Source organism: Pituophis catenifer, unplaced genomic scaffold, assembly GCF_029215685.1.
Source record: "Pituophis catenifer annectens isolate HBS135680 unplaced genomic scaffold, rPitCat1.0.hap2 SCAF_1, whole genome shotgun sequence".
In the NCBI taxonomy this organism is placed as follows: Eukaryota; Metazoa; Chordata; class Lepidosauria; order Squamata; family Colubridae; genus Pituophis; species Pituophis catenifer.
In genome coordinates this window covers 38,988,505-39,230,836 of record NW_027256881.1, presented here as the reverse complement: position 1 = coordinate 39,230,836, position 242,332 = coordinate 38,988,505, and the positions used below count along the sequence as shown (strand labels likewise).

At 37.9% G+C, this 242,332-nt stretch overlaps 7 protein-coding genes across 17 annotated transcripts; 2 read left to right on the top strand and 5 right to left on the bottom strand.

The window, feature by feature from the left end:
- Nucleotides 1-990: 990 nt before the first annotated feature.
- RRP36 (ribosomal RNA processing 36) lies at nt 991-43,801 on the bottom strand. 2 transcript variants are annotated; one of them, XM_070932313.1, is made up of 9 exons: nt 43,640-43,801; nt 40,410-40,478; nt 39,236-39,698; nt 14,331-14,469; nt 4,976-5,042; nt 4,594-4,698; nt 4,435-4,509; nt 4,149-4,266; nt 991-3,580 (listed from the first exon to the last, which is right to left on the bottom strand). In XM_070932313.1, exons 3-9 carry the CDS (start codon nt 39,663-39,665, stop codon nt 3,441-3,443), a joined length of 1,074 nt encoding a protein of 357 aa, XP_070788414.1. In that variant the 5' UTR covers nt 39,666-39,698; nt 40,410-40,478; nt 43,640-43,801; the 3' UTR covers nt 991-3,440. The 2 variants fall into 2 exon arrangements, with proteins under 2 accessions (XP_070788414.1, XP_070788415.1); XM_070932314.1 differs by lacking the exon at nt 40,410-40,478.
- A 683-nt stretch (nt 43,802-44,484) lies between these two features.
- On the bottom strand, nt 44,485-67,593 carry LOC139320053 (neuronal PAS domain-containing protein 4-like). The gene is made up of 10 exons (XM_070948175.1): nt 67,582-67,593; nt 67,323-67,436; nt 60,350-60,516; nt 56,447-56,613; nt 55,909-56,014; nt 53,361-53,613; nt 51,916-52,025; nt 50,075-50,219; nt 47,188-48,128; nt 44,485-44,519 (listed from the first exon to the last, which is right to left on the bottom strand). The coding sequence occupies exons 1-10, from the start codon at nt 67,587-67,589 to the stop codon at nt 44,485-44,487; spliced, it is 2,046 nt and encodes a 681-aa protein (XP_070804276.1). The 5' UTR covers nt 67,590-67,593.
- Nucleotides 67,594-81,607: 14,014 nt separating this feature from the next.
- On the bottom strand, nt 81,608-128,180 carry KLHDC3 (kelch domain containing 3). 5 transcript variants are annotated; one of them, XM_070932307.1, is made up of 12 exons: nt 128,028-128,180; nt 114,976-115,230; nt 113,513-113,689; nt 109,826-109,941; nt 108,714-108,761; nt 108,554-108,625; nt 108,158-108,371; nt 107,800-107,886; nt 103,886-103,994; nt 86,603-86,676; nt 86,361-86,439; nt 81,608-84,644 (listed from the first exon to the last, which is right to left on the bottom strand). In XM_070932307.1, the coding sequence occupies exons 2-12, from the start codon at nt 115,127-115,129 to the stop codon at nt 84,578-84,580; spliced, it is 1,197 nt and encodes a 398-aa protein (XP_070788408.1). In that variant the 5' UTR covers nt 115,130-115,230; nt 128,028-128,180; the 3' UTR covers nt 81,608-84,577. The 5 variants fall into 5 exon arrangements, with proteins under 5 accessions (XP_070788408.1, XP_070788409.1, XP_070788410.1 ...); XM_070932308.1 differs by lacking the exon at nt 128,028-128,180 and adding an exon at nt 127,846-127,916; XM_070932309.1 differs by lacking the exon at nt 128,028-128,180 and adding an exon at nt 120,701-120,745.
- Nucleotides 128,181-129,569: 1,389 nt separating this feature from the next.
- MEA1 (male-enhanced antigen 1) lies at nt 129,570-135,392 on the top strand. Of its 2 annotated transcripts, none has more exons than XM_070932316.1 (4): nt 129,570-129,631; nt 131,176-131,458; nt 131,568-131,670; nt 133,636-135,392. In XM_070932316.1, exons 2-4 carry the CDS (start codon nt 131,186-131,188, stop codon nt 133,797-133,799), a joined length of 540 nt encoding a protein of 179 aa, XP_070788417.1. In that variant the 5' UTR covers nt 129,570-129,631; nt 131,176-131,185; the 3' UTR covers nt 133,800-135,392. The 2 variants fall into 2 exon arrangements, with proteins under 2 accessions (XP_070788417.1, XP_070788416.1); XM_070932315.1 differs by having other exon boundaries at nt 129,581-129,691.
- A 1,226-nt stretch (nt 135,393-136,618) lies between these two features.
- PPP2R5D (protein phosphatase 2 regulatory subunit B'delta) lies at nt 136,619-192,418 on the bottom strand. Of its 2 annotated transcripts, XM_070932305.1 has the most exons (16): nt 192,314-192,418; nt 188,513-188,599; nt 172,765-172,969; nt 169,735-169,934; nt 168,386-168,496; nt 165,797-165,889; nt 164,400-164,530; nt 163,317-163,376; nt 162,930-163,038; nt 159,379-159,432; nt 150,489-150,659; nt 150,022-150,149; nt 149,412-149,513; nt 140,689-140,761; nt 139,269-139,385; nt 136,619-137,273 (listed from the first exon to the last, which is right to left on the bottom strand). In XM_070932305.1, exons 1-16 carry the CDS (start codon nt 192,338-192,340, stop codon nt 137,136-137,138), a joined length of 1,806 nt encoding a protein of 601 aa, XP_070788406.1. In that variant the 5' UTR covers nt 192,341-192,418; the 3' UTR covers nt 136,619-137,135. The 2 variants fall into 2 exon arrangements, with proteins under 2 accessions (XP_070788406.1, XP_070788407.1); XM_070932306.1 differs by lacking the exons at nt 188,513-188,599; nt 192,314-192,418 and adding an exon at nt 185,624-185,681.
- An 11,134-nt stretch (nt 192,419-203,552) lies between these two features.
- Nucleotides 203,553-229,871, top strand: PEX6 (peroxisomal biogenesis factor 6). Of its 3 annotated transcripts, none has more exons than XR_011599731.1 (18): nt 203,553-204,479; nt 206,552-206,715; nt 207,532-207,615; nt 207,982-208,084; nt 208,765-208,901; nt 210,000-210,111; nt 211,037-211,245; nt 212,730-212,922; nt 214,000-214,076; nt 214,930-215,065; nt 215,673-215,878; nt 215,960-216,021; nt 218,069-218,177; nt 222,204-222,320; nt 223,035-223,112; nt 223,987-224,126; nt 225,063-225,502; nt 229,802-229,871. XR_011599731.1 is itself a non-coding variant. In XM_070932302.1 (17 exons), the coding sequence occupies exons 1-17, from the start codon at nt 203,553-203,555 to the stop codon at nt 225,194-225,196; spliced, it is 2,988 nt and encodes a 995-aa protein (XP_070788403.1). In that variant the 3' UTR covers nt 225,197-225,541. The 3 variants fall into 3 exon arrangements, 1 of the variants encoding a protein (XP_070788403.1); XR_011599732.1 differs by lacking the exon at nt 229,802-229,871 and adding an exon at nt 229,617-229,645; XM_070932302.1 differs by lacking the exon at nt 229,802-229,871 and having other exon boundaries at nt 225,063-225,541.
- GNMT (glycine N-methyltransferase) lies at nt 226,084-237,488 on the bottom strand. 2 transcript variants are annotated; one of them, XM_070932303.1, is made up of 6 exons: nt 237,170-237,488; nt 233,154-233,281; nt 229,849-229,962; nt 228,979-229,121; nt 227,580-227,701; nt 226,084-226,810 (listed from the first exon to the last, which is right to left on the bottom strand). In XM_070932303.1, exons 1-6 carry the CDS (start codon nt 237,373-237,375, stop codon nt 226,639-226,641), a joined length of 885 nt encoding a protein of 294 aa, XP_070788404.1. In that variant the 5' UTR covers nt 237,376-237,488; the 3' UTR covers nt 226,084-226,638. The 2 variants fall into 2 exon arrangements, with proteins under 2 accessions (XP_070788404.1, XP_070788405.1); XM_070932304.1 differs by lacking the exon at nt 237,170-237,488 and adding an exon at nt 236,016-236,125.
- Between the last annotated feature and the right edge of the window lie 4,844 nt (nt 237,489-242,332).

Below are 242,332 nucleotides of genomic sequence, written 5' to 3'. Positions count from 1 at the left end.
TCTGGTGCCTGCAGGAAGGATGGTTTTGCTTTTATTGTTTTTATTGATTGTTGTGAGCTGCCTAGGATCAGTATACAAGATAGGCATATAAATTCTGAAAATAAATAAAGGATATAGTTTAGGCTGCAATCCCGCATACACCTAAGATTACACTCCAATAATTTTTATTATTTATTATTAATTAAATTTCTATACCGCCCTTCTCCAAATAGGACTCAGGGCGGTGCACAGCCAAAGTAAAAAAACAGAGCATACAAAATTTAAAAACAGTATTAAAATAATTAAATATTTTGGCCGTAAATTAAAACAACCCAATTTAAAATCAATTTAAAATTTAACTCAAGCCAGCCCAGCTAGTTGAAATAAATAGGTTTTCAGGGCCTGACGAAAAATCCGGAGGTCTGTTATTGTACATAACTCTGGGGGAAGGTTGTTCCAGAGGGTGGGCACCGTCACAGAGAAGGCTCTCCCCCTGGGGGTTGCCAGCCGACATTGTCTGGCGGACGGCACCCTGAGGAGGCCCACTCTGTGCGAGCGTACTGGCCGGTGGGAGGCTATTGGTGGCAGAAGGCGGTCTCGTAATCTGGATAGGCTTTACTCTGCACTTTACCCCATAAACTTTCCTGATTAATATTAGCCCTAGTCAGAAACCTTTGTTTCTAAAGTTGCTTCACCCAAAACTTGCTCAATAGAATCCAAGATATTGGGCCTCAACCCTCATCTGAAATGTAAAAACAAGTTCACTGAAGCAAGGACTATCACAAACTCCCTAAAGTTGGTGCCTTATAGGGACGTTTGACTGTAACCTCTATAATTTCCAACCAGAACTGCTGCTGTACACAGTTGATATAAGTTATAGCCCAATAGACCCAAAGCAGTAATTCCCAACCTGTGACCCAGGAATAACAGGGAATCTGAGAGAGTAGTACAGATGGACCTGTACAATATAAAATGGGACAATTGTAAATATTTGAGACACATATCCAATGATTTGTTTTCATACAAAGTATTTTATTTCTCCCTTCTTTAGTATTCATATTCATATTGTAAATTCTTACTGTAATTTACACAGGAAAATATTTTCATTCTTTAGAAACACAGACAGCTGACAGCAGAAAAAGATCTAGTGGTATTTCCACTTGTGCTCCCTAGAGAATGAACAAAACAACTAAAACCGTATGAGGCATGGTCTTTATTACAATGATCTGGGAGAAATGGAAGACTTTGTTGGCAGAATAAAAGACCAAACCATGCCTCTTGCATTGACTGGGAAGTTGTTCAAATCCAGGGAAATTAAATATTAATATATTCTTCAAGACTCAAGGATCTAAGAGGACTGGACACACCAGTAACAGAAGAAACAACATTGAAATGTGCTTTGAAAGGTACTTTTCAGAGAAATATGAACACTTTTAAAATAACTATGATTTTTAAGATTTTTAAACTTTTTTTCTTTGTTGTTTTTTGTTTTCTTTGATTTTTAAAGTATTTTGATGATTTCCAGTTTTCATTTAATAAAAATTGGATGGTATCCTGACAGCTATTAGCTATAAAGAGACTAATAAATATTTGAAATAAGAAATAAATCAATTTGCAGAGGTCTTAGGAAGTTGCTTTTTACAACAAACGAAAGAGACTTGCCTCATTTTCAAACTATTGGCTGTTTAAACTTCCATTTGAAGCCTTTAATTCCTCTCTAAGAGATTGAAATAGCATCCATTCAAGAGTCATTGACAAACTTGGAAGAAAAAAAAAAGCAAATTATTAAGGGTTTTCTCAGCACCCAGCTAAAATGGAATCAAGTTTGAATCTCTACATTTAATTTACTGCACTACTGCTTCCGTTTTGCTTGCAAGATGCAGCAGGTATATTTAGTTCATCCCTCCCTTCCTAACTGCCTCTTTTCCTTGGGCACAAAGGTTCTCGTTGCTTTTTATAGTTCCCAATGGTTGCTTTAATCACATATATTTTTCACTGAAGAAACTTTCTTATCTGTATCTGGGTCATTCATTTTCACGAGCACATACCAAAACAGCTAATTTTATTATAGCATAGTCAGTCTACTATGTGAAACTCCTCAGGAAGTTTGCAAATATACCCAGAAGAGAAATCTGGTTGGGGAAAGGAAAATACTCTAGAAACAAACCAACTTGGCACAGCTTTTCTTTTAAGGATACATTAGGTGGTACCTATAGGGATTATTCTGTTTTAGTGGTTTAGTTGATCAAATGCATTTCAGTCAATCTATAAGAAGATGAAGGAGGATCCTTTGTCTAGATGACTGTTAACCAGACAAAGCTTTTAACATGTCTCAGTTATGTAATGCAGGAGATAGACTTTATGCTCTAAACATAAAAATTGGTTTAAGAAAAGACATCATGTACCATGTCTAACCACACCTAGATTAAAAAATTGTAAAACTTTTATTTGATTATGAGGTATTGCTAAGATGATTTATCTATTATTATTCCTATATTCTATACCAACAAATAAAATATTTACCTTATAAAAATAACAAATTTTTAAATACACCCAGTGAAACAGTGATGCTAATTAGCGATCCAGCAAACTCAGTCAAAATATAAATTGCCAGTGTTGTACTGTAGTAACACTCTGTATGTTTACATAAATTTTCTAAAAACCTGCTAAAAACATGGACTGCACTGCTCATAGTCCACTTCAGCAGTAAAAGTAAACGCATTCATATTACAAAAAAAAAAAAAAAAAAAAACCCAGTTGCCCCTAACCAAAGTTTAAGAAGCTAGAATATATATATGCCGTTTTAAGATTAGAATTCAATATGCTGTTTGTGATTCTTCCATCTGCAATACTGCAAATAGTGCTTTATTGAAAATTCTACCTTGTGCAGGGCTGCTGTTCACTGGAAAATTTGTTAAGCATCAGTTATTGTTATTCTGTTAAGCTTTGCAAATAAAACAGCTGGAACCACAATCAAGCAGGACTAATGGGTAGCTGCAGGAAGGTAAAAGAGTGCTCTCCAGGAAGGCAATTCTGAAAAACGGTAGGTGAATGCCAACCCTGACACAGTAGAAAAAATAGACTGGAAAGAGGAAGATCAGTTTTGGGAAAAGGAAAGGGGACCAAAATCAGATTGATAGGGATCTATTACTTCTTGTCCTGGAAGGAAAAGAAGAATAAGCAGCAGGAAATTTAATCACTAAAAATATTCCTTTTTCAAAGTTTAAGAGGTGCTTGTGAAATTGAAACATAATTTTGCACAATCATTTTTTTTCAGCAGACATAAATTACTTGGCAGAGTATCTTGAACTGTGGGATTATTCCTGGCTATTCGCCCTCACTGCCTGGCTTAAAGCTCAAGCAGTCATCTTTCCTAGAGTTGCCTGTACAACTGACAAAGTATGAATCTGTGGGTAAAGTCTTCTTTTGGAGAGGAGAGCTTGGGTGGGGGTAGCCAGAGATTAGTTATTCTTCCGAAAAGGGAGTCTCCTTTTATCCTTAGCAGCATTCCTTTTCCTCTTCTTGTTCAGGAAACTCTCCAGCTTCCCACTTTTCTTCAGATTTTTGTATTTCTCAGCAAGTTCCAATTTCTGTATTTCAGCTGTAGATGTCAAGAAGGGATGGAGGTTTTAATTCAAGTCATAAGTGTTCATAATATCCCAAGCAATTATTTTCTATAATCTACTATTTTTGCTTGCCAACATAATCTTTCAACTTGGTCCTATAAATCATGTGATACAAGTTAGTAACTAATTGCTATGAAAATAACATATAAAAACTCATTTAAGTACTGGCAGTGGCTATCCTAACCCATTCCTCATTCAATACTTTTGAGAATAATTCAATAATTTAGAAAATGATTCAATAATTTATCTAATCTAGAGAAAGTAAACGCTGCTGGTGTAGACATGTTGGATGCCACACTCATACACTGTTTGCAGCAGAAACGGTGCTACCACTCGATCAAACCTTTGTAGCAGATGCCATCAAGGCCTCCACTGACTTGATGATGATGATGAAGATACACACAAATAAATTCCTTATTCTTTAATTTGTACAAATCAACTAGTATAAACAGGACTTCTAATATTTACTATTAATACAGGAAGGGGATCATATTAAGGTTAAGGTCGGTAGAGCAGCTATTATCCTAAGTGAGAAAAGCTTACATTTCTTTAAGAAGAAAGGCTTCTTTCCTTGCTTGGCCAACTCTCTTTGCTGCCTCTTGAATGCCAGGGAATCTTCTCTCTTCTTCTGACATTTTCTCTGTGCTTCTTCCTGTTGTGTCTAAAGAACAATGAGGGGCAAGAAACAAAGATGTTGCATTTTTCCTCTCCTCAATTTCATTTGCCTCATGGTTTTATGATCAATGCTCTCTACAGCTTTGTTTCTGCCAGTTGCCTGTACTTCAGAAGGGTAAACAGGCTGTTTAAATTCTTTTTGGCACCAACTCACCATTCGCTTAAGGAGCTGCTGCAATTTGTTCTGTTCTTCCACATTTTGGCTTTTCTTCAGTTGCTTCTGAATAACCTGCAAAATAGGAAAGCACCAACTCTCTAGGGATACCTGTTTTCATTCTGAAGGAAGGAACGCAGGACACTGTTACATCATTACCTCTTTCTCCTTCTTCCTCACATCATTTAAGAAACTATATGTTTTTTCAAATACTTCTGATTTATATTCCCCAGAGAGGTCATCAAAACGAGGATCTCTGGACACCTGTGGAGGAGGAAATGGGATCAATACTAGCATCTCCGCAATGTCAGAAAATATTTGTATGTTCTAGGAAGCCCATGCTATGGAAGCACCAGTCTGGCCATATTCCTTTCTCTCATTTCAGCATTTTGCTTTTGAAAATAAGAAACCAAAGTTATTCATTTCTTCCAAATAAGTTTCATGCTCAAATATTCAAATATTCCCCCAGTATTTTTATCGCTCGTTCTTTTTTTTTAACCACAGATATCTGTTTTGTCTGTTCCAACACAAGAATACCCACCTTTTTCTTAATGGGCACGACTTGCCGCAAAAAAGGTACTGGCAGTTTGGCTGAAGTTTCCAAAGGCCTGCAGAACAGGAAAATAAACACAATCTTTTGGGTGGAAAAAAAGATTCATGGGATTTTACGTATTTGTGGCTTCATTCTTAAAACTATTTCTCTGAATACAATAAATAAGTATCAATGGGCATCAGGACACAAAATATATGCTTGTAATTGTTTTTGTGAGCCAAATGTCTTTCATTCACTAGGCTTTAGAAGGACTGAATAACCATAGTATACAGACTTTGCTAAGAACGTGTTTCACAGAGGCAGCTTTGTATTGATCAGATAAGAATTGTTCTGTTAGTCAGTGGCCTGGTGTAACCTAATAGCCCAGACAGCTTCCTCCAAGCTCACACAGCTGTGCTTTGCAAAGAAGTTTCTAGCTTAAGCAAAGCTGGCAAGACTCTGTGACTAATAAAGAAAATCTAACTATATCCTTCAATATGCTTTTAGGATTTGCTGCATCCATAGTACTGAAATCACTTCTTGTCAACTAAGCCTATCTTCTCCTTCATAAAGAACTTTGAAACAAATTGCCCTATAAGGCATCTAGTCCATGGGGTTGTCAGCTGGAATTCCCTGAACCTTGCAGAAAGGAGACACTTGCAAAATCCAGTAATATCTCAGAATTTAAGACTCCAAGACATAAAACTAACAACCTCTGGCTACATTACAGCCATTTCCAGGAAGACAGGCTCTTCAAGGTTACTTCTAAAAAAATTGATAATTCTAATTTTTTGAAGTGTGAGCTGTCCTCTTCCTTTCCTGCTGGCCATTATAAAAAATTCAGAATTTCTTTTTTCTTCAACCCTATCCTTTAAATTTTAAGTTTAAAAGCAAGGGTTGCCTTGTTTTGGATGATCTAAGGTCCTATTTATTAAAGAGCAGGACAAATGTATTTTAAATAAATAAAATCTAGCTTTAAGGGAAGAATATGCCCAGCCCCTTAAAACTCTTTAATATCTTACAGTACAGTTCACATCAAGAGGCTCACTAGTTTCAGAAGCAGGGGCGAAATGCTCCCGGTTCGGACCGGATCGCCCGATCCGGTAGCTATGGAGGCGGTAGCAAAAATCCCTGCCCCCCCCCCCATTGCTCAGCTGAGCTGCGCAATCATCAGAGGCTTTTTTTTTATTTTTTAAAGCATTTTTTCTACAACCTCTTTGGCTGAAGAGGTTATAGAAAAAATGTTTTTAAAAGAAAAAAAAGCCTTTGCCGATCAGGCAAGTCAGCTAGGATCGTCAAAGGCTTTAAAAAAACAAAAAAGCTTCTGCCCATCAGGCAAGTCAGCTGGGATTGTCAGAGGCTTTAAAAGCCAAAGAGGTTGTAGAAAAAATGGTTTTAAAAGTTAAAAAAAAAAGTTGGCCACGCCCACTCAGTCATATTGCCCCACCACCAAGCCACGCCCACAGAACCGATAGTAACAAATTTTACATTTCACCACTGTTCAGAAGATACCATCTGTTATAGTTACAACTCTGTTAGTAATTCTCTTAGAATAGCTGTATATTCAATTAGCGTGTATCAGTTTTCTAAACCTCTTGCTACATATCATCAGTCTACAGAATTTCAGTTGATAAATGGCCTTCCTTTTAACTAATGATTGATTAATCATTAGATTCAAATGCATGACAATCTACGAAAATATCAAAACTTTTTTGAGGTGATAGAGGACATGCAATCTGTCTGCCTGCTGAATTTTAATTTGTCTGTCATTATCAAAAGGGAATTAATGATTTAATTTTCCTTTTTTAAATTCATAACGCAAGCCTATATTGTCTTGAGAAATAAGGACATGAATCTCTAATTTTTTCATTGTTGATTAAAACTAGATTCACCACATAAATTACACATGTAAAGTTAAGCATGTGTTCTATACAGTAAATTCTAGTGAGCTTTACAAACTTACTATATAGTAAACTTACAAACTCTACAAATTTACTGTATAGTAAACTCCAATCACTTTTACAACTTTTACAACCCAAACAATGCAATAAATTTCCCTGACAGTTTTTTTAGGCCTTGGGTGAGACACTGCAAAATTGGTAATAGGATTAGGATTTCATTTCATTTTTATTTCGATTTAATTACATACAATTAATGTGATTTCTTCCTACTAAACTATTTTCACTTTCTGATGTACTAAAAATAGAATTTGATAATAACTTTTTGAGAACTCTGGGTGTCCCACCTAAGTTTTGAGGAGACCAAATGTCAACCTGAAGCATCAGATTATGCAATTGTGATTTAAAGCATACTTCAGAGGGGGGAAATGAACTCAGATGACCAATTGTTGTTGTTGTTGTTAGTTGAGAAGTCATGACCGACCCATCATGACCCCATGGACAATGTTCCTCCAGGCCTTCCTGTCCTCTACCATCCTCTGGAGTCCATTTAAACTCACACCTACTGCTTCAGTGATTCCATCCCAGATGACCAATACACCCCATCAAATCAAATCAAATCCTATCTTTCAGTGCTCCCTATCAAAGCAAGGAGAAAGCAAAGGGAACCCCTATACTGTCCTTAGCTAAATAAGTTTCATAGTCAGATACTACCTTTCCCTGGAAGCATATTCAAACCATATATATCTGATCCTTGGCAATTATCTCCTTAGGCAAGGAAATATAGGGACTGAAGCAAAGAATCTTTTCAATTCTATTAATTTCCTATGGGGACAAGTTTTATAGATACTACAGACTAATTCTTAGTCTTGCCCTATTGTTTTAGATACCACTGCCTAACAATTCTTTTGTTGTTCTGTTAATATAAGAATAATAGTATATAAATATGAAAATTGAAGGAAGTATTTTAATTCTATTGGCATAGTTAGATTCTAATAGACTGATTGTATTTCAGTAATTCCACTCTCTGTGGCAAATTAATTAATACAATCAGAGTATTGAGCAGACAAAAACACTAATAAAAAGCATTCAGACTGTGAATCTAATTACATGCTTTTATCGTTCCATTTCCTTTCTCCCTGCATTATCTCTTGAGAAGATTTCATTTTTCTTAGAAGTGAAAAGGCAAAATCTGTAACTCATTACAGGAATGAAAATTTCAAACAGAAGTGACTCCTCCGATTGAAGGTGGATTTTCATATTTAGCGAGAGGCTTCTTTTTTAACGTGACTCCCTAGGAAGCATGTTTAGATCAAAATTTATATTCGTTTAAGTAATTTTTTTTGCAGAAAAACTGAAACACTGAAACGACAGAGTTTGACAGTTATATAAACAACACTCAAATTTTTTTAAAAAAGTAAATGTGACTTCCATACATTTAGGAGGAAAGCTTTTGCACTGATAAAACGTTTGCAGCACCTGCTTCCAAATCTTTAAAGAAGCCAGAACATCTCCTTGCACAGCCTCAGGAAAATATGCACTGAGGAGACCTCTTAATGCCTTAGAGGGCATTAGGTCATAAAGGATAGTAGCACACTGGATTTTGTGTGAAATCTATTCTTAACAGCAGAGACTATAGGCATTTTCTGGGGAGGGCTTCTTTTAAGCTGGGTTCTACAGGCCTTGAGTGGGGTCCCGGAAGGACTAAGCGGGAAAAGAACTCTCAAATTCAGTGATGCCGGACACCCCCAAACATCTATTCTTTTCCTCTCATTGGCTGCATGTCATCAGTATTTGTCACCCCCACCATTTGTAGGTGGTCTGTGAAGCAGGTTCTGGCTGCCTTTCCTTCATTCCACTTTTCTTTCTTCCCACATGCACGAGCATACAACTGAATTTCTTGCCTGCCTCCAAACGCCAACAAACGATTTCCTCATCAGCCCATTTTTTCTAAAGGACAGCTGAAAACAGAGCTAGAAATCCAGGCGTTTCTAACTTGACCCAAGAGCAATTTTGGTGAGTCTCTCCTTCTTCGCTTCCTATTTTGCAAACTACATTTGGGTATCAATAAAGGAGAATATTTGTAGCTCAGGGTTAAAATGAGGGGTCCTTTGTGCTTTCTGAGCTTGCTTGTTTTCTTGCAGACATTTCATTACCCTAGCTAGGTGTGTCTGCAAGAGGCCAGCTTAATCATCAAGGTGACATCTTGTGCATACCAATTTAAAATTAAATCCAACTGAGCCACATGGGAATTAATAAAGCAATCTTTGTTAAATTCAATCTTTGTTATTTTTTTTGGTAAAAGTAAATATTAATTTTGCATTCTATAATAAACACTTTTCATTTTGTTGCCAATTTTCTATCACTCATGCCTTGCCTCTTGATTAAGAGTTCTGAGATCTATTTTTTTTAACCAATATGTTTTGAAAAACCCTTCTTCTAGTGGGATCTCTCTCCCATTCGCTCCAGAAGCAGGGCTTAGATTTGGTGTTGTTTCACCAACACCAAAGAGATATATTACCACCAGGGATATATAGCTCAAGTCATAAAGAAAACTACGACGAAGATATCTAAAAGGTATAAATAAATGAATTAACTGTGAACTATATATGATTTGCCATAAATATCTTTCCTCCCTATTCAAAATAATAATGGGTGGCCAGAATCCTCTGCCTCTGCTGTAGAAAATAAATCTTTATGGTAAGTCTAATGCAGGCAGTCCTTGACTTATGACCACAATTGAGCCCAAAACTTCTGTTGGTAAGTAAGACATTTGTTAAATGAATTTTGCCCCATTTTACAACAGTTCTTGCCATATTTGTTAAGTGATTCACTGCAGTTGATAAGTTAGTAACAGAGTTGTTAAGTGAATCTCAATGGCTTCCCCACTGACTTTGCTTGTCAGACGGTCACAAAAGGTGATCACGTCACACAAGCACACTGCAACTGTCATAAATATGAATCAGTTGCCAAGTGTCCAAGTTTTGATCACATGAGCATGGGGATGCAGAAAAGGCTGTAACTGTGAAAAACGGTCGTAACAGTGACTTTGAACAGTCACTAAATAAACTGTTGTAAGTCGAGGACTATCTGTATATTCCTTTTCTACCATAAGGTAAAAGTAAAGGTTCCCCCGCACATGCGTGCTGGTCATTTCTGGCTCTAGGGGCGGTGCTCATCTCTGTTTCAAACCCGAAGAGCCAGTGCTGTCCGAAGATGTCTCTGTGGTCATGTGGCTGGCATGACTAAGTGCAGAAGGCGCACGAAGTGCTGTTACCTTCCCGCCAAAGTGGTCCCTATTTTTCTACTTGCATTTTTTACATGCTTTCAAACTGCTAGGTTGGCAGAAGCTAGGACAAGTAATGGGAGCTCACAGTACATACTAAAGTTATCCATAAACATGGACAATAGGTTTAGATGGGTACCATTTCTTCTAAAGAATCATTTTTTCAGCATCTTCCTGCTGAAGGATGTTTGTTTTAGGAATATGAGTTCAGCTTCAGTATTCATGAAGAATAGCTAACTACCGTATGTCTCTTAAGAGATTAGCATCAAAGACAACAAGGCAGCTGTGCTTCTGGTGGAATGGGGCAAAATGATGGCAGAAATGCATGTAATTTCCCCTGACTAGGGTCTCTCTGAGGGAAACTCTTCAGCATCACTGAATTTGCAAAGCAACTGTGGGATCTTTAGAGAGTTAGATTCTGAGGAGAAGGAACATCCACTGAAAGGACAAAAATGGATTATTGCCAATCATATCGAGGCTATACAGATTATCATTTAATTATTTAATTTGATTTTATTCTATTTTTTAAATTTTGTATTGTATGTGTTTTTATTGTTTGGCTGTGCACCGCCCTGAGTCCTTCGGGAGTAGGGCGGTATAGAAATCTAATAAAATGAAATGAAAATGAAAAAATCATTTAGCTCTCTACAGCCAAAAAACATGAGAGTCAAATGGCTGATTTGAAGAACTGATATAGCTGGGTGCTGTATGATCTGTTTTCTCTCCTTTGCAGGAAGATTAAGCCTTTTTAAACTTGTTGCCAATAACAGTGACCAAATAGTGTAGTATCTGATTGAAGGACACTCTAGTTTGTTGATCAAAAAACCCAGCTCCTTGAAAAGTCTACACCAGGATCTGGGAATCTTTTGAATAATCAAAGATAATTTTATCAACAGGTTATGGAGATAGAAATATATGTGTATTTTCAGAAATCTGATCTATAACAGTCACCATAATCTTTGCGAATACTCTGGAAGCTGAAACAGGCTGAATAGAGACGCCTTGAAAAGATAATGGGTGTCTTAAGAGTTACATCTCAGGAACATACTGTGAGATGAATTGACTCTGTATGTATAAATCCAGAGCATTTTTTTCTGGGAACACTCCATTTATCTCAGGGTTTCCATCTGGCACTTGTGCTATTTGGTTTAGTTCATTCCTAAGATCTTGTGCCATTATGTGTTCCTCTTATGGACAATTAGATATGTAAAGTTAGATGGCATTTGGTCCTTTTGGACTTGGAAGATTGGGTGAAGTAATCTAGGGCTGGTGAATTCTATGGTGTAGCCCTCTTTAAGTTACATGCATTTCATATGATATGTGTCTACTGATGGGTGAATTGCATTAGACTCCCATGCATATGGAGTTGTTTATACCTCCCATCTTACAATGAGAAAAGGTTTTCTCCCAGCATTGGGATTAAGACTGTTGAAATTGTGTGGGGTTCCACCAAGATGAGCTGTATTCCTTGTGGGTCAATTATTTTCTTTGAAAGAAATTGAGATAAATGTTTGGGATAGTCTGGTTCCTGCTGTTTTTGGCTTCTTATTTTTGTGTTGATTAGGAGAATAGCTTTCTTTTAATCCTTAGTCTCAATTAGGACATTATCTAGGGCCTGTCTGAATAGTTTGCCATCCTTGAATGGGCCTGATATGAAGACTGATTTTAATTTAGAGTACTTTCCAGTTCATCAGCTGCAGCTGTCTTAAACTGTTATGTTAGCTGTAGTGCCTTTGGCTGAGAACTGCATACTGTTTTCGCCAGCATCTGCCATTAAGGCAGAGACTTTGCTAGCTTGTTCATGCCTTACATGGGCTCCCTATTTTCTAGAGGGATGAATTGAAATAGCTGTTTGCCCCATAGGGTTGAAGCTTTGTGAAGATGAACATGGAAAGCCCTTGTGGCCTTAGCTGAAACCCTGCGTGCATTTTATTGTAGAATCTCTGTCTCCAGGACTGTCTAGGTCCAGGATATCTTCCCTGTCTTCATTTACTATTATTCCCAAAACCAGAGGTGTCATATGAGTATCTGCTAAGAAGTCTTAATTAGGTCTACGGCTACCTGTGAAAAGGAGATGGAAGAATTTTCATTTTCTCATTGCCCCGAGAAACTTCTATTCTGCTCTGAGGATTTTGTTAAAGGTGTCAGGGAATAGAAGGCGTAAGACAGTAAATAGCTACAGGTAATCTTCAGCTTACAATCATTTGTTTAGACCAAAGTTACAACAGCACTGAAAAAAATGACTTAAGACCAGTCCTCACACTTATGACTGGTGCAGCATCCCCATGGTCATATAATCAAAATTCGGGTGTTGGGCAACCAGTGTGTATTAACAACAGTTACAGTGTTCTGGGGTCATGTGATCACATTCTGCAAACTTTTCAATCCTCTTCCGTCAAGGAAAGCCAATGAGAGAAGTTGGATTTGCTTAGCGACAGCAAGGTTCACTTACATGCAGCTATTTGCTTAACAACAGCTCCAAAAAAGGCTGTAAAATTGGATGTGACTCACTTAACAACCACCTTGCTTAGTAATGGAAATTCTGGTCCCAATTGTGATTGTAAGTTGGAGACTACCTGTACTGGGAAACGACTGCTAATACTGGGTCCAACAAGGAATTTGTTAGGCTCAGGCATTCCAGTTCCTTCAGTCCTGAGGTCCTGAGGTCCTGCAGACTTTCTAAGCAGCTGGGGAATTCTGCTTTGTGGAAAAGCCTGATAGATTTGAGATTTGGTTTTGGACTTTATTCTCATCTAGGGAAAATCCCCCTCCTCCCTATCTGACCCGTCTTGAAGGAAAGTATTTGAACCATACGTAATATGTACACCTCATCCTAGGAGTAGGTGCTGTTCCTTGCTTGCTTGGTGGTTTGATTCTTCCCCCTGTGATGGTGGACTGAACACTGACCTCTTTTTTTTTTTTTTTTTAATTTGATTTATATGCCGCCCTTCTTCGGAGACTCAGGGCAGCTTACAATGCGTTAAGCAATAGCCTTCATGCTTTTGTATATTTATACAAAGTCAGCTTATTGCCCCCACAAACTGGGTCCTCATTTCACCTACCTTAGAAAGGATGGAAGGCTGAGTCAACCTTGAGCCTTGGAGAGATTCGAACCAGCAGTAAATTGCAGGCAGCTGTGTTAATAACAGGGTGCTTAGACCACTGTACCAGCAAGGCTCAAGACCTCTGTTGCAAATATCACGTAGCTTATTAGCCACTTATCTAACAATCTAGTCTCCTGAGGAGAGCATAGTAATGAGACAAGAGGGCATATTAATGTGCCATTCAAGGTTAATCAGTTGGCTCACTTCCAGCCATAAGAGAGGACATATTAATGGACAGGTGTCCATGACCCTGCTAGGTCTGTTTTCCCTAGCCTACGTTTGTGTAGAAGATACAAAAGGGGGGAAAAAACTTGGAGATCCATCTAGACTCAGGGAGTTCCTGGCAGAGTAAATGGGCTTTCACATAGCTATTTTCTCTCTTTGGAAACAATGTTAGTTCTAATCTAAACCCTGCCTCTGGAGTAAGTGAAGAATGCCCTGCTTCCACTGAAAAAACAACAACCCCAGAGGTTTCAGTTTGAAATTTGGAAATGGATGAGACAGAATTGATGAAGTATCAGATCACATCTCCTTGGAAAGATTTATGTTGATTGATACCTGGCTTCAGAGCTATGAACAAAGGCTAATGATACATAGCAAATGTGCAGAGATTTGGGGACTATGTTCAAAGAGGCACCAAGCGTTGTATTTCCATTCTTGTCTGCTTTAATGTCTAAATTACTCTTCAGATCAACATTTACAAAATGCACCAAAGCACGAGGAGCTGTGATACAATAGAAGCCAATCAGCCACATAAAGAAGATCAGAGCTGTTCATAAGTAAGAGGAAAAATTGTTAGATCAAGTCAGAAGAAGCAGACTGCCAGATGGATACTTAAGCTTTTAGATCTTTACAGGTTCCACCCAGCTGAGAAAGCTAACCATCATCCTTGTACACTCCTTTCTAGGCTGAATGCATTATACATGTATAATTCCTGCAAGGTAAACTTACAATTCCTAAGCTTTGCACTAAATGGAAACATGACATTCAATCTCAAGCATGTTCAACATTTACAGTATTATGATGTTCATAGTAATGTACAGACTCTGGAGATACATAGCAGAAGTTGTGTTTACCTGTTTTTGCTCAAACATGGTCTTTTCTTTGTTTTTGTGACATCGGGTGGCCTTTTCTTAGATGTCATTTGCTGATAAGCCTTCATCCCAACTTGGTTTCTCATTTGTAACAGCTCCTCAAAAGACATTGAAGACAATTCTGAAGGAAAAGGAAAATGCAAAGATATACAGACATACATCAAAGTATTGTAAATATTTACACCAGTCTTTGGCAATCTAAGCACTCTCAGATGTATTGATTTAACATGTGGAATTTTTCAGCAATGGACCATACTACTCAAGGTAGGAAAGCTGATTGACATATTTAGTTATTTATTTTCTCACCACTGCAATCCAGAGACTCTGGGCAGTTTACATAAAGAATAAAATCAAATCAAGACATTTATAAAAGAATAAAACAACCTGCACAAAAAACATAAACAATAAAAACAAAAACTGAATGTGGCTTGATAAAATCAGGAGAAGCAGACATGTATTGAATGCTGCAATTCCTTAAACAGAAAAAAATGCTTCCTCCATGTTCTCCAAATACATAGACAAACAGATAGATAATTTTTTTTCGAACATTGCTTGATAAAATTACAATCAGTAAAATGACAATGCAAAACTATCCCCCAACAACAAGAACTATTAGCAACCATTTGTGGGCAAAGGTTACACCTAATGTAGTAAAATGTGTTACTTTTAGAGAAATAAATATATTTTGATATTTAACAGATAGTGCAGATAAAAGCTATCAAAGTGCCATGCAAATTTAAATAAAAGAGGGGTTATCAACTGGCAGTAAATGTCCCTTTAGAACCGGCAATACAGAAGAATATGAGCTGTGGTTTTTATACCTATATCACAGGGGCAATGTCAGGTTCCCTATGGAGTTTTCCTATATTTCCCTTCCAGAACAGTTACAGGGAGCACATTAAATCAAGCGAATGATAAAACACTCCTAAATTTGGGAAGTATGATATGATATAAACATAAGGCTGGTTTAGTCACTAAAATTTGATCATTTGGAATTATATTGTGATTGAAAATAGCAATCCTTGACCTTCTATATCTTAGTACTATATTGATCTAACTTGATTAACTCGAAGGTTAAGATGGCATCATTGGAGAAACCATACAAATTCAGTGTCTTTTGAATCACTGTTTCCCAGGAAGGTGATTATTTTATTATTTATTTATTTATTACATTTTTATGCTGCCCGTCTCCCCCACAAGGTACTCTGGGCTGCTGTTCATACTGTTATATAGTCATATATAAGCTCTGTGTAGCAATTGTGCTTGGGCTTTAGTTGCAAATAATTTAATTGCAGCAGGGATAAACTGCTCCTCTAGAAAAATAGTATTTTTTCATTGCTGATGCAGATCTCTGTGAACTATGGGATACCTAGTCCACCTGGGCAATTTTGTTTGAAAAACTCTTCCTAGTTACTCTTACATCGATGCACTAGGCATATTAGAGCTATTTTTTCCATTCACATCAGAGCCAGATTAACAGTTCTATGCACAGAGCGGCAGTATTTATACAATATAGTACCATAAGAACTTGTAATACCTCAATAAAACAGGTTATGTGCCTTGGTTAGAGAGCTCACCCCATAACTATATTTGCTTAACTTCATGCAAAACTTCTTATATCAAAAATATTTTCTTGGCTGCTATGATTTCCCTTTAGTACCCCTAGAAGGAAATAACTGTACCGACTAGAAATCAGCAGTAAATTGAATCACAGTCTCAAGGCAGATTTTTCTTTAAATGAAAAGTAATTTTTTTAAAAAATATTATGTTTGTGCCTTAGGTGCCAAATCAAGTATATTCTGTTCACCTGGTCATTTAATAGCTTTTTAAAGGTTTTTAAAAATTATTATTTTACACATTTTAAGCCTTCCCTGATTTGTCTTACTGGCAACAGTAATTTATATTATTGTTATGGGATTTATATAACTTGTCTTAAAGATTAAAATAATGAGAAAGTTTTCACTAAAACGAACACATTATTTCTATGGTGATGTTTCAGAAGAAAATTTTATCTTACTTTTTCTAAGCTAAGTCCAATGCTTGTGGCATCAATTAGATATGTCATGTACCTGGCTAACTCTCTTTTAGACAAAGAAAAAAATGTTTAAGGTGACACACTATTTCTAATGATAGCATTTATATATCCTGATACATTACATAGCAGAGGTAAATTTTTAAAATATTTTCTGGGTTTCCTACTTTGAGCAGAGAGTTGATTTGCTATCTGTCCTGCCTCCACTCCTGAGTGAAGTTTTAACTCATATTTTCCAATTTTTCTGTGAAATGTGAAATGGTAATTTAGTCAAGATCATGCAATATTCTGCTAAATTAACCACTAGAGCTGATTATATACTTGGGATATAAGAATAAAGATGAATTACAATGAATCAAACTGCTGCCTGTTTTAACCAAGTGCTATCTACATCAACTGGCAGATTTTTGTAGGATCAAAGTAAGTTTATTTCCCACCTTTTGCCACTCAAGATTAATTTGTGAACTAAAAAAAGCCAATTTGTGATCTTCCTGTGTGTAAGAATGCTGCTTCCTCTATATAAAACATACCTATGGCATTTCTCCATCCCTAGATTACAAAATGAATTTGCTTTTTTAAATATTGGTTTCTTTCTTCTTCAGCTGAAAGGGCTCTTGATAGCCATTTCACACTTGCAAACGAGGTATAATTAGTGTGTCTTTCCTATGACTTATTTGAACAGCACTTTTCTTAGTGCTGTTCAGAAAATTACTGTAAATAGAGAAAGAGATGCTGTAAGATGTATGCTCTATAATCATTGAAATCTTTCAGAATGTAAGCCCTTCTTTTTCCTTACATTCACATGTACTAAAAAGGGCTCAGGGTTGCTTTGTCGTAAATGGGTGCTGAAGTGTCATCACAGGTCAGGCAATGAAAACCAAACATGTTCTCCATATTCACTATAGTATACTACAAGCACTTCCTTTCACTTGAAGCTTAAGAGCAGAATTTTGAAGTTAGTGCTCTAATACTTCAAAACTTTTTATATTTGACCATACTTCTGAATGATTACTTAGTTCATATTTTTCACACTGCTATAGACTTTTGTATTACAAGTATATTCTAAGGGAATATTTTTCTTTTTATATATAAATGGAAATAAAATTCTAAACTATTGTAAAGCTTTAAGAATAATAAGAATACAACAAACTAAATTAGAGCAGGAAATGTTTAAAAGAAAAAGAAAGAACAGAAAAAAATAAAAGTGCAATAAGAAAAGAAAATTTTAAAAAGAGCAAGACAGAAAGAAAAATATAAAGATGCAAACAGTGGCTTTTGATATACTTCACAGCAAGAACAATTATATCTTAATTGTTCTCTCTAAAGCAGGAGTGCCAAACTCATGCCATCACGGCAGCATCACGTGACAAATCGGCACTTTTCCCTCCTTCGCTAAATTGGCTAGCGTGTGATGCATCCAGCCTGTTTGACAACCCTGTTCTAAAGTTATAGCTCTTCTTTCCATATTTATCTTGTTTAATTAGCAAAACCATAAATCACAAATTCATTTTTTTAATTTTAAGCAAAAAATATATAAGAGGTTTCCAGTTACCAATGAATGTAGATACTGACTTTTTTCTAATCAAAGAAGTTACTTTATCCATTAACAGCAAGATCTGTTAATTTTGCCAATTATTCCTCTACAATGGATTCTGCCAAGTGTTTCCATATCTGCGCATGTAATATTCTTGCTACAGTAATCATTATTGAAAAATTCTTCCATGACTCTTCAAGCTGTATATCACTTTGGTGGTCATGTGACCAGCATGACAGAGGTACACAGAACATCTTATTCTTCAAAATCTTCTGTTTTAATATATGTGTTGAATCCATTTTTAAAATTGTTTTTAACCTATCACCAAGCATTATCTCTTGTTCACATCTCCAATATATATTGGAAATACCTTCATATATTCTAATTTCTCTGGCATTGTGTACCAACTAAAAAGTCTTTTTCACCAACAGAACACAAAACTAGTTTAAATAGCAAATGACTCTTTTTTCTAAATGAGGAAAGAACTCACATGAGAATCAGAGCGGAGAAGGTCTGAACAGTGTTTCCAGCTTCATACACTGAGCAAGGGAACTGAACATTTCAACACAACAATGCCTTAGAACAGCGGTTCTCAACCAGGGGGTTGCGACCGCTTTGGGGGTCGAACGGCCATTTCACAGGGGTCGCCAAAGCCCTCTCTCACCCCCCCCATGCCTTCACTCACCCTCACCCTCTGCCTCTGTTGGATCGCCCGGTCGCCGTTCGCTTACCCCGCCCACTCCCAATCTATTGCTGCCTCCGGAGTCCCAGCTGATGACTAGAGGGAAAAAAACTTTAAATTCTTGATGCAGGGCTTCAAAGAGCTAGCTGCAAAGAGGTAAATTCCTGGAGCAAATTTTTTTCCCCCTAGCTATGCTGAAAAAGCGAAACTGAAAGTAAAGAAGGGTCTTTGCTCCAACGTGACAAAATGAGGCAGAGAGATTTCTTTTTCTTTTTCCTCACCAAAAAAGGTAGGTGCAAAACTGCAAACAATGGGAAATTTAGGGCAAAAGAGGAGGTTCAAGATTTTAAAACACAAAAGAAAAAAAGCTTTATTTAACTAGGGAATTGTAATAATTGAGATACTATTAATTGTATATTGTGTTGAAAGCAGAAATGGTTAAGTTGTGGTTTGGAGGAATATATGGGGGAAATTATTTGGTTTATTATTATTGGTAAATATAATTAATTGATTTGTAAGAAATTGGGTTGCATGGAAATAATTGGAATATTCATGTTCATATTGATTAATATACAAAAAAGATAGTTATATAACTAATTGATTTATATTAAAATGTTGAATTTGTATTAAACAACTGTATTACATAATTACATAATTAACCAATGTGAGGATGGATATAAAAATAGATGACAATGCGAAGGGGTATAATATAGAATAGAAGGGAAAAATTGAATTTGATTAAGATTAGAGATGAGGATGAAGGGTAATATTGGTTTTTTTAAAAAATAGATGAGGAATAAATATGGTAAAAAGGAAATATAGAAATTGTAAATTTAATTGAAATGACTAAACATTGTGTTGGAAGAAATATCCTTCTGGGTTCTGCTCCAAGTGGGGAAAAAGATACTGGAAACATGGAGACTGCTTGGAAAGATGGTTTAATGGTGGACAGGAACACATGGCTTGAGTTCCTGAACAGAAAAGGGCAGATACAGTAAATCCTCGGGTTTTTATGCTCTCTCTGGCTTTGCATTTCTTGGGGCCCCGAAAGAGTATCCTGATTGGTTGTCAGACTCCCAGGGGGTGGGGGTCTTAGCTAGCCTTGCTGGCTGATGGTCACACGTGCTTCCCAGGTCACATGCTTCCCAGGTCACGTGTGGTGAGTTTCAGTTGCTAGATGGGGCCCATTGTGTTAGTTTCTGTTGCTATTGTGTTGCAAATGTCCTTTGACAAAGGATTGACTTTCAGCCTCTGGTCCATTAACAAAGGGTGGGGGGGTAGGAAGGTGGGAGCTGCTTTGTCTGTAAAATATGCTTCTCCATTTCTCATCCAGGGAAATATAATATTCTGCCTTTTTAATATTTCCCAAAATATTTCATTCTTCTAGGAAAGGGGTGGGTGCTAACCTCCTACAACTGTTTAAATTTGTGAACCGGCCAAATACTCTGTTCAAAGAAAATATGTTGTATGTTTGTATGTGTGTTTCTAATTATTGCTATTTATTCCTATTTGTTCTCTTTTATTCTTTAAAGTTTAACAATTCATTCTTTATCTTAATATCTTTATATTTATTTGGGGTTGGCTTTCATCCCTTTCATCTTTTTTTTTGTACAGCAATCTTTCTCCTCAAACCTACCACCTGTCTTTTCTTTCCTTCTTACTTTCTCTTCCCCCCTTCTTCTTCTCCCTACTTATTCTTTCTTTCTCCTTCTCCTCCTCTTCCTCTCTCTCTTACCCTCATTCCTACTCTAATTTCAATCATTTCATTTTCATTTTATTAAATTTGTATACCGCCCTACTCCCGAAGGACTCAGGGCGGTGAACAGGCACGAAATAAAACACATAAATACAAAAGTTAAAATACAAAAGTTAATTTCCCTTCCCTTCCTTCATCCCTCTCTATTGCTGTATCCTTTTATACTCAGAGGGCTGAAAAAGTTATTTTTGACTGGTCCTCGCACTTTTGACCAGTCCTCGAACTTACGACTGTCCTCACAATTTACGTTTTTGCCCTATCTTGTCACCATGGTGAAGAGAAGCAGTTGTGAAATGAGTGACACGGTTGTTAAGAATGGTACAATGGGCATAAATGATGACCAGTCATAAGTGCGAAGACCGATCAAAAGTGCGAGGACCTGTCAGAAATCACATTTTTCAGCCCTCTGGGTAGTCCTTTTGTGCACAGGGACTACTCAGAGGGCTGAAAAAGTTACTTTTGACTGGTCCTCGCACTTTTGACCAGTCCTCGAATTTACGACTGTCCTCACATTTTACGTTTTTTGCCCTATCTTATACCATGTTGAAGAGAAGCAGTTGTGAAATGAGTGACATGGTTGTTAAGAATGCTGCACAGGCATAAATGTGAGGATGGTCATAAGTGTGAGGACCAGTCAAAAGTCCGAGGACCTGTCAGAAATCACTTTTTTCAGCCCTCTGGGTAGTCCCTATACACATAGCCATGGCCACCCGGTCATATGACCAGCTAGCCACGCCCACCCAGTCACATGACCTCCAAGCCACGCCCACAAAATAAGCCACGCCCACAGAACCGGTTGTAAAAAAATTTAGAACCCACCCCTGGTTGGGGGTCACCACAACATGAGGAACTGTATTAAAGGGTCGCGGCATTAGCAAGGTTGAGAACCACTGCCTTAGAAGAAGCCTCTGAAAGATTTGAGCTGGGAACCAAAACAAAATAATGCTTTGTGCTAGTTAACATTGTTTCATATTTCACATTGTTTGGATGTTTGTTTTTTAAATTTAGGCTTAGTGGAAGACAGTTGCCACAATGGACTACAGTATTTTAATATACTTAGCTCTCACTGATTATTCAGAAATATTTTTTGATTTCAGCATAGGGGAAGACTGCTCCACTGTCAAACATTTCTTAATTCCTCATAGTTGTCAATATTTTACAACTTTTTTTGAACATTATTTTTTTCTGTATGCTATTAAAATTTACTGTAATTGGTTAATAAGACTGGCCAATTGTTTCAAAGTAAAAAGTGATGGACTTTTAAAATAAGTTAATATAATACATTAAGAGATGAAGAAATAAGTCAATTTGTAATTATTTTTAGCAATAGAGTAACGTACATTTATCCAATTGACAAGTAGGAATTCCATATTTATTCATTTTATTTTTTAAAAAACTCCACTGAATCATATCAAAGGCCTTGTCTGCAATCAAAGAGACCATCACTCCTTTTAAATTTTCTAAATGTGCATCTAGAATACCAATTAGTAATCTAGTATTATAAAAGGCCTTCAAGCATCTGATAAGCCAAATTGTGCATGATGGATAATTGAATGTAGTATCAGTAGTCTACAGTGCAGAGTTATTTTCAATATTTTTGCATCAATATGTAACAGGTTGATTGGATACTAGCTTATACAACCATTAAATTCTTTCCCAACTTTCAAAATTAATTATACAAGCCTTGCTGAAGGACACTGGAAAGACTTTATTTAAAAAACATAATTATAGACCTCCAGTTTGATTGAGCAAAGACTTCAATGTATATTTTATGCCTCTCAGTTGGATAACCATCTGTATAAAAAAACCATCCTATTTTCATAGATTTAATAACACTTTTTTTCTTGCAGAGATAAAGATGTAATTAAGCAGCTAGTATATGTAATCTAAGGAAGAACTATATTATTTAAGCATGTACTTTCTTCCTTAGTTGCATTTGACTATTACAGGAATAAAAGTTAAAAAAAAACCATTGTTTTTATTAAGTAAGAATAATTAAATACTATAATTGTATATTCTTAATAATGGACATGATTTACATTGTTGCTAGTGTTTCAGATGAATGGTTGATAATTTATTACGTTTTCATCTTGCTCCCAATATCATCTCTTTACACAATTCAATTAATAGCTTGTAGCTATTAATTAGCTTTAACTGCATAGAGAGAGTTGAAGTTTGTATTCAGCAGTCATAAATGCTTTTTTGAGTGGTTTGTTGATGGTGAGGGTGGCACATTTGTCCAGTCCAAACTCTACTGAAATATCTTGGTTGTATATTCTGACAGGGTTGAGCATCTACTCTGTTTCAGATAATATTTTTCCATACAGTTTCAGTCATCCGTGTAAATATTAGGGTTAGCCATGCAGCCAGTCAGATATTTAGACTGGATTTGGCATTTTGTCCATTTATTCCTTCCCAAGAACCTGTGAGAGGGAGATGTTGTTTGATGATGTTAAAGGTATTGTCGCAGGTTGTAAGCTGTTTGAAGTATAGCTGCCTTCTGCAATTGACTGATGGTGATTTTGCAATGCTGATAGTGTTCAAGTGGTGCTCCAGTTGTTTTGGGATTGCACCCAAGGCACCTATTAATACCATTTTTGCTTTCTTTTTCACAGTCATTCTTTTTTTCACGAGTCTTTGTATTTTGTGATTTACTCCAGTTTTATTTTCTATTCTGCTGCCTCTGGTATTGGCCACATTTATTATCCAGACGTTTTTATCTTTCTTATCAGTACTTGTTAATTATGGTTTGTCACACAGCCAGATGTTCAGACTGCATTTGGCATTTCTGTCTGCCTATCAAGTCCTTCCCAAGGACCTGGGACATATAGATGTAGATGTTTGAAGTGTTACAGATATCTTCACAGGATATAAACTGTTTTGAGTAAAGCTGCCTATTGTAATTGACTGATTGTGAATTTGTCAATGCCAATGATATTCAAGTGGTGCTCCAACTGTTTCCATTCCACTTTTTACTGTTTCTAAAAAACAATATGGCTGTCAATGTTCCGACTGACAAACCCAACCAAAGCAAGCACAGGCGAGATGATACACTCTCTTAACGCAAAACTTTATTGAGTACATCATTTCAGCACAGATGAGGGCAAAACCAGATCTAACCATTTCCCGCACAAATCCACATAGTTAAAATTTAGGTTTTCTCTCCCCCTATTAGACCAGGCAATGTTGTCCAATGGAGTCAACTAGTATTGTTGTGAAAGAGTCTTTTGGCTCTGGTAAACACCTGCCGAAGTGTTCTTAGTTCTCACAGCTGGCATCTTAATGTCTGGAAGCTATACTCTATCTACCCTTTCCCTTCCCCCCATAATTCATTGGCAAGCTGAGAAGCACTAATAGTTGCAACAGCAAAACTGTCTGTCAAGCTTCAAAGTGTATTCAAGCTGCTTTCACTTTTACTGCTTCTTAGCTTGCCAAAAAACTATGGGGTAGGAGAGGGGGAATTGAAATGTGGATTTTAAACATCAAGCAGTCAAGCCATGAGAACCAAGGTCACATCAGCAGGTGTTTGGCAGACTTTCAAGACATCTTCTCATAACAATATTGTGACACTCAATTGGACAATATGACTTGCACTAATAGGAAGGAGGGAAGATTCTATACTTTATATTGAATTGCCCAGGAATTTGCCAGAACTGGTTTTGCTTTCATTCTGTGCCGAAATGATGTACTCAATAAACTTTGGTATTAAGAGATTGGATTGTTTCATCAGTGCTTGCTGGGTTGGGTTTGTCAGTCGGAACCTTGACAGCATCTTTTGAAGATTGATAATGGCTTTACTTCATCTAGTGTTAAATTATACGCTATCTGTGTAATCCAAAATATTTTCAACAATTCTCCCTCTGAGGGAGATAGGCAATTTAGAAATAGTATAGACAGACAGACAGATAGATGGGGCCACAATGGAAAACTGACAGTTGGGGCTCAAGATCCAAGCATTGCGGTGATGGGGTGAACTCCCATTACTTGCCTCAGCTCCTGCCTACTTAGCAGTTCAAAAGCATGCAAATGCAAGTAGATAAATGGTACCACTTCGGTGGGATGGTAACAGCATTCCATGTGCCTCAGTGTATAGTCATGCTGGCCACATGACCACAAAATGTATTCAGAAATGCAGGTTCCCTTGGCTAAGAGATGGAAATGAGCCTTTAGAGTCGGAAACTACTAAACAGGCGAAACCTATGTGTGTGTGTGTATACAGTACATACATACACACACATATAATATATATATATATCTCACACGTCCAATCTTGAAGAATATCAGGACGGTCCCTAAATTAACTTGGCTGGTATACAATGCCCTGAATTGATTAGACATTCTAGCAAGGGATGGGAGGATGCCTAAAACAGAATTGAAATCTGAACAGAATGATTTTAATGTTGAACCACTTATCTATCACCCACAGGTATATTATGCACACAAATATATTTAACTTTGTTTCAGCTGGATTGATGGCTAAAGCCCAGGCTTTGCAGAAAAGGGGAATTTTGGAAGAGCAAAAGGAGATTTGATTATAATTGAACTGAAGCTAAAAGTGCTTGTTCCATCTATGTAGTTCCCTTAGTTTCTTTGTGAAATATGCTATATGGATATTACATATTTAAAGCAATAGCAATAGCACTAAGACTTATATACTGCTTCACAGTGCTTTACAGTCTTCTCTAAGCAGTTTACAGAGTCAGCATATTGTCCCAAACAATCTGGGTCCTCATTTTACCGACCTCGGAAGGATGGAAGGCTGAGTCAACCTTGAGCAGCTGAGAATCGAACTCCTGGAATGAGCAGTGAGTTAGCCCTGTAGTACTGCCTTCTAACCACTGCGCCACTATGGCTCTTAAAGGCAGCAATAACACCAACTCCATCCTGGTAGTTTCTCAAAGTATGCCCCAGAAAATGAAGAACAAAATGTACTCTTTTGTTGCAAAGTTTCTGCAAATGCAAGACAAATTATATATTTCATTTCAATCTCAACAAGGAATTTGCCATATTGGCTCAAACCTATAACCAATCAAATCAACCATTCTGCTCAAGAAGAAAGGATTGAAGAGAAGAGGAAGGATATGTGTTACATTTCTTCGTGACAGAAGTTCCTTCTGTTTATCTTATTTTTAAATTTAAAAAAGTGCCAAAGGTTTGTCATTTACAACCTAAAATAAATCAATTTATTTTTATGCAGCTAACTAGTGAATGCCACTTGTCATCAACATGCTTCACTGAACATTTTTCTGTCCTCACTCTAAATAATAACCATTCTCACAGTTCCCCTGGTTTTGCTTCCCACGCCAAACCCAATTATTAATTTGAAGTTCTTGTAAGTGTTGAATCAAGTAACAAAATAAAAAAGTTTTCTATTTAAAGTGAGACAGCTATATTAAGATATATATAAACATATATATCAAGATATTGAATATGTAAAGGCATACAAATTGATTTGGATGCTTTCAGATATAGTCAGCCTAAGGTAAAATATTTTTTTATTTCTAAAATTAGAAAAGGAACAATATTACAAATTCTACTAGGTTAATGACTATCAAACAAAAAAATGGAAAACAAATAAGGAAAAGAAAAATGAAGTACTTAGGGTATTGATTAGTCTACATGAGGCAAAAAATATTTTATTATGCACACTTTCTCTACCAGTTTGAATCTCTAAACTGAAAATGTTTCAAATGCTATTGGTGGAATATACAAGTCCTGGGTCATATTTTCCCAATTTTGAGCCCCAGGTGATTTGGACTTACTTTTTTTTTTAATCATACATGGAAATTGACAGTGCTGATTGGGAGTGGTTGCTGGGAATTCCTGACTTTAAGAGAGCTGACAAACTATTTGCATTTGTTTTGCCTTCTCCTTATGAGGTAAATATATAAGGTTACCAAGACAAACTGTTATTGATCCATAAAGGCCAAGATTACCAAGATATAAAAATATTATACCAGCACAGTACTCTCCAAAAACATAATCTATGAATGAGAAGAAATGCCACAACGTAGTTCTAATCTTTGCCAAAATATTTCAGAAATTCGGTAGGAGCAGTTTGCACATTGTTATGGGTGCTAATGATAACAATCTAGCACACCTTAGTTCCTTTTTCTCTAAACAGCCCAAGAATTACTGATTTTATATCTGGACATGTCGATCCCTGAGAAACACCAGAGTTTCATCAATCACCAATTTCTACTTGAGCCTAGGTTAGCTTATTCAGCATTTCTGGTATAAGGATACCCCAGTAAATTAAGTGATAGATAAATGCCACCTTATATTAGAAATTACTATTAATTTTATGTCTATCTGCTTCCCCTATCTACGTAGAATAATTTATATGAATCTCTGTTAATATTAAATTCTAAAATACAACTATCTTTATTCCAATTCCTTAGAGAGGAATCACAGCAAAATGATTTATATTATACATTTTAAAGCTACAATAAATTCAACTAGGTAAAGTAGACTGAAAATACCAGATTGATAATAAAGTTGCCAAATAAAAGTTATATAATGAAAACAATGCAATACTTACTAATATCATCCTCTATTAAAGACATAATTCTGAACCATTTTGCACGTAAGCTTCTCTTTAATTATAAAATCTTAAGTGGCTGAACCATAAGATAGCAGTAGGCGTATACCACAGGGGCTTTATTTCAGGTCTTATGTTATTCAACGTATTTTTTAAATAACTTGGACAAGGAGTTCTTTCATGATTTTCAAACTTGTAGATAGTGAAATAAAAAAGAGGGGGCAATAATTTAGATGACAGTGTCAATAGGCCAGAAACTGGCAAGATAAATTTCAACAGGAACAAATGCAAAATCCTACATATGGACAGGAAAAGTCAAAAGCATGAGTATAGGATAGGGGAACAGGCTAGACCAGTGATGGTTAACCTTTTTGGTGCCGAGTGCCCAAAGTGCATATGCGCATGTGTGAATGCATGCACGCATGCCTGAACCCCCAAAATGCAATGCAAGCACCCCTGTGCATGTACCCTCCCGTGCTTGCACCCCCCCCCTGCGCTCCGTTTTGGCTTCCAAGTTGGTGCAGGAGGCTTTCCAGGCCCAAAACAGGCCTCGTGCAGCATCCCCACACCCCATTTTGGCTTCCAGGTTGGGCAGCAGAAATGGAGGAGAAAGGTAGGGCGCATTGAGGGGGGAACCTTCGGAGATCGGGGAAGGCAGAGGCGGCAGAAATAGAGGAGAAAGGTAGGGCGTGCTGGGGGGGAACCTGCGGAGATCGAGGAAGGCCCCACTGTCCGCACATGCGTGGCAGAGACCCGAAGATCAGCTGGCCGGCAGGAGGTACGTATGTATGCATGGTGGAACTGGGCTGGGGCGTGTCCACAGAGAGGGTTCTGCGTGCTACCTGTGGCATGCATGCCATAGGTTCGCCATCACAGGGCTAGACAGTACTTGTGAAACATGAATCAATAGTTTAATGTAGCTCCAAAGAAACCAAATTTAGTTCTAAAATCTAAACTATATCAGTATAAAGACAGTGGGAGATCAAGAAAAGACAATGCTCCTCAAAGTCAATATACCTCAAGGATATTAAAGGATAGTTCTAGGGCTTAGGCTGAAAAAGAGGTGTTAATGTGAATTTATTTCATGCTACCATTATAATAAGTATAGCTTATACTATACTTATACTATCAATAACTATGGCTGTTGTAAATAGATAATTATGATTGTTGTATCTTACATGCATTTGAGTTCTATATAAATGTCAGTGACCTATTCTGGCCTCTTACTTTCATGACTTTTAGTCTCCCACCATTTTCAAGAGAGGGAATTGCTGTCTTCCTACAACTCTTTCTCTCTTTCTGTCTTGTTTGCCTGTGTGTGTTGTAGGGTTACAGATCAGAAGAAATTAAATAACAGGAAAACATGAATAATTCTACCAAATCTATTATTTATTCCATTCTTAGATAGGAAACTATGGCTGAGGAAAGAAATTTGCTTGGATGAATGGCTTCTGGTATGATAAAAAGGGAATATTTATTTATTTATTCAGTCATTTAAGACATTTTTATCCTGCCTTTATTATACTTATAGATAATCTAGGTGGCAAGCCGCAAAAAGGTGTACAAGATGGCCAAGTTTTGTTTTTCTCAACAAAATATTGCCGGAGATATTATGTCTCAAAATTGCTGGAAGCTCAGAGTCATACTGTAGAAGGCTGCGGTATGGGGTCACAAAAATGCCTATATCTCCGCAAGTATTGCATTGGCACACGTAACACTTTATCAATATTCATTGGGGACATGTGTGCATATCCACACAAAATTTCATTGAAATTCGTGATGATCGAGCAGGGCACTTTTCTGAAATCAGACCACTTGACATGGAATGACCCAAAAAGATGTCTTGGACTTCCGATGCTGAAAATTCTTGAGATCACTATGAAAAGCTAAGAAATCAAGAGTACCAAAGGACCAGGGTGGAAATAGATCATCTTGGAGATCTATTTGGTCAATGAGACTGGACATCAATTTGACAACATATAATCCAGTCAATCAAAAACTCCAGATACAAGGAATGCTCATAGGAACTGAGCAAATGACTTGAATAGAAAATAGTATATTATATGAGAAATAATGTTGGCATATTTAGAATTAAAAACAAAGGAAGAAAAATCTGAAACTGTGTAAAGTTAATAAATGCTGAATTATCTGTGACAATTCAAGGAAAACATTAAGAGTTATAGTAGTCCAGTTATACACTATTTTAATTTTCATAAAAAAGGGAAAGGAAAATAAAATCTTATGCCTTCATATAAATAAATGGTATGTTTCTCAAGCTATTCCCTTCAATTTTCTCTGTTTAAAACTAATAAAGAGGAAAAAGACAAATGATGACCAAAAGTAAGAATTGTTTAGGCTAGAGGAAATGAAAGTTTCACAAAATAAATGGAAGAAAGAGAAGATGTTGAGCACTCCTATTTATTATTACAACAGAACGCGAGTTCAGAAGAACTTGAGCAAAAAATTAGTAATGAATCATAAAAAAATCTCTTAGAAAAGCCATTATCAGACCCATGAATAAATTGTGCACAGCAATAGCTGCAATACTGGTAAGTATCACATCACTGTGTTCCTTTTATGTTTATGAGTTGGACCCGTACAAGTGCTAGTAAGTGCTTTCTTTCCTATTCCTTCCTTTCTTTGACAGCCCCCCAAAAATCTTCCTCCCTGGTGTGGTGGGCTACAACAAATAGCGTAGACTATGACATGAGGGTAAAAGGAATGGAATTTTTAAAATTCAGGTGAACCTCCATTTGAATGTGAGTTTTTCCCTTCATCCCATCCTCAACACCCATTCTGAAATAAACACACTCTATTCTGAAACCTCCACTGACCTTTAGGCAAAACTTTCTGAAGGTCTTAGTAATGGTTAACACAGAGATATAAATTATTGCTCTCAATTCGCTGGGGTTAAAGCGAAATTCTTACGTCAGGTAATGATCCTTGAAATATTCAGATCCCAAGCAGTTTAGAGTTCATGCCAAACAATTCCGAAGAAGCTTTCAAACATGCCCAGAATATTTGTTTAAATCCATCTAATTGTGGAAGTATTTCCAATGTGTGCAGAACATATACTTTGCACAATAATAAAATACACAAATCTCAATATTTATATCAATATCAAGTTTTTGACATACACAACACTATAGGAAGGAAATCTCTCCTATACAGCCAGGGATCTTGCTTTGTTACCTATTGAAAAAGGCCAGCAGTTATACTGTAATGGAACTTTTTTTCTTATTGCAAGTATGTGAATCAGAAACGTTAGCATAAGCATTCTCTAACACAGAAATCATATATGAAATAGCCCTTAGGTGCAAAAGAAAGGACAATACTCAGATGGATTCTTAGCCTGACTTGCTGTAACAGTTTCTAATGCAAAGCAATTTTATGCAAGCTATTTGGTTGCAGTCATCTGTGACACACTTTCTATTTTAATGTGTTTTATAAAAGAATGTAAACTACTTCATATTCTTCCTTGCTTCCATTTATCTTCCTTTCATTTTCTCTCCACCAGAGGATTTCCTTCGAACTATTTGATGTACATTTTCACCTTCTTTTCATTTCCTTTTAATCTAAAGTCCTTTCCTCCTACATTCTGCTTTTTACAAGTTCTCATGCTTGTACTCCTTTCTTCTTTTACACCAAATCATTCACCCTCAAAATTACTTCTCTCTTTGCCAATTAATAATTTTAGCTCATTGTCACTCACTTTTTTCCCGATATCTGTTTCAGTAGCAGGCTGATTTTTTTTTCTTCATGTTGAGCTGTTTTGTACTATCAAGTCTACATTAAATGTCAACTGTTTCATAATTGACCTATATACTTAGGAAAATGAGAATAACATTATTCCCACCAATTTAAATAATATTATTTTTCCCACCTAATCACATACTTAAAGGACTGTACAAAATCATTTGGAGAGGGTATTGTCCCTCCAATTCACTACTACCCAAAGTACTATGTTTTCTAGAAGGCTCAGCGCAGCTAGCTCAAGCACCTCTTTGTATCTGGACAGTTGGCAAGTAAAGTATCAATTTCAGCAGCACACATAGTGCTTAAGCATGGACAGGAGTGCCCAGGTAGCAAATGGAGGCCTTTAAGGAAATTGCATTGAGGAACACAATACTTCAGTGCTTTGCACAGTTGTGTTCAGAAAGTGTTTTATGAAGCACTCCTCCATATGGTTTGCATTGCCTAAGGATATACAAATCAAAGATTTCAATGAGCATTCTACTCACTGATAGAAGAAAAAAAACCAACATAAATAACTTTAAATAAAGTCCTATATATTTACATTGATTTAAATTCTGATTTTTATTCGATCAAGTCTGTTTAATGTGCAATATGGATTAAATAAATTAATAATATATTAGAAAGAACTCCAGGGGTATCAGAATCAAATTATTCCAAAACAGAATAGGAAGTTCAGTTTTATACAAATGATAAATCCAGGCAATTTTGACAGCTCCAAAAGCCACAACGAGGGTCATTTATTTATTTATTATTTTATTTATTAGTTCGATTTATATGCCACCCTTCTCCGGAGACTCAGGGCGGCTTACAATGCATTAAGCAATAGCCTTCATACTTTTGTATATACCTGCTTAGTAGGGCTTTTTTGCCCCCCACCCCCACCCCCAGCAGTGTTCTATTTTATATAAAGTCAGCTTATTGCCTCCACAAACCGGGTCCTCATTTTACCTACCTTGAAAGGAGGGAAGGCTGAGTCAACCTTGAGCCTGGTGAGAATTGAACTCGCAGTAATTGCAGGCAGCTGGCAGCTAAGTGCTACTTTAACAGCAGTTTTTAGTCTGCTGCACCACCAAGGCTCTTATGATCATGATCATCAGCTGGCTCTGACCCTGACCTGAAGGAAAGGAACTAAGAAGTGCCATACCAAACTGAGTAACAGAAATAAATGCAAAATTCAGTTGATATTATGCACACTTTATTAGGAATATTCTGTTTTATTTGCTTGGATATCAGAATGAACATGTACCAAAATGCTGCAATAATAATTTCATTGCCTGGAAATATTATTTAATTGCTTAAATTACACATAAAGCTGGGTAACTTTGGGCCAGTCACTTTCTCAAAGTCCAGCCTACCTTACAGGATTGTGGCTGCAGGAAAAACAGGAGGATCAAGGAGTATGTTTCCCACCATGAATTATTTATAAAGTAATAAAGATGGAATAAAAATCTAATAAATAAAAAATAAATAAAAAATAGGTTCCTGGTGTTCTTTGCTAAATAGCAGAAAGAAATACTAATTTTTGTGCCAAGTTCAGGAAGTCAATTTGTTTACTGGAAATGTTTAGCTATCAAAATCTATGTTTCTCTTCCAGCACAAATAAATACAAACGGAGAAGGTCATTAAAAATTGATTATTCAAATCAGGCCTTCTCAGATTGTTAGCTGAAATATTTTTAATTGTATGTTCTCCATCAGGCTTAGAAAATAGCACAGTGATTTCCATTTCATTCAAATTTAAAAAGATTTTTCTAATACAGAACAGAGTATGAATGGCAACTTCAGATTCAATTTGAACTATAAATCAGAAGGAGTCTGAATCACACTGTAGCTTATGACTTTTAATGAAATGTTAGTCTGAAGAGTGTTACCAGTTAATTCTTGATTTTGGTTATCATATAATAACACAGCTTTCACTTTATAAAGTTTAGTCTTGAATAGCATTCCAAAGGTGATCTCTGTTGGCAATTTTATCCATTCTTCACTGCTATAAACATGTTTTGACAAATCACTGTGCTGAATCAAGTTTTTACTTATTTTATAAGGCTACATCCCACACTTTTCTTCTTTCTCAGCAGTAACATTTGCCTTATACAGGCAAGTGTACAATTCACACAGCCAATCTTCATCTAAATGAACAAATTACTATTCATCATAGTCCTCAATTTAGGACTGTTTGCTTAGTGACAATTCTAAGTTATAATCTTGGAAGAAATGATTTACCACTTGTACCTGCACTTGCAACCATTGCATTATTCGCAGTCATGATCATAATTTCGGTGCTGGGCAACCAGCCTGCATTTATGACCGGTTGCAGCATCCTGCGATTACATAATTGCTCTTTATGACCCTTTTTGCCAATTTCCGTCAAAAATCACCCTTTGAGGAAACTGGATTTGCTTAACAACTGTGATGATTTGCTTAACAATGACTGTAAAACTGTTGTAAAATCAGATTCAACTCAACTTATGACACAATGAGAAATTCTGATCCCAATTGTGGCCATAAATAAATAAATAATAAATAAATAAATAAATAAATAATTTTATTTCTATACCGCCCTTCTCCCGAAGGACTCAGGGCGGTGTACAGCCTATTTAAAAACACAAAAAACACGACAACAATTTAAAATTTAAAATCATTAAATAATTAGGCTCCAATTAAAATCCCAGAAATTTAAAATACCCCAATTTAAAACGTTATGTTAATAGCCCTGCCTGGCGGAACAACAGGGTCTTCAGAGCGCAGCGAAACACCCGGAGGACTGTTGAGGACTAGCTGTATATAAATTGCAATTGTGCCATTACAGTTCTAAAGGATGATAAACAGGAGACTGGGTACAAATTTGAATTATATCCATTTTCATGAACCAGTAAAACCAAGTATTATGTGAAGAAAAGCCAACTTGTTCCTTCATAATGTCAAGGAACAAGTTGGCTTCCAGTGAGAAATCATGGCAAACTAGATATCCCTGAACAGTGGTGGGTTCCTCCCGTTTCCACTGAGCCGGTAGCGGTGACGATATGATGTCACCGAACCAGTTCTGCCCCCCCGCCCCCCCTCCTTATTCTTACCTTTTATTTGGCCCCACCCCCAATCTATTGCTGCCTCCTGAGTCCCAGCTGATGGCTAGAGGAAAAAAAACTGTTTAAACTCTTGCCGCGGGGCTTCTAAGGGCCGCCCTACAACTGATCAGTGTTAAAACAAAACAAATGAATAGACCGGTGCCTGCAAAAATAAATGGGTAGACCAGTGCCTGCAAAAATAAATGGGTAGATCGGTACAGCTCTGCAAGCAGTTAAAAGCCTGGTAGACCTCTGCTAAATCCTAAATAATTGTCACATGACCATCAAGCCACGCCCACAAAATAAGCCACGCCCACAGAACCGGTAGTAAAAAATTTTAGAACCTACTCCTGTCCCTGAAGGAGTGATGTTGGCATTGTAATTAAATTGGTGGCCAGGAAGCAAACTCTGGTTGGCAAAATCTCTTGGGAAAAACGTGAGATTGTGAGGTTACCCACTGGTACTCTTGACAATTACCCTCGGGAACAGACTGCAGAAACCGAGGTTTTTGCAGTTAGCTTTTGAGCTGCATGACTGGGAGTTGAGGAATTTCAATCAAGCTCACAGCTATAATGCAGCCTGTAAGCCTTATTTCTTGAACTGTTTTGGATGTCACAGCTATTTACAGCTACAGAGAATTTTTTCTGAGCAGCAGGATAAGAAAATTCCACTTGGTGAAGGAATAAAGAAAAAAGTTTTTAAAGGACTTAAACGTTTTTGTTAAAAAGCTTAACAAAGAGTCGTTGTAAGAAAGTTTAAGAAGGATAAAAGGGACAATTATTTGAAAACTTGTGGGGTTTTTTTTTTCTGAAAGTGCTTTTGAACAAACTGGAATTCAATTAGACAAACCAACCAGTCCTTCATAGGAATGTTTTTTGTTTAATATTTACTATCAGAGAGTCCAGACAATTGGTGAATTTTACAAAACAAAGGATAAAGGTAATATGAGCCATATGTAATGCTGACTGTAACTATAAAGATGTTGGTTGTGATGCTGGCAGTACAACAGAGTGCCACATGAGAAAAAGTAGAAAAAGAGGGGTGAATTGGCATTTTCTCTTTCTCTTGTTGAGACACTTTGTTTTAAGATGCAAAAGAAAGAGGATGTTTGGGTTCACCTTATTTGAAAATATATTTTTTACCTTGCTGCTTGGTTTGGAAGAAACAGTTGAGTGTTGCTGACAAACAGAAGGCTTTTAAAGTTAGAAGGACATGAGATTTGGGTGTCAAGGATGTTTGTGGTAAAATAAAGTCACAGTTAATGTGTATTTTTAAAATCATTATGTTAGACATGCTATATTGAGAATATGGAACAAATACAAACCCAGGTTATGCTCTAAAACAACGGTCACCAATTGGTGGTCCGTGGACCACTGGTGGTCTGCGAGAAAATGTTTGTGGTCCACAGAAAAATTATTTGCATTTTTTATATTGCACTAAATCAGGGGTCCTCAAATTATGGCCCCTGGGACAGATACGTGCAATGAACGTTTGTGTTGCTGCAGAGAGTCTCCCCCTTTGGGGTCCTGTGTGTGTGTTGGAGGGGGGCAGAAATTCCGACTTGGGGTCTGCTTCAGTCTCTTGGTGCAGGGCTTTGGGCACAGGCTGGAGGGAAGTGCCTCTGGTAGCAAAGAGCCGGACGGCCTTGTTCCAGTGGGACTGCCTCATGGCCTGGAACTGGCTGACCATCACAACCCGCTGAGCCTCCAGGTGCCAGCACCTGGTCTTGCACTCCCGCAGGTCTTCCCTCTGCTTGGAAAGCCTATGCTTGTAGTCCTCAGTGAGGTGCTTCTGCTGAGCCTCTTTCTAGTCATATCCAATTTAAACTGAGCTGTTTTGCCAACTCTTTCTCGTGATGGCTGCTTAGCTCCAACAACTGCTTCCCGTTGGGGCCCTAAAGAGCCCTGGCGACGAGGAGTGGCTGGGAGGGAAGGGGTGAATAGAGGCTGGCGAGGCGCCCCTCGACGTGAGTGTCTAACCCTAACCGTAACCCTCGACGTGAGTGACATTGAGTTGGCCCACCCAGTCACATGACCACCTAGCCATGCCCACCCAGCCAGTCATTAAGCAGATCATATTAGTGGTCCGCAGGATTTAAAATTATGACTTTAGTGGCCCCTGAGGTCCGAAAGGTTGGTGACCCCTGCTCTAAAACATCTTTGTTGGTTCTCAGCACAAGAAGCATTTTATAGATAAAGAAATAATATTGTTCAAATGTGAACAAGAAGGAACATTGTATCATATTGCTGGACATGTAAAGAACAGAAAATTCTGGATTCAAACACGTACACTGAGTCAGAGGATTTTAAATATTAATATACAATTGAGGCCAGAGTTTTTTTGGGGTTGATTGAAAAACAGTTGGAAAAATGTTATGGAATGCTTTTTTTGTACATGATAACTGCAGTAACATTACTGTTGCCAAAGCGGGGGGGGGGGGTGAGCAAGGGGAGCTAATGTGCAAAACTTCATATGTGCACGCTTGGGATTTAGGTTGCACATGTGAAACCATTCCCCTCCACTGCTGAAACTGCCAAAGCTGCTGGCGGTCCACAGAACCAAAAAGGTTGTGAACCCCTGCTGTATAGGAAAAAAACCTGCATTGCCCACAATGGAGGAATGGCTGGTGAAGATGATGGAACTTATTGAGTTGGCTAAATTGACTTCTTTGATCACAGAAAAGACAATATTTATGTTTATTCTAACTGGAAAACCTTTATAGATTTTTTTGTATGAAACTAAAAAAAATTAACTTGCAATTTATCTTAATGATTACATAGATTATAAAAAGAATTATTAAAAGTTTAATAAAATTATATTAAAACAAATGAAGACGCAAGCTCACACAAGCATCCAACTACTGTATTATATTTCATTGCTTCACTCCTCCAGTTTTAACATGTTAACTTTTAGTTTTTCCCTTCTCTCAAGACTTTTATACACCTCTCTCTCATAGTTACAGAATGGCAAAATCTCAATTTATTGAGTTCAGGATACTGATTTCTTTCATCTTTTTAGTCATATTTAAACACATATTAGATGTGATATTGATATAGGGTGTTTACAAACCCCTCTACTTTTTTCACAACCAAAAATTGCTTTTTACATGTTCTGTATCTAAAACAGGAATAAACAAAAGCATATGTTTTATATCAATCCACCATATAAACCTCACACCAGACTTCTTTCTCACTGATCCAAGTCTGAAACTAAATTATTGGTACTTATTTTGTTCTTAAATAATTTGCTGTATTCCTTGCAACAGAATATTTGCCATGGCCAGGTTCGGTGCCACCTATAGCCACATATTATTATTACCCAGTAGTGGGATTCAAATAATTTAGCAACCAGTTCTCTGCCCTAATGACCAGCTGGGTAGGCGTGGCTTGGTGGTCATGTGACCATGTGGGCGTGGCCAACTCAACGTCACTCACGCCGATGGGCCTAGCTGTTAACCTTAGCTGTTACAATGTAATAAGGGCTAACCAGAGAGACAGTTTCTGTAAGCAGGGCAATAAAGATTAGGCTAGAAACAACACCAGAATGTTTCCTTCCTGCCTTCCTTACAGGATTAGCCCTGTCAAGTGGAAAAAAATAAGATTTCTTCCAACAGCCGGTTCTCCAAACTGCTTAGAAAGTTAACAACCGGTTCTCCTGAATAGGTGTGAACTGGCTGAATCCCACCACTGCTATTACCCGCCCTACACACACACACACCTTCTATTTTTCTTAGACTTTGCATATGTTGGCAAACTATCAGCATAAAAGGAATCTCAATTCTCATTTGAAAATATTTCTGGGTTATATAATAATTATGAATGTATGGCTATATAGCTCCAAAACAGTGAAAACAACATGGATCGCCATCAAACATCATTTAAAGATATTTAATGTGCATGTCTTCTCATCTAATCTAACTGCTTTGAAAGACAGTCAGATCAGATTCTGATCAACTGGATTTTATCACAGCCTAATCTTTCTGGATATTCAAACAAGAATTCAAATACCAACTTAAACCCTGCCTTAGGAAATCTCACCCAAGTACAATTATGAACACCATATCATATTGCTTATTACATTTAGGAAATGTATATTCAAGATGGAAACAGCATGCTTCATTTGTTCTTTATTAATGCTCCAGGCTGCTTCTTGCCGAGAGTTTCACAATGCTCTAATAAGCTCATTCCGTGAAGGAGACCCTACACTAGTTTTGGCTGAAAACTGAAGCATCTATTTATGACTCTACACTGCAGTTAATTCTCAACAGACCTGACAATGAAAATAACATCTACACAATTATCAAGAGGCAAAGTTGGCTTTTATGTGGTAGCTAAACTGATTTATTGTAAGGTTCAGATACTTAACTGCGGGAGTCAATATGACTCATGAAAAAAATGCTCATTTTCAGCACCAATGCTCATTTCCTGATATTGTTTTATTCATCAGGCTTTGAATTTTCAACAAGCAATAATATTGGGAAAGGAGATTATCAAAGAGTGTCACATATTTTCCTGTCTGTAACCAGAGGCATGTGATTTCATATGACTATGTCAATACAGAACAGATAAGCACCAGAATAATATTTTAGACTTTAAAAAGGTATTAATTCTTATATCTTCTACCATTCATTTATTTTGCTTACTACTTCTTATTCTTTTTCTGCACTTTGTGCAGTGGTTTACCTCACAAGGAATAACATGCTAGGTGTACATGTATGTAGGGATTAATTCCTTTAATTTAATCTACTATCATAATAATGAAGGGAAAAATCAATTGCGCAATTTTCTATAATTCATTTGATTCAGATTTAAGAAATTTCTCACATATCATGAAAAAATGTTGAACATCTTTCTAAAGATAATCAGTATTATAACTATAACACTGCTGCCTTTGCTTCAACTGAAAAGCAATGTACAGCAATGGTTAAGTATGTGAATCTAGACATTTTCAATTCAATTCTTCTCATTTTGCAAGAAACCCACTTCATTTTATTACAGAAGCCATTATTTTCTAAATGTCCTTTCCTTTATCTTCTAATTTGCCACAGAATAATAGTGATAAGCTTTGCCGGGAATGTTGAATTTATTTCTGAAAAGAAGCCTGGACACTCTTATTATTCAATATATATACAACCATTTAAGCTAGTTGTTCCGTATTTTTATGAGCCCTTATTATTTCATTATGATTAAAACATTTAATTATAGTGATTGAAATAAGCTGTTGAATGACATTTTCTTGGCATCTTTGCAACATCATATAGAGATGTGCAGCATGTCAATATGTCATTCAGAAAGGACATCCCTGTCAGTGCTAGCAAAATAAGTGACAGATATAACAAGACAGTTATATAACAAAACCAGCAATCAAGAGAACAGTTTGAGGACAACTAAATGAAGCAAATAGTGTATGTTCACTGACATGATCCCAAGATTGTTTAGAAGAAAGAAAAGCTCAGAACTGCTAATCAGTGACACAGAGATGCACAATTTATTGCATTTTTCTAGGCATCAATGTTTATTTACCTTTTGTTAAATCAGGCCTTGAAGGCTGGCCTGCGGTTTCTTCAGAGTCTTCATTACTACTTTCTGATGCATCACTGCCAGTTTCATCCCCATCATCTTCACCGCTCTCTGTAGTATCACTGGCATCATTATCACTCTCCACTCTCTCATAATCGCTGTCATCTGACTCCTCTTCAGATTCTTGGCTAGGTGAATTCACTTCAGGCAAGAGCTTAGGTCTTTTGGCATCATCGGCACTTCCTGCAGCACCACCTCCCATGCTGCTCAAACCTTGTAGAGATCGTTTTTGGGCCAAGAGTTTTCGATTTAAGATACTGATCCGCCCACTGTCATCCAGAGTCTGCACTGTTGGCGTCCTGCTGTCCTTACCAGAGGAGGAATTCTTCTTACGGGGCTGGCCCCCAGCTTTATTTTCATGCAGGTGTTTCATAAGGCTTCTGGTATTTTTGTATGTGTCAAATCACTAGTTCAAGTAAGAAAGAAATTTCTATTAGCCTTCCTTTCATTATAATTCAATAATAGAAAATGAGATTGGCTGTCTAATTATATTTCTCAATTTGAAATCATCTTATGCACATTCCCAGATGAAAAATAGCTGTATTCAAAGAGTTAATAAACTAGGAGCTTATAAACTGGGAAGGAATTATGGCACTGTGCTCATTTGATAACATGCTTTGCTTGTGAAGTACCCTTCTGGATCTGCTCCTGAAACAGTAAGAAGCCACTATAGTTGTTCAAAGCATCACTGCAATTACTTAAGAAGTTCTTCCAACATCGTCTGAGTTATTCATGTGCATGCCCAGAACACACTTCCAGCAGAATAGCTAATGAAATAGCTGTTTTGAAGAGCAGATACAGAAGTTGCTTCACTTGTGGGAAAAAAATCTTGAATTATTTGCCCAGCCTCGTATATTTATTTCCTTATCTAAGGAAAGATCTATGGTATTAAGATTCTTCAATAAAGAACACAGATATCTCTTTTTTAATCTTTTAATCTATTATATATCATCACATCTAGCACATGCCTATACATTATATTTCAAGTATGGATGCCATCTGCTATTTGAAACATTACAAAACTGAAGAGATAATACCTTTATTAATATGTTTATGGTACTTTTCCATACTGCCTCACTTCCATTATGTTTTAAACTGAAAAGTTATATGAATATACCTTTTAAATGAAGTAACCAATGTGGGCGTCAAAGAAGTAGCTTGTTCAATTCTTCCAGAGTTCTGTTAACTGAGAGAACCTAAATTCAGCTCAATGTTCATCAAATAATCTTACTTGCTAGAGCCAGAAAGAAGTCTAACAATCTCGAGTAGGTAAGTTTTATACATGTAAGAGACATTTTATACATGTATAATGTTCAAATGTTCAAGAAATAATGGTAGGAACCCAGAGTTCTTGCATCAAGTGATTTAATAATTCCTTTTAGCATTAATTTCAGTCATATTAAAATAAGGAGAAAAAATTATAAATGAAAAGATCCATAAAACAAGATCTGTCCTTTCTTAGGTCCATGAATTCTTCCTAAGCTATTATCATGTTTCTCTAGGCAGGTTTTAAAATCTAATTCATAATTAACACAAGAGCAATAACGTATTTCTCTTTATTGTATTGTAGGAAGAAAAACCTTCTTACCAAAGCTGGTACTTAGTAAAATTAAGCAAGCACAAAACTGTGCTCTGAACAAGAACTTTAGTTCTCCAAGGGAAAAAAATCTAATATGTAGAATCCAGTAGTTTATTTCCTGACCTGATCCCTTTGATTTGTTACTAAAAATGCATTAATTGGGCAGTTTCAAAGTAATTCAATGTTAACAGACAAATCTATGGCTAGTCTATTGATGTAAAAGGTTTTTGTCAATATTCAAGAGCAGGATACTGCCAATTATTAGATGCAAGAGCTAATTAATGAAGAAAAATATTAACAGGTCATTGTATTATATTTTAGAGTGCTTTAACAGAATGTTATAATTTGGTAAAATTATACCATTTCCCCCAAAATATGACATCCCCTGATAATAAGCCCAATTGGGCTTTTGAGCGCATGGCAGTAAGGCCAAGCGCTTATTTCAGGGTTCAAAAAAATATAAGACGGGGTCTTATTTTCGGGAAAACACGGTATCAAATGGATTGGCTTTACTGTTCATGTATTGCTTCTGGGATGGAGGCAGGTTAGACTTTTCTACAATTTGCTGTAGGGCTGATTTTGATGGAGTTATGGTGTATAAGCCTGGAATTTCTTTTTAATTGCTCAGAGATGAAGTAGGATAGCAGGAGCACCCAGCCACTTACACTGATGTCTCATATCAGGTTCCAAGCGATATGCTTTAAGCAGGCCAAACAAGGCAAGCAGCTTGGCAACATTCAGATGTTTTGGACTACAACTTCTACAATCCTTTGCTAGCTGGAACTAAAAAGAGCTGAAGTCTAAAACATTTAGATAGCACAAAAGTGCTTTTCCCATTATAACAGAAAGAGGTGCCTTAAAGTTTAAAGTGCTGTTTCTGCCAGACAGAATTAAATGTGCATATTTCAACACAAACATTAATTTTAAATGTTACTTGGGACTCTAGCATGCAAGGACTTAAGAATTAGTGCCTATAAAAACATGGCAGTTTGTCATTGATGGAATTTTTCTAACATGTAGGAGCTATCATTACAAAAGGCCTCCTTTTCATATTGTTCACATGTGAGAAACTGTAAAAGCAACAAGAAGAAGATATTGAATAACCATTTGTCTGAAATGGTATAGATCCATGATGGCGAACCTATGGCACGCGTGCCACAGATGGCATGTGGAGCCATATCTGTAGGCACACAAGTGTTGCCCTACCTCAGCTCCAGCGCATATACGCACATCGATCAGTTTAATTTCAGGCCTTCCAGGCCCACTGGAAGTCGGGAAACGAGCTGTTTCCAGCCTCCAGAAGGCCTCCAGAGGGAGAGGGAGGCCATTTTCGCCCTCCCCAGGCTCCTAGAAAGCCTCTGGAGCCTGGGGAGGGCAATAAAAGGGCCTACCAGGCCCACTGGTAATCTTTTTGCCATTGTGTGCCAAAAGAGGGGGTGCGTGGGGGGGTTGCGCGTGCATGCGTGGGGGAAGGGGAAGGACATGGGGGAGGCATTGAATATGGGTGTGGGCACACATGCGCACGACCCCCCTGTGCTCCCCCTGCTTTTGTCACGCCATCACTGGTATAGGTTTTTCTGCTTAAACAGGGGGTTGGATTAGAAGATTTCCAAGATCCCTCCCAACTCTATTCTATTCAACACTTGCTGCTGATTTCCTCTTTGCGATTCTATTAGATGGACGGAGAAAATGGGTAGACAGGCCACAGCTTCACTAAAATTGTGATGGAAAGTGTTATCAATGAACCCTAGAAATGCAGACACGCTTTGATTATTGGTTTCAGGTGGAGGAGGGTTTTTTTTTTTAAATCAGTTAAGAACATGTCAGACATATAGAAGAAATATCTACTGGAAGTTAAAAGTCTGGTGTATGAAACAATACAGTATTTCAGGAGACATTTTAAAAATATTTTGCGGTTTCACCCCTATGAAACCACCAGCAATCTGTTTTATTTCCCTATCATCCAAAATGCAAAACCATACAGTATTGCCTCTGAACTTGGAAGCTTTAACAGATTAACAGAGTTGGAAGGGATCTCGTACGTCATCTAGTCCAACCCCCTGCCCAAGCAGGAGACCCAACGCCAGTGTTTCTCAACCTTGGAAGCTTGAAGATGGGTGGATTTCAACTCCCAGAATCCCCCAGCCAGCGCTGCTGGCTGGGGGATTCTGGGAGTTGAAGTCCATCCATCTTCAAGCTACCAAGGTTGAGAAACACTGCTCTACACCGTTTCTGACAAATGGCAGTCCAATCTTTTCTTGAAAGTCTCAAGTGATGAAGCTCCCACATCTTCCGAAGGCAAGCTGTTCCATTGGTCGATTGTTCTCACTGTCAGAAAATTTCTCCTTATTTTCAGGTTGAATCTCTTCTTGATCAGTTTCCATCCATTATTTCTTGTCTGGCTTTCGGGTGCCTTGGAAAATAGCTTGACCCGCCTTGCTCTCGGTGGCAGCCCCATAAATATTGGAAGACTCCTATCACGTCTCCCCTGGTCCTTCTCTTCACTAGCTTCATTGTATCGCCTTCGATTTTAGCTAAACAGCAATTTTACCCGTTCTGTGACCCGGCCAAATAACAATAAATTCTTATTAGGCAGCCAATTGTGCATGCCTCAAATGTTATCCTTTCTCACTTGCCAGTCGGTAACCAAAGGACGAGTGGCAGCCATTCGAGGGGAGTTAAGGGTCATCCACCGGAAGAGGCAGTCTGTCGGAAAAGATATAGGAGAACAATCCGGGGAGGGGGGCGCTGTTAAACACGAGTTCTACCTGCCTGTGACGGGCTGCCCACGCTGATGCCCACACGATCACACACTCCGTTCCCTCTCCCCGGCCTGCCTTCACGATCTCCTCCGGCCTGCCGGTAGGTCACGCCGCCACAGCTCCTTTCCGTTTCCTGGCAACGGCACGACGGGGGAGGGGGGGAGAGGGGCTGAGCTCGCGGAAGTCACAAAGAGCGGGGGGGGGGGAAGGCTGTGAGTCAGCCAGTTGCGCATGCGCGCCTGGAAACCACCATTCCGGATGGGGAGGGCAGGAGCGGCTTTCCGAAGGGAGCCAGCCTACCCCGGGTTCACCCCGCCTTCCTCTTGACGTCACCGGAGTAAACAGACAGAACTTGGGAAAGTTTTCCAATAACGACTTTATTTACAAACAACTGGGCCAGCCCGTTTCCACCTCCCCCCGCAAGAGAGCCCCGCAACAAGCTCCGCCATCGGCTATTTGCTCTAGGCGCAGGGGTGGGCAAATGTGGCTCTTTTACAACCTGTGGACTTCAACTCCCAGAATTCCTGAGACAGCCAAACTGTCTCAGGCATTCTGGGAGTTGAAGTCCACAGGTTGTAAAAGAGCCACATTTGCCCCTGCTCTAGGGAGTCATTTCGGTTTGCTTTCCGCAGCATCAGGAATAAACAGCAAAGTAATTCGGGTAGTTCGGCTATCAGTGGTTTGATTTGATGCCGATTCCCTTCCATCCTTTCCTCGGAGCCAGGGAGCTCCGTTCCTCTGAGTTGTGCGCCACGATCACTACTGATTCATTCCAAATCACGCCAACTGAAATCGGTGGGACCCAAGGAAGGCGCGCCTGGCTGATTTGCAATCGCTGACACGCCGAAAGGTCAACAGAAGGGGGCAGCTTCCTCCGATCGGACCCCTGTGGAAGAAGAATAGGAAAAGGGCAGGCTTGTTCAGTTGGCAATCCACAGGGATTTCTTTCTTTCCCTTCAGGCCTGAGGTTGGGAACTGATTGGGGTGGAATACAGGTAGTTCTTGACTTACGACCCCAATTGAGCCCAGAATGTATGTTGCTAAGTGAGACATTCCATTAAGTGGGTTTTGCCTCATGTTACGACTTGTCTTGCCACATTTCTTAAGTGTATTGCTGCAGTGGTTACATTGGTAACACCGTTGTTAAGCGAATCTGGCTTCCCCATTGATTGCGTACCAGAAGGTCACAAAAGGGGATCACATGACCCTGCAACTGTCCCTGGGACACTGCAACTGTCATAAATAGGAACCGGTTATCAAGCATCCGAATATAAATCACATGACCAGGGGGATGCTGCAACGGTCATAAGTGCAAAGAATGGTCATAAGTCACTTTTTCCAGTGCTGTTGTAACTTCGAACGGTCACTAAATGAACAGTTGTAAGTTGAGGACTACCTGTATTCCTATGGGTCCCTAATTTATTCTCAAACATACCTTGCAGGCATGGTTTCAGCCAAATACGGAGTTCTCGTATTTCTAAAAATCAATCCTGCATGACCAAAGATGCAACTTGCTTGCAACAAAGTCTTATAAGGAGAATATACTGGCAAGAGTTTTAACCAGTCATAAACTCTTGTGAGTTTTGCTGCAGTGAAGTACCACAGCAAGCCCTCTCAGTTGGGGGGTTGCTGTGTTCTTTCCAGAATTGTCATCTGACAAACTTAAGCAATATTTATTTGACTGGTAACTACAATGTCTTCTCCAAGAATGGGGGAAAAACCTCTTTTCCAATATATACACTTTATTTTCACATTTTTATACACTACCCAATCCAAAGACTGGGTAATTTATATTATAACCCCTTAGAATAATTCTATCCTTACTTCTTCTCTTTTGGATCTTATCAGATTTTCAGACAAATGAAAGTGACAGGTTGCTGAGTGAGATAAATAATCCATTCAAAATTGGCTTTATAAATATCTCTGCAGAATTGTGATTTGTACAAAATAAACAGATCTAGAATTCTGTGAGGGGAAATTTCAAGGTTTCACTTGCTTATAAATCACATTAACCCTACTTTGGGCTTAAACTTTAGTGTTTGAATTTTATTCTGTAAAATGCCTGAAACTATACTAGGTTTTAGCAACTGTTCATAAATTGTTTCAAGGAATGCAAAAGAAAAAGAAAAAAGTTGGGGGTGAACTCATGAGCTGCCCACAACCCTAGGCCTCAGGTTGCCCATTTCCTGAAATAAACCATGATTTACAGACCACAGTGATTGTTTGTACAACATCCTGGATGTGCATTATTTATACTGTATGACCCCTTACGTCATGAGATGTGGACAACAATATATTCACTTGTAAGATAGTATCTAGAATAGAGATCCCTCTTGCTTAAAGTAATATGAATATGTTTGTGCTAAATAGACCAACATTGTCCAATACTGTTTTTACGGTATTATACAGTATTATTATTATTATTATTATTATTATTATTATTATTATTACAGTATTATTAAAATATATTGACCATGTTATGCATGCAAATTCATAGGAGAAGGTAACGACGCTAGGAATAGTTAGTGGACAAAGAAGGAGCAAGGAAAGAACATGCTGGCTTGATAACATCAAATCTGATGCAAAGTTGAACATACAACAATTGAATGACGTTGTGCTTGACAGGATAGCATGGAGAACACTTGCTTATAGAGTTACCAAGTGTCAGACCCGAGTAAATGATTAAAAACAAACAAACAAACAAACTATTCTTACTATGAGCAGGGAATGCTCAATGTGGAATGGGTCTGATTAAGACTGGGAACTTAATCTGCATGTTATCTTATTAAAAGCATTATGTGAAAGACTCTGTTAACCAAAAGTCTATGATGGACAGTAGAAATTAACATCTATGGGTCTACATGGTGAAGACTATGGCATATGGAAGATTGTGATTTGGGATGTAAGACAAATAAATGATAAAGAGCATGAGTTAATGGAGTGAAAAAAACATAGGTCTACTGTTAATTTATGAAAGGGGAATCATTTAGTAATCTGAATGAAGATAATCTGAACTTGTGGAATGGAACTGCAGGAAAGTTTTGAAATGATTAATTTAAGAATAAAAGTACTAGCATATAAAAAGGTATGAACAGTGGTGGGTTGCTACCGGTTCGTCCCGGTTCCGGCAAACCAGTAGTAGCAGCGGTGAGAGGCTCCGCCTACCCACCCAGACATCATCAAATATGCTCTGCGCATACGTGCGTGAGCAAACTGGTAGCAAAGGTAAGTGAAACCCACCACTGGGTATGAACCAGTGTCATGTCGATTGTTGAGAATATGTAAAAATGTAGAAATCTTCACTGGATCTGTTCCCCGTTCTTTTTATTCTCTTATAACTTTAATTTCTTTGATTTACTATCACATTCTTTTTCTTCATTTTTGCATAACATTGGGGTGTATGCAGAGAGACATGGGTGCACAGGGGATTTCATTAAAAACCCCAATCATATGCTACCCTAAGTCAAACATGACAATGTCGATGCAGGATCGTATTAACTTCAGTGGTGGTGGTGTTTTTAAATGGTACTACTGTGATAAAAGGGGAGCCATACCTTGCTGATATATGTTATAGGATTTTCCATCCCACTGGGAATCAGGCAGATCAAACTCAGATGGTACAGAGAAAGACAAAGGAGTTGTTTCTGGTACAAGAGTCTGGTACATAGAAAGCTGCAACTGGGTATTTCCTAAGTGAAAATGGCCTGTTGGTCTCTGTTCAAAACTGGCTTGGTTCTGGACATCATGATCTGAGAAGTTGTTTAAAATACTGGTGATGGTTTCTTCATCCACTGATATTTCTTCTGAAAAGTCAATGGCTCCATTAGCCCCCAAGTCCTGTCTTGCCACTAGAGGGGCAGCCTCAGCAGGATGCCCAGGCCAGTGAATGCCAAGAGACTCCTGAGATCTTTGCTTGGTGTATTGAGAGAAGACTTCAGCCAGGGAGTGGATTTGATCAGCTAGCATACTGATAGCCCATCTGTCTGAATCGGGGCTCACATTCATTGCTGGAAAGAAGCCTGTAGACGGCCTTTCTGCAAGTAAAGGAGAAGAGTCTACACAAAAGCTGCTGTCAGAGGAAAATGTGTATTTTGGTGAACGGAGACCACCAGGGTTGCAAGAGGTCAGCCTATCCTCTCTTTCTGGGCATGAGAGACACTTGTGCTCTTCAGCAGAAAGAAAGGGAAATTGGGTTTCTTGAGACAACTCCACACTGACGGCTTCAGTCTTCATGCTAGGCACAGTCATACTGGTTGGAAATGGAGATTGAAGACGAGCAGGAAGCATTTTTACATTAGAAGCCTCTGGAAGTTGCGAAGAAGAATATTCAAGTGCCCCTTCCTTGGCTGGACCTGGCTCTTGAAGGAAAAAATTGACTTCATTTGGCTTCAACGGCTGCAGTGTGTTTCCAGAACAATAGCTTTGTTTGGAAGAAGCTGGAGAAATACCTCTGGGTGTGGAGTCTTGGTTCTGGATGTAGAGAGCTTCTTTGTCCCTGTGAGAATATAAACAGTTCCATGGAGTCGAGCATCACTGGAAATCACACAGAGTCACAGGCCTCATCAGTGAGGCTAACTGTAGCTTTTATTTATCATATGTAAGAAAACTGAACTACAAGCTTCAGGGCATTTTCACAGCCCCAAATATCATTATGAACATAAATAATGCAGTATAGGAAGCAAAAGAAGCCACTTGTAAAACCAATGTAACACTGAGCTAATTCAGATTGCAAACATAAGCAATGTGTCAGGAGAAAAATAGGGAGGCTGAAAATTAAATTCAAGCATCACTTGCAGAAAAGATTTTGATCTGATGTGACAGTTCCTTCGGCAATTATAATTGTGTAGGGACAATTAACTGGGAGATTTAGAAACTGTAGTTTAAAAATGCCCGAAGAACATCAGGCTGAGAAAGCGTAGTCTACATTAGAAAGCATTCTGGTTTGTATGAGACGTAGCAAAAATCTGACTGATCTTAGAAAAACTAAATATGAATAGATTTAGTTATAGGCGATCACAATGAAATTGCAGGGTTGTAAATAGTCTCTAAAGGGACATGGTGGCTCAGTGGCTAAGATGCTGAGCTTGTTAATCGAAAGGTCGGTAGTTCAGCAGTTTGAATCCCTAGTGCCGCGAAACGGGGTGAGCTCCTGTGACTTGTCCCAGCTTCTGCTAACCTAGCAGTTTGAAAGCACGAAAAAATGCAAATAGAAAAATAGGGACCACCTTTAGTGGGAAGGTAACAGTGTTCCGTGTGCCTTTGGCGTTTAATCATGCCGGCTACATGACCACGGAGACGTCTTCGGACAGCCCTGGCTCTTCAGCTTTGAAATGGAGATGAGCACCGCCCCCTAAAGTCGGGGACAACTAGCACATATGTATGTGGGGAACCTTTACCTTTACCTTTAACTAGTCTCTCTCTTTCACTCTCCCACTCCCCCCGACTCTCTCCCTATATCTGTCTCTCTCTCCATGGAGTCATCACAGATCAAACTAGATTCATAGGAATTTTTCAGTTAATTAATATAGGCAACGAAGCTGTTGATAAAAATGGCTTTTTTGATATTAGATTCAATACAGAGTATGATTTGGAAAACTGGTAGACAGAACCGTTTAATATGCTTATCTCTGATTTAGGTAGCGCTTGTCTTGTTTTTACAGACACTTGAGAAAAATCATTTCTTCTAGTTATTTTATCCAACCTTTCCATATAAAAATCTTTCACACAGATAATGGCATTTATGGTAGAATGTATTTCTGTATTAGACTGGATGTCTCTAAATAGACATTTCTGATTGCAGACCAGAAATCATAAATGTCTTTGCTTCCTTCAACAGAACTATGGCTAATATTGCCCATTACTTCTTCTTTCCTATCCCATTTCTGCCAGATGCCTTCCTCCAGCAGATCTGAAAATGAAAAGGAGCAGAAAAGGAGCAAATGCTCTAGTGGGGAATTTTTAGTAATCTCTTACCTTGTCATTCAATTATTGTCATTCTATACTTTGTCTAGAATGAGCCACAACTAACAGATTCAAACTTTCTGCTCAACTCAAAACCATGATTTACAAATGGTGTGTAAATCTCTACATCTTGCTAAGCCATCGTATGGTTTATTTAAGCTACTGTGCTTTGTAAATCATGGTTTAAGACTTCACATAAATATATGAAACCACTCAATTGTGGGTTATTCAGCAAACCATGAGGATATACAGGATGACAATGATCGGATGATATTATGATGCAGGTGATTGATGCAGCCATTTCACTCTAAACATCTAGTAGTAGTCCACATGGCACATGTAACTCAACCACAAGTAGCTGAGTTTATGCAATATTCAACCCACAAATGAAACAAACCACATTAGGTTTAGCACAATGTGTAAACTCAGTCCTGGTCCAGAAGTACCTTTAAACATCACTTGAGCTATCAATGTTTTTACCTGAGGATGTGGTTTGTGCAAGTGATCAGCTTTCCTTTTCCATTCTCCCTCAGCGCAGTGACTTGCACCCAGACCCAGCTCAGGTCCTTGCAGTGTAAACGTATGATTACATGCTGATTGTGTTTCCCAGTGCTCTGCCCTGAAACTATAAACATGAAAAATGAATACCAAGCTAAACCATCTAAATGTAGCAAGATGAACCTAAGAGGAAGAAAGGAGCCTAGATTAAGTGAAATCTCTTCCATTTGTCTATATTCACAAGGATTACAAAAGGTGTTTATTAACTATGGATCCTAAATACCGTACGTATCTTTTCAGACTTCCAAAATATACTTGGATTGGAATTTGGTATGACTGCAGTGATGATACATAGCATTTAGATACACCTTTTCTAAGTTCTCACATCAGTTCACATATTTTTTCTGTAATCATTACAACTCATTAGGGAAAGCCAATGATAGAAAGTCCACATATAAATATGCTGAATTTGATTTATGCCTAAAATTATTTAGACAGCATGACTTGTAATTTGTATGAACGTTTGTCATTTTGTTATGCCCAGATTCCTGTTGAGATGGTTACTAACATAGCAAGTAGATCATATCAATATCACCTCAAATGTTGTGCAGAATTGAGAAATGTTGTGAAGGTCTTGACATTTACAACTAGGTAAACATAGCAGAGATGGAAGCGGGAACCAGACATTTACAAATTAACAATTATGAAAAAAGTAATTGGAGGGTAGAGTCTAGAGCCGTGATGGCGAACCTATGGCACGTGTGCCACAGGTGGCACGCGGAGCCATATCTGTGGGCACGTGAGTGTTGCCCTAGCTCAGCTCCAGCATGCATGCGTATGCCAGCCAGCTGATTTTCAGACCTTTCAGGACCACCGGAAGTTGGGAAACGGGCCATTTCTGGCCTCCGGGGGGTTGGGGAAGGCCGTTTTCGCCCTCCCCAGGCTCCTAGAAAGCCTCCAGAGGCTTTCTAGGCCAAAAGCCTCTGGAGGCTTTCTGGCCAAAAGCAGTGGGAGCGCAGGGGAGTTGCGCGTACATGCACGGGGGCGGGGCACATTGAATTATGGGTGTGTGCAGGTGCGCGCTCCACCCCCCGCACTCTCCCCCCTGCTTTTGGCACATGACGGCAAAAAGGTTAGCCATCACTGGTCTAGAGCCATGTTTCTCAAACTTGGCAACTTTTAAGATGTGGGGACTTCAACTCTCAATATTCTTCAGCCAATTCCTCAGCCAGGCTACTGGGAGTTGAAGTCCTCACATCTTAAAGTTGACAAGTTTGAGAAATATTAGCTGAGACTAGAGCAATTCTTCAGAATGTTGAGATTGAATTAAACTTCCACAAATCCTTGGCTGTATGGCTGACTATCCTGGCCATATATAATGGGAGTCTAATATACTTGAAGATAACTGCCTGAGAAAGATTGCTGGTTTTATTATGTACTATTGCACAGCTAGCTTTGTTTTGTTTTTATAGGACCCTTTCTATTATCACCATTTTATTGGTCTCATGTACAGGCTTTTAATTTGTAACCCACTCAGAAATGCTATTATTTATTTGTAACAATTGTGTTTCCTTAGTGGTTTACAAATGTAATGAACAGAATAAAGGGACACTATCCAATAGTTAACAAAGAATGTTATTGAATAACGGTTCCCGCTGTATTCAGATAATATGATAAATTATTAGAAATAATGGGATTTTTAATGGCCCATGTAAAAACTGCTGTAAGTTGCTCATTGGAAATACTTATGATACAGCAGAAATGTGCAATTGTTTCTTCGTCAGACTCCAATGAAGGCTATTAGTCGCAGATGCAGTACTCACTCAGGTTTCTGTGCATCTCTGCCCCTCTTCCAATATCTTCAGGATGCAGGAGACAATACCAAGACTGACCAATTAATTCTTCTTTCTTATAACCAAGGTGATAAATAACACTGAATTGAGAAAAAAACACACATCACATCATTTAATAAATAATATCCTTGTGATATTTCTATTGTGAAATGGGCAATTATGATATATCTAGTGTATATTTATTGTTAGAAAAGCTACTACAGGTAGTCCTCGACATATCACCACAATTGAGTCCAGAATTTATGTTGCTAATTGAGAAATTTGTTAAGTGAGTTTTGCCCCATTTTACAGCTTTTCTTGTTAAGTGAATCATTGTGGTTGTTAAATTAGTAACAATGATTGTTAAGTGACTCTGGCTTCCTCATTGACTTTGCTTGTCAGAAGGGGATCACGTGACCCTGGGACACTGCTACCGTCATAAATAGAAACCAGTTGCCAAGCATCCATATTTTGATCATGTGACCATGGGGATGCTGCAACAGTAGTAAGTGTGAAAAATGGTCATAAATCACTTTTTTCAGTGTTGTAACTATGAATGGTCACTAAATGAGTTGTAAGTCAAGGACTACCTGTATTCAGAATAGAATTTCCAACTCTTTACACGTAGTCCTTGACTTATGACCAGTCACTTAGCAAATGTTCGAAGTTGTCACAGACCCCCAAAACAGGATTTACCACTTAGATTCAAAGGTTTAATGTCTGCCCCCCCGAAATCACATGACCACATTTTGGGTGCTCAGCAACCAATCCTCATTTATAGCAATAGCACTTAGACTTATATACCGCTTCATAGTGCTTTACAGCCCTCTCTAAGCAGTTTAGAAAGTCAGCATATTGCCCACCAAAATCTGGTTCCTCATTTTACCGACCTCAGAAGGATGGAAGGCTGAATCAACCTTGAGTTTGTGAGAATCAAACTGCTGGCAGTTGGCAGAATTAGCCTGCGCTACTGCATTCTAACCACTGCGCCACCCCGGATCTTTATAGCTATTTGCAGTGCCCCCCATCATATAATTGCAATTTACAAAGTTTTTGCCATGTTTACTTCCAGTCTCCAGCAAAAAACACCCCATACCGAACAATGGGTTTGCTTAACAACTGCCATTAAATAGGTCATAAAATTGGGTGTGATCACATGCCGACCTGCTTTATAACCATCACAACTTATGAGTGAAATTGTGGGCTCAATTACAGACGTAAATCAAGGATTACCTTGATATTTAGCCTTGATTCTATGGGTTTTACACTTAGTAATCATCATGTATTACCAGGTCTTCATGCTACAGAAAACTTTACCTGCTAATGAATGCAAGCTAAAACATATCGTTTTAAGGCAGATTTCCCTTTTCTAGACATTTGGCAATTTTAGCCATATCATTTCCAGATAGATGCATACACGAAAAGTTTGGCCTTACTTTTCAGTCATTTCAGCAATCTTCATATCTAGCGTATGCTGGCTCTGGAAGGTGGAGTTCTGGGACATGTTGTCCCCTTCTTCAACCCCATGAGGAAGGGGAGCACAGAAAGCAACAAAAGTCAGAGCAGGAGAGGTGGACGTCAACTGTGTATCAAGTGGGAGGAATCTGCCCCGCATGACTATTGGACGGTTCCTTCCATACTTAACCCGAAAGGCTCTTGAGGTACGCATTTCAATGATGAACTCAATTTCTGCAGAATAAAATGGAGAAGAATAACTTGCAGTTTAATGTCAGATTGAAATTTGCAATGCAGGATAAAGTGTAATCATGTTCGTAAACTGCCATGTGATTTGTTTTTGATTTAATGTGTTGCGTGAACTCAATCATAGACTATTCAATAAACAAGTTACAACTTAGCATAAGTTATAAACTGAGCCTTTCCTCTCACATTCATGGCTGACAGCTTAAGAACAAGTTGTGATATTTTTCTAATTAGTTTTCAATTTTACTATAATTCTATGCACTTCACAGTCTTTATAATTCCGGTTACTGAACAACATACCAATATACAGTGCACATTTTTCCAACACAAATGTTACATTCAAACTGTTGGCCCAGATAAGAAAAAGTAATTACAGAAAGGTGTTGCTTCAAATTTTTGTGATTTTAAATTATTTATTATTCAAATTTATATAGTCACCCATCTCATAAGGTATATATGGCTCCGGATGAGATTATGCTGCAAATTAGCATAACTTTTTTTAAGGAAGCAAAAACCTGAAACAGAGGATTAATAGTTTTTACCTACAGTACTAACTTAGGAGGAAAAATACTGCAAGTTATTTACAAGTCGCTTTTAACATTTTGTTTTTTCTATTATTGCTTGTATTATAATGCAGTACATTGAAAAACGTTTAAAATGCCTTCTTATTGCCCCAGCTGCAGTTGAAATTTCCCCTTTCTAACGGCATGACATTCTGATATCCATAACATTTTCTCTACAGGAACACAAAAATATAGAAATAAAATTTCTGAATGGGAGAATACCTAGAATGGAGAAAATTTAGCAGATTTCTCTTCTTCCTTTGAACAAGATAACAACCGTAATTAATATTTCCCTCTCCTTTAGACACCATGATTAAATATGGACCAGATTTATGCATTGGAAATAATACCGTTAGTTTATTGTAGACATGTTTACATACAATCATCAGACATTTTTTCAACTTGTAGGAAAAATATCCACCATTTTGCACACAGTAACAGGGTTGGGGCTGAGGAGATAACAATACAAGTACAGATTCTGCTGCAACCTGACTGTCAGATCTATAAGTGCCCAACTGATAGGCAGTTTGCTCTAGAGGAGGCCTAGAAATCTACCACTTTCTCAAGCAATCTGGATTCTGCTGCTGCTCACCTGATGTCATATAGCATAAAAAAACCAAAATGGCCTTGGAGTAGGAGAGAAATGGGTATGTTCACATTAACTAAAAGCTGTCAAAAGGAGCTGGGAAGATTCTGATCCTTTCATGATCCCGTTTGCAGCAGAACTAACATTGAACATGCATAAAGCAATACTGGTTTTGGGAGAAGGTGGCCTATTTCCATATCACATCAGTAAAACCTCAAGATAACTGTCTTCTGCTGTAGACTGGGAAGGAGAGGAAGCTGCATCTTTTAGATGTGTCCTTAAAGGATGAAGGATCTTCAAACAAAAATAGGGGTACAGTTTGTTGGACCAGTTTAATTTAATAATCCTCAGTTTGAATCCATATGGTACATTACAGGATTCTCAAAACTCCTAATGTGATAAATGAACTAACATCCCAAACTGGTGCTGGCTCAAGATGTATGGCACTTCTACCTAGATCATGTCAACTTCCCCACCAGTGCAAAGACTTGCATTTTTAGAATGATTCAGAAGAGAGATGGCATTGGTTTTGGTGCCCTAGGCACCAAAGTGTCTTCTTAGCCTTAGCCTAAAGCCAGCCCTGTGCCACCACAAATAAAATTATTGATTTCCCTAGGAATAAAGTAGGACGACTAATAATTATATTTCAATCCATTTGTCAACAAGGTTTCTTACACTTTTTGGTAGCACAACTGCCCACTGTTGGCCATCCACTATGACTTGTACTGGCAAACAAAGAGCAAAGCTCAGTTTTAAGAGCACTTCAGCTTTGCCTATGTAGGTAAGGCAGGAGCCCTATCAAAAATGTGTTCCCACTTATTCTAGGCAAGGCTACTACTATCTTGCACAAGCAAAGAAGGAAGCAGGGTTCAGTGCTTCCTTCTTTGGAAGGAACGCTTTGGTGTTCCACAGCGTGTTCTTTGGAACACACAAATCAAGACTCAGAATTGATGCAACAGAAGCAGCATACAGATTGGCAATAGGCAGCAAATGTTATGCCAGCATTGTTTTTTTGCCAACTCTAGAATAGATGGAGAGCATTTGAACTCAGTAATTAGAAAAATTTGCTATCAGAAAAAGATTCAGTTGCTCCCTAGCTGGAAAGACCTTTTGCCAACCCCTTCTTGTGCTCACCAGTGCCTGGATGCTGATGGGCAAAGGAGAGTTTTTCTTGCATGATCCGGCTTGCTGTGCTATTCAGGAGGTCGAAGATGGAGTTGCCTTGTGCTAGGAGTTCTACCTAGAAAAAAATATATATGATAAAATATCTTATTTTCAATGATCTTTTGCTCTAAGAATGTTTTAGGATTAAATGCTATTTCAGTATGAAAATACGGTCCTGGAAGTTAGGCATTTTTAAAAGGATATTTGGATCCTGCAGGGTTCTAACAAAAGCTTCAGGGTTTTAAGCAAATGACGCTCTAACATTTAATAGTTGCTAAGAATAGCAAATGTAGTTTGCATGCCAAAAACTGAACCATTTGTGTTTAAAAGAATATTGAGCAGCTACGCTAGAAAGGTTCTTACATTCAATCTTAAACTACTATTACACAAAATGGACTAGCAGCAGAATTGAAACTTCCATTATATTCCTGCCAAGTCTAATCTCTAAAGTCCATGCTGAGTATAAGGCATTTTGGGGTGCCTAACCTTCTGTAATATTGATGCTTACCACAGAAAACCCAAGGAAATGTGGTACATTCTCAGAGACATAGGCCAGTTTGCCCTTTGCAGTGAGAACTAGAATGAACCCTGAAAGTGAATGCACCAGTTCTGGATCTACAACAGCAGCAGCAGCAGCAGCAAAAGGTGGTTCTTTGGATGTCATTTGATGTGAGCCTGGGAAAACAAGAGAGTGGTACATGGGTTCTACACATCATCGGGTAAAATTCTACATAGAACAAAGCAATGATTTCTTGTTCTCATATATACAAGGACATGGTTTCAGTTTCACAGCTACTACAATTGTTGGTTGAGCAAAGAAAAAATAGCCAGAAGAATTATTGAAGCCTGGGAATTGGATCCCTTGTCAGTCAATAGGAATGCTGATTTATTACCAGTTTATCAGGTACTTAGGAGCTGAGGGTGTGGTGAAACAAGGAAACAACAATGAAAAACTTAATAGTCAGTCTTCAACATGCCAATTAACAACTAAAAGCTACACACAACCAGGAACCATATAAATACAACGTGTAGAACAGACCAGTTCACATATCCTTGCGAGAGAGAAGTTCTCTGATGTTGGGTTCCAGCAGGAGCCCGAAAGCTTGGAAAAATAAACCTTTGGTCCTAGTGAATGACTCAAATTGGACCCTGCAAAAAATTTTGAATCAAGGGACCTGAAATCCTCTAACATAAGCAATGTGTACAAAATTCAGGATTCATTACTCTGTGTAATTGAAATTTCAAGGATTTTCACACCAGTTGTGTTCACAAAGCTGTAGGCACTACATTGTCACCACAGTTATCGTATGATCATGATTTCCGATGCTCCTTGCCGGGTCCCCAAAAGCAAAATCAATGAGGAACCCAGCAGAAAGTTGGAAGTCACTCCTGCTCCTACTTACCCCCTCCCCATCCCCAACCATGGTCATTTTGTTTTTCTGTTCAGGAAGGAAATTTCCCTGAAAGGATGAGTCAATAGGTCATCAGCTGTCTAGTCAGTTTTACTAATTGAACAATTACAGTGAATTTTTCTCCCACAGGATCAGTCGTAATGAAACAGATGTGAGTGGCTTGTTTTCTGCCAGATGATCTCTTCCCTCATATTATAGATAGGAAAAATCTTGTTTCAGGAAGTGCACTGAACAAAACAGAACCTGCTCATCTTTGAACATAATTATGACAGAATATGAAGGTCATTATGTCTTTCACTTTCTCTTTTTATCTAAGTGTATTGCAAAAATATAGATACCAGAAGAATTTAAAATACAACCAAAGGCACGTTGGTTTATGCTCTGATCCTCAAAAGAAAAAAAAAATCAAAATAAAAGGGATGCAGAAAAAGCTCTGCAGGTAAAAGACACCTTTGGGGAAGAAAGACATGATGGAAAATATGTAGGAGTTGATAATGCCAGCTGTTGCATGCAGCATGGCTGCTTTTTATGGCCTATTCTATGCTTCCCTTAAGCACAAAGAAGGATGCAAATTATACACAATGCAGATCCATGTTTGAAATTCCTTGAGGTTTTTTCTTTTTAAAAAAAGGCAGCACCAAACATTAGTAACACATGGAATCAAATCTTTTCTCTATTTTCATTTTCTGATCATACAAACACATACACATGCATTTAAATTGCAAGTGCAAACTTATAGTAAATAGGATGTACATGTGATATTTGAATGACTGACTTGAAGCCATAAAAAATAATAAAAACACCACAAGGAGTTCTCTTTGGAATAGCAAATACTGCTCTGAAAAATATGTATGAAGAGTTTTAAACCCTCCGAAGGATTATAGCAGGAACATTTTTACTAGCCAAATGTTGCAAATCATTTGGTTTGGCAGCCAGAAATATGCACTCAACTGTAAAAGTAGATGGAGCTATGATGTAAAAGTGGAGAAAAAATAATAATGACATGTTAAAAAATCTCTCCCTTTTAATTTCCTAGTCAGTGAAGCATTTGAGTTATGGAATGGGTGTGGAATTCTCAGAGAATTGCAGAAGACTCACTAGGCATACTTGCAATCCAGGGGCTACTCGTTGTTTCACCCCAAAGTCATATACATCCAGTCCTAAGGTTAAAGTCTGGAATGAAGTATATTGTTTAAGTTAACCTCATATGTTGTAAGGATAAGCGCAGATTGGAGACTCCTTCGCAAAACAGATTTAGAGGATAGAAAAGTCCATACGGAGACAGAGGAAGTACAGAGTAAAAACAGGCAAGAAGATGTTGTACATGCAAAGGATGGTTTAGATCACAACACAATGTCTATTATCTTGTCAACTGGGAAACCCACCCTCCCTCTTCCCCCACTGCAAATGCCACTGTTAAGGTTTGCATAATGTCAAGTTAACTGTATTCTTTTATAGCAGTGGCAAAGCATAAAGGGAGGGGATTTGATTCCCAATGCAGTACAAATACAAATCTTCTCAGTTTACAATACATTGTTATACAACTGCTTCAGTTATCAGTTATGATAAATGACAAGGAATCATAAGATTAAAAATGTTAGCTTGGCTAGTGTAGATAGATATTGATCCCAATTGATCCCATCTTAGTGGTTAGATCCCAGGACATCTAATGCAGGGACGGTACTCTGGGATCTCTTTGGATCAGGTTGCACTCCCAGAAAACCTAATAAAATAGGAGTCAAGTGACTGCTACAGATTAGTCACAGCTATTACTATACTTGGGGCAATATGTGGCAGGCAGAAAAGATTAGCATTCTAAAATAACATGCAGGCTTACAGGCATTTGGGGGCAGAACGACCAAAGACATGAGGGGAAGTTTGAAGAAAATGCTTATCAAATTGTTGCTCCAAGAGAACTACAAAAGATGGTAGAATCAAGAAGCTAGCTGATTTTGACAGGGCTTGGAAGAAGTTTCAACTGGGATAAATGTGCATTCCTATATTTAGATAAGCCCAGTCACCAAAAAACTTCACAAACACAACCAAAGTGGAAGGAAACCTGTCTTGGAAACAGAAATGAAAAGGAGTGGATGTCTTAGGCATCTTCCCTATGCAAGAACTGTGCAATCTGAGATAATGAGCCGTGGTGGCACAATGGTTGGAATGCAGTATAATTGTGGCTAACTCTGCTGACTGCCAGCAGTTTGACTCTGACCGGGTCAAGTCTAACCCATCCTTCCACGATCAGTAAAATGAGGAACGCCCCCCCCATTGTTGGGGAAAATATTACTGATTCTGCAAACCTCTTAGAGAAGGCTGTAAAGCACTATGAAGTGGCATATAAATCTACGTGCTATTGCTAGTGCAGATTACATTGTGTGAAGCCAAGAGAAAACCACATAGAGTTTAGGGAACCTATACGGTAGATACAAAGCAAGCAGAAGATTTGACTACAAATGTCACTGCACTTTTCTGGTTTTCTGTGTCTGCAGGGGAACTTTTTCAAATACAGATCTAAGTTCTGCTGAAAATGGGATAGATTGAGACTCTTAAACAGAAATGGGAGGATGTCACATGGTAATCATAGTTTGAAGTAAGTGATGACTCACTACTTTCTATTTTCAGGAGCACTGATGACTTCTTTAGTTACCTGTAATTCCAAAAGGACATTCACATTCATCATAATCAGTACTCTCTTCAATTCCCATAAACAAAATCAACACATGAACCCTTCACAATCTTAACTAAGTTTCTAAATACAGACTGGTAAATTGCTTCTGTGATTACTGGTCACATCTCAATATATATATATATCTATATATGTGAAAAACTGTACAATATGGCATGGTGTTTATTCCATTGAACATTAGTTTCTTCCTGCAATTAATCAAACTTTTATAGGAAATTCAAATGATGTTTAGAGAAATATGATTTGATTATGGCTAGTGAGCTGGCATTCACTAAACAAGTTACAGAAAGAGTTGGGATTTTTCTTTTACCAGAATTAAAAAGTTGAGTCTCTCGTATATGGAAGCAGACCAGAGCCATGGTGTGGAGGTATGAAAGTTGTTCCTTCTCTTGTTTTGAGATGGGCAGAAGAGACCGAAGAGTCTGCAGCTCCACATTGATCTGATCCCGACGAGCCTTGGAAGCACTTTTTGTTGACCTGCAAGAGTGCACAGTATGAGCCATACACATTTGTTCCTCTCCTATTTCCAAACGTTTAAAATATGCTTCCTCGTAGTAGATTAGAGAAACATTTCTTAATTTCAGAAGCTTTAAGATGTGTGGACTTCAATTCTCAGAATTCCAAATGCTGGCTGGAGAATTCTGGGAGTTGAAGTTCACATGTCTTATAATTACTGAGATTCAGAAATATCGGATTAGACGGAGGATCTGATTTACACATAGTCAACCTCTGCAGTTTTCACATTATGAACATGCACATAGCTCTAAAATAAGAAGCACATTTATTTGAACATTATTCTATTCTTCCCTATGGATTTCCTTTTTGGGATGACATGATGATTAACTAATCTTATGACTGGTACTTTGCCTGGTAACATAGGACTCTCACGTAACTATATTATTATGTGGGAATTAAGGGGGGAAATTCCAAAAGCATGTTTCTCATCTCAAAACTATTTTGTCATCTTTCAGTGACACCTTGTTTCTTTTTTGGGGGTAAGTGTGTAGGTTGAGTCATTAAAAAGAGACAGGAAAGATAATGGGAAAAGTGGAGAAACTGTTTATACATAGATGGATGCATGTAGACTCAAATCTTCATGATTTGGGAAGAGCTTTCAAGAGAAATATCTTTATTTGGATCTAGTAAGGCTTTTATTTCCCCCCCCCTTGCCCATTTGCAACCTTCCCATGTGTTCAGTTTCCTAGCTTTTCAGTATGAATGAACAAATACAACCCATTGCCTCAGGAAACAGCAGACATATAACTACTCCTTGGCTGCTATCATCAGTTGCTTGAGTTGCCTGTGTCATTGTCCCTAATGATAAAGGTAGCCTTGGAGTAATACTTAAAATTACCTTACCTTAGTTAATTTAATCAGAGTCAAACTGTAAATCAGAGAAGAATCAGCATGCTAAGAATTTTCGCACGTATCTGCCAAATAAACAGCCAGTGCTAACTGAGGAGGGGATTTGGGGAATACAAAATTTAGAATGGGGACCTGGGATCAAAATGTTGGAATGTGCCCAGCAGCTCTATGTAAGCAAGGCTCATTAACTTCAGCTTGGATGGCCAATGAAACAATTACAACCATCATCCTAAAACCTTTGGGACAAAGAGATAGGCCATGCCCTTACCATGTGTTTCCGTCATCAGGTATTATGAAAGTTGTGCCCATTAACAGACCTGCTTGGGTGGGAAACAGCTTTTAATGATTGTATCTACTGTAACTGCCACATACAAGAAAGAGCTTTTCAACAGCATCCTCAAGGGACTCACTAACATTTGAAATGTTCCGTAGTCGGAGAACCGCAAATACTACTTAGCTGCAATCAGTTTGCTGCATGGCCTTAAGCAAGTCATCCAGCTTTCACAAATGAAACCAGAATGTTAATTATAACTCCTATTCTGTAAGTGTTGAAAAGGCTTTCCTTAAGATAAATATTCTGGTCACTTCAAAGTGTGAAAGTCTTCTGTATCACTGTCCTAACAGCAGAATCTAATGCATGTTTTACTCAGAAATAAGCCATTCCATTAACTAGGACCTACTCTAAAGTAAACATGCATCAAATTGCAGGTTCAGCATAGAGCTTTCAAAGCTTTTTTCAATATATCATGTCTGTACTGTCATAAAACACCTATTATTTGAGATGGACTTTCGCATGTGAAATGCCCTGTGCCCTAATTAAACATTTCTAGCAAGCTCACAGTATGTCAGTAAAGTGTAGTGCTCATTGGTAAGTTTATTTTAATGGGGAGGGGAATGCTGTGATCTGGGGAGAGTTTGAAGACTAGCAGGGCTGATCACTAGTTGCAATGAAGTCTTCGAATGAACCACAGAGAGGGAAATTCTGAGTAGACAAAAAGTAGTGTGGGAATTGCTGCCACAACATGCATGAGAAAGGCTGTCAGTGGGTTTCAGTTGTGAGGTTTATTAGGGCTGTTCATAAGGGGCTTCAGAGCACAAATGCAGCACCTTCAAATAGTGCCCATTTTTCCAAAATAAGGTTTCAGATTGGTTAGGATACAGTGTGTGCCAGCTCACTTAATATAAAATTAGCTGGATTCATTAACACAATAAGCTAAAGCCAAATAAAGCACCTTAGTATGATTCATAGACTCAAATCTCCTTTTCCCTAGGCATGAATGTGATGGCAAAGTTCTCCCATTATGATTCTTATTGGCTGGTCTTGCGTGACATGCTCACCCTGCAGTTAACATAATTTACTCAATTTGCCCAATTTTCAGGGTTTTGTGCACTGAATTCATTGCCTGATTTATGGCACAGCACATCATGTGGACACAACTAATAAGCCATTCAGTCATTCTGGTTTCCAATCTAGGGTAGGGAAGAGCAGATGAAGACGAGTTCAACAGAAGAAAAAGAAGAAGAGGTTTGAATTGCTTTCCTTCCATCCTTGAGTCCGCAGAAAACTATACCAGCATGGATTTTTCTGTCCCATTGTTGATCCCTATCCCGCCTAGTTTGGCTTTCTTACAATCATTGACCCAGTGGTGAAATCTTCCCCGGTTTGCCACCAGTTCACTGCCCGTGCATGTGCAGTACACGCCAAATGCACGCTGTGTGCATGTGCAGTGCACAACAAATGCCCACTGCATGTGCATGCACCCACACCCACACCAAATGCATGCTGCACACACGCACATGCACAGTACGCACCAAATGCACACTGTGCACACATGCATGCACAGTATATGCCAAACGCACACTTTGCATGGAAAAAGGAGGCTTGGGAAGGTAAGTAGAACAGCAAGGGTGGGGGAACAGCTGTGCCGCTTGATTTAGATTCACTAGAAAGCAGGATTTCCTGCTTTCTAGTGATTTTAAATCGCGTGGCACAGCTGATCGTCAGAAATACCAGTCTAGAGGCACCAGTAGCTTTTTTTTTTTTTTACTACTGGTTCATCTGAACCGGTAATTTTTATCACTGCCGGTTCACATGAACCGGTACGAACCAGTAGCATTTCACTGCCACATTGACCACTCCATCTACTGGAGGGCTCTATTCTACTCTAGCTATTCCATCTATTCACCCCACTGTTGGTTTCTTATTGTAGGCATTTGCCTTCATTCCAAGTAATGACTGGCAAGTGCTAACAGATGTACATCTTGAGGATGTCGTCAAGGAATGGAAGAATAAAGGAGAAAATGGTACATTAACAGCAGCACAACAAAGAATGACACAGGACTGTCTCACTCAGGCCGGGCCTGATGGGAAGGCAGCATTTATTATTATTGGATTTATACCTGCTACAAACAGAAATATCCCCAGAGGTTTACAATATAGCCATCAATATGCATCAAAACAAAGTAAACTAAAAACAAAAAGGCAAGTAAATCAACCCTTACTCACACAGATCTATAAACTGATGACATTCATGTCTCAAAGGCTCTTCAAAGTAGCTCTGTTTTTAATAGCTTGCAGTCAGCCAGCACCTTGGGGGCTGATCTAATTTTGTGGGGAGGGATGGCTAAAACGCAGCTTTTAAGAGAAGACAGCATAAAAAAAAAAACCCAAAATGTTGCCAGGGCATTCTTGTCGTACAGTGAGCTACAATAAAAGTATAGTTGGCTTAGTGTGATGCATGAAGCCAGGCAATTTGCCTGGTGTTTTTGAGGTTTTAGCAAATTAGGAATCAAGGCAGTGAGCACTACAGAATTTTCTTGGCGATGAGATCCAGTCATTTGCTCCACTTCCTCTGAAAGCTGGAAAACTGGTCAAGCCTGGAAACGGCAGCATGGCAGTTGCTGTGAAAGGAGTCTGACAAAAGAGGGAACTAGGCACAAAGGAGGACAAAAGGAATCCCAAGCTTTTCATGAATGAGCTGGACAATTTGCAGCTTTCACACAGGACTCAGAAAAAGGGCACCATCTGCTACCAACCTTTTATCTAATGCAGACTAAAAGCACAGGAGGCCTGTCTGCCTCTTATTGTCTAGTCATCCCCAATTCAGTTGAGGAAACATTCCTCCAGGTGTAAGTGGGCACTGGATTTTCAGAAAGCCAAATCTTCATTATTTTCTCTACAAATTCTCTTTGTAAGGGAACACTTGAAAAAAAAACCTTGGAAAATGGTGATCAATAAAGAAATGACAGCAGCAAAGAATTTGGGAAACAAGAAAAGGAGCAGAATGATTTGAGAGGATTTGGTGTTATCCAAAACAGGCCACTCAGTGGGAAAATTCAGTATGCAACACACCATTGTAGCTTATGTTTCCATGACAACCATCACACAGCCATTAATTTGTGTAAGGAATTGGAGGTAAAGAACTTAAAGTATTAAAAAAACTTATAAGGTTTAATAAGCTCAGCTTTACAGCCAGCTTTTTGTTGTTGCTGTTGTTGTTAAATAAAAGTTGTGGGGAGCCTAAATCCAGCTGTATTTAATCCAAAGTGCTCATTGTGCACCACTAAATTAATCCAAGTTCTTGCTGGGGCCTGGGTCACACTGCAAATTATTATCATCATAAGCCTGAAGGCAAATGCCTCTACTTTGTCACGGATATCCAGAACTTCATGTATTTGAGGTGCTTTAAAAGTAATTGTTGATGATGCTAATACAGTAACCAAAACTCAATTCCAATTAGCCAGTCAACTTTCTGCCCTGAGGATATTCCCTTTAGTAGTCACTAGAGGTCAAACCAGTCCCATGTTTTTGTTTCTGCACTGTCTATTTCAGCTCATAACCTTTCCCCATGGCAACCCACAGCTTATAAAGCAATTGCATTCTGCCAGTTTCATGGGTAGGAAATTCTGGGAGTTGAAGTCTACACATCTTAAAGTCCCGAGATTGAGTAACACTGCCCTAAAGAGTGAAGCCATTATAACTGAGTCTCTCTGCTCTTCATCTGGCATTCAGTGCTCGGCATGCCTCTGTCTCTCAGAAGAGGAAGCAACTGATTTGCAGGGGCTCTGGAACAGCTGTGCTAATCCTATAAAGCTGTTATGAGCAGTGTTTATTTAGTGGGCATAAAAATCAGGCCACTGAAGAAATCCTAGCAACAACAGTGTCTAGTATAGAAAGAAGAGAATCTTCTACCATGATCCTATAAAAGTTTACTTTGAAGAAGGTCCTACTGCATTTAGTGAGACTTATTGTCCAGGCTGCACCTTAGCCTCTTAGCTGGTTGGTTTAACTATTACATTTCTATACATCTACCTGTAACAAAATATTAGATCAAATAGGTAAAAAATACTTTATGCAATACGTGCAGGATTGAGGAAGTCTACTTTACCTTCCTCTTAGCATCAGAATTCTGTTTTCCTCACAGAGATCAGAATGCCTGCTTTATGACAGTGTTTGCTATATTGTTACAATGCTCTCAGATAGAAAACATCCTTTAAAAAGATCCCAAAAATTACAGTAGGTACAGAATGGTATACTTCAAGATGCAGTAATTCTGGTCTCATTTCTCCTTCAGTTGCAGTGACTGCTTCATTTTATAGAAGGTTGCTCTTTAATGCCGTAAATAATTTTAGTTGTTTGAAGTGGTTGCTGACCCTCTATGAACCTGACTAGGCTTAATGAAAAAGTATTGAAGCATGGCCATGCAGTCTGCATGTTAATTTCCAGAGAGTAATTCTTTGCTTGTGTTAATTCTGCAATATTCAAAGTTCTTGGTTCTCCAAAAGCATTAATACCGTGCCTTTGATTCCCAGTTGCAAGGAAGCAAAGCAAGAGAAAATTACTACCCTCATATTCTGATTGTGGACAGTTAAAGGCATCAAAGAAGTGGGTTTTGAGGAAACAGGATATGGCAGGATATTCTGAATAAGAAGCATTCTGAATATATTTTATTTTTGAAGTTGTATAGTGGTTGACCCGCAGTTGTCCACCAGTTTTTGGTTCAGATAATTGCATTTAACAAACTGATATAAACAAAAATTTAAATATATAATTTATGACTCATCATAAGAAGTGTCTATCTATATGGTCACTAAGAGCTGTCACTAACTTGATAGTGTATAGTCAATTTTTATAGTATTTAAATGTCCTCTGATAATACTCTTTTGGGAAATTCACCAAAAATAATGATAAAAATAAATTTAAAGGGAATGATAACCTATATGTCAAAGGTAAATGGCAAGTATGGCAAAAATAAATAAATAATAGAGTTACAGCACCCCAAAATTAAGCAAAAACTTTTTAAAAATGGAGATGGTACACTTAATGGAACTGTTAAGAATAAAAGATCTAGGTAGATGAAAATATATTCACTTATATTTGAAATCACAGAGACTCTAAAAAGTGGGTTAAAAATGAAATGAGAGGTAGGGTAATGAAACAACTGCTTAAAATACAGTACATGCATCTACTCCAACTTGTGTGATGGACCTCAATTGGTTGATGATCTTGGCAAAAGGATGATGTTGGGGAATATTTTATGAAGGCTGTTGCCATGATTGAAAAAGTTACCCTCTTCCAATTAAGAGGAGTAACAGAAACACTGAAGAGTAGGGCCTCTGAAGATGATTTTAAGAGATAGATGAAAAAGACAGTTCCCTGAGTAAATTGGTCCTGGAAACAATGGATGTTCTGTCTACTTAGCAACATAGCAGCTCTGTTTTGACCAACTAATAGAACCATTGCAAACCATTACCCTTAGAAACAGTACATTATAATGGCACCAAGATTTACTATGTTCATACTGTTTCATTGTGTTCAAAATGTAATAATTGAACACTGTTGGGGATCCTGCAACAAACATCTTTCCCCTCTTCTAAATCACAGTGGGAAGAAAGGATTGCAAGATCATGTCACTGACCTGAAAGTCCTTGGAGTACAGAGCTTCCGCCTAGGAACAGATATAGGAGCAGAGACCTTGTGTTCTCGCCTTCTGACTGGCTTATTGCAGTTTTCACACAAGATGGTCATAGTTCTGCAAAAGGATAGAAATTATTGAAGCAAATGAGAATAATCAGACTGCCCAAGAGGAAGCCACAATCCTCAAGGCTGAAATAGCATTTCAAATTATGTATGTACTCAAATACCGAACCTCCCCTAATTTTCAGTCCTCCTCTCACCCATCCATTGGTATGATCACTAGTTAGGGAGGATTGCAACTGTAGTCCAACACATCTGGGTAGTGCCAGGTTAACAAAGATTATCCATCAAGCTCTTCTGGAAAGATGATAAAAAGTTGCCTCCTGAAAGAGCGTAGAGAAGATTAACAGAATTGAATAGGGAACTGCAGGCTAAAACATATGAAAAATGGTTGCAGGAATTGGGTATGTCTAGTTTAATGAAAAGAAGGACTGGGGTGACATGATAGCAGTGTCCAATGACTAAGGGGTTGCCACAAAGAAGAAGGGGTCAATTTATTTTCCAAAGCACCTGAAGGCAGGACAAGAAGCAATGGATGGAAACTAATCAAAGAGAGACCTAACATTTTTTTAATGTTTAACCTAACCTAAATTTTCCTAACAGTTAGAACAATTAATCAGTGGAACAACTTGCTTCCAGAAGTTGTGGGTGCTCCAACACTGGAGGTTTTTAAGACGACAAATGGACAACCATTTCAGCAGGGAGTTGGACTAGAAGACCTCCAAAGTCCCTTCCAACTCTTTTATTCTGTTATTCTTGGAAAATCAGCAACAGTAGACAAGCAGAACAGGTGGTAGCTATCCACCCCGAACCCTGGCTTTGCTCAACACATGTAGAAGAGTAAAAGACTTCCAGTGTCATAAAGATCCTGATTTTCTAGCATTCTGATTCACACAGAGAAGCCCTACAGATTGCAGATTCTCTAGTATACTGGGCTGACCTTTACACCCAGAGTAACAGAGGGGAGAGGTCATGATTAGTGTGCTTCTCCTAGCTCCCCCTTAACACAGACAAACTTTTTGCTAGTGTGATGAACATTGAAAGGGATATGAAGCAGAATTTAAATCAGTTTGAGTGGGAACAATTTTGCAGTCAAGAAGAATATAGACTGTAAATCACCCATTGTGATGGACAGATGTTCTCCAAATTATTAGTTAAATATACTCATTTTATTCAGAACCATGTCAAGAGAAAGATTTAGCATCATTTACAACTGATTCAAATTGAATATACTATTTCGCCTTCATTTAATTTCCCCTATGGCAAAACCAAATTATCGGTTTTAAATCCTGCTAGAATTAGGTTCATAGAGATTGTGTGAGCCTTCTCCACCCTGTTGACTTGTAGGTGTACTGAGATTACTACTAGGAAATTTGTAGCTTGGGATACTGGAGGTGATTCCAGACATTACAATCCCAACACAACAGGTTAATAAAGCCCCTTGTAAAATTACTCCACTTAGATTCTTTATTTCAGTTCTTTTATTAGCAGTTTTGATAGGATATGAAATTTCATGTTTAACTGGTCTTGTTGTTTTGGTGATTGTAATGCTGTTATCCTTTTGTAATTGTACAGAGCAATGATCTGTATTTACTGGTAGCTGTTGATATTCTCATGTTTTAATTGTCTTTGAATTGGTTTGCTGTTATGTACCTTGTTGAAAAGTGCACTGCTACAAATAAATATTATGGCTACTATTAAAACTACTGAAGTGCAATGTTCATTGTTAATCAATGAAACCCTCTGCCTCAAGGGATAAATGCCAGCAGCAGGTGAGCAGTATTTGTAATGAACACATTGTTCTGCTTGTGTGTATGTGTCTGTCTGTCTGTCCAGTTAATACTTCTCCTTGCTTGTCCTTAGCTAATTGAAAATTCAATCTCTGTGTTTATACATGAAATAACTCTGCATTATAGAGTAGTACCGTTGGTTTGGGATATGTTGATGTTGGGGGGAGGATGATTAGAAATTCAAGATAAAGGAATGGACAGTTATGAAAAAAAGATTGATACCCAAACAGGAGCATGCTAAACGGTAACTGTACACTGTACACCCTACAATCAGCTATACATACATTAAACACAACTTCCCAAGGGGCGTTTTAGCATTTGGCCTTACTTTTTCAGGATTTAATATAAACAGTTTCTGTATAATTCTTCTGTATTGATTGTTTTTTCAGCATAGTTACTGTTTGTTTTTTTTAATTAATTTCAAGTTATTACTATATTGTGTTGATACCAACACTACATTTTCAGCAGCAGTTAGTGAGCATCAATCTCTTAAGGGAATAAGCAATTGTCATATTTCTAAGATTCTCTCTGCTTAGATGTTTTAGGTTATTGGAGGTGGGAGGAAGCTTCAATCAGATTCATACTTCAGAATTACATCAAAATTCAAAACAAGGGGCTACTTTGGCAGTTTGGGAAAGAACACTGAACTCCTGAGAGGTGTGGGAAAGAGTTTTTCTTACAAGGAATATACAGTATGTAGAAATCCTAGATAAAGGGAGCACCTACTGATGAGACAATCCACCATTCAAGAGCAGCATTAATCTATGCTGTGGCTCAGCAGTACAATTGTTTTTAATCCAAAAGCCAGCTCTGCAACATTTGAAAAGGCAATAAAGCACATCTTTACATTTAAGTGATCATGGGGAGCCTAACTGTGATTAGGAAAAAGAACAAAAGATGTTACTTCCTGACATAATTAAGCCACAAAATTTCCCATTTCAAAAATTAACTGTGGCTAAAAATATTTCCCACAGCATCAGCAGCAGCAGCCTGGCCCACCCAAGTGATAGTTTGTGTTGATTCAGCCGAATCCCCTTCCTGATGTATAAATAGGAAGGCAATATCTAATCCTTCTATGGATTACGATTTGTAGACTTGGTGGTCATTGGATTCAAATTATGACCTTCCTTCCAAGGTGCTGAACGATAGGTAATGAATCCTATCATTTCAATGTTTCTGCTGGCCACTGGGTGGACCAGCTGAGACAGAATTGCTTGGAGCTACAGACTCCATCTCTGAGTAGGGCAGAACCTAGAATGATTGTCATCCCCTGGCTAAATCCTGTTATTAAGAGCCAAGAAAACCAACACCTAAAGTAGTTGAATTTCTTATAGTTCTTGGCTTTTGAAATAATAATGATGTAAATTACCCACCCATAATAAATAAAAACCCTTATTTTTTGGGGGGCGAAGTGTTACCATCACTACCACCCCCCTGTCTTCAGTCCAAGGATCTCTTACCTCTTTGCTGTCTGGCTGGGTCTGAACTTGCTGACCCGACATCCTCTGTCTCTCCTTCTTTTATAATAAACCCTTCTGGGGGAGGGGGTGGGAAAAGGGGGGGCCTATGGGGCCAAACAGGGGATAAAATTACCTCTTGTGACGCAATTGTAAACATCTCTGAACTATTTTTAGAAAACAGACTTCTAAAAATAGCATCCTTTCCCCCTCAACACACACATATACAGCATGCCTGTAATCTGATAGGGGAAGCAATAAAGAAAAGGCCTGGCTGCTTAAAAGGGGCTTGTTATCTCAGCAGGGAATTGGGGTTATGGGGTGGCTTGGGAGCTGCTGCTTGTGGAAGAGAATTATCGTCACTTTTGGCTCTCTAATCCCAGTGATGTGGCTGGTGATGCTGACCTGATGGCACTGAGGCCCTAGAGGAGGTGGCTTCGAAAGGGATTCTCTCAGGCAGAGAACTGAAGGAAGCATGAAATCATATACTTAGCAGCTGAGTTGAGCTTTTCGGACTGTTAGAAAAACTTTTAACGGGTGCTGTCTCTGTAATGCTTATTACGGTCCTGTAAAGTAGGAAAATACTATTATCAGGTAGGGCCTACCATGCAGCTGAATGAGACGGCTGTATCAGGCAATAGACGCTGTGAGGGAAATGAGATAAATATTAGAGGCAGAGTGATCAGATGGAAGATTCATATAATTTCCCTGAATCCCTTAAAATGGCTTGCTTTCTGCAAGTTTGGTGCTAGAAGTTCTCCCATTGTGTACATTGAAACATGGCTGAATTGCTTCTGATCAGCTTCTGTATATAGACAAGGAAGAGTGCTGTTTTGTCCATTTCCTCAGGTATCAAAATGATTTGGCCAATTGTAGGGAACTGAGAACTGTAGACAAGTCAACGTGTTGTTGTTGTTTTTCAATTCCATTCCGCCTCACAAAGTCCAGGAGGGTTAAAAGAAAAGAACAACAATGTTAAATAAACAACCAGACATGTTAAAAGAGTTACTAAAGTAATTGAGAATGATCAACTGGAGACAATGTATAGTGTCATGAGTATACCCACGATACTCTTTTCCATCTGAATCAGGAACATGTGCTCAAAAGTTGCCTGGAGGTGGTACCAGATGAAACCAACAACCTTAAGCTTAACCTAGATAAGATGGGAGGACTATGGATGCATGGTTTTCAAAATCAGATATTCAGAAAGTGTCCTGTATTTTATTAAGGAACATGCCCTCCCAATTAAAGAGGTTTGGGACTGAACAGAAATCTCCTGCTACTACTGTACTTTATTGTGATGTCTCCCCAGATAGGAATAGAGTCTTGTAAATGTAATGCCTCCAATTCTCAGTCCATGAAGATGTGCCTTCAATATCTTGTGATCAGTAATATCAAAGGCTGTTCAGAGATCCAGAAAAACCTTCATGGTAGCACTTCATATCTCTGTCCCAGCAAAAAAAGAACTATATTCAGGAAAAAGACAGGGTGAAAATATTCTAGCTAATTGACTTCTTTTAAACATGCTTGCAGCTAAATAGTCAGTACTGTTTACTTTAAAGCATCTTGCCTAAGAAAGGAAGATTTGCAACTGAGTAATAATTATTCAAAGCTCCAGAGTTCAAGGACGGAGTCTTGCCACCTTCAAGCTGGTAATCTATCTCTCTCACTGAAAAGCGCAATGACTACTTCCTGGACCCATCCAGTTAGACCCTATTAGATTTTAACTAGTCCCCTCTTGTCTACTTCCTGTGGTTATAGCAATTGCCTCTGATCTTATAAACTCTGATCGGTGGTGCCCCCATAAATTGGACAGGATGTGAAAGGAATGTAGTGTGTCATTCTGAGCAGATGTGAGTGACTCAAAATGAATTGCAAACAATGGTCACTGAATAGTTAGCTCAATCTGCATCAGGACTATCTGTCAGCAGCTCACCTGCCATTGAAAAAGCCCTTGCTTGGTGTCCATAGTGAGTCCACTTCATTTTTTTTCTTCAAGCCTGAGTTACAGGCCCAAAATCTCTGACCAATGGACCTGAAGATAACAGAAACATGACCAATTCATTTATTTATATTTATACTGTATACTCACATGAAAGTAACTCTGGGCAGCATATAGTACTTAATTTAAAATACATAAAAACAATCACAATTAAAAATAACTATTAAAAAGGTACACAAAACAGGAGAGGATGATATTAATCACAGTAAGGGAGGCATCAGAAATCTTCCCAATCCTGTAGGACCTCTAGGTTTGATAACATAGCCAGACCTTGAGGGAATTGTGGAAAGTTGAGAGGGATGGAGTTAATTTCACTTATTTCAGGGCAAGAAACTCCACCTTCTGAGACCCACCCACATGTAATTCCCTCACAGAAGGGACATGCAGCATGCTTCCTTTGCCAGCCCTGATGGGCCAGACAGATGTAATTGGGGAGAGGCGGTCCCTCACATAACCTGGTCCCAAGTCATGATGGGCTTTAAAGATCAAAAACAGCACCTTGAATTGGACTTGGAAGCAGACTAGCAACCAATGCAGCTTGCAAACAGATGTGTTAACATGTACTGCTCAGGGGGCAAACATGACTGTCCGCATGGCTTCATTTTGAATCAGTTGAGGTTTCTGGATACGCTTCCAGGGCAATCCCATGTAGAGTGAATTACAGAAATCCAAATGAGAGGTGACTGGAGCATGAGTAACAGTGAGCAGAACTCTCAATCTAGGAAAGGGCGCAACTGGTGCATATGAAGCTGTGCAAAGGGCCTCCTAATCTCAATGGCCACTTGCTCTTTTAGCAGAAGTCCCAAGTCCAGGAAGACCCCCAGATTGCAAACAGGGTCTGTCTGGGCCAGTGCCATTCTATCCAGCATCAAAGGTGACAAGTACTAGAATTGGAAGGCCCCAAAACCCAGAGCCACTCAGTCTTGCTAGGGTTCAGCAGGAGCCTGTTGTTCCCCATCCAGACCCTCCCAACCTCCAGACATGGGATAAGCTATTCATAACGTTACTTAATTCACCAAGGCAGAGATATTATAATGTCTGATGAAGGTGCAATTGGGTGTTATCAACCCACTGATGATACTTCATCCCATGGCAATGGATCAGCTCACCTAGCAGCCTCATTTCGATGTTAAAGAGGAAGAGGAAGAATATCAAACCCTACAATACCCCAAATAGCAGAGGCTGAACGCAGGATTTCTCCTCACCAATCACCACTACCTGAAATTGGCCTGAAAAAAGAAAGCAAATCCGCTCAAATTCTGACTGAAAGGGATCCCGATAATCTGCTTCAGCTAAGACCCCCTGAAGCTGCTGTGCAGTAATCTTCTCAAACATCTTTCCCCAAAAGGGAGATTAGATACTGGGCAAAAACTGTCTAGTATAGTGGGATCTAGCAATGGTTTCTTAAAGAGGGAGTGAGCCACAAGAAGTTAAGGAACAATCCCCTCACTCAATAAAACATTATCCATTATTGTAAGCCACTCACATGACACACACTCCATGCCATTTTCCCCAGACAGGAGGGTGCATGGATCTAAAGACCAGGTGGCCTGGCTCCCAGCCCTAAGGACCCTGACCACTTTCTCTGATCCCAGAGGTTCAAACCATTCCTAGATAGCAGGGCTAGAGTCTTCCCTAGGCGTCTTTATTACACCTGCAACAAAGCCAGCATCAAACTGAGAATAAATGTGATTTTATTTGATGGATGCTGGGAAAATTCCTCCACACAGCCCTGCAAAAGGTTCTGCAAGCCATCCTTATCCAGGGAGGCTCTTGTCACCCAAACATGGCCACCGAGCAGCTATTTATGATAAGAGCGGAGGAGTAATGATGCTTCACCCCCTCATTGCCACCAGGTAGGTTTTAATAGCAGCTTTAATTCACATTCTGTCAAGTTCATCACTCATCAAGTGCCAGTGCCATTCTAGATGTCTCTTCTCTGATTTCTCTCAGCTCTTCTCTCTTTTAGCTCTTCCTTAAACCATAAACAATGCAGGGTTCTCTGAGATGAGAAAGGTTGTATGGGCATGATCAAATCCAAAAACTCAGTTTATTCCAAGTGGCCACCAAGACTTTGGATGACCATACAGAACAGTAGGAACAACCCCCAGATCCTTCTGGAACCCATCCAAGTCCCTTGGTCCCTGAGAGAGGACAATCTAATGCAGGCCTATCAAACTCCTGGCCCGTGGGCTGGATGTGTCACGTGCTGGCCATACCCATGCCCGGTTTAGCAAAGGGGAAAAAAGTCCCAATACATCACATGACGCCACCATGACGACGTGAGTTTGACAGCCCTGATCTAATGGGTCTAATCTTTCTGCAGTGAATCGTAGCACTAGAGATTTATGCTAAGTCTAGAATGTTTATAACAAATAAAATATTTGAATTTGCTATTTTACAGCTTACAAAAGGTGGCTTTGGAATTGATGAAGCCCTGTAACCAACAGCACATGCCCATTCATTTCAGGCAACGGTTCAGAATGATAATAACAAAAGGTTAATATCTTTGAGGAGAAGTGCACAAAGTGACAGTGTGCAATTTCCTTTTTCATTTGTGATAAGCCTGTGTCATCAGTTGGACATAGTATTAACAACCTGATCATCTGATTATATAGCAGAATAACATCCAACTTCTTGCAGTGACACTTGGGTACAGTATTAAAGTTTAGGTGCCAGTAAATTCTATAGACTAAGTGCCACCTTGCTTTGCTTTTGATTCCACACATGATTTTGATATCCAACAGCATTCTAATGCACAGACATACAAACATACTTTAGGATCATGTATTAACAATATTCTGTTCAATGAAATGTCAAATTCCATATAAAAAAGGCTCATAGCTGCAAACTGTAAATTATTCAGCTGACTTTTTCTACTGTTTGTTTCTGTTATTTTGTGTTCTGAAACTTGAGCTTTGAATTTAGGTTCAATACAGAATATATAAATTGATTTATTTATAGGCTGAGGTGTTTTTTTTTTTTTTTACTGTTTCTAACATACATTCAACCAAAGTTTCTTCTGCAGCTGAGACAGTAGGAAAGGAATAAGAGAACAATAGATATTTGATTCGTTGACTCAATGAATGAGAATCCAATAAGGGAAATTTAAAATTTATTTCCTCCTGTTGAGATCTTGCCATCTGACAGCCAATGAAAAGCAGTCATCACAGAAGGGACAAATAGGTTCACTGCATAGACTGAGTTCACCCATCATATTATTTTGTAATGTGGCTTGTATGATTTATGTTTTATATTAGCATTTGCAAATCCAACTATCATCATTATCCACATCTGACATAATATTCTATATAAATCAGGCATAAAGTGCAAAACCAACTAAACTTGTGATTTTAAAATTATTGCAGCTATTGAAAACCAAGTTGAGTGATCTAGGTTAAGATTAGTATACTGGCAATTTTTTTTTTTTTACAAAGGAAAGCTCCATCCAGATAACAACTTATAAGCAAGAACACAACTTTATTGATTGGTTCTGTGTTATTTCCTTGTGCTTGTGTCAGAATCTACATTTCCTTCCTTTTTTATTTAGATAGCAGTATTGCTGAAGTTACATTTCGTCACATATGGCAATCATTATCAGTGGTACCTTATCTATAATGTTTGCACCTCTCATCTCCCAATTCCCCTGCTCTGCTGACAAATTCTCTTTAGATTATCAGGGACGTTTATTCTTTGTGCCCAGGGAAGGGTATAAAGGAGAACCCTTACTACTTTGAGGTCTTTTAAATAAAGGTGCAACGTTTGAACTTGTATTATTCAATTTATCTCAGGAAAGTATCTGGCACTTTGATGATATAAGGCAGAAATGAGTAACCTGCAGCCCAGGAACTTGAATAATTTCAAAAGTTCACACCTCTGATAAGAGCTATCTTTTCCTTTCAGATAGCTTGCTTCTTGAAAGAGAAAAATCAGGAAAAATATCTGATCTCTACATATTTTATGCTTTACTATTTCTAGTTTTGGAATGTATTCCCACCACCACTTGGGAATTCAGTTTCCAAATTTAAAAATAAAAGATTTGTCCCATTTTTAAGGGACAATTGTACAAGAGATCCAGCATTAAACTGATTTCATCATAAAATATCATTTTCAAGGCATATCTGGGAAATGCAGTTCTATAAGAGAGTATACAGCACCTTAAACTAGCAAAGGTGTAATCCCTAAGGTTCTTTGTTTTCTTTTTATTCAAAATAATGAAACCTTTGCCTCTTACCCATCTAAAACTGAGATATGAATTCCTGATATATTTTGAATATTGTGCCTCCCTAACCCTCCCTTCTGCTTTCTGGAAACTTTTTGTGACTCTGAATTTTTTAAAAAACCACACATTTCAGCCTGGGATTCTATTGTTGTTTGGAGTCAAAATAAACATGAGTGAATTTCTCAGAAGACCCTTGTGAGGCACTCCATGGGGAGTGCCATTGAAGACTGTTTGAAAATGTAGTAGGTGCAAAAGCTGCTGCTTGCATTTTGATTAGTCAGTAGAGATTCTGTCAACAATTTTACTGGATATCAGTATGTTTTTATATACAGTGTAAGACCTCATTTTAAATGGAAAAGGCCTAAATTTTCAAATATTTTTGGAAGTACAGCCCCTCAAACGAGTAATGTGTTTTATGCTCAGATATTGGCACATTTTTACCAAGAATTTCTCTTTTGGTGGATATGTGATTAATTTCTGAGGAGTCACCCCAATTTTTCGGAAGGAGATTCCTCCTCATATCTTGTTGCACTCAACATTTGCCTCTTTCTATAGACCAAGGAGGAAACAAATAAAATTATTTTTACCTTGCTCACATCAGGCCTGATTGGGAGATTTGGGAAACTTCCAAAGCTGAAAAGAATCCTGGAAACTGGCACCAGAGAACCATTTCTGTATGTTTCATAGAAAACAGCAAGGACATCTTCATGAAGTTACTAGGAACTGAGCTTGATTCAGTGGAAACTCTTCCCCCTGCTGTTGATCTATGTTTGAATCCATTAAGTTTATGGGTTTTAATGAACCATGCTGTTTTTAATGTAGTGAATGGCTTTGCAAACTAGATAATAGTAAATTAAACACCCTAGGGTAGGGACGTCTCCAAAAACAACATAAAACTACAGCAAATACATCTCAGAATCAAGGCTTTTATCTGCAGCGCTAGTAGCATAGATAAAGTTGTTCTTCTTCAAAAGGTGCAGACTCAAGCAATTTAAGTGCAGACAAGATGAGCAGTAGGAAATAAATAGTGACCAACCTTTTTCTGTACACATTTGTTTTTCATTTGGTGAGGGCAGCCTGCCCAGTCTAGGCACTTTTCAGATACGTTGGGTCTGAATTTTCTAGAATTTCCCATTTGTTATGTTGGGCCCGGACATTCTACAAAAGGTGAATCATATACATGATAACCTGTCTTTTAATTCATTTAGAAGACACCTGGGTAGAGAATGGTAGCATGATGCCTGTCAGTGTGTATATATGGGTATTACATAATTTGCAGCTTAATAATTTTCCCTGTGAACAAGCTGACATTGTAGAAAAAAAATTAAAAAATGACAAGACAGTGAAGTAAATGAATCAACAAAATGGTAGCATAATTGCTGTTGTGAAGATGGTTAGCTCATCTGGAAGATATGAGAGACAAAATATTATTTGATAACAGGTTGCCTCTTGGTGATGCTGTTTAGGAAAAAGGAGCAATATCAAATAGTATGACTGATAACATAGATGCCAAGGAAGAAACTCAAACAGCAATTGTCCAAAACTATAAAGTTGTACTGAATTGCAGCATAGTCTTAACAGGTCTCAGACGTTTGCTGCATTTTCTTCTGGAGCTGTTAGCAACCAGACTATATTTCACAGTATTTTTTAAAAAAAAATCAACACTGCATGATCACATAAAATGGTTACTATGTTGATCTGAAAGATGTTTCTTAGACTCTATTATGAAAAATCAGCATAGAAAAAGCTTCACCAGCTGCTTATCCTCCAAATTTGCAGATAAGAATAAAGACAGGATAATTACCTGAGCTTCTCTGCTATTTATGCACTGCTGGAGCTATCCTGGGCCTGCTACATTCATTTAATCTGCAAAAGCCTCCCCTTCTCTTTTAAATCCCAAGCAAGTGTTTGTCATGTTAACTATGTAATACCCTACAATAATGATTTTCAGGTTTCCTTTATCAGTTGTAGTTACCGAAATACTGCATGGTGCTTTAATATTTATATATATGTTTGTAGGCATATATACTGGACATAAGATACATAACAGTTGAGCATTTCACCTTGAAACAAAAAGTCACTGAGAATTGTGAGATTATGGCAGGATATAAATGTAATAAATAACTATAACAAGGTATCGCCAAAAAGAGAAGCAACATATGGGCAACAATTTAGCATGAAAAGTGTCATATTCTATTTATATATTATACAATAAATGCTCAACAAACTCGGAATTATATCTTGAATGAGTAGGAAAATACTGCTGGAGCAAAATTTAATCAAATTTGATTTACAGAATGAAAGTTTCCAAATCCTGCAATGTCAACGTGGCACTTTGTTCTTCATTCAGAAAGCTGCATCTAGTTACATGTATAATTTTGAACTATAGAGTATATAAAAGAAGGGTGAGTAGAAGATGGAATAGGAGTAATAGGTTTCTGGGTGATTTGAAGTAGACAGGTCAGAATTTATGACTTTCAGTTGTTTGCAATGGCAATAGTCACTTTTTCTTCTCTTACTACTGCTAATAATCAGGTTGTGAGAACATGTATGTGTGAAAAAACCAATAGGCAATTAGGTTCTGGTGGTCAAAGTAACTGGGTTTAGCATTCATCTCCATCTAATAATCTTTTTAGATTTCTTTTTAATCCCACCTTCATTTTATAAATAGCTCAAGGTGATGAACATATCTAATATTCCTCCTTTTCCTATTCTCCCCACAGCAACCTTGTTTTTTAGGCATGGCTTTTTAGGCCTACAGCAGGACTAATATTCATAATCTCCTGGTTTGTCTAACCTGATGCTTTAACTACTAGAACAAATTGGTTTTAGGACTCTAGTAAAAAAGGAGATTTCACAACAATGAAATCTGACCATCCTTAATATAGAGATTTTGAAATGAATTCAGAGATGGGCATAGAATATCAAAAACAAGTCTTTTGAGGAGAGGCTGCAGTAACTAAGACTCAGCTACCTCAGAAGGCAAGCTCAAATCTAGTGGGCTTAATTGATAACTTTTGAGTGAACATTTAGGTGGATTCTTCAGTGAGAGAAATTACAAATTGTTCCAGAGGCTGAGGAGGGAGAAAATCTACCCAATTTTCTGAGGGCAGAAAATTATCTATAGTTCAGAATTTCCTTCATAAAATGTGGGCCCAGGTTTAATGCCATTTTCACCCTATGGTTTATAAAAATTATCTTAATAGAATGCCACTTAAAAAAAAGAATTACTACTGTAGATACAGATATGCCTAATATTCATACTCTCCAACAGACTTTTCCCTAATGTTCTACTTTTCAAAAACTCAGTGATGCTTTGCTTAGTTAGGATGTGATTTAAGGGGAAAAGAAAGTAATGGAGGTGTAAGAAATTAAGAATGAGACAGCAAGGTGAAAGCTTTCCCCCCTTTTCTGTGTCAGAATTTTGGGTCACCCAAGTGGTACTTGCAAAACAAATTTTCTTTTAGAAGAATAGTTTTTTTTAAAAAAATTCTTTAATGTGTTTAAAAATTCTCATATTGTCTTTTTCCTTGATCCTCCCATTGCATTCCCCTCACCCCTGGTCATTTGTTCTTCTCTCAACAAGTATCCACTGCTCATTCTGTTTATTCTTCAAAGATTATGAGATTTCCTCTCCTATTAGGCTTTCCTCTCTAAAGATGTCTATTACGACTTAAAACCTGACCTTCTGTAGGCACCCTCCGGCAGAACACGGAATATAAATCAAATGAACAACTCCGGGATTTCCTGTGCTCGTTTCTATCTCTTTATATATAAAGGTGTTTAGGCTCCCATGAGCTTCCATGCCTGGTAAGTTTACCATTTGTGTCAGAGCACTGGACTGGATACCCTGATAGAGTATTTCTTCATTCAATTGACTATTCTAAGTGGTGCTTCTATAGGAATAAAAGTTCAGCTCTTTCTCATAATCTTTCCATAAATTCTATACTCAAGCTCTGACACTGAAACGTGGGTTGGGTGCCAGTTTTCACCAGCAATTGTAATTATTATTTAGAGTTATAAATAATATAAAGGCCTGAATCTCAATGCTACGGGTTCTGTATCTTGATCAGACAATATTCTAGTCATGCCTCCTCCATCCTGATATTATCTCCCCAGAAGAAATGTGTTTCAGGTTGGGATGTTTTAATCAGAGAACTGTGAGGAGCATATATTGAAAACTTCAATTTTAGGAATGTGATCTTTAAAATTGCATGGATTGGAAGGACTGCTAATTAAAATGTGCACAAACCTTCCTGCTTATTAGGAGTATGTTGAGTAGCTTCCTCTTCTTAAACTTTCCCAAGAAGGATGCAGAGTTCAGACTTCTCCAGTATTTACCTATTTTAAAAAATGTTGTGTTTTGTGTGTGTGTGTGTGTGTGTGTGTGTGTGGGGGGGTGGGTGTGTGGGTGTGAAAAAAAGGGAAGGAACAAAATGCCTGCCCACTTACAAAAGCAACTAAGTTGGCAAATGGATTTTGTTTCACTATTGATATATCAGTGTTCTGCACTGCACGAAGCTGAGGCAGGTTATGATGCGTGCATCTTTCTGCAAGAATGTGCAGTGAGCCAGAACTTGGGAAAAATGTCCTCAACTTGAAGCATTGGTCTCATGGAAGAAGCATTCTGATGCTCATTCCACTTTCATCTCTGGCAAGCAAGTTTTGTAAGTTTTTATTTCTTTTTCTTTTTTCAATAAATACCGGTACACGATACATTTGTTTTAGCAGAGCCAAAAAAGGTAACTTGTCTCTCCCAAGCCATTTTCATAAGTCTTCAAAGTTGTTCTATTTTTAAAGTTGTGAAATCTTTATTCCAAAACACATTATGAGCATGTGCACTGTTTTCCAAACCCCACTGACAATTTTCCTTACGACTCTCTTAACACTAACTTTCCCCGCTTTTCAATAAACACTGGTTTTATTTTATTTTTCAAATGGGCTTGGCTTTTTCTTTTTTTTAATGGTAAGAACTTAATTTTCAACATAAATATTATGTGGGCTGAAGTAGAAGTGCATACTACACAGACCCCTTTCTTTTTGAAGCAAAAGTTGGAATTTGTAGTTTGATAATGCAACTAAAAATTCTAACCTTCTCTAATCTCATACTTTCCAGATGTATTGGTACTAGAAGGATTCCCAGAAAACATGTTCAATTATGCTATTTTGGAATTTGGGGAGTTATAATCTCAAATACATCTCAGAGTACCAAGTGGAGTAAAAAATAAACAGGAATTTGTCCACTAACATAAATTCAGGTAATCAATATTAAATTCACCTGAAACTAATATTCCTGTTGCCTGAATTTGAGGCAGAGTAACTTGAGTCACAGATGTAGCTATGTTGGCACAAAGAAAAATAATCTGTTTACTGAAGCTAGCCAGGGTTTCAAAACAAGCATTTCACTCTGTTATATTTTAATTTCAATTCAGAATTGCTCCAATGAAAAGAATTTTTTTTAAAAAATTGACAACTGAAAGTAAAAACAAAACTGAACAATTGATGGTTGAGAAAAGCACAGTATGTCCATAACTGAAGATAAAAATACTGAAAATAAATAAAAGGCACCCAGTTTGTTTCCTATAATAAAAATATTATTAACCTAACTCAACTGTCCATTGTTGAGCAAATACAGAAAAAAAAACCCTCTTCTTGGTTCAAAAAAGACTATTAACAGCGTCTCCATAGGTTGCCTTGCAGACCAGGTTGTGATTCTCCATATACTAAGTTGTACTTTTTTCAGATAAATCTGAAAAGAACAATTGATAATACTTTTTAAGAATTGTGTGAGACAACTAATGATTAATCCGGGGGGGGGGGGGAGGTGTCAGCCTACAAACATTCTGCTTTCATTTAACCTAAGTCCATTCAAAAAATGAAAGATATATGGTAAAAGAAAACTGAAAAAAATCAGACAGGGTATCTGGATCAGTCCTTTATCATGTTGTAATAAACATTGCCTAGTTCTGACATAAAGTCAGGGGTAGTTGGACATATGAACTGCATTATGTTTTAAGATAGAAAAATTATCCTGAGGTGCCTAGCTCTATGACAGTTTATTCTTTTACCAAGTGATAAACTTGTACACTTTTTATAGAAGTAAAAACTGAGGAACAAGCTGCATGTGCACCAGAAAGCCTCTATTATATGGTTTTGTGTTGGCCTCGTTCATATCCATCTTTAATGTAATATACATGCATTTGTAAGAAATCTAATCTATGCATACATGTATATAAGTTTACTACACTGCCTATATTAACTTTTATTTTTCTTATACTGCTATGTTTATAAGGCCACCTTATTCATGCATCACAACACACAATGTTAATTGGGGGACAGATGAAATTAACCTTGCAGTAAATAGCTTTCCCCCCAAAAGATTAACATAAATATTGTGCTGTTTTGATCCCAGGTTAAATAATCTCATGGAGCAATTGAATTAGACAATTTTAAGGCACTTGGATTACCCTGACTAGTTAAAAACCTTGTTTAATAAGAGTAATGAAGAAACCCAATTTTAATAAATATGCAGCATTTATATAGCACTTTTGAATATTCAAAACATTTCACTTATTGTATATTGTAATTGTTACAATATTCCCATATGGCAAGAAAGGGTTACTCCTATATTTCTGATGTGAGGTTGAAATCAAGTGTGGCTTGTCCGGCAGTGTTTAGCAAGTCCATGGCCACACCAAGATTTGAACTGATAACACTCCAGCTCACCTCCTTTTAGCCACTAATTTATACATTTTTTTTTCAATTAGAGTCTTAATTTGTGGACTGCAGACTCTAAATCCTCATACCCTCTGCATTAGTCCATCACTTGTCCTCTAGCCATATAAAGTACTGACACAGTTTTTCTTCCCCCACCCTGGTATTTATAAATTCAGAGCTTTTGCTTATACATATTAAACTGGGTGATAGCATTTCAGATCTTGTGATGAATACTCCCATAACACGCAGAAAAAAAAAATGATTCAGTCTTACAGAATGTTGGATGCCACTCCTTGCTTGGCCAGATAGTCCTCATCCTACTTTCTTCCACTGAAGACTCTGATCTCTACCACTGTAAAAGTGGCAAGTGCTTAAGTATCATATGGAGATCGTCCGGATGCCCATTGCAGAAAACAAGCTGGTCAACCCCCAAAATGTGTAAGACTAGGCAATTTTTTTCTGTGCTCAGAGAAGCAAAGAAAATGGCTTAAGATAGGGAACCAGTTCAGTTCTTACATTAATACTGAGAGCTAGGCACTCAAAATTGCTGAGACATAGAGAAGCTGAATTCTGATGAGTCCTTGCTTTGTTCACCTTTGATTCTGTAGTGCATATGAAACATATGCTGGTCTTGTAACAGTCCTGAGATTTATATTTCTTTTGACGCTATTAAATGAAAAGATACTATACCAGTAGATAGCTGTCAGATGTAACCTTCAGCTATGAGAGCAAAAACACATCTGGTGTTCTTTTTTGTAGTATGCATTATCTGATTCTGCGTGCATGCTACCTTTAAATCAAGGTTTTGGCAAAGTTATAGCTGCAACTAGTGTGGCAGTGGGATAGGCAAAAAAAACCTTCCCAATATTGGTCAGTAAAGAGATCTTTGTGTTGAAGTAGTGCTCCTTTTTTTTTTTGAATAAGCTGAACTTTCATGCACAGGGAGGAAGACAGAAGGTGACATTTGCAAGGCAAGGAGTTGAAGGCAGCCAGGAGCATGACACCAAATTATCCATGGGAAGAGAGAATTGGACGGCTGATGTTGCTATTCGTTGTCATTGCTGAAAGCTCCCATCTGAAAAGACAACAGATCGGATTTATTTTATTTCATTTATATAAGATTTATAGAGCCCTCCCCGCCCCATCTTCTGCAGCATTTCTCTGGGTGCTCATGTGCAATAGCAAAGCAATAAAAACCAAATAAAAAAGTTACTCCTGATGCCTTCAAGCACAACACATTCTCATATACTGTATTCAGGGGGGAAAAAAGCTAGACACTTAGTGGGCTCCAATCTCATACTACCCAAAGGCTCGTGGGAAAAGCCAGAACTTGAAGATCAAAAAAGTAGAGGTCTGCCTGATTTCAGATGAAAGGGTATTCCAAAGAGCAGGGCCATTACTCAGCACTTTAGGTTCTACTAAATGGCAACATTTAAGGGAAGGGATCTGAGTGGGCCACTCTATCAAACCTAGTGGAATGGGTAGATACCTTCAGGAAGAAGCAGTCCCTCAATTAACCTGATCCTATACCATTCAGAATTTTAAGGGTGATTAGACAACCTATGTCCAATTGGATTATCTTTTCAGAGATAATTCCTTACCCAGATTCTTCAATGTCTTCAACAATAACAGAGCTTCTAGAATATTGCCTTCACTGGAAAAGCTGGGATTCATTCAGAGATGTATCTGCCTTGAAAATAGCTCATGTTGAACTGTATAGCACAGTCAAACATCAGCATAGGAAATGTTTTACAACATTTTATGTTTATGTCATAAAATGTTTTATAAAATTTACCAAATTTCAATTCCTTAGGAGTTATAAATCTTGGATTTTGCACATATTTTGTAAGCTAACCCAAGTGAGGTACCTTGGTTCAAAACATTTTGCACTGTTTCACCCAGTTAAAGATTACAAGAATCAGATTTTTAGAAGCATATAGATCAGGGGTGTCAACTTGCAGTCCGCGGGCCGGATGCGTCACATGCAGACCATGCCCACCCTTGCTCCGCAATGGCAAAACATGTTGCAATACATCACGATATGCCACGTGATGTGAACAAGTTTGATACCTCTGCTATAGACAATCAGTACCTTGAATTGTACCTAGGAAAAAACTGGAAGCCAGCACAGCTCCTACAGCACCATTACATGCGCAAACCATGTACTACTCAAAACTGGACAAGCTATAATTTCTGGATGGTCTTTAAGGGTAGTCCCATTGTAGAGCATGTTGCAACTCATTAGCTAGAACTACAGGGTGAATACCATGAGCAAGTTCTCCCAATCCAGGAATAGATGCAATTGGCTCACAGGCTGAATCTGTACAAAGCTTCCCCTAGCCATGGCTACCAACAACAAGCCATGACTGTCTTAGGCACAAGCATAGTACAGTAGAGCAACAGGCAAGGTTTTCCAACAATCTCTGAATAATGAAGAAATGATAACACTAAAAACATCCATGCTCACTGCACAGAGACCTGCTATAAACCATGATGGCAAAAAAGTGATAAGATGTGTCAAGATGCAAACCATTCTTGGAAGAAAGTGTATAAGCTATGGAATTTTTGTCATAAAGTCACAGTGAAAACCAGTTGCTCCCCTCTTCCATAAATGTCTGCGGGCAGAGTGCATAAATTGCAGAGTATGTGCCTTTGAAGTCTCAAATTGGATCTGTCAGAACATCTGTAGAGTTTCTCTCAGTGAGCACACAATACTATGCTAGGGCAGCTACTTACACTGTTAAGGCTCTTTGATCAGAGATACTGAAATATCTCTATAAGGATATTTTACCTTATATCATGAGGGAGGCAAGACTGGTCCAGATTGTACTGGATCACTGCCAGTTTACACAGCGTTTTTAAGCTGGGACCTGAAAAAAGAGTAATATATAGTACACGATATCCAATAAAGGAAAAACTAAAACATCTACAACAGATAGTGTTTTCACTGGCCCAGCTCTACCTCAGACATGTTTTTAAAGCAAGAGGTTTGAACAAAGTAAAGTAGTTAAAGAGGAGAAAATATTCACATACTGAAGTCTAAGATGTACAAGTCTGAGTGATCCATCAGATCAAATTCATCTCCCATGCCTTCTTCTGGAGATGGGCTGTAGAAATAAAAAAAGAATATTGTTAATCACTGAAAAAGTTTTGTTAATGGTGATATAAAAAGTAAAAATCTATTTCAAGCTAGTGCTTTTATTAAGACAACCAAAGTCTCTAAATAATTGCAAAATTCTGAATTCCCAAGGAGTTGTTACCAGAACTGTTAAAAATCCAAGAAAACAAAGGTGGAATAGGAAAATGTATTGATCAAGCCACATCAAGCCACTGTATCAAATGTGGTATTGGAGAATTTCCAAACATAGAAAAGCAATTTTGGAAAGAATTTACCTGAGCTTTATATCCTATTAGTGTACCTCTTCCTTCAAAAAAAAAAAATTATAACAGTCCTTTGGTGTAATTATAGCATGAAGACATTTGGGAGTTCTATATGTTTATAGTAACAGAATACTAAGTTTTTGATAATAAGTTTTATTTATGGAAGTCTGAAATCAACTAAACCTGATTGAAATCAAATAATTTGACAAAATTGGCTTGTAAAATTAATTAGAGAATAGAAAATTCCCCCAAGGAAAGAATGGGAGAAAATGTACCAATTTCTGTTCTCCCAAGGGATCAATAGGCAAGAATAAATACAGGAGTGGATTAAGGATTTAACTTTCAGCACATTTAGACAATGGGCTAAAAAAATCCTAAATGTGAAACAGCTACTGGGGCCTTCACTACTTTGCTTTTAGTTACCTGCATAACATTGCCTTCCTCACACCTCCTGCTTCTTCTGCAAGTCTGGCATTTGTGCCTCATGCTTTTTTTCCTAAATACAGTGGATATTGAGGCTGCACAGCTGCAGAATTTTGGGGGAAAGGGAGTTGCTTCAAAATATTGCAGACAGATGGTATGTTATCCTCCTGCACACGCTGAAGTACCTTTTGAAGACTGAATCTGAAGCACTGCATGGCCCAAGTAGATATTGCACTTTACTCTCTGCCATGTGCCTACCGTTTGCCATGTCCTATACTTAACAGCAACATTTTGGAAAGCTATCAGCAATATGGTGTTCCCTCACATAAATATAGATCTTTCCCTGAAAAGTCTTTGTTCACACCATTTATATGTAAACTTTCCATTGGTATCTATTCTATTCTAACTTTAGAGATAGATTTGAATGCTTCTGTTCTTTGTTAATATTACTAGACTTAATTGTAATAAATTAAGGTGAAAGGTTTGTCTTAATTATCCAATTTAAAAATGATTAATGTGTAATACTTTTTCATAGGTTTCTAAATGGACACAAAATGCCCAGAATAAGCAAGGGCAGAGGATCCAGCAACCATAGTTTAAGAGACAAGAAGCATAAGCAATGTCAGAAAAAGGAAATATATTGCTTGATCTGTTTATAGAATCACTTACACTGTTACTTTGATTTCTCCAGCCTCTCTGCTACCCTAGCAAACAAACAAAGCTTTCGTCACTGCCCCCACAACAGGCAGGACCGGATGTTCTGGCACCATCTGGAGATTTCATTATCACAGAAGGTCGTAGAGACTCCTAGCAGGCTACCCACTTGGGGGTGGGGTGGGGGGTGGAATCATATTAGATTACTCCCAGGCATCAGGAACATCTACTTTCTTCTCTGAAGTTGAAATAATTCATTCATGTATAAAAACATTGTTTCTTTAAAAAAATTCAAAAAAGATCTAAAGCAAGAGACTTTAATATGTAAGGCACGCTTTTTTAAATATATGTATTTTTAAGAGTTAAGTAAGTAAGAAAGCAGGATTGCAGGCAAAGCAAGCAGTCAGATTTTTTTTCTTGTTGCCTTGCACTAAGCTCAAGTTATAGGAACAGCCAGACTAATTAAATTATAGTTAATTAACTTTAAGGCTTTTAGGAAAAATACACATTTGATATTAAAATAACTATATGGAAATATATTTTGTGAAACTCCTTTGAAGCATTAATATTTGGCATTTCTTATGCTATATGTACCAGATATGAAAGGTTATGAACTTTGGAAAGGGATTATGCCTTCAGTCTTGAAATAGGCTGTGGTATATCCCCATCCCTTAAGAGTCTCTCTTTGGATCTAGTTGAGTTTAGTAAATATCAATCCAACCTTCTCTAAAATGCTTTTGAGCATCTGGTAGGGATTCAGCCACAAAATACCCTATGAAGTAGATTATCTAGACAATGTTCAATCTAGTTTCAGGCCTGGGCATAGGCCCAAGACTGGGTTGCTCTACTTGGTAATCGTTGCTAGGGATAGAATACCCCTCCTGGTTAGCAGCCTTTGATATCATTGGCCATGGTAACTTTCTACATTGCCTACAGGAAGTTTACAGATCAAAAGCAATGTTTTAGAGTGGTTCTGCTCCTTCCTCAATATGTGGTTCCAGCTGGGTGGTGCCGTTTTATGGGATGCCATAGGGTTTGGTGTCATCGGTACACTGATACTCAGTTATACATTATCGCTCCTGGCCTGATGTAGATAGTAATGAAGATGAACTTGAAGAGATATGCATATGTAAGCGCCACTGTCAAAGTGATAAGGGGTAAAGAAACTTCCCTAATTCACTGAACTATAAGAGGGCAAAGTACAGCACAATAAGACTTGTGGAATTCTGTTGTTTATTTATATCCTGCCTTTATTTTTTTTTTTTACAAATATGGCAGCTAACATATCTGATGCATTTTATTCCTTCTCCCCCCCCCCGTCCCCCAACTACAACCCTGTGAGGTGGGTTGGGCTGAGACAGTGTGACTGGTCCAAAGTCACCCAGTTAGCTTTCATGACTAAGGCAGAACCTGAACCTAGGATTTCTAGCATGGTGCCTTAACCACTGGACCAAAATGGCTCTGTCTCAATAAAAGTAGTTTTAATGTTCCTGTGGAGTTGATTGCTTGGACTGGTCTACCTAGAGGAGCTGACACATGGCTAGATTGTGCTGTGAGTCTGATAAATGAACACTATAAGTAGACTTTTATAACCTTCAGAGTAACAGCAGCAATTACCTAGTGTATACTGTGATTTGCTTACTAGACAACCCATTACCCCTTGGGTCATCCTTTCAGAGAAGTTCCTTCCGTACCAGTTTCCTCAAAGCTTTCAACAATAACAGAAGTCTTAATGTACTGCCTTCACTGGAAAATATATATCTGCCTATGTAGCAGAGTCAAACTCAGTGCAGGAAATATTTTATGACATTTTCAATTTTGTCAAACTATTATGATAATGTTTATGACATAAACTGTTTTATAAAATTTGCCAAATTTCAATTCCAAAAGAGTCCTGGGTCCCGAATGTTGGAGGCATTTTATAAATTAGCCCATTGAGGTGCATAGGTTCAAAACGGTTTGCTTAGTTTCACTGAGCATTCAGCACTGTTTCACTCAGTTAAAGATTACAGGAATCAAGAGTTTTAGTAGTATATAGATACCTTCTAGAGTTTCTGGTTAAGAAGTCCAACTACAGTAGTAATGACTAGATTTATTTATTTATTTTATTTTATTAAATTTGTATACCGCCCTACTCCCGAAGGACTCAGGGCGGTGAACAGGCACAAAATAAAACACATGAATACAAAAGTTAAAAAACATAATTAAAACCAAATTAAATAATTTTTGCCCGAGACAATTAAAATTCCCAATAATTTAAAACGAATTAAAATTTCAATTTAAAAATTTAAAAGAAGGGGAGAAAATTAGGCCAGGCCGGCCTGCTGGAATAGGAGTGTCTTCAAAGCACGGTGGAAAGTGCGTAGATCCGGGATCCTCCGTATCTCCGGGGGGAGCTCGTTCCAGATTTGGCTCCTAAACAATTTTATTTTGTACCTGGCATACAAACTTTTAATCAAGGTACAGTGAAAAAGTTTTCCTTGCTTTCATGAAAATAAAATGCTTTCAAGCTGTGTATAATTTTGAACAAAAGTGAGCAAATTTACACTTTCATCTTACATCTTGGAAGTATAAGAACATGAAAACGATGGGATAGATGGATGGGTTCAAAAGTATCACTGGAATGTCCCTGCAGTAACTGTGGGTTGTTGCCCAGGTCAGGTTGAGATTAAAAATATTGGTCCACACAGAAATTGAATCAGTCTGAGTCTGACTCACTAGTATCTAACATCCTCATTATACCAATGCAAACACTGGCATCTGATTTATTAAAATTATTATTATTAAAATTTATTGGCTGCCCAACTTCAATGTACTTGTTTAAATGTTTAAATAAAATTTAAAAAGAGATCATTAAAATACAACAATATAAGATGGCGCTTACCTTTCTAAAATTTTGCACAGATGTGAAATTTTGAAAGTGTTGTAGGAACTAGTCACTAAATAGTGGCTGTGTGGAAGTAGCCTAGCTTCTAAATAAAAAATAAGATGAAAGCACAAGATCTCGTCTATCCTCGCAAAGACGACAGAGACCTCTTAATCCAGTACTACTGATGCCATCAAATAAGTGAATGAAACTTAACACAACACTACACCTCACACAGAGTAAGAAAGAGGAATCGCTTTATCTATTGCTGCCATTTTTTTTGGTAACATATGGGTAAAACAATTATTTTGTTTGTTTGGACAAGCCTTGCTCTGCTGCATAGCTGTTCAGTTTCCGTTTTCCCTCTTCCCATGCTGTTGCTCTCCTTCCACCTCAATGTGACCTTATAGTTCATAAGCTAGTATCTTGAAGTGAAGATTTACTTTTTTAAATAATTTTAATAAAATTATAGTGATTCAATAAAAGGGGATTGATGGTATTTGTAAAAGGCCAATTGAAGAATATCTCCTTTGAAGAACAGAGAATGGGGGAAACAACCTTCCATAACAATTTATTTAAGTAATTAGCTCATACTCTTTTACAAGGACACCAAATAAAGTGTTGGTAGTATATGTATGCTTATAGGCATTGCATTTAGGAACTTGAAACAACCCTGGATCACACGGATCTAAACTATGCTAAATTTATTACACCTTCTGATTTCTTTCTAGGAGATTGAATTCTGCCACTCAGTATACCATTGTTCCAGATATCAATGTTGAATAAAGTGTCTTTACAGAATAGGAATTTATTGTACCTATTGTTTTCAGATAATCACTCTATGTATCACTGGATCTAATAGTGTACACAGTATTTAACATGTCACTAGTAATCTTTAACATCAAACAATCACTAGTAATCTTTAACATCAAACAATGTGCTACACGTTTTTACTCGTTAGTTCCTGATTTTTAACAACTTTTAAATACAAAACAGCACTCTGATACCCAATAAATTATAATCTTAGCTTGTTCAGCAAACAGCAACTCCTTTAGACTGCTTAATGAATATTTTCACATAAATCCAGTAACATTAGAAAAAATATTCACATTCTCAGTTCTCTAGAGGCCCTTGGAACCAGTTTCAGAAGAAATAGATCCTGCTACCATTCAATCACCAACTCTTAATTAAATCAAGACAGGATTTAAGGCAGAAAAAAGAAAGACTATTGATGCATGAGCAACTCAGGCCCGTGCTACAGGATGAATGGAAAAGAAAGCAATGAGGTGAATCACAGAAGCTTAAATAATTAGCAAAGTTGGGGGAGTAAGAGAAAAGTAAAGACAGTAAAAAGTAAACACTTTTACACAAAATCTTCCAATAACTATTGAACGACATGACTTGAATTAAATTAGTGTGATTAAACAAGAATTTGAAGAAAAGGGCCCACAAACTAAATTAACTGTAGAAACAGTCTGCCTGCACTGATCTTAACATAGCTTAGCAAATGATGTTTTGGATCACAAATGATATTATAGATTCTTTAAACAATTTAGAAACTGCACCGCAGGACTGAAAGTTAAATTTAAATTTAAGGTAGATAAAGATTTACTTTAATAGCAGAACTACCTAGTTTTAGGTCGTGGATAAGAGATATGCATCAGTGAAAATTCTCATTATTTCACCAGAAAATGAAAGCACAGCAGCTTTAAATCATTCTTACTCTGAGAAGAAAAAACATAGTACTGTAATAATACCAACATATTTCCATTTTCCTTATAGCTTCAGCTTTGACAAAATTGATACTTCTTGCAAAAGAAGTTATATACTTGTGCATTTTAAAAAAAAACTTTGCAAAAACTATCACAATTTTTTGCTTTCTAGGCAGAATAATCTAATCTTATTTTGTAACCACAATTTAGGAAACCATAATGAGTTTCCTATCTTTGTTAGGGGGGTAAAAGGCAATTTGTAACATAAAAGTAATCCTTATGACCACAACTGAGACCAAAATTTTGGTTGCCACACATAGCAGTTGTTAAATAAATCATGCCCAATTTTATGACCTTTTTTTGCCAAGGTTATTAAGCGAATCACTGCAGTTAAGAGAATCATGGGGGTGTTAAGTAAATCTGGCTTCCCCCGTTGATTTTGCTTGCTGGAAGACAGGAAGGTCTCAAATGGCGATCACATGACTCCAGGATGCTGCAACCATCGTAATACATGCTGGTGGCCAAGTGCCCAAATTTTGATCACCTGATTGTGGGGATGCTGGGACACTCATATGTGCGAGGAATAAGTCAATTTTTTGAGTGCCATTGTAACATGGTCACTAAACAAATGGTTGTAAGATGAAGACTACCAGTATTTTACAGACATGTTTTCAGGGCTAAGAGATATTAGGGTTTGAAGACCAAATTGACTTCTGAAGAGCAAAATCAGGCTGCCTGGGTGAGTGGCCCTCAGTGAGGAATATTTTAGGGCAGCAGCCTCTAACCTTTCCAGCTAGCGGCATGGGGGGGAACATGTGAGTGTGCTAATAGCTCCATTTGTGCAAGCGGCATGCATGTGCACCTGTGAATGGAGCGTCATACACAAGCGCCCTTTACTTGCGCAACTGCAGCTTCACGTGCACATGCTTGCCCTTGTGCAGGGGGGGGGCTGTTTTAGGGCATCTATTCTTATCAGCCATACACTGAGGCAAACTTCACAATTGCTTGTTCTGAGTGACAGTTTGTAAGACTATCAGCAAGACAAAGCAGTAAAGTATTTTATGCAAGTAAATGCAAGAATGCAACATTCATTGAAATTCGGGTTTTGTTTGTTTTTCAGTATAACTACAATTCTTTTTCCTTTTTTTCAATTAATTTATAGCATTTTAAAATGGAAAATTTTTGACTACATTCTGAACTCAATCACACTCAGAATTTATTCTGGAAGAATTTAATAAACATGCCCTCCAATAATCCACATTTACCAACACCATGTACCTCAAATGTTTTTGCTGTTTAATATTCCATATACCGTAAAACTGATATCCTGAAAATGAAATTCCCACTATCTCTATGGAAACTTATTTTCTGTTTAAAAAGTGAATGCACAATCCATTTAATTCTGTTCTAATAAGGATACTGTAAACTTTTACAGTGATACCAAGCTTTTCTTTCACTGGCAAATGGAAAGATGAGAGATAGCAATGATTAACTTTTCTAATTTTTTCCAGCTAGAAATTCAACCACGGCAAAGCTTCAATAAAAGTTTCTATACAAATATAAACATATTTTTCAAGACTCATGGAAGTTATATTTATTTATGGGGTCTGCAAGAGAAAAAGAACTCATATTTGTAATAGCTTTTTACTCTTTGGATAACATGATATAGACCTCAGTTTTATGCAGACTTTGAAATTATGAGGTCTATTTTTTTTCATTAGAACAATGGGTATATTAATCAGAGCAAAGTACAGAAAAGGGAGCTGTAAAGTAATTTATTGCACTATAAGGGTCTATCCTGGACATATATTGTATCTATACCTGGAATTTTTCTAGGTCTGACAAAACTTTCAAAGTGACTACCAAAGCCACACAGAGATTCAATAAAAGTGTTCAATTAATTAATATTAATAAATGGTGTTGATCGCTGATTTTAACAATGGAAACCACAGCATTTTCTTTAAATCAATTTACTTGCTATGATATTTTGACTAGAAGATATGCAATAAATACTGGTAGATCCTACTGTACTTTGGCTCTGTCTGTCCCTGTGGTAATCCAATAAAAACACTGCAAAGCATTTCCCGCACCCTGAGATGAAGATGATAAATTCCTAAAACCATTTCCCATTTTTATTCCACTATTATTTCTTATAAACAAATTTTAATGTTTTTATTCTGCCTTAAAATCTCTATGTTTTATTTGATTTACTCTAGCTGAACAAAAGAAATGTGTGGGCATATAGAGCTGTAAAACTGTATGTGAAATGCAGGTGAAGAGAAATAAGGATTTCTTTAAGTCTGAATAACACTGAGAGAGGTCCCTCCCCATTTTCATGCTACTGTTCCATTTTATAAGGGAACCAAAGACTAGCTGGATGTAACTTTTCTATCAGTACTTTAATCCTTACACTATGCTGAGGTTTTATCTACTGCTTTACTCTTGCCCCTCACTTCCTGGTGACCTGTCACTTTCAGGACAATACAATACACAGGAACCTCTTCTTTTACAACAACTTCCTGGAAAACATCTTATCAGTCTAGCCAGCTCCAGAGCCTACTTGATAGCTATTCAGAGGAAGTGAGTTCAGCTCTCCAACCCCCTTCTTCTAAGCCACTTATCCGATACTGCACAATACACAGTCCTATCAAATCAACAAATGATATGGAAAATTGCAGCATGCACTGAAAAATAGTAAGAAACATTTCATATGCATTAATGTTCAGAGAAACAAAACTGGTAATCAAAATAAACTCTTCAAATTAGTATTCTAATATTCCATCTCTTTGATATAGTGTTTTATCTGTTCACTTTTTCTAGTTATCTTATTTTCCATTTCTTTTTTTTTATCAACATTATCACTATTATTAAATAACTATAATTATTTTGTTAGGAAGCTGAAATACAGATACAAGAAGTCTATTCTTATTGTTTATAACAATAAAATATAAACTTTAATTATCTAGTTCATGAAGTGATTGTTTATGAATAATTATATGAAAAAATAAAAGACTGGACATGCGCAGTTGGAGTAGGCGGGACAAAGCTGTGGAGGAAGATTTGATTGGCACCCAGTCGATCTAATGACAGTGAAAGAAACCCATATAGTGGAGTGGCGGAGCATCGAGGAGGAAAAGGTACTTCTCAAGACTATACATGTAAATTAATATAACTGATATAATTAGATATTGCATTTATTACATAGCTCTACTTCTCAGAAGCATTTCCTGTGTGAGAAACTTTTTCAAGGTCTACAAATTTGCAGCAGCTCTTCTCTAATTTAATACACTATTAATAATTAATTAATAATACACTAGTATTAATTACAGTAACCCATATACATAAATGTAAATTAATGTGCATGAGAAAGGCATGCTAAGAGCTAATCCACTGTGCTTCAGGAATAGATATTTGACTAGATAACCTTCCTGTTATTTTTGATCTTATGATTTAACAAGGTCTAAATAATATGAACAATCAATTTTAAAAGAATCATTATCAATGGATCATTTCATCAAATCAGCTATTTGCCTTCCAACCCTGGATAGTAGAGTATGGCCACAGAAGAAGGAAACAGCTGAGGGCAATTAAGAATAAATTAAGATAAAGAAAATTAGTTGACTAATTTTAAGTTACTGGCAATCAGTTTTTATGAACATCTTGAACCTAGTAATAATAAACATTTGTACTAATAACACTGATGTTTGTATCTGAGCTCTATGATTCCAGTTAAATTACTGGGTAAGTGTGTAGTAGCAACATACTTCTACTTAACCCCCACCCCCCCAAGCTTTATCACATACTTTCGATATACATTCTCTTGTAGAAGGGTCTTCAAGCAGTACTACAGTAGTGGCTAAAATTGTAGAAACCTTTTGGGAAAAGTGTATTTTTGAAGTTTGATGGCTAATAATACCACTTTTTTGGGAGAAGTACCATAAAATTATATATCAATTGAAAGATAATTTAATCAAGAATGTAATGCAACAAAGGTTGTTCAATTATCTGTATTCTATCAAAAGTTATAGCCAAATAACCAGAAAAAGGAAGCACAACTTGCTTAGGTTGATATCAGGTAGCTTTCCTTCATCTGATTGTAGCCAATGAACATGAGTATTTAGAGAGCCAATCAAGTGTCATCTTATTTTGGCAATGAGCCAATCAGATCACAGTAGGATTTTTGATGTCACGTATTAAAGCTGAGAGGAGGACATTTGTCAGGGTGTTATGTGATCGCTATCAAGTTGGTTGGGTTTTTTTGTGTTCTTTCATTTAGTGAAATGCTACTGGCTTACTCTGGTTTGTGTGAACCGGTAGTGATAAAAAACTACCGGTTTGGGCGAACTGGCATAAAAAAAAGCTACCAGTTCCTCCAAACCAGTATTTCTGATGATCAGCTGTGCTGCTGTGAAGCTAAATCACGTGGCACAGCTGATCCCCCCCCTCGCTTCTACTTACCTTCCCAAGCCTCCTTTTGGTGTGTACTGCGCATGCGCATATGCACAGCACATGCCAAAAGGAGGCTTGGGAAGGTCAGTAGAACAGCAAGGGGGTATCAGCTGTGCCGCGCTATTTAGCTTTGCTAGAAAGCAGGAAATCCTGCTCTAGGCTTTTATCGAGTTAGATGCGTCGATTAAATATAAATTTGGTTAGAAAGTCAAAAGTAATTCTGTCTTTCAGGTAAGATTCTGTTTTATAGTTGCAGATTACAACTATTATTATACTTATGCAGCCTAACGTATTTCTTGATTGTGCCTTTCTAAATTATTTATAATATAGTAGATACTGGTATGTATGTAATTCTAGAATCAGAAAATAGTTGTCTTTCAAGTCTCAATCTTTTGTTCTTGGAAAATATTGTTCTCCAATGTCGCTTTATGGAATGCTATTCATGACTGCAACGGGCACTTATTAATTCATGTACCTAATATGGACAATAGTGAAAGGCACTATAAATATGATATTAAGTTATGTTTCATTACATATAGCATATATAATATATATAAAGTACTGTAACAACTGCTACTGTCCTTAATAAGCTTAGCTTCTTCTGCTTTTTGTCTTGGCACCCTTATATAAAATCTGAGATGAGAGTAAAACTTTCCTTTGTGACCCAATGATGTTTCCTAGATTAGATAATACTGCCAGATATAAATGTGAAAATAAATGTTCATCATTTCTTTAGAAAAGAATAAAAATACCTCCTTCTCACAAATTCTGAGAAATGAGACTAAAATCTGCAGCAGCAAACAATAAATAATAAATGTTGTTAAGATCCTTCTATAGGTAGATTGTTAATTGTTTCCTTAGGATTTTTTAAAAAGCATCTATGTGTATACAGATAGTCCTCAACTTATAACCACAATTGAGCCCAAAATTTATGCTGTTAAGTGAGACATGTTTTGCCCCATTTTACAACCTTCTTTGCCACAGTTAAGTGAATCACTGCAGTTGGTAAGTTAGTAACCTGGTTGTTAAGTGAATCTGACTTCCCCATTGACTTTGCTTGTCAGAAGGTCGCAAAAGAAGATCATGTGACCTTGGGACACAGCAAATCATAAATATGAACCAGTTGCCAAGCATCTGAAATTTGATCATATGATCATGAGGATGCTGCAAAGGTCATAACTGTGAAAAACAGTCATAAGTTCCATTTTTTACTGGTCTAACTTTGAGCGGTGACTAAATGAACTGTTCTAAATTGAGGATTACCTGTATTTGAAAAGCAGTACTTTAAACCACTACAACACATGAATATCATAAAATAAGGCTGGAATGAGACTCATTGGTTCCATTAGAGCTGGAATGAAACCTATTCCCTACAGTGATGGGAAATGTGCAAGTTGTGTGCAAAGCTCCAGGCAGGCAAAAGCATTCACCAAAAAGAGAAAAATGTCAACACAGGAAATAAGACAAGAATACAGATATCTACTGTTTATATTACCTATGAGTACCCTGCAGCCCACATAGCTTTTTTAGCAATTTAACACCACCTTCTCTTTCCCACATATCTTTATCTTCATTGCCCATTTGTACTTTGAAAACGGCCCTCTCTTTTTCCAGGAATTAATGTTTTCTTCCTGTCAGATTAGAATGAAGTACTAAGAAGTACTCTAAAGAAAGGAGTAAAAGAAAATATATGGAGTGAGTAAAAAAAAACTTATCCTGAATTTTGCATTTTACTTTTATGAAGTAGAGATTTCCCCAATTTGTGTAGGTATTCTTAAATATGATTCAGAGCACCGTGTTCATCTCCTAGTGGATAGGGATGGGCAACGTTAGACTGGATTGCAAGATACTCTTTAGGTTTGAGATCCTAGATCCGTGATGGCGAACATATGGCATGCATGCCAGAGGTGGCAAACAGAGCCCTCTCTGTGGGCACGTGCGCTGTCGCCAGCTGCTCTTCTGGTTTCTAGTGCACGCATGCTCCGGTGCATACAAAGACCAGCTGGCTGGCACGCAGGAAACCAAAAGATCAGGTGGCCGGCGCATGCATTATTTATTTATTTATTGGTTCGATTTATATGCCGCCCTTCTCAGGAGACTCAGGGCGGCTTACAATGCGTTAAGCAATAGCCTTCATACTTTTGTATATACCTGCTTAGTAGGGCTTTCGCCCCCCCCCCCCCAGCGGTGTTCTTTTTATACAAAGTCAGCTTATTGCCCCCACAATCCGGGTCCTCATTTTACCTACCTCGGAAGGATGGAAGGCTGAGTCAACCTTGAGCCTGGTGAGATTTGAACTTGCAGTAATTGCAGGCAGCTGGCAGCTAAGTGCTAATTAACAGCACTTTAGTCCACTGCGCCACCAAGGGCCTTCCGGTTTGGGCACTCGGTGCCAAAAACGTTCACCATCACTGTCCTAGATTGTATAGAATAGTATGAATGTATATGGCGTAGAAGTGGATTCAAGCTATACTTATGGCATACTAGCCAAAATTTTCAAAAGTGTACTGCTATTATCTATTAATAGGAAATGCTCCATGAGATATAGGTATGATTAACATTTATGAAAATTAAGTCCAAGTACAAGGAGGTTGAAAAATAGCTAGTTTTGGCTAGTTTGCCAGCTGTATCCCTCCTTGAAATAGGAATTTACGGCAACAGACATTTATAATTATAAGCTGCTCAGAGTTATTCTGAGATAAAATAAATTTTATAAATAAATAAATCACCACTAGGGAAAACTATCACAATGCCCTTGACATGGAATTGCTGCTTGGCATATTACTTATAAGCTGCAAATCTTGCAGAATGTAGTTCCCATATGCTGACAGTAAGAACTATTATAACCATGAGACAGATATACTGCAGGTGCTGCATTGGCTAATAGTTTCTGGGGTGGATTCCAAATGCTCTTTTTGGCATTTAGACCAGGGGTGAAATCTAAATTTTTTTGCTACCGGTTCTCTGGGCGTGGCTTAATTAGTGAGTGGGGCTTGGTGGTAAGGTGACTGGGTGGGCGTAGCCAAGTCAATGTCACTTCTTTGCCCTTTTTTAACCAACAAAACACAACACAACACAACTGGCTCACCCACAATGTAAAAGCAGCTGTGCTAGACCCAAAATGGCCCTGCAACAAGCAGGAACCTCACACAGCCACAAAAAGCCCAAAAAAACAACTTTCACACTTTACACACACACCCACAATGTAAAAGCAGCTGTGCTAGACCCAAAATGGCCCCGCAACAAGCAGGAACCTCACACAGCCACAAAAAACCCAAAAAACCAACTTTCACACTTTACACACACAAAATTCCACATACAGCTTTGTGAGATATTGTGTGTTTGTGTAGTTAGAGTGAAACATTACAGAAACACACTAAATCTCAGGAAGCTGCACAAATATTATTTTATTTTATTTTATTTTTATATAAAAGCAGCTAAATTTAAAACTTCCTAAACTTTAAATGGCTAGGTCTAAAAAAAGAACAACTAAAAAAAACCCCAATTAACTATTTTTTTAAAGCTCCCAAAGGGGGAAAAAACTTACCCAATAGAACAGGGGTCTCCAACCTTGGCAACATTAAGACTTGTGGACTTCAACTCCCAGAACTCCTCAGCCAGCTTTACTGAGAGCTGAAGTCCATAAATCGCAGATAGAGATGCTCACCGATGAGCTTGATTGCAGGCAGGGAAATTCAGTTGCTTGCTGATGCAATGGATTGCAGGTATTAGAGCAAGCGAAGCAAGGCAGGCGTTGTGACCAGCAGCTAAGGTAAGCAAGCTGGAGGGGGGGGGGAAGAGAAAAAAAGAAACTTTTTTTCTTTTAAATGGATCCAACAATCCAAGCTGAGTTGCCTGATTAGCAGGCAACTCAACTGGGATTGTCAGAGCTTGGCTCGTCAGAGCCATTTAAAAGGAAAAAAAAAGGCTCTGATGATCACGCGGCTCAGCTGGGCATGGGGGGGGCGGGGGCAGGGATTTTTGCTACCGGTTCTCCGAACTGCCCGCCGCCATCACTACCTACTCAAACCGGGAGCATTTCACCCGATTTAGACCCCTTCTCACTTATATATTTGCCAAATTTTTATACTGCCATTTACAGTTGTGTGACTCTGGGTGGTTTACAAGTATACCAAAATGGCTTAGAAATGAGATAGGAATGACCCATCCTGCATATTTTTTCTGGTAGGGGATGCTGAGTGTTTTCCAGATACAAAGGGTAAGAAATGAGTAGGGGATAGGGAGAGAGATGGTGCTTCTCTTTGGTGAACCTGACCTGGGTTGGTGCGAATTCCTTTCCAAAGTTTTCCAAAGGAAAACTTTTCCACAGGGTATTCAACAATTATTGTTGCTTGATAGCTGCAGCAATCTATAATATTTGTACTTGCTTATTCTTTAAGAGTAAGCATGTTTTATGTTATTATTTATGGTTTTAATTATATTCTATTATCTAAATGGCTTAGTGTAAACCATGATAAGTTGCAAGTATTAACAATGTACAAGCACAATTAATTATTTTTTTTAAATGGAGATGAGAAAGAAAAACCACTGCACCAATCTAAAGAATAGCTCACAGTACTGGATATAATTGAAAATGTTATATCTCAGTTTGCAGCTAAATATTATGAAATATCTTCATCTCTAAATTTGCAAAAGAAAATTTCAGAAGCTAATAATTCAGAAATTGGCAATATATTTTTAAAGTTTGATTGGGAACTGCTCAGAGTTGGTCAGAAAATGGGCAGCTATATACATATTTTAAATAAAATAAAAAGTTACCAAAAAAATTAGAAAAGCAAAATGAATTTCATTTGAAAGGATCATTGTTTTTTTGAAATACAAAGAAAAAAATGTGGTAAAATAATTCTGGCCCATATCCTGGGTTCTTCCATACAGCATTATTTTCATTCCATTTCCAGGTCTTAATCCACATGCACACCAACCTGAAATTGACATTCTGTTAACTCAAAACTCTAAAATAGTATTAGAAAACCATAAGCCAATCAATTCTATCTCTAATTGAACAACAGAAGCTACGTTATAAAAAGGACCATGTCTTGCCTCTTGAAATACATTTCTTAGACTGATAACCATGCACTGGATTCCATGACATATAAAAAAACAAAAAAATTTCTAGCATCCATTTTCAGCATATAGTATATGAATATGGCTGTTTTCAAAAATATGAAAAGCAATTACAGGAGGGAACCAATATACTAATGGTGCCATTTTTAGAACCAGGTGATTTCACAATAATTCCAGCCATATACTTATGTATACACACATGCAAACGGAAACACATATGCACTTAGACAGTTTCTTGGTATGGGAGGACAGAATGATGAACCCAGAGACTGGACAGTTTGAGTGAAGAATATAGAGCACACTGCTTATATAAATTGGAAAAAATCAAGACCATTAGTTTGTTTTTAAACAGGTATCATGCAATAACCAGAAACTCACTAAATTGGATTAAGACTGGGTTTGTCAAAGATTGCTTGATTTTTTTTTCTACTAGTCTCGTTTATTGAGATTGGCAACTATAGAAATCAAATAAATAGTTAGTTTGAAACAGTTCTAAGCAAGGATTTGTCTGAATTCAGGATCTGGGATGTGTGATAAGGTAAGGAGGGAAAAAAAGTAATAGAAAAACAGAGCAGCCACAAGCCCCCATTTTGCAAATAACAGTTATTTGCTTTAGTTTAAATACTCTAGCACAGAACCAAAAATGCTAACCCAACTTTCAAAATCAGTCCACAATGTAGGAAATAATGTCTGCTGATATAAGAGTAGCATCAAGCATGTACTCTATATGAGAGTCCATTATCTTATTCAGAGCATCTTGAATGACTGGAATCACTTGACCTTTTCAGTAAAATTCAAGAATAAAGAGACATTTAAAAGGTTAAGTTGTGAGCTCAAACACAGGAAGATCATCTTGAAGAAATTGCCTATTTGCCTAAGAAATGACTCAAGACAAAGCTATGGACACTATTTTACAACAGAAGATAACCAAATTATTTTAAATACTGTATTTATCCCTAGTGTGGCATTCATATTAGTTCTGACCAGTAGGCCGAGTAAAATATTGTGTCCCGATGTAATAGTATATTGATAACTGCATTTTAGGGTGGGAACTCTTTCCTTCTCCCCCCCTCCCCCAATATTGCCTCACATAAAAGCAAGACAATGTGTGCTACAGGATCACAATGTAAAAAGCAAATAATTCCAAACAACTTGATTAAAAGAATGAAGTTATATCTGAATAAATTTTTTAAATGTTCAGTTTGTCTATAAATCTTGGCATTTCAGGATAGGTTTTCCATCACTCAATCACAGTATCCCAGAGGTATTTGAACAATTATTATTTCACAAAGAATTAGCTACTAAAAATGACATCTAGGGGGTTCCTGAAGTCATCAGGAAACAGTCTTCCTAATTGCAATGTTCTCTTGATCCTCACAACTACTGTTTCCATCCAACTCAGCTATTTCAAGATGGGGAATACAGTGTAAAACATCTGGAGGATATGAAGTTAGGAACAACTGGTTCAGAGATAGGTAGGTAGGTAGGTAGGTAGGTAGGTAGGTAGGTAGATATGCTTAGAAGTTTGAATGCATTAGGATATCTAGGGTTCAGAACCACAGTATGATAGAGACTCGATAGAGGCTTTAGAATGATTAATAATGTTTATATGATTCAACTTTTTTTTTGGTCTTCATAGAAAACCCCCCACAAACAAATTTTACATTATTTAAGACTAGGAAACATTTTATTCAAATATACAGATGAAACAAAACATTAATAAAGGCAATATGAAATATTATTTACCTGGTGCCACCAAAGAGGATGATCTTGTCCCCTACCCTACAGCAGCATTGTCTACGGCGAGGACATGGCCCTTTCCCTTTGGGTTCAATTTTCTTCCAGGTAAAAGAGACTGGAGAAAACACATAGACCATGAAATACAAATATTGCAAAGTTTTTTATTATAGGTAAGTCAAAGGGACAAACTCAAATTGTAGGGAGTTTATGTTTTACATAGAAACTAAACCAAAAGCTTAAGCATCTCATCTTTCCTTCCACTGTTTACTTACTCATTTCTTAATCAGAATAACTTATTTTAGGATAGCTAGATTCCAGATCCCTTGTAAATTTCACAGAAAACGGGATCTTGTAAGCTTGTTAAAGCTTGTTTGTGAGCTTTAGTTCTCTGATGATAGTTTATTGATAGATGCACAATTGTATAGTCTTGGTATGGGCTAAACATCTTTAGAAAATGTATTCAGATTTCATACCTTCTGTTTCTTAGAAGCTGGTGTAAACTAACACTGTATTGCATATCTTCAAATAAAGTACTGCAAACTCCTATAAATTTCCTTGGGAAGTCACAGATAGCACAGTTCAAAGATTCCAAATCATTTAGCCCCAAATTCATTTTAGATAGATCTTTACAACATAAGGATCCTTGAAACATCAATTGCTTTGGAGGGTAAAAGAGAATTTGTAAATAAGAATCCACACAGCTTCTTTCAAAATTTTCAAAAAATAGGCTTATAATATATGGTTTCTTGAAGAAAACATGTAGATACAGTGCCACCTCTTGGTAAATACATGAAGTGTAGAAGCCAGAGAAGCCTGTTACTCTTCCTTTGAGGGAAGAAATGTGCAAATTCAGAAGAAAAACAGCTGTATGGAAGTTATTTTGCCTCCAATCACCAATTGATTTCATTATCAAAAGAAAATAACTTTTTTTCTTGCTATTTTTTGAATATGGCAAGGGAAGGAAAACAAAGGAAACAGAAAACTATTTATTTCAAGAATTTATTCCAAGAAACAACTGAGATATGAAAAATTTTGGCTATGGGGTTTTAGGATAATGGATCAGACGGATCATAACTGAATCCAACAAAATTATTTTACCGATGTTAATGTCTTACCGCTAATTGCATAAAGTTCTGTTCATGCAATTGTTATTACTCTACTTTAAGGAAACTAAATCATCTAAATTATGCCTAATTAAAAAAAACAGATAATGAAAAAATATTAACTCTACCATTGTTTATCTCTTCTTAAATATCTTCAAAAAGTAAAAAATAACTGTATTTTACATGGTTGCCCCTAAATTATAGAATTCTCAGTGGGATTATAAATCATTGTGAGCTTTTTTACTGATACTGATCAGTTTTCTATATTCTGTCTCACTGGCTCAGATATAATTAGAAATTATTGGCTCAATCCCTAAATAGTAACATTCATTGTTTTCAGGATAACATTCATTTCATTGTATTCCTACTCCTTAAGCACACCAAATTAAAGCTATGCATATTTAGATAAACAGAGAAAAGAATGGGAAGAACAGGAATATTTAATCCCTTGCCTCCTGTTCTGTCTCTTTCCAAGTTTGCGTGCGTATGTCTCTTGAGACATGGGAAAAGCTAAATAGAAAAATCTGTTTCAGGAACAGCCACTGAGAGGGGTGGGAATCCAAGAGGCTTGTGGATGCTTTTCTGAACAAAATTTAGAAACTTAAAATGAATGCATAGAGAAGAAAAGTACTTTTTTGCCCTTCTTTTTATTCAACCGACTGAGGCTAAAAAGTAGCATTATATGCATCAAGTCTTAATTTATTGAATGTCTGCCTAAGCAGGAACCGAAACTATATCTCCACCTACTATTCAATTTAATACATTAAATATCAATACACGGCCAATGTTCCTCAGAGAAAAAGACATCTTAAAGATTTAACATGATTACAGAGGCCCGTGCTAGGTCCTTCTGTTCAGACTAAGAAGGCTTTTTAGAATGGGTTGCAGTGTTTCCATGGTTAAAAGACTCAGGAAAAACATGAGGATGGGAAAGATCATGTGAAAAAAGTAATCAACTGAACATCAGCTTGGTTTTGGACTTTAACCCTCACAAAAGAAATGAGCTTCTTGAAAAAATCTGAACTGCTGGAATATTAACCTAATCAAATAAGAACATATTTCCTGAATAAATTTAGAATCCCCCTTCTCCAGTTTTCAAATCAATGAACGGATGATATCTCTCTGCCATCATAGAACAATCACATATAAAAAGTTCTTAATATAGAGCTAGAATCACATAATTCATCCAGCTAATTTATCCATCAAAAGTACAATACAGATGAGACTATTGCCTTATCATGCCGGCTGGCGGGCCCGCGGGGGAGGGCCTTCTCTGTGGCTGCCCCAGCTCTCTGGAACCAGTTACCTCCTGAGGACCGGACCACCCCCACCCTATTGGCCTTCGAAAAAGTGGTGAAGACCTGGCTTTTCCGGCAGGCCTGGGGCCGTTGATCTCGCTGTTGCGATCTTGTGAGATCCGGCCATGAATGGTGTGAATGGGTTTTAATGTTTTAATTTTAAAATGTTTTATAATGGTTTTTTTAAATACATTGTAAGCCGCCTGAGTCTTCAGAGAAAGGCGGCATATAAATTGAACTAATAATAATAATAATAATAATAATAATAATAATAATAATGCCTAAACCTCCACAATTTTGATTCCCATTCAGAAATATCCTTGATGCAATCACGTGATCTGCAAGCTGACACTGCTGTTACTGGAGTAGAATCTATAAAAATTTACAGCCAGTAAGTTCAATATGCCCTAGATTCCTATCAGTCATAGCAATGTATACTGACACTGCACACTTGACTTTGTGATGCTGTGACTGCCATCTTACCTATTTTGTCCAACCTGCAGACAATAACCAGAAATAAGCAATCTTGTTCACTGCACAATCTGCCATTGTAATGCATAATTGGGATCTGCACATTTATATTGATCCAGTTTTAACACTCCTCAAATCCACAACAATTGAAATTGTGAAAATTGATAATTTTCTCTTGTATGTTTTTACTATGCATTCATCCCAATATATATTTTCCTATGTTTTTCTCAGACATGAATTTTTATAATTAATTTTGAGTTAATTATAGACTGAACTTGTAGGAGCTGTGAATCATATTCCATCTGTGCAAATTCCATTTTAACAGATCACATCATTTAACAAAAACTTGATATTTTAAAACATCCCTTCTGCACATTCAAAGAATCCTTAGCGCATGCTGCAGATGGTTATTCCCTGTTGCTGTATTTCACTACAGTAGTGCAATGTGAACACTGTGGAATAAGACACATATATGAATGATAATAATAATAATTTGAATTGGTCTCCAAATACTTATCATAAACAGCTGATACTGATGGAATCTCTAGCTACATTTATATGCCCCCATTTATTTTATACAACGTATACAGGTAGTCCTTGACAAGTGACCATTTAACAATAGTTCAAAGTAATGATGGTCTTGGGCTTATCAACTGCACTTGCACCTATGACCATTGCACCATTTTCACAGATACAAGATTGCAATTTGTGTGTCTGGCAACCATCTTGCATTTACAACTGGTTGCAGAGGCCTGCAGTCACGTGATTGCAATTTGCAACATTTTTTGCTGATTTCTGATAAAAAACAACCATTGAGGAAGTTGGAGTTGCTTAATGATTTGGATGTGATTTGTTTAACCACCATGTCATTTGCTTAATGACCACAATAAAAATTGTCATAAAATTGGGTTAGACTCAAGTTACAATGACTTATGACAGAAATTCTGATACCAATTGGGCTAGTATGTTGAGGACTACCTGAATTCAGCTCAGTGCATCATTATAATTATGATCATAAAAGTACCAATGAAAGGAGCGAGTTTAATACCTGGATCAAATTTCCAAAGGTCATGGAAGTGTCTGTTCAGGCGTGCATTATAACCACCAAATATATATAATTCTCCATTGTAGCCAACTGTAAAATCAGAGAAAAGACAGGTCAGAATAATTTCAAAAGCAGGGGCAATAGACAGAAAGATAAGCAATTGATTTCTCTCCCCCCCCCCCCCTTCACTGTTCTTTTGACTCAGTTGAGCTTTTGGCATTTCCCTCGACAGATGCACATGACTAATTATAGAAAGACAGAAAAATATAGACAGAAAAAACACAGAACAATATATGACCTTCTGAAGACATTTGTTTGATCTCTACCATTTAGATATAGTCTACAGAGTGTTACAGCTTACATGCTGAATGACTTCGTCTGCCTTCAGGGAGAAGAGGAGTGGGAGGAGAATCCAGCCAAGAGTTTGTGTCTGTGTCAAATACTTTGATTCGGTTACAGTAAATCTCATTGTTGGAATGGAATGGCCCAAAGCGATCTGCTCTTCCCCCAAACACATACATCTTTGTCCCAATTATTGTGGCTGAATGGAAATCTCTCCATCGAGCTGGTGTGCCCTGAAAAATAATTCCTGTTAGAGGCAGTCAAAGGAAAGTTAATTTTTGGAATAAAAGAAGTGGAAGGGTATGGGATCAGAGTATTCATACTCCAGTTGATTTTAACCCACAGCAGACAGAGGTTAAACTAGAAATAGGATCGCTTAATGAGCAAAAAATACATTCCTTGCATATATACTGACCTTAGTGCAGATCAAACTCCACATCATGTTGCTACTGTCAAGTTTGTGGATGTCATTTGAAAAACAATCAGCCTGAAAGAAAAAGCAGTGATTAAACTACTTGACATATCAAAACAGAATTGCCAACTGAATCTAGGATTCCTAAAGAGATATTGATTACCTTGTTCCCAGACAAGAAAACTCTTGAATTTAATTCTTCAAGATTTCCCTGTGGAATTAGAATATATTCAGGGAACTATAAGAAGTGAGTAAAAAACAAAGTACCTGTTCAGTGGTTAGATTATCCAAATCTCAAAATGAATACAGAATTACAAGCTGCATGGGCTTTACCATAGTTGTCATCATAAAACTATCTCCATTCTACAGACATCAAAAGTAAGCAATGGATATTAAATCCATTGTCACTAATAGCCATGGTTCTGAATGATTTATCTAAATCAACTGCCTTTTAAAATAATAAAGCCGAACCTAACTTGTTCCAGCAATGCAAGTTTAATGGAACTCATTACGTTAGCCCCCCCCCCCCCCAAAACCTCAAGCCAAATATTCTGAAAGGAATCAGTACTAACTTTTAAAAGATACAATTTGGCTGTCCTTGCCATGGATTTGGGGAATTTAGAATTACCATAAAAGAAGACAAAGTATTTGGAGTTATAGATTAGTATCTTAAATTAATACTTCATTTCTGAAGTTTTCTTCAGAGGGCATTACAGCATTCTGCAGGTTAATTCTGCAGATTCACTGAAAACGGTTCTAACTTTAATGCTATTGCTAAACCTAGCTGTAACTATGATCCACATACGGTCATGAGAAGCACCAGAAATGTCCAACAGATTATTTGATAGATATGGGCTTAATATTTGATACAGCCACAGGACCTAATAGGCTTTATTTAAAACAGTCTGACCAATAAAGACAAAGATGCCTGAAATGTTGATAGAGAAACCAATTATCTGTTATCCGTTGTTACTGTTATTCATCTGTTTCTCAGTACGATCAGCTTGCAAAAATATTAACAAACAGATTTTAGCTCAAAGCCAAGGTATGGACTATTTTATTCCGAGTTGCATGTTTTGAAATAAATCTGACTGTATTTAGTAAGTTTTGTTTCTAGCTTCAATAGCAATTTAGCATTATTTCCAGACTGTGGAAACATTAGGCTATCATCAGCAACTGACAAAAAAACCCCTGACTTTACTTTTCAAAGATGTATTTAAATATTGAAAGCAAGTAGATCTGCATATAAATGGTACAAACTTTAGAACAACTTACCAGTTGCTCATATCCTCCAAAAATATACATGCTCTTTCCCAAGACACATGCTGAATGTCCATCCCTTGCTCCTGGAACCATTCCAGAAACTTTTGGAGTGAACCATTTGTGTATGTCTAATACATAAAAATAAAAAAGTGGAGATATATCAACTATATTTAGTGGTCACAGAATGGCATGCTCAAGAATATGTGACAAAAGTTCATAACTCTTGGAGGGAAAATCATTAAATTATACGATCTTTTTCTGCATGTAAAGTCTGTATAAGGCACACCAAACAATATATGTGCCAAAGCTATACAGTAGTTCATAAAAATTATCTAAATCCATTAGTTATGTGGCTTTATTATATTATCATCATAGATTAATATTACAAACTATATCACAGAGAGGCTTGAATCCTTTTGGAAAATGACTAAATGAAGAAGAGGCATTTTTCACCAATGAAAAGTATCCTGTGCATATAATTCTGAGAATATCAGCAATGAAAATTGTGTAAATTTTAAGGCAACACTTGTTCTGAAAAGTCCCATTTATCCCTCCCTCCCCCCAAAGCACAGATAATCCTTAAGAGATTCCTTGAGCATAGTTGGCAGTCAGTTTTTAGTCTTGGTCCAGGAAGCAGCAACAGACTGTCCTATAAAAACTCTATCCCATAAAGGTCTCCCGTAACTTGGCTTCCAACCATAGCCATTCAACCAGACTAACTAGACTTGTCCTCCAGCCCAATGAAAGTTCATAATGGGAAACCAAATCTTGTTCTATGCGAGTATATGCATTTAATGACTGTTTGAAGTTGCAACGGCACTGGAAAAAAATAACTTACAACTGGTCCTTGCATTTACAACAAACCCAGCATTCTGATCAAAATTTGGTTGCTTGGCAACCGGCATGTATTTACAATAACTGCAGCAACTCGGGGTCATGTGATTATCATTTGCAACATGACAGCCATTTTCTGACATCCAAAGTCAATGAGGAAAGCCAGGTTTGCTTAATGACTGCATGATTGAGACTTAGCCACTGCAATAATTCGCTTAACAATTTTGGCAAAAAAGTCATAAAATTGTAAACAACTCACTTACCATCTCCTTGCTTAGTAATAAAAATTCTGGTCCCAATTGTTGTTATAAGTTGACCATATTTAGATTTCTAAATTCAGTTGAGTATTATCTCTAAGGATCTTTACCAAGTGCAACAGATGAAATTAGAGCTGTGACATCTAATCTAGATGGCATTTGTAAGCCAGCAAAGGACAGTGCCCTGCATAATAGGCTCAGGGCTTTGTCTAGCCTGAAGTGACTCATATGGGATTTTATTTTATTTTCCCTCAAGAAGAGTAGGCTTAATACATTTGCTTTCCAGGGATGATAGGAAATGGTAGGTACAAGGCTGCCTAGGACTTTGAACTGTGACAGTTCCTATGTTGCTTTGCAATACTCCTTGTGAACATTATCTCAGATCTAATGTAATATAGTGAAACTATTTCTGCTGTTTACAAAAAAACATAGAAATATTAGCACTCTCAATATTACTATTATTATTTATTAAATTTGTTTTGGGAGCCCATTACAGTAAACTCAATACCACAGTCATTTACAAAAAAGCTACCCACATGTTTTCTAACTGGATTCTTTTCTTTTTAATACATCGTTTATATAGTTTCCTTAAAAAATAAAAATATAGAATAAATTAAGTTAGAAAAATGAGAAAAATGAACAAATGAGAAAGAATGACTTCCAATTTTCTTTAGTGCAATAGAATGCAAAAAAAAAAAAAAAAAATTACAACCTCAACCTTTTGCTTTACATTTCACAACATTTCAAGCCATTTCTAAAATTCTAAAATTACAAAGCTGCCCAAAGTCATTTTGTAGGGGAAATGAGCAGCATAAAAAAAATAATAAATAAAAATAAATAATAAATACAAACTCATTCTATCAAAGTCTAAAATCAAAGTTACTTTTTTAGTTTTAAGCAGAAAGTCCAGAAATGATTTCCAAGTAGAAACAAAACTGCCACCAACGCTAATTCAATCACCTTTCTCATCCACTCTTCCATGGTGGGAACTAATGTGTCTTTCCAGTTTTCTAATTGAGTTCTTATATTTATTTCTCCGTATTTCCCCTCTTCCATATTAAACAATAAACCCAATTGCTAAGATCAACTTGGTATACATTTTCTTGTTTGTTTCTTAGGACAATTTGCTCAGATAATTTGTTAACCTTACTTCTTTGGGAGGGTATTTGCTATATTTTGGATTTTTCTAAACTTTTATGTTATCAGAGCTTCATTTGAATCTTATTGATACAGAAGAGTAGTCCAAGTAAAAAAAAAGCCCCAAAGTTTGAAGCTTGTTTTACTTATTTCATAAAGTCATCCAATCTGTGACAGTGTGAAAAAAAATAATGTTCTCCCTTAGATTCAGCAACTTACTGCACCACTTTTTAGCAGCAAAAACTGCAATCAAATGTTCCTTAGACTTGATTATCAGGCTCCCACTTCACCATGTAGGAATTCTGTCCCATTCCTCTATGACAAACATCTTTAACTCAGTAACATTTGAATTTTCAGCATGAACTGCTCATTTCAGATAATAGTTCTGTAAATTAAATCTGGAGTTTGACCTCACCATTCCAAAATATTCATCTTCCTTATCTTCATCTGTTCTGCTCTGAACTTGCTTGCATGTTTGGGATCACTGTCTTACTGCATGACCCATTTGCACTTGAACAGATCTTATGAGATCAAGTCATACTTATGCAGAGATATTGAAAATTCAAAAGGGTTCACCAACTTTTAATCACTACTGTATATTAACATATCTTATTTGCTCATTTTGTCTATCCTCTTTCTGATACTAGGGTATTCACATCTTGATATATACAAAGAATGCATTAGCTACTGTGTCATGTGCATTTCTTCCACAAACTCATGATACTCCATTTGTACCCAGTGTACTTGAGGCTGTCTTCACAGAAAGCTCAACTTGTTAGAGCTTCCAAAAGCAGGCATTTAGCATTTTGGAGGCATAGAATCCTACTGTGCCAAGCTAGAGAGATTACTATGCAGTCAACAGAAAAACAAAGAGAACATTGGTTTCAAATGAATTTAAGCACAAATAGTTTCAATCTCATTAGTTTATAATCATCATCATTATTACTACTAGCCTCACTAACAATGAAGCTGATTTTAACTTAGAAGGAAAAGTAATTTCAGTAATGATAAGAATAATGTTCATTACTTGCCTCAATATACTAATGAAGCTGATTGTATAATAAGAACAAAAATGAAATAGAACGGAAAGCAATTACATTAATAAATATTTCCTAAATGCTTGATTAATTTAGAAATAATATATTTAATATTTATTATTAGTGGGCAACACATTGACATAACCTGAGTATATAATTTAGAAGTGTTTACATGTAAAAATATAAATATTTAAAGTATATAATTAAAGTTCAAAAGCATAATAAATGTAGTAATTATTAATAATAATTCTTCATTTATAGTTAACACACTTGGCTTACTCAGTTTAATATCATGGCCATTGCTATGTGCCATCATTACTCCATTAATATCATATCAGTAAGAGATAAATGGCCTAAACGTTTGTCCTCCCTGCCTATTTGCCTTTATAAGCATGTGATAGTGAAAGTTATGGAAGCAGGACAACAACACTTACTGACGTCAAAGGCATATAATACATTGCAGGCTCCCTCAGTATCATTACGGCCTCCCCAGATGTAGATAGTGTCATCAATCAGCACCGCAGAATGCCCATATCTCATGTAAGGAACTTCTCTCACATGGTCCCTGCTGTTCGTCCACACTGGTGGTAGTTTGGTCCAACGCAGAGAGACTATTAAAAAAAAGCTCAGAAAGTTCTATCAATCAATCGATCAAAAATAAAAATCACAATTAAGATAAAAAAGAGAAATATGTAACATTCTAAAAGTATGTAAGAAAAAATGGAAGAGATATTATAGTGTACCGTACTGTACAAACTTTAGCAGTACTTAGCTGTAATCCATGAAGTTAAACCAGATTGATCAGATAGTTACAACTTACTATAACTGAACTATATAATTATACTATAATTGTATATTTATATAATTATATATATGTATGTATGTATGTGTGTGTGTGTGTATTTATAGTATATATCACATACTATACTTATAATTACGGTATAATTGTACTATAATAGTACAAGTAGGAATGACCAGACTCGTTAGTGGAAAAGAGTGATAAAAATTCCTGGTAGAGGAACCTGCATAGAGGGAACAGTACAAAATAACATGTTCCATCATTTCAATTTAGGATTAGGGTGGACTAAATTACTATCCTTAGTTGTACCCATGCCACATGTAGCATTTTCCATGGTATCAGTCAGTTTTTCACACATTTTAGGTAGCAGTTGTACCATAAACATGACAAACTCACTATTCTCTACAAACTAATCTCGGACCAGTTTATCAGTACTATATACTATGTACTGTTGCTAGGATTCTACCAACTACTTTATTTGTTAATGGTTTTATCCACTGTGTTCTATAATTGTTGTTTTTTAATATTATGATGTAAGCTGCCCAGAATCATTAGATATGAGATGGGGAGGGCAAATAAATTTCATAAATAAATAAACTAAAAGGTATATGCAGAGTACTGGCACCTCAGGATTATATAGATAATGGGAAACTACATAGGATTCTCTTATGAAGTTATCTAAGATTTCTTACTAAATAAACAATAAGGAGAGCTTTGACTTTCTTGAGATACAAGCTGATGTATTACACAGTTCAAAATTGGCAAATAAACAATTAATAATATTAAAAATCAGTAAATGGTCTCCTGCAATATACTAATAACTAGCACCTCCATTTTTCTCCAAAACATGGTATTGTTTTACATATGCTTCCCCCAAATATATAATTTTTCTATAAAGGAAAAATTTTAATATGAGAAATTCTTTTGCTTCATCACAATTGAATATTTTAAAATTTTCAGTAGCTTCATCTATGTTTGATGGCTGACATATTAAATTAAAATTAACATTCACTAAACATAAACATATGTATTTGAATTTTTTTAAAATAAAGCATAATTAAGTCCTGTTTCTCTAAACCTTAACATTCCTCAACTCACCTGCATTAAATACATGAACATCAATCTGTCGTAGAGTTTCATAATCTTCACCAGAACAGTAACCACCAAAAGAGTAGACTTTATGTCCAACAGCCACAGCAGCGTGGTTTACTCTTCGAGGCCCACCTTCTAAATGAACTGTCCACCGTAACATTCCCTTTTGTGAGTGTTCAATCCTTCCAAGTTATCGGTGGGGGCATTAGATTTTAGTGCCAATAAGGCTAGCCAATCATATTAGTTCATAGCCACAGAAATCTGCAGATTAAAAAAAATCCAGAGTGTTTAAAATTCAGTCTGAAACTTAACACAAGTTAAGGTTTTAAACAACTGCTTTGAATATTATGTATTTCTTTCATTAGTACTAGGGTCAGTTAAAAACAATTTACACTCCAAGGTAGCAGCATATACCACAAACTATAATGACACCAAAATGGTAACATACATATAATACCATAATCACACACGACTATAAGATAACCTTTATTGTCACTTTGTTCTGTAAACACACTGGCACACATTAAAAAATGAAATTCTGATGCCTGCTCTCTAAAGAAAATATATATATACCCATATCCATACCCATTCCCATATGTGTATGGTACACACACACACACACACACACACACACACACACACACACACACACACATTAATTACAATCCTTTTTTAATACATAGCAGAAAAAAAGTGTTTTGAGAGTTAACAAGGTTGATATTGTATGATACAAAGCTATTGCAGAATCTAGCTGTTCTGTTTTGGATACTGCGAAGATTCCTCCCAGAAGGTAACAAAGAAAACCCAGTCATGGAGAGGATGTGCAGCATCCCTGACAATATTGCAGATTCTGGCCAGGCATCGGTTATATGTCATGTCCTGGATAGAAGGAAGTGAATTTCTAATAATCTTTTATGCCATGCTCACCACTCTCTGCACAACCTTCCTGTCCAAAACAGTAATACTTGCAAACCACACAGTAATACAATATGACAGGATGCTTTCAACTGTCCCTCTATAAAAATGGTATGGATAGGTGAATGAAGATATGCTCTTCTTATAAGACACAGAAAATGCAGCTGTTGCTGTGCCTGCTTTACCAGTGTCTCACTGGTGAGCCACCAAGCTAACCTCATCAGCTGCACACCCAAAAACTTGATAGTACTAACCATCTCCACAGGTGAATTGTTAATACACAGATGTATGGGTGTGCCTGCTTTTTTTGAAATTGACAATGATTTCTTTTATTTTTCCTATATTTAAAACTAGACTGTTTTTATTACACCTGTTCACCCAAACCCTCTACCTCCTCGCAGTAATCACCCTCATTGTCATCCGGTATAAGGAAGGCCCACCACTGTTGTATCATCTGCGTACTTCACAATATGGTTGGTAGCAAAACTTGCACAAGTCATGGGGCAGCAGGGTGAACAACAGCGAACTTAAAACAAAGCCCTGAGATAAACTTGTGCTCAAGAACATGGTGTTAGAAATATTAGTTCCAACTCGTATATACTGGGGCCTATCAATGAGAAAATCAAGAATCCAGTTGCACAAAGGAGTATTAAAGCATAAAAGGCCCAGTATATCTACTAAATGCTGAGGAATGTATTAAATGCTGAACTAAAGTCGACAAACAGCATTTGCACATGAGTACTTCTTTCCTCTAAGTGTGCCAAGCTCAGATGGAGAAAAGAGGAAATGGAACAATTTGGACGATAAGCGAACTGAAGTGAGTCAAATGCTGGAGGGAGGCTGGATACAATAAAGTCCTTTATCATCCTTTCAAAACAATTCATAATGATGTACATAAGTGTAACCGGACAATCATTAAGACCTGTGATTATGTATCAAGATGCATGTGACACTCTTTGCCTGTTCTTCCCTGACACCATGCTAGCAGGCTAATCGACATGGAGGAAATGTGGTTTTCAACTTGATGGTACATAAACAATCAAGTTGAATAAAGGTAGTCCTCAACTTATGACCACAACTGAGCCCAAAATTTCTAATTTTGTTGCTAATTGAGACAGCGGTTAAGTGAATTTTGCTCCATTTTAAATCTTTCTTGCCACAGTTGTTAAGTGAATCACTGCAGTTGTTAAGTTAGTAACCCAGTTGTTAAGTGAATTGGGCTTCCCCATTAAACTTGCTTCTCAAAAGATCACAAAATATGACCACATGACCTTAGGACACTGCAACTGTTATTAATATGAACCAATTGCCAAGCATCCAAATTCTGATCATGTGACCATAGGGATCTACCTCTCTCATTTTATATATATATAATGTAAAGTAATGAGTATACAGCTTGTATAACAATGTAAATGTGCTGTCCTCTCAAAATAACGCAACACGTAGCCATTAATGTCTAAACTGCTGGCAACAAAAGTGAGTACACCCCTAAGTGATAATATCTAAATGGGGCCCAAAGTATCAATATTTTGCGTGGCCACCATTATTTTCCAGCATTGCCTTAACCCTCTTGAGCATAGAGTTCACCAGAGCTTCACAGGTTGCCACTGGAGTCCTCTTCTACTCCTCCATGACGTCACAGAACTGATGGTTGTTAGAGACCTTGTGCAACTCCACCTTCCATTTCAGGATGCCTCACAGATGCTCAATAGGGTTTAGGTCTGGAGACATGCTTGGCCAGTCCATCACCTTTACCTTCAGCTTCTTTAGCAAGGCAGTGGTTGTTTTGGAAGTGTGTTTGGGGTCGTTATCATGTTTGAATACTGCCCTGCGGCTCAGTCTCCAAAGGGAGGGGATCATGCTCTGCTTCAGTATGTCACATTACATGTTGGCTTTCATGGTTTCCTCAATGAACTGTAGCTCCCCAGTGCCGGCAGCACTCATGCAGCCGCAGACCATGACATTCCAACCACCATGCTTGACTGTAGGCAACACACACTTGTCTTTGTACTCCTCACCTGGTTGCCGCCACAAACACTTGACACCCATCTGAACCAAATAAGTTTATCTTGGTCTCACTGGACCACAGGACATGGTTCCAGAAATCCATGTCCTTAGTCTGCTTGTCTGCAGCAAACCATTTGCGGGCTTTCTTATGCATCATCTTTAGAAGAGGCTTCCTTCTGGGACGAAGCCCTGCAGATCAATTTGATGCAGTGTGCGGTGTATGGTCTGACAGTATGGTCAACCTCTGCAGCAATGCTGGCAGCACTGATACGTCTATTTCCCAAAGCCAACCTCTGGATACGACGCTGAGCATGGGCACTCTACTTCTTTGGTTGACCATGGCAAGGCCTGTTCTGAGTGGAACCTGTTCTGTTAAACCGCTTTATGGTCTTGGCCACTGTACTGCAGTTCAGTTTCAGGGTCTTTGCAATCTTCTTATAGCCTAGGTCCTAGGCCATCTTTATGTAGAGCAACAATTCATTTTTTTCAGATCCTCAGAGTTCATTGCCATGAGGTGCCATGTTGAACTGCCAGTGACCAGTATGAGAGAGTGAGAGTGATAACACCAAATTTAACACACCTGCTCCTTCACACCTAAGACCTTGTACCACTAACGAATCACATGACACCAGGGAGAGAAAACGGCTACTTGGGCCCCATTTGGACATTATCACTTAGGGGTGTATTCATTTTTGTTGCCAGCAGTTTAGACATTAATGGCTGTGTGTTGCATTATTTTGAGGGGACAGCACATTTACACTGTTATACAAGCTGTATACTCATCACTTTACATTGTAGCCAAGTGTCATTTCTTTAGTGTTGTCACATGAAAAGATATATTTAAATATTTACAAAATGTGAGGGGGTGTACTCACTTCTGTGACATACTGTATGTATATATAATTATATCTTTTATTATTGTAAGCTGCCCAGAGTTACCCTGTGGTAAGGATGGTTTATCAATTTTATAAATAAATAAATAAATAACTAAATAAAACTATCAGTAGTGTGATATTTACTGGCTGTTTATATACCACAGCATGCAGGAGTGGGTTCCACTTACCTTCACTACTGGTTCGGAACTGTGAGCGCGCATATGTGTGCACTTGCTTTGTTCATGCATGGTGCTTCCGGGTGGGTGGGTAGAGCCTCCTGCTGCCACCACTACCAGTTTGCCCGAACCAGGGCGAACCGGTAGAAACCCACCACTGGCAACATGTCTTGCCAGTGTTGTTGCAGGTGTTATTTTCTCCATAGTAGTTTCTTGATCAGGCTATTGTTTTCTTCTTGATTGTTTGTCTGATGTTAATCTCTACTTGTCTGGATATTGGCTGCTGAAGAGGATGTGTTGTGGCCTTTTTGTTTCTCTCCTAGCTTTTTTATTGTCTCTTTTCAATGGTGGCTAAATATCTCTGTTGATGGTTAACATATCTAAGTGTCAAACTTTCAGGAATTTCTTACTGCTTTTAGATTTAGCTTGGTCTAGCATGTTCAAAATTTTCCCGTTGAAATTATGTTTGAGCCTGTCTGTCCATGTCTCTAAGTAGTTTTTATCATGTTTTCTGACTATAATTGATGTTCATGGATGCCCTCTGGTAGTCTTATGCATGTGCATCCTATATAATGGCTGTTACAATTCTTATACTGTATGTTACAGATGACTCCTGTTTTTTTCTTCTTGGGCTGCTGGGTCTTTTAGTTTATTTAAAATGTTTTGGAGGGTTTTAGTTTATTTGTGTACTGTGTAATTGCAATAGTCTGTTGGTTGCTTCTAAGATGTTTCTGATGTAGGGCAGTGATATTCTATTTATAGCTTGTGTTGGTTGTGTTGCAATGGGTTTTAGTGGTCAGGCATGTTTTGATAAAGTTGTATGGGTATGCACATACAACCTATATAAACCATAGAGTCATAGAGGACATGCCCAAGTATGTTCAACCTCTTCTGATCAAAACTGGAAATTAGCAGGAAATGTATACTTATCGTAATAGCCGTACTGCCCCAATATTACACATTATTTGGAATGTTGACAATTTAAGTAAATTATTTTGCCTCGGAACACAAATGTTAATTATTATGCTCAATTACATGGTCAATTGAGAGGCAGCCCATGCATGTTTAACTGAAAGTGACATTACAAATAAATCAGTTTTGGTTACATAGTAAGTTTGAAAAATTAATTTAGAAATTCTATTTAGGATTGAGTATAAAAATTTCCAAAACTGCTTTCAGCTGCGCAAGTCATAATGACACACCAAAACGTAATTTGGTTGTTGCAACATTTAGAAATGTTATTCAAACCTGAAGTGCTCAGCATATTTCTCAGGTCATACAGTAACAACAATATTCTTGATGCTTTAAAAGTATAAGATGGTAGGAACCTTTTTCAATGACCTTAAAATCTAAATTTTGTATATAGGGATTTAGACAATAAAAATTGTAACACCAAAAAAACACACACCCCAGTTCTAAAATAAGTAAAACCAAACAAAATGAACTTGATACCATTACATTTTATAATTGATTTTTCAACTCCAAGAAGATACAGAAGAAATCAAAATAAAAGTAATACATAGAAAAGTACAAATATGTCCAGACTTGTAGCTTAATTTAAACAATCTGGCTTCTTCATAACTTAAACAGTCTGGCTGTAAATATTCAGTTCTAGTGATTAATATTAACTCAGTTTCATTTTAGACCAGCAGGGGATAAACAATTTTGATATTATTAATAATTTGCAGCAGTAACAAACCCCTACTTTTCTAATACCTTAATCTCTCAAATATATTCAATGATATATAAATTCCCTACCATGCTGTGGCTTTAGTTCTTCCAGATATAAAACGTGAAAGGTTGTGGTTTTACCACATGGTTTGGAGTATTAAAAATAGATCCAGACAGGTTGAAGCAATCTATGCTGACTGTTCTATTTTAGGCACAATCCAACACACTATTACATTCATAAGTAAAACTATCCAGTTCCTTTTTGCACTCCTCACTCCTGATTTATTCGTTTCACTAATTATTCCAAGAGAGCAGGATAGACGCCAGTATCTACAGAAGCCTAGTTAGTGACCATCTGTGATGAGGTTCAGTTCTAACAATTCTGGACCGATAGCTAGCGAACATGAGTCACTTATAAAGTACGGCAGAAAATTTGTAAACATCTAAAAGACTCCTGAGAAACAACAAACCAGGCCTTACTTTTATGCTATCACTCTAATAAAATCAGAGCAGTCTTCTGGGTTAGGCTATAGGCCAGTGATGGCTAACCTTTTCGGCACCAAGTGCTGAAAGCGTGTGCATCTGTGCGCAAAAGCACACACATTCATAATGCAATGCATGCGTGAGCCCCCTCATGCACATACAACTCCCCACGTGCGCCCTGCCCCTGCACATACGATCCCCCACGTGCGCCTCCCCTCATGCATGTGTGACCTCCGCCCCCCCCCCCATGCATGCACATCTCCCGCATGTGCGGCAGAGACCTGAAAACCAGCTGGCTGGCAGGAGGTGCACACGTATGCGCAGCACAGCCAAGCTGGGGCAAAGGCTCGCGTGCCTGCAAGGAGGGTTCTGTGTGCCACCTGTGAATGCGTGCCATAGGTTCGCCATTCCTTCTATAGGCAGATCTAATCCTGCTTTGTGGCACACAATGGTTAAGTATCCATGTGAGGCAAACTAGTGATTCAGGAGACATTAATAGTTTTGCACTTATTAGCTGACACTGATACTGTAGTCTGCTGAATTGCTAACAATAAATTCTAGACTTTTATTTATTAGTAGAAAAAGTTATTTCTTCTTCTCTTACCTGTAGTATACCAGATACTTCTTCTCTTACCTGTAGTATAACCAATGAGGGCGAAGCTATGACACTTGTCAAAGGTGACATGCCACAATGTTTTGGATGACATGCCATCATTAATCAACCCTTGACAAAATTATGTTCCATTCACGAGTAATTATTAGAGGCTGTGGTGGCCACATGAGAACGGGGGGTGTTCTCTCGCAACCTTCAGAAGTTGCACCAGCAGACTGTACTCTCGCACTCCCTCCAAACCCTCTGAAAATTGTGCAAGAATGGAGCATGCTTTCACATGGTTTTTGGAAGATACAAACACTGAGAAGAGTATTCTCTGAAACCACTTCAAGAATGAAGGCCTCATGTGACCCAGAGCTGCTTTGGGTAAGCCACAGGCCGGTTAAAAGAAAGGGAACAATGCCTGGAGGTAAGTGATGCAGAGCAGATCCTAGAGATTACACAATTGGACTATATTTTTTTTAAATAAATGAATTTTAAATGTTTTTCTTTTATTCAGTGGGAGGGGGTTACATGCCAGCAGAGTCAGGCATTTCCTGAACTTTCAACATGCTGAACCCAAAAGGTTCGCTAGCACTGGCCTATGTCATGTATGATTTTACATCTCATATTTTGTTATTCCCAGATAAAAGCTCCAACTACTGTAATATAGCTCATAAGAAGCTACTCCAAACCATTAACCAACCATAAAGTTAATTTTCTTGTTTTACTTTTATCTACAATATCCTTTTTAGTGCAGTAACAACAAATGTAGATAGCATGGGCTCAACACATATTTGAATTAGAGTACTGTAATACAGTTCTAAGAATAGGATGCTTCTTTTTTATTTCCATTAAGTTTTAAGATGACTTATGGAAATCATTTGCATGTTGTGAAATCTGCTATGGAAAAACAATTTAGCATATCCATACAGAACAAGAGCAAGCAATTTGTTACCTTTAGCACCACATTTGTAGTTTTCTCAGAGATAATGTTCCAAAATTCAGCAGCAAAATGGCTGCATTGTTTTCCTTTTTAAGAAAAATATAAGGGTAATTGTGAGTAGAAAACTTCTGAGAATTTTTGTGGTATTATTTTGGGTCCTTATGGAAGGAGTTAGATGATTTTCAAGTAAGAATAAAAATAGTTTACTTTCTTGAGGCCTTCTAGACCCATTCTCAGAGTTTAAAATCCAAACAACAAAATAAAACTTCTCTTTCAGTGAAATCCTGGTGTGCAGAAGGTCTCTTGCAAACCTCAAAGTACTGTATGGTTGCAGTACGGTCTCTGATCCCTCAACAATTTTTCACTTTTGAATACATTAATTAAGCTAATTCCTTTTATAAAACATTAAGACACTTTTCTCATTTCCACACTGGAAATGCATCTAAAAGTTTGAACAACCTGACTTGTGACTGTTTGGCTATTGTACCCCCATTCATATTGTAAAGTGAAACCAACGCATCACAAAATTGTCAATGTAAAGCCATCTCCCCCAAATACTGCCAATATTGCATTCAGAGTAAGATCTAAGATCAGCTCTTGTAATGTGGCATCTCTGCAACTATTGATGTTCTATCCTTGCAAATACCTTTACTTTCTTTTTGCCACTTTTGAAAAGTGACAGATTTTATGACAAAAGATCACAAGTGTTTGAATCCTCTTTTCTGATTCAATGTCTCCCTTTAGTGAAATGTCATTAAAATGGCATATCACAAGAAACAGAAACTGTCAAAGCCAAATAAGAATGCCAGATGCAGAAAGGCAAATGAAAGTTCACACACTACAGTTTATACAAGCTGAGTTAACAACAATAACAACAAAAGGTTTACAGCAAACTATGCTCACAGGCTGCCTTCATGAAATCAGCCACTTCTTATCTCAGAAAGTTATTCTAGCTTCCAATGAGAAGAGACAGTCAGTTTGATGTGTTAGTTAAGGTACTAGTCTAGAAACCAGGTGAATTCTAAGCCTCAGGCATGAAAGCTGGTTGGGTGATTTTGGGCCAGTCAGTTTCTCTGATCCTAACCAACCTCACAAATTTATTTTTTCAAGGAAAACAGGCAGGATTTTTTATAGGTTTGCCATCATGAAACGGCCAAATATGTTTTTAAAAGATGGGATAACAATGTAATAGTAACAACTGCCAGTCAAATATTTTTTCTCCTTAAACAACCCTAACATATGCTTTGGAACTATAGGTTTTATCCCTTCTTGGCCTCTTATCTGTTTGTTATATGGCCATTCTGTCATCAGAAATAAGTGAATGCTCTAGAAGAGTTTTTTAAACTTGGTAACTTTAAGATACGTGAACTTCAATTTTCAGCATTCCCCAACCAGCCAATGGGAGTTGAAATCCACACATCTTAAACTTCCCAAGTTTAAAAAATACTGCTCTAGAACTTCCTAGGAATTTCAAAAGCTATCAGAACATCAAGTTTTAATTATAGCAATCTATTGTATATTAGGCTGCTCTAAAAGATTACAGAAAAACTTCAATTGGCTCTCAAATAATGATCACATAACTTATTAGAATTAGCTGCCACCAATATCCTTTTGATAGGATGAAAATATCTTCATTGGCTTTCAGATATTATTTCATGATAGTATGCTAACATATATAGGTAGTCCTCGCTTAACTATTGTAATTGGGACTAGCAACTTTGTAACTAAGTGATGCAGTCATTAATTGAAATATCAGAAGACTGAAACAGACTTATGACAGTTCTACTGTGGTGGTGAAGTGCAACATCATATGACCACAACTTACAATTGACTGCTGACTTCTCCACTGATTTTGCTTGTCGAAAGCTAGCTGTGAAGCTTGCAAATGGTGATCATGTGACCACAGGACACTGTGATTGTTGTAAGTTTGAGAAACAAGTGCAAAGCTACGTTTTCAGTGCCATCGTAGGTTCTAACAGTAACTAAACACAGCAGTTGTTAACCTAAACACATAGTTGTTAACTATGTGATGGAAAGTAATAAGGTGGATCCCCAGGAGGGAAGGGCATTCCAGAGGAGTAACAACATCAGCTCAGCCCAGATATCATGTGTGAGAGAAAGAGGGTGAAGAAAGCCTCCCTGTAATATGGTAGTTCACAGATTAAATTGTAGTTGTAGGTAATAGTCTTCAGTCTGGCAAGGTTTTGTCTATAAGTGTGAAACAGTAAAGAATTCAACTTGTAAGTACTGCAAAGTGTCAATTCTTGGTTTGGGGCCTTTTAGACTAGCTATATTTAATTTATTCAATCAGAATATCAAGTTTCTATCAGAAAACATCAAATTCTATTATTATTCCATATACAGTGCTGTTTCTCCTGAAAGATCCTAGGTATCTTAAATAGATGTATACTTATATATGTATTCATTTATTGAACTTATGTCACCCATCTGCTCAATTAAAAACAAGATAAATATATACAAATTTTCCTCAAAATGTTTAATAAAATGAAATAATGAAACAAGTTAACATCACTATCTGAACAACTGTGTAAAAAAGCAGCTATTGCCTGTTTTTTTCTGCCAAACACAGAAGCACTTGTTTAAATTCAATTAGCCATTGCCTCACCTCATAAAATAGCTCTCAACCTCATTCTGGTCCTACCAATATAACCATGAGCTTTGCTTAACCAGGCAATGGGTTGCAAAACTTTTAAGAGATAGTTTTAGATTGTGCTACCCATGTGTACACAAAGTACAAATTGTCTACCATTATTCCTTCTGGCATAAATTTTTAAAATTTAGAGTTTTTCAAAATACCATAATCTTTATATAATTTAGTCAGGGGTAACATACTGATGTCTCAAATTACTGACCCTGATTTTTCTTCAATAGGTAGGACTGACTCTAATACTGTAGATCAAAAATCAATATTTCTGAGATCCATCCAACCTTTCATAGAAAGCAGCATTAATACTCCCAATATTTCAGAGATTGCTGTACATTATTACAGGCAGTCTTTGCTTACCAATGATAACTGAGAGGGAATTACATCTCTAAGCGACATGGTTGGAAAAGGCAGTTCAAGCATTCTCAGTTGTTGTCATTAGGTGAATCCCACATGGTTGCAGCATCCTGGGGTCACCGTTTACAATGCCCTGCCAGCTTCCCCATTAACTTGACTTGTCAGAAGCTGGCAGTGTGACTGCAGAATGTTGGAATATTGTGATTGTAAGCCAGTTGCTAAGCGCCTGAATCAAGGTCACATGACTGTGGGAACCCTGCAGTAGCCACAACTATAAGGACCAATCGTACTTCTCTTTTGCTCAGAGTCAAAAATTCAAACAATTGCTGAATGAATGATTATTAAATGAGAACTACTTATATATTAGACATGCACTGTCAACTGATTTATTAATTTTATGTATGGCATATCATACATGGACTTGCAGTATATATTAACATTTCGATTTTAAAAAAGCACAATAAAATATGAATGTCAACTGATACTATATTTCTAAACTGAAATTTCTTAATGAAAAATTATTGACTACTTTGTACAATAATTCTTAATGGAAGTGTCTTGTGTGTGGATATACATATATACGGTTTGTTATTAAAAAAACATTATTTTTATTCTAAGAGTCCTTTTTGTTCCAAATTTTCATTCAATTCCAACTCAACGAAGCACCCTGATCTGATGAATAGCTTGGCATTTCAACTATATTGCAGTTTTCCTTAACAATGTATCACACAAGCTGACAATAAGACCAGACAGCAGAGAAAACCAGATACAAATATACTATAATCAAAAGTTCCACAGTTAGAATCAAACTACTACATAGTATGAAATTAAAATATATTAATGTTATTATTAGCTCCACAGCAGATTTTAAGAAACAGAAGAAATTTCAGGGGAAAATGGAAATTAAAGAAAGTAATGTATTTTCTAGAAGAACATCTTTCAAGAAATTCTATTTTCAGTAAAACAAACTAAGATATCCAAAATACTGTTCTTGGATTTTGTTTTCCATGGGTAATGGAAATCAATTTATGTTTTGATTTAAATAAAAAAAAAGAAGTGCAAATATTCATATTAGATATGTTATTTGGCTTCAGCTAGAAATAGAACTATAATTCACACATGCATCATTTGGTTTTTCTTAAACTGCAAATTGTGAACCAATTTTTATATTTGCTCAACTGCACTTGCAGTTATATGGACATTACATTGTCCATATTACATAAAGCAATGATATTGCTTTATAATTGTAGCCCATTCCCAAATTTCAGACAAATAATATTTAAACATCAAGGTTTGCAAACCTGTTTTGTCTGAGAATGTACAAAACATTTATATATGCACATGCTATCACATAAGAGTAGATTTTCTCATAATTATACATCTCAGAAGGGCAGGTGAGACTAATGTATAAGTAACAAATAATGTAAGCTTACATATTCATAGGCGAAGGATCTCAAATTACTATAGGTAATGCATTCATACACATAGATAAGGAGCTCAAGTTTTTACTATAGGTAATGGAGCTCAGGTTACTTCCTGTACTTGTCTTCCCTCAGAAACCAAAGAGGAGGAATAAAGGGGGGAAAAATAAAACAGGGAAGGAAACAGTTTGGGAATGTCAGGTGCCAAAAGGAAAACATTTTCTACTGTAAATCTATGGGATTGTTGTGATTAAAAAAAAACAAAAACCTGGCCTTATATCTCTATATATCAACTTGATTTAATTGATTCCACTCATCTAAGAACAGATTTTCCCTACAACAGGCACCTCCTATTGCTGACATCACTGGCCAACAAATCGTGATAATGATGATGATGATGATGATTATAATATTCGGGTATACATTTGTGTACATGAAGTAAATCCTAGATATTCTATTTGGTAAAATAATTTCGACGTTAGGTACTTCATACCTTGATTTATGAGGGGATTTTTGATACTCCACCTCAGTCAGAACATGTGACCTTCGAGGGCACATGCTGGGAGCTCCAGTTCGGGTTACCTGGAAAGGGGCCAGGGAAAAACAAGGCCAAGATGCCTCCTTTAAGACTCTAGCTAAGGATTCTGAGTGCTCACAAAAAGTGCCCGTCCTGTCACACCCCTCAGCGGTCTGGTCTCCCTTTTATATCGGCATGCGTTATAATGATTGTTTTTCCCTGGAGGACGGCCTCTACCGCCATCCCAGTACCTGACGGCCGCGAGGATTCGGCCGTCCTCACATCCTGCCGAGCGGAGCCACGATCTCCGATTGCACCTCCAATGCCCAGCGCCCCACAACGCGAGTCTTGCCCACCTGCCCCGCGGCAGAACCCTGATGGACCCGCGTCCTTCTCGGCAGCGGCTCGGAAGGAGCTCATTCTCGCTCATTACCTGCCCGGGAGAGAGGGAAGCGGGGCCGACCTGCGGCCCCGAAGGGTCATACCCGCTCTAACGGCCCGGCTAAGTCCAGTTTTCTCCTCAGGCGACTCAATCTCTCTCTTTCCCTCTCCCTCATCCAGGCCCAGCCTGAGTTCAGCATCGGCGCGTAAGCGCGGAGGTTGTCCCACTCACTAAGGGAGCTTGGGAAATGTAGTGTTTCTACGTTTGCGCGTCGTTTGAAGTGTAAGGTTGCGCAAGAAAAGATTTGAAGCGCGTATGTGGGGAGGGGGGAGCTGTTTCTCTCCTCACACATGCGCTTTGGAAAGATGGGAAACCCACCCATTTATCGCTCTTTAACTGTCATAATTGACAGTTTAACTTTAACCACCAATGAAACTGTTGAGCAAAAGGACAATTAAGATTAGAACAGTGTGGGATCCTCCCCCTCCCCTTGATATTTTAAAAGGGGGGGAAGCGATAGCCAACTGTTTTGTCTAAGAAGTTTTAATAGATTCCTATGTAGGATTTTTGGATTATATTACTCGTAATATCCCTTCTCATTTATCCGCTATGATTGTATACATTTATAGTTTAGGCATTTAATATGGATTTAGTCACACAAAATTAGGCAGTGGATGCGTTGTACAAATATAATGGCTAAGAACTGATGAAAGAAAAGCTGACTTTTTAACCCAGTTTAATTTTAAGTGAGAGTAGAAACTTGGGGGGGGGGTGTATTTCTCCTTATTGACAAATCTATAACAATATTATGCACATGTTGTTGAATATGGACTGAGGCTTTAACCTTTAGCAGCTTTGCATTTTACTACCATCTGGACTGGATGTTATTAACTAGGATTTTTTAAATTTTATTTTTGTTTGTTGTGTCACTATTGCATCAAGGTGTTTCTACTATGCAACTATTTTGAGAGATATATACTTTTAAGATAGCTGAAAAATAAACCACTTTTACTTTTTTTCTGTGACAAATAAGACAGTAGTACCTAATAATAGTCTTCCAAATCAAATAAGCTTTGGAATTTATGTAGCCTATTGAAATGATCATCAGCCAACAACCATGTCTTGTGCTCTGATCTGATGCAGAGCTTCTGCCCCCAAAGCTCGCAGCTGAATCGTAAAGCTTCCCCCCTGTTGCCTTTTAAGAGATCAGTATGTTTTGCACCACAAGGCTTATGTTTTTCATCAGGGAAAAGCGGGGGGGGGGAGGGCTAATAATTCACCTTTTCAATGTAATCAATGTAAACTATTTCAATGAAATAGTTTGTCATGGATTTCTAATACATACTAGCTGCGCCCCGTTCACGGGGATGTTTTTTTTTCTTTTCTTTTCTGCAGAACTGATCACATGTAAAGCACCTATCAGAGCATTTTTGCAGGCTACAGAAAAGGGAAAAAAAGGACATAATCGTGAGAAGGGCGGAGCTAAACATGGTGAAAGACGTTGTCAAGTCTCAGAGTGCAGCGTTGGCTCGCGTCGTCATAGTTACGAATCCTCCAGCCGCGCTTAACTATGACGCTTTTCTCAATGGCCGGATGTGCCTTGCTTCCGGGGATCTTTTAGTTCGGTCTTCGGCAAGAGAGAGCAATTTGTCTTGGTGAGGATAGAAGATTTTGTAGCGGTGGTAATGGTGATTGCTGACAGCTCTTCCTAGCAGGTGCAAGGGAATACTTACGTTGCCCGTTCGTACAGCGTGAAATGGGATGAGCAGGCGATGTTGGAAATGGAGGTTATGATAGGGGGTAATATGGGAATATAGAGGGCAAGTTTCAGCATCAAAAATATTCTCATATATGACCTTGTTTTAATATCGACAGCAACCCTGAAAGGTAGATTAAACTCTTCAATTAAGATAAAAAGAGCTAGTAAAGAGGTATAAAACTGCGTATCATAGATTCGACTCGTAGCTTCCTCTTTGTGCCCAATTAATTCGGAGTAATTAGTTAAGCTAAATTCGAGGAGATAAAAAAAAAAAAGACTGCACACTGCCTGTAGTTAAACTAAAGAAACCTCCATAAGCTGCAATAATTGACATCGGTTTGGATGGTATTAAAACGGAATAAGAGTTGTGGGAAAGGAGACTGTCGATGGTAAAATGCTGATCTAGCATCTTTATTCTGAGGGTGGGCAGCGTAGGTATTATTTATTTTATATGGAGTTTGTGGTTGTCCTTTGGCTGCTAGAAATAGGCTTTGGTCTTAATTCTACCCTTGTAGGCTAAACAAGGTTGCTGGGTACATGTATAAGGGGAGAAGTATTAATGTATTGAAAAGTTAATTATGTCTTCTAGTGCGTTAAATTATTGAATGGAGCCTATTTTATAATTACATGGTAACTAGGAATTTTGCTGCTTTGAATTTGCAGGATATTTTATGCAATAATTTTATATAGATGTATTTTAAAATTGTTTTGGCTTTGATGTCTACTGCTGAGGTTCTAATTTTTTTTTTTTTATGTATATCTATCTTTTATCTGGGATTTTCACCATTTTTCTACAGGATGTTTCACCTGTTTTCTAACTTTCCTATTTTCGAATAGGAAAATAAAATATATTGAGTGGTTTTGACAGGTTCTACTGTAATTACCATAGTAAATAGGACAGGTTTTATTCTGTTCCTATTCATGTCACTTATTTTCCCATAGAGTAAAATTTGAAACATTAACAAGTTATCTGTAATGGTTACATGGCTTTACATGTTTGAAAAACTAATTTTTGACTGATACTCTGATCAAGAGTTTGCTTAGAATGGTATCACAGATTTGGCAGGATTATTGATTATATTAGAGGCTGCAATCATATGTTGTGGTTTATTTGGTTTTGCACTGGCATATTATGTGAACCTTGCCTACTGTGATTTTTTTAAATAAATAATGGTTAACTACTATAGCATTGCATGTGTAAAATTGTTATAGGTAACAAAGTAAAAGTTTCACCAGTGACAGAAACAGAGTTTCTGAAAATGCTGGATACCTACTGTACCATGTAGTACTTAAGCATGATAATTATGTGTGCTAATTTAGAATGGAATCTGCTGGGACAAACTGATACCTCTTGGTTCCCTACACTCTTTCCCAATTTTCTTTACATTCACTACTTTTGTGATGCCAGGTGCTGATATCAAGTTTCTTTTTTCTCTACAGATCCAGTTGCATGGCCTTAGAGACAGTAGTTACACAGAGAATGGGTCCAGAGAGGATCTGTCCAAATGAGCATGAGGAGCTGGGGCTTCAAGAACCATCTGATGGAATTGTTGATACTGTTGGCGAATGGAGTAGTGAAGAACCAGAAGACGAGGAGGAAGAGAGTATCAATAATGGCTATGTATATCAGCCACTGAACCAAGAACCGGATCAGGGATCAACAACACATGAATTAACAGCAACTAGCACAGAACCAGCCCTTGACATCAATCAGCGACTTCAGGTGGCAGTTTTGTTTCAAACACCCTATATGGGAAGTAATGTTACCAGGAGAAAATTAATGTATCTTTACATTTTGATTAATTTTAATGTCCCTGTGTTATCATATGCAGGCAATGAGACTACATCTGCCTGACCCACCTATTGAAAGTGATAATGAGGATGAGGAGAGACTTGTAGCTCAAAGCAGTCACAGCTCAATCCCCATGGATCCAGGTAATATAACAAAACTTCCAACTTTGTGTCCTGATAAAATTGTATAAGAATATAACTTTATTTTAGACATTTGATGCAGATAATCTGACACATTATACTATTTCATCTCTATTCATATAAAAAGCTGCAGTCCTTACTTCTTCAGTGTCACCTTCAGTGTCACCTTGTCCAGCCAAGATTATTACTCCATTTGTCTCTACAATTCTCTGAATTAAATTTAGAGTTTATCAATCTAGAACTAGTCCACGAGTTCTTCTTTTCTTAATCCTGCAGTATTGGTATGTTTGCATGTAGATTTCTATTTCATGTTAAGCTATAGTGTGGTTTTAGCTTAGGATAGTCTTAAGAACTCTGCCATGTGCTTTGTAGGATTGTATGCTAATATAGTTAATTGTAGTTGTCCAGTAATAAAAATAAACTATGCCTTTTTGATATATGTGAAGCCACTCTGCAGTGTATATTATCACATCTACTTTTGTAGTGGCTTGCCAGCTATTATTATTTGTTTGATTTGGAAATAAAACTACAGGCATAATGGCCTAATGGAAGCCATAACCATTAGCAGGATTTCTTCTCCTTGCCTTTAGTCAGGCATAGAATAGGTTTGTATGTCATCCTAATCCAACTATAATGAGGTTTAACATAAGCAAATAGTCTTGTATGCTACTATTATGCCATTTCATCTCCAGCTGTTTAAATTATTCTTTGGCAATTGCCTGATTATTGTAACTAGCAGAACGAACATTATTTATCAGAACAGCATGTAAATACCGTGTTTCCCTGAAAATAAGACCAAACCGAAAAATAAGCTCTAGCATTTTTCAGGATGCTTGTAATATAAGCCCTACCCCAACAATGAGCCCCAGTTAAGATAGTCAGCATTGTGTTTGCCCTCGGCATGGAAGCCAGCTCAACATCACTCATGTTGGGGGGCACCCGTGGGGGCCGGGGTGGAGCAGGGAGGGGAGTCCCGGATGCCTCCTGGGGATGTGGGCTCCCCGCCCTTCTCATTTGCCAGGGATGTCACAGGTGGGGCAGTGGGCGGGAGGCTCGTCCCACGTGTGCGACAAAGCTGGAGGACAAGGTTGGACGGTGGGGGTCGACCACGCAGGGATCGCAGCGTGGTATTACCCCCCATTTCGCCACCTGCTTCGCAGCGGTGGCACCAGCAGCAGGCAGAGGCACGGGGGAGGAGGCACATGATCCAGCCCGTCAGACGCATCGTGTGGCCGCCTGCCCCATCGCAGCCACAGGCAGTCAGATGGTGGGATGGAGTGGACAGGCGGCTGTGCAGTGTCCAGTGGGCTGGATCGCGTGCCTTCCTTCTGTGTCTCTGCCTGCTGCTTGGAGCATTCAGACTCACCTGCACTGCATGGGTTGCACAGCTCAAGAGTGCGCCAGACACCATCAGTCCCCACATGCTCACTGCCTCCTGTGCATGTGTGGAGGGGCGCCCAGCTGGGCCGGGGGAGCAGGGCCAATCCCTCGCCATCTCCAAGGCAGCCCCACGGGCCAGATATGTGGTCTGGCCCACAGGCCTTGTGTTTGACATGTCTGTTGTACATTAAAAAAATAAGACATCACCTGAAAATAAGCTTTAATGCATCTTTTGGAGCAAAAACTAAGGCCCGGTCTTATCTTCGGGGAGACATGGTAACAGGCTGGTTATTTGTGTTATGTAGCTATTTTGATCTTCTCCTTTTATTAGATCACTAGCCCTTCATACTAGTTTATTTATGTTGAATGACAGAACTTTAAACTAAAGAACATTCCATTCAGGATGATGGGTGATTTTTGAGCCATATATGTTTGATACATAGTAATATATATATATATTAAAAAATTGTTTGCTTGATAGTGTGGGTGAGTTACTCCTTTATCCATTTAGATTGAAACTACATGAACAGTCTCCAGGATGGAGATTATTTTTCATCCTTTGCCTTTTTTTTTTTTTTTTAATTCTAGAACATGTGGAATTAGTGAAAAAGACCATGGCTGGAGTCAAGCTCCCTACGCTGAGCATTCCTGCATGGGCCAATGAGATATCAGATGAGCAGTGGCAGGATATGGTGCAACGAACACTGCAAGACAGACAAAGTCAGAATGGCTTTAAGCCAGAATGGAAATGAAGAGCCCCAGTGAGCTTGCCTAAAAAAAACCACAGCAGCTAAACTGGAGTTAATTACTTTAAACGATCTTTCTCTAAAATGATTAGGTAGTTATCTCACCTTTCTCCAGCACTGAACCTATCAATTCATTTGGTAAAACTGCAAATAATTTACCAGTTGTCTATAGTACTTAAGTTATAAATGCTTAGTGGTGGTGACCGTGAGGCTGTTTTCTTAATCCTGAGAAGAAAAAAGTGTTTTGGATATGTGTTTAGTCTGTTCTTTCTTCTCTTCCCCACTACCCATTGTGACACATGGGCTAAAGAGCTAAACGTGGCTATGAGGTGCAGTCCAGTGTATCATCTTTTCAAGAGATCATTTTATTTAGTTCTGTACATACAGGGACATCTGTACAAAATCCAACACTGTCATACTATGTAATACTCTACTGAAAATAAAGTACACCATATGTACATAATGAATTGTAAAGCAGCTTAATACTTGTGTCCAGGGAGTGAATGCATCATTTAGTTGCTTTTCTCCCTGCTCTTGGGAAGGGCTGTATAAGACACAAAAGAGGCAGCTCCATCCCTATCCATGTAAAAGTAAGGGAAGGTAAAAGCTGAAATAGGGACAGAAGCAAGGGTTTTAAGTAGAGCTAGATTAAGGTAGAGCATAACTGGAAGTTGTGTATAGCTGAGGTGGTCATTTGGCTTGAAGTGTGATTTTTTTTTTTTTACCTCTTTACATACAGCTTTTCTGATAGTTAGATATATAGGACACTCAAATGAATTGGCAGCAAACTAAATTTTAATATTAGGTCCCAAACACAAGTTCCCTGATCCCAAAGAAAGATTAGACAAAGCCTATATTTACATCTAAGTGTACAGCGTATGATGCTCACTTACAGCCCTGCTTCACCTATGTAAAACTGTAACAGGCATAGAAGTGCTGTGTAGCATACACGTGGGTAATGAAGGATATTTTCCTATGGTCCTTCTCATTTACAGAGCCCAACCTTGACAGGGAATAGATAAGCAGACAACCACATGTTGGTGTTAAGGAGCTCCAAGTTTTCTTTTGTTCCTCCCACAGCTAAACCACACTTTGAAAAACCAGTGGCTGAATGTGCAAGCTACTCAGTGAAGCTTCATTTTTGTTTGATTCTATCATTGAACCAAGGGACATCTTGCAAATCAATTTTAAATTCCTGTTTAACTTCCTTCCACATATGCTTCAACTGGTACCTTGCAAGAGGATTAAAATACGTCCTTATTAGTATGAGAAACTACAGCCAGACAGAGCATCTTGAACAACAGATATTGAAAGTATTTTGACAGCAGACAGTGGAGGTTAGCATCATCATATATTCTAACGTCAGTTTCAATTCTAAGTGCCTGTCCTCATGTAGTTAAAATACTATCATGCGCAAAATAAGGGTTGCCAAAGTAATAATGTCCTGCGGGAGGGAAAAAAGCTTGTGAGAACTCCAGAAATAGGCCAGTGAAGCTTGAGCATGCTTAATGATCACAGAATGCTGATGGACTGTTAGTAAGGGGACAAAAATGGTGGAAAAATGAAGAATTCCACAGAGAAAAATACCAAAGAGGAATATATCAGACTGAAATTTGTTTGGCTTGCATGATGGGTAAGCCCAGGCACTGTGATTTATTCAATAATTCATGGTTTAAAAGAATAGCATGATATAGGTACCCAGCCTGTGGCTTGAGTATCAGTATGGAAAATTGGCAAATGTCCACTTTTTTTAATTTCAGTTTTTTAAGAGTTAAAAGATGTCTCTGAAGAGGTAAATTCGGTGAATATTGAAATGAAATATGCTACAAATAAACTTCAATCAAGTCATTAAAGGTACAGTGGAACAGAATGGTGTAAGTAAATAGACAAGACAAAATTACAGCACATGGAGTTTTAAACAAGAACATGAAAAAAGTCTCACAGTCCAATTCAAAATTATTTTCTGATATTCCAGTGTTTCCCAATAAGGCCCCCCCTAAATGAGCAATAAATGAATAAAACTCTCAAGGGAGGAGGGCGCTCATTAGAAACACTTTTTCTAAAGCTAGAGCATAGGATATTTAACCAAAGGATAGTGAAGGCTTCCCCTTCTGTGATTACCATGATCCAAATGAAGTCAGCAGCTTTTCAACTATGAGAAGCTGTTAAATAAATGCAACTCTTATATTCTAGCTACTCCTACTTCAAAGAAATCTGAAGGCTCCAAATTATATATTCCCTAAGGTGAATTTCTGCTACTTCTTGATATTTGGTTTCCTGAACTGACGAATGGGGCTAGAACAGCTGGAAGTCACATAAATACTGAAAATAAAACCATACTAGGTGAGAGACTATTGAGAGTAGAAATTTAGCAACAGGGAGAGGAATTAACTGGGAAAGACTAGATCAGTTGGTAAATGGAAATTGGAATTTCCTGCATTCTTTATTTAATTTTTCCTATGATTTTCAGTATGCAAAATGCATAAAGCTGTCTAAGATTTGCCGGAGCTTAAAACCCAACAGCTGAAAGGAAAGTTGGCATTGTTAGTAGAGAATGTGCTTAACAGCTACTTTCCCTCCAGTTCTAACAAAGATAGACAGAAAGCAAGACTCAAGTAACACATTCATGCAGCAGCTGCACAATAGCTGCCAGGCACATAGATCAACTGCAAGCCTCTATTTGGAAGGTGAAATTCATTGAAAGCATTATCTAAATCACTGGATTTGGAATTATGCATGGCTGCTAATGCAAACACAATTTCAGGGAGGGGAGGATGTACAGTATCACCCTTACTCATAACGACCAAACGCAGCTGCAATCTTCATCAGATTAGCTATTTATTCTAAGTTTTATGGGAGGGATGTATCACATTATTCTCAAGAGAAAATGGCCTATACGACCTGTTTAGTCAATAGAACATAACATTTCCGTTATGCAGACCACCCAGTTGTGTGATAGGTGGAAAGAAGAGATCGGTCAACGGCTCTGGATGACTGATAAACAGATAAATTCCGAATGCCCTGGTCCTGGGACTGCAGGTTTTTTTGTTTGTTTGTTTTTTGTTTTTTTACAAATTTAGGAATTAGAATGTTCCTTTCAATGGAATGATATTCTCAAAGGTTCCTAGGCTCCCATCACACGTGCACACAAAACACAGCCTTAAAAGATTTAAAGCAGGAATAAGTGAAAGTGTGGTGGGATATGAGGTACAATGTAAAATCAAATTGAACCTGAAAGAATGAGAATGGATGGAGGACAGGCACAGGTCACCATGTTCATTCCCTAGCTATACGTTAGAACAAAGTGCATTTCTGTGTACCCTCCAGGGTCTCCCTAGCCCGTCAGAGTGCCTCCTGGCTTGAGGTGAGAAATTCTTCTGCTCTCTTGTGTGCTTCCAAAGCCTTTATGGTGTAGACATCCTGAGGAAGCTCTGATTTCCGACGCAGCAAAACTTTCTCCTTCTTTATATCTTTTAGCATCTAAACACAAACACATAGCAGATTAAAAGTCGTTTGTAGGATCTGCAAATTTCTCCCAAGAGCTAACTTGATATTATGTATAGATTACCAAATCATGGCCAAGTTTGGTTTAATTAGGGCCATCTCCCAAATCCATAGAATACCTATTTGCTCACTGTACCCAATCTGTTTTCAGATGATGACATAGACACATGCCACTAAGTCTATGATGCCACTAAATTCTATAATTCTTACAATAAAAATCAATGTAGAAATTGCTAAGCAAGCAGGACAGGGCAGTCTGTGATTTTTCATATGAGGCTGGATTTAAAACCTATCAGCCTTGGCAACAGTTATCAGAGATGATAGAAAACTATGCTCTAGCAATTTTTGGAAGGCCACCAATTAAATCACTGACTAAGATATTTAACTATTTCATTTTCCTTTAAGGCATCAGCCTTCAAGTAATAATAATCAGGCACAATGTCACACAAGCAAGATAACAACAGAATTACCACAGTAAGGAATTAGGTATTAGTGTGCGGCAAGCTAATAATTGAAGTAGGTAAGCTGAGTCAATGATTATAGATCAATATACACACACTACAATGATAATGAAATTCAACATGAAAGAAACAATCTAGACAACACTCTAGTTTACAAATCAGCAACATGGAAACTAAGAAGCAAGCAGAAATACCAGTCAGTGTACCTTGGTGCAGAAATTGAAATACAACCACATATTGTATGTTTGTTTTAACTTATCTTTTACAAAATAGGACCATTGAGGCTCCAAAACATATATCGTAAGAAACAAAGGGAACTCCGCCTCTGACTCATATTATTAGAGATTGCTATTTTTGAACTCTACTTTGGTTTGCTTTCTGTGACAACAGAAGACTGTGGGCATAGTTTATTTTATCTCACTGTAATTATTGCATTTCACTGTATCTTATTTATTGTATCTTACTGTTGTTGATGTTCATGCTTTGATATGGTCAATTGACTAATCAATAAAGTATACTATACTTAATCTGTGGGCACACAATTTTTAAAAACTATTTCCTGACAGAGAAGGTATGATACAAACTCAAAGAGCTTTCAAATTTGGTGTCTCAAATTCAGATTGGGAAAAAAATAGCTAACAGTATGCTAGCAAGAGGCAAAATTAAGAGGAAACAGAGGAAGTACAGAAGGTAGGAGCAGAGGAGTAAAAAGTTATACTCTCCTGCCATATGAAATACAGTGGATATTCCAACTGTGCCCATTCCAAAGCCAAGTCTAATTATGACTGACATGAAGTGTATGAACACTGGAGTTGTGTCATGGACCTACATAATTCAAGAAGCATCACAAGGAAGGACAAATGCTTTTGTTGAAATGTTAAGGCTGTAACTTAACCATCCCAAATGCTATGGGATTGATTCCTTTATGCCTCCTCTTGAACTGTTGATTTTGTCCTTTTATGAAAAAGGTAATTAAGTTACAAAGTAGTCAGTGTTCCAGTTACCCATAGGTACTTATTTAGTCCTAAGTGCATCCAAGCGACTGTTAGTTCATTTCACAGTTACTAGAATAATTATATATGTTTCCAAAAAGCCATGTAAAACAAACAAACCATTAAAAAGAATGCAGGTAAAGGAATGAACTGGAAAGGTTTTGTGACGGTGTTTTGTTTTTGGAACTCAGAAACAGTGGGTTAGTTTATTAACCTGCAGTAATCAGAAATACATCCAGTATGATGTTTTAAAAACCACTGTCCCTCTATTTTAAGCTGTGGTAGCCGACAAATCCTTGCACACGTTTCCTAAACTATTTGAGAATTAAGGATTATTTTCCACCCATTCTGCCTTTCCATAGAGAAACCATGTGCCAATCATTTATGACTAGCTTGCCTTTGAGCCAAGTAAGGGTCTGTCAAAATTTGCTTGCTTGCTTGCTTAAGAGAAACTAGTTACCAGGAACTACACGCTACAGATAGGCTCTGGATCAACTGGGTTTATATAATTAAGTCACCTGTACAGCCTCTGTTTCCATCGTTTTCTTCAGTAGCTGTATGTCCTCTGCAGTGGGGGTCTCCGTCTCCATGCAATAAACAGGAGGCAAAGGTGGGGGTGCGCAATACATGGGGTACTGCAGGAACACAGCACACAGAAAAATGGGAATGCAAGCTCAGCAACTCAAGTACTAGAACGTCAAATGTTTACACATATACACAGATCCCAAAAGGAAAAAAAGGATATAATGTGAATGTTTTCAATTACAATTCATGATCCCTTTGTGAAATAGATTTGGGGATATAAAAGTTACTGAAAACTTTCATTCTTAATTCAGATATTCCTTTACAATAAAGTGGATTGATTCATTTTTTTGTTGCACTGGTGAAAATCCCAATTAAACAAAATAATGAAAAGTATCAAGACGTGATCCAATCTTAACTAAAACCTAACAACACAATTGTTCTTATGCAGCTATTACCTATTCAAAACTAGAATTTCATTCAATATTCAAAGAGGTTTTGAGTTAAAGGAATCAGTGCATGAAAAAGTCTGAATTCCTACAAGAATTAAAACTGGGGGATGTATTATATTTTACATAAAATAGTACAATGATATAGGAGTAATACTATAACATTATCCTTTAAACAATTTTATGTCCCTTAAAATTAAGTTGGATGAATTTTTTTTAAACAGGTTCATTTGAAATGTGGTACTCCATAGCTATATATAAGGTTTTCCAATAAAGTTAGCTATTCTTGTCTTTCAGGTAATAGACAGGAGAAGTGTTATCCATATATTGCTCCAGTTCTGTGAGAGTCAAACATGGAGAAGCAGTAACTTGCAAAACCAATTAAACTTAACTCCTTTTAAGGCACTCAGCAAGCAATGATAATTGCTGTTTAGTAGCTCAGTATTCTGGAGACGAGTACATGCTATATGTAGAAATTCAGATTTCGTCCCTAGAAACTCTATCTAAGAAATCTTACAAATACTGCTGTTAGCAGAAACAGTAATCAGCTAGGTGGACTACAAAGGCAGTTTCTGACATTTATTCCTTTGATGTAGTAACTTACCAAACTTATGAAACACTCATTTAGTGCCAGACTAAGTCAATAAACAGACCTATGATCGGTACTTGGGTCTCCCAAAAAAACCAGACTAGTTTAGTTTGTTTTAGCAACTGTTTAGATGCATGCTTATCAGTTCCAAAATACCATCAGGTAAAGCATGTGACCGCATTTGGTCTTTACACTTCAATTTTATACATTGGAAACAGAAGCTGATAGTAATATTTATTGCACCACACACTAAAGCCACAGTCAGATTTAAACACAGGTTTTAGTTCAGCATTCCTAAGAGTGTTTGGCAGTATTGCCTAAAAATGGAAGAAAGTGTGGATATTTCAAAACCTTCCATCTGATCATAATAATCATTACCTGAGGATTCTGCCGAGCTAACTCCTCAATCTTGTGCCACATCTCTTCTCTTTCCTTCGATCTGAACCTCCCTCTGAAGATGGAAAGAAATTTATTTTTTATATTAAAACTTGTAGTTTATCATTTCTCTAGAGGTCAGATCATGTTACACCATTCTAAATACAAAGCCTGAAAAGCATTAGACTATCCCATGCTACACAGATTCAAATTTAAATACTTCTTTCCCTCCCTTTTCCTTCCCCCACTTATAAGTAGCTTAGAAAAATGTAAAATCGTTCCCACATATGTTGTAAAGTAATACCTTTTCTACTTTCATCCCAGGTTTCAGAATGACCACAATCATTCCCATCCTCCCCCGCAAAAAGCTGTTCACTCATTTCACCCAATCCTATTAACTCAATTCTTCAGCAGGTAAGAGACATTAATAACCCCCATCTCTCCTCATCTTTGAGTTACCCTCTTGGGGGAACGTCTTATCCCAGATTTCAAAAAACATGATAGATCATAAATCTCCATTTAGGCAGGGGATGTCAAACTGGCGGCCCACTGGCCAGATGGGTCACATGCAGGCCGCAGCACCGCAAATGGGAAAAATGTTGCAAAATGTCACATGACGGCAATGTGACATGGTGAGTTTGATTTAGTGTGTTATGGAACTGAGCAGGCCAAAGACCATGAAGCTACTAAATCCAGAAATTTAAATGTTCACTTAGAAGTAAGAATTAGCTTTAAAAATTTACCCTGCAATAATTATTATAAACTTTTAAACTGTTTTTAAAGTGCTGACTGAAGATCGTTATATTTCTTAATCTCAAGAAACATTTACAGATTTGCAATTTATGCTTCTCAGTATGGGCAGTACTCAGAAAAAGGGCTGCACAGAATTGCTTGCTTTCTACCTATTGGTGACATTATAATACTGGTATACATTTCCAGTATGCAAAGTGAAAAACCCATTCTTTCCTTATTCCTCTTATTTGGGTTGAGGAACTCTGCCAAAACATGCAGAATATGAAGCAGCAATGAAAACTGGCACATTTTATGTGTGTTAAGATTTCCATGCGAGCAAAGCCACCGTAGAGTACAACCAGTGGTGAAATGTAAAATTTGTTACTACCGGTTCTGTGGGCGTGGCTTGGTGGGTGGGTGGGTTATATGACTGAGTGGGCGTGGCCAACTTTTTTTTTTTTAACTTTAAAAACCATTTTTTTCTACAGCCTCTTCAGCCAAAGAGATTGTAAAAAAATGCTTTTAAAAGCATTTTTTTCAGCCGAAGAGGTTGTAGAAAAAATGCTTTTAAAAATAAAATAAAAAGCCTCTGATGATTGCACGGATATATAAACTTTTAATAGACTATTGGATAGGGGATGAAATAGTTAAAGACTCTATGATTGCCTGGGGGAGAAATATTGGCTATCCAATTGATATGACAAAATGGGAAGAAATCTGGCTTAAACATATGAAATTCCTGTGGGCAACATCATACAAAGAAAATGTGTACAACATGCTGTATAGATGGCACCTTCCACCTGCTCGTCTTTCTAAAATGTATTCAAATCTCTCACCAAACTGTTGGAAGTGTGGGGAGATTGGCACCTATTTCCACATGTGATGGACCTGTTCCAGGACGACTGAATTCTGGAAAATCATACAGGCATGGATCATGGAAATCACAGGTTATAACCTAATTCTGAAACCAGAGTACTATCTACTGAACATTAGGCCAGACAACATAGGCACAAATATATGGTGTCTGTGTGTATTTATCACCACGTCAGCAAGAATATGTTTCGCCCAACATTGGAAGGGGAAAGACCTGCCGGCTGAAGATTTGATTTTGGAGAAAATTTTGGATTATGCGGAAGCCGACAGACTGACTAAAGCATTGAGAGATCAAAAGGACTCCGTATATTTCCAATGTTGGGACAAATGGTACGTTTGGTTGAACAACAGACGCCCAAAAAGTCAAGTATAACCAGGATTATGTTTAATATATGTTAAATCTGACTGAAGCCTACATACCGTAGAAAGTGTAAATATCATGTAAAGTTCCTGTCACGATCATTTGTTTGACTATTTCTTTTTTTTGATGTATTGTTTTAAATAAATAAATTTAAAATTAAAAAAAAAGAAAAAAAAAGAAAAAATGCTTTTAAAAATAAAATAAAAAGCCTGTGATGATTGCACGGCTCAGCTGGGCATGGGGGTGGGGAGGGATTTTTGCTACCGGTTCTCCGAACCACCTGCCGCCATCGCTACCAGATCGGGCGATCCAGTCCAAACTGGGAACATTTCACCCCTGGGTACAACTAGGTGACTTGGAAAGCAGGAAATATTCAGATTGACTTCATACAATTTCAAGCCTGTTCTTATATGGAGATCATGAAGGTTATACTACAATATGATTTACACTGACAAATTAGATTCCTAAAATGTAGAAGTTCAAAGTAATATTTGAAATCATCTAGTCCAGTGACGGCTAACCTTTTTGCCATCGCGTGCTGGGGGGGGGGGAGATTCACGCGCCCCATAATTCTATGCGCCCCGCCCTGCGCGCTCAACCCCCCTCTCCCCCTGCTCCTGGCACATGATGGCCCGGTGGGCCTGTTTTTCTTTCTCACCTGGCTCCAGATCCTCTCTATGCATCTGGAGAGGGCGAAAACAGCTTTCCCCACCCCCTCGGAGGCCCTCCGGAGGCCTGAAATGGCCCATTTCCCAACTTCCAGTTGGCCAGGAAGTGACTTTTTTGCTGTCCCCAGCCTCCAGAGCCTCTCTTTCCACCCTCCCCAGATGCATAGAGAGGATCCAGAGCCAGGTGAGAAAGAAAAACGGGCCTTCCCCACCCCCTCCAGCCCCTCCGGAGGCAGGAAACAGCCTGTTTCCCTACTTCTGGTGGGCCCAGAAGGCCCAAAAATCAGCTGGCCAGTGCGCACATGCACCCCAGAGCTGAGCTGGCGTGCCCACTGTTATGGCTACGCATGCCACCTGTGGCATGCGTGCCATAGGTTCGCCATTACAGATCTAGTCCAATCTATCTCTGGTGAATGTACCTACTACCATACCATCTCCAACAAATGGCCATCAAATTTTTGTTTAGTACTTCCAATGAACTCTACTGCCTCACAGGGCATCAATTTCACTGCTGAAGAGCTCTTACCATAAATGAATTTTCCTTATGTTTAAGTGACATCAGGAAATGTTATGGCGCCCAGAATCACCTTGCAGAAGAGATGGGCAGAATAGAAATTTAATAAAATAAATCTGCTTCATCACAGTTTAAGACCACTGTTTCTTGACTTGACTTCTAGGATATATTAAACAACCTCTCTATGGTATCTCTTCAAATATTGGAGGGCAGCTTGTTTTCTCACAATTTTTTTTCCCTTGCAGCCCCTTATTATCATCTTGGCTGTTTTGCTCTTGACACGTTTCAATGCATCAATGTTCTTCCCTAAAATGTGGAATTCCCAACTAAATGAAATATTCCAAATGTGGCTTTGACCAACAAAAAACAATTAGTATTGAATCTTGATATTGTTCTCTATAAAGTATTTGCTGTCCGCTTAGCATTATATGTGTTATCCACATATTTGATCCAAATCATTTATAAATACACTGAATCATATAAAGCCTAGAAAAAAACCCTTCAGTTTGGCACTCAATATTTTCTTCCAGTGTGCGGAGACCCAGAGGACCCCTCATTGAGTATGATTATTCAACCATTTTTGTATCCACACAATAACACCATGGTCCTGTCCATGTTTGGCTATTTTCCTCCACTGGTATTCATGAAAGACCCTGAAGCTTCATTTCTATGGTCTACTAGTCACACTATTTAAAAAAGGAGAACAGGTTGGTTTAGCATTGCTTATTCTTGGTAAATCCGTAGTGGCTACAGCAAAACAATACCGTCCTTGCCACATACTTACAAACTATAAACTATAAACTATTCTAGAATTTGCCAGGTAACAATGACAAGCTAATTGGTTAACAGATATGTCCTCTTTACCCTTCTCCAGTCTCCTGGCACTGTACTCATTCTATATGATGTCTCAAACATCACAAAAAGGACTTCCAAGAGAACATCCACAAACTCTTTAAGAGTCTCATGTGGAATTAATCGGGCTCTGGAAATTCATTCAGATTAGTCAGGTGCTCCCTAACTATCTCTACTTACCTTGGGTTGCCACTCCCTTCTTGTGTCAACTGTTCTGCTTAGGTCCATTTGAACACAGTTCCCCTTTGAGAAAAAGACCAAAGCAAAGGAGGAATTGAGGAGCTCTGCCCTCTCCCCATAGTTTGTTACCATCCTGCCATCTTATCCGAGCAGGGGGCCCACCCTTTCCTTTTTCTACTAAGGTAGCCAAAATAGTTACGTTGTTACTTGCAATTTGCAAATCTAAGTTCCTTTTTAGTTTTAGCTTTTCTATAGACATTAGCTACTTGCTGGTGTGCTATTTATTTATTTATTTATTTATTTATTTATTTATTTATTTATTTATTTATTTATTTATTTATTTATTTATTTATTTATTTATTTATTGGTTCGATTTATATGCCGCCCTTGGTCCTCTGCCAGTCTTGCAAGGTAGTCCAGATGGGAAGCACACCCAGATGAATTAATTCTATTTTATTGTAAGGTTACAGAAACAGAATCTTGTAAGTTAAATACATTTCTTCCCTGTTGCCTTGACAGCCCAAGAAACTAGAAGGGGAACCTTCACGCCCATATTCCTTCTGTGAGTTGAGCTGCCTCTTATTCAACTGTCCCTCTGGCTGTGGCTTTTCCAAGGCCATTCTCACATACCTTCATCCTTATATTTATATTTTATTTCCTAAACCTGTCCCTCTTAACTTTTGGTTCAATCAAAAGCTCCCTATACATCAACATGTTTTGTCTCAGTGTAATAGCGTACAGCTATATTTTAATATTTTCTTTTTGAGACATCCCAAACATTCCTTTTGCCTGCCTAATAATTGTCCAAGATTAATAAAACTGCCCAATGTTCCCTTTTTCCTTTTCACGGCATTTTGAAATTAAGATGATTCATTACTTCTTCCTGAGGGCTTGGGGTCCCATTGCTTTCAGCTTTTCAATCAGGTTTTGCTATTGGTTAAGTTCTGAACTAAGAAGACTCACTGAAGAAGAGCCTAATGCCAAAATCGCTGGGAACGATTGAGGGCAAAAGAAGAAAGGGATGACAGAGAATGAGATGGCTGGATAGAGTCACTGAAGCAGTCGGCGTGAGCTTAAATGGACTCGGGGGGATGGTAGAGGACAGGAAGGCCTGGAGGAACGTTGTCCATGGGTCGGACATGACTTCGCAACTAACAACAACATGGTTCTGAACTAGGAAATATTGGGGTATCACAATTTTGGCTGTGTTGGTTTTTTAACTTATCTGAGCAGTTATTATCTCTTCCCTGAAAGTTCAGTAATATGGCTCAAGAAAATACTATCCACATCTTTCATCTGGTTTGGTGAACTATAGCATATTCCAACAGGTTAAATACTTTTGGATCAGGTTTATAAGACATCTTACAAACATGTTCTTCCCAGCTCTGATGAGGCATAGCCTATCTCATCACAGAAATTTATCCTATGATCAAAGAATCCCAACCATTCCTGTTGAAACCATCTGCACATCCTGCTTCCAAAATTCTTGCCTTTCTTCCAGACACATTTCCTTTGCTAGGAAGAAGTGAAGAAAACCCCATCTGTGGACCTAGTTCTTCCATTGTCCTGCTTGTTCACAGAATCTGGCTGTGTCATTTTTCCCACAAAAGGGATCTTGGAAGTCTTTCCATGCCATGCTAAATATGAAACCCAGGGAGGTACATGTCTCTTGACAGACAACTGGACTACTGCTTTGGTCCTTCTTAGCAAGGAGTCACTAGTCCTCCTCCTCCTCTCCCTCCCTACTTCTTCAAGGCAGAGACAGGAATCCTTCCCTTTGAAGAGCCTATAAAGTCTTTTTGCTGTCTCTGAGGCTTGTGGCAGCTGCTCTTCATTCATGGTCCTGAAACTACAACAACAGAGAGACTGTGGAATCTACTCTGAAATTCCAAAGAAAAAAGTTTTTTTCTAAATAAACTTGGTTTCCTTGAGTTACATTCGCCCATCTCTCTATCCTCTTGCAAACATTTATTTTGTTTAATCCAATATTTTTTTCTCTTTCCTGAATGGGTTCACCTCTAGACTGTTCACTTTCTCTTGCACAAAAGCAACAAGTCTGCACGCATGTGCAACAAATAAAGCACCGTCCCTGCAGAACATAGTTATCTCCATCTCCCATATTCCTCAGATAAACAAAAGGGGAAAAAAGTCTAGCTTTGTAGAATTTTCTACACAATGATCCATAAAATGCCCACAGTTGCTAGTTACCAGATTACCATGGTGTTTTTTTGGATGCTTTTCCCACCAAATTCCTATTTGTCTGATCAAATAAAGTTCACTCTCTGGAAACTGGCTTTTTTGTATGTTCCCTGAAATTGCCTCAGCTAATTTAAGTGAATAGAATAGAATAGAATAGAATAGAATAGAATAGAATAGAATAGAATAGAATAGAATAGAATAGAATAGAATAGAATAGAATAGAACAGAACAGAACAGAACAGAACAGAATAGAATTTCTTTATTGAATACAATTTCTTTATTCTTTAAAGTGTGAGCAATTATCAATACTAATTCCTTAATTGTTTGTTTGTTCTCCTTAATTGCTCACTGAGATGGATTATAATCCTATAGGTTATTCTCTCTGCTTTCCATACTATCCATAATGTCTTCTGTACTATCAAACAGGCTCAGCTGAAAAAACAGGTTTTCTGTCCTTTCTGGAGAAATAGTCATAAAAGCAATGCTGGAAAATATTCTATTTCCATGATCTTCTGCCTATGGCAGAAGTACACAACTTTTTATTTAATCAAAGGCTTTACTTGAACTTTGAATGATGTGGTAGAACATGCTCTTTCCTGCTACACAGAGGAAAAAGTAAAACTAGGTTTTACTTAATTTTCAGTTACCTTTAAAATGAAATTAAATATAGTAAATATGATTGGGCTCGTCATATAACTTATAATTTTCACCATGTATCACGTTATAAAATATCAATAATTTCTGAATGTTTAAAGACCTGCTTCTAGGTTTCTTTGAGCACATGTGTGGGTGTGGGCTCTGATTCATGGGGTGCCTCAGGATTCTATTTCTTTTTTAAAAAACATTTATACGCTATTTTTGCAACTGCAAAATTGCTATCTGATACCTTTTCAAAGGTTTCAAGGGAAACAGGTATATGGAGATTGTTTGAGGCTAAGAAGTAGAACATGCTGTAAATCATCCAAATAATTCACGGTACTATCAGATAGGAAAACATCAGTTATGCCTGTTCCTGGATCAAGAGGCTTTGCTTAAGTCACTCATGCCCTAGTCACCTCCAGATTGGACTACTCCATATGGAGCTGCCCTTGAAGAGTATCTGGAAGTTTCAGCTGGTACAGAATCCAGCCGCATGGGCAATTATGTGTGCTCCTAGAGCAGCACATGTTACAACTCTGCTATACAAGTTGCATTGGTTGCCAGTTTGCTTCCAGGTCCAATTCAAGATGTTGGTTTTAACTTTAAAAGCCCTTCACAGCATGGGATGGAGCTATCTGAGGGACTGCCTCTCCCCAATTACTTCAGCCTTCAGCCTGTCCTATTAGATCTCAAAGAGAAGGATGCTGTGGATACCATTAGCTGGGAACCTGTATTTGGTGGGTCCCAGAAAAATGGGCCTTTTCTGCCATGGCGCCCAGTTTATGGAACATCCTTCCCCCTGAAATTAGACTAAAACCATCCCTTTTGATATTCTGAAAGACCCTCAAGACCTGATCATGTGACCAGGCCTGGAGTTTCCACAGAACCAGAGACTTGTCTAGACGGCTCCATTTTCATTCTCCCTTCAGCTATATTTTGAATTTTTAATGATATTTATTATTATGGTTTTAATTTAGGTGCATCTTATACACTGAATGTAGCCCCGCCCATCCACCGGCCCCCACCCTTTGGCCTCTGCCTCACAGCAGTTACCTCCTGGCAAGCAAACAGCAAGAAAAAAACAGCTCTTTTCAGCTTCAGCACAATCTAATTAGCACAAGTTGATTGGATCGGCCTCCTGACTCTCAGCTGATTTGCTCTCAGCTGTTTTGCACATGGCTCTGCTGCTTGTTGCAAAGAGATAAATTGCTGAAGCAGATTTTTATTCCTTGTGCTAATCAAGCTAGGCTGAAAACGAAAATGAAAGTAAAGCAGGCTATTTGCTGTTTGCTGCAACGAGGCAAAATTGCTCAGAGGCAGAGGGAGATTTCTTTTTCTTCTTTTCCTCACCAAAAAAGGTAGGTGCGTCTTATACTCTAATGCATCTTATACTCCGAAAAATACAGTATTTGTGTTTTAAAAACTTTTTAGGAGCTTCTTTTACTTCCAAACAACCCATGTTCACATAACTTTTTATAACCGATTAAATGTATCAGGTATTTCAATTATCGGCTTCTTGATCTGTTTTTTGTTCCAGCCCATCTTTTTTCCTGTTCCATATGAATAAGTGGCATGTCTTATTTGCAGAGAGTTTTAAGCAGATCACTGCAGATTTTTCATTCTGGTTATTAACTGCTATCTCAAGGAGGAGAATCTCAGCACTCATAGATTAGTTACTATCAATTTACTTCTCAACGAAAACACTTACTTCTGCTTCTCTGCCTTGTACTGTTGCGTGCAATCATCAAATAGCTTTTGGTTCATCTCCATAAACAGCTTCAGCGCATTGTAGATCAACCCATGGATTGTCCTGCAGAAAACAGAAATTATGTTAATTATTTAAAATGTCTCCAACACACTTTGGCAGAGATTAAAACACACCCTGAGGAAAACAGGATGTTCCACACTCTAAATTCCTAGCACATATGCTTACACATTTATTTGTCAAACAGGCATTCCAAAACATCCAAAAACAATCATTTACAATTCTCAGTACTGAATGAAAAAAAAAATTACCTCCAAAGCTAGTGTGCATGCATAAAACTCATATTTTATTAAACCCACTCCACCCTGCCCAAAAAAGATGAAGTTAGGCAAATAGGGCATAGGCAACATATTCATTTCTCTTTTGGGAATTTAACTTGCATATTTCCAATTATTCCATTCTCTTCTCCTTTTCCTCCCATGATGAAAATGTAGGAGCCTAAACTAAATATAGCAATATTATTGCCCTATCATCAATAATTCTTGACAGAAAAGCAAGCTGAAGATCCCTAATTTGAAATTTCACTCGTCCCAAGCCTCACTGAAATACCTACTTGTTCCAATGACTTTTGGAATTTTTGTAGAGTGCTGGAAACATGATAGGGAGAATTTTGGCTGCATTGTCACTGATCAAACTCATGATATATTCATTATTCCAATAATACAATGCCCTTTCTGCCACCTGTATAAATAATGAAAATGAGACATAGTTAAAAATAGAAAAAAGGGGGCATTCTTAAAATTCTTAATGTTGCCCATCGTAAGGTGGGCATCTGAATTAGATGAACAGCTAGTAGATGCTTATCAAAATTAAAATTCAGCCTATTTCTATGGGTCTTTGTTAGCTTGGTTTATAACAGTTTTATTTCTCTGAAAAGAAATGCTTTTTGTAATACCAGTTAAGTATATAGCAGTCATATGTTTTTTGTTTTTTGCCAATGTCCTAGGAAAAATCAAAAATATCTACTGCCCAAGTACCGATACTAAAATCTGCTGTCATCTCTCCTAGTTTTTAACTCACCTGAAAGTGTGGACTAGAGACACATTTGGCCAACTGTCTGAACAGAGGTTCCATAACTTTCACAAACTCAGAAGGCTCAATGACATCCAATATTTCTTCTAGCTCATTCAGAAACATTACTTCCTTGGGGCTGTGTGTTTTCGGCCAAAATTTTAGCAACCCCACTATCACCTGGAAAAAAAAAGCAAGCATATTGAATATATCATATACAACTGATTTTGTAATCTAGAAGCCTTTAATTTTGAAGAAAACTTTACAACATTTTTACATATCCCGTGTAGCATGAAACATATGTTGTGTGTGGGGTGCCACAAGGGTCGGTTCTTTCGCCCCTTTTGTTCAACATTTATGTGAAGCCACTGGGTGAGATCATCCGTAGTTTCAGGGTGAAGTGTCATCTGTACGCTGATGATACTCAGCTGTACATTTCCACCCCGGACCACCCCAACGATGCCCTTGATGTGATGTCCCGGTGCCTGGAGGCCGTGCGGATCTGGATGGGGAGAAACAGGCTCAGGCTCAACCCGTCCAAGACCGAGTGGCTGTGGCTTCCGGCATCTCGATATTGTCAGTTGGTACCATCACTGACTTTTGGGGGCAAGTCGCTGGCCCCCACAGAGAGGGCTCGCAACTTGGGTGTCCTCCTAGATACATGGCTGTCTTTGGAAGAGCATATGACGGCTGTGGCCAGGGGGGCTTTTTATCAGGTTCACCTGATCCACCAGTTGCGTCCCTTTCTGGATCGGGATGCCTTACGCACGGTCACTCATGCCCTCGTCACGTCCCGCTTGGACTACTGTAATGCTCTCTATATGGGGCTCCCCTTGAGGAGCACCTGGAGGCTCCAACTGGTCCAGAATGCGGCCGCGCAGGTGGTTATGGGGGCGACTCGGCACTCCCATGTAACACCTCTCCTGTGCGAGCTGCACTGGCTCCCAGTGGTCTTCCGGGTGCGCTTCAAGGTATTGATTACCCCCTTTAGAGCGCTCCATGGCTTAGGAACCAGGTATTTACGAGACCGCCTTCTGCCGCCAGTAGCCTCCCACAGAGATGGGCTCCTCAGGGTGCCGTCGGCCAAACAGTGCCAGCTGGTGGCCCCCAGGGGGAGAGCCTTCTCTGTGGAGGCACCTACCCTTTGGAACAAGCTGCCCCCGGAGATACGGCGAATCCCGGATCTGTGCACTTTCCGCCGTGCCCTAAAGACGTTTCTGTTTCATCAAGCCGGGCTGACCTGACCTAACTTTTTTAAATTGTTTTAATTTTAAATTGTTAAATTATGGGTTTTAATATAGGGGTGTTTTTAACTGTGGGCCAAATTAATTTAATTGGATTTTAATATTGTTAGGATATGGTGTAAACCTAACAAGTTGTCCAGGCAATATATGTGTTCTATAACTTTAAATGTATTCTGTAACTCTAAGATGTAATGCTGAGTAATTGTACTGCTGAGTCATTGTAATGACTAATGACTGCTGACTAACTGCTGACTGCAATTATCATAATTGTAGTTGAGTCATTGCACTGCTGACTTCACTTATCTTAAGTGGATAATTACTAGTGTAAACTGTATATAAGGAGAGAGCCGAGCTATAGTCATTGTTGGACCTGCTCTCATCATTGCTTGACTTGCTGCTTGACTAGAACTGTTGATTGGAACTGTTACTGTCGTGTGTGAAGACATGGTTGGATCTGCTACTATCGTGATTTGTTACCAGCGTTGAATTGCTGTTTATTACCAACTGCTGTTTGTCTGGTAAGAAAATATCTGTAACTTCGGATTGATTTGAATGGCTAAAGACTTGGATTGATTAAAAAGACTATGCAACTGTTTTTCACTACAAAGTAAAGGTTTTGTTAAACCAGTTTGTATGTATTGTATTCATTGCTCTCAGTACCGTTTCTCTGTGCACTTACTCTGATGGTTGGTAACACAACAATATCCTTAACAAATATTGTTTTAAATTTTGTATTTTATCTGCTGGCTGTTCACCGCCCCGAGTCCTTCAGGAGAAGGCGGTATACAAATATAATAAACATAAACATATAATAAACATAAACATATACAGTATTTATAGAACATAGCTGACTCCTGTCAGAATAGGATTTTTAACTTCTTTATTCCCCATGTTATTTTAAAGGCTATTAATATGAATTGTCATTCAGAACCAGTTTAGTGTAATAGCTAAGGTGCTGGCCTACAAAAAAAGGAGATCATGAGTTCTAGGCCTGTCTTAAGCATGAAATCCAATTGGAGAACTCAACTTATTAATAAATAATAATAATAATAATAACTCAGCCCATCTCACAGAATTGTCTATAGGAGGCAGGAATAGTGAGCATATTAACTCTTTTGAGACAGACAAAACAGATAAGATACAAAAGGTAGGATAAAAATCTAAATAATAATAACATCTTCATTTCCCAGATTCCTGGGGAGGATTTGATCTGACTGACTGACTGTGTGATCAATCATAATACGGTAGTAATAGTAGCCATTTATGTTGGGTTTTTAACATTTTAATTGTCACCTTAAACTTTTAGAGCAATCTCCCAGGTCACCAAATTATAACCTCCATTTGAAAATCGAGTGGGGATTGAAGACAGCAGCTTTTGTAATGTCACACTGTGTTCATATATCATTTTCTATTATTTGCAGCAAGATATGTTTTATTACATTGCTGTCTACAGTTGAACAAGTAGTCCTCACCTTATAACCATTTATTTAGTGACTGTTCAAAGTTACAACAGCACTGAAAAAATGACATGACTGGTTTTTCACACTTACAACAGTTGCAGCATTCCCTTAGTCCAGGGGTGAAATGCTCCCGGTTCGGACCGGATCACCCGGTTCGGACCAGATCACCTGATCCGGTAGCGATGGAGGTGGGTGGTTCAGAGAACCAGTAGCAAAAATCCCTGCCCTCCCCATGCCCAGCTGAGCCGCACAATCATCAGAGGCTTTTTTTTTTTTACTTTTAAAAGCATTTTTTCTACCTCTTTGACCGAAAAAATGCTTTTAAAAGTAAAAAAAAAAGCCTCTGATGATCACGCGGCTCAGCTGGGATCATCAAAGGCTTTTAAAAGAAAAAAACCCCTTTTTTTCTTTTAAATGCCTCTGACAATCCAAGCTGAGTTGCCTGATCGGCAGAGACTTTTTTTCTTTTAAATGCCTCTAAAGATCAGGCAACTCAGCTTGGATCGTCAGAGGCATTTAAAAGAAAAAAAGGGTTTTTTTCTTTTAAATGCCTCTGACGATCCAAGCTGAGTTGCCTGATCCAAGCTGAATTGCCTGATCCAAGCTGAGTTGCCTGATCATCAGAGGCATTTAAAAGAAAAAACCCTGGGATCGTCAGAGCCTTTTGAAAGCATTTTTTTACAACCTCTTCGCCGAATAGGTTGTAGAAAAAATGGTTTTAAAAGTAAAAAAAAATTGGCCACGCCCACCCAGTCACATTACTCCCCTCACCGGAAGGACTTCCGGTTTGCTCCTCGTTGCTGCCAGACGGTCCCTCGGGACCGCCAGCCCCATCGCCTGTAAAGAGCCGCCTTTACAATGGAAAGGCGGCTCGGAAAACTCCATTTCCATGAGGAAATGTGAGATAGAGCAGGTGAGGGCAGGTAGAGCTCTCCACGAAGCCCCCAGAGTTTTTTTTTACTCTTGGGGGCAAAGTGGATGAGGCTCCCTATTTCCCCCGCCGCTGCTCCGGGCTTTGGGAGACCTCTGCCTTTTTGCAGAGCCAGGCAACGAGAACAAGCCTTTCAAAGAAAATTAACAGACTAAGTAAAGAGGATGAGATCTGGACCTCTGACCCTAAATCGCAAGTATTTTTATTTATTTTGTAAAAGATATTGAAGAAAGCAAAAAAGAACTTTTAAAATGGCGACTGCCGAAGCAGGGAAAGCTGAAAAGGGAAAGTCCTTCTGTTTCTTATTAAGCCACAAAGTAGCGGAATAAATATTCCTGGCTACAATTGAAGAAAAAGCTCCACTTTTGTGTTTTCTCTTTCCTGGAGATTTGATATTGATATTGATTGGAAAGAAGCTTTTTTTTTTCTTTCTTTGCTTTTCTTTTCCTTTTTAAAAGAGTTTGTCTGTGTGGAAATATGGCGTTTAGACTTACAAAGCCGGACAAACAAGCAGTGGGGTGGGATTCCCCCATCTACAAACTATATGAACAAGTTCTAAACCTACAGACTCAGAAAACTGATTTTAATATAATTGAATTTCTCCTGGAGGAGATTGTAAGAAGGGATGAGATTGTGAATCAGAACTTTGAAAAATTTAAGCAGGAAATTAAAGAATTGGTGCAATTAAAGTTTGATACTTTGCAACGAAAGATTGCAAAAGTGACTAATGGTTTTTCAGAAATTGCTATGAAGTTGGGTACAAATATTAATTTATTAGAGTCTAAAATGGAGGAAATTGAGAATAATTTGGACAATAAAATACAAAGAATTGAAAATGATTTGATAAACACTCAAGACAATAGCTTAGAAGAAAAACCTAAAATGGAAGCTGATCAAAAGACTTGTAATGCAGAAAATATAAAACAACGGATTGAAAAAGAAGTTTTAATGATGCAATATAATCTCACAGAATATGCGATTAGACTGAGAGGATTACAGGAAAACAACAGAGATGACTTAAGGAAAATATCTTCTGAAATTCTGGCTGGGATCTTAAAGGTTCATCCTGAAGAAGTATTTTGTAGGATTGACAGAGTTTATAGAATAAATTCCTGGATTGCAAAGCAAAGGCAACTGCCTAGAGATGTGGTGATTTATTTTACAGATAAAGAAATAAGAAATAATATTGTGCAAAAATCTTTTAATTCTACTTTGCAATTGTTTGGAAGAAAGATTTGGATATATAAAGAGTTACCGCCTAAGATGTTATTGGAAAGAAAGAAATTTGGTTTTCTGGTGACTGAGCTTAAAAAACGAAATATTTTATTTAGGTGGGATGCTCCAGTTGGTATAGTATTGAGATATCAAGGAGAAAGATACCAATTAAATACTGTTGAAAAAGCGGAAGAATTTCACCAAAAATTTTTGAAAATGAGCTCAACATTTTTATGCACAACACAAGATAAGCAGAAGGAGTTGGAAATAAAGGAAAAATATCGAGTTACAGAGGCCTCTGTAGATGAATCGCCTTTGGATTCTTTAGATATCTCAGCTGGATTATCTATAAATAAGAGAGATGTGGCATCGGATTCTAACGTGATGATTCATCAAGTCACAGACAAGCATGGAAATCAATTAGTTGATACACAACTTATAGAAAAGAAATATGAGTCACAAAAGCAAAACCAACAAGATCAAGTTATAAATCAGAATGAAAACCGATCAGTCGATATACAACTTGTAGAAAGGAAATTAGGATGGAGATCAAACCCACAAAAAGTCAAGAAAAAAAGAAATAGATCTCACAAAAACAAAAATTTCTAAATTAGGCAACAATGAAGCCAGTTATTTAAAAGATGACTGAATACATGAAAAGATAGTTGAGGCGAAGTATTGGTTAATATTATCCTGAGGAGAGTGACAGACCTCTGCAATGCTGTAATTTTGGGATGTGAAAAGGGCCTTAAATTGTTGGATTGGAATTATCTATTTTGGACCTTTTTTGATAAATATATTATGTTTATGCCGAGCTACATGGCAAGAGAGCTATGCTGGGGCATGCAGAAGATCTGGTTGTTACCCCATTATGACGGTGGGAATTAATAATCCTGAAGAAGACCACTATTACAGATATTATATGGAATACAATTATAAAGTCACTCGGGTGGTTGTTTTCTTTTTTTATATACATGAAGATAGTTATTATTTATGGGGGCAGATGATAACTGAGGATTTTGAACATTCTGTTGCAATCAGGATGTTATGTTACCCTAATATGGGTGATGGAGTTAACAATCCAGTGGAAAGACAACAAAGAAGACATTATATGGATTATAAGTTTAAAATCATTGATTTTATTTATATAAGGGAATTTTATTTTATTTTTTAGTAGGGTGGGCAGAAGAATAAAGATATTAAGAATTGTTATGTATGGTAATTTTGTAGGAAAGTGGGTGGAGATAGGCTAGTTTAATGATTGTTTAGTTTAAGAACAGGGATGTTTAAGAGATATATTTACGGGAGTGGAGGAAATGGATAGAGTTGAATAAATGTCAAATTAGGATTTATTATATAGCTTTATAGGGGAAGGCTGATTTGAAATGTTATATTAATATACACAAAAAATTAAATGTTAAATTAGGATTTATTATATAGTCTTAAAGTGGAAGGTTGTTTTGAAATGTTATATTAATATATAGATATATGTATGGGGGAGGAGAAAAAGGGCAGATTATTGCTAAATTGGGAGTTATAATAATATTACTTTGCTAAATCAGAAGTTATTATACAATGTTATAGTAGAATGTTATTTTGAAATGTATGGTAAAAGGGGGATGTAATAATATTATTAGAAAGAAAGGGTCAGTATTTGGGGGATGGAGTAAGGGGATGGTAAAATATTATATAATCTGTTATGAATTAGGATTTTACTTTGAAGAAGTCACAGGGGGACGGGTGGTGATGGGGGGTTAGGGAGGAGGGGGGAGAAAAAAGGGGGGGAAATTTGTATTTGAAAAACTTTTCCAATAAAAAAAAATGGTTTTAAATTTTTTTTAAAAAAAATGGCCACACCCACCGTCACATTACCCACCCACCCCCACCAAGCCATGCCCACAGAACCGGTAATAATAAATTTTAGATTTCACTCCTGCCTTAGTCACATAATTAAACTTCAGGCACTTGGCAACTGGTATGTATGTATGACAGTTCCACTGTTCTGGGATCATGTGAGTGCCATGTGTAACCTTCCCAGCAGGCTTCTGACAGGCAAAGTCAATAGGGGAAGCTAGATTCACTTAATGACTGCATTAACACGGGCAGTGATTCACTTAACAACTGTGGCAAAAAAAAGTCACAAAATGGGGCACAACTGACTTTAACAACTGTTTTACTTAGCATTGGAAATTTTGGGCTCAGTTGTGGTCATAAATCCAAAATTTATGTCTATTATTTCATGAAAAGATTCCAAATTTCTTCCTATCTTAGTATATTCTACCTTCCTCAAATATTAGTCCTACTAATATTGCGAATCTCTGGAAGAATAATTATTTAAAAAAACAAAATGATTGGAAAAAATGTGTATTTTCTTTGCAAAATTAACACAGATATAATTTTCTTGATGAAGAATACGATTTATTACGATTAATCCCATTTTTTTGTGTGCACTTTGGTATAATACCAAACTACTCCTTGATGCAAGAAGTAACAGCAAACATAAACAGCATCCTTTCTTCCCTTTCCAGTCCTATCCTTGCCAATTTTATACATTTAAGATAACATAGTCCATATGCTTTGAAATATGGTCTACAAAAAAACAAATCATGAAAAAAACTCAAACAAATGGGATGTGAGATTGTGAGGAAAAAGAAACATGACATATAGCTAGACATAAGCAAACTACAGATAGAAGAGATGTTGTGTAACTGTTTAGCGCATAAATAGTTCAGTTTGCAAAAAGCATGGAAGAAAATGTTCAAAGAGATGCTGACTTAACAAAGCTCTAAGAAAAGAGAGGTGCTATAATAATTGCTATAATAATTTCCAAGATTCCATACTATACTTCATGCGATCAGAACAAAAATCAGAATGGAGTATTTTACAGCAAAGTAAAGTGGTTTCATGTAAATGCAAAAAATGGAATCCCGATTTTGTGTTGTTTAATACTAACATCGGTATTAATTTAACAGCAGCTTAGCCAACTTGCTTTAGCAGGTTAAATTATGGAGATGATTTTTAATTAAATAATATATATTTAACCTAAGAATTCAGGGCATGATTTCTTTTTTTCCTTGATGGCTATTTTGATTCTGAGGAACGATTGCCTTTTTAAAATAGTTTAGGTCAGTGGCCATATATAATTTTTAGTATATATTGAAGTGCTTGCATAAAATGATTACTTTGGAGATGCATGATAGAAACAGTGAGCTCTTCTTTGCTGGGAATGTACAAGCTAAGGTTGAACAACCCTCTATTGTGGATGCAAAATAGCATAAATGTTATTTATGCTTTCTCTTATTCTTCTTCAGAAATGGAATGAAATTGTGCATGTATTTGTTAGTCAATTAGATAATTTTGGAAATGATAATTTTTACCTGATCGTCAAAGAACTAATTTAACTATGTACAAAATGTACACATTTTTCTATCACATACACTTAGAATTCCTAAAAAGCAACACATTAAAAACAGTGACATCAAATGATTAAAGATTAGCAAAAATTAAAGAACACCCTACCAAAACAGCAAGTGTGGAACTGTTAAGCCAAACAATACAGGAAAGATTATACATCAAATACTTGTTTCAAAGAAATTGTTTTCATAAAACTTTTGAAAAACAGACAAATCTCTCAAGAGAGCGACTTCAAGAAGCAAAGCTTCATAGTGGAAAAGACTTTACACAAGTTATCAATCAGTTTTGCATAGATGAGACATGAAGCAAGATACCCCTAAGTAGATAACAATAGTTCGTCCAAGTTAGGAAAGAGCAAAGGAGATCTTTAATAACCTTTGACCTAAACTGCTTAGGCTTAAAAACCTCCACCAGCAGTTCGAGTTGGGCTTAGAATGGAACTGAGAGACAATAAAAGTAGATAGCGCCATCATGCCCGTTTCCAAAGTATTTCATTCTATTATTCATTAACTGAAAATAAAAACTTTTTAACATTAATTTATATAAACTGTTCTGAATTGTATTTTCCTGAATATCCATGAAAATCTACTAAGAGTAATATTACAACCAACTCAGCCTCACAAAGAAAAGCTTACCGGTTCAGTCAGACTGCTGTCTTTTTCCAAAAACTGCACAACACAATATGCCAACTGCAAAAAGAACACAGTATTCAAGTATTATGAAAATGACTGGCCAGAGACAACCTGTAAGTGTTGGGATGTAAATATATGGTATTTACAATTTTTTGTATTAAACTGCAAATTAATTCTGTCCCTAGCAATCCTATGTCTCCTAGCCCACTAAGGCTGCAATTCTATATACCCACAAGCTCAGAGAATGAACCTCCACCAGTGGTGGGTTGCTCCCGGTTTGGACCGGTTCTATAGAACTGGTAGTAAAACCGGCGGGAGGCTCCACCCACTGGCCCTGGCGTCATCAGGAAGCTTCTGTGCAGAAGCGCATGCGAGCGAAGCAAGCGCACATGCGCAGCCCCGTTGCGAACCAGTAGTAAAGGTAAGCAGAACCCACCCCTGACCTCCACCCTAATTCTAGATACATTTATCTTTTCTGCATAAAACATCCAGCAGAAGAAAGGAGGTGGTGCAATGGGAAACACCAGCGAAGCAGCTGAGAGAAATTTCTCTATTTTTACTTCTGCTCCTTCTTTCGAACCACCTGGATTACAGCCTGTTTGTCCTTAAGGTAAAAGCTTCTCTGTTTACTGGCTCAGAAACAGTTGAGGATTCTCTGGGTTAGTTATCCAGCCACTGACTGTTTTTTTGAGAAGGCCTGCATTTATAGCCAGATGGATAAGCAATTGGAGAATTGACGGTTTTGTACTAAGAATCATTTTGGCATTTAATCTGAGAACTAATTAAATGTTTGGCTAATGAGGTGGCCAGTATTCAAAAGGATGATATGGTGGGTAGATGGGTTTGGAGGAGAAAAAGGACATAATACTTTAGGAACATACATATTGCAGATTACCAGAAAAGAGTTTAATCAGACAGGGTCAATTAGGCTGCCCATCTCTGGCAACTTAACAGATCTTCTTGGGTTCCATAGGGAACTTGGGGTTTTCCCAGAGGACTTGATAGGAAGTTTGGCCAAGCCTTTAGGGCACAGTCTTGAACAGGCTGGTGATGGAGGCCTTGGACTGCATTGTTTTATTGCAGTCTCTCCCTGTAAGCTGATTCTATAATGCCCTTATTTTTCTGAGAAGCTCCAAACATTCAAAAAAATGCCTGGAGTTCTACTGGCGGAAGACAAAGAATAAATCTGATCAAGAGCCTTTATTCAGGATTACATTATGGCAATAAGGCCAGTAAAACATCATTATTTCTTTGCCCTTCTTGCATTTGCCCAATTCAAGGCAACTCAATCTTTGCCAGGGAAGGCCGAATCACTGGAAAATCTACCAAGTCACTGTAAAAAATATTCTACCCATATGGTAGATAAAGTTACTGTGATCCACTCAAGAGTTTGATTCTGATTGGGTAAGACCAGTTTGAGATATGGTACCTGAATATGAGACTGCAACTTCGAAGAGTCCTGCAAACGGTAAGCTCAGCCACCTGTTTATTAGATCTGTATCTTTCCTGGATTGTTAAATTGTCTGGGAAATGCCATGTGGTTTTGGTTCCACATGATGGTGTCAGCCTTTTTGAGGAAAGGGAGTGGTTCCTGCAGTCTTAAAAGGAATGGTAGTGTGCTCAAGACATTGTCTTTGGACCCAACAATCCTGGACAAAATCCCATTGGTCCAGAAATATTCAATTGTACATTCCAGGCTGCCCAGGTGTTGCTGTGGATGCCCTATTCCACTCTTTAGATGCTATGCAAGTTTGGCTCTGGAAGTACAAACACAAGCTTAATCCTAACAGGACCAAATGATTATGAATATTTGGGTTTCTGATCTGGGAGACTTTCCATCTCTAGTCTTGGAGGAGGTAGCAATTACCCATTTAAGACTGGGGAACAATCTGGGAGTCTTCTTCCCCTCGTAGCTTCTGCTTGAAGAATAGGTAACCATCCTAACCTATTCCTAAAGAGGTTTCTGGCAAAATCATATAGTGTCGCCAGTTGCATTCATTGTTGGCTCACAAGGCCCTCCAAAGGATCACACATGCCCTAGTCATGAATGGATTATTGCAATGCACTCTAAGTTGGGCTGCCTTTAAAGTTCACTTGGAAGCTACAGATGGTCTAAATTCTGCCAACAAGGACAGTATAGGATGTCACTGTTCCTGAAGCTGTGCTGATTGCCATTTGGTTTCAGCTGTAAAAGCCCTTCATAGCATAGGGCCCGGTCATTTAAACAATTACATATCTCCAACAGTTTCCACCTGTTCTGTAAGATCAGATACAGTGGACATCTTCCAGATCCCTTTGATTAAACAATGACATCTAGTAGGACTTCAAATGTGCATTACGGCACCTACTTGCTAGAACAGCAAACCCCCAGAGACCTATATTACTCCCATCCTGATGGTATTCAGGAAATTGCTGAAAACCACGTTGTTCTCCCAGGCCCTGAGGTGGATAAATGTTGACCTCTTATGTCTTTCCCCTGATGTCTATGATCTACGTTCTCTTATTACTGTTTTTTTATTTTACAGTTTTAAACTGCCCAGAATCTTGTGGAACTGCACAGCCTTTAAATTGTTAAATTAAACTATACTGTCATAGTATTCTCAGCAATAAAGTTCTGGATGTGGTTCCAGCCATAAAGAATCTGGTCTTGCTTCTCTGTTAAGACGGGGTAATCCAAAATAAAACAGAGATCATACAATAAGAACTTGGCCAGGAAGAATTTGTTGAAGTTCTCCTCATTCAACAAATAAAACTGAGACTTTTAAAAAAAAATTCTCTCCTATGATTGGCTTTGTATTAATCATTATTGAGATTGACTACTAACCATCTAATTATGTGGGATCTATTAATCACATACATTGTTTGTATACAATGTATATGATTAATAGATCCCAGATCTGATGTAGATCAATCTCCGCCATCGCCAATAAAAAGTTGTCTCAGAATGTTTGAGGACCCTTTAGAACAACCAAGAAGTAACTAATATTAAAGGTTCAAAGAAAATCACTGCCTTCCACCTTCAGGGGAGATATCACTGGATCATGATTATTTTTTTAGATAGTTTTTGTGTTTATTAAAGATTAGATCTGGACCCAAAGATCAGAATCCAGCATCAGAGTAACTGACATTGATTTATATCTCTTTAAAAAAAAATTCCATAAAGCACAAAGATAAAAAAAAAAATAACTACCAGTTATCAAGCTTATATGGCATCTTTAGAACAAATGCATATCTTTTTCTAATGGGAAGCAAGATAGCCCATTAGATAGGCCTTTGGTTTAATCTGTTGAGGTCTCATGTTACAGTTCTAATATAATCACATTAGCTGAAATAATATTAGGAGTTGGCAAGCCAACTGGAGAACCTGAGGAAGTGTACTGGAAAAACAAAAGCAGGAGTTCTGGACAGAGTTGCAAACTGCTTCCCTATAGAAAGTCCAGAAAGTTTAGAAGCAATGCTTCTAAAATTTAAAGACAGGCAAACAGGACCAAATCTACCTGTCATTTCAGAGCACTTACAGAATGTACTGCCTATTATCAGAATGAATGTCTTACCTGAGGGTGATAGACACTCAAAGATTTCACTTTGTGTAATGGTAACAAGACCCGGATGAGGAACATTTTGTGCTCTTCTTTCAAGGGCAAAGCAAATCCATTGATTATACTGAGAAAGGAAAGAATCATGAATATCAAGGACTTGTATGCATCTGTGTATAAACAACTGTTCCCAACTCCACCCCATGCTGTTGCCTCATCATCAGGATATCCTATAGAACACATCTACACAATTTCCCAAGAACTCCATAGCATTATTCATGGTGTGCGGGAGGGAGGAACTTTTGCAACATGACAAATGGAAACTCACCTAACTGCCTGGCAGCAATCATAAAATTACATAAAAACTACTGATTTAAAAAATAGAGTAATGCAGCATTATCTTACCTTCCTAAAATCTCTAGCAATTCTGCAATCCCATTGTGATGCTCTGTCTCATAAATAAACCTGAAATATAGAGAAGGCATGTGATAGGCTATTAAGAAACAGGTTTCAGGGAGATAGGTGATACAATTCTCATTTTCTAGTGCAGAAAACCCAAATTACATAAACACATCTGCTGACACCCTTCTGTTTCCAAAGCAGAGATATATAAGGATGTGTTTATGTTTAAACAAGGAATTAAGACTAGAAGACCCAGCGACGGTATGTTAGAAGGGGCAAAAAGAACCAGGTGGAGTGATGGAAAATGCACTGAATTTTGAAAAGCTGAACTCTAATAAGAATCTAGCTCTGCTCTTCACTCTTCTGTCAAGTTCTGCCCAACTATTTGAAGATTTTCATTTGAAGCTCTTATTTAGAGATTTTTCTAAGAAGATGCTTCATACAGTAAGTGACACTTTTTTCACTTATCTGCTCTGACAAAAGACCTTATAGGAACATAGGTGAACAACTCTAGGGCAAAAAACAGTTAATACCTTTCAGTCTGAGGCCTATCATATGATCCCATAAGATGTTTCAAGAGCTCCCTTATGCATATAACTGAAAGTTGATGATTGAAGGTCGGTAGAAATCTCACATAAGGATGACAGGCTTTCTTGTGAACAGAAAGGCAGTATATAAATAGACAATAAAGGCGAATGTTACCTCAAGTTGAAAGATTTATTTGGTATATGATTCTGAATCCAATTCAAAATTATTCTGCCCAAACCAATTCCCACAAATTAGACTATGCCATTCCTGGCTGCTATCAGTAGTTTTTTTAAAATCCCATTTTAAAAATTTTATATGGCCACATTTCTCTAAGCATAAGTAACTTGTCCCTTCATCTCCGAGGTACAGCCAGAATAACCAATGGCAAAGGGCTATATGGGAATTTCAGCTTGCTTATCCTTACCCAACATCAGCTTATTCAACAGGTTTTTACCTTCTCATTTAATTTATGGAGCTAATTCAACTCACCTCCTCATTCAAGATAGATGTTTCAACTACTTAGTAAGTAAATGATTATCTATAACTACTACTACTTACCTATAAAATATGTTGTTTATTTGCCTCCTTATATATGCTCGGAGTCCCAAAAACTTCCCATAAATCCTATGCAAAATTGTCTTCAGAAAGTCTCGTTCTCTGGGATCTTCACTATCAAATAAGTCCAGCAGCTGCAAAAGGAGGATTGAATAAAATCCATAATCCCAACCTACTCCAGATTGCTTAGCTTGTGCTGGGTTAACAATCTGGAGATAAGCACAGTTGAAAGGTGTCAGCGCAAGGAGGCACCAACATCTTTAGCCATGAAGATTTCTAAACTACCCAGAAAACAAGCCATGAAGCTTTTCATAAGACTCCAATAATGCACAAACTGCAACTCTTATGAAGTGACTTTATCACAAATAGAGAAATACTACATCAACAAGTATTCTGTATCTCTAGCCTCCTTTGCCCTTTTCATATAACAAGATATTCATCTATTTTTTATTATTTATTTATTATTAGACTTCTATGCCAGCCATCTCACCGAGACGACTTTAAGTGGCTTACAGTCATATAATTTAAAAAAACATATAAAGCAGTAAAATGTTAAAACAATAAATAAGAACCTTACAGGCCAACATTCATGAACAACTCAAACAATTAAGAAAAGTTTTTTTATGTAACTATATTTTTATATAATTTCACAATTGTATTCTCACAGGCAATCTACATTCACTTGTCGTCTGGAAATTTATAATTATAATATATTTTCACATATTTTTTTTTTAATTTGTTGGTAATTATTCCATTAATTTAAACCATTTTTTTCCAGTTTTAGTAAAATTTAAAATATATTGAATCATTTTATGCTGGGGAGGGGAGTTAATTTAACAAGAAAAATTACACACTTTTTAATGTTTTTGGTTTTATTGTAATTTCTTTGTTGTAAACAACCTAGACTCATTAAAAATCAGGCAGCATACAAATTTAATTAAGTAATAATAATGATGATGATACACCAATTATAATTAGAATATCAAGCAACAACATCTGCCTATCCCAGGTCCTTGGGAAGGACTCAATAGATGGATAAAATGAGAGAACCAGTCTAAACATCTAGCAGATTGTACAACAACAAAAATCATTAGGAAACAATACGTATTACTATCAGGGTAAATTATCTGTAAAACAAAGTACAAAAGAAAATAATCATGGAGGACCTACATTTCTTTTTATGTCAATTATTGCTAAAATGAAAAATAAGCAACTCAGCAGCATAATCCCAAAATTATCTGCTATAGGATCTGTAGCTACAAAATTATATTCTACAGAATTCCCAAAAGAGATTTCTGCCTGCTTCTCTGCACTCTCCTCACCACTTCTATTTCAACTGAGATGCAAAAAATAAATTGGGGCTAAAAGGAAGGAGGGGGAAGGAAATGATGATTACTTACTGACAATACAAACTTCTGGTCAATATATTTCTTGGCAATGTTTGGTTGAAAGTCTGGAGACTCCAAGAACCTCAGAAAGAATTCATATACCAGCTGAAAAAAGAATGAGACAAAAAAGGATTATTTATACATATATATTTCAAGTCAAGTATGATTAGTGAGTTTGACTCAAGCATACTTCAGGAAGGTATTTGTTTTGTTTTCCTGCAAACAATGGTGAAAAGATTAGCTATCTTCTAGAATATTTTCTCAACTTCCCAGACTAGCCTTATGGCATTGAGATTTCCCTGTGGTCTCCCATCCAAGTATTAACCTGCTTGAATTTTTTAAATCAGCCTAAAACAGCTGGGGATTTGCTGCTTGGCATCAGTTTTTCAGTTAACAAATAAGACACAAAAATCAAAATTCAAAGACCAGGACCCGCCCAAATGTGTATATTATACTTTTGAATTCAGTATAGCAGCCTTATTCTACTTCATACCAATGGCTGTTCATTTTCTCTAGTAGAAACCCTGAGGGCTGTGTTTCTGTAGTACAAAAATAACTGAGTCTGCAAATGGAAACCCTTTCCTGAACAAATGCCAAAGCAGAAGTGGTGTGTGACTAAGAAGGTCTGTTGATTTAGACTGAAGATGTAAGTATAAAACATTAATCCATTATGGAGTCATAATTCTCCTTTTGGAGCAGATATACACTTTCCAATCTGAATTACACCCTAGAAAAACTTTATCTTTTTAGCAGAAACAAAACTATGTACTGCTTGACAATCACAATTTTACCCCCCTACACGGTGAAAAGTACAGGAGAAAGTATTGAGTGAATTGCTCTTACTGGAATCATTAAAGCATTTCCTCCACTCCCTTCAAGCAAGGCTGGGGAATTCTGGGTGGGGAGGGAACTGTAGTGGGTTGGGTGATTTAGTAAAAATTAGTAAAGCTGAATCATATCCATGGGCAGGGCATCCCTTCTTTCCCCTGAGTTTGCCTGAGTGAATTCTGTTGATTTAGTATTAAGCACTAAAAATGACACCACCATTTTTAAACAATTATTATTAGAATGTACCTCCAAGGGCTGTAAAAAAAGAGGCAGGAGCATCCTTACAATCCGTATTATAACCTGTATTTTCTTTAGCATCTTTATAATTTGTGATCTTGGCCGGTGGATGATGGAGGGTTGGATTTATCTGTATTTTTCCTCCAATGCATTGTATAATATCTGTTGGATTTTATAGTTGCATTTTTATACAGTGTTTTATAAGTTCTCTTTATCAAACATATTGAAGGATTTTTATTCTTTAAAATATACTTCTAATAAAATACATTTGCTTCTGTAAAAAATAAGCAAATATTTTTTAATTCTGTTTTAATACTGTATGCTCTCCAGATTGTCTCAATTTGGCAGCTTTATATATCCAACAAATAATATTGATTGTAACAAGCTCTATCCTCCATGAACATTTTAAGTCCCCTTTTAGAATTAAATTGATGCCACACCATAGCTAATGAAAGAAAATTGTATAGTTTCTTATCTAAGCTAGTTCTCAACTGATCCAAGAAGCAGATAGGTAGCTCATGATCTAAAGCAGGATGAATAACTTTTTGCAAACTAACAACTGAACTCAAATAGGAGCCCTGGTGGCACAGCAAACTAAAGCACTGTTATTAACATCAGCTGCCTACAATCACTGCAAGTTCAAATCTCACCAGGCTCAATGTTGACTCAGCCTTCCATCCTTTCTAAGGTAGATAAAACGAGGACCCAGATTGTGGGGGCAATAAGCTGACTTTGTATAAATATACAAAAGTATGAAGGCTATTGCTTAATGCATTGTAAGCCGCCCTGAGTCTCCGGAGAAGGGCGGCATATAAATCAAATAAAAAAAAAAAAAATGGGCATAATCATATTGAAAAAATTGGCTGTTCCTGGGCAAAAAGGCCAAAACATTTGAATAGAAGACCAGCAGTATGATGCAAACTTCAGATTGACCACTGTGTTTAAATTCGTATGAGCTAGCAATGTCTCTAAACATCATAATTCATAGAACAGAACAGAACAACGGAGATGGAAAGGACTTTGGAGGTCTAATCCAATCCCTGCTCAAGCAGAAGACCATATACAATTTCAGACAAATGGTTGTCCAACAGTGATGGGATTCAAAAAAATTTACTACTGGTTCTGTAGGCGTGGCTTGGTGGGCATGGCAGGGGAAGGATACTGTAAAATCTCCATTCCATTCCCACTCCAGGGGAAGGTTACTGTAAAATCTTCATTCCATTCCCCACTCCAGGGGAAGGTTACTGCAAAATCCCCATTTCCTCCTGATCAGCTGGGACTCGGGAGGCAGAGAATAAGATGGGGGCGGGACCAATCAGAGGTGGTATTTACCGGTTCTCCGAACTACTCAAAATTTCCACTACCGGTTCTCCAGAACTGGTCAGAACCCTGCTGAATACCACCTCTGTTGTCCAATCTCTTCTTTTAAAAAAAATCTCTTTAAAAATCTTAAATAACTTCTAGCTCAAGTTGTTGCTTAAACATTTCCATAAGGAGAAAAAAGGGATAGTTACATGGCAAAATACTGTTTATTACCTGGAGATGTGGCCAAGCAGCTTCTAGTGTAGGTTCATCTTCCTCAGGGTCAAATTCTGCTCCTGTAGGATTAGATGATGGTGGAAGTGTCCGGAAGAGATTCACTGAAAACTGAGAAATGTGACAATAAAATTGAGATGTTTCTGCAGATTGACTCAATGACTCAGTGCAATCCCTCCTCATTAGGAAACTGCTAACCAGAGCAACACACTCTCCCCAATTCCAGGAAGGAAAAAATTTCATTAAAAATAAAAAAAAGCCTTCTAAGTCTGTAATGAGAAACACTCTCAATATTCCATGACTTACTGGTGTCTATTTCTATGCATTACTGTGTACCCATCTCTCATGCTATTAATGCACATCACCTTCAGCTTATCAAGAAATGACTAATATCATCTAGCTAGTACATTCAGGTGTTTGCTTTTGCCAATTCCTCCATAGCGCTCCTTTAGAATGTTATTCATAAGCCTTCTTTAACTACTGTCAAATTCTAACCTTAATGTGGAATCAGACATTAGTTCTAACCATAGCTATTCACAAGTTTGTCTCAACAAAAATATATGAAGCAGAACAACAACTTTATGTAATTAGGTACACAAGCTTCATGATTCTCAATCACAAGGCACACTATAACTTCATTCAACCTAACATGGCTGCAATACCATTTCATACCGCCCTGCCCAGAAGTCAGAAGTGGAAAAGGGGAGCTAGAGCTTACATTGTTATCTCTTTTCCACATTTTAAAAAGCTGGATAAAAAGAGCTAAAGTGAACCACCAGAATACAAGGTTTGGGACTTTATAGAATTAAAAATAGGAGAGGGCCATTATGCCATCAGTATCTCCCTCTTTATCATAGTAATTCAAATTAAAGCATTCCAACAAAAGGGATTAGTTTCTAACTAGCTGTTTAGCTTCTCCTTGAACACATCAAGAAAAGAGCAGGTCATCACTTCTCACTGTTGAATTGGTATTATTGTTAAGAATTTATTCTTTTTCAACCGATAACCATCTTCCTATAATTCCTGTCCTATGGTTTGGGATGACAGAAAACAAGTTTGGCCTCTTTTTTGGTAACATCCCTTCAAGAACTTGGAAAGTATTTTTATATACCTAAGTTATTATTGCATGCTATTATATTTGTTCTCAAAATCAAGCATATCCAGTTCCGTTATCTTGCTCTTATAAGTCTTAGTTTTTGGTCCCTTATCATCTTCTAATTCTATGTTTCTGTTTTTAGGTGCCTTAAGCCAGAAGGTACAGTGGTATCCTGAAGTTGAAAAAAAAGTTGTCCATCCCTCTTTTAAGCTGCTTTACTGGGAGCAGCAGCCAGAAGTAGATCAATACTTACCATGATAACTGCTTCAGGATAAATAGCTTCTGTGACAACATCCCGATTATGAGTAATATATTCCACCATTTCATTGAGTCCTGCTCGTTTGACCTCTTTGAATTTCAAGTCACTGAGTGGGTCAGAAACAAAATCAAAGAGGACACAGCACTGTCGTAACTTCTGTATGAAGAGGTCTTCCCGTTCATGAGGAGGAGCATCTGAGGGAGAAGATAAAAGACAAAAATATTTCCTTTCTGCTCTAAGCATTTTGATGTTCCAAAATCCAAAAAGACCACATAGCAGCTTTTCTTCTCCTTCCTTGTACCATTATAAGGTCTCTTCTCCTTTCTCTAGGCTCACAGACAATACTGTTGTGATAGATAAGATGTTCATATTGTTCTTCAATTATCAACCACGTGGGAATTTAAGTTTTCTCTCCTACACCCAGCCCCTGTCTTATCTAACAGGGAAACAAATAGTCTTGAAAAATAAACTAAACAGCTATGAAATATAAGTTTTTTTGCACGGAAACGGCATTGGTCGCGTTGGTTGATGATCTCTGGAGGGCTCGGGACAGGGGTTGCTCCTCTGTTCTGGTCCTGTTAGATCTCTCAGCGGCTTTTGATACCATCGACCATGGTATCATGCTGCACCGGCTGGAAGAGTTGGGGGTGGGAGGCACCGTGTTGCGGTGGTTCTCCTCCTTTCTCTCCGACCGGTCGCAGTTTGTGTTGGCAGGGGGGCAGAGGTCGACCTCGAGGCCTCTCATCTGTGGAGTGCCGCAGGGATCGGTCCTCTCGCCTCTTCTGTTCAACATTTATGTAAAGCCGCTGGGCAAGATCATCCGTGGCTTCGGGGTGAGATACCACCAGTACGCTGATGACACCCAGCTGTACATCTCCACCCCAGGCCACCCCAATGATGCCCTTGAAGTGATGTCCCAGTGCCTGGAGGCTGTGCAGATCTGGATGGGGAAGAACAGGCTCAAGCTCAACCCTTCCAAGACTGAGTGGCTATCCCGGCATCCCGATATAGTCAGTTGACTCCATCACTGACTATTGAGGGCGAGTCTTTGGCCTCCACAGAAAGGGCTCGCAATCTGGGAGTCCTCCTGGATATGCAGCTGTCCTTGGAGGAACATCTGACAGCTGTAACCAGGGGGACCTTTTGTCAGGTTCGCCTGATTCACCAGTTGCGGCCCTTTCTTGATCGGGATTCCCTGTGCACAGTCACTCATGCCCTTGTCACCTCTCGCCTTGACTACTGCAACGCTCTCTACATGGGGCTCCCCTTGAAGAGCACCCGGAGGCTCCAACTGGTCCAGAATGCAGTAGCGCGGGTAGTGACGGGAGCAGCATGGCGCTCCCATGTAACACCGCTCCTGCGCGAGCTGCACTGGCTCCCAGTGGTCTTCCAGGTGCGCTTCAAGGTGCTGGTTATCACCTTTAAAGCGCTCCATGGCATCGGGCCTAGCTATCTTCGAGACCGCCTGCTGCTACCGATGACCTCCCATCGTCCCGTGCGCTCCCACAGAGAGGGCCTCCTCAGGGTGCCATCAGCCAATCAATGTAGGCTGGTGACCCCCAGGGGGAGGGCCTTCTCTGTGGGGGCACCTACCCTCTGGAATCAGTTGCCCCCAGAGATAAGGAGAATCCAAGACCTTAGTGCCTTCCGCCGTGCCCTTAAAACCCACTTTTTCCAGCAAGCCGGGCTGGCTTAAGAAGAAATTTTAAATGTTTTAATTGGTTTGTATTTTAATTTTGGGCCAAATTTATATATATTTTAATTGTTTTTTAATATTTGTATTTTATGTTTTTTAATTCTGGCTATACACCGCCCTGAGTCCTCAGGGAGAAGGGCGGTATATAAATTTAAAATAAATAAATAAAATAAAAAAAGTTAATAGTAGCAAGAGGAAATAAAACAACTGTAGTGCTTTAAGTAATAAATGTATCACATCTGTACTATTTCTCATCAAAAGAACTGTTCTCCTAAGCCAGTTAATTGTCCATCTGTCTAGTCAACAATTCTGTTTTCAATAGGTCTCTTTCAATTCATTTGCCTATCCTCCATGTATTTCTTTCAGAACCATACCTTAAATCTTAGTAAATAATTAAAGCGGTACTACTTGTGATTTCTTTCACAACCGTCAGGGTTGTAATACTGGCAGGGCCTCAGTATTTTGGTTGTGAAGAGGATTTTTCTATAAACCAAATGAGCTCATGGTAAGGAAATACTACTTGCCGAAGACACAGAACTGCACAGAGAGCTCACACAAAATACTATGTGGTTCAACACAATCAATACATTTATTACCTCTTTAAAATATTTAGTCAGTTTTATGCAACTAGGCATTATAGTCTGTCTCCTGTATGGGAATATGATGCCACGCAAATACAAAACCCATATGACATCCCAGGCATGAGACATCTCCATCCAAGGTCCTAGTATCTTCTGCAAAGACTTGCAGGGACTTCCCAAAACAAAGTGCCTCTGACAACCAAATCTTTCACACACTTTACTACCTTACTTCTCAGCAAATAAATGGAAGCAACTTGTGCTAAGTATGGAATTTGGCTAATGCATAATATAGTTTATTTATGACCATCTCTAGGAGCTTGAAATGATCCATATAGGAATTTCCCTCATTTTATCCTCATAACTTTGTGAAAACAATGGACTAAGAATGTTTGATCCCAAATCATGCAATGAGCTATATCATTATTTAGTGGGGATTTAAATCTTAAATCTTATCTTAACAACTACACAACATCAGCTTTCTGACTTTGATTAATTGTCTCATCCATGCTCTCCTTGTAAATTCCTTTACCACATGAGAGAATAACTACAATTATTTATATCTTCTAAATGACAGATCCCTGGAAAATTTAATACAATGCAATGCAGCGTGACATCTTGCCAGACTTAAGAGGTATTTCCTTTCTGTACTACAGCCACTCAAATTAGCATGGCTGTTAAAGCCATCTGTTCCTCTGCTGAAATCTTCCTAACAACCCATTGCCCTTTGCCCAGAAAATCTGTTCTCACCTTTAAGGGCAGGAAGCTTCTGAAGCTCCCGGTTCTTGCTTAAGTTGAAACGAGAGGAACTTTGCCGTCGTTCTTTCTTTACAATCTGTGGTCCCCCTGAGTACTTGATCTTATTCAGCTGGGTTGGTGGAGGGGTACTGTTACTGGGACGCTTATTTGAAGTCTGCTGCTGCTGCTGCTGTTGCTGCTGCTGCTGCTGCTGGATCTGAAGAAAAACACAGAATGTAGACTTTCGTTAATATGTACATTTTTAAAAAAATCTAATTATATTTTAATTATATATTTAAATTATATCACTAGGATTTCAAAAATATTTACTTTGTGGAACGTGCAGTAGTAGCCATTTGGGGTTCAAAGCCTAGAATTAAATCTCCTGGTGAATGATCCACTGGAAGACCCTCACACAGTATTGAGGAATCAGTGCTGATAAATAAATCTGGAAGGTCCCTCTAAAAAAGTATTAACATCCGCAGATATGAAGATGTGTCTTTCAGTTACTATCTCCTCCTGCGTAACAGCACGCCCTAGGATTCTATCAGCACCAACCCTGTTGGCATTCAGAAAAGCCAATCAGACCTGGTTTCCACAGGGAACCACTTCAAGTCTTATTTGAGAGCTGGGATTCCACCTCACAAACGGATAGTTAAGCTATCATTTCTTGGTGCGGTATATTTGATTTGTGTTATTGTTATATAACGCTGTGCTCCAATGGCCCTGGCCCAACATATCTTCAACAAGGCAGTGTGTGCTTGCATGTACGGTTCTCCAAATTGTGCACAGCCTCTTTGTGTTGCTTCACGAGGTTTCTGAGGGTTTCTAAAGTATCACAAGAAAGCTGCACATGTGTGTAATATGAGGAAGAGCAGAAGGCCTGGTGTGGCCAGCAATTGCCTTTCACAGGGCCGGGCCGGGTACACCTTATCAGCAATGGGAAGAAAAAGAAGTTGAAGGTTATTTGGGACTGGAAGGGCTAGCAGATTACAGGGCAGCAGAGGTGATTGCGGTTGACACTGTGGCACTGGGCTTGAGGTGGCACTCCTAAATGGCAAAGGTGGCACAAGCAGCACTGGGGCTGAAGCAGAGGCCCAAATTCTGACATGTGACTAGTATGACTGCAAGAGAGCTGCAAAACCTAACTTTACAGGCACAGGACTTTAAATACAATTTCTTCAGTGTTGCAGAAACTTTGACTGTCACTGAACAGATGGTCATTAACCAAAGACTACCTCTTTGTGCTTTATAATTAAGCACAGATTCTTATCCTGCCCAAACCAAAACATATATAGTTATAGTACCAGCTTTGGAACAAGGGAAGGCTGTAGCACATAATTTGAAGTTGGTTTAATAAATTGGTATGATCCAATGCTAATAATCACAGCCTTATGGTTTTGATAAAATGGGAAACAATGGTTTTCTAGTTTCATTGATGTCTTTAATACGACAACAGGCATTTATTAAAGTTAGCACTTTCATCAAAAATAGTTTTTTATTTGTTACTTGATCTTTTGATCTCTTGAAAGTAAAATACATTCTGAAATATATGAGGGAACAAATTGAAAAAAATGATATTAAGACGATTCATAATGCCTTTTCTTTATCTTGCACAGCAAAGAGCAATTTATACAAACAGGAAGCGTATTAGAGTCTCAAAACAATACTTTTATAAAAATGACCGCTGAAATTATATTTATTATATGTAGTTCCATTATATGATGTTTATCAAGGTGTGCCCACAATAGATGAGAAATGTGCTAATTAATTTGTAATTTTAGTTATATTTAGTCATTACATTTAATAGGGTTTGATTTCCTGTCATTACAGACAATAAAAATAAAATTATTTCAAAGCATGCTTTGAATTTTATTTAATCAATTTACACCCTCTTTTCTTGTGCAGCAAACATACAAGGTAGACATTTGAGCTTCTAAATTAGTGATAAAAATCTAGTACCTTCCAGATGTTTTGAACTATAATTTCTAAACCATATGGCCAACATTCAGGTATTATATATTTTGTAATCCAGAATTGCCTGCTCTACATTAGCTTATTTATTCAAAACTAAGAAACCCCACCTTTAAAAAACCTCACATGGTGCTACCTATTAGGGAAGAAAACATATTGCCTACTTGACTTTCCTTTGTTTCATGTTATAATGTTGAAAATACCAACTTTGGAATGGTAATTTTGCATGGAAAGGTAATTTTAAGATGAGCTCATCTTTCGACCCTCTCTTTTAAGAATGTATTTCATTTTGTAATTATGTATTTCATTTTAAAATCTTACAAAAATCAATCTACTAAAAAAAGTTTTTAAATGCACCAATATTTTTGGAAAAGGTTAGAATAATACCCTTCACCAATGGTGAAGGGTATTTTCACCAATTGGTCAAAATGTTCAGTGTTTTTTCTTCACAGTTGATTCAAATTTGCATATCCCCTATTTCTTATCTAAAACAACACATTATTATCTGATGCACATACGAATTATCAGATTGTTATAGAAAGAATACTGCTCCAGATAAATTCAAATACAGTGCTTCAAAAGGCAACAATTCATGCATTCAACTGAAAGTCATCAAAACAACAGAAATGTAATGGCAAGCATCCCATGTATGACTCAGCCATGGCGTGTTAAGTTCATCCTTACTGATTATTAATAAGCAATCTCTGAGAGATTAATTTCATATCAAATAACACCAAAAACAAAAAAGATATAGTAGAAAAAAAGAGAACTAAATTGCACAGACAGTATAAATTTTGAAATTCTTTTTGCTTTAAGAATTGTCAGCTGTGAGAAGTGTGAATAAAAACTGTAGTACCTACACAGAGGATAAGAAAGATTTTCCTGTTGAAGCTCCAAGGAATTATAAAGGTCAAATTGTAAAACCAGTGTCATCATAGTAAGAACAGAGTTGACCAAACTCTATATAGGAAGCTAACTTATACTGTACAAGATCACTAATCTACAATATCTAGCATTATCTCTATACTGACTGATATTAGGTTTCCTGAGTCTTAGCCACAAGTTCCCAGTTCTGTGTGGAAATGTCCAAAAATGAATCCAGGCCCCTGGACAATAAAGCTGCTATTCTACCACTAACATAGCAGTTTACATTGAATTTTGGAAAAGTTTGAATCCAGGGCCTTCAACTCAGGTCACTGAATGTTAAAGCGTGTTTACTATGTTAGCAATTCTTCTTATAAATTTCTATTGTTTTTCTCTGTGAAAATTCAGTTAGAATTAAAGAACTAATTAAAAGTCTCCCAAGACAGATGCTCCTGAAAATGTATTACAAACCAAACAAAAACAGAAACTTGGCATTCTAGTTATAGAACGTTGAGTCATTCACTTCTGATCTTTGTGAATCAATAAACATTTCATCATGCTTACCCATCAGTAACTACTTTTTAAAGTTTCTCTAAGTTCAAGTTTGTGATATCATTGAAAATACCTAGCCATCTGGTCTTCTACAAGTCTTTTTATTCAATTGTCTTCAAATTTTCTAAGCATCAGGCGCAGGCTTGCTTTTGCATCATTTGTCATTGTTAGTGCTTCTAATTAGTTGTCTGGTTTTACTGTATCCAGTATTGAATAGTTTGTTTTTATTATTATACAAAATATCCTCGCATTTTCTTCAGCATCATAGTTCAAAGGCATCGATTTTTCCTCATTTAACCTTTCTGAAGGCCATGTACAGGTAGTCCTCCACTTACGACCACAATTGAGCCCAAAATTTCTGTTACTAAGATATTTGTTAAGTGAGTTTTGTTCCATTTTACGACTTTTTTTTGCCACAGTTGTTAAGTGAATCTGGCTTCCCTGTTGACTTTGCCTGTCAGAGGCTCGCAAAAGGAGATTACATGACCCTGGGTCACTGCAGCCGTCATAAATATGAGTCAGTTGCCAAGTGCCTGAATTTTGATCATGTGACCATGGGAATGCTGCAATGGTCATAAATGTGAAAAAGTATCATAAATTACTTTTTCATTGCTGTTATAACTTCAAATGGTCACCAAATAAACTATTGTAAGTCAAGGACCTATAATTAATAGTAATAGTAACTTTGTTGGAACTATGATCCCCCTACAGTTCAATATTTTGTCTTGATTTGTCATAGTCCTTATCTATCTAGTTCAAGTAGCAGATATCTTTATTTCAGATTTTTGAGTATTAGTTTCCCTACAGTACTTCTTCACTAATTTGCATGGCATTGGCACTAGTAGTTGATGTAACATTTGCTTTTAAAAATATCGCTACAGAGAATAACAGCAGCTTTTGCACATCCATCTTTCACCTTCTATTAGAGATTTTTTTAAGTGTTCCTCACAGCCATCCAAATGGTATTAACAATATATCTTAATACTATTTCCAGTAATTTTAATTTCTATTTCCAATTTTCTCCTCTGGTTTTGTCATGTATACTCTGCATACAAGCTAAATAGATATGATGACACTGTGTAATTTTGATATGCTTCTTTACTAATTTTGAACCACTGAGTCACTCCATATTCTGTTCTAACTGTTACTGTTTGGTGAGAATATGAATTGTTCAGTATGCAGATGACTAATAGTATGCACCCTTGCTTTAAAATGCTGTCTACAATTTTTGTTGTTTATACTCTTCAATTTTTAGTATAATCAATAAAGCAAAAAGAAGTATGTTTTGGAATTCTCTTGTCTTTTCCATTAAAACTGCCCAGAATATCATCGGACACCAACTACCAGCCCTGGACGACATCTTCGAATCTCGCTGTTTGAGAAAGTTGATATAACATTCTCAGAGACTCTTCCAATCCTGCTTACAATCTTTTTGGACTGTTGCCTTCTGGCAGAAGATACAGAACAATTAAAACTCGGACCACATGTTTTCTGAATAGTTTTTATCCCAGAGCTATAATTGCACTCAACAATGAACTAAAGGGCCACCATCAGTGAGTTGTTGGACAGTATTACTTGGTCTGTTGTGTGGATGCTTGGGTAGTTTAAGGGTGGGGAATTGTGGTGGGTGGGAGTGTGTTTGGGGATTGTTATGTGTGTTGGACCTGGTCTTTGGATGTTAAGTGAATTTTGTTGTATGGGTATACTGTGTATACACGTACAATGACAATAAAGTTATTTATTTATTTATTTATTTATTTATTTATTAACCATAGGATGATCTGCAATGTGATCCTGGGTGATCTGCACCTTCTGAATCCAGCTTACACCTCCAGTAGTTCTGAAATCTGGGCTCCAAAACATTATCTGACTACCCTGTTTCCCTGAAAATAAGACATCCCGATAATAAGCCCAATCAGGTTTTTGAGCATATGTGCTAAAATAAGCCTCCCCCCGAAAATAAGCCCTCTCCGAAAATATTTAAATGCAGAGCTGGAAATCAGGTAAGACGGCAAGAGGAGCCCCATCTTGCTCCATGCACCCCAAAATAATAAGACCTTCCTGAAAATAAGGCCAAGCGCTTATTTCGGGGTTCAAAAAATATAAGACAGGGTCTTATTTTCGGGGAAACATGGTAGCATATGAGATAAGTGCAATTATTCAATAATTTGACCATAGTTTTTTGCTACTGGAATATAGATTGATATTTTTTCTAGCCCATTGACCACTACTGTGTTTTCCATTCTTGCTTACAAACTGCAAGCAGCATCTCAAGAGTAGTATCCAGAGTTGCCCAAAGTCATTGACAGATATGGGCAACCATAGAAATTGAATGAATGAATGAATGAACGAACAAACAAACAAACAAACAAACAAACAAAATCTTGTTCTGTTGGAATTTCATAAACTCTTGCAAATTGCCCAATATTTTCTGGGGCACACTTAATTTCATATTAAGTTGCCCAGAACCACTTGGATAGTGAGATGGGCAGCATATAAATCTAATAAATAAATATATATTGTAAAATATTTGGTTCCAGCTCAGTCATGATACTGTAACAGAGATCTTTGGGCTGAATAGGGTCAGAAAATAAATAGAAATAGATAAAACATTGGTTAGATAGCATCATCGACACCATGAACATGAATTTGGGCAAATTAGGGAGGACAGGGAAGCCTAGAGTGCTTTGGTCCCTGGGGTCACAAAGAGTTTAGTCTTCACGACTATACAATAACTTAGCGACTAAACAACAATCAAATACATTAATAAAGACAAGCAAATAGAAGTTTCAGTGTCTTATTTGGGAAAAGAATGGTTAGTCCTTCAGTCTCATATTCTGGGAAAAAGAGTTCAAACTGCTTTCAAATTCTTAATTCATTCACTATGAAATGAATGCCAGAATTTTGGCAAAAGATCGCATTTTGGGTGCTTGACAACTGGCTCACCTTTATGACTGTTTGTAGTGTCCCGCAATCACATGAATGCTATTTTTTACTTTTTTGCCAGTTTCTTCATTTACCTCCAGTTTCGGGCCAAAAAAATGCCCATTGGGTATAACGAATTTGTTTAACTACCCTGTTTCCCCAAAAATAAGACAGGGAATTTTCAGGGAAACACGGTACCATCACGTTTGCTTAACAATTGCTGGGAAAAAAATGCCAAAAAATTGTATCCAGTCATGTGATACCTCAACTTATGACTGCAATTTTAGATTCAATTATGGTAATAAATCAAGCACTACTTATATTATGTTTTCTTTTCTTTCTTTCTTTTTTCTTTTTATTTATATGCCGCTCTTCTCCGGAGACTCAGGGCGGCTTACAAGGCGTTAAGCAATAGCCTTCATACTTTTGTATATTTTATACAAAGTCAGCTTATTGCCCCCACAAATCGAGTCCTCATTTTACCTACCTTAAAAAGGATGGAAGGCTGAGTCAACCTTGAGCCTGGTGAGAATTGAACTCGCAGTAATTGCAGGCAGCTGGAAGCTAAATACTACCTTTAACAGTAGCATTAGTCTGCTGCGCCACTCAGGCTCTTTTGATGCTGTTGCAAGAAATATCCATCTGGTTCAGTTCCAAGCGGGAAGAAAGACACTGGAAACATGGAGGCTGATTGGAAAGATGGTTTATTGATAAACAGGACCACGTTGGTTTGAGGTCTTGGGCAGCTGACCACATAGAGTGGAGAGTGAGGGTTATTTTTACCCTCTCGTGGGCCTTGCCCTTGAGCTTCCTGTCCCTGTGCAAGAAATGTATTCTATTGACTGTAGTCAGACTCCCATGGGGCCATGTGGGGTCATTTTTGTCTGAATCAAGTATGGTTGAAGCTTGGAGGGTGATGCAATGTCCCCAGGTGATTTTGCAATGCAGTGAGCCCTGCTGCTAGATAATCCTATTATGTCCTGAGGGTCATGTCTTAATCCCATCACCCAGGAGCTGAAGGTCTTTTGTTTTGTAGATAGGCTGGCCCAGTCCTTCCCAATGGGCATCAACTATCTGCTGGGGGTAGGGAGCTGAAGCTCTGAGTTTCTGTCTTCCTTAATATTTCTATTTCTCTTTTAGGGGAAATATAATATTCTGCCTTTTTAATATTTCCTAAAATATTTCATTCTTCTAGGAGGGGTAGGTGCTAACTTTCTACAGATGGGTGCTACCTTTCTACAGTGCCACAAATGAGCATAGAACTGTTGGACATCAGTTTCATCTGCAGTTAGATCACAGACCTGGATCACTGTAATTTTGAAAGGATTGCCTTTTGATTGCCTCAAACCAAGATAATTTTGTCATTGACTCTAGCAGTTCTTTATTAATCATGACATCTATTGTTGCTTCCACAATTTTAATGTCCACAGTAGATCCTCTCCTTATGTTAACTGACCCACTGGAGTTCACCGATTTCCAGAATTTCAGCATTCAGTCTTGGCATTTTTGCTTTGATATGGTTCTGACTTTCAATGTATCAATAGCAAATATATATTTCAGCAGCATATTTCCTTTTGCCTTTGGACACATGAACCCAATCACATTAACCACACACATTCACACACACACACAGTGCCACTTATAACTGTCCTCTGCTCTTCCATAGCAGACTTGTTGGATACCTTCTCACCAATGGAACTCATGTTCCACTATACTTCAGACATTGTCCAGGTTGTGAGTATCTATTCGGTTTTCTTGGAACAATATTGGAAAGATTGCTACCATATTTCTTTTTCACTTCACACCAAGAACAATGAGGTCCTTGGTATTCCTTGAGCTTGTTTTCCTGCAGATGTTTCATTACCCTAACTAGGTAACATCAGTACTGTTTTCTCTCTGTTTATATTCTGATGTCTTGCCTGTATGTGGGGGGTCTTATCTTTTTTGCATATGCAAAAGGGATGTTCAACCGGCCCAAAAGAGAAAAAGACTCCAGCACCTCTTCACCAGTAAACAGCACTCAGATCAGCATAGATTAACTCCAAGATTAACTTCAGACCAACAATCAAATAAGCAATACCCCAATCAAGAAACTGCCAAAGAACCATCAGTAAACAGCCCAGCCAAAGAATCTCTAAGACCGCCCCCAACCACACAGACAGGCAAAACACCAGAATATAAACTGACAGCAAACAGCACTCCTTACCAGCACTGAGGATGTTACCTAGTTTGGGTAATGAAACATTCGCAAGAAAACAAACAATCCCAGAGAGCACCAAGGACTCCTCATTTCAACCCTGAGCTACAAATATTCTTCTTTATTGGTACCAAGAACAATGTATATATTAATAAAATGACACAAGAGAATTATCAACACTAAACTCTATGCAGAAATGGGTATGGCTGCCACCCAGCTTTTTCAAAATTCTGCCAAATCAAGGGAATGAAAGAGGACTTGGCATAACAATTACAGGTAGTCCTCGACTTACAACCATTCATTTAGTGAGCATTCAAAATCACAACAGCGTTGAAAAAAAATTACTTATGACCGTTTTTCACACTTTTTTTCAACTGTTTTCAACTGTTTTTTTCAACTGTTGCAGCATCCCCAAGGTCATGTGACCAAACTCTGGATACTTGGCAAGTGGCATGTATTTATGATAGTTGCAGTGTCCTGGGGTCATCTGATCACCTTTTGTGACATTCTGACAAAGTCAACAGGGGAGCAATTAATGTTACTAACTTAACCACTGCAGTGATTCACTTAACCACTGTTGCAAGAAAGGTCGTAAATTGGGGCAAAACTCACTTATCAACTGTCTTGCTTAACAACAGAAATGTTGGGCTCAATTGTGGTTGTTAAGTCAAGGACTACCTGTACATTAATAAAAGAAACGGCTGAAACTGACAGGCACATGGAAACTGAGGAGACAAAAAATAGTAGCACCAAATGGAAAAGAATTCAACTGGATCTGTTCCCAAATGCTGCCCTCATTTTGCAACAGAGGCTCAGTGACCAACACTGACAAAACATCTACTGGAATTATACCAATGGCTCTGACTTCATTTTTTTCCCTCACAAATCTATCCCTTAGCAACTTGCTGGCTAATTCAAAGCAGTACAATAAAGAAATTTCAAATGGAAGCAGCTGTCCCTATAAGCTTGTAAACACTCCCACAATGGATAGCAGAGAAGTCATCATAGGTTAGGAACCAGAATGAAAAATAGATATAAGAAAAAGTGGGAGAAACATATTGATTTCCTGGACTAGAAAACACTGTGTGAAACAATTGATACAAAATGATGCTTTCCAGTGATATTAGGAAATGGATGGCATATACCCTCTTTTTCTCCTGCATAATACTTTCTCTCCTCTTCTTTTCCAAGGACAATAGGGCAGCTTGCCAGTCTACAGGGCTGCCCACTGCATATTAACGAGATTCACCACAGCAAATTCATTATAAATCCAAAGTGGTCTTGTGCCACTTTTCAATTCCAGAAACTTGAGCAAAGTGCATTAAAAAGGGAGAGAAACACTGTATTGGTTTAAGCAGTCAAAATGTCAAACAGTTAACATCCAGAATATCATTACTAATATGGTCTCACCAGAAAATTTTTGATAGTCAGCCCATATATTGGATATATTATTTTTAAGAGATGTTCAGAATATTTTGAAGTGTTTTCATTCAAATTATTGTACTTCCCTCAGCAATATATTTTTGCAAAGTTTGTTGGCTAAATACTCCCAGTCCTATTTTGAGACAAAAAGAAATAGAAGGGATGGCCTCTTTTAAACCTAAGATACAGGTACTGTTAAAAACTGTGTAGACCCCTACCACTTTCTCTTTTAAAAAAGCAGCACACAGCAACAGACAGAGAAGGTAAGAGAATAACAGAGTTGGAAGGGATCTTGGAGGTCTTCTAGTCTCCAACCCCCTGCTCAGGCAGGAAACCCTATACCATTTTAGACAAATGTTGTCCAGTCTCTTTTTTAAAACCGCTAGTGTTGAAACATTCACAATTTCTGGAGGCAAGTTGTTCCCCTGATTAATTGTTCTGTCAGGAAATTCTCCTTAGTTCTAGGTTGCTTCTCTCCTTGATTAGTTTTCACCCATTGCTTCTTGTCCTGCCTTTAGGTGCTTTGGAGAATAGGTTGACTTCCTCCTCTTTGTGGCAACCCCTTCGATATTGGAACATTGTCATCATGTCACTCTCTATGAAGGAATGATTCTAATCAGTATAAATTGCATATGGGAAATAGTTCATTTTTTATTTAATTAATTATTAGATTTCTTTCCCATATTTCATCTGCAAGGACAGGGTTAAATACAGTAAATAGCACTCTCTCTTCCAATTTCTGGGAAACTCTGGGAAAGCACCTTGCACTGAACAGAGGATTAGACTAGATAAATTCTGAGATGTTTTTCAATTTCAGTTCCATGATTCTGTAATGATGCAGCTGGAAGGAATTAAGATAGCTATAGAATTTTATTTACTTTCTTCTATCACTTCTAAACAGCAGATTTCAGGGGAGGGGAGAAATAGTTCTAAAAAACTTCAAACTGATCTCTTACAGAAGCCATTGAAAATTAGACAGAAGATTACAAATACCTTTTGGGCCACAAGCTGCCCAATTTAATCAGGTAAAGAGGGTAGAGTATCCTTCAATCATTTTTATATGGGAGGGTATTTCCTATGCCATCTTCATACCTAACTTATGAAAAAGGAACTATTTTTTTTTAACTGAAAAAGAAAAAAAAACATAATCAGCACTCCTGTTTGAGTATATTCTTTGCTGTACAATGCTGAGGAAAGGAGGTACAATGTAATGTTGAAGATTCCCAGTTCCACATAAAAGAATTAAATAAAAACTGCACTGTGAATGCAGAAGTTGACAGATGAGTAAGAAATGGTTGTTCTTCTGGCAGAAACTGGATTCCTTCTTCTAATTCTTTACATTTTAGCAGCATGTTGCTCTCACTTATGGGGTCCAGGACAAACAAGGCCTTGTTATCAATATTGGCTCTGAAGTTGCCTTTGGTCTCTTGACTTTCTTTTCAACATTCATCCTTACTTGTGCCTTTCGGCCTTTAACCACTGTTCTTTTTATACCTGTATTTAAAAGCCAAACTTTCTTTTCTGCTCTGAAGAACTTTCCTTAGCTGTACTTACTCTAAAAACAAATGAGTATCCCAGGGTTGATCTACCCAGAAGTCAATGCAAAGCAGTCAACAATTATTTATCAAGAGAAAGGTCATGGCAAAGAAATAAGACCCTAGCCTAGCCTTCCCCACTATATGCTTTGAAAGTACAGGGAAGTATTTTGTTTTATTTTAAATATAAGGTAGTATCCGGATAGTACTACACTGTGTAACTTGTTAGGCTTATATATCTCACCAACAGGTAGCTGGTTTGTTTTTGGTTTAGTGTGTTATTCAATCCCATACACTTAGCTTGTGAACAATGACTTAAAAATTTAGAATGCAGCATGAACATAGTGAATTTCAGATTAATGAACAAATTATGAATAAGCAAACTACATCAGGTACTGATGTAATGAAATGTATGAATGACCTTGGGGAGTGAGAAAAAAGAGGCTGTCTAAGAAATATTGTGTTGAGAGAGGCAGGAGCTTGCAGTCACTTAACAGTAAGAGAAAAAAAAAAAAGAAAATATCCACTCTAATGGTTCAAACAGTAAAAAGTGAAGGCAGGAAGTTTGTGCCTTCAGACTTGTAATGTAGCCTTACAAGAAGATAGAATTAGCTCATATTGTCCTGTTTCCTGTACAGTTTTCTTGTAAGGGCTGATAGCTACATAAAGCAAGCATGCATTAGTGTCCAACAAAAGCCTCCTCAAGCCACATAGAGCTAATTGCATTTTTCATCTCTACCTCAGCTACTGCTCTGCTTTTGTTGCTTTCCTTATGACTTCTCGGAACCAGCAGCCATGCTAGCTGGGAATTCTAGAGTCTTCAAACATACCTGAGGAAGTATGTTGGTGAAGGCTGCCCTCGAATTACTTTTTCAGTCTTTCTTTACTTGCTGGTGCTATTTTTGGCAGTTAGCCAAACAAAGTCACAAGTATATACCCTATTTTCCCCAAAATAAGACATCCCCTGAAAATAAGCCCAATTGGGCTTTTGAGCGTATGGCAATAAGGCCAAGCGCTTATTTCAGGGTTCAAAAAAATATAAGACAGGATCTTCTTTTCAGGGAAACACGGTATATATATTCCAATAGCAATGAAAGAAAATTATTCCAAACGTTTTCAAACATTGGCTGCTGTTTATCAGCAGGATCAATTTCATGCACTAACAAGTTATATGTTTACTCTGCCACATGTACCCTTCTGAACTTATCATTATTATCTTCAAAAAAGCACTAAAACTCAAAGGATTCTGAGATTACCATTATACTGATCCACTTTTTATGACTGTATACTTTTTATGACTGTATGTACAGTTGCAGCTTTTATTCCTTGAATAATTTTCATTTTGGAAAAAATTGTGTCTTCTTTACACACAAGACACACACACACATATACACACACTCACCATTTGGTGAGTGCTGAAGCCACAGTCACAGATGAGACCCAGAGCACGCAGGACTACATCAGTAAGATGGCACCCAAAGATGAGCTGCTGAGAGAATGCCTGAGGCAACAGCAGATGTGGGACGAAGATCAAGCAGAAGTGCCATGGCAAGATAAGACCCTGCATGGGATGTACCATCGACAGATAACTGAGGTGGCAGACATTGGGAAATCCTACCAGTGGCTGGAAAAGGCTGGACTAAAAGACAGCACTGAGGCACTGATTATAGCACAAGACTAGCACTAAGCACCAGGTCCATAGAAGCAGGGGTCCACAGGATCCAAGGTGCAGGATGCACAGACAAGCCCCAGAGATAGTTCAACACACAGTAGCAGGGTGTAAGATGCAGGCAGGAACAGCATACACTGAACGGCATAATCAAGTAGCTGGCATTGTATACAGGAATATCTGTACAGAATATGGGCTTTCCTAAATCTAAATGGAAGATCCCACAAATGATTATGGGAAATAAGAAAGTTAAGATTCTATGGGATTTCCAGATCCAGCAGAGAAGCAGGTATTGGCCAATCAACCAAAAGATAGTGGAATGATAGATGTAGTGATTCCAAGTAACAGTATGAGAAACAGGGCCTGAAGGAAGAATTGGACAGAATGTAAAAAATAAAGTTGAGAAAATGTAGAAAATAAAGTGGTTCTAATGTTTTGAACTGTGCATAGTTCACATAGATTGAATCTTATTTTTTTCTTCATGTAAATTGCCTATAAACAAGTACCTCCATTTCTGCTCCAATCATTGCTTTGAGATGAGAACATGCAAGCAAGATTATACCCCGTAACCCAAATTTTAACTATGAAATATTACAGATTTCATCCAAATAAAAAGTTCTGGAAGACAGATCTGAAAACTTTAAATATTCTATACCAGAAACAATGAACCTCTAGTTGCAGAAAATAATGGGTGCAACTCCTATCTGAATACCTGTGTCTCAATAACAATCAAAGATGTAATCAAGACAAATAACAGAAAATACCGTAATTTTTTGAGGTGCAATGTGCAATTATGACATTTCATTACACTTATCCTTATATGTGTTACCATAAAGCAATCATAGCAGTACGTTAAATATATAAAGTTGAATTATACAGTATTTAAAAATATGGTATTTAACATCTAATGAAAAAGTCTGACTTTATCAAACTTGGGGTTTGGCAAACAAAATTATGTAGAAAAAAAGTGCTCTTTATCTATTGTTTAATTGTCTTTATTTTCTAAAAATGACAAAAATTGGAGTAATATGTTTCTATATGATCTAGATATAATAATATGTTAAATAGAGCCAGTTTTATATTCCTATTCAATATATCCTTTTTCTTTTACAATGTTCTTAAAGTTCCAGTTTAAAGCTTATTAGTTATACAGAATGTTTCCAACTGTTTAGCGTATGTTTAGATGTCATGCAGTAAAACCTTACTTCTATAACCAGCATTAAAATATTAAAACAACATTAAAACAATCCTGGCTATTTGAAAACTGGACTCATTCTTCGCTTTAATTAAAAACAATAATCAATCCAGGATACAGCCATACTGTCTATACAGCCCTACTGTCACTCAACAAGAAGAGGAGGTGGCTAAGATAGAAGCTAAAATTTATTTTATTTATATTTAAAATCAACTGAAATTAAATGTAGTTAAAATGATAATTCTTCGATGATGCATCTAACAATTTCCTTCTTCCAGCCAAATTTTTTTAAAAATTATTGAAGCTTATTTTTGACCTACCTGATCTGCTGCATTAAGAGAAAAGTACAGTATTTAGCATGGTTTGGCCACACTTTTCCTGGAATTTGCCAATGTACCCAGGACTATGTGAAGGCATTTTTATAGTACTTGAATGTTTATGTCTTTAAGGTTATAAAAAAAATTTTTTTACATAGTATCTGTGTGGCTCATATCTCCAGTATAATCAAAGCTCAATCCTAAAAAGAGATGGGAAATTATTTTCCCTTAAAGAGTGGCATGCCGAACGCAATAATGCCAAAAGTGGATGAATACCTCTTAGCCAACTCTTCTGTATCCTTTTCAGCCCACTCCGCCCCCCACCCAAATACTTCAATAGGCTGCTAAAAGAGAGAAAGATCATAATTGGTAGGAATCTGAACTATCTGCTTGCGAACCACTCTGTAATTTAGGCCAAAGGCTACAAGTTATCCAAAGCTTGATTCTATAACCAGATTGAGAATTTAGGATAGTTGTTTATTAGAAGTCTCTTTGTTGGCTTTCTTTTCTCCATACCATGTACTTGAGCTCTAATGGACACAAATTCTTGTAATACCCAGCAAACTGGGGATTATGGGAATTGTAATCAAGCAATTCTAAACAGCATTAATGTAGGGGGAAGTAGGTTAGAACCTCTCTCAATAATCAGAGGCTGGATTTGTACAACACATGTGACCATGTGTCCTTTAGTGCAGTGGTGGGTTTCTATCGGTTTGCCCCGGTTCGGGCGAATCGATAGTGCTGGTGGTGGGAGGCTCCACCCACCCACCCAGACATCATCACAGACACACAGCGCATGCGCAGAAGGTTCTGTACTCACAGTTCCGAACCTGTAGCAAAGGTAAGTGGAACCCACTACTGCTTTAGTGTCTTGTACAAACTGAGCCAATGTGATTAGTTTACTGTTCAGAATGTAATATAAACTGAAAAAAATGTTACAAGCATCTACAATTACCTTAACCACACGCAAGTATGCTGTGGAATCATAGCCAAATTCTCACAAATTTTAGCTTAACAAACATGGTTTATCCTTAAATAAGAAAATAAAATTGCAGTACTCAGAAAATAAACCTAGAAAGTTAAAAAAAAAACATCAATTCAATCCATTACCTCTTCTGAATTCTCTGTTGCATTACCTCCATCCTTTCCACTGCTGCTGCTGGCCTTTGTAGTGCTTTTAGTAGATTTTGGAGGCTCCTAGAAGAAAGGCAAAAGAAATGAAAGATGCAGAACTAGCCAAGCATATTTAGATACAGTGATCCACAAAACTGTCCTCAAGATAGGTACAATGCAAGTGCAAAACAGACACTTTCCTATAAACAAAACTGCTATACTGTACCATATTGCAGAAGCTCATGCAAATTGAAATCCTTTCCCCAGCATAGGAGAAAGATCTGTGCAAAGCAAACCACTGTTGAGGCAGTTCCCCAGAATGATTTATTCTTTTCCTTTTAGAATGGTCACCCAATTTTGTTAAGCCCTTCCCTCTACCCCACCCTGCAAAAGTGCCTGTTTGACTGTTGTTTTAAACTAAACTGTTGAGTCTCTGCTGGGCTCTGCCAAGACAAGTGAATCTAATTGATATTTTCAGTGGGATAGTTGTATTTTCCTAGACAGCAAAAATTAAAAGAGAGAGAAATTTGTGGTGGTTTAAAGATCAACATTATTTATCAAGTTTGGTCACCTCTAAACCCCACAAGGTACATAACAGTTGCATATTCTGAAGTAAACTACAATCTACAAAAATGTAGCCCATAATAAATCTGTTAAACTTATTGCCAGAAGTGATTTGATAGGTTTTGCTACCAAAGAGAGCAATGCAATGAAAACAGTAATAGCATAAACTGAATTGGTACTACTGGTTGTTGTGGAGATAGAGAAACTAGAACTGACATACTTCTACTTTTATGACAAGAAAAAAGCAAAGTATAACTATCATCATTCCAAGCAAAGGCAAAAAAGTTTCCACCTACCCTCCAAGTATTCAAAACACATTGTCAGATGTACAGTACTGGTTTTTTTTAATCACTTTTTAAAAAAATCTGTCACTTATGGCAACAGCACAATTCTAATAATGTATACTACGAGAAACGTTACTGTCTTTTGTTCAAAAATTTTGAATATTGTGTTTCACCTTGCAGACTACAAAATAACCTATTGGTGGATTAAACTGCATGTATGTTATTCAGGTGCTATGAATTGTGTCTTTTTTCCTTAGTTCAAATTAGACTTCCATCATTCTTCTTCTCTAATAGGATGCACCCAAATTATGTTAGGAGTGTGCAAAAGCTTACAAAATTTATATTTAGAAACATATTTAAAAGAGGAAAAATATAAGATGTAGAAGAAAGAAAACCCCAGAACACACACAATATACTAGCAGATTAGTCCTACAGATGTCTTCTCAGACAAAAGCCTTGCTGAAATCAACTGAGCATAGTTGTAAAAATGTGTAAAGACTAAAAGTAAATATGTCAAGACTAAATACATGCAAAATGTATTAAGCTCGAAATACCTGTTTGAAGTTTGAAACAAGCTTTTCCAATCCTACCAGAACTGTTCCAACCTACTTTGAAGTTAAAATGGCCATTTAGCACTCAAAGCACTTTCAATGATGTCAGATAAGTTTGAATTTAAAATGTTTTATATACAATGTTAAATAAAGGTATATGGGAAGTTGAAGCAAGCCATTTTTTGCATCTCAAACTGTTGATGCCTGTAGCTTAAAATAGTCTCTTTTACATTGCTAAGATGCAGTTTTCCAGGTTTTAAAAGCCTATCTTTCTCAGCTGGAATACAAAAACACAGTTGACCTCTAGATAATACAAAAACATATTTGTTCCTATCTAGGACACATCCAGATTTTTACAACCTAGACAGCACTATTGTTAGCTCTAGACAGAACTATTGTACTTAGACATGAACCTGAAATCTGCAAGGAAAGCATGACCATTTCCCATTACTGGACATGCCATATTTCTCAATCTTAGACTTAGTATGACTATGTACTCTACAAGGGCTATCTCTTCTCTGCAATTGATCAATGTATTTCTGCCATGTGCTATATATGCATTCATGAACTTTACACATATATTAACTTGCATTCCACTAATGTTCTTTATTGGTGTGCCCTTTTTATTATTTGATCAGATCTGTGCTTATACTCTTGAGTCTTCCTGATGTACTTTTTGTGGATTTCTGCAACCTAGAGAAACAAAGCCTACCATCTACTTGCAACTGTACATAACTGTATAAGTAATGTCAATTACATGATTTTGTAGATGTGTCCATTTAAAATCTACAGGTACTCCTCAATTTACAACCATTTAACAACCATTCAAAATTACGAGAGCACTGAAAAAAGTGAGTTACATTTATGATCATTGGAGCGTCCTCATGGTCACATAACAAAATTCAAGCACTTGGCAATCAGCATATATTTATGACAGCTGCAGCATCCTAAAGTCGCATGATTGTTATCTGCAACCTTCTCAGGGGTTTCCAACAAGCAAAGTTAGGAGGGATGACAGATTCGCTTAATGACCACATTGCTTTGTGATGGAAGTTCAGGTCCTAACTGTGATCCTAACTCAAGGTCCACTTGTACCAGTATCCTCAGCATCTACACAATGTGTTTTGCATCTGCATATATGGCATACAAAATATTTACTGACACAAAATACTATTAATACCATTTGCTCCTTTCTCAAACATACAAACTTGAGCATGTCCACATACTTGTATTGTTTGTATACTAGTCAAGTACATGCACCATTAGATAATTATGTCAGCCTGCTCATGCTCATCCCTTGAATTTGCTTAATCTCCAGCTCCTTACTTAGCAATGTTTTTGGAACAAGTACACAGTTTTGTCTATATTTATCTATCTATATTAATCTAGTAAGAATGGCAACAATGGCTCCAATGTGTGCTACAACTTCCTAAGTAAGTGTAATGCTGGATAAGAGGGCAGAGTCTCTTTAAGCCTACCTATGGTATCTTCCATACAGATGTATGCAAGGCCTATCTATGTCACAGTGTCCATCTCATGCAAAATTCTGCATGAAGGTGGAAGACCAGTGGATACATGCCTAACAAAGAGAACAGAGCAACTACTCGCATATTTAAAAATCTCTACTACCAAAGTGAGAATGTGCAATTTTTTTTTCACTTTTTGTAGCATGATCTTCCGTATTGTAACATCTCAACTAAATCCTCTCTCCTGTTTCCGCAACCAACCCTCCTTCTCTCTCTCTTCCCCACCTCCGCAATTGTCTATGCATCGTGCAGTCGTCTCCCCCACCCCACCCCACCCCGCCGCCGCTTTTGCACATCTTAAATCTTGAGCTGTAATCGTACGAGCACCGGCATTTCCCATTCCGCGATGCAGGTACATTCATCCACAGTCCTTTTATTTACGAACAGGCCACTGAAACGCACAACTTCGACCCGCCTTTCCTCTTTTGGAGATTCCTGCGAGAGCGGCGCCCGTAAGCCGGCTTTCTCGTCTAAACGCCCCAAACGCTAGAAACCCCACCGCCAAAGGCCTTGGCCAGAAGGTAATCTAAACTGCATTGTCTGCACCGTGCGTGTCAATATGAGCGCGCCGGGCGACGTTTGTATGTGTGGCAAACCCAGGTCTGCTTGCACGCAGGTGTGCCTTGATCGCTTCCCGGAACTGTTGCACGACGCGGATCCTGCGTCGCCCGAACGGGCTGCTGTGACTCTTGCAAATAAAAGTGCTGCAGCAGCTCCCGGTACCCGCCCTGCCAGCGCGCGGGTGGGGAGGCTCCTCTCCCGGCGGAGGCCCCGAATTCGGTCTTTGGCAGGCCTGGACGTGTTTTTTTGCACTACGGCGTTTCCGTCTTCCTACCAGAGCACCTTCCAGGCCTACCCGCTTGCTCCCCTCACCTTCTCTTTTTTCAGCTTGTAGGGCATCCCGGATCTTGAAAGAACTACGAGCTGACCCGCTCGGCCTCTCCCGCCGGTTCGGCCTCCTCTCTCGGTTGTCCTCACTGTCGCCGCCTCCCTCTGCGCAGGAGTGGCAGATCGTGCCGATTGGGCCTGCTGCCCCAAAACCGCCTGACGACTGATTTGTCACTTTTACCTCATTGGCCAGAGGTCACCGCAGCGAATTTTCCCATTGGTGCTTATCTCAAGCGGTTTTTGAAGGACAGGAGAGAGGCGGGAGAGAATGGGAGAGGTTTTGCCAGTTTGCAAAGCAATTGTGATTGAATGGGGCGGGTGGGGAGGGGCACAAAATGCTCGGCCGCTTTGGGCAGTGCTGGGATTGGCAGGATGTGCATCGGGGTCGCCATTCCTGCTTTCAAGAAGTTGGAAGGGGCGCGTGAAATCTGTACAGTACACGGGAGTCATTTGTGAAATATGGGACTAACGGTACAATGTAACGCAGGTTTTCTGTGTCATTGTCAAGGAGAAACAGCCCAATAGAGAAAATTCCTTGGAGAAATTTGTCAGGAAGCTAGTCGGAAGAATGACAACTGCATTGCAGTTAATTTTGCTTGCATTTTTTAAAAAAATGATATTAATATGTGTTCTTTGTTATCTCATGACTCAAAATGTTTTGGTATTGCTGATTTGTTGACACTGTGCCAAGGATTGTAAGAAACAATATGAAAACAAAAGTATCCTAAAGCTGTTCTCTGATGCAATGCAAATTAACATTATATAATGCAAAGTAAGTTTAGTAAGTTTAAATTTCATGGAAATTTATAAGAAAGAAATTAACTAGATTATACCATACCAACTAGAAATGATTTTTCCCACTTTTTTTGGTATAGGGTTCAATAAACATAATCCAGGCTGGATTTACACAATTTGGTTTGCATTAGGGCTTGGCTTTCACTGGGCTGAAAATGAAAACAAAGCTAAAATTTGAAGCTTCTTTGCTCAGATTATGGATCTCATACTCATTAGAGAAAAGTAATATAACATTAAATAGAATTTGGCTGTTATTGAAAAAGTATATCTATACTTAAAAGAATTATTCACACATCATGAAAATGTGTTCAATTAAGTGCTACTATTTACTGAATAACTCCAGTTGCTGTGATAAAACATGTTAAGCAAACAGAACCAAATCATAAATGTTCCAGATTAATACAATTTTACCAAGCTAGTCAGTGACATTTTCATCAACACAATTAGGTCAGTTAGAAATCTAGTCTTTAGATGGGCTATATAGAAATTATAATGAAAAACAATAGATTGGAATATTAGAAGTAGTTTGAGAAGATATGTTGTGAAGATTTATAAAGATTACAATATTGGAAAACTATTTTCCCTTCTGAAATTAAATGAGCATATGCAGTTTGTAATAACTATATTGAGTTCAGCTAAATTTATTTCTAACTAAAAACTAAAAATACATAGGACTGGATCAACAACATATGTGGCAAATATATGCATTCTATAATATTTAATAGAATGCACTCCCCAAAATGTAAGTATACCAGTTTAAAAGGATTTGTAGCAATAGCTATTTGATTAGATAAACCCACAAAAATGTTACGATCATCAACAGTAATATTCCTGTAGTATAACAAATATTGTACACTTCTTACACCGATTATAAACATCACAAATATACCAAGATGGATGTTGTAAGAATGGGCAGAAAGATCAGCCCTTGAGCATTATTTTTAAGCATACTTAACAGAAATAAGTGGTTGAACAGAATGATCTACAGCAGGGGTGTCAAACTCAAGGGCCGCGGGTTGGATCTAGCCTGTGGGGTGTTTAGATCTGGCCCTCAGGGCTGCCCTAGAAACAGGGAACGACCGGCCCGAGGTGCTTCTGCCAGAGAAAATGGAACCCGGGAGGATTGCCCATGGCCCTCTAGGCTCTGTTTTTGCCACGATGGCCTCCAGTCCTCTGCCAGAGAAAACGGAGCCTGAAGGGCTGCCGGAGGCCATTGCAGTAAAAAATGGGGCCCGGGGGGGCTGCGTGGCCTCCAAGCTCCATTTTCACTGATGAAGGGCTGCAGGAGGCTGTCGTGGCTGAAAACTGAGCCTGGGAGGGCCACACACAGCCCTCCCAGGCTCTGTTTTTGCCAGCAGAGGCACCTCGTTTTCACTGCAAAGGGCTAGCAAAACAAACTAAAAGCAAAACAAAACAAGGAGAAATTTTTCCCCTTTTGCATTTGAGCATCCAAGAAGGGACAGGAAAAGAGAAAGGGAAAGAGGAAAGACAAAGAAAAAGAAGGAAAGATGGGAAGAGAGCAAGGAAGGAAAAAGAAGGAAAGAGGAAGAAGAAAGGAGAATGAAGAATGAAGGGAAAAGAAGAGAAGAGAGGAAGGAAGGAGATTATCATGAGAGTGAGAGAGGGTCTGAGGGAAGTGCTGCTTTAGCACCTGGCCACCAGTGGTGCCCCCACATGAGTGATGTTGAGCTGGCCACACTCACACCCACCATGGCCACTCACCCACCCTAGGTCAAACACAACCCTGATGTGGCCCTTGATGAAATCGAGTTTGACACCCCTGATCTACAGTATTTAAATATGGTTCTAAAATGGAACCAGTCAAGGGATTCTCAGATCCTCTCAGACTGCAGGGAGGAAGGGGAATGAGACAAAGGTTTTCTCGCTTGTTATCTGGAACTTTGATCCTGATATGTCATTGCAATTGAAAGTAGAATTTTATGTGTCACTAGTGACAGACGCTTAAGAAGCTTATCTCTATTGAATTTTTCCTCCAATTTGGCATAAGTATTATAGCCTTTTCTGCCAACTTAAAATCACTGTCCTTGGGAAGCAGAATTGACAAATGTTGCTTCTTGCCAAGACTGAACATGATGTACAGAGTAGCAATAATAAATGGAGCAGAGAGGGGGATCAACCCAGTGTGCATAGACTTGCAAGTCATAGAATACCTAAATGACTCTGGCTGAGGTCCACAGTTCTTTCAAGAATAATTGTGTATAAGTAGTCTTCACTCTTTGGATAGCTATTCGGCTTACTCTTTCAAATCCTAGTAAGAGCTGATGGTAACTCTTTTGTTTTATTTATTTGGGCGGAATTACACATCTGGAAAAGTAGAAGGTTGGATTTTCTTAGGAAAGAAGAATAGAGCACCAAAAAGTAAGAATGACACTGAGATGTGACAGCATGTTAGATGAGATAAAAATATATTCTTATGTTGACTCTGATTATCCATTCATGTCCAGAACATCCAAGCTAAAACATTACCCTGCTCCAGTGGAACACACAAAACTCTAAAGAAAGGCTCCAGGTTGCAGGTTCCATGACTTGGATTCACTAGCCATCTGATAGACTGCAGTGTCAGGGATGCCATAAATTTCTGAGCATTGATGACAAAGCTGAGGAAGAGTGAACCCTTCTGGAAATGTCTTAGATTACCAGCCCTAGGATAAGACTCCCCACTTATTGAATATATATATTCCTGTGGTTTTACACATTACTTGACTACCAGGAAGCAATGTATGATCAGTTACCTCTTTATTGGGACTTAGCATTTATAATTAATATTAGACCTCAGAAGTTTCAAATTGTCTACTGGAAATTAAATTCTTATTCTTATAAAATACACCTAGGTTTATCGGCTACAACAGCCCTATTTGTCAAAATTTGTAGAAAGGGAATTACAGTATATGGACAATCAATGAATGAGATACAACCACCTTACTTGATCTCTCTGAATAAAAAAATAGAACTATTATTTTTGCTATGTCTTCATGCTAGAGATTCCATGACTCCATCATCCTGGGGGGAACTTATTTCAGTATATATTGCTGAAATGACTTGACCACCACAACAGACTTTGAAAATAAGGGCTGTCATAAGTCATAAAGCGAGACACTTTATAAGGCACAATGCGCCCAAGAGTTCAATTCCCAATAGAGAGATTTGAAGCATGTAGGATCTAAGGTTAACAATATGTTTGTCAGATGAGTCCCAATAAGAACAAACCAGTCATACACTGCCTTCTGGTGATCAGGAAATGAGTAAAACCATAGGAATATATATTAATAGTCTCCCCTGTGAGGCAGAACTTCTAGTATGAGGGCATGACAAAGATAACAGCTCTATCTCTGAAGGCTGAAAGCTCAGACAAGAAAAGTATATGCCACTTATGGATTGTCCACATACTGCAGGGCAGCATAAGAATAGACAAAACAGATCAAACTCTGTGACCCTGCCTTAAATAAGGAAATTCCTAAGAATAGCATGATTAAAAAGGTACTGCATCCTCAGAGATGTAGAGGAAGAAGTTCACAACTGGATGATATACTGTACATTGGGTTATCATGATTTACCCTTTTCAACGTGTCTGGCATTTTTGGATAAAAACCAAGATCAAAATATCACCCTGAGGTCCAAGATGCAGAAAAGTCAGCAAATATTAGAGTCGGGGGATCTAGCAAAGAGGAAATTTAAAAAAAAAGTCAAGTCAAGAGCTCCTGCTTGGTTGTGTAGAATAGTAATCAAAAGAATCAGAAATGTGCATTAATGCACAAATCTCACATTCTATCCACAGTCTTATGCCAATTCCTTTTTTGGCTGAATGTATATTCATATATTCATATATGAAAAGATGTAGAAAGAGAACTTCCTGATGCTCTGTAATGTCTATTCTTGTGGATATTAAGGACAGGATGTTGACAATCTTTGGAACATATTTATGGGTTTCTAAAATGCTTTGATCCCACTAATACTTCTTACAACCATCTCAATGGATGCTCTTGCTTGCTATGGCAAGCTTTCTCTTATTGGCTTGCATTACAGTAGCAGCTGCCACTTTTCTTGATGGATTTAAGTGTGCTTGGCTTTCATCCAAATATGGATACATAGGCAGCTCAGCAGTATCTGCTGGGTGGCTAGAAAATGATTGCATTATGCACGTTGCAAATCCCAAGGCCAGCCTGTCTCACATGTGCCAACCAATTATAAGGGTCCACAGGCAGTATAGTGTCTAGGGTGGATGAGCATTTGAAAACATCTTCCTCTTTCATGTATCCCATATGAATGTTGATCGTCAGTTTTAGAGCACTAAAGATATATCCAGATATCATCATTCCCTCCCACAAGAGACTAAAACCAACAGCTACCTAACTACCACATGCCAAATTGCTAGTCCCAATTATGGAAACAAAGGCTTCCCATGCCTGGCATGAAAAAACAAGCATCTGGCACGGAAGAGAACACCCTGCAAGCTGTATGGATTTGGGATGTTGGGGATACTTGTTCTTTTATGCTCAATACTTCCTTTTCTTTGCAGTGAACCTACTACATGCATTTACCAAGCAATTAATCTGACTGAGGAGGCCCTTGCCAATGCACTCTTCCATATGGATAGTGTTGATCCAACTGCCTACTGAAACTCCTTTGGCTAATGGATGATTTCCTGGCCAGAATGCAGATGGCCTGCAGCTACTTCAGTAGAACTCATAACATGGATTGGCTTTAAGATTGATGGCTTGATCATTTTGCATCTCCGAACTATTATTCACGAAACTAATAGAGATGGTGCTGTTTTAAGCATTCTGAATATGGCTTGGATCACATCTCTAAATATATGATTCTGGTAACCAGTCACCATGGATAGTTTGTGTAACTGATCTCCTCTTATTCTTTAATGTAGTTGGGACCCAGTTCCTGAGCATTAATTGGAATAATGGCTAATTTCCTGTCAGATCCCCAGACCTAGCCTTTGGAGGCTGATGAGAATACATATTTATGTTCAGGTGGTCAAGGGAGGCCAGGCACTAGGACACTATCATTATAGAATATACTGTAAATAGAATTTTTAAAGCCTGACAGTTTCCCTGCTCTTATATCAAAGAGAAAGGCAGATTTATCTTGAGTTTCTTTCTCATCTATTTTCTTTCCCAAAACTATATGGATCTTTACTTAATAATTTTTACATTTCTTCCTCAAGGTTATCTCCATATTCCTCAGAACAGGTTGCCATGGTACCATATATTTTCCAGCTGTATCTTCCCCCGACACATCTTTCTCTACACTCAGGCAAGGTTAGCAGGTGGCATCAGTGTTATGTTGGGAATCCTGACCAATCATTATCCTGAAGAGCATAACTTGTGAATGAGAAATGCAGTGAAATGTCAAATTTGCTTTGCTCTTAGAATATATAACACATTGATGGACAATTGCCTGTGAACAATTCCCAGCTATTTCCACAGTCAGCATGCAAAGTCCCTATTACTAACCCTTTGTGACCATTCCCATATTTTAATGGGGTTATTCAGAAGTTGTCACTGAGACTACCAAAAATCAGGTAATTATGAGAAGTATTAGTCCTTTGTATAACTAGAAGCTATTTGGGTAGAAAGATCACAAACAGGAAAACCTACACTTTCCAGGAAAAATTTTTTGGATGCCCCTTCTAATGAGCCACAGAAAGTGTAAATGATCAACCACAATGCCTCATTATTACTAATGCTATTACATTATGTGCTACTACAACTAGCACCTTCTCCTAAGCAGCCATTTGGCATGAATAAATACACTTCCTATTAGATTTTCTGTTAGATTGTACACAACTTGAATGTGATGAGTCAACGTGAGATAATGTCAAAGTAGGGCATGAAAAGGATGTATGCTTCAAGAGAAGGCTTTTAGTTAATAGGAAGTGTGCTGTGCCATGGTGTCAGAAAAGTATGGTCCTGAATATATAACAAACATCGACCCTACAGATATTGCATGGTGCTACAGGATTGATGGATGCATGAAGACATTCCAGAAAAGTGCTAATTCTTAAGGATGTATAACTGGAGATAGTCATAAACTGCCAAGAGTGTGTTATGCTATTCTCCTAAGCCTGATGCTCTAGTCAGGGATGTCCAGGTGAACTTGTGACATTCTGATGCTCTGGACCTCCCTGCTTGCAGGGAAGAAGAATGAAAATAGTATCCGTGGTTACCTATATACAGTAGATGGGAGCAAGGGGCCTCCTACAATTGTCACAACACCTGGTAGTAGAGTGAACATTTGGGCATCTGAATAAGCTTCACTGAGTGCCTTTGTCTTCAGACCTAGCCTTTGGAGGCTGATGAGTCCCTTCGGGAGAAGGGCGGGATATAAATTTAATAAATAAATAAATAAATAAATAAATAAATAAATAAATAAATAAATAAATAAATAAATAAATAAACAAACAAACAAACAATAACTTCTAGCCAATGCAATCCACATTTTGCTTGTATGTAGTTAGCATTTGGGCTATGTACTGAATTGTGGGCATGGACTGCCAAGGCTATGTTATGCTATCTAACACGTAAACCTGCTAATTCAGTTACGTGTCGAATAAAGCATCAATGTGTCCCGAGATGTATAAAACCCCTCACAGCAGAGCACAATAAAGTAAGCAAATTTAAAAAATTCAGTTCCTTTTTAAAAAAGCAAGTAATTACAGAATCTTGAAAATTGTGATAGGAGCTCCCCAATCTAATTCAATAAGCAGAACTGCCTTGGAATGTTTCAAACGTATTTTCTTAGCTTTCTGAAACCTGGACTAGGCTGCCATTTATGAGAATAGCTATTAATTAACTTCTCTCCTATCTTTTGGTTGTTTGGTCCAACTTTTCTCCTGTTACTTTCTCAGCTGTCCCACGGTCTCCTACAGGTTGCTAGTATGTGCCCTATTATTCTTCTCATTCTCCCATATTTCCCCCCTCCTCCTCTTCCCTTATGTAAGGCTTGAACAAAGCAGGAAGGTTACCTCCCTTGGTCTGAGTTTCTTGTCAATAAAGAAACTTTGTGTCTTCCGAGGTGTGGCTGTCCTTTTCTTTGTTTTGTTTTTCTGGCCAGATCAAAGGAAATGGTTGAAGAATGGGAGAGGAAAACTAACATTTGACATTTTATTAGAGAACCTTGAATACCATCTGCAAGGGATGGGTTTGAGGGAGTGGGGGAGAAATGAAGGAAAAATATACTGTAGGGTAGGTACAAATGAGATTGAGGAGATGGGGTAGCAAATGGAAGTGAATAATAGAAAGGGGTGCTGTCAAATGATAAGAAAACAGGATATAGGGACAGTGTGTAGATGTTACACATTTTGGGGTTTCTTAATGTTCAGAGCCAGTGCAAGCCTGGCCAAAGGGGAAGGGGTGATTTACATCCCAAACCTTTGTTTCCAAGGAACATAGGAGGGTGGAAGTAACCAAGGCAGAGGGATGGGTTGGATTCTGGATTCTACAAACAGTAGCACTATCCGATTAACCTAATCACCTGGAACAGGGGCCATTATTATTAGATAATTAATAGTTAATCTGGCTGGATGTGTTGTGTCAGTAGGAGCCATGTTTTCACTGATAATAATGTGACATAACTGTTCACCAAATAGACTAAAGCTAAAATCAGTCAAAGCACATTATAGGAACCATGGTGGCAGAGTGTTTAGAATGCTGTATTGCAGGACAACTCTGCCCACAACCAGGAGTTTGATCCTGACTGGCTCAAAGTTGACTCAGCCTTCTATCCTTCCAAAGGCAGTAAAATGAGGACTGAGATTGTTGGGGACAATATGCTGACATTTGTAAACCACTCAGAGGCTGAAAAGCACTATGGAGAGGTATGTAAGTCTAAGTGCTATTGCTATTGCTATTTCTATTGCTATTATAACGTGGCTTACTATGTGAATTCATTATGATGCTTTTGTTTAATCATGTTCTTCTGTCTTGAATTTTTTTACTGTTATGTTCAACACTCTAAATTTAAAAATAAAATCTATGTTGGGTATGTTATCTGTGCAACAGGAAGATAAACTAAACAATGCAATCTACACAGATGAACTGCATTATATAGCATATACCGGTACCTACTATATGGCAGGAAGCAAGAAGCATTATGTTTGGCTTGAAAGATAGCCTCTTATCCCTAGTTTGCATAGAATAATGTAATAATGTTTCAGGTATAATGAATTGCACAAATAAGCTGATAAACTACCGTAATTTAAAATCCTATCTATATTACTACAAAGTGTTATGTGAAAGATTTAATTGATCAAAGTCATGATGGGCAGCATAAACCAGTATCAGTAATGGTTATGGAAGATGGAAGATGGCTTAATATTAAAGAACACAAATTAACAAATGCAATGAGAGAAAAAAATAAATACATTATCTGTCTGAAATGAAGAGAAAAGATATAATCAATTTGAATGAAGATGGTCTGATCTTGTGGGGTGAATTGAGGAATACTTGCAATGAAGATATAAATTATGAATGAAAAGCTAAAAAGGATATTATTTGGATACGGTTTGCTTACAGAATAGCTATTCAGCTTTTCCGATATGTATGATGTTGATGTATGTCTAGTGGTTAAGGTGCCAGGCTAGAAACCAGAAAACTGTGAGTTTTAATCCCACCTTGGGCATGCAAGCCAGCTGGGTGACTTTGGGCCAGTCATATTCTCTCAGTCCAATTCATCTCAGAAGACTGTTGTGGGGAAAATAGGAGGAAGGAGTATTATGTTTATGTATGTTTGTTGCCTTGAGTTGTTTATATAAATAATAAAGGTGGGATAAAAGCAAACAAACAAGGACAATTCATTTTGTTAGTTGTTCCTTTAGCCACAGAAATGGCTAGTAATAAGAATATTTTACAACAACTACAGTTCCCTGCTGAGGTTGCCTTAATATTGCTACTACACCATGAGGTTTTCAAAGACCCCTTTCTGACTACTCCAATTTTCACAATTGAAATGCATGGAAATGTATGATGATGAACCTGAAACACTCCTTACAAGAGGACTTTCTAGAACAGGGGTCTCCAACCTTGGCAACTTTAAGCCTGGCAGACTTCAATTTAATTTAATTTAATTTAATTAATCATATTTCTATGCCGCAGCTAAGGGACTCTGGGCGGCTTACAACAAAAATAATAAAAACAACATAAATTTTTTTAAAGAAACATTATAAAAGCATTTTAAAAACATTAAAAACACATGCACACCATCTATGGCCAGATCTCGCAAGATTGAACAGCGAGATCAACGGCCCCAGGCCTGCCGGAAAAGCCAGGTCTTCACCGCTTTCTGGAAGGCCAATAGCAAAGCTGGCTGGGGAATTCTGGGAGTTGAAGTCCCCCAGGCTTAAAGTTTTATTTTTATTTATTTTATTTTGTCGAGTCGAGTACATATTTGATAATATACACAAGTTAAAGCATGAATTGAATACATAAAATGAATACAATTAAAGGGAATGTTAGAACAGGGACGGTAGGCACGCTGGTGCTCTTATGCACGCTCCTTACAGATCTCTTAGGAATGGGGTGAGGTCAACAGTAGACAGTTTTAGGATGAAATTTTGGGGGTTTTGGGATGAGACCAGAGTCAGGTAGTGCATTCCAGGCATTGACCACTCTGTTACTGAAGTCATATTTTCTGCAATAGAGTCTGGATCGGTTCACTTTAAGTTTATCTATTGTGTGCTGTGTATTGTTGTGGTTGAAGCTGAAGTAGTCATTGACAGGTAGGACATTGTAGCAGATGATTTTATGAGCTATGCTTGGTCATACCGAAGGCAGCGTAGTTCTAAATTTTCTAAACCCAGAATTTCAAGTCTCGTGGCATAGGGTATTTCGTTAGGAGCAGAAGAGTGGAGGACTTTGTGAAATATTCAATATAGGTTCAATTGTATTAATGTCCGATATGCAGTGCGGGTTCCAAACAGATGAGCTGTATTCAAGAATTGGTCTAGCAAATGTTTTGTATGCTCTGGTTAGTAGTGTAATATTACCCGAGAAGAAGCTACCCAAGATTAGGTTTACAACCCTTAATGCCTTTTGGGCGATGTTGTTAGAGTGGGCTTTGGCACTTAGATCCTAAAGATTAAACTAAGCTCCTGTTTTCATGGTGAGAGAAAGGCTTTAAGAAGTGGCAAGATTTACCCGGAAGTTATAAACTAAGAACACATCTTATTTTTATCCCTTTATCTATTCTGCGCTGCCGGCTCCAGCATTGCTTATACAGGTAGCCATTGGCATCTTTCCGTTCCCACGCCGATCAACTTTTTCGGTTGGGCGCTCGGGTAGAAAACCGGTTGGCTTCAGACCGGAAGTGCTTGGAACGGTGCGGGCTTTGCGCCTTTCTCTATGGCGGAGTGAAGTTTCCTTCGTTTCTTCTCTAGACTTTTACCCTTGGCTGCCTTTCCATGGCGGCGGGGGCGGCGGCGGTGCTCCGGAGCCTGGACGAGCCCGTTCCTCAGGACCTGCCACCGGCCACGGGGTTACTGGTGGCCCCGGCTAAGGGAGCGTGGACAACGGCCTGCCCGAGCGGCTTTCTAGTGTTGGCTGTACGGCCGGCAGGGACCAAGTTGCAGCCGATACTCTTGTGCGCGGCGCTACTGGAGGCAGAAGCCTCGGCAGCGCCGGAACTGTGGCTGAGCCGGGCCTTCCTGAGGCGGCTGGGACTGGTGGCGGGCAGGACCGTGAGGGTTTGGCCCGTGCGGAGGCCGCCGCTGCTCGGCTGGGTGTTGCTGGGCTCATCCGCGGCGGGAACCTCAGTGCGGGCTCCTCGACCATGGGCCGGCTCGAGCTCCAGCATCCTCGTACGGCGCGGCGAGATCCTACCCGGCTCGGGACTGCGCGTATTGGAGAGCCGACCGGCTCTTCAGGGACTGCTGGGCTTTGGCACTCGCTTGGCTGTGACGGAATGGCGAAGCTTCGTAGAGGGCCGGGACCGGAGGGACCTGCAGCCGCCTTTGGTTTCCGCTTGGGCGCGCGGCGGGGAGCGGCTGGTGGGGGCGCAGCGGGGCCACCCTGCTCTGTGGGGAGGAGACCCTGTGGCAGATCAGTCTCTCTGGGTGACCCCCGGCTGCTTGCACAGCCTGGGCCTCTTCCAAGGAGAATGGGTGCTACTGAGGAGGCGCGAGGGAGACTTGCCGGGGTGCACGTCCCCTCGTTTGGCCTCTGTGCAAGTTCTCAGACCCCAGTGGTATTTCCCGCATGGAGAGAACGATGACGGGCACCCGCAAGCCGCAAGTGCGGACGCCTTTCCGAACGAGAGTGCACTGATTCCTGCCAGTCTGGCTTTCAATCTCTCCTGCGATCCTTTGGAAGGGAACGTCCTGACGATCCAGGTGGGCGTTGCTGAACGATAGAATTGCGAATACCTGTTAGTAGGGTGCAGAGCAAGTTAGGCAATTGATCTATCTAGTATTATGTGATTAACTATGGGCTTAGAGCAGGGGTGGGCAAATATGGCCCCTTTATGACCTGTGGACTTCAACTCCCAGAATTCCTGAGACAGCTTTACTGTCTCAGGAATTCTGGGAGTTGAAGTCCACAGATTGTAAAAGGGCCACATTTGCCCACCCCTGGCTTAGAGCAGTAGTGGGATTCAAGTAATTTAACAACTGGTTCTCTGCCCTAATGATTTCTTCCAACAACCAGTTTGCCAAACTGCTCAGAAAGTTAACAACTGGTTTTCCCGAAGTGGTGCGAACTGGCTGAATCCCACCACTGGCTTAGAGTAGCATAAATGTCACTGAATTTTAGATCAGTGGATCCCATCTTGAGACACTGATGGTAAACCTTTTGAGCTCCTCAAAAATTTGGGAAATGCCTAACTTGACAGCTTTTTCTCAAGTTTCAAAACATGAATAGATTTGTTTGTAATCCAGGATTTCCCAAATGTTCAGGTATATAGTACTTCCCTTGGGGTGGCCAAGACTGAGCCCAGGCGAGATTCAAAGAACTTTTTAGTTTCATTGTTAGAATAAATCCACCTTTCCTAAAGTTTCGTTGTATTGTTTTCATAGTTCAATTTTGTTTATTTTGGTATTTGGATTTTTAGGGAAGGTGCATACTTTTAAAGGAGGTGTGATGGCAAAAGGTTTAGGAACTCCTGGTCTAATCATTTTCTTAGGTTAGGTTCTTTCTGGCAACCCACTTCCCAATATACAAGCCATTAGTAAACCTGCCTTAAAAAACAAATACAAAAGCCCATATAGCATTTAACAAGTGTTTTGGAAAGTGTCAAATCAAGCATTGTGTGGACAGATTCTTCTAAGGAAGCCAGAGTTCATGCCAGAAAGATCATGGAATGGCTGCAGGAGAAAGTCTCAGATAGTAAAGAGGAGGTTGGCAGATGATGGCTTCCTGTTGCTTTATTTACAAGATGAACAAGATTTATAAAGCTTTGAAAAAAATGCCCCTATTTTTGTAAATCACAAATTATTGTCATAAATATTCCAAAACAGATATATATTTTGATGATCAGGTGTTATCTTTAAGTTGAATTGGGGAGAAGTCTGGATTTTTCTCCTACTTTAGATACATGGGAATAGAGGAATGGCAGGGATCTATTGAACAGTGAAGTGTGGGATGAAGGGAGGAGAGGACATAGGAATCTCTCATATTGCAGAAAATTCCATTCTGCTGAATGACCATAGCTTTGGATATGATACAGGTAGTCCTCAATTTACAACAGTTCATTTAGTGACTGTTCAAAGTTACAACAGCACTGAAAAAGTGACTTATGACCATTTTCCACACTTACGACCATTGCAGTATCCTTATGGTAATATGATCAAAATTCAGATGCTTGGCAACTGATTCATATTTATGATGATTGCAGTGGTTCATGTGATCATCTTTTGGGACCTCAAGCAAAATCAATGGGGAAACCAGATTCACTTAATTGTGTTATTAATTTAACAACTGCAATGATTTACTTAACAACTGTGGCAAGAAAGGTCATAAAATGGGGCAAAATTCACTTAACAATTGTCTTGCTTAGCAAAAGAAATTTTGGGCTCAATTGTCATAAAGTCGATTACTTGTATTTTGCAGCAGGCCGATTTATATTTCTGGTAATATTTTGAAAGCTGAAGAATTAAAAGCATATTTCATAGACTAGAATTAATTTCATTAGGTGTTATCATGGGTTTTTAGAATAATTAACTTAGAAATGAAGAGATGAAAGGGGTCATTTAGGATGTTAAGTTCCAAGCACTTTATTTTGCAAGGAGGGAGTCATAAATTGCCAGGGCTTAGAAAAATGAAATGTAGTAGACAGTTACAATCATTATTAAGATTAAATGTGAAAAGAATTGATATCTTGCAGGTTGCTATAAAGTAATATTAATTTAATCTCCTAGCTATTAAGCACATATAGCATAATTAGAATATGGCTAATTGTCCTCTATAGAGATATGGGGAAGCTGCTGGTGTGCAAGAGATAAAAGGAAGTCGATCTTTGCTATCTGTGCCACCCATTGCCAAAGAACTACACATAGAAATTGTGACTTCACCAACCTACAACACCAGAGGAATCTATGATCAAATTCTTTATCAGCACTTTCAAACTCCCAGGTTAGCCTATTAGTAAAGATAACAAGTTGACTTTTGATCCATTTTGAGATAATCTTGCTCTTATTTTTTACTTAATAAGCATACTGAACAGGGTATATATGGTCTTACTGTACATGTCAGTTAATTTTTTTTCAGAGTTATCCTAGACAACGCTACTATTTAGTTTTTTTCTGTTTTGTGTGCCTGTAGATGCATGTTCTAAATTATTATCTAATAGAAATTACTCAAAAATTCTCCCTTTTTCTGCAGCCAATAATGCTAATTCCAAAGCATGTTTAATGTTCTTTCCAGAAACCTACATTATAAATTGAACGTAAACTGCTGGTCCTATTTGCTTTTTTCTATATTTTTCCTTTGTACATTGTTAACAACTTGATATCATTATGTGATTTAAATTCAGCAGTATTTCATTCTCTAGAAAAGATTTCCCTTATTGATTATAATTTTCTATAGCAAATCTTAATCTAATAAAGAAAGATAATTCCACATTTGAGAAGCATGTATTCACTGATGTTATTATATTGTTTATTCAACAGAAATTGAAATATTTCAATCATTTCTTTTAGTCCATTGCTATATCATATATATCTATATCTTTATTTATCTATCTTCATTCATTCATTCATTCATTCATTCATTCATTCATTCATTCATTCATTCATATTCCTTGGGTATTTACCCGAAAAGAAGAGTTACAGGATCATATAGCTTTAAAATGAAGGGATTGTCTTAGATTCACTGGGAATTAAAAAAAGGCAGAGAGGGAGAGAAGGAGTTGGCTTCAATATAATTCTTCATTATAGATATTTTTTACAGGCTTGTACAAGAGAATGATATTCTTTGTCTCCCAACTGTTGGACATCCTGAATTCTTAGAAGAAAATTCAACAAAGTTTATCAGGTATGTTATTGTCAAAAGCTAAATGGGCTACCTACTCTTAATATCTGCATTATCAGTTTGGATTTCTTTGAAATAGTGTTTTGGAAGAACTGACATAGAATGTTGAAACTTGTTCTGGATTTTGGTATACTACAGTGATTTTAGAAATTAGATATTCCAAGCTAGAAAATGATAATGGCGGTAATAAGTGAAATGTGATGACAATTGCAAAACTGTTAAAAACTTGCGCCCTCACAAAATTTAATTCCAGTTATACTTGTTGCTGATTTTGAAATCTACAACAGGAATAACTGGAATAATTAAATGTTGTAATGTAAAATGTCAGATATGTAGTTCCAAATTATAACTCATTTGTTCTTTCCTTAGATGGCCAGAGCTCTGCTTTAGGGTGAAAAGAATATTACCAGCAGAGAAAATACAGCAAAGTGTAGGGTATTTAGCTGATACTCAGAATACTTCTTTATTCCTGGTAAGTTAGTAAGAATACATAAAATAAAGAGCTTTTGGATGTCTTGTTTGCAAGTGTCTGTGGTGCTCTTAGCTTAATTTTAATATTTATTTGAAAACTGCTCAATTCTTACAGTGGGGTCTGAATTTTGCTCAGGAGCAAGACTGGGAAGTATTAGATAAAAAAACTCACTTCAGCTCTTCCTCTCCACAACCGTTTTAGAATTGCCACTACTGACATGCAGCTTCTTGTATACTTTCTTATATACCTACAAGAAATATGGACTTAGACAAAAATGTCCCCTTTTTTGGAGCATAAAATGATAGTAGATATAAAAACATAAGAAAAATGTAATGCTTATCAGTGGGATCTCTTTTTACTTCCAAAGTTTAGCTTCTTACAAAACTATAGACCAGTGATGGCTAACCTTTTTGCCATTGCGTGCCAAAAGCTGGGGGAGTGCGGGGTAGTCGCAGGCATGCCCACACCCATAATTCTATGCCCCCTGCCCCCTACACACAAACGTGTGCCTCCCCCATGCCCCCCCCCACTTTTGGCATGTGATCACAGCTATAGACCATTTCTCTTTCCCTTTGGTTAAAATTTGGCAGGGCTGTTAGCATCAAAGGTATTCACAGAAATAGTTTCTCTGCTTTTATGAATCTGGTTGAGAAAACAGGTGTTATTGCCTTACCTTTTAGGTAGGTTCTACAAACAGTGCTATTCCATCTTTTCCATCTCATAATGGCTGTAGTTTTTGGAGCAGTTTGTCTCCTGCTGGGCTTTGCAGTACAGTGAAACAGCTCTGTGACATCCTTGGCCCTCATTTACACAATAGGTAAGTCATCTGTGGATTTGAATTCTACCATGTAGTAGTGTTCCATTCCCCCCCCTCCGCTTTGTACTCCCTCATTGTGGTAGTGGAAGGGAATGAAAAATGCTAGGAATGTATGCCAGTATATAATCCAGCAGGATGTGATGGTCATCCAAGGTTCCCAGCTAAAGCAAGCTGCTAATTGGATAGCAGCCATATAGAAAGATGTTGGAGGTGGATGATCATTTTAGTGACAACAACAAAGACATTATTTGGGGACTTAGATTGTTGGGGGCAATATGCTGACTCTGTAAACTGCTTAGAGAGGGCTGTAACGCATTGTGAAGCGGTATATAAGTGCTATTTCTAAGTGCTATTTCATACTGTTTCTTTTGTAAACTTTACAAAGAGTAGTGATGTTTTTGAATTTTGGTATTAGAGAATATTATTGGGAATAATTAGTGTTCTTTATATAATTTGATAATTTGAGCATGGTCATTTGTGCCTCTGGACTGATTTGTATGATGATGGATTCTCTGTAATATTTTCTGAAGAATTCCATAATGCTCAGAAAAGTAAACAGAAAAGAAGATAACATCTAATAGTAAAAATTAGAGTGGTGATAGATGTATTGTTGGAAGACTTGAGGGACCAGTTTTCTCCTGGAAATCTATGCAACTGGTAAGAGTTGATAGTGGCTTGATGGCACATAATCAACCAATAAAGATAGTAATAGGTTTGTGATTATAGTTTTTTGTTGTTTCCTATTGTGATATTTGAGGAGTCTGAAAACTGAAAATTTTACTCTCTCTCTGAAGCATAAGGTTCTTTGACTGACATTTATGCAAAATACTTATATGCGCCATTTTAAAATCATAACACTAAATGGATTGTTTAGTATATAAGAAATGCTGTGAAAATATGAAACCTCAGCTATTGCTTACTTGTATGTAACAGTGAGAAAAGAGCTGGTGTTTTCCAGATTCTTTTCTTTAAGATGAATGAAATTTTCATTAACTCTTAGAGCTCTTCCATTTGTATGTTCTTGCAGTCTCCCTCTTCTTCCTTTTTGAATTAAAATTATGCCATGATTTTTTTTAAAAAATATTTTCTATGTTTCAGAGAAACCCTCCTAAATGGATCTGGAAGTATTCTTCTTTCAGGACCCAGTGGTGTGGGGAAAATTACAGCTGTTAGAGCTGCCTGTAGCCGTCTCAATCTTCATTTCTTCAAGGTAATTTTAGAATGATAAATATATTCAGAATAAAGTGCTGAAAGAACATTTTTGTACTTTCAAAAAGAAATGTGCTTTTCAGTCCATTAACATTGAAAGAAGAGTGATTTCTCTACAGTGTTTCTCTGAGCTGAACACTCTTCAGCTTGGTCTTGCTACGTATCTTTCAAATGCTTCTGGACTATAGTTTTTAATAATTCTCAATTTCAACTTTAATAACTCTTTTTCAACTTCACTGTCTGTCATTGCTTGCATGCAAAATTTTACCTTTCTTAATAATCCCCTCCCAGGGTTTTTCCTTCTTTCCATTTCCTCTCTTTTAACTCTTCTCCTTGGCACCCAGTTTTCTTCTCTTTATCCAGTTCAGCAATCCTTTCCTGTCCCACATCTAAATCCTGTTTGTTTCTTTCATTTTTGACAAAAACAACGAATACATGTGTGCATACTTCTGTGCTTCTGTTTATGAGAGTAGTTTGTTCATGAAAATGATTATTTTATGCTAGTGATGTGCAAAACATTTTGATTTCAAGTGTTTTGAGTATAAATATTGTAAGTTTCTGAATTTTACCTTTTTTAAAAAATGTAACTGCTATTCCAAACATCTTGGATGTGCCCCAAGTGCATCCATTTCCAAACCCAAAATGTTTCCAAAATGCTTGAAAAAGCAGTCTGCCCTGAGATGGAAGTTTTGTGAAATTTCAAACTTGAAATTGTTATAATTGAATTGTTTTGCATAGCTTAGCTCTAGTCTACGCAAATGTAGAACAACTTAATTTTATAAATGAGATACTTTATTAATTTTAATTGGTGGAATTATCTTATTTTCTATATGTTTTTGTACTGATTGAAACTGATCCACTATTATAGTTTTATCTTTATTTTTACATGGCATCTTCTTTATCTCTGCCATCTGACTTCATGCTAGGTGAATTGTGTTGCTTTGTGTGGTGATACAAGTGGATCTACAGAAGTAAAACTACATAATGCCTTCTCAGAGGCGGAGCTTTATAGTCCTTGTGTCCTGCTGTTGAAAGATGTAGAGCTGCTGGGAAGAGATCGTGATGGATTTGGGGAAGACTCCAGGGTCATTCTTGCATTAAGGCACCTTCTTTTGGAAAGAGAGATAAATACTAGGTATGTACTATTTTATCTCTGGAAGATTCCCATCATTATGGTTCTACGATGAATTTAACTATATCTCAATGGCTCAAAGTTGACTCAGCCTTCCATCCTTCTGAGGTCAGTAAAATGAGAATCAGATTCTTGCAGTGAGGGTGGGGGCAATATGTTAATTCTCTAAACTGCTTAGAGAGGACTCTAAAGCACTGTGAAGCAGTATATAAGTCTAAGTGCTATTGCTATTCAGAAAGTGCTGAAAACTGAGATTTTTACTATAAAGCAGTAGACTATTTTTACTATTAATTTAGTTAATAGCTTTAGCTTTTAATATTCTAATCTTTTAAAAATAATTGTAATAATGTGATAAAATAAGAATAAACACATATAAGTGGCATTAGTATAATTCATTTTTGTAAATAGTGAATAGGAATGCACACAAATCCACTATATGATTTTTTCATATTTCAGAAATCCTAGCAGAAAGCTGTGTATATTATTAGCAGTTGGATAATAGAATTGCCACCCTTTTTCTCTGTCTTCTAATAAACCTTAAAATCTATTAGAAACTCAATTTTATATTCAACCAAGCATCTACAAAGACTGCAAGATTAACCATATTTCAGTAAGTTGGAAAATGATTCCAAACTGATTTTCAAACTGATTCAAAGGCTCCCTGATCAACCTAAGGCCAAATTGAAGGCCAGATCTACTGTATCTTTGTTTGGATTTTTTCCCAATGTGATAAAATTGAATAACTTTTCAGAATCAGTAGTCCATTTTGGAAAAATAGCAAACTTCAAGCAAGCAAATGGTGGTGTTCTGGGCCTTGTACCTTTAAAAATATATTTTTTAAAATTCTTGATGATTTCCTTTACTAGAAATTGAATGGAATTTGTAGGTTGAATAACTCAAATAGTACTATGTTTGCCAGGTTTCATACCTTCATGAGCTCTTGGGCTAAACCAGCTTTTCCAGTTTGGAAAATTTAAGAACAAAACATGTTTTTTAATGTAAATTATTTATGTGAAAATGATACATTCCACTGTAACTTCCCTATGTAAGAAACCTGTAAAATTTCAGAAGGAATTCTGAGCAAGAGACATAACAAAATAATTTTTAAAAATGTAATAGGACAGTGTTGAATTGAATTAAGCATATATTTACATGATTTCTATTTTTCCTTCTCTATCTTGAAATTGTTCTTATAAAAAACAATGGAGAGAAATGTATACATTCTTATAAAATACAGTCTAAAGATATTTTGAATTCTGCATTCCTAATGTGGCTTCAGGAAGGTTCAGTCTGATCCCTGTTTTCTCATCTGAATCTAATCCGATTTGATTTGAAATTTGATTTGGATTAAAATAGTGGTCTTTTATAACTACAGAAATGATGTCACAAATCATGTAAATTATTGGGATAAAGTCCATGGTATTTCTTTTCTAGCTCCTATACTGCAGCTATGAAATGTTTAAGCACATTTGTATGTTTCTTAACAGTTATCCTGTGCTGGTGGTAGGCACAACAAGTAAACTTGCAGATGTTCCTTCAGATGTGCAAACAGCATTCCTTCATGAGGTGAAAATTGAAACACCAACTGAAGAGCAGAGGAAGGCCATTCTTAGCATGCTAACACAGAATTTTCCACTGGGCAAAGAAGTAAGCCTGACCAAGCTAGCCCAGCAGAGTGCGGTGAGTGATTGTTAATGCAGTAGCTAGATAGAAAAGACAAAGAATAAGGGGGATCTAGATTTGATATCTCAAAATGTCATAGGATGGTTTGGTTATTGTAACTCATTAGGATTATCTTTTTCAGGTAGAATTTGCCTGCCCAAACAATTTAGCAGGGAAGGATGACTCTGAGCATCCACCCAGAAAAAGATTGTGGTTAGGACCCCCAAAAATGACATTCTTGGTTACATTCCCCTCTATGGAACAGATTGCCCCTTAAAGTCAAATGTGCCTTTATTCTGACACCTTTATATAAAATGGTGAAATTAGTCTTCACAGCAGTGTTCAGATAGCACAATGAGACCATTGGTAGCAATTTAATAATTTTAAATAGTTTTATTATAATAAACATTATAATATATCTAGTATCATACTAATAATTATAATGTCCGATAGTTTAAACTGTGCTTGTCTATTTTATATATTTTCTCCTTATTGTAATTAAGTTCGTAGAATTATAAGGATTTGTAAATAATAATATATGTATAAACATAATCCATAATTGTAAACATTTGCACAAACAGGGTTTTCCCTGAAAGTTAGTGATGAATAAACAGCCTGGATTATAAAATAGTACAGTCCTGATGTGTGGATTTTAGCTCTCAGAATTTTACCTTTGATCTTGTTGGCTTAGAACGGGTGTCAAACTCACGGCGGTGTCACATAACATATCGGGACTTTTTCCCTCTTCGCTAAATCAGGTGTGAGCATGGCCCGGGTGTGACACATCTGGTTCATGGGCCACAAGTTTGACAGCCCTGGCTTAGAAATAATGACATGCATAGTGACATCTTTTTAATTATTTCTGTTATAAGTACTTTCAACCAATATAAGTATTACCTCTGTTACTTCATTTATATGCTCACACAATGTGTTAAGGGAATAGAAAGAATTTTATCTGCTTTGGCTTTCACACAGCAATTCATACAGACTACATTTACCATGCAGAGAATGAAATATCTTCATTCATTCATTTCAGAATTCTTTGTCTGTTTGTCATGGGACTTGCTGCACCAATATTTTAATCCATGTTTTCAGGGCTTTGTTCTAGGAGATTTCTGTGCTTTACTTTCCCACAGCAGCCGTGCTGCCTGTACAAGGATGCAGAATTCAAGGTACTGGAATAAAATATTTTCTGGCTTCTGAGCATTTAAATAGTAACTGTAAATGTAAATATGTCTATTTTGACACATTAATATGTGACATTAAACTAAGTGTGGTTGGAATGGGGTATCAGTTTTCAAACTATTTGTAGCAATAGGGAAGAATTTGACTTTCTATTTATGTCAAGTTTTATTATTAATATTTTACTGAGAAGACTTTAATAACATTATACTGAATGCATATTTGGGGGTAAAAGCATACTACCTTTCAAAGCATGTAAATAAACTTCTACATTCTTCTTGTTGTCGGTCCCTATTTGCAGCCATAGTTTCTAGATCTGTAATGGTTACTACAGCTTGGGAAGAACTCCTTGTCTGCTCTTTCACTGACAGTGTGATAGATTCAGGAAATGCAGATGGAGGCTCAGACAGCTGAGGAAAGTGTTTAGAGAAGCTGCATTGAGCCTTCTGGGGACATGGCTGCTTGGTTTCTTTGAGGAGAGTGCTTAACTCACACCTATTTTATTTGAAAATTACATCTTTTGCTTTGTAAATCCATCTGATGCTTGTTTAGCATCTTGTAATGAACATGATATCAGACTTATTGGATGTCAGTGCAGTAGCTTTCCATTCAGTTCTAGAGTTTTAAACTGCTGGATCCGTCCAGTCATCTTTGGGCAGCATGTTTATTGAGATACTCAATCATCCAGGCCATGGTTGACCCAAAGTTGGATTTTCTTGGTTTTCTTGAAAACATTTTCAAAGGAAAAAAAACCCAAGAAAGTCCAGTTGCCTTTTGGAAAACCTCCTTGGGTATATCTTTGGGCAGCATTGGGACTGTTGACGCTTTCTATGCCTTCTTCAGCAGCTTCCCAGGGGGACCAAATGAAGAGGACGAATATGATTTTTATGCTGCTGGTTTCCCTCTTCTTGCAGAAGATTTCAGTGTTGCACTAGATAAACTTCATGATGCTCATTCACAGGCAGTAGGAGCCCCAAAGGTATGACTCTTAATAAGTACAAGGCAAAGTATGATCCCCTAATAAATATAAAAAACATACCAACACTTACATTCCATCTTGATTTGATGAATGGTTGTAATAAATGGTGTATGTTTCAAAATAAAGAGAAACTGGAGGGCTTTTGGGTTCTTGGTAACATATTTATAAAACTTTAGAGTTATAGTTGTAAAGAGCCAAAAAAAGCAATTTAATCAATACAATAGCCAATCATAAATTTTAAAAATCAAATGAAGAGTACAAGTACAGAAAAAATAGGCAATTTGCTATAAAGTGTAGGAAAAAATAAATTAATTGCTATCTATAAATTTTCCAGCACTTTTTATTAAAATTTGCTTTGCTTTTTGATTTTAAGGGAATTGCTGGTAAATATAAGGCATATGATACAAAAGCCACAGTATTTCATGTGAAAACTACTCTTCAGAGACCTTGAGGCGTCTTTCAGAGGGAGAGATAGGGTAGTGTGCAATAGTTGTGGTTCTGTAGAAATAAAAATAGTGTCTTGTGATCTTTGAAGGCATCATAACGTTTGATTTAGGGTTGGGTATATAATAGCACTGGCAAGTTTTAAGTCTTTTGTCTTCTGCAGATTCCCTCTGTCTTCTGGCAAGATATTGGAGGGCTTCAGAATGTGAAAAAGGAAATCCTGGACACCGTTCAGCTTCCATTGGAACACCCAGAGTTATTGTCTTTAGGCCTTCACCGCTCTGGCCTTCTGCTCTATGGTCCTCCTGGAACAGGGAAGACATTGCTAGCTAAAGCAGTAGCAACAGAGTGTACTATGACTTTCCTCAGGTGGGTTTTGTGATATAAGTTGTCAGGAGAGTTTGGAAATTGCACTATTGGAATAACTAACCCTGTATTTTTTCATTTCAGTGTAAAGGGCCCTGAACTTATTAGCATGTATGTTGGGCAGAGTGAAGAAAATGTCCGTGAAGGTAAGTGTGAAGCCATAGTGTTTACATGGAGGGCTTAGATCTGTGGAGAAGCTTCCTTTATAGCCAGGCTAGCATAGAAAATAATTCTCGCAAATCACTCCAACCTGAAACAATATCCATATTTTTGTGGCTATTGCATTTATGCATGTATATAATCTTGTAAGTGCGTACACATATCCAAATGTGTTTATGCAGATCACTAGTAACTGTAATAGAAATGGGAATAAGATGAGAATTTATCTTGGGCCTGGATGAAGAGCCAGAGCAGGGCCATCTGAATTTTAGGGGCAACCTCATTCCAGAAGACAGGTGCTTCTACAGGGAAGGTGCGTTTCCAGGATAGATTGCATTGTTTAATTGAAGGAAAGCATGCCAATGTTCAACATCAAATTGGCAGGCAGCTACTGTTAGGAAATGGGTATTGTCTAATTGGTTGGCCAGGAAATATATAAGCCAACATTGTATGTTTGTATTATGTGAATGTATTATGTAGCTTTAAGAACTGTGCTGAGTCATTGTGCATCCTGATTGGCTGAGCTCTATAGCCAATGTATTTAAGGAGAGCTAAAGTATGGTTAGTTGGGAACACTACACCATTTTTACCTGCTGCTACGCTGTAACTCTTTTTGATCTCTCTATGATCAACTGTTTGATCATTATTACTGCTTTCTGATATTTATTGAACTGTTTTTATATTGTTCCTGATTGTTCCTTGTATTTTTCTACAAACTGGTAAGAAGATTTTATATCCCTGGATTGATCTTATATTGCACTTCATATGGCTAAGACTTGGATTGTTAAAGGACTATGATTTTGCTTTTCCCTAAAAGTAAAATACTATAAAAACCAGTTTGTCTGTATGTTATTCACAATTACTCTCAAACCGTTTCCGTGCGTAAAACTCTTAACGGTACTCTGCTTCATAAGCCACAACTTCGGGTGTAACTCATTAATATCCTTACTATGATAAACATTTAGTAACCAGGCCCTATGCTACATAGGGCTTTATAGGTAAAATTCAGTATTTTAAAATGCACCTGGAAACAAACTGGTAAACAGTACAGCTCACAAAGTAGAGGCATTACATTTTCACTTTAATACCAGATTCAGAAACCAGATTCAGTTCCTAGGGACAGATTATTAAGAGAAAGACTTGCTTCTGTAAATCCCAACAGCAAGGTGGCAGAAAAAGCAATTAACTATATATAAGACTTAACTGAGCAATGCAAATTTCCATGTCAATCAGTCCAAAGTCAAGCCAAAGATTTCCAGATCAAGGGGTCATGGTTAATAACAAGCCAGGGTGGGAAAGAACTAGATTCCAAGTGTCACAATAGGCAAGCCAGATGCTGGAGTTGCTTCTAGCAAAAGATCTTAGTTTCTTTGCAGCTTAAATACTCTCTCTGCTGAGTATGCACAGCTGTGGTCAAACCTTATTGGTAAATTCAGCGTATTGGTGCTTGCTCGTTAGCCACACACTTTGGCAAGGTGCAGCAATCCTAGGAGGAATAGCTGGCGGGGGTGGGGAGTATGTGAGTGCCTGTAGCAGCTTGCGTTGCAATTGAATCAGGCACAAGGCATCTTTTTGCTGCTGTAGGCATCCTTTTTAGCATTTCATGTGCTGGAGCCCCTCAGTAAAACAAGGCATATCCCAGGATTGGCACATAGGAATAGGCCACATAGGCACAATATGATCCAAGGCCCCAAACACCTGCCAATTCCATGCAACAAGTAGGACCTTGGCTGAACCCTCCCATCAAATATTTGGGGAACATGCCAAGCTCTCTCTGGAACATTTTTGGGTCCATCAGTCATCTGAGGTGGGCCAATCGAAGGGCCTGTCTTCATGTCTGTTTAAAGAAGAGTAGTTGCTCTATTTTTCAGACATTCTGTGGCCAGGTCTGATCTTCCCATTCTTAAAATTACAGCATGTGTCCTAATGTGCATCTCTCTCTGGGTGGCAGTCTAGTTTGTTTTATAATTAATATATTTGTTGCTGGCTTTAATATGAATATACAACCTGAGTACTATTTATCTCTTTCCTCAGTGTTTGCCAGAGCTAGGGCAGCTGCTCCCTGCATTATCTTTTTTGATGAGCTTGATTCATTGGCCCCCAGTCGTGGACGAAGTGGCGATTCACAGGGTGTGATGGACAGGTGAGTACTGCTTGTTAATAATGAAGTCTTAGCATCCTGTTTTGACTTGTTCAATGCTGATTTTACTAGTGGCCTCCCTAACTTGCTTTGTGAAACATTAAAACATTCACACATGCACAAAACATTTCCCTATCTGCACTCATACTGTTCTGGGCAGGCATAAAGAGTGGTCCTTGCCTTCCCCCCACCCCCTTTAATTGTACATGCTAAAAGTGCAGACGTATCTATTTCATTATGCACATATCTTTTGTGAACTTAGTTCTAGATCAGGTAAACATGTTAAAATATGTTGAAATATATTCATCTTTCTTTCTACCAAATGCTGGCCTCCAATGAGGTTGCAATTAATACCTATATTTAATAAAGAAAATAGCAGATTTAGCAGCAAATAATATCACAAAACTTGTAAATATTTTAGCTTTGCTGAATTAAGTTTGGCTCTTCAGAAACCAGTTTTAATAGCTAGACATCTGCATTCTGAACCAATCTCCTTTCTTCAATCAGTATTGATTGGTGCATACATTATATATGCATGTAAGGCAGGGGTAGGTTCTACTTACCTTTACTACCGGTTTGCAACAGGAGCACATGCGCAGATCGTCCATTATGACATCTGGGAGGGTAGGCGGAGCCTCCCACCGACTACCGGTTCGCAAGAACCGGACAGAACAACCCACCACTGATGTAAGGTAATACCTAACAATTCTTAAGCTGAACATTTGTAAGAATTCTGTAATGCACGTTCACATCTCACAACTTTTTGGGTATCTAATGCATAGAAATATTGATCTCCAGGATTTCTGAATTCACCTCCAAACATTAACAAAATTATTTCAAATAATTCTTGGCTGTTGTTTGAAAGAAAATGTGGACATTGCAAAAAAAGGGACCACTTGTTCAGGGATGATTATTAGGATAATGAACTATGAACAGGCCAGAGGCAGCCTGGAGTCCCAAGGCTATATGCAGTGAATGAATACACTTTTTATGTCCTTAGTTCCTCCTCCAATCACAGAGGTACAGAGTTTGTAGTGTCACTTTATTTTACGTATAGTCCTTGTTTAATCATCATGCATCAATGGCCATCTAAAGTTATGATAGTGTTGAACAAATGGTAGTTAAGACCCTTGACATAATAATAATAATAATAATAATAATAATAATAATAATAATAATAATAATAATAATAATAATAATAATAATAATAATAATAATTTTATTTCTATACCGCCCTTCTCCCGAAGGACTCAGGGCGGTGTACAGCCTATTTAAAAACACAGACAAAACAATGATATAAAATTTAAAATAATTAAATAAGTGGCTCAAATTTAAAACCCCAATAAATTTAAATACCCCAATTTAAAACTATTGTGTTGATAGTCCGGCCTGGCGGAACAACAGGGTCTTCAATGCGCAGCGAAACACCCGGAGGTCGGAGATCTTATGAATTTCCGGGGGCAGTTCGTTCCACAGGGCTGGGGCTCCCACAGAGAAGGCCCTCCCCCTGGGCGTCGCCAGCCAACATAGCTTAGCTGATGGCACCCTGAGGAGACCCTCTCTGTGGGAACGAACTGGTCGGTGGGAGGCTATTGGTGGCAGAAGACGGTCTCGGAGGTAGCCGGGTCCTATGCCATGGAGTGCTTTAAAGGTGGTAACCAACACCTTGAATCGCACCCGGAAGACCACCGGGAGCCAGTGCAGCTCGCGCAGGAGGGGTGTCACATGGGCATAATGGGTTGCGCCCATAACCACCCACGCGGCCGCATTCTGGACCAGCTGGAGCCTCCGAGTGCTCTTCAAGGGGAGCCCCATGTAGAGAGCATTACAATAGTCCAACCGGGAAGTAACAAGGGCATGAGTGACCGTGCGCAGGGCGTCCCGATCCAGAAAGGGCTGCAACTGGCGAATCAGGCGAACCTGATAAAAGGCCCCCCTGGCCACGGCCGTCATATGCTCTTCTAAAGACAGCCGCGCGTCCAGGAGGACACCCAGATTGCGAGCCCTCTCCGTGGGGGGCAAAGATTCACCCCCAATAGTCAGCGATGGCACCTGCTGACTATATCGGGGCGCCGGAAGCCATAGCCACTCGGTCTTGGAGGGGTTGAGTCTGAGCCTGTTCCTCCCCATCCAGACCCGCACGGCCTCCAGGACATCACATCAAGGGCATCGTTGGGGTGGTCTGGGGTGGAAATGTACAGCTGAGTATCATCAGCGTACAGATGGCACTTCACCCCAAAACCACGGATGATCTCACCCAGCGGCTTCACATAAATGTTGAACAGGAGGGGCGAGAGGACCGACCCTTGCGGCACTCCCCATGTGAGACGCCTCGAGGTCGACCTCTGCCCCCCTGCCAACACGAACTGCGAGCGGTCGGAGAGGAAGGAGGAGAACCACCGCAAAACGGTGCCCCCTATTCCTAACCCCCTCAACCCCCTTATAACTGTTGCAGCACCCCCATAGTCACATCATGAAAATTTGGGTATTTGGCAACTGGCCTACATTTATGACCACACCATGTACCATATTTTTCAGATTATAAAATGCACCTTTCCCCCTCCAAATAGAGGGTGAAAATCTGGGTATGTCTTATACTCCGAATGTAGCCCCGCCCAGCCTCTCAAACAGAGGCTGAAAGAAGCCTCTGAAAGAAGGTTCAGAAAAAAATCTTCAGAAACGAAGCTTCAGAATAAAAGCCTCTGAAAGGCTTTTATCTAAAATAATATGGCAAGCAACAAAAGAAGAATCAGTAAAGGTTCTAACTAAACTATGTTAACAAATCTAGAGAATGACACAATAACCAATAGATCGGAAGAGGTTAATCTACATACCAATACCAAAGAAAGGAGATTGAACAGAGTACAGATAAAATTTCAGAATAAAAGCCTCTGAAAGAAGGTTAAAAAAAAGTCTCTGAAAGAAGCTTCAGAAAAGAAATCTTTTTCTGAAGCTGATCCACCCACCAATCAGCTTTTTTCTTATTTTCCTTCTCAAAAACTAAGGTGCGTGTAATACTCTGGTTAGTCTTATACTCCAAAAAATACAGTACTTCAATTTCCCCTACCCACATATCACCCCCCAACTCTGTCCTCTTGGCATTCTACCACACCCCACCATCCCCCAGCTGACCTTCATTGTCTTCTTTCTCCCACTGCTGGCCCAGGATCTAGATTCTGAGTGGGGCCTGGCAAGTGAGCTTGTCAGGTCCAGCAAGGGAGGAAGCAGCAGGATGGAGCCAATGGAGGAGGAAGGGCAGTGATGCAAACATTGGCTCACTGGGTGAAATTGGCAGCTGTTGGCAATTGGCTGACAGTGTTGACACCTTGGCTTGGCGAGCCAGTGCTCATGCCACCACTCTCCTCCGCAACCAGGCTCAGCAAACTACCTTTGGCAGATGAGACTCCACCACTCTGTTCTACTTGCCACATACGTCCCAGGACCGCACCCTTGCGCTCTGCCTTGATCCAACAGTGGGATGAAGATGGTGAAGGTCAGCTGGGCTTTGTCTACCAAAGGGAGCTTGCTGGACCTCGCTAGAGAGGAGCCATGGTGTGGAACTGGCAGTTCATGCAGGGCAGAAGCATGAGGTCCTCCCCTAACATCTGTAACTAGGACTACCAAAACTGCTGTCACTAACTACTGCTATCACATGATGTTTCAGCTAACTGCTTTACTTAGCAACAGAAATTCCCTTTCCCAATTAGTCATTAAGCGAGGATTATTTTGTACCATTTTATTTTAGTAATCTTAGTGTTTTGCTGTATCTGGTAAACTATTTTCATATATATTAAATAGGTGGTGTACAATGCTTTGTACCTCTAAATATATCTTGCCTGTATGAATTGCTTTTGAGGGCATGGTATTTTATGTGTTCATAGTATACATCTGTTATTACTATTATATTTTGAATCTGGCTGGGTACATGCCTAGAAAAGATACTTGTGTATATGCTGTTTTAAGTGAGTTACCCAGTTCAGTGAATCCACAAAGACTGATAGAACTCTATTAAAATGTTTCCCTTGGTAGAGTTGTATCTCAGTTACTAGCAGAACTGGATGGGCTTCACTCTTCTCAAGATGTATTTGTTATTGGAGCTACAAACAGACCTGATCTGCTGGATTCAGCTTTACTCAGGCCAGGCAGGTAAAGGTTCACATCACAACTTTCTCTGTCTGCTATTATAACCATGAATCTTTTAAGAGTATAACTCTTGGGTAAAACTAGATAAACATAGGATTCAACTTATCTTTTTCATTATACTTAATTTTGGTGTTTTTTGTTATGAAAAAACTTAGGGTTGGGATAATATTCCTACCCTCTTAGATCTACAAACACAGCACCTTAGTTGTCCAAAAAAGCTAAAAATTGAGATGCTTCCTTTAGAGAAATTTTACTGATTAGTTTGTTGGATGTGTTAATAAAATAAATAAACTGCTACAGTGAGTGTTTTTTCTAAGAATAGGTTAACTCTGGGATACTTTGGGAATTCTCTGTTCCATTGATAGAAGCTGGCTATATATAAATGTTTAAAATAAATAAATATTAATGCAATATATAAATAGACTTGGTGATGCAGGAGGTTGGTTTATATTAGGAATCTGTAAAGATTCATTTGGGATGCTGGAAGAGTATTGAAAATGGAGAATCTTATTGTATTATGGCAATTCTGTTTCATGTTTAACATACGCAAAGATTTTATAGAAGTGAAGCACATGAAGTTGTACAATTCATATTAATATATTGAATAAAAGCAGGACAAATTGTTAGGTGATGGTTATTGATATATGATCTGAGTGCATTATATGGAAGATGGCTGCCTTATTTTAATTGCAAAAAATATTTTTGTATTCCTGGCAGATTTGATAAATTGGTTTATGTAGGGATAAATGAAGACCGAGATTCTCAGCTACAAGTACTGAGTGCCATCACCAGAAAGTAAGTGCCTGTTTTTGGTTATTATAATACATAACAGTACCAATTACAATTCTTAAGAAATATCTGTACTAATTATTGCAACTGAACTATATATTCATTTGTTAAAGATAAATCTGCTAAGAGGATCATTAACCTCAATATATTTTTATATCTTCATTGAGTAAACATGTAGAAATATTGTAACGGTAGAAAAGCTGATTTGTTAAAGGTTTCGGATTATCAGCTGTATAGCTTTAAATGGAAGAAGTGTCAGGATATGTAGATTTAATAGCTGTAAACTGATGGAAGGTTGTAAGTGGAGGCAACTGAAAGCTGATGCAATGGGAATGAGGCAGCAGGGTTACTGCCACTTTAAGAAGCTGGGTAAGAAGCTATCTATATAAGGGAAGCCATTAGAGGGCATCTTCCTTCTCATGTTCTCTCTTGTCGTGTATCTCATTGCTTTGTGTGTCAGTAGCTGTATGATAAGGTATTTACCACGTATAAGTCTGTATATATTTAGCTGTATATAAACCACTATTAATTATCTAAAGGCTGTGTGCTGTGTTTTGCTCCTGGGTTTATCTCATAATACTAGTTACGCTGCCTAAACTCTGACATATCAGTATGCATATAACTGATGTATATGAGTTAAATGATGCTCTTAAAACTTGTTGAGGATTGTGAATAAAATATACTTATGAACATTATATGCTGCCTGCTCTGGCTTATGAGTTTTAACTCAATGCATATTATTTTAAGTTAACTACAACATTTAAAGAATGTTATACATATGAAACCATGCTTTTATAAAACATTTCTGTCCTATTTCCAATATTATATTCTGATTGCATTTCTTTTTTCTAAAACCCTTGGCGATATCATTTTGTGATAGGTTTAAACTGGACCCAGCTGTGAATCTCCTTACTGTCCTAGACAGATGCCCTGCACATTTAACAGGAGCAGACTTGTATGCGCTCTGCTCAGATGCCATGATGTTTGCTATCAGAAGAAAAGTGGAATGGATAGAAGAAGGTAAGGAACAAAACTATATGACTCAAAGGTTAATTAGCTCAACTTGTATGTGTATAATAGACACAGGTTAAAAGATGAGCAAGTATTTTACAAAGTTCTGGCTTGCATTCAGTAAGAGATCCAGATGTCTCCAATCCCGTTATCCTTTCATGTAGCACTAAAGACCTGGTTATTCCCCATAGATTGGGAGGTTCATTAAACTCTGCTGGCTGATGTTTTATTATAAATTGGAATGTGAAGTTTTTTTTGCAATCTCAAACATTTATCATTATGCATTATTGTTCTAGTTGCTAATTATAATGCTGCCCAAAGTTGTGGCTGTGAGATGAGCATCCACATAAATCAAATAGGTTTTTTTTTAAAGTAGAGAAAACCTCCATTATTCAGTAGTAAACCAGAAAATTGGATTGTGATTTATCTCCAAATAAATGCTTGAGAGAAGCTGGAAAACTATTACTAGAAATTAGGAGAATGTGTATTTGGTTCTCTGGTACACATGGAGGCTGGCAAGAAGAAGCAGGCAACACACTTTAATTTTTAAAGCTTTGAAGAACAAATGTACTGAATCACATCCATTATTTCTGAGCATATTTATTAGTTCTCTTTCATTACTGTATGTTGTTTTTCTATTATTACTAGTGCTGTAGGTTAAGCTTTTATTGATCTTTTAAAGCTTACTGGCTTTTTTAGAGAAATACTGATTTACCTGTGAATTGATATTTTGTTCAGTGTAAGGCATGAGTGAGTAAGTCATATAAGAAGCAACACCTATAAACTGATTTAAGCATGAGCAAAGGAACAATGGTTAGAACAGCATTATTTTTTTTTATATAAATATTTTTTTTTATCATCTTGCCTAGCCAGGAGCAACATACATTATGTGGTATGTCCAAAAGAATTTTAATTTTAATCCAAACCATTTTACTTTTATTCCAGGTCTGGATACTGAAAGTTCAGAATTCACCCTTACCATGGATGATTTCATACAAGCTGCAACAAGGTTACAGCCTTCTGTTTCTGAAATGGAGCTACTTAGATATAAATTAATCCAGCAGAAATGTTCTGCTTGATTTGAAACAAACAAGACCAAGAAAGAAATATCTATATAACCTCAGAAGTACAGAATAAAAGCTGCCGTGAGAATATTGTTCTTGTTAAAAGAAATAGCGATGACTCAGTCACAATCTGGTGGATTCAGATGAGTTAGAAAAATGAGTTCAAGGCACAAACCTGAGACATGTTCAGATGTGCAGGATATGTTGCAAATTAATCTTCATTCATACTCGGGACCATTGCATCTATAAAGTGATCAACATCAGATGGGAAACCTTAGGCCCTCTAATAACCTGAGTCTTTGAATTATGAGGGAAATGACTGTAAGTATTTAAAGATATTTAAATAAAGGCTGTTTTGCTTTATCTTGAAAACAAAAATGCTATCTAATTCACTAAGTGACAACCTATCATTTCTCATAAATGTGAAATACAGTATGTATGTATGTGTCTGTTTCTTTCTGGGTTTAAAATTGAGACAATTGGTAGTGGCCAGATTTTAAGTAGTCTTGCTCTAGAGGGCAGCAACTGATAAAATATAATAGTAATAAGTTTCTGCAGCTGGTTTTACATGCTGGCTTCTCTGCGAAGTAGTTTTGAGAATTTTCTAACCTTTGGAAACTTCTGGAAAATCAGAGCAAGAAATTAGGAATTCAGGCAACCTTCCGTATGTCAAGATTAAAACTGTCAATCTAAAATAAAATCATAGTTCTCTGCCACCTCTTTTCATCACTACTGAGCTGTGCAAAAAATAAATAGAAATTTTGCTTTTATTAATGAGGGAATTTTTTAAAAAAGTCTCTTCTATTACTGTAAACATAAATTTCATTGTTCTATGGCCTGTTCTACAGATGCAGCAGCAAAAGACACAAACACTCAGAAATGCTTGCTGCAATGGATAGTAATAGTGTGAATGCAGGAAGTAGATTTATTTTGAAGTTGTCTCACAAGGTTTTGGAAACACACACGTGTCATCAGTCCTGATCAGCCCCAGCTAGTGTAGGCAGTAGGTTGTGAAGAGTATAGTCCAACTTAAACTGAAGGGGCACCGATTCCCCAGGCACAATAAAGAATGAAATAAGGTTTTTTGTTCCCGTCGTTCCTTTCTTCCCAGCCCATGAAGAAACTCAGCATCATTGTAATCATTAGTCTAACATAGGTATAAATTAGCGAGGCGTTTCCAGCAAAAAGAGGAAGAAAGTATCAAGAGAGAACAATGAACATTTTAGCCAACTGTGCAACTGAGACTGAGATGCAAAGCAATCTTATCCCACCTCCTTCCCTCCAATGCCATTGAGCATTTCAATCCTCAAAGTGGATTAACTAGACTGGACTCTTTGGAAAAATTCTTCATGTAGTACCTCTGCATATTTATTCCTGCTTGAACAAGTTCTGCACCTTGCCACCCACTGAAAAGACCCCGTCTGTATCATTGCTAGAGTAGTCTTGTTGACTAGGTCTCAGCCAGTTCTCTTCACTACATGGATGAAATAGCATGGGCCAGGCTTCTGGCCTAGTGTGTAGGGCTGGAAGTCCCCCAGGACTGTGTGTTCACATTGGCCTTGAAATGCATTTTTCAGTAGTTCTGTGAAAGGCTCCAGACGATGAGGATAATAAGAAAGACGGAACTGACTGATAAAAAGACAGAAAAATTGTGTTAACAGCTAAGTAACATAAACATGAAGACATTAATACAGAGACACAGCAATGTAAGAAACTTGGCTTTTCCTCCTTTCCACTTAAATCACTTCCAATTCAGGAACATTAATTTGTCCATGATCCTTGGAGGATTCTGTTCAAAAAGCACGCCGCAAATCAAAATTATTGTACTTTGAGATTGTTTTTAATTAAGAAAATAGAATATTTTTTATCAACAATTATTAGCACATGAATGGACTCTTACCCTCTGCTTCTATCAGTACAAATCAAGAAATATTAACTTACATACCAGAGGGTCCAAACTGAATGCATGTATGTTGTTTTATAGGCTTAGGTAGTGTAAAGTGGCCCTGTCACTTATATCTGTTAATTTGAGGGTTTTAGAGATGAGCAGGTTTCTGGGGTCATCTCATGGGTAGGTACAGTATAGTGTGCAAAGTAATTAAAAAACCTAGCTGTTTCCCAGGCATTTGGGTCAGGCAGGTAGATGAGCTTTTTATTGATGTGAGATTATTATCTATCCTATGGCACTGGGAGTTTATCTGTGATGGATTTTTTATTTTAATCTTTATTAGATGCCCAGATTCACTACCCAGAGAGATCAGTCGCTCTACAAATTGGATGCATGCATGCATGCCCAGGACATCTGTTTACTCTATCCCTATGCCAAATGGTTAGTTGTGCTAACCCTGGTTATCAAAGTGGAGAGACAGTAATCATGTGGGTTCTACAGAGAACATACCTTAAATCTGAATCTCCATCATTGCCTTCATGTGGGACCTGCACAGTGTAGTCCAATGTCACCATGTTTGGTTTGTTGTTCACAAGGAGAACCGAAGTAGTAATGTCCTTGGTTAAATCACTCTGAGAAAGAAAAAGAATTAATTAATTCTCTGTATTTATGTTTTTCTGCATTTGTTTCTCAGTGGCTTGTTCACTGTGCTAAGCCAGCTCCAAATTGCAGAACAACACTGCTACCTTTTATAACCTACTTGTCTCTAGTCTGTTATAAGTAAAAAAACAAATTTGTAACATTGCTTGTTCCTCTTTCTTCTGGTTATATCATAATGTGCACTCTGCCCATAGGCAGTTAATTACTTATTCCTCAACTATATTTGTGCTATTTTTAATCAACATTCCCCCTGGAGAAAAAAGTACTGTGTGTTGTAGTAGTGTTAGTAATAATAATAGCACAATCCTGCTATAGAAAAGTGGTGGCTGAAGATTCTCTGTTTTGATCTTTGCGCTGCTAACAGGTTTACGTTGGGGATCAGCTTCAACTATTAGTATTTTATGTTTTGGAGCCAAATATCTAATTCCAATCTCTAAAACTCATGACTGTCTATTAGATCTATGCCTTCATGAGTACTCTAATCATCTTGCTATCTACATTTGACTCTACAATGTTCTCAGCTGAGTAGCTTCATATGTAATAGCAATAGCACTTACACTTATATACCGCTTCACAGTGCTTTACAGCCCTCTCTAAGCAGTTTACAGAGTCAACATATTGCCCCCAACAATGGGGGTCCTCATTTCACTGACTTTGGAAGGATTGCTGAGGCAACCTTGAATAATGTACTAAGTAACTAAACAACTAAGTAATGGTAATGATATATTGAGATCTCAATGGGATATGAGATTAGAAAACTATTAGCTAACAATTTAATTAGCAATTATATATATATACACACTATACAAAAAGTTTCCTGCATGTCTATTCCAATGCTATTTACTCTGATGCAGCAGTGCTTTGATGTCACAGAAGTCAATGTTCATATGCTTTTAATTAGAGACTACAATCTATACTCTGCTAACCAATTTATTCCCACCCAGCTCTGAAAAAATAGTAAAAGAATTTACAGGTTAAACAGAATCTCTGGAAGCAACACAGGGACAGATTTTCTTCTCCATCTCTATTGTAATATGAATACTATCTAAATAGTGTCAGGTAGCTTGATGCAGTCCCATTCTGCTTGACAGATTTTCTTTATCTCTACCTGAAAAATATTTTTTAAAGGGATCATATTGAAGTATGTGGGGTGCTATAAAATAATACCCTATTATAAAAAGCTTGCTGTTTTAAGATGTTTTATTATCACTGACACAAAAAGTTAGGCAGAAGTTATTTCCAGCATTACCTTGTAGTAGATATTTTTCCCAGTAGGGGCACAACCTGTTTCCAAGATGTAGTCATAATTACGGTGATCAATGACAAGAATGCCACCTGGACGAACCATGCCAGCAATATTCCTAAGAGCCTGTTTATGAACACCCTGGTCACCTAGGAATAGGTACAAAATTTGTGTTAAATGTCTTTCCTTTAGATTGTTTTTCGCCTTCGAACTAGGGGAACCTCATGCTAGCCTAGACATATTTTTTTGTGATTAAGAAACCAACGATACCTAAATTATGAATATTAGTGCACTCAAAAACTACCCCCCCCACTACCCTTGTGGCCATCCCTTTGCACCCCAGAGCTAGTTTTCTGGAGCTCCCCTTGCCTAAAATAATTAGAGAACATTGTTGTAATAGACCACATGTCTATGGAGCATGTGGTTTGTATCATCCGTTCGTCACATACTTTTTAGCTGTGAAGTTAGAATCTGATAAATTCATTTTTTTAAAAATTTACAACTCAATATTGAAATTTCCATGATCAATTCCCTCCAGTACTAGCCTGGAAGGAAAAAATACAAAACGTAATACATCCAAAAGTGCTTGAAATTTGGACAGAATCTGCAAACTGAAACATCTCCTATCATTATATTCATTTCAGGAAGAATATTTACACCACTTGGATTCCCTAGCAAAACTTAATTTTCAACACAATTTTTGAATGTAAAAGTCCAACAATTAGTTCTTGTTTAGTATTTAAACAAATTATATTTTTATTTACTATTTAAAGTCAAAGTAAATTTCTATGTAGACTAAGGAAAAGACTCTGATTATCCCTTTGTATAGCTTTAACAATGCAACAGACTTCTGAATAACAATCTTTTGACATTCACCTTTAAAATCTGGAAGATGGGCAAAAGAATTCCCTAAGCAGATGACAGCATCAAAGCCTTCACCAGGTTTCTGTAGATCCTGTGGCAAGGTGAGCCAATTAGCCTCTTCAATTACTGTGGAACAGAAAAGCACACTTTATATAACTCAATCTCTGCTTCTTCATCATTCTCTAGCTAAGTAAGAAAAGATGTTGTTTCCAATGCAAAAGGGAATTGAAAATTATCAACTTGCTGCTTTAGTTCATATGCTAAACCTGTAGTACTATATGGCTTTACCATTGTATTTTATACATAATGGTTTGTGGTTTATTATGTTGTATGAACTGAACCAGTTGTTGTTTATATAAAATAAACTATGGTTAAACAAGTGTCTTAGCATAATGTGTGAAGCTAACCACACACTTTTTAAAATGTGACTCTGTAGGAAAGTCTTATGAATCAACTTGTCTGATACTGTGTTTCCCCGAAAATAAGACCCTTCTTATATTTTTTTTGAATCCTGAAATAAGCACTTGGTCTTATTGCCATGCGCTCAAAAGCCCGATTGGACTTATTATCAGGGGATGTCTTATTTTGGGGAAAACAGGGTATAAAAAAATGAATCTTTTCACTTTTCCTCTTCCATTCCATTCCCACCAAAAGAAAGCTTATTTCCTGAAATCTTACTGTTACTAGAATAAATGGCTAAGAAATACTGAGCTTTCTATAGCATGCTGGGTTTGTGAATGTCCTCGTGTCACTTTTGCACCTGTGCTAATATTTAATCATTTGTTTTAAGGGCTGCTTCTATCCAGAAATTCTCCTGATCATCGTAAAATTGTTTTGTGGGCCAATTCCAACCACCATCCAGCTTTTCCTATATAACTTTCAGATTCTTTTATGGACTTATATCTTTTATGCCCCTGCAAATTTCATTATTACCACATGGCTTTGTTGTTGGGATCATAAATGAAATAACACGAGTTTGTCCTTGAGCTAATTGTTTTTTAATAGATTCTGTAACTCAATGTTGCTTATGAAGAAACTTACTGCGCTAAGAGGCCTAATTATTTTGGGTTACAGTAGACTGACACTGATCCAGTGGGAATGGCAAGAGCTATTGGTCCACAGACCAAACTGAGTTATGAAAAATTACCTAAACCTGGTCAAGAAGCTGTGTGCTGCCAGATTATGGCCAAGGAAAAATGCACGTAGTTTAATATTGTCAAGATGCTTTTGAAGTCTGTGGTTTCAAAGATAATTGTCAAAATCATAGGCATTGTGTACAGATTTAATTAAGTGCTAAGGAAAATTTTAAAGAGTTTCTTAAATGCTTGTCTCATCCAGGCAAGAGTATCACAATTTTTACATCTTTTGAGCCATTTCTAAAATGGTTCTGGTTCTTCTGCTTACCAAACTAACCAATCTTAAACTATTGGCACATTAGTAATACTTGTGGAAGAGATTTAAATGCACTTACATATGGGTCAAAGCAGTCTTACGGTATGTTGGAAAAACATTAACTTGATGCCTCCACATGTTGGCAACTTGTTCATAAATGTTGGGAAAGGGTGCTATAAAAGACACAGGCTATAGAGTCATAATTTCATAGATTGATTTTTAAAAGGCCAAGTTAGTTTTCATTCTTATGAATGAAGATTAATAAATTCCAGAGGTAAATTATAAAACCTTGACTGGGATGAGGAACCGTTCATTCCCCATTATATCCTACAGGCACCTCTTTCACCTGCACTTCAAATATGTCAGCAGGGAGCACGTTATAACCTTGGCATTCTGGCGGCTGCTCCAACAGCACTGATCAAATTTCATCAAGCTCTTCTTGTCAAGACATAAATTTACTGCTAATTTAAACATAGCCTAGAAATGATGCTCAAATACTGTTGGGAAACATTAAAATCCCAATAGTGTAAGACTCTCTGAACTGTTGACTTGATCAGCTTCTTAGCCTCATGTAAAAACAGGTCTGAGTTCTTGTCCTGGGCTCTTACGCTATTGGGATTTTAATGTTTCCCAAGAGTATTTGAGCATCATTTCCAGGCTATGTTTAAATTAGCAGTAAATTTATGTCTTGACAAGAAGAGCCTGATGAAACTAGCACAATATACAGAAATGTTAAATAGAGATGTTTATGTAATGACCGGAGAGTGCATTAACATAGAAATAGATGGTTCATTAATCAAAGTGATATGTACAACTACATTAATGAATGTTTATCACTATAGTAATGCAAATATCGCTGCAATATAATCTCAATCATAAGGTGATGTAATAATATATAGCTTTATACTATTATTTGTGTGGCTAGGCATATATGAAAGATGTAAAATATATGAAGGAACACAAAAAGTAAAGAAAGAATTTGTCTTATGCAGCTTGTGGAAATGTACCAAATTGAAAAGTATGAAGAAGTCACAATATATTAGATAGTTCCCATGTGAACTAGGTGTGAGAAAAGTTCCAAAATAAGAGTGTTCAAGCATTGATAAGTACCAATATCAAATTGTCAAGCCATGCTAGGGGGGTATAGAAATATATGGGCCCTTGGGAGTCATCAGACAGAATAAGTATTTATGCTAGCATTATGCTTCAATTCTTCTGGAACTCAAAACTGGCCTGGCTGGCTAAACTTTGAATTGCAAAGGTATGCAAGGGTGTGTAAATAATTGAGCTTTTAACTCAGAACAAAAAAACAGTAAACCTGAATTTGTTTCTACATGTTTTGATATCTGATTAAAAAAGAACAGCATGGGAAGCACTTTTCAGCCCTGAATCTGACACAGATCCCAGACTAGCGATTTTGGGAACAGACCAAAATGTAGCACCTAACTACTGTTTTTTGTACATTCAGACTCTGCCTTGGAACTAATAAAAATGTTTTAATAGTTTGCTGTCAGTGGGATATGAATCAACTAAGAATACATGACTCCAGACTTCCAAAGCTAATATTCTCCAGATTTGTTGGACTGTAACTCAGTGTTGCTTATGAAGAAACTTACTGCGTTAAGAGGCCTAATTATTTTGGGTTACAGTAGACTGACAATGATCCAGTGGGAATGACAAGAGTTACTGGTCCACAGACCAAACTGAGTTATGAAAAATTACCTAAACTTGATCAAGAAGGTGTGTGCTGCCAGATTATGGCCAAGGAAAAATTCACATACAGTTTCATATTGTCAAGATGCTTTTGGAGGCTATGGTTTCAAAGATAACCGTCAAAAATTCTACAGGTTACATGCAATGTATCTGAAGTACATCAAATTGGGGAGGGCAATCAGTTGATATTCTTAAACCAAAAGTTAGAATACCCCAATGATCAAATGGATCTTCTTTTCGACGGTTCCATCGCTCCTTCAAGGCGTATTTGAGCATTTTGTCACTGGCATCTACACTGGTGACACTAAATCCTTCTTCAACCAACATAATGGAATCCACACTGCACCAGAAATGGAGAGAGAAAATGATTTCCAGGTACACTTTGAGGGATGAAATCTGAAGTAAACTATTTTTCAGACTAACTCAGCATAATAATCCCCTCCACTTACCGGTATATTAGCAGTTACATTTTAGTAGTTAGAGAAAAAGTCACACATGCAAGTTAGGGTAATGGCTACTATACTATATAAAATTCTTTACTAAGGCTGCATACACAGTATATCTCTTAATAAATAAAAAAACCAACATCTGCACACATTCACTTAAAATCTATGGGGAAGATAAATTCAATATTCCTTGTGAAACGGCAAAGATGAGTATGTTCTTAAAAGAAAGTATATTTGTGGGAATGATTCCTCCAGTTTTATTTTTCTTGTCTCTGGCCTTTTACTACATTATTACCTTTTAAATGGACATCTCGATTAACACGGCAAGTAACCACATGCATTCCACAATCCTTGTCAACTGAATCAAGAAGGCCTGAGTTAGGCTGTTGGTTTGAAGTCCAAGCTTGGCAATTTGGTTGCAAATGTTCAAAGTACACTAATGATGTCTCCTCAAATGATCATGAAACATTTGCAACCAAATTGCCAAGCTCGGAGCTCAAACCAACAGCCCAACTGCCAACCCAAGCTACTAATACTAATACTAATACGAAAAATACATTTCAAGGCCTGAGTTAAGCATGTGTAATTTCAAGTCTGTCCAAACTCAAGTTAGGCTAATGAATCATAGAAAATCATTCAGAAAACAGAAATGGACAATGATACCATGATGGAACTGAAATGTGCCATATATGTAACTTATGACTACTTAAATCCACATTCATATATATATTCATACTTAAAATATAACACATTCATACTTAAAATATCAACAGGTTGTAATGAATTAAGTCCATACTCAAACCTCAAGAAGAAATGTTAAATGGTTTCTTTTATTTTGCTCTGCTTGTACGTTGTCTGTTCCTGCACAGGCTTCAGGTAGCTAACAGTGTTATAAAAACAATCCAACCCTCAGGCATTTAAAAAAAAATATGTAAACTACAAATCTTATGTGCCCTCCAAACCTACCTTCAATTACAGCACAACCTCCTACTGTGACAAACAGAAAAGGTAGGTCATCAACATTTTTCTCATGTTTAAGAGAGATGAAGATGACTAGACCTCAGGGTGTTCCAAAGAGTGGGAGTAGCTAATGAAAAAAACTTTCCATGGTCCTATCGTGTGACATCCTCATAGGGATGAGATCTGGAGGAAGTTGATCCTATTTGATCTTATTGCATGAACTGATGAATGCAGAATGTTGTCCCTCAGACAACCATGTCTGGAATCAAATTTGCACAGGATAACAAATGGCAACCCATGCAGCACCTTGAAGCAGCAAAGTTATTCAAGAAAATTAGGACATGGCCATAACATCTGGGCTGTTGGGTTCCGTACCAGTGGCAACCTCCAAATGCTCTTTAAGAGCAGTTCTACAGCATATTCCAAATGGAGGTGAATGATTGTCATCAGGTTCTTGTGATCCATGGTCACAACTGGCACACAAATGCAAAGCCCTTCTAGCCACCTGTTCTTCCAGCAGTAGCTATGAGTATAGGTGGACTTTCAAATTACAAACCACTGTTCAGATTTAGAGATGGAATTTCTCAGAAATCATCAGGTATCCAAACCAAAATCACTCCATGTTGAAGGAATTCATTTAGAATCTATTTCTCCCCATCTGCACCCTAATAGCACTGGGTCAGCACTTTTGATGCATTTATATTATTAATAAGCACTGGATCAGTACCATCACCTGTTCAGGTCAGGGACAAGATGTGTAACTGATTATCAGCAGCAAAACTTACATCAATAGATTATCCTCCTCCCCTTTTTAGATATTAAAAAGGAGTGGAGAGAAAACTCTGAGGTACTTCACAAAATAGCAGCCTTGGGGAAGATTACTCCTCTTACCAACACTGATTAAAATTGTCCCTTCAGGAAAGAAGCAAGCCATTACAAGATAATGTTCCTCCCCATACCAATCCCTTAGAAATGGTCCACACAGATATCATAGTTGATGGTTTTGAAAGTCACTGAGAGATCAAGGAGGACAAAGAGTTGAACCTTGCCTCAATGACTGCACAAGCGTAACCAGTGTAGTTTCCTGCTATATCCTGACCTGAAATCTGACTGCCAAGTGTTCAAATAATCTGCTTCCTCTAGGGTTTTCTGCAGTTGCAAGGCCCCAACTTTCTTAACAATTTTTCCTTAAAAAGGAAGGTTAGAGACGTCAAAGTTGTCCAATTTTGGATTGAGAGACAGCTTCGTGAGTAGGAAGTACTCCTTCAAAGCTGACTGAATCCTCCCTCAACAAAATATCGATTATTGCTCAAATTAAACCTCCTACCAGCTCATCCAAAAGCCTTAACCAGCCATTACAGGCAGGAACCCAGTTAGGAAGTAACAGAATCAGCACTGCAGAAGACCCCCATCTTCTTTAGAACCCCAAATAAGCTATATTTGTGCCTATAAATGCCTATTTTACAATCCCCTGAATATTCTTAGACTGCATAACTGACATTCAGCAGTACCTGTTCTGCATGTTTTCAGGTTTTTGCATTACTGTACAATTATTTCCCATATTTAAGCCTATTAATATAAAAAAGCAAGAGAAACAGAAATAAATGTACAGTATGCCATCCTAGATGATTCACACTACGAGAAGATGTAAACTTCCAAGTTGCCCACCTTGACACAGACCTACTCGCACTTCTGTTTGTCCAGGAATATGTTCGACTCACATTGTTTACATTAACGTCTCTTGCAAAGGTTGTACGCTTCATGAGGCAAAGTTGAGGCAATTATCTCTGGTAGATGTTAGCTGACATGAAAGGGTAACAAATTGTTAATATTTGATGTATTAATCAAGTATGGATGGGGAAAAGCAGCAATGTTTATGGGAATTTCCATGTGTCTAAATACCTCTGAATTTGAAGAAGGGGATAGAAACTCTTTTTCAGCCAGAAAAGTACCTTGGGCAGACTAGTCTATTCCTTCAGTACAGCTGATTAAAAAGTGCATTCTAATTATGTCTTAAAAGTACAATAAAATAAATGCATCAAACTATTCCTATTTTAGGAAGATATTGCTTATATATGCACAGAAAGTAGAAAAACAGGTAATAAGAGAGAGAGCGCTTCTGCTAAAAAGTCACATACTGCAATAATAGTAGGCATTATTTTAAAATTTTTATTTCTATGGACATTTTAGTCATTAGGCCTCAGCATGATGCAATCATAGGTCTTTAATCTGAAAACAGCCTAAGGCGCCAAACAAGCCTTAAATCATTTGTGGAAGAAAATCACCCAAGCTTATGCCAAAGCTTAAGTCTTTCGGGTGTCACAAAACCCTTTGATGTTTATGTCCCCTTGACTGTAGCTGTTCTATGAATAGTGGCTAAATTTGGACTCACTCCTTTCAGATACCAAAGGTTAGCAGAACTTTTTACAGGAGCCCCTGACCGAGTGGGAGTTTGGAAAGCTGTGTCCTTTCAGCAACAAGAACAAAAAAAAAAGGGAGTGACTTTGGAAGACCAAAAGGCAGCTCTCTCTCACCCCCACCACCCCTCCCCAGCAACAGAAAGGGCTCCTTCCCAAGTGGGCAAGCACGGTCACCCTCAGGGGCAACCATAACACGCAAGGGCCGTTGGCCACAGATCCGAGCGTTTCGACGCGCATTATATCTGTCGTCGTGAAGATTCAAAGGAAGAGCTACGATTCCGGGTTAGCGAGCAGGGAACCGCAGCTCCGCTGATACGCTCTACCTGCACCTTTACCGCAAAAACTCTCGGCGTGCGGCAGGCAGAGAAGCGGGGCCCAGCGGCACTTCTCCTGGCGACTCACCCGGTGCCGCAGGCCACGTCCAGCACCGTCTTGCAGCACTGAGCGCGCAGCAACGACACCAGCCAGTTCTTATACTCGGCCGTGCGGCTCCGCGTATCGCCAATGTAGAGCTGCCAGACGCGCGCCGCCCGGCCGTCGGCATACTGGTCCGGGAGCCCTTCGGCTGCCACGCCCAGCGAGCGAGTCCGGTAGATGCTGTCCACCATGGCGAGGCGAGCGGCTCAGGGCGCAGGTGGCGTGACGGCTGCTCCCACCTCCTCAACGGCTCGGGATCTGCTGCCGCTTCCAACAATTAGGATCCCCAGGAGAGCCGGCAGCCGGTCGCCAGAGGAGCTCACTCAGCCAGGGACCGCCTCTCGGCGCAGCCGGCCAATCCAAGGAGGGGATAGCGGACACTCCCACCCCTCCGCCCGCTGAAGGGCCGTTCCTCCTCTCCCTGCCCTCCCCCTGTTCCTGAAGTCAAAGGTCTTGACCCAGGCCCGCTTATCATGTTTTTTGAGCCTTCCCAAATCTGTTGGCCGTCGGGTGGCTTGGATTCCTCCTGGCATTGGCCTCGCTGACTATGAATTAGTCAGACTAATGTTAATTAGTTAATAATTAGACTAATGCTTAGTCCAACATCGCTGGAAGGCAAGTGTCAATGCTACTTAGGCTTATCTTGGGATCACAGAACACTGGTAATGGAGTAAACATTCATAGAATTATGACAGACAAAAAATCCGGTAGAACAGGGTGTTAACACATTTGTCAGCTTTTTCTAAAAAATGTGACTCTATTATAAGTGATTTATGTATTTAGGTTTGGATTTTGCGCGTCCACAAATGTGAGTTGTAAAAATGTAAAAATGTTTTAATAAAATATTTATTTCCCAAGTTTATCTTTTGCTTTTTTTTTTTTAATCAAACTCCAGGCTTAATAAATAATAAAAACCAACCACCAATCTATTATTAAAATCATTTAATAAAAATCATATAATCACATGTGATCAAAAATCATATAATAAAATCATATAATAAAAAAACAGTTCAATATAATTCAAAGCCACAAAAAACAACTACTACAATGGCAATAGTTATCCAGTTCTTGAAAAACTTGTATCTCTGTTCTTTTTCTGAATGTAATAAGAACGTGAATCATCCAGAATTCAGACCTGATTGCACCCATCTGGTTTTGAAAATATATTCCTTCTCTCCTTTAAAATTTTTCATTAAAAAATATTTCTTATTGTTGAAATTGAAAATAGTATTGAAAACAAGGCCTTCAAAATGCACAAATAACTTTCATAGCTATGTGCAGGAAACAACTTTTTCAAGATAATATTGCAACTTCTGACAAAATAAACCACAGTCTTCTTCATGAACAGTCTTGGTTCCTAGTAGAATCTAGGTGTGCTTCATGATTCTGGTTATTACTCTTAAAGCCCGATGTGGCATGGAGCCAGGTTACTTATGGGACCATCTATCCCCTGTCTTTTCAGTTACATTGAATGCTAATGAATGTTAAATAAATCAATATACTGATTTCTTCTGCCCAATATTTTTCCTGACTTGAATTAACAAATGGGGAGATTCTCAGCAAGTCACTACCCCCTTTTATTTCCTAGGAGTTCCCAAATGGCTGGTCAACGCCTCTGTTTTTAGAGTCTTGCCTAATTATCCTTATTGTGGGTTTAGAGTTCCATGATGCATGAAATACCCAGGCTGCCTAGGGCACAGGGTGCAGTGTTTATCATCCCCATCAGTGTGCGTGTGTCTCTTTCCCAGACAAATGGATATAATGGAATGTAACAACAATATATGATAACAATAGAACAGGAAGAAATACGTGCTATAGGTACAAGTGTACAGACAAAAATAATGCTTTGTAATTATAGAAATGGCTTGAAAAGTTCTGAAATATAAAGCAAAAAGTTGATGTTGTATTATTTTTGTAACCTACTGCAAACAGAGAAAGTTAGATGACTTTTCTGTCTTTGCATTTTTTCTTTCCTTGTTTTTCTAACATTTGTTTCCTGTATTTTTATCTTATAATGAAATTTAATACAAATTTATTATAAACAATTCAATATATTGAAAGTCTCAAAATGTTCCTCAGCAGCACCACACACAAAAATGATACTGCAACATTCTTTTAAAGACACAGTTTAGGGAGATTCAAAACAGAATGGGGCCTGTTAGGTGTTGCTTTATACCGTAGTCTGTTATGGTTTCTATGGTATGACATCCCTCATCTCTGATTTTTTGTTTCTGTTTCCTGGCATCAAAATAAAGTCGGCTCAGAATTTGTTTATTTTCTTAAAAGATAACAACTGACTAATAACCAGGGATTTAAACAGCAAAATAAATAAAGCAAAATAAATAAAGGTGTTGCTTTAGAAGTCTGTTATGGTTTCTATGGTACAACATCTCTCTTTCTCTTATCTAATCTCTGATTTTCTGTTTCTGTTTCCCGGCATTAAAATAAAATCTGCTCAGTATTCATTTATTTATTATTTATTATTATTTATTAGATTTTTATACCGCCCTTCTCCCGAAGGACTCAGGGCAGTATACAGCCAAGATAAAAACCAACAATATAAAAGTTAAAAACAATTTAAAATTATTAAATAGTTTGGCCAACAATCTAAAATAAAATAACCCATTAAAATAATATTTTAGGCCAGCCTGCTTGATGGAATAATAGTGTTTTAAGGGCGTGGCGAAAGGTACGAAGGTCGGGAATCCGACGAATCTCCAGGGGCAGCTCGTTCCAGAGGCCAGGTGCCCCCATAGAGAAGGGTCTCCCCCTGGGGGTCACCAGTCGACACTGTCTAACCGACGGTACCCTGAGGAGACCCTCTCTGTGGGAGAGTACTGGTCGATGGGAGGCTATCGGAGGCAGAAGGCAGTCTCGTAAGTACCCAGGTCCTATGCCATGGAGCGCTTTAAAGGTGGCAACCAACACCTTGAATTGCACCCGGAAGACCACTGTGAGCCAGCGCAGCTCGCGCAGAACGGTGTTATATAGGAGCATCGAATCGCCCCCATAATCACCCCCGCAGCTGCATTCTGGACCAGCTGGAGCCTCTGGGTGCTCTTCAAGGGGAGCCCCATTTAGAGAGCGTTACAGTAGTCCAGACGGGAGGTGATGAGGGCGTGAGTGACCGTGCACAAGGCATCCCGGTCCAGAAAGGGGCACAACTGGTGGATCAGGCGAATCTGATAAAAAGCCCCCCGGCCACAGCTGTCAGATGGTCTTCTAAAGACAGCTGTGAGTCCAGGAGGACACCCAAGTTGCGAACCCTCATTGAGGGGGCCAAGATCTCACCCCCTATAGTCAGTGATGGAACCAACTGACTATGACGGGACGCTGGAAACCACAGCCACTCGGTCTTGTTGAGTCTGAGTTTGTTTCTCCCCGTCCAGATCCATACAGCCTCCAGGCACTGGGTCATCACTTCAAGGGCATCATTGGGGTGGCCCGGGGTGGAAATGTACAGCTGAGTATCATCAGCATACTGATGGAAATCCACCCCGAAGCCACGGATGATCTCACCCAGCGGCTTCACATAAATGTTGAACAGGAGGGGCAAGAGGACCGACCCCTGCGGCACCCCACAAACCTCTGCCCCACTGCCAACACAGACTGCGTATGGTCAGAAAGGAAGGAGGAGAACCACCGTAACACGGTGCCCCCCACGCCTAACCTCTCCAACCAGCGCAGCATGATACCATGGTCGATGGTATCGAAAGCCGCTGAGAGATCTAATAGGACCAGGACAGAGGTATTGTGTGATCACCAATACCTTCAATGTGTTGAGTTCACATTTTGGCTGAACCCACATTAATCTTGGCCTTGCTGCAGAGTTAGGAGGCCTTTTCACTGTTTTGTAACATCAAACTTCGAACTTTTGGCATCAAGGACTCGTTTAATAGTTAAATGAAAAGCTTGGGATCAAGGTGAAATTATATCAAGAAAGAGAGCAGAGAGAGGCAAAACTGAGAAACTGCCAACATCTCTCTTAGTGGAATTAATGGAGATATTTGTCTTGGAGCCTTGGACAAATTGGTTGTGAAATACAGAAATTATGGTTAAAAGAGACAATGCAGTTGATGGTTCTGACATTACTAGGAATGCCATATCAGGAATATGGAACAGATATAAACCCAGGCTGTGCTCCAAAATATTTTTATTAGCTTTAGCACAAGAAGCATTTTACAGAAAAGAAACAATAAGCAAAAAGAAATGGTTAAGTGCTCTCTGAGTTCGGTTGTTTTCTTGTAGACTTAGTATGGACTTTTTGCTCAAAATGAAAAAAATGAATTGGTGATTTATGGATATGCTGATTAAAAAGTTTGAATATGGGAAGAAGGGGACCATCTAATGTAATCTTAAAGAGGGGGAAGAGATTATGATTATGATGAATGCCTCTTTGTGGGAGGATCTGTCTTCTCCTTAAGAGACCATCGCATTATTGCATAATTTTTGTCCAGCGTTCAGCCCTTTAGGGGAAAGATTGTTGAGTGATGGTAGTCTTGTAACTCCAAAAGGGTTCAGGAGGAAGCAGATTATTATCAGATATCAGGCCAGGTACAATCATTCCTGTAAGTGAATTTTGGCAGGGTAGGGATGGGGATTGTGGCCTATAATTCCATTGATCATAGTATCCTTCTAGACTGGTTGAGGAGATTGGGAGGTCAATGTTTTTCAGTGATTCTCCTCCTTCCTCAAATTCTGATTCCAATTGATGTTAGTGAAGGGGAAAGTTCTAGCTCTAGATCTCCGATTTGAAGGGTGCCACAGAGCTCAACTCTCTCCCCACTCCTTTCAACATTAACATGAAAATGTTGGGTCAAGTACTGTATCATCAGTTATATATCTCCATACTGTCCCATCCAAGTAATGCTCCCTGAAACACTTTTCAGGTGTTTCAGGTTATACTATATTCCTCCAGGACAAAAATGCAAGAAACTGAAACAGTTTGTTTATAATGGAAAAATAGTTTCCTCTATAACGCAAGTGGTAAACAAAGCAACATGTAATACTGATATCTTCAAATGCTATTAATATCAATAGAATTTTTACTTTTCCCTAATTACAGTATTTTAAGCTTTCTAAATAATATGTTCATAATTTATTATATTACACAAGTATTATTGGATTGAAATAATAGAGTGTATCAAG

Bases quoted from the DNA above. Each gene is read 5' to 3' on its own strand.
- RRP36 (XM_070932313.1), bottom strand. From the start codon at position 39,665: ATGAAACACCTGCATGAAAATAAAGCTGGGGGCCAGCCCCGTAAGAAG. The intron at 14,470-39,235 runs GTAAATAAACAT...CTTTTCCTTCAG, and splicing joins AAGGCCTGATTTAACAAAAG to AATTGTCTTCAATGTCTTTT. The intron at 4,510-4,593 runs GTAATGATGTAA...CCTATTTTGCAG, and splicing joins TGAGGAAGAAGGAGAAAGAG to GTTATTCAGAAGCAACTGAA.
- PPP2R5D (XM_070932305.1), bottom strand. From the start codon at position 192,340: ATGCCCTACAAGCTGAAAAAAGAGAAG. The intron at 159,433-162,929 runs GTAAGACATTCA...TTCTTTTTGCAG, and splicing joins TGAGTGTCTATCACCCTCAG to TTGGCATATTGTGTTGTGCA. The intron at 149,514-150,021 runs GTAGGTATTTCA...TGTTTTCTGCAG, and splicing joins TCCAAAAGTCATTGGAACAA to GACAATCCATGGGTTGATCT.
- GNMT (XM_070932303.1), bottom strand. From the start codon at position 237,375: ATGGTGGACAGCATCTACCGGACTCGCTCGCTGGGCGTGGCAGCCGAA. The intron at 229,122-229,848 runs GTGAATGTCAAA...ACCTATTCCTAG, and splicing joins CCATCTTCCAGATTTTAAAG to GTGACCAGGGTGTTCATAAA. The intron at 226,811-227,579 runs GTATGTTCTCTG...TCTTTTTATCAG, and splicing joins GATGGAGATTCAGATTTAAG to TCAGTTCCGTCTTTCTTATT.
- PEX6 (XM_070932302.1), top strand. From the start codon at position 203,553: ATGGCGGCGGGGGCGGCGGCGGTGCTCCGGAGCCTGGACGAGCCCGTT. The intron at 204,480-206,551 runs GTGGGCGTTGCT...TGTCCTCTATAG, and splicing joins GGAACGTCCTGACGATCCAG to AGATATGGGGAAGCTGCTGG. The intron at 215,879-215,959 runs GTGGGTTTTGTG...TTTTCATTTCAG, and splicing joins TGTACTATGACTTTCCTCAG to TGTAAAGGGCCCTGAACTTA.
- LOC139320053 (XM_070948175.1), bottom strand. The intron at 53,614-55,908 runs GTGAGCACAAGA...TTTATTCTGCAG, and splicing joins CCATCAGCATCCAGGCACTG to AAATTGAGTTCATCATTGAA. The intron at 52,026-53,360 runs GTAAGGCCAAAC...TTCTCAATTCAG, and splicing joins ATTGCTGAAATGACTGAAAA to TGTTATTTATCACCTTGGTT.
- KLHDC3 (XM_070932307.1), bottom strand. From the start codon at position 115,129: ATGTTACGGTGGACAGTTCATTTAGAAGGTGGGCCTCGAAGAGTAAAC. The intron at 109,942-113,512 runs GTAAGTGTTGTT...TTTATGTATTAG, and splicing joins ATTATATGCCTTTGACGTCA to ACATACACAAATGGTTCACT. The intron at 108,626-108,713 runs GTAATCAATATC...TTTTTCTTTCAG, and splicing joins TTTTCTTGTCTGGGAACAAG to GCTGATTGTTTTTCAAATGA.
- MEA1 (XM_070932316.1), top strand. From the start codon at position 131,186: ATGGCCTTAGAGACAGTAGTTACACAGAGAATGGGTCCAGAGAGGATC. The intron at 131,459-131,567 runs GTGGCAGTTTTG...TATCATATGCAG, and splicing joins ACATCAATCAGCGACTTCAG to GCAATGAGACTACATCTGCC. The intron at 131,671-133,635 runs GTAATATAACAA...TTTTAATTCTAG, and splicing joins CTCAATCCCCATGGATCCAG to AACATGTGGAATTAGTGAAA.